The 255,000-nt window shown below is 37.7% G+C and overlaps 11 protein-coding genes and 2 long non-coding RNA genes across 33 annotated transcripts in view; 6 read left to right on the top strand and 7 right to left on the bottom strand.

The window, feature by feature from the left end:
- The window catches only part of atp11a (ATPase phospholipid transporting 11A), a 94,760-nt gene extending 66,398 nt beyond the window's left edge, over positions 1-28,362 (bottom strand). For 4 of the 7 annotated variants that reach the window (XM_046837050.1, XM_046837047.1, XM_046837048.1 and 1 more), the window contains exon 1: positions 15,857-15,997. In XM_046837050.1, coding sequence (XP_046693006.1) covers positions 15,857-15,940 — 84 coding nt within the window. In that variant the 5' untranslated portion in view covers positions 15,941-15,997. Of the gene's footprint in view, positions 1-15,856; positions 15,998-27,809 lie in introns of those variants that run through there. The other 3 variants (XM_046837045.1, XM_046837044.1, XM_046837046.1) reach the window with 2 other exon arrangements.
- A 3,398-nt stretch (positions 28,363-31,760) lies between these two features.
- Positions 31,761-63,610, top strand: tubgcp3 (tubulin, gamma complex associated protein 3). Its single transcript, XM_046837693.1, has 22 exons — positions 31,761-31,966; positions 35,511-35,618; positions 35,838-35,905; positions 36,002-36,079; positions 38,442-38,659; positions 40,521-40,687; positions 42,899-43,011; positions 47,358-47,483; positions 49,134-49,202; positions 50,172-50,304; positions 50,441-50,607; positions 52,578-52,688; positions 54,738-54,846; positions 55,659-55,848; positions 55,969-56,104; positions 57,016-57,084; positions 57,319-57,454; positions 57,685-57,773; positions 58,227-58,358; positions 58,597-58,737; positions 62,386-62,502; positions 63,331-63,610. Exons 1-22 carry the CDS (start codon positions 31,891-31,893, stop codon positions 63,490-63,492), a joined length of 2,715 nt encoding a protein of 904 aa, XP_046693649.1. The 5' UTR covers positions 31,761-31,890; the 3' UTR covers positions 63,493-63,610.
- Positions 63,611-71,099: 7,489 nt separating this feature from the next.
- Positions 71,100-159,806, top strand: mcf2la (mcf.2 cell line derived transforming sequence-like a). Of its 8 annotated transcripts, none has more exons than XM_046837243.1 (32): positions 71,100-71,243; positions 113,275-113,358; positions 118,589-118,703; positions 122,772-122,862; positions 133,758-133,877; positions 134,692-134,808; positions 135,166-135,315; positions 136,179-136,303; positions 136,717-136,831; positions 136,947-137,066; positions 138,934-139,125; positions 140,190-140,381; positions 140,614-140,773; positions 141,648-141,694; positions 141,771-141,838; positions 143,685-143,751; positions 143,975-144,090; positions 144,183-144,252; positions 144,442-144,534; positions 145,424-145,516; positions 145,821-145,946; positions 147,377-147,598; positions 148,087-148,179; positions 148,266-148,344; positions 148,883-149,059; positions 149,391-149,483; positions 149,621-149,680; positions 150,820-150,894; positions 153,335-153,441; positions 154,319-154,428; positions 156,925-157,028; positions 158,652-159,806. In XM_046837243.1, exons 1-32 carry the CDS (start codon positions 71,165-71,167, stop codon positions 158,729-158,731), a joined length of 3,540 nt encoding a protein of 1,179 aa, XP_046693199.1. In that variant the 5' UTR covers positions 71,100-71,164; the 3' UTR covers positions 158,732-159,806. The 8 variants fall into 8 exon arrangements, with proteins under 8 accessions (XP_046693199.1, XP_046693197.1, XP_046693198.1 ...); XM_046837241.1 differs by lacking the exon at positions 71,100-71,243 and adding an exon at positions 82,117-82,600; XM_046837242.1 differs by lacking the exon at positions 71,100-71,243 and adding an exon at positions 87,707-87,907.
- A 2,322-nt stretch (positions 159,807-162,128) lies between these two features.
- Positions 162,129-172,592, top strand: cab39l (calcium binding protein 39-like). 2 transcript variants are annotated; one of them, XM_046837306.1, is made up of 9 exons: positions 162,129-162,408; positions 166,697-166,880; positions 168,164-168,328; positions 169,554-169,672; positions 169,847-170,015; positions 170,100-170,159; positions 170,572-170,637; positions 170,727-170,870; positions 172,328-172,592. In XM_046837306.1, the coding sequence occupies exons 2-9, from the start codon at positions 166,779-166,781 to the stop codon at positions 172,505-172,507; spliced, it is 1,005 nt and encodes a 334-aa protein (XP_046693262.1). In that variant the 5' UTR covers positions 162,129-162,408; positions 166,697-166,778; the 3' UTR covers positions 172,508-172,592. The 2 variants fall into 2 exon arrangements, with proteins under 2 accessions (XP_046693262.1, XP_046693263.1); XM_046837307.1 differs by lacking the exon at positions 162,129-162,408 and adding an exon at positions 162,980-163,307.
- Positions 172,593-174,452: 1,860 nt separating this feature from the next.
- cdadc1 (cytidine and dCMP deaminase domain containing 1) lies at positions 174,453-183,875 on the bottom strand. Its single transcript, XM_046837304.1, has 9 exons — positions 183,678-183,875; positions 182,720-182,820; positions 182,111-182,288; positions 181,056-181,637; positions 179,836-179,885; positions 179,320-179,489; positions 178,104-178,293; positions 176,137-176,194; positions 174,453-175,515 (listed from the first exon to the last, which is right to left on the bottom strand). The coding sequence occupies exons 1-9, from the start codon at positions 183,775-183,777 to the stop codon at positions 175,448-175,450; spliced, it is 1,497 nt and encodes a 498-aa protein (XP_046693260.1). The 5' UTR covers positions 183,778-183,875; the 3' UTR covers positions 174,453-175,447.
- Positions 183,876-185,891: 2,016 nt separating this feature from the next.
- On the bottom strand, positions 185,892-194,009 carry rcbtb1 (regulator of chromosome condensation (RCC1) and BTB (POZ) domain containing protein 1). 4 transcript variants are annotated; one of them, XM_046837862.1, is made up of 13 exons: positions 193,912-193,977; positions 193,754-193,789; positions 192,601-192,835; positions 192,096-192,246; positions 191,249-191,415; positions 190,396-190,554; positions 190,131-190,238; positions 189,813-189,955; positions 188,737-188,927; positions 187,957-188,083; positions 187,025-187,176; positions 186,682-186,812; positions 185,892-186,314 (listed from the first exon to the last, which is right to left on the bottom strand). In XM_046837862.1, the coding sequence occupies exons 2-13, from the start codon at positions 193,768-193,770 to the stop codon at positions 186,174-186,176; spliced, it is 1,722 nt and encodes a 573-aa protein (XP_046693818.1). In that variant the 5' UTR covers positions 193,771-193,789; positions 193,912-193,977; the 3' UTR covers positions 185,892-186,173. The 4 variants fall into 4 exon arrangements, with proteins under 4 accessions (XP_046693818.1, XP_046693817.1, XP_046693819.1 ...); XM_046837861.1 differs by having other exon boundaries at positions 193,877-193,975; XM_046837863.1 differs by lacking the exon at positions 193,754-193,789 and having other exon boundaries at positions 193,877-194,009.
- Positions 192,876-196,308, top strand: arl11 (ADP-ribosylation factor-like 11). Its single transcript, XM_046837870.1, has 2 exons — positions 192,876-193,255; positions 195,513-196,308. The coding sequence occupies exon 2, from the start codon at positions 195,629-195,631 to the stop codon at positions 196,160-196,162; it is 534 nt and encodes a 177-aa protein (XP_046693826.1). The 5' UTR covers positions 192,876-193,255; positions 195,513-195,628; the 3' UTR covers positions 196,163-196,308.
- Positions 196,309-196,446: 138 nt separating this feature from the next.
- Positions 196,447-200,893, bottom strand: ebpl (EBP like). The gene is made up of 4 exons (XM_046837867.1): positions 200,568-200,893; positions 200,401-200,470; positions 198,856-198,994; positions 196,447-197,152 (listed from the first exon to the last, which is right to left on the bottom strand). The coding sequence occupies exons 1-4, from the start codon at positions 200,739-200,741 to the stop codon at positions 196,921-196,923; spliced, it is 615 nt and encodes a 204-aa protein (XP_046693823.1). The 5' UTR covers positions 200,742-200,893; the 3' UTR covers positions 196,447-196,920.
- A 150-nt stretch (positions 200,894-201,043) lies between these two features.
- Positions 201,044-204,421, top strand: LOC124378288. The gene is made up of 2 exons (XR_006924194.1): positions 201,044-201,148; positions 201,225-204,421. It is a non-coding gene; the product is annotated as an uncharacterized LOC124378288 (long non-coding RNA).
- Positions 202,715-223,415, bottom strand: kpna3 (karyopherin alpha 3 (importin alpha 4)). The gene is made up of 17 exons (XM_046837866.1): positions 223,199-223,415; positions 217,222-217,266; positions 211,326-211,415; positions 211,024-211,053; positions 210,801-210,853; positions 210,609-210,704; positions 209,511-209,596; positions 209,318-209,404; positions 208,696-208,865; positions 208,313-208,357; positions 208,084-208,215; positions 207,408-207,536; positions 206,960-207,064; positions 206,728-206,799; positions 206,476-206,638; positions 205,067-205,161; positions 202,715-204,954 (listed from the first exon to the last, which is right to left on the bottom strand). The coding sequence occupies exons 1-17, from the start codon at positions 223,265-223,267 to the stop codon at positions 204,856-204,858; spliced, it is 1,566 nt and encodes a 521-aa protein (XP_046693822.1). The 5' UTR covers positions 223,268-223,415; the 3' UTR covers positions 202,715-204,855.
- A 584-nt stretch (positions 223,416-223,999) lies between these two features.
- spryd7a (SPRY domain containing 7a) lies at positions 224,000-229,014 on the bottom strand. The gene is made up of 5 exons (XM_046837868.1): positions 228,728-229,014; positions 228,367-228,483; positions 227,058-227,224; positions 226,415-226,517; positions 224,000-224,991 (listed from the first exon to the last, which is right to left on the bottom strand). Exons 1-5 carry the CDS (start codon positions 228,831-228,833, stop codon positions 224,894-224,896), a joined length of 591 nt encoding a protein of 196 aa, XP_046693824.1. The 5' UTR covers positions 228,834-229,014; the 3' UTR covers positions 224,000-224,893.
- Positions 229,015-229,731: 717 nt separating this feature from the next.
- On the top strand, positions 229,732-233,014 carry LOC124378165 (putative potassium channel regulatory protein). Of its 4 annotated transcripts, none has more exons than XM_046837701.1 (3): positions 229,732-229,977; positions 232,081-232,476; positions 232,710-233,014. In XM_046837701.1, the coding sequence occupies exons 1-3, from the start codon at positions 229,868-229,870 to the stop codon at positions 232,966-232,968; spliced, it is 765 nt and encodes a 254-aa protein (XP_046693657.1). In that variant the 5' UTR covers positions 229,732-229,867; the 3' UTR covers positions 232,969-233,014. The 4 variants fall into 4 exon arrangements, with proteins under 4 accessions (XP_046693657.1, XP_046693656.1, XP_046693658.1 ...); XM_046837700.1 differs by having other exon boundaries at positions 229,966-230,097; positions 231,228-232,476; XM_046837702.1 differs by having other exon boundaries at positions 229,966-230,097.
- Positions 232,774-249,397, bottom strand: LOC124378166. The gene is made up of 4 exons (XR_006924168.1): positions 249,113-249,397; positions 236,170-236,253; positions 233,014-234,190; positions 232,774-232,915 (listed from the first exon to the last, which is right to left on the bottom strand). It is a non-coding gene; the product is annotated as an uncharacterized LOC124378166 (long non-coding RNA).
- Between the last annotated feature and the right edge of the window lie 5,603 nt (positions 249,398-255,000).

The raw sequence follows: 255,000 nt of genomic DNA on the forward strand, positions 1-255,000 counted from the left end.
GTGAAAAAAACGTCTACTTCAGCAAAAATGTGTATTTTATCAAATGAATCACTAGTAACTAACTATTTCCGGTACGGATCGGGTCGTGTCAACCAGCACAGTATTATATATAAATGGAACTGCCGTAAATTGTTTAGACACACTACAGACACACATTTTCACACATGCACGGTACAAATAGTGCCTCCGGTACCGACTAAGTAGCCACAAGTGGTCCGCATCACAAGGCTTAATTTCAGTAAAGATGTGTTCATGTAAATGGAAAGACAATATTTGATAGTTTTCATCACATAAATCTGCTTTGAGACAATGTTCATTGTTAAAAGTGCAATACAAATAAAAATTAATCGTATCAAATCTTGTTAAATCTTGTTCTCTCTACTGCTTCTCTTTCTCTCCCTATCCCGAGGCATCCTGAGGTTTGGCCAGCTCCAGTCACGTCCCACCTCATGAAGATTATGGACCTTGGAAGAAGTAGATGCCGAACTCGCTCTAGAGACGTACAAGTGCCAATTGGATCCCACTACATGTGTGGAGTTTTGACATTGGACCTCCTGGAGTGTTTGAAGGCTCTGGCATGGGGAAGCTGGTGCTGGATCTGTGATGATCACAAATGTTGCTCAGTAGCTCCTAGTTTTATAACCATAAAGACTGTAGAAGACTGTTGAAAGAACATTACTTATAATCTTATACTCCAGTGCTCATGTTAGTTCTCACTCTCCGGTGTTCTGTATTTTTGAAAGATTTATGATCAAACTCTTGATGTCACCCAAATGAGGATGGGTTCCCTTTTGAGTCTGGTTCCTCTCAAGGTTTCTTCCTCATAGCATCTAAGGAAGATTTTCCTTGCCACAGTCATGGCCATGGCTTGCTCATCAGGGATAAATACACACCATTCACCTTCACTGTTGATTTCTGTAAAGCTGCTTTGAGTCTGTTGTCAAAAGCGCTATAGAAATAAACTTGACTTGACTTGTTCACACAATACAGACTGCAAGAGAATGTATTTTTTATAAGCATAACATCAGGTACTTTATATCTAGATGGCTGAAGAAATGCATTTGATTATTTTTGTTGAAACAGTAGAAATGCCTCTTCTGAAGCAGAAAACAGTTCCCAGGCAATCTGGCAAAATATTACAAGTGACTGCAAATCACAGTGAAAATCACTGACTGCACCTTTAATACATAAATCTGCAATTTCTAACATCTTTAACAGCAAAATATTTATGCTCAGAACTGTTATATTCATACATACAATCGTATTATAATCCTCCATCCACTATAAATAAATCTGAACCATTCCATCTGCAGTAAATAGGAAGTGTGCAGTAATATCTCTCAAACAAATCTTACAATTGATCACTTCCCGTTTCTGACTCAGCCTCCCTCTGCGCCTCTGCCCTCCTTCCACAGGTACTCATCATCCTCATCATTATCATGCTCAGATTGAGCAGCATCTCCCATGCTTTTGTGAACAACCCTAATTAGCCTAGTTCGGTAATAAATGAGGTCTAAAGCTGCTCATCTCCGGCCCACTCTACATAGATACGAAGAACAGAACACACTTTACGTACAACCCCAAACCCGATCACAGAACCTTTGCTGACTGAGCAAATAATATCTAGAAAAATTGTGTGTATGACTCAGCAAACACCAACATCTGGCTCTAACAGCTGGCTGCACTCACATACACCCTCTGGCCAGTTCCACAGATATAGCTGAGTTGGAATTTTCCAGACATGCACCATCACATAGAGGTGATAGAATCCAAGCCATGAGATTTTTTAATAAATGATTAGAACAATTTATCAAAATTGTATAAATCCACATCTGGAATAAACAGCCAGTTGGTTCTTAGCTCTAGTTTGCATTAAATATTAAAAATTCTAAAATATTTTTAGTTTGTCATATTTTCTATCATTATTTCATTTTAAACTCAATCATAAATAAATAAATTAAAAAATTATATATATAATTATATATATATATATATATATATATATATATATATATATATATATATATATTTTTTTTTTTTTTTTTATTATTATTATTATTATTCCAGAGAATTAAGGTCCCCTGGTGGTCTAGTGGTTAAGATGCAGCGCTCTCACCGCTGCGACCCGGGTTCGATTCCCGGTCAGAGAACCATCCCCAGCCACTCTCAGTGCCGGTCCCAAGCCCGGATAAATTGGGGAGGGTTGCATTAGGAAGGGCATCCAGCGTAAAAACATGTGCCAAATCAAAACATGCGGAGGATCCGCTGTGGCGACCCCTAAAGGGAGAAGCTGAAAGAAAGTTTTATTATTATTCCAGAGAATTCTATAAAGAGCCACATAATCTTAAAACACTGGTTCATACAATTTAAAGCTTCTCGATTTTTATTTAGGTTCTTAGAGTTTCGAAATATCCCACACCAACAACGCTTCGAAAAGAAACATGCAGTGCATGTAGTTTCAGTTCTCTATACAGAAAGAGCACACACGTCTCCAAGGCCAGTAATAATGTTTATGAGCAGAAGGCCACAAAGCTGGCTAAGATTAATGACCCTCTTGTCGCTGCAAGTTCTTCCCTGTGTTGGTGTTAATTAAAACATGGAGGCGGGGGTTCAGTAATCAAATCCCCCCCAGGTGCCTTTTGTTCATAATCAGAAGAAGTGGAGATGCACTGACGCTCTAACAGACAAGCGAGTGGGATTGTGATCACAAACTAGCTTAGGGACACTGCTTTGGTTGTTAGCCTTCGTCACTAGGTGGAATTGATCAGGCCTGGGTACAGAAACATTATTTTAAAGATTTGCTCTGTAGATATGGACCAGAATGTCCCAAATCCAATATTGTATATGGTATGATTAGCGATCATCAGAGTTACAAAATAGCTAGCAAACCCACACACATTACACAGCCTAGCTATATCGCCAAAAACTAGCACTTGGGTTCTTCTTCAATTTTATCTATTTGAGTTTAGTTTGCTACCAAACTAGTTAGTAGTTTAAAGATAAGGAAACTACCTGGAATTTGCCAAAATATTACATTGTGTAAACCAGAAGCATGGTCACTAGCCAACAGATGTTCCCTTAACGGACATGGCAATTTGTTTTTGTTTTTCCAGCACCCGTTTGCATTGCACTTTTTTTTCACTTTTAGATTATTATTACTTACAGTGTTTTTCATTCATTTTAATCAGCTTAGTCTTAGATTGTTATTAGTATCTAATGTCTAATGTATTGTAGTGTCTCGTATCTTATGCGTCATATCTCTCGCAAAACATTGCGTTTAACAAAACAGTGGATTGTGATGCCAATTCACATTACATTCACATGTAAAATAACTTGGATAACTATCACTGTAGACTTTTCTGTGTACATTCCATTGAATTTATTATATTTTATTTCCCTATGGGATCAATAAAGTATTCTGATGTCACCTACTTCTTCGGCCACAGTGGCGTTTCTAATTCTGAATAAAGTACTGAATTTACATTAAAAGAAGTGTCAATCTGAGTGACTTCATAGATTCTAAAGGAAATATTATCTGATACTGATCAAAAAAGACAAGTAATTAACCGAGGAAAGACAATTTGTGCTCATTATGAAAATATATTAGCCTTTGATGAAGCTCTGGTGTTTTCATTATTATGGGCACATCCTGTTATCACCTACTGTTGTGGCAAAAAAAAAAATCTGGTGTATTTAGTTCATTCAGACTGCTGCTGTTGCGTGTGGAAAAATCAAAAGCAGCTGACTAGAAGTGGGTTTTATATATAAAATTCTCGCAATGTCTGGATCACGCTTCGACTGCCATGTCGTCCATCCAGCATCTCAATACCGAAACGGGTGTGTGTTTGTACGATTCAATAAGCCGATATATCATCTGCCCAGCTCGCCGTATCAAGCTGCGAGTGTAGACAAGTGACTAAGGGCTGAGAGAACATAAGCAAATCGATTACTTTGTGTTTTTTTATTTATTTATTTATTTTTATTATATGGAATTGGGTCATTGCTAAAACCCTGTGCATACACAAAAACTGAACTGTTTCTTACACCTCCATTTTTCTTTATTAAAACAATCACTCAGCCAATCGCTCATATACTTATTTACAAACTTTTACCACCTTCCCCGAATGTATAAATAAAGACAAAATATGCTGAATAAGCGGCTTGCAGAGAGAGTTGTCGGATTTACGATCGTCACAGGAGGCGGTGTGAACTCTCGGCTCACAGGGATGCTCATCATACATTTTAATATCCATCTAATCAACACATGCCGCGTGTAAATCCTTCCTGTTTATTTAATCTGCATTTTAAAAAGCCTCCATAACAAACATCTACAGGAGGAAGAATAATATCAGGTTAAGAGACGAAGCAGGACAAAGCAGGTTAACATGAGCAGGGAAGTTTTACTGCAGCTGGAGTCATGCTTGGATTTGCTGAAACCTTGCAAACCTAAAACAGGTGCTTTTCTGGGGTTTCGTCAAAACATTTCAGTTAATGTAGCATCCTGCATTCCTGTATATACTGTACATATTATATGACCTACCATGACCTGTTTTGTACACTATAAATCTTCTCCAACCCCAATAAATGAAATATAGCTCTAATTGTATGTGCTCACTGTAAAGTAAGCGAACATTATATGTCATCATTGTCGTTATTTTTTTTCATATTGATAATATAGTCAAGTGTCAGAGCTTCTATAATCTTGCAATTTAGATTTCTAGCATTCACTAGACTGTAGGACATTTTTATAAACTGCATCTTTGAAACATTGAACACAAAAATAAATCAAGAAAGTTATGAATTAAGTTAAAAATGCATCTTGGTGTTCAAAGGCTAGTTTTCTAGATGTGTAATGTTGCACTCTGGCTACGATTCGATTTGATTCACAATGATGACTTATGAGTCAATTCTCTGAATATTTATTTAAAAAAAAAAAAAAAAAAAAAAACTTTAATAAACAATGTAATAAAATAAAGTGTACTATGTACCAGGTGTAGTAAAATATACTACAGTTTCACCATATTTTAAAAATAAATAAACTGATAATTTTCTTTCAAAACTTTCCTTTTATAAACATCTCTGACCTGGCAAAAGTGATACCTATAATAAGGGCCATAAACCTCATTGTAGCAGGAATTAGAGCTCCAAAGTCGACTAAAATGGCCAACTTCCACAGTCCCTTCCTCAGGCATGGTAAACTGCAGCTGCACATGGTTAGGGTCATTTAAAGGGTCAACAAGTGCTCTTTTTTTTTAGCATTTATAACTTGGTTGTGTGACTTTATAAACTTTTTTTTTTTTTTATCTGAGTTGGAGACTAAAACTTGTTTAGGTCTACTGCTAATCACTGTAAATAACTGGTTATATCTGTTCCAATGTTTTCTCTTTTTTTGCCCTTTTCCTCTCTTTTGTAACTTGTTGGATAATAAATTGGAAATCATGATACATATCGTAAATCATGATTTGTGTGTCATAATATGATATTTTTACTGTATATCTGACAGCCATAAATCCCAATTAAGATTTTTATTCAAGATCAACTATATTTCCTTTGCCCTTTAAATTATATAGAAATGTGACAAAAGTATATACAGTGTAGTTATTTGTTTTAACCATTAAGAGATATACTATAATATATAAATATAATTCATTTATTAAATAAATAGCTATTTGGAGACAAATTCAAGCCTTCAGCAACAGATCTAAATAATAAAACAGTTAACCAATAATGCAACTCAGCTAAACAAAAATCTTTTTTGTTGTATTTGTGGGGATGGTAAAAGGCATACATTTTTATTTTATGTGACAACCAGACAAAACAGAAAATAAAAAAACTTAATTCACCCACAGTCCATAATATTATCTGCTGAGTGCACTGGAAATTTTGCACACATACTTTCCAAAATATTTAAAACCCATCAACAGCATCATAATCTCCCTTCTGTAAAGATGCTTTTACTGGTCTTTATAGATAGAGTCCTTCAGTGTTCTCTCCAGCCGGCCCAGTCAGGCTTTATACTAAAGTGATCTGAATGTTACACAACAGTTAAACCACAAATTCCACTTTTCCCAGCTTCTCCTCACAGCCGCCAGGTTACAGAGGATCCAATTATCCAATCCAACAGTCATTTAAAAAGCCTAGTGTCAGAGACGGTAATGTGGTGTAATTGTCAATTTATTTCATCTTTGCTACATAAAGGACGTTTTCCCCAAAGGACAACATGGAAGTTGAATGTCAGTGTCCATCGAACGATGTAAATTCAGTGTGTGATTTAGTCAGGCTGCCCACGATGCCCTGAATAACACAAATTTCAATAGATTTTTCGCTTTAGACACCATGTCAATCACTACATACTCTAGACCAGTGTTACCCAAACCCCCGGGTCGTGGACCGGCACCGGTCCGTGGGTCAATTGGTACCGGGCTGCACAGAAAGAATACATAACTTACATTGTTTCCGTTTTATTCATTATCTAATTCTGAACGATGTTTAATTTTGGAAAATGACCGGATTCTCTCCGCCACATCTGTCTTTGACTCACTCTTGATGCATGTCATGATGTCTCGGTCACATGTTTTACCAACATCCGCTACCTTCTTAAAGGGGCTCCGGCCGCTAACACATAATATATTACTGCTAAATTCAAACCCCCAAGATAGCAAAATGAACAAACAAACGTTTTTGGAAAGTTTCTTTGCGCAGGATAAAAGAGCCAGTGAGGAGACAGAGGATCAACAGCCTACGAATTCAAAGAAAAAGAAAGCTGCATTTAACAGACAATACCAGGAGTCCTATTTGAAATATGGATTTATTGCGACAGGTTGTTCCCACGCACCAAGCCCGCTCTGCATAATATGCGGCGACCGGCTCTCTAATGAGGCAATGAAGCCTTCAAAACTGCTTCGCCACTTGGAGACCAAGCATTCTGCATTAAAGGACAAGCCTTTGGAGTATTTTCATATTTATATTTTGTTGTATTTATCCGCCACATCTTGAAGGCCGGTCCATAAAAACATTGTCCGACATTAAACCGGTCCGTGGCGCAAAAAAGGTTTGGGACCACTGCTCTAGACCTCATGGAGAATCTGTTTCTAAAGCCAGCACCTAACGTACCGTTTACTACGGTAAAAAAGGAAACATTTTATTGGGCACGCTCAAAAAGTACCTAAAACATTCTTGAACAAAGTAAAAGTCGTTATTCAACTTTAACGGATGGGAATCCCCATGTAATCGGATACACTGACTGTAAGTAAAAGTGATAAGTACATGATCAGGATTCCTGTGCAACATTCTTCCCTCATCAGTCATTTTAGCCTTTAATCTTTCACCTGTATTTATATTGGTGTTGCACCACAACAGGAGAACTTCTTGAAACATCACTGCTCAAATTTTCAATGTATTCATGACGGTAAAAAGAATTCCACCATGCAAAACTTGAACCTCATCTGCAACACCAGTACAAGCAATACCGGTGTCCTAAAATCGCGAAATGTTGACTAGTTTAGCAATTGGAAAATGATGACACAAAGACAAAATCCTAAAGTGGGACCGGGACAGATACTGTTCGTATCTAGCCTTAGATAATCGGGTGCTCGTGATGGAAGGATGAGCTGATGCCTGAGAACAAAGTTCTATAAATATCCCTATAAATATTAATGTCCTCTAGAGGCGCTTTCTCCAGAATTCTACAGTTTCAATAAATCAAAAAGGTCTTCCTTGTCTCGTGGACAGGAGACAATTTTGAGAAAAAAGAAAAGCTCTAGAAGATTCTTGCTGCTAGCTCTTTCTTCTAGTCTTTCTTCTCATTCTCAGAGAAACAACAGAACATAAATCCACAAAGCACACTGAGAAATAGGAAAAAGAGCCCACTATTCATCAGAGATGTAGTTTTGGAAATGTAGAAAGTGTCCCGAGATAGAGATTTAAAGCAGAACCAGAGCCAACCGCATTTGTGCCATTTCAAATGACTTCCTACATCCGCACCCTGAAGACCTGTAGTCGTTTATTTTCGGTTCAAGCACTGAAAAGATCTCGTCCTACCTCTTACTGCTCAGCAAGACAGATGAACATCTGGATCAGACGACCTGTGGGTTATATTTATATGAGCTGCTTTTGCACAAACCCCGGCTTATTAACCCGCACTCATTAGTCGGGCGCCTGGATGGCGCTTGCTAATCTTTTTGCCGGTTGATGTCCATGTAAATGATATGCTTGCATTCGCGGCCTTGATCTCACAGGTGATTAATTTATTTAGCGTGGCAGAGCGACAGAGCGTTTTACTCTTCATTTGAGGCCTGTCGGATCTGGTAGATGCCACCATTAAGTAGCCAGCGGCGTGAGACGAGACCGATCTGGTGTATTCACGCTTCTCAGATGTAGCGCTGCACAACCTGCAAATGTTGTGAATAATGAACCAGCATTTTGCACGTCTTTTTCGGGCATATTCATGCCTATTAAAGCAGACGACGTCGGTAAGTGGGAAAAGAGTTCCATTGAATATGGTGTGACCTAAATGAAAAGGAGCATTTGAGAATACTTTATTATTAGAGCATAAAGAAATGCAGTGCTGTAACGGGTCAAAGCTTTTAAGGTAAATTCGTGGTCACCTTGGAAGTATTGTTCTTATTTTCTTTTTTTTCCCCCTGTAGACGTGAAACAGGAAATGGAGAGAGCAACGGTTGTTAAGTGGTGGAAGGAAATCTGGATGGGAACCCAGTGAAGGATTTCAACAGACCGTATATACTGTAGTAGCTGAGTATAGTTTTAAAACTAAGTGGCATTTACACAAAGTAACTGATCAGATCAGATATTAGCTATAGAGATAGATATATATTGGCTTATACATATATATTAGCCATATATATTCCTCTTCTAAAATGCAACACATGCATGCTATCTGGTGTGCATCAGGCAATGGTGGCTAAAGTACAAAAAACATGTAGTTGAGTAAAAGTAGGTACAGCAGGTAAAATATGACTCCAGTAAAAGTAAAAGTGTCCCTTTAAACTTTCACTTGAGTAAAAGTACAAAAGTATTTGCCTTCAAATGTACTCAAGTATCCAAAGTACTATGATTTATTACGGCTATAATGTTCCTATTATCATGTTTGTCACAAGTCTCTTTGCTTAATCAACTCGGTTTCTGTGAAAAGACTCTAATGTTCCTTTCAGCACACCGATCTATTAATAGAATAATATTAATGAGTCAAACACTGATTGATATTAAATTATCATTAAACCAAAACCTTTTCGACTACAAATAAGGCCACGGGTGTTGTAGTGAGTTAAAGTCAGCAGTTTCTTCCATTATTTATTCCTCTCTAAATGTCCTGCTTGCTGATGAACTGAGGCTGAACTGTATGCTTGTGAGAAGTAGATACCACCAAGTGGCAATCCATACAAGTTTAAAACAGAGCATGCGCTCGACCCTGATTGGTGGATCGCTGTGTGACTGAGCACTTGAGATTTTTTCGAGAGTGATTTCACTAAATGTAGTTTAGTGAAAATTTAGATATTTGACTTTGAAATGTAGTGAAGTTAAAGTTTCCCCAAATAGAAATATTTTAGTAAAGTACAGATACGTGAAAATTCTACTTCAACAAATTTTAATTCTACTTCAACAATTTAATTTACTTTGTTACTGTCCACCAGTGACATTGGGATATATAGTTAGTTAGTACAGTGTAGTTTTAATTCAGTAGATGATAAAAATACCATGTTTATAGTAGGATATAGTAAAATATATATAAATTTTTTCTTGTATCTCACTGATAATGGTTATAGTAAAACTAATATTTTGCTGAGTACATCATTGTGCTGGTACCTTAAAGATCTGACTCCTAAAATTCTTTGATATTTTTCATATTCTATGTGGTGGTCAGTTCACAGCAGTGCCCGAAATTAATCTTTTCCAATAAGCTTAAATAGATTCTTACCTTTTATAGGCATTTTTCAACTTTATAAAGCCATTTTTAAAGCCATATAAAAAATTATCTTTTGAGTACAATTCTTAAATGTAATCAGTCAATTAGAATAATAATAATACATTTTGGCTGTTAACAAGCAAATCAGAATTTTATATTATAATAAAATATAATATCATATAAATTGTATAATATATTTTTAGATTAGATTTTTAGATTTCGTATTATATTGATTAATATGAAATAAGTAAACGAATGTATGAATTTTCTGCACCATATTTTGAATTTTTTTATCATTCTAAATGAATTTTTTAGACTGAATCATGCAGTAAAAGACCGGACTGTAAATGCGCATAAACACAAGTCTAATCTACTAGACTTACTAGTCTCGTAACGTATGCGTGCACTCTGCAGGTAAGTTTGGTTTGGGTTTTCGTGATAGCGTCGAATCACACAACAAATAAAACAACAATTACGATATTATTGTATATGATATATACTGTATCGCTCACCCCTACTTTATAGAACAAGAGTGGTTGTATTTTTTCATCTGCCACATCCTGATAGGAGTCACAGATTTTACTTAAATTTTACAGTTTTAAAAAACAGAAGTTTCCTCCAGACATTGTGCTTCCAATCTCGAAAGTTTAAAATCTGAGTATCACCAGTTCAGTCTATTTATTGTCTATTTTTTGTCCTTTGAGTAAAGACAGGATGTGTTTATTTATGCCTGCAGGTCACATGCTAGCTTCGTGACTTCCGCAGAAAGGCACTGGTTGTTTCTCTCTCTCTCTCTCTCTCTCTTTCTCTTATACACATCTGAATCCACAGCCAGGGGAACAATCAGACTGATGACTGCATTCTCTGATCAGCAGTCTTATCACTGTGCTGCCCATTTCCTTTTCCTCTGTTCTCCAATGCTGCATTAGAGAGACAGAAATTTTCTCGGGTGAACTCTACGCGAACACGTGTGATAAACAGCGACTACGCTTTTGGGTTTAAAAGTCACCTTGTTGCCTTAATTTATACACAAACATTATATTAATATGTTTCCAAACAAAACAAAGAAATAAATATATGCTGTTTCTCATTTGAGTTTGTTTAGCTTTGGCTGTGGTCTGGTCACTGGCTGATGCACGCATGTGACCGCAATGAGATTAGGTAGACGTGGGTGGTCAAATGACCCGAGCACTTCCCCCGAACAGCCACAGGATCAACTGACCTCTCCACTCGGGGTAATCGCCTTTAACGTTCCAGACCAGCTAATTACTGCAGCGGAAAGAGGGGGAAAAAACCCAGAGAATAAACAACAAACAAAAATACCTAGAACTCAACACAAATCCTGCATTATATTTCATTATACACATATAGCACATAAAATATAAACATAAATCTAAAATATACCTTTAGAATACTAGCATACATAATGCAGTCGTCTGCACATTATCTGTGTAAAGCTGCTTTGAGACAATGTTCATTGTTAAAAGCGCTATACAAATAAAAATGAATTTAATTGAGTCTTCTTCCTTCGGCTGCTCCCATTAGGGGTCGTCGCCACCGCGGATCATCTGTCTCCATACCCCCCCCGTCATCTACATCTGCCTTTTTTCAAACCGACTACCTGCATGTCCTCCCTCACCACATCCATAAACCTCCTCCTTGGTTTACCTCTTTTTCTCCTTCCTGGCACACATCCAAACCATCTCAATCTCACCTCCCTCACCTCGTCTCCAAAACGTCCTACATGCTCTGTCTATCTATTAAAATCATTTCTAATCCTGTCCATCCTCGTCACTCCCAATGAAAACCTCAACATCCTCAGCTCTGCTTCCTGTCCTTTACTCAATGCCACTGTCTCTAACCCATACAACATCGCAGGTCTCACCACAGTCCTATAAACTTTCCCTTTTACTCTCACAGATACTCTTCTATCACAAATCACTCCTGCTATCACTCTTCTCCACCCACTCCACCCTGTCTGCACTCTTTTCTTCACTTCTCTAACACACTCTCCATTACTTTGCACTGTTGACCCTAGGTACCTGAACTCCTCCACCTTCTCCACCTCTTCTCCCTGCAACTGCACCCCTCCACTGCTCTCCCTCTCATTCACACACATGTACTCTGTCTTACTCCTACTGACTTTCATTCCCCTTTTCTCCAGCACATACCTCCACCTCTCCAGGCTCTTCTCAACCTGCTCCCTACTCTCACCACAAATAACAATATCATCCGCAAACATCATAGTTCATGGAGACTCCTGTCTGACCTCATCTGTCAACCTGTCCTTCACCACTGCAAACAGGAAAGGGCTCAGAGCTGATCCTTGATGCAGTCCCACCTCCACTTTGAACCAGTCTGTTGTTTCTAGTGCACACTTCACTGCTGTCACACTGACCTCTTACATGTCCTGCACCACCCTCACATACTTCCCTGACTCCTCACTCGGCACCCTGTCACACGCTTTCTCTAAATCCACAAACACAATGCAACTCCTTCTGACCTTCTCTATACTTCTCTATCAACATTCTTAAAGCAAATAATGAGTCTGTGGTGTTCTTCCTCGGCATAAAACCACACTGTTGCTCACAGATGGTCACCTCTTCCCTCAGCCTGGCTTCCACTACTTTTTCCCATAACTTTATGGTGTGACTGATCAACTTAATTCCCCTGTAGTTACTGCAGGTCTGCACATCTCCCTTATGCTTAAAGATCATTAATAATGCATTATTATGTATTAATGCACTACCATGCACTCACACTTTATGTGCATTACTGATCTGCCATATACTCTGTATAATGTATTTATTTAATCTGTATTGTCTTGTATAGTTTGTCTATAAGTTTAATGTAGCGTACTTTATGTCTGTACTTTTGAGTCACCAACAGCTGGAACCAAATTCCTTGCCTGTGTCAACACACTTGGACAATAAACCTGATTCTGATAACGTGTCTGTGAGTGCACTGTAGACACAAAGCTTATAAGGCTCTATTATAATGCATTATAATGTAATTCCAGTTATGACACTTAGCTTTTCTTTATAAACCATATAATGTAGTCATATGAGGATACGAATTGCCAAACAATAGAGACAAAAGTTTGAGACACCTGACCATAAGATTAATATGCGTTTATGTCCTTTTCCAAATTTTGTCCCGATTTGCTGTTAGAATAATCTCCACTCTTCTGGGAAGACGTCCCACTAGATTTTGGTGTGTGCTCATGAAAAGTTCTCATTTAGCCAAAAGGGTGTTAGTAAAGTCCGGTACTGATGTAGGGTGAGGAGGACTGAGGTGCAGTCAGCTTTTCAATGCATCCCAAAGGTGTTTAGAAGAGTTCTATTGCAGGCCACTCAAAACAATGCCCTGTGCACAAAGTGAGCTCCATGATTAAATTTCGAGGTGGAAGATTTCGAGTGGCCTGCTTTAGAGCTCGGAATTCAACCCTTTTAAACACCTTTGGGATAAACTGGAATGCTGACTGCACCCCAGTCCTCCACCACACTCCGAAATCTAGTGGAACATCTTTCCAGATGAATGGAGGTCTTATGGTCTGGTATCTCCAAACTTGTCCATGTTGTGCACATAAAGCATTCTAATTTTGTTCGTACGAACATTATAACTGCAAACATTTATGGTGTTATCATGCATTTAAAAAATCCAGTATCTGGCATATACATATAAACACATTCATTTAGCTAAAAGACAATTATACTACTTATAAGTGTTGCTTATGCTGGGTACAATAAAGGCTCATGAATGCTTTATAACAGGTTATACATGCATTTATAATGTATTTCGAAGGTAATATGACAGGTGTTACAGATGATATAGAGTGTTATAAATGTTGTAAGCATGTTCACAATGAATTCAGGAGTTAGATCCTTAAATAAACCCAAATCTGATTATTAAATAGTGCATTTTCATAAGGTACATGATGACACACACACAAAAAAAAAAACAACACAACCATAGTAGCTCCAGCATTAAACTGGAACTACAAGAGCATTTGTTAGGAAAATCCAGAAAAACCAGCTTCATAGCTTCATGTAGAGTCGTGCCCTACCATCGCTCATCCAAACACTTTCTAAATATAGCTTTGCTATAGCAACCACGTTTAAGATAAAGACTCATAGTTTGTCGTGCTTGCGCTCCAAATAGAGCCATCAAGATGAGCCTCCTGAGCAAACGCAGCAGGGACAAATACAGATCTTACTCTATTCTAAAAATAAAACTAATAATTAGGACAGTGTCAAGGTTGCATCAGGAGAAAAAAAAAAACAGCTTAGTCAGGGAAAGGCTGTGCATGAGAAAGGAGAAAAATCTTTCACTGCTCTAAATTTAAACAATTAGGCCTTTTTTCCCACGGCCATCAAAACGGGGAAACAGGAAGAAGTCTAATAAACAGCGTGCGCTATGAATCGGTCCCTTCCTCTCAAAAAAACTAAAAACACACTGCCTTGGGATGGACCACCCCCGAATCACCTCAGATTTACTTAAAATGAATAATAAAAAAGGGCCGTTTTTTGGGGTGAATTGACTGAAAAGTGGCTCATCATCATCCTTTCATTAGATTTACGGTCAAACATAAAAAGTTAGGTAAGGAAATAGAGCTAACATGCTGTCGAGTCCTCGCATTAATAAAGTCTCTACTCAAGGGAGCAATTCTAGTTTCTGGGGCATCCTAGCTTCTGTAAATGCCAGAAAAAAAACACTGATGTGGACCAGCATACAATCAATAATGAAAAGCAGGCATTGCTAAACATTTCTCCTAATCGCATGTATGTGTGTGCATGTGTGTGTGTGTTAAACACTCTATAATTTGAACGATTATGAGCTTTAGGATTAGGGGTCTCCACAGTGGATCATCCATCTCCATACCCCCTGTCCTCTACATCTGCCTCTTTCAAACCAACCATGTCTTCCCTCACCACATCCATAAACCTCCTACTTGGCAGCTCCATCCTCAGCATTTATACTGATATACCCCATGTCCCTCCTCTGCACATGTCCAAACCATCTCAATCTCGCCTCCCTCACCTTGTCTCCAAAACGTCCTACATGTGCTGTCCCTCTAATAAACTCATTTCTAATCCTGTCCATCGTCGTCACTCCCAACGAAAACCTCAACACCTTCAGCTCTGCTACCTCCAGCTCCACCTCCTGTCTTTTACTCAATGTTACACAACATCGCAGGTCTCACCACAGTCCTATAAACTTTCCCTTTCACTCTTGCAGATTCTCTTCTATCACAAATCACTCCTGTTACTCTTCTCCACCCACTCCACCCTGCCTGCACTCTTTTCTTCACTTCTCTAACACACTGCCTGAATCAATAGTACTCTTGTATGACCTGATGTACCAACCGGAATGCGAATAATGAGTGGTCCTGTAGAGGAGGCGTGGCAATAACAAAACTGCATTTTCATAAGAGAGATACGCTATTAGGTATTAGGTAAGCGAGGGGGTGGGCGGGGGGCGGGGGGTGTTTGTTTTAGATAAATCTACAGACATATGCGTGTTTTTATTCTTCCAATTCCAGAAAATGTCTCCTTTCTTTCTAGGCATTACACAGTCGAATTTCCAGTGAAGGCTTTTACACCATGCCCCACAGTGCAGTGCCCCAAGACTACATTCCCATTCAAAACCACATTCCTATAATACCTCAGAAATAATTAATGAAACACTCCCATCAGCTGAAAAGCAACACTCAACGCTCTCTGCATGTACAAGTTGCTGCAGCTTGCGATGACAAACCCTGACACAACAAAGTGATCAAAATATAAAACGTGGATTTCATCTGGAAAAGAAATCTCATGAAGCGATTTACGGTTTTACAGAGGACCGTAATTGTACAAATATTTTTTTTAGGAAGCTAAAAATACATAGAGACAGAGTACAAACCCTCCCCCCAAAAAAAGAAAGTGAATCGACCTGTTGCAGCTTGCTGTCTTCATTAAGTCCTGCTTCATATCTGTAGCTCTTCTCTCTTTTCTCTTTCTTCTCTCTTACACCCATAAACTCCAAGCTGTGGTCTGATGCTGCTTTAAATAAGGTCCTCCTCTCTGGAGTTCTGAAGCTCGTATGGAGTCAGTGGAGCTGGTGTGGTGAGACTTGGGTGATGTCTGGTCGAGCCGGCTTAAATTCCCACGCTTTAAAAGTATGCTTCTGTGTGAAGAAGCATGACCAGCCTCAAATTCCATCTACCTTCTGGCTGTTTACGGTCACATGACGCTCAAATGATCTGTTGGGGGATTTCCTCCCCAAAGCAACAATCCTTTTTAAATGCAGTTTTGAGAAAGAAATGGATTGAAAATGGATGATGTAAAATCAAGCAGTTCGGAGCTGACTCTCAACTGCTGTCAGTTTTCCTCTGCTTCGATTGAATGTAATTGTACTGGGTTGTAGTTGAAGGACAATTCAGCTAATGAACAGCTCTAGAGCGTCTGAAGCAGATATCTAGAAACTGTCACGCTCAAGACGTTCATCAGTAAACTCGTCCGGTTTATAAATTCACTGCAATTCTTATGTGAGATTTTACAGCTATTCTTAGCAGGTCGAGAGAGAAAACGCTAAATTACCGAGCAGATATCAGTGAACAATACAGTGAGTCTTTTTTTTTCAGAAAACACTAAAAACCGTGTGGTAGTGTGAGCACTGCTTAATTATTAGTGGCAAGTAGTAGTTTACTGACTAAAAATAGAGCGAATGTCCATTTAATTACATTTGAAAGCATTTGGTAGATGCATTTATTCGGAGCGACTTACATATATCTAATTCATAATCTCATTCAACTGAGCAGCTATGGGATTAAGGGCCTTGATCAGAGGCCCAGGAATGGCATCTTAATATGGCTGGGATTTGAACTCATGACCTTAATAGCCAAAGTCCAATGCTGTGTTTACACTTGGCATTAACACGCGACCGGATGTTGTCCAGATTCCCACTGAAGTGTAAACTCAATTCTAAATGGTTTGTTTTCCGATCAGCGTGTTCTGGTCTAGAGGTAGTGGAGGGCGGATTGTGATCGGATCTCAGTGTAATGGAAACGCAATCCAGCCAAAATGTCTGCAGTTCAACGTCGCGCAAAACCCCGCCCATCTCTACCGAACTGTCTGAAAATCTGTCAGGAAAATGCAACCTCCTCATCCTCCTCATTTTGTGGGATTTGCAAAATGTCCCACAACTGAAAAGGTTTTTAGAAGGTTTTTGCACTGGGGGGACCTTCTACAGACTTAGTTAAATATTGTGCTGGAAAAACAGATTTGATTGTTTATCCAGATAAAGAAATCAGTTGATGTTGGCAAGTGTAAATGCGCCGTTTCCTAATTGACTGATGATCCGATCTGCTTGATCGCGTGTTAATGCCAAGTGTAAACGCAGCCTTTCAGGTCCTGTATACTTTCTCCATCTGTGAATTTCACCCATTTTCCACCAGGCAAATTTACTCCCTTTCATTTTGCCTTCAGATAAAAATAATAAATAAATAAATAAAATAAAATAAAGTACAAATCCTTAAGCTTGAATTGTACATTTTCTCCTTTATGACAGTAGGAAGGGGGACTGTTCAACACTCATATACCGCATGCTACGGCTAAACTGTAGATGGCAGCACTTCAGATTCTGCGCCAAGCCTCCAGTTTTATTAGAAATAAATCTGGCATCTCTTTTCCGTACTCAAAGAGAAACCAAATGCACGTCTCCAATGCTTTTCATTGTAAAGTTTTCCTTTGTTTTCATGAAGTAGGATACAGTGTTGGTGTACATCAAAATACTTATAAGATACAGACACAATCTGCTTTTAATACACGCTAGTTTCAAGTATGTATATTTAATTGACATATTCTTAAATTTAGGAGTATGCATACATGCTTAGTTTAAACCTTGGAGCTTAAAATGCTGACACAGCGTTTTATACTATATAGTACATTGATCTATCACAAGCTCCAGAATCTTGCAGGTAGTAATCTGATTGGTTAATCACACTCAGTGTATGTACACCTGACCCTGACTTTTCATACATGCTTAATCAAATCATGCTAACACATCACAATTAATTCTTACGTTATCGTGAGATTTGTTGTTTTATTGTAGTGCTGACATTTTGCTTGCGCTCTGAGAGCAAATCAAAATATCCCAGTACACAGTGTGCGTGAAAACGTCATGATTTATGTCTAACACCTGCTGTTTCACCCTGTAGTTTAGAAACACTGCATATCGGTAATGTAGCAAATAAATTATAAGTTATTTATAGATAGTGTAGAGATAGGAAGAGACAGGGTGCTGAAAAAAAAGAGAACAATTTTGAAAAGAGGAGAGGTCGAAATATTCAAGAAAAGAAGAGTACAGAAAAAGACGAGAGGAAAGAAAAGATTAAAACATTAAGAAAAAAGAGCAGAGCAGATTTGAATCTCCCCTCTTTTCTCCTTTCCTCTTCTCTTCTCCCTTCGTCTTTTTTCTTGATAATATTTGAATTTCAATATTATCAAGAAAAAAAGTCAAGGGGAAAGAGTAGAAAAATTGACTGAGGACAGAAAAAGAAATAGATAGAAGAGAGTGAATTCTAATGTCCTAACAGAGTATTAAATAGAATGAGGAAGAGGATGGAGTGTTCATTCTCTCTCTCTCTCTCTCTCTCTTTCCACTTGAGTGTGTAAGAACACTACTTTTCCACTCATCCTTCATTAAGCCTATTTTTAGGCAGGAAGTAAGGCACAGAACCTGAACAGCCCTCGGATTATGCACTCCAACGTTCTCTCTCACTATGTCCTCTGCACAGAAGGCGAACGTTTTCACTTTTCATTTTAACAGCAAACGTCTAATAGTTTCATCTGCATCCTCCTGAATAATTCACAATGGATTCTGATTATTTGGTCACATGACCTACGTGGAGTCTTTAAAAAAGAATTTCCATTAAACTGAAATCGTGCTTTCTGCTGAAGCCACTAAAACATGGAACCACAGCCTGAGCAACAGAACATCATTTACTGAAAAGCTGTAATTTCTCCTGTGATCCTGATATACCGGGGGGGGGAGGGTAGAAACAGGGAGGGGATGCAGGGGTGACGATCAATTTAGCCAATCCCCAAAGGCGAGAGATTTGATTGACAGCTTGTTGTGACATCAGTGGTGATGAGACTGAAGCAGGAGGAGAGAAGCATGCAGTCATCCAGCTGTGTGTTCTGAATGAATGCACACCATAAAACACAGTGCACAGTTCATGAGCAACACACTAACACACACAACATACTATGGTTATACAATGCATTGCTGTTCAACAGTGTGTCCTAAATGCGTCTTCAAGAATAATAGACAACAGGGTGTGACCTACAGGTACTGAATCAACGTTCAGGTGATGTAATGCAACATTTCGTATAAAAAAAAAACCATATTGCCACAAATCTTGTAAGAGATGCTGCCAATCGAATAAAGAATCCCACAGCATTGTTTTCTAAATGTATGATATGACCAGCATTATAGTGTAGCACATGATACCAACGCTACACATACAACCTGACCCACGGTTATAAAGCGACCGTTTTATCCTCTGCCCTTTTCTCCGTCTCTATTTATAGTGGAGTTACGTCTGATCTCAGGGGGAGGATTGAAACTGTAAGGGCTTATAAACAGGGGTGGATGAAGGGTTGAATTGTTGAACTGCAGCATAAATACTTTAATAATTGAAATCAGTCAATACAATGCAAATGTATGTTTATTATTAGTGAGAACAAACTCAACATAGAGCATGAAGACAAAATACTCTTGTAAATGTTTTAAAGTAATTATGGTGTTTTAAATTGTGTAAATAATCAAGACACAAATCTATGTTTCCACACTGTTACTCTTCTATCTTTTATACGGATTACATAATCAGAGAATATGTTTGCGATGTGAATTGGTTTATTTAGGAGTAGGCATTTCAAGCCTACATTATTTTGTCTGTGAGGCGAGTATTCACTGAGATTCAGGTTGTTTTTATTTATGTCTGTGAGGAGAGATGACAGAGAGCGCAAAGAGCGCCCCCTGTCTGTTTTTGTTTATTTTACAAAAGTTTGTTGTTATAATGAGTGTGTACAAATAAAATTAGACAATTAACAGATCGGATCGGAATGTATTGTTCTTATCTGTATGATCAAAAATACAGTTTGTTATGAGGAAAAAAGAAATGCCAGATAGTTCAGTGTGCATCATGGGGGATTTTGGTGCTGATTTAAGACTTCAGTAACAAAGCACATCAGTAAAACAAATGTTAACTAATTTATATACATACCACAGATTCTACAAAGTGCTGACAAAAAATTTTCAATATTCTGGCTCATGTTGATAAAACTGCATGGCTTGATAGCGGTTTTAGGCTGTACATTCCCTAAACACAAAGCAGGACAGGTTCAACCGTTCATGCTGTTCACTTATACCATCTGCATCTCTCACCCTAAATCGAGATCCATCAGACCAGACAGTTGTCACTGCCCCCTGCCCCCACTGTATCCACAGTTTCCACTTCTTGGCTGACAGAAGTGGGAAAAATGTGACCTTTTTTTATTTGCAGGGAATAAAGCACGAAACACAGAGCTGAGCTGCCCTCAAAGTTCATACTCCGTTGTTCACATTCTCCTTCACAACATCTCAAAACGAGTCCCAAATCCCGTTCAGGAAAGTCGAATAACTGCATCATGCTGAATAATTCAACATGGATTCTGATTATTTGACCACAAGGCCTACATGGGGATTTGAGAGCTATTAAATTAATGAAACACAGCCTGAGCCATAAAATATCAAAAGGTCCAAGAATTAATGTCCACTCATTCTTGTAGCACAAGATTGTGCATTCTGACATGCTTTTCTGTCCATCACAGCTGTACAGGGTGGTCTTTTCAAACAAGTCCAACAACTAATAATGAGCAGGGTCTTTCCATTTACTGAATGTTTTTACACATTTTGGCAGCTGATTTGAACCTTAATAAAAGTTCTTGGTCTGCATGATTTTATCGAGGACTGACTGACAGGGAATCATTCTGCTGATCGGTATGTGTGCAGGTGGTTCCTAATTTAGTGGAAAGCTTTGTGACTGTAGATCTCTGACAAATGTTTGTGTCATTATGGGATTAGTGTGTTTGTGTGTGGGTGTGGGTCATGGATATGGTTGCAGAAGTGTGGAATATTTCGAGTAAATTTCTGAAAACTATCCATGGGAACTTTCCAGGTTGGAATCTTTGCAGGAATGTATGGGAATTTATATACATTTGGGGGAAATGTATATAAACTGTATCATATACAAACATAAACAAACATTTTGTCATGCATGCAAACAATACAGATTTAAAGAATGACATTTCTGACTTTGATTTAATTGTTAGTTTATTTTTGTTGCACAATAGCTTACACACAACACAACGTTTGTGCGTTATGTTATAGAGGAATGCACAGTGCATGTAGGGGGTGTGGCCTCAGTAACCCTGCAGTGTGCAAGTGTGCTGTGTACATGTAATTGATGAATGTGCAGGGTAGAAATTTTACTGAAATGTAAATAAATCCAGATGTTTTAACTAAGATCATTCTGCAAGATTTTTTTGTACCTACATTTAAGTTTCCTGTTATATGCTGACCTGCAATTTTTTTAATTCCTAGTTCATTCTTATTAATTCCCAAATATATTTCCAAGTCTTGAAGATTCCTAGAATTTTGCAACCCTCATCTCTGACAGCCTTTCAAGGCATGTACCCACTTCAGCACAAGATTAAAACCGTATGAGTGAGGTGCTGTATATCCAGAGCATATTCCAGAGTATCAGTGCTGATGTCTTACCTTCTGCCTCATTAATTCAGCATGATCCTTCTTACTCAGTCTCACTCACACACACACACACACACTCCATCACAAACACACACACACACACACTCACTCCCGCACTTACTCACTCCCTCACACAATTACACACTTACTCCCTCACACACACACTCCCTCCCTCACACACTCACACAACCTGCTGCTTACATCACAGCACACCAGGATTAGAAGAAAAGTTCTTATGCATTAATTATACTGCATTTGTTATACGCAAAAGTATATGAATAAGATGAGAGCGTACTGATATTACATTCGGTCTATTATGAACCCGAACCAACAAACATTATACATACAAAATTATTAAGACTCTTGACTTTTTCTGTAATTATGTGGTTCTTTCCCAAACTTTTACCACAACGTTTAATAATATAAAAGTAGGGCGCTCTGGATAAGGGTTTCTACCAAATGCTATAAATGTAAATATATATATTACGAAAATAATAAGTACTTAAAAACCTACTAACTGCCCAGGCTTTAACCACTTTCAGTGTCCGGCAAGAGGAAGACGCGGATGTCAGGTACGGAGAGTAGAAAAGCTTGACGGCTTTTCTGAACGATTTGTTTCTGCTCTTTCGGTTCAGGCCGATTTGAAATTTTAGGCCGTTCACATCAAAAAGTTAGCACAGTTATGTAAGAGGTAACTAATCCACAATGTTATCACAATGTTCTCACAGAGACCGACAGATACAGAGATATTTCAGGGAGAATGCGAGATCCGGGACACGAACGCTTCGACGTGCACACACGATAATGGAATAATAATATGATAAAAAAAAAAAAAAAGAAAAACTACATAGACATTAAAATAAGTGTAATAAAAATGTTAAAACGTCAACAAAGAACTGAATTACATCTTTAAATACAAACAGCCAGAATACACATACATGTGTGAATGCAAACCCAAGACATAATTTCTGATTAAAAAAAAAAAAAAGACCTTCATTTAAAAAAGTATAAAAAAAAAAAGTATAAAAAAAAAATAATTATTATGTATTAAGTGTATCTGTGAAGAATACTATGATTCATAAAACCCATAAAAAAAATTGGCACATCTTGTCCAATCCACTGTGTCTATTCACTATAAAGGCCATTGTTTGGTCAGCGAAAATGATCTCGCTGACCTATGAGAGGACGTGATGTCCACACTTCCAAGACGAAGGACTGCACTGCGACTCTGCAGAAATCTGAAGTTCGTGTTTGCACTTTTGCACTCATACAAGCACCACAGTGAGTGTCTCGAAAATTACATGTGGGAAAAAAACCATGACGAAAAGGTCGCACTCATACCTGCCACGCTCATTTCTGTTGTCTGGACATTTTAGTGTAGATGGGTAAGCTTTTTTTTGTCAATGAGGGGGACTGCTGGGGGGGGGGTGAGGAAAAACCTAAAAACATCGTCTTCACACTGTGTTGAATAATTCCGGGCCTCAAAATGACATAAGTTCACACAGATAAAAAAAAAACCAGAAGGTATTTGGAAATAGGACTGGATTTTTAAGACTGGGTTTTCATGTCTCTTTATGTCCTCTCTTATCTTCCACTCCTGTCTCACTCGCCGTCATCCTCTCGCTAGATCAGTCTCCATTTACACACTTGAGATGAAAGAGCAGCAGGGTGGAGAGAGGCTTTTCCATACACACGTCTCTCCTCGAGCCCACAGTGAAGCGCTCGTCTGATACGACCCGAGAAACACACCTGAACTCTGGAACACAATTTCCGATCAATTACTCAGTTAACCGAAACGTCATTCGTCGACCAATGACTCTCCTCAATGAAGAGAATTTGCTCATCAGTTAGTAGTGATAGTGTTTGAGAAAATGACCCTGAACCACATGTTCTTCTCCAAATTGCTACCACAAAGCTGGAGACCCACAATTGTATAGTAGGTATTTGCGAACGTTAAATATTCCTTTATTTGAACTAGAAGACACAAACCTGCTCCAGCATAATGATGCCCCTGTGCACAAAGCCAGCTCCATAAAGATATGCTGTACATGCGTTGGAGTGGAATCTCTGGAGTGACCTGCTATAGAGATCTAACTTCAAATCCATTAAACACCTTAGAAAAGAAATTGAAACACTGACTGCACCTCAGACCCTCTTCACCTCACCTGCATCAGGACTTACCTTTACTAACACACTTGTGTCTGAATGAGCACAAATCTCCACAAGCACACTACACTATCTAGTGAAACATCTTCCCAGAAAAGTGGAGGTGATTCTAACAGCAAATGAGGACTAAATGTGGAATCGGAGGTTCACAGACTTTTGCCCAAGTAGTGGAAGTTGGTAGCTCAGTGGTAACGACTCTGGGCTACTGAACGGAAGGTTGGGGGTTCAAGCACCTGTATTGTCAAGCAGCCACTCTTTGGGCCCCTGAGCAAGGCCCTCAAATCTCAGTGCTCAAGGGGTGCTGTATCATGTCTGACCCTGCAGTCTGACCCCAGATCCTAACCTGACTGGATATGCGAAGAATGAATTTCACTCTGCTGTAAAAAAAAAAAAAAAAAAAAAAGGATGTGACGTATAAACAACCTTTATTTCTCTAATGTTTAGAACAACATATACAAAACATTTTTCCAGATAAATCTGTCCAGCAGACTTTTCATATTATTTTGTGAATGTGACTAAATGCTTTATTTTCTATAACGGCAGCTCTGACAGTAAAATGTGCTAAAAATGCACTTATAATACGTTTTCCTTTCTGTAGCAGCGACCACAACACACGGCTCCAGTGTCAGTGCTCTGTAGCCGTCGGAGGCAAACATGTCACTTCTTTTTGCCATTGTCTTCAAGATAAACAACTTTTCAAGTTTCGAAAAACACGACAAGCTTGGTATTTTTTTTTGTAATTTATCAACTTCCAGAAAGTGAAAGGAAAAGGAGGATAGTGAGGGAACAAAGGAGAGTATGCCGCTGTTTAAACAGAAATAACAGCATTCATGAGACTAAATTTAGAACCTTTAAACCTCTCATTTTTATTGTGTAAAATTTATGTATAAAAACAAAAAAATCATTCATGATTCTGTGGCTTTTGGTGCAAAATGAATGGGGGGTTGCAGAACATTTAATAGCATATTAAAAAAGTATATTGACAATTTTATGTAATTGTATAATTCTGTAATTTTACATAACGTGTTTTTATAAAAGATTTGAAATTGCAGTATGTTGAAGTGTCACATTTTTGTGAAAGTTTCTGAACTCATCGAAAAAAAAAAATGTATATATGTATATTTATTTCAGTAAATGTTTCAACCACAATTTCTCTCTTTCAGTACAGTTTTGTCTCCATGACAATTCTTTCTGAAAGGTTTTATAAAAAGTTCCTTTCTAAAACATTCAACCCCCAAAAAGTCTCAGTTTAAATCTGTTTCATTGATCTCGAACAATACATATGAAACCAGCCTTAAGACGTACCACACAGGAACCCAGCATTACACAACTTCACACGACATTTCACTGCACGTCCGGTCTGCGGAAATGACCCACATGTTTGGTGTGAGTCTGTGTCGAACCCGCCGGTCCTCTTGACACGTCTCTCTGGATCATCAGTGGCCTGTCAGCAGTCATTATGCCCAGCAGCAAAATTTACAGCATCTGTTAGCGTGTCTGTTTGATCACAAAGACACCCGTCAACAAAGCGTAAATGTTGGCCTTCAGGGGTGTCAGAGATGAATAAGCATGCTCTGTCACTTTTTTTAATTATACCTCCACCACCACCACCATCAAAACCAGTACTACAAAATAACCAGCATCACAACCAGCACCACTAAAACCAGTACTATCAAAACCAGCACCATCAAAAATACAAAAAAATAAATAAATAAACAAATCACATTACTAAAGACACACAGTTTCTTCAAAAAGTAAAAAAAAAAATCAAAGCTGCAAAAGTTAAATGACTGCAATTATACAATTATTGGTTTGTATTTGTAATTTTGTAAAATGTTAGGAAGATTTTGATTGAAAAAACGCACACTTTCTTTCTCTCTCTCTCTCTCTCTCTCTCTCTCTCTCTCTCTCTAATAACACTAATGTTGAGAACAAAAGCAACTCAACACATCAAAGTTTTCAAATAATTCACAACACATCAAAGTTAAAGCACCAGCCGACCGTATCAGGTTCTAACAGGAATTGGAAGCTCGAGAACAGAGCACAGGACCACCGAAAATGAACAGTGGAACGTTGGAAAAAGGACCAGGCGATATTTTGACTGTCTCATTGGAGAAATGAAAAAGAGCAGTTGTGTGGGTGTTACTAATAAAAAAGTAATACAAAAATAAACATCTGGATCAAATCTACACTTCCGGTAATATTTTAACAAATACGTTTTTTAAAAAAATGAAGAAATGTCTGAAGAGTTTCAGAGAAGTCGAGCCAAAAGGACCGAGTGTGATAAAAACGTCATTTAGAATTTCAGTCTTTCAAGATCATATTGATCAGATTAGATTTTGATCACAATTTATAGATGCATTTTATTAAAATAACTTCGATTCTATATAATAAACATGTTCCATATAAATCGGGGGAAAAAAACCTTCATTTCGTATAAAAAAAAAAGATAAATAACTCATATATTCTACCTGATTATCGCACCTACAGTATACAGAGCCGCATCTGATGTCTGAATAGGAACGTTCTCTTTTTCTTTCATTTCTTTCCAACCCCTCAATCTCATACACTACAGGATTCGATCGAATCCGTCCACACTGCACCAACATAAATTGTGGAATAAAACTGGAGATACACTTTCCATAGCACGCTGATGTTGTCTGCTTTAAACAAAGCGCACGTCTGCAACGGGAGTTTCAACGTTCCCACTGAAATTAGGGCTGAAATAAAATCCTGCGGTACTACAATGGGTTAATATGAAAAGAATCCAAACAATGAACCTTTTGAAGGAGAGGAACGTCCTGAATACACTTTGCTGGGCAGAGGGAAAAAGTGGAATACAGGTGCAGACTGGATGAGGACTAAACTCTTAGATTGTTAATTGGATTACACACATGGCCTAATTCGTGTAATACTGTGTAACACCGGCTCAGGGCCAGACGCCAATGACTCTCTTCTGTAACAACACAATCAATTATTGGAGTCACAATACAGAGGAGGAACATACAGGGCTGTAAATATATTAATGATATTGATCTATAGCTATATAAATATTGAGATTGATTCGTTTTAATGTGGTGGTACTTCATTAATTAAGCACATATTTGATTGAAAAACATTTTTGATCTTGTTCTGTGCTCCCATGTTTTCATGTGAAGGTCTAAATGAGCTGCTCGAATCTCTGGATTTCTTTATTTTAGCTCTGATTCGGTCTCCTGAAGAGAACAGAGACACACCTCGCAAATGATATGAAAGCACTTCCTTCCTCGCCCTCGTTCTGTTACTCATAACTTGGCAGCAGCTACTGAAAGAATTCTGGTATCAGGTGTCGGGTATCAGCTGATAAACAGAGCTCTCGTCTAAACATCAACAACAACATCAACAATGAAAAATGGACAGAATGTCAGGAGGAACCAGACGAGTGTGAACTTCATTTTTCACTTCCCTATCTAACAGGAAGCAGTCGTTGTGTCAGCTTTCGGCATGCCCACCTGCAGCGTTTCTTGTGAAACAGGTGTGTTTTCGTGATCTTGTTAGAACTTGCATGTGAGGAGGTGAGGAACTGAGGGAGAGGTTCCAGCTCCTGATATTCATCATATCAAATACAATTACCATCAATATTTCCTCTGATTTGAATACACTCTCTGGAGTGAGTAAAGATCATCATCATCATCATCATCTCCATCATCCTCATGATGTTGGTCAATATTGTTTACTCAGATGTTCCATTTTCTGTTCCTGAGGAGCATGTAGTGAACACAATGTGTGATGGTTGCACACCACATCATTGATGAAAGGCAACATATCTCACACATGCTGCAGCTTTTTCTACAATACAGTCATCAGAACCAACAAGTTGATGGATCAACTCATGCACCATAATCGCCGCGCGTGCGCGTGTGTGTGTGCATGTGTGTGTGGTACTCACCCATCGGGTGATAAGGTTCCGTATCGTACTGAAATCCATGATCTATTCTCAGGTGCGCTGTATCTTCTCTTCTTTTCTCGAGGATCTGAAAAGCGCTAGCTGATTTTTCTCCCCACTATCTGATCCATGACTGTCCTGCTGCTCTTCCTTTTTTCCTTCCTCGAGGAAATTAAAAAGAAAATGCAATAATATAAAAAAAGAAAAAAAAAAAGGAAACGGGCGCCGGTATTGGAGGATTTCCGGATTTTATTTCTGCCCAGGTGCCGCTACGCGCTCGCGCTCCTTCGCGTGACTTTTCAGCTGTTTCTATTTTATTTCTAATTAAAAATTCCTGCTCTTCTCTTCTCTTTACTGTCGCTTCTCCTCCACCAAACTGTTGCCCCGGACCTGTGTGTATTATATAGTATTCTTGCCCTGTCTTGTCCTATCCTGCCCGGTCTGTCTCTCTGTCCTCTGTATGCTGTGTGCATTATATATATCTCTCCTAGCTCTCTCTCTGCGTGTGCGCGCGCGCGCTGCCGCTCCTGCTTCTCTTCTCTCCTCTCTCCTTTCGCGAATACGTCACGAGCCCATGTCGCGCATGCGCACTTCCTGGCACACCCACCCGCCCACATTAATTTTAAACACCACTCAGCCTGATCAGTCGCCTCTCTTGGGTTGCCATGTTCGCGAAAAGTCACCTACATACCTGGTTTATTTATTTTTTATTTTTTTCTATCATTGTTCTAAATTAGGACAATACTGTGTTTGTGATAATGTGATAATAAATGCCAATTCCATGTTTATCCCACATATACGTGTTACATTTGGAGCAAATTGCTTTTTTTGAGATGCTTTTCTGCTCACCGTGTTTGCAGAGTTGTTATACAAGGTGGTAACAAAAGGTTTCGAGACTAGACAATTTATCAACTTTGACACAATATCTCCTTTAAAATAGTCTCTTTGTGATACAGCACTCCAAGCGTACCTGCCACTTTAGGAATGCGTCCTGGAAGTTCTTGTCGAAGCCTGTCAAGCTCCTACTAAGATTTGCGCTGGATCTCCACATTGGTGTCAAAACTGCGAGCTTTGTGCTGGATCTTCATCCTCGGGTAGAGAAAGAAGTCTGCAGAAGCCTATTCTAGCGTGTAGGGTGGATGCAGATGTGAGATCATGCCAGGGCTGGACTGGCACAAAATTTTGGCCCTGGCATTTTGGCCCAGACCGGCTCATTTCATACAGCACATTTACAAATACCATATATCTTTGCACACCTTTGAATATGTATACCAACTCCTATTCCATAAAAGCACTAAAGCCATATAATAATTGTTAGGAAAGAGTAAGAGTTGACACAATAAAAACTTCTATAAAGTGTAATTTATTAATACAATGAAACTATAATTACCACTGATGAATCCCAAAATTAATTATGACATCCATCTTTTGTGTGTGTATGTGTTTGAGCAAGAAAAGAAGATGCATGATGAGTTGTTGACCATAAATCATGTTAAATAATAAAGAAATGTATCAGGCACACTTAAAAAAACTTGTGAAAATTTTAGCTCAACAAGGAAACATCAAAAATTTGCTTAAAGATTTGCTATTTGTCATAGCCAGCGTGGACAATGTTTATACAAGCTATTCTAACCATCTTATGGTAACACAGACGTTATAGTGTGGCTGCTACTCCTGTGGACATAAATGTAACAAGGCCAACTCTCGTAGTCGCAAAGCAAAGCGGATACTATTACGCATGTATGCATGCTATTACTATTATTTTGTGTTTTTGTCTCAGTTTTATCAAGAGGTATCTACACTTCCTCATTTATTATTTTCTTTTTTCGTGCAATTTCTCTGCGCCTAGCTTGCGTTTCTTCTCCATCTCACTCTGACTCTTTTGACAGATACATACTGACTTTGCATGCTCACACAGACCCCAAAGATGTGATTGGATCAGCCCAATGTCAATTAAGAAAAGAACCAATAGGCTGCTGATTAAGTGTCTCATGGCCGGTCTGTCTGGAAACAACCCTCTATGCTGACTTTTATGACAAATACATTACAACACCGCAAAGACCCAAGTGCCAGCAGCTAATTAGGCAAAAAAAATTAATAGGCTGATAAGAGTTTTTAAAGTACATCGGCCCAGCGGGACAATGCTCTATCTGCAAGATGGTCAGTCCACCCCTGTTTCTCGGTGATGGAGTGTGTACATGGTCAGAATAGAACCAGTTACAAAGCTTCAAATCTACACAGGACAATGTCTTTTGTCACACTGGCTTATAAATGTCGGTGCTCCCTGTGACTGTGTGTGAGCAGCCTTGTGCTGCCATCTGTTGGCGTGTTACAAAACTAGTCACAAAACTTTTTGATACCAGTTCATAGGACCAGTCCAGCCAACTGATCTGGCAGTAAGAGACATATTGAGTGATCTGCACACAAGTAGACAGCATTGACTTTTACAAAACGTTCCTTGAATCATCACTTGTGATTGAATTCCTCACATCAGGTTTGCTGGAGAATGGCTGTCAGGGTTATTTATAAGGTAAGGCTTGTGGTGCATTTGTTTTCAGACAGAAATGTCTCATGAAATTTTATCACATGTATCTGTACTGTACTGGGCGTTTTTGTCAACCAATTTAATGCTTACTTACAAATATTCCCTGGATTACATCACCTAGGACACGTTAATATCATAGTACCATTTCCTACTATAAAAATAGCTATGCTTTTCATAGAACAACTATTTATTAACATATGCCTTTTTAAATTGATCTTACATGATACAAGGATAACAAAAGTGCCATTTGTTAATTTTTAGATTGAGATCCGGGCATGATTTGTTCTATAAGACCTGGCAACCTGGATTCAACCTGATAAGGTGACTGTCATTAGAGTAGCACATTAATAGGGCCCTACAGCTCATTTGACCATGACAAATCTTTTGTGGGTGCAGACTGGAGGTATTAAGTATAAATGTCCTTGGAAAGGCTGATGTTTAAACCAGAATGTGACTGGAAATGATCATGTTAGACAAAATGCTAATTTTAAATAAAGCTTTGGGTCTGAAATCCTTATGAAATGGTTCACTTTATATCATTGTATTGATAGGTCGTTCGTATTTCTTTCATATGGACGTGGCCAAATTGTCCATCAACACATCAAGTCTGGCATCAAAATTGTAAGGAACAGCTCTCCATCTCACACTGCCACTGCTTTTTCTTCATGCACGTTTCTGTTTTTTTAACTGGCTAACATTACAAGTAATAAAACTACAGTCATGTCTGTTTCCCAACTATTTAATATGATTTCTTGGATTTGGCTGTGTTTTTCATAGAAAGTTGTAACTTGAGGCCTATTATCAGTATTATTATCTATTTTGAAAATCATTATTATTCGTTACATCATTAATGATATCATTATTATTTTCTATCCTAATAAATCAGCGTTATATTTTATTTTATTCTTGAGGAAAAAAACATTTTCGATTATCATTTAACGCGTTTTCATATACAATTAATACCACTAATATGCATGAGGACCGTGACGTCATCTGGTGCCTTTTTTTAGCAACGTTTTGAGCCACATTAAACATTTTCCCCTGAAAAAAGTCTTTTTATATATATATATATATATATATATATATATATATATATATATATATATATATATATATAATATTTTTTTTTTTTTTTGCACTACTACAATTATAACAAAATTCTCTAAAATATAAGGCAATGAACCAAAGCCAAGACAACGTTGACATATTATGATTTGTTTTGGAAAATGTAATTTTTAATGATAGAGTCAATTTAATGATGCTTTCTTTAGTTTATTCGAACGACCTCATAAATGACTTTATTGTATTTTCTGTGAAAATCGTGTGGCACATTTGGTTAACAGGTCGGGAACGATAGAATAGGAACTCTTTATGCGGGGGCTTGTTTTCCAGACGGACATATTTTCATCCGTGTTTTTCCGCTAGTGTGCGCGCGTTCGGCGGGTTCCGTTAAAATGGCGAGCCGATGGAGGAGTGCAGAGTAATAGAGACGAGAGTGCTTTATTTCTTTAACACGAACAAAAGGGGAATATCTGCACAATGGCGGCGTTGGATCAGAAATCACCCAACGTGCTTTTGCAGAGCCTGTGCTGCAGGATCACGGGAAAGAGTGAAGGTAACACCGCGAAACCTGCAAGTGGCTGAAACGTCAGCTGGGCTAAAGCTAACCAGCCTCAGCGCTTTATTCAGTGCTCAGGAGCAGATATAAACACGAACTGCTTATGTTTTATCTACAGCCACACATTATTATATCATTATATAATATAATTTTAATCATGTTGTAGAGTCCTGTTTTTTTGAAGACCTGCCTAGTTGATGCTTTATATGCTGTCAAAGCTTCTAATATGTTCTTTATAAAATAAAAACACATTTAAATTATTGAATTACTGCTTACTACTACTATCTCATTTGAAATCAGAGAGTATTTATTGGATAAATAAATAACCAAATTAATAAATATTATCCATTTGCAGAAATACATTGGTGAAATATGGTCCAAACATTAAAACTAAAGAGAAAAACAAACAAACAAAACTTTTGATAGCTTTAATATTAATTAATATACAATTAATTATCTTAAAACTGGATTAAAATAAAAAGCATAATTAAAAAAATTTAAATATAGATATATGTATGGGCTGTCATCTGGGTCATATATGGGTTGGACTGCATCAAGGATCAGCTCTGAGCCCTTTCCTGTTTGCAGTGGTGATGGACAAGGTTAGACAGGTGTTTCCATGGACTATGATGTTTGCAGATGATATTGTTATTTGTGGTGAGAGTAGGGAGCAGGTTGAGAAGAGCCTGGAGAGGTGGAGGTATGTTTTGGAGAGAAGGGGAATGAAAGTCAGTAGGAGTAAGACAGAGTACATGTGTGTGAATGAGAGGGAGGGCAGTGGGGTGGTGCGGTTGCAGCAAGGTGGAGAAGGTGTTCAGGTACCTGGGGTCAACAGTGCAAAGTAATGGAGAGTGTGTTAGAGAAGTGAAGAAAAGAGTGCAGGCAGGGTGGAGTGGGTGGAGAAGAGTGACAGCAGGAGTGATTTGTGATAGAAGGGTATCTGCAAGAGTGAAAGGGAAAGTTTATAGGACTGTGGTGAGACCTGCGATGTTGTATGGGTTAGAGACAGTGGCATTGAGTAAAAGGCAGGAGGCGGAGCTGGAGGTAGCAGAGCTGAAGATGTTAAGGTTTTTGTTGGGAGTGACGACAATGGACAGGATTAGAAATGAGTTTATTAGAGGGACAGCGCATGTAGGATGTTTTGGAGACAAGGTGAGGGAGGCGAGATTGAGATGGTTTTGGACATGTGCAGGGACATGGGGTATATCAGTAGGAGAATGCTGAGGATGGAGTCACCAGGAAGGAGGAAAAGAGGAAGACCAAGGAGGAGGTTCATGGATGTGGTGAGGGAAGACATGCAGGTAGTTGGAGTGAAAGAGGCAGATGTAGAGGACAGAGGGGTATGGAGACGGATGATCCGCTGTGGCGACCCCTAATGGGAGAAGCTGAAAGAAGAAGAAGAAATAGGCTGTCAAAATTAACGTGCAAATTAATTTTAATGGCACTAATTTTAACGCACGATTAATGCAGCCTGCAATTCTGTTTTAATTTCTATTAAATAAATAAATAGAAGCCAAATTGAAACCTGGTGTCGATTTATGCTATTTAAAAAACCATAATTACCTTAAAGCATTTACAAGAATATTTTTACGAGCTCCCTGTCATCTGAAAAATGTACACAGGCTTGTCTGTTTGAGCAACAGGCTTAGAGCAAAGAAAAAGAAATAATGTGAATCTGGTATTTCCATTTTCTTTTTTTTCATGTGGTTAATGGACATTAACAAGATCTTTAAAAAAAACCTATAAGACCTTTGAAACATGCCTGGTTTTAATGCTCTATATTGAGTTTGGTTTCACTAATAATATACATACATTTGCATAAAGCATCCATATTTGTCCATGCCCATGTTGATTAGAACATTTAAAACTTGAAAAGTATTCAATTAAGGTACATTTTAGAACAGGAAAAAATGTATGATATAGTTGTGATAAATCACAAGTTAACTCATAATAATAAGTTCTACTTCTTCTCTTTACATATATATATATATATATAAAATCAGTATATTTAATAGTGCTGTAGAGTTCTGTTAAATGAAGACTCGGCTTTATGAAGACTTTGGCTGTTTAATTACCTGCTTCCAACGTAAAACTGCATCTCATGAGTAGATTAATGGATGGATGTTTGTTGTCTTTGGGCAGGAAAAAGTGAGGAAATATGGTCCAAACACTAAACCTATAAACTAAAATAAACAAATAAAAACAACTTTTTTCCCCCCTTCAAAAAACATAAGCTAATTTATTATCTTTTAAATGTGGAAAAAAAAGCACTTTTTTGGATATGTTGTCAAGGCAATCTTTTATTGATTGCATTTTTAGTAAAGTAAATACATATCCAAATTATTTGATTACCTGCTTCCAACTTAAATGTTGGATTTATCTGTTGGATGGATAAATAAATGAACATTTGTTGTCCATGGGAGGGAACACAGTGAGGAAATATGTGTAAAACATTGACCCTAAAAAAAGAATAATAAAAATAAAGTTTTTCTCTGTAAAAAAAAAAAAAAAAAAAAAAGGTACACTAAGATTGTTGTAAGATTATGCAAATTATTCCCTTAAATAAATGTTTTAAAAGTAAAAAAAAAAAAAAAACATTTATAAAATGATTTCAACATGTTTGGAGGTGAATTTATATTTTACTGAACATGGCCTTACATTATTATTGGTCCCCTGGGAAGTCTGCTCTGTTACTGTCCAAGCTGTTCAGGCTTTTCATTTGTTATGCATCAATTCTGTAATTCATGACTTTGAACTTCTGATCAAAAGCTCATAAGATCAAATCCCAACACCATCAAGATGCCACTGCTGGGCCCCTGAGTAAGGCCCTAAACCCTCAGTTGTATAAATAAGATTATTGTAAGCCACTCTGGATGAGGATGTCTGCCAAATGACTTTAGTGATATTTTCCTTTTTATGAATTTCTATTGAAATACCACATAACAGCTTGATACAGTTCTGCTATTCATCCTCAGGTAAAAGGTTTCAGTTTGTGCAGTTTTAATTAAATCAGTTCTTTTTTTGTCTGATTGACACTTTCTCTCTGAAAGCTTTTCTAGCTTGTAATAGACAAATGACCAAGAAATGCCATTGAACCCTTTAGTGCACACATGGACGAAACTTATCCAGATTATTACTCATCCGGAATTAAAGGAGATCAGGGAAGTAAAACGGGATGAAACATTTCAGCAATTTTACATCTAACGTGAAAAACGCTTTTAAATACATTTTTAATTCTAAAGATAGTCCACTAACAAAGTGCAATTACTGAAGGATTTTGAAGGCTCTGACCCTCCTGCTCTGCCACTGGGGTCAAGCCAACTTCATCAAGATAAATATAGTCTCTGTATTAGGCTTTAATGCAGCATCATGTCCATGAGATGTAATATCGAGTACATTACCTACGTCTAGGTCTCATAATACACAGCATCATCTTTCTACCTGCCCTGCCTTTTACTGATGTCTTTTTTTGAGTGTGTGTGTGAGCAAACGCATTTATCCCGCTTTATTAAGCCATGAATTTACTTGTCGTTTCCCGCAGCTGATGTCGCGCACCAGTTTCAGTACGCTGTTCGGGTCATCGGGAGTAATTACGCCCCCACCATCGAGCGTGACGAGTTCCTGGTGTCCGAAAAGATAAAAAAAGAATGTGAGTGTGTGCAGATTTTATAAAAAAAAAAAAATAACTTTTTGAGCTGTGTGTGTGTGTGTGTGTGTGTGTGTGTGTGTTTAAAACCACATCCTATAATATTTAAGTGTATTCATATAAATAGCTGATTTAGTGTAGTGGTATGCGGTTTCTTCTTTAATATCCGCAGCCTGTTAGGAGGTTTTTGATTTGTGTGTATGTGTGTGTTTGTGTTTGAAGTGTTAAAGCAGAGACGAGAAGCAGACGCTGCTTTTTTTTCAGAGCTCCACAGAAAACTCCAAACTCAGGTCAGTGTTTCCTTCTCACCCTGGTGCTAAAGACTGTATGCACTTTGTCTTTTCAGGGCATCATGTATATGTGTCTGTTTTGTTTGTTGTACTCAGGGGGTGCTGAAGCACAGGTGGTCCATCTTGTATCTCCTTCTCAGCCTTTGTGAGGATCCCAGGAAACCATCCACACGGGTACAAATGCAATATTCATAACTCGCATGCAATGACTGCACAAGAGAAAGTCATCTGAATAACGGTTGCATCAAAATAGTGATATAGCTGCAAGCCTGGAGCAGCTAATTTTTTAGGATTTTGGGTCTTCTGGTGTGTGATCTCATGTTAACGGTTTTGAAAACGTTTTGTGCTTCACTGCAGTGCTTGGTAAACAAATAATTGTTAGCGAAATAAACCTTCATTATGGTCATGAGCCTCACCTGTAAAGTATGAGGTGAGAGAGTTAATCAAAAAAGTTACATACTGCTGTTTTAATAAGTGGTTTCTTGGATTATGTCAGATTTTTAATGACATTACATACTACAGCTTTAAAAGGTAGCAATAAAAATGTTTCTATATTTTACAAAATCAAAATTAAAGAACTAGTCAGATGGATAATTTTTTTTTTTTTGGTTTTTGTTTTTTATAAATGTTACATACTGCAGCTTTAATAAAACCAGTCAGTTAGTTGAAATAATAAATGTGTGTTATTTGTAATGAAAGATTACATACTGCAGCTTTAATTGCTGTATCTTACTTTGTAAGTCATTGGTCAGTTAGATAATGTATAGGGATGCACCGAAATTAAAATTCTTGGCCGAAAACCGAAACACCGAAAGAAATTATGCCAATTATTATTAACATTGCATTTATGGCTATGACTGTGTACTAAACTTACAATTTTAATTGCATGAATTAATATTAAAGTTTCAAAGAATAAATCAATTACAAATTATGAAAATATTTATTTATAGCACATTGCAACAATGCACAGGATCAAATAAATTAAAATTCTAACTTAAATGTTTAACTTAAATGCACTCATGTGTACATTAAATAATAATGTACAGGCCCTCTGGCCTGCTGAAAGGTTGTAAAATTAAATATGTTCTTTCATAAAAACAAAGTGCATTCAGAACAAGTGCAACTGCTTAAAGATACAACAATACAACACTATCACTGGGAAACTTCCTGCCTTTTTAAAAACGTCCACCACAGACGGAGTGCGCATGCTCGGAGGGGTTTTGCTTTTCTGTGCCGTGTTCCTCTCATATTCAGCATAGTGATCGGGACGTTTGGATTTCAGGTGATAAATTAAACCCGACGTGGAGAAAGTTTTTGCAGACGCACCCTATCTTGAAATTTCGGCATTACATGTATTGCAAATCGCTATCCGTGGATCTTTCTCAGATATACTGAAACACGTCCACACCGCAGACATGTTGTTTTAGACATGTACGTGCAGGCCGCGGTTTCTGTTTGCATCATCACAACAAACTGTTTCGGCCGCGGTGTTTCGGTGATCAAAGTCTTTCGGCCGAAAACCGAAAATGCGCTTTTGGGCCATTTTCGGCCGAAAATTTTCGGTGGCCGAATATTCGGTGCATCCCTAATAATGTAGATATATATTTTTTTATTTGAACAAAAAGTTACATACTGCCACTTTAATAGCTGGTCAGTTAGAGGAATCAAGGTACCGTAATTTACCGACTATTAAGCGCACCCAAATAGAAGCCGCACCCACAATTTATTTTGAACATAAATAAGCTGCACCTGTCGATAAGCTGCTGTCTACACTGAAACTAATGAACTTTACAAGAAAGTCATTGTTCACTGTCTTCCTTCCTCCTTCCTTTCACAACAACAGCATCGTCATGCGTTTAAAAATCACCATCGGTGAATTTTTTTTTTTATCCCAATGCCGTGCAGCTCAGAACACAGGTGAAGTGCGTGTTTTCATGCCCGGTTGTTTTCAGCGTGACGAATGATTCACATTTCCTGTTGACAGTCCGAGTGAGCGGCAGGTCAAACGTCAGAGGAACATCATCCATATTTATGATGTGGTGCGGCCCGATTCAGTGGGAGCGCATCTGATTTAATATAAAGAGTTTCATTGGTTCACCTGAACCCGTTCCGCAATTTCATTGGTCTAATGTTATGGGGCTCAGATTTTTGGCTTGAAGTTTGTGAAACCGGTAAAAACCCAGGAAAAATTTATAAATTAGCTTTAATAACTCATTAGTGAGAGAAATGTTTCTAATTTACAAATAAAAAAAGACATACTACACAATGGAGCTTTAAAAAGAGTCAGCTAGAAAAAAAACACAACAAATGTTCAGTTTTCCGTCCGGTGACTGAATGTATAGTAAGCAGGGTTCCAAATATAGATCATTGCTAGTTCTGGAGATGCTTCTGCCCTATAAAGCTTTTTTTACCAACTGATACATTTCTAAGGAAACCATGTGACTTCTGTGCTTTTCATATGCATGCGTGAATGTACTGAGTCAGCACAATGTGTTAATGAGATGGTGATGTAACCTGCTCTCGCTCCGTCTGACAGGTGGGCAGTTATGGTTCAGTGTTTGCCCAGGCTTTGCCACGTGATGCCCACTCCACACCGTTCTACTACACTCGGCCACAGAGCCTATCTCTCAGCTACCCCGAGCGCTCTGCACTGGCTGCCCACAACGCCTCCAGCATGGGCACCAGTGGCATCAGTAGCCTGGGCATGTACCCTCTTAATGGCCCCGGCCCCAGCCCTCAATCCCTGCTTACTGGGTGAGTCGGAATTTTTGTTTTCCCACTTTTACTTCCCACTTCATTTCATAAATACAGGACAAAAGACGAGCTTGAAACAGGTCTCATATGGTATTCATGTTTGAAATATTACCGTTACTGTATTGTTATTAATTTATGTAAACTAAAATCGCTTCCCAAGTCCTTGCACACTTTCTAGGGTACAGCACAGAAAACGAAATATTCACTTTTGGAGTTTAGGATTATTTGGTTATTTATTTGATCCATTTTGGTCAAAGCTGTTAAACTTTGGGATTTTTTTTATCCCCTCTCCTACAGGGCCAATATCTCCTCCATCTACAAATGTGTGTCCGTTCTGCAGAGCTTTATTTGTGGCTCTGCTTGTAAATTGCGCCACGAGCCCTGAATTATTCACATCTCCGCCATCATCCGCGAGCACTTTAGATATTTAAAGCGCCGCCGCATTTGCTCAAGGCCCCGCGATCGAATCGATCGACGAATCCGTTGCATGAATCCTTAGGCTTTGCTGCGGTATTGCGATTTCACCCTCCACATTCATCGTCATTCTTTATAGTCGAAAATGAGCCATTAAAAGGTAATTAGCGCAGTCCCATAGGCTTCGCTAATGGAATCGTAATATTTTAGTAGACGGCCGAGGCGTGTGTTAATGTGCACCACTAATTTAAAAAAAACTTGCTTGAGTGTCTTTTATTTATTTATTTATTTTTTAGGAATCTTCCCTTAATTAAGATCTTCTTAAATTTGCAGTAATGGATGCAGTAACCAACAAACACTTGAATGCGGTCTTGTTTGCTCTTGAACTAAAAGCATAAAGATTTATTGCCTGGTGTTGAGAGTTTGGGGCAAAAGAACGGGTTGTGGGATTTTTCACAATAAGGCAACACTGTGGGAACTGTGGAAGGCAATTTTGCTCAACATTAAAACAGCATTTCAAAGAGATTTTTGGCTAAAAATTAAACGTTTTATTGAGTCAGGAGATTCAAAAAATGTTTATGTTCAGCTGTTCTTGTGGTCTTTCATCGTAGTAATAGCTTCAGGGAGTATTTATATTTCCTTGTTCCATGTTCATATAGTATTTTTTCTATATTATTTAGCCAACTTGATTGGCTTTCATGGTGCGAATCGGGACGTGGTTCTGAATTCTGGCGGAATGCGTATTGCCACACACAGCCTTCACATCAGGTCTACTGCTGAAAAATGACGTAGCAAATCTCATATTATAAAAGGTTATTTAGCAGGTGCTCACTATGGCATTTAACAAAACAAGACGTTATTTTCCCGTTCTGCATCCAGGAAGATGCAACTCTACCTCTGCCATGTTAATCTATATTCTGTGTGACTCTCAGGACACCCAGTCTTGTGATACATCATATTCATTTAGCAGCAGCGGTGCTGTGAGAACATATAAAATATCAGTCCCAAATTATTGGTCACTTTCTAAATAATGAAAGTATAGCGCATCTATTAATTATTACAAATAGCTAAATTGTTTTTTTTGTTTTTTTCATCAATGCAAAAATGTTTAAAAACTATATTAGGATACAAACGCCAAACTAGTATCCAATGCAGACTTTTTAAAATCGACGCATCACATTGCTAAATTTTATGTCAATGCACCAATGCCCATCGGTGCGTCTCACCACCCCCAGTGTGGCGGAGTCGAGGAATAATAAGGGGTGTTTACGCTTCTCTTTGTGCATTTTAACCACACAATCACTTTCTGGCTCTCTTGTACTTTTGCACAATCAGCACTTTGTAATTGTCAGTTTTTTTTAATCATCACTGAGATATGCTTTTAATTCGGATCGTAAATCATTATCATCTCCTGATGTGTTTGTGTGTGTGTGTGTCTGTGCTTTAGCACCCAAGTTGTAGCCGATCCAGCACGTGGCCCTCGACTTTGGACTCTCCCGATCACAGGGGCCGCTCCGCTGAACTCCCGACCCACAACAGGCTCCGTCCCTGGCCCCAGCTCTAGTCCTGCACCCAGGCCCCCTCACAGACAGAGACGGGACGGAGACACCGGTGGTGAGTCTGGTCACCATGGCAACTCGGAAACAATGTAGTATGGTCTTGGTGATGTAAATGGTATTCATGATTTTGGATGTGTTTTTATTCTTTTCAGTTCAATTTATTTTTATCTGAATTTGGATATTGGATCTGTAGTATTTGAATTTCAACAACAGTTGAAACTCTCTTTAGTCTAAGCCCCGCCCCCTACCTGGGTAACGCTCCACCCCACATACCTAGCAAAGTTCAAACCGAGTTAGCAATTTCAGGGCCTGACTGCAGCATGACATCATTTTCAAGCAGTGAGGTTGGTTATTTATTTATTAAGGGTGTTCACTTCAGGCCTTACTTCATTATTTAGATAAAAATGATAAACAGTTGTTGTACAGCATTAGGGAAGATCTCAGTCTCTGTGGCTACCATGTGCAGGCTTGCTGATAGGATTAGCATTGCAACTGGCCTTTTGCTCACTTGGTTATTCAACTGTCAATACTGTAAACACAGGGAATTGGGCTCATGCTGAGTTACTGCTGCAAAAATTCTCAAGCGTGGCATTCGCTCCCATGTTTTTCTTTATAATAACATTGGTTGCATGATTAGTTGTACTGGAGGTGGTATGTTTTTATCCGGCATTGCATGCTAAAGGTTTCTAAAGGTTGTTCATCAAAAGCTTTTGTTGTAAACTCAGCTTCATCACATTCACCACATCAATTACTTTGTCTTTTATAAAAGTTTTACAAGTGTTTTTTTTTCTGGTTTCAGTGCATGCATTATTATTATTATTATTATTATTATTATATATTAATATATTAGTAATATAATATAGAAACATATGAATACATTAATATAATTTTTTTTCTGATGGTGGTCATCCAAAGCTTGTGTTGCAAATTTAAAATCTTATTTACCACTCAATTTCTTCACCTTTTTGAAAAAAGATCTAACAGTGTTTTTTTTTTCTGGTATAAATTGCAAGTATTGTTAATAATTAGGGCTGTTAATCGATTGCAATATTTAATCGCGATAAATCGCATGATTGTCATGAGTTAACTCGTAATTAATTACAAATTAATCACACAATTGTATTTGTTCTAAATGTACCTTAGATTAATAGTTTTCAAGTTTTTAATACGCTCACATTTCCACGGACAAATATTGATGCTTTATGCCAATGTATGATTTACATTTTTGATAAACATACACAACATAGAGCATGAAGACAAAATATTATTGTAAATGTTTTATAGTAATTATGGTGTTTTAATTACATAAAAATCATCAACCGAACTTTTTCCTGTGTTTCCACACGGACCGTTTTAATTGCCGGATGTGTGTCTCATGGTGGATTGTGGTGCTTGATTTGAGACATGGCACAGAAGTAAAGAAAGGATGTCAGTGTTTATAAATGTTTTCATCTTTTGAAGAAAGCTCTACCAGTGTTTCTTTTGGTTTCATTGCATGCATTGTTATTTCAGAGCACAGCAAGTATCTGGCTGTGCCGGTTTAAGCCATGATTTGTGTTTATGAACAAATTATGTAGGGGTTGGTGTAAAGGTCATTTAAAATGCTTGACAGGAGTCCCACCCAGCCGCCATCAAGCACTGAAACACAATTTACCGAAAAGGTTTCTCAGCCGCATAATACACCTATGCTGAATCCCTTTTTTTAATTTTTGTTTTCCATATTTTTCTAGATTATTTGTACTACATAGAAAGTGATCCATATTACACCTTTTACATAAAGCAATATTATGATGCATTTTGAATAAATAGTGCATATGTGGTGATCATCATTCCGTATAGATCCATGAAACACAACCTCTACTATTCAATTAGAGGAGGACTGTAGAATGGTCTTGAATTGATTAGCCAAATACTTTGCACTAAACACTAATTAAAGGTCAAGTTGGTTTTTTTTTTGTGTGTGTTTTTTTGCAAGGTAAAATGCAACCGTTTTTCCACGAAGGTGAATATTAGGCTGGCATTCACATAGGCCATAGCAGCGTGCCATGTTTTGTTAAAGAAGGTGATGATTTTAATCCTGCCTTCTGTTCACTCAGCCCTGGGACACTGTCCCTCTCTAGTTTGGACAGATATACGAGTGTGACCTTTATAGCTTGATTGCGTCTCTCTTTTTCCTCTCTCTCTCTCTCTCTCTCTCTCTCTCTCTCTCTCTCTCTCTCTCTCTCTCTCGCTTTCTTACTCTCTCTCTTAAATCTTTTCCTCTCAGCTGAAATCGGCGAGGCCGCCCTGGTGCGAGACATCCTTTACGTCTTCCAGGGAATTGACGGCAAATTCATTAAGATGTGCACTCCAGAGAACTGCTACAAAATCGATTCAAAGGTAAATTCATTACGGCTTGTCCAGGAATCCTGTTGTGTTCGGGCGAGTTATTTTCCCTTGCCACTAGCTAAAGGCAAAAATACTATTTATAGCACTTTTTATTACCCTAATATAGTCGATTGACCTGGAAAATCTGCACAAATTACTTTAACTGGCTCTAATTTATTTATAAAATGCAGAGTAAATACACCGATCAGGCATAACATCATGACATTAAACATTATGAGCGGTGAAGTGAATAACACTGATTATCTCTTTATCATGGCAGCTGTTAGTGAGTGGGGTATATTAGGCAGCAAGTGAACATCTTTTCCTCAAAGTTGACGTGTTAAAAGCAGGAAGAATGCTCAAGCGTAAGGATTTAGGCGAGTTTGACAAGGGTTAAGGATCAAGACCACTGTGTCAGAGCATCTCCAAACCTGCAGCTCTTGTGGGATGCTCCTGGTCTGCAGTAGTCAGTATCTATCAAAAGTGCTCCATGGAGGGAACAGTGGTGAACCGGCGACAGGGTTATGGGCGGCCGAGGCTCATTGATGCAAGTGGGGAGCGAAGGCTGGTCCGTGTGGTCCGATCCAACAGACGAGCTCCTGTAGCTCAAACTGCTGAAGAAGTTCATGCTGTTAATGCTCGATAGGGCAGGACTGTTTTGGCAGCAAAAGTGGGACCAACACAATATTAGGCAGGTGGTCATAAAGTTATGCCTAAACGTTGATCCTAGATATATTTATATATGAGGTTATATGTTGCATATCATATATAAACTTCAAGGTAAAAATGTGCAAAGCCCCAAATATTCAGGCAAAATATTTAGTTTTTAATGGTTAACAAATTATTATTTTTATTATTACCAACAAATTATTATTCAGTAAAAATCAAGCATGAAATATATACTGTAAATCTCTCGATTTTATTAAAAAATATTTTTTTTTAGGTCAGTTTTATTAGAATAATAATGCGTACAAGATGATACATGAGTTAATTACTCTGTTACAAATATAGTAAATGAGGAAACTTGCTTCATTTAAATGCTTGGCCTTTTTTTTTTTTTTTATCGTGAGTTTAGATTTTCTTAGGTTTTTTTACTTTGAGATGTTTTGTTATTCAGGATGGAAAGAAATACAGTATGAGACAGATTTATGTAGGATATATTTAATCAATTAATTAATTATTAACGTTCATTTCTTTTGTGCACAAATAAGAAACATCCTAAAATCTCTTTGAGGTGTTTTGTCTGTTGATGATCTGTTTGTATATCTTGGTTAGACTGGTAGTACAGTAGCCAAGCTGTACTCTGATTGGTTAAGAAGATCTTGCCCTGTAGTAACCTCAGACAAAGCTTAAAAAATGGAAATATTGTTTTACCTGATCTCCCAGTCATCCCAGTGCAACAGAAACTCAATACCAGATCCTCGGTCAAGGTCAACCCAAGCTGGAGAGCCTTCATCTGCTCATAAGAAGGAATTAATTTTTTAAGGGGCTTTCACTGATGCCTTACATTTCGCCAATACTCCCAGATCCAGACACATGAGCCAGTAAACATCAGGTCTTCGAAAGCCGACAGCTTAGCCCTATAAAAATAAACTAAGTCACTGCAAAGATTTTATATGTTGTGTAAAAAGCATCTGATGCAGTAAAATTGCATTGAGAAAACATTGAGAAAAGTTGTATTGAGAAAAGTTGTTGAGAAAAGTTGTATTGAATCGTGTTTGTTTGCTGGTGTAAGTATTCAGTATTTGGTTCGACAGCATTTGATTTCACGAGTTTTTGTTAAGCAGCATTTGAGGGGGTGAGAATATGTTTAAACTATTTGGTAGCCCAAAGTTTCGATGAATGGGTTCTGATTAAGATCTGATTAAGATGTATAGCTTTGCAAAACATTGTTAGTGTTTCTATCACAGTGTTTTATTGAACAGTATTTGTGATTAGAAAAATGTTTGATATAATTAGAAATCAGAATACTTTACTGATCTCGCAGGGAACTGTGGATATGTTGGATTGCAGTCGCTTACAGTAAAATCAAATATTAAATAAAAATAAAATATAAGAAAGTTCAAATAAAATATACATATTAAGATCATTATTAAATATAGATGCTGTACTTATCAATAAACTTCCAATGTTATTGAAATATACTGTATAAAATGTGTAGCTGTTTTCGATTTTATATATACACAATATAAAAATTACAAATTTTATTTGCTGAAATTGAAGGCAAGAATATCAGTAAAAAATAAACCCATTTAGTGCATTCAATAGCCATATTATCTCAATATTTAAATAGAGTCACTCATGTATTTATTTATTAAATCTCACACAGTATCTTGATGCGGTTTTCTTTCTATCGTGATGTGGTCTCCAAAAAAGCTGTTTTGAATTTCCCAAGCACAAAATTTTTAATCTCCAAATATTTATCTTTGGACTTTTTAAAATGTGCTCCACTACCTGCTGTACACGGCCACGGCCCAGAGACTTTTATATAACGCACTGTATATAAATCAAAATATATAAATCTGTTTCAAATTACTTTAAACCACACTGTATGGTGTTTTCTTTATGTTTTGTGTGTGTGTGTGTGTGTGTGTGTGTGTGTGTGTGTGTGTTTTAAGGCTGTCAATCGATTAATATTTAATCAAGATTTATCGCATAATTGTCATGAGTTAACTTGTGTTAATCACAACTTAATCATACATTTTCATCTGTTTGAAATGTACCATAATCTTAAGTTTTTAATACTTTATGGACAAATATGGATGTTCTTTTTTTTTTATTATGTAAATCATCAGGACACCAAACAGAACTTTTGCCAGTGTTTCCACACAGACGGTTTTATTTGCCGGATGTGTGTATCACACACATTTTGTGTGTGATACACAAATGTGGATTTTGGTGCTTGATTTTGGTGCTTGATTTAAGACTTGGCACATCAGTAAATCAAATGTTTATAGATTACAAATAATTTTTCGTTAAGTTTTTTTTTTTTTTTTAGATCAGAGACGTCGTGAATTATTTATTTATTTATTTATTTTTTGTCGAAGGTTTCAATTTTGTCTCTTTTATATTTATTTATTTATTGTTGCTATATATTTTACTATTATAAAACATTTTATATAATAATATTTAAAATGTGGAAAAAGTGAAGCGCTGTGAATACTTTCCGGATGCACTGAATATGTATAAATATGAGAATATCACAAAACTAAAAGTAAGAGAAAATATATTATATAACAATAATGTGGTATTTTATTAATATCCCCAAAGGCTTCCAAGAACACAGTGTTAGTTTATGTCAGAGCTGTTGTTAGGCAAAAAGTTATTGCTTGTTCTCCAACAGTTTTGAAAATAAATACATTTAATCTGTTTTTTTTTGTGCTACTGTTAAAAAAAAAGAAATACAGGATTGTGTCCGGTACCTACAGTGACTTTCTGTTCCAATACCCTTATAATACTGTTAAGGTTAAAAGGTTTTAAAAAGGGTTTAAAATGTTTTTGAACCATTGACAGAAGATATTTTGATCAATATCTTTTTAAAGGGCAAAAGAAAATTGAGTCTCACACACTAAATGTGTAACAGTGTCTAGCCACAGGAAAAGGACAAAGTCGTGGTGGCAGTCATGCTACTGCACTTGCCTGCTTGGGTCAGGTAAAACCCATGTGACCTCCTGTTTGTAGTTTTGGAGCTGCATAATTAGATTTATGTGATTTTTATTTGTGGGGTTTTTTTTTTATTAGAAATTATATATGGGGGGGAAAATACAGTGAAAAGCATTGAACTGTCTCTCTATTGATCTTTCTGAAGAATAAATATTACAGCTCTTGTTCAGGAGTGTATACTTCTGTATGAGGAGAATTTTATTAATGTATAGCTGTGATTTATTTAAAAAAATCATCTTTTAAATGTTACTTTTTTGCAGTTACATAAGTAAACAATACCAGGTTAATAGAGTGATGGGATCAAATTGTAATTTCTTAACTTTTTATTTATTTATTTATTTTTTTACAGAAAGTAAATACAAAATTGCGCCTTATTAGAAATGCAGACATTTGTACAGGCTTAATGTAAATGTTAGGAACTTGAGTTTGCAACAATTTTTTTCAAGAAGTGTTTGATATTATTTATATTTGTTTTTTAAAAGTACTTTAGGACACTGTGTTATTCTGGCAGTCATTGACTAACAATCATGTCAATATGTTTTTTTTTTTTTTTTTTTTTTTTTTTGTATTTAAACTCAATGTGCCAGTGATCACTGCTTTACATTAATGAGATGTAGATGAGCTGAACAGTTCTAAAATACCAGAAGGTATGTTTAGTTTGTATAAAATAAAATAATACACTGTATTTCCTCCAGGTTCCACTGTGCAAGTCTTTGCGAGACACCAGTAGCCGGCTAGCGGAACTCGGCTGGCTTCATAACAAAGTCCGCAAGTACACCGACTCTCGAAGTTTGGACCGAGCCTTTGGTTTGGTCGGGCAGGTAAATTTTCAGATGATATCACAGCTCTGGAAAGACTGTATTTCTCACCACACCACATTTTCCATTCCTTTTCCTTTTTAAACACCTTTTCAATAAATCTCCATTAAGGCATGTCTAAAGTTACAGTTTTCTCAGGAAATTGTAATTGGAGCCTTTACGCATCTTATTAAAAAAAAAAAAAAAAAAACAGGATTTGAACAGATATGTTCCAGAAATGTTAGAATTTATCTTTTTTTTTTTTTTTTATTATTATAATAATTTGATAAAATCAGATGCCAGGTTTAGATCCAGAGTAACTTACAATGATCTAATGTCTACAACTGAGCAGTTAAAGGGGTGAAGGGCCTTGAACTGAGGCCCAAGCAGTGGCAGCATGTTGGTGCTGGGATTTAAACCCACAACCTTCTGTTTAGAAGGTTTAGTTTAGTGTTCTTCAATATTTTGATCTTGTATCATGAAAAATATTATGCTATGGTATTTGTGCATGATTCACTCTTTGTGTAAAAGTAGGAAATCAAATTTAGTTGAAAGTTTGGCATATGGATAAAGATTTTTTTTAATTTAGGGGTAAAAGTGTGTCTCTTTTCAGAAAACTTGTCACTATTAATCACTTGAAAAATTCACCATCATTTGGTACAAAGGCAATATTCATAAACCTGATCGCATTCACACACCATTGCTGACAGAATGATATAACAGAAATATTTGACAAATACATATTTAGTCCAGACAGACTTTAAAATGAGGTGTTGTGCTCTTGGGCAGGCCTTGAATATACTGCATTAGTGCCTTTTGTAGCCCTGGAGTTTCACCTCTGCAATCTCTTGAAGCAGGTTAAGTGCGTTTCTAAGAATATTCGTGTGTATAAAAACAGGACATCCTTAAAGATGTTGACAGGAACTGGGTTGAGAACATGCCACAGCTTGCTCATTCAGAATGAGAGAAACCTTTGTGACCCGGATTTGTTTCTTTGCCTTTAATGGGATTCTATAGAGTGATGGGAATCTAAAGAGTGTTCATGGCAGGGAGTGAGTTTCATTTGAAAAATCTTTTAAACATCTCATACCACATAATTTTTTGTTAGAACAACCTCCAGTCTTCTTAGAAGATGTCCCACTAGATGTTGTGGAGAGTTTGAGTTCATTCAAAGCAACAAGGGCTTTGGTAAAGTCAGGTACTGATGTAAGTGAAGTGAGGAGGTCTGGGGTGCAGTCAGCGTTCCAGTTCATCCAAAGGTGTTCAATAGGGTTGAGGTCGGATCTCTATAGCAGGCCACTCAAGATCTTCCACTAGAACCCATGTAAACCATATCTTCACGGAGCTGGCTTTGTGCACAGGGACATTGTCATGCTGGAACAGCTTTGGGTTTCTTGGGCTTTTTTTTTTTTTGGTGTTCTGTGTGCAATAGTGAATGAATTTGATGAATTTGCTTCTGCTTGCTTTCGCTTTCTTTTCTTCCTCGCTTTCTCTTTCCCATCACTGCAAAACCTGCCTCTATCAAATCCCATCACCCTCTCATCAGGAGATAAAATTGTATTGCTGCCTGTTTTCCTCATACCTGTCTTAGCCACTTTCTTTTATTATGTAGAGTTTGCAGGCTGAAATTGTACTCACTGATGAAAATAAAGCTCATTTATATTTCGGTTGCAGAGTTTTTGTGCATCACTGCACCAGGAGCTGAAGGAGTATTACAGGCTGCTATCAGTGCTGCATTCACAGGTAAAAACAAACCAGCAGGACCAAACACACTTCAACAAACTGACATACAACATTACAGTATATTCAGGGTTCCTGCGCATTTTGGAAAAAGTATGGAATTTGAGGGTGGTGTGTGTGTGTGTGTGTGTGTGTGTGTGTGTGTGTGTGTGTGTGTGTGTGTGTGTGTGTGTGTGTGTGTGTGTGTGTGTGTGTGTGTGTGTGTGTGTGTGTGTGTGTGTGTGTGTAGGGTATTAAAAAATATTATTTCCATACTATTGCACTATTCGGTTTTATTAAAATTAAGAATGTTACAAATATTTTTTATAAAACAAATCCTAATACATTGGAAAACTGAGAATTCATATAAAAACACTCCGCGTCCCTGCTTTCGTTTTCAGTCTTTTTCCAAATGTTGCTCGTCCGGATTAAAACCTTGTACTGTACAAAATGTAAGACAGTTCCATCCGCGTCATTTCCTCCTGGTGTTTATTTGCTTTCCGGCTCTACGAAATGACGAATTTTCGTTGACTGAAAACGCCGTCTCGGTATGAACAGAGGCCAAAACTTAGAGAAAAGTATGCGTTTTCAAACGGAAAAAAATTATTAGAGTGAACATGGCCAAAAGTTGGGGTTTTTTTTCATGGAATTATGAGCACATTTTCAACACTGCCAAAAGATCGGCGTTTCACAGGACCTGCACAGCTTTACATGATGGTTACGTTGTGAGGCAGCAGTTGCCATGACAGTGCCGTGCCCTGACCATGCGAATAAACAGGTGAAAAACATCAGAAATTCTGATTCTGACATATAACAGAGATAACATAACATGTAACAACACACGTTATAGTTGGAATTTGAAATCATTATTTCACATGTTAAATATCTTTAGAGGAGTCTGCATATTTAAGTCTGGGAAAAAAAATAAATAAATTTTGAAATGAAGGATTGTAAGAACACTGTAAATTGACACTTTGTGGTGTGTGTGTGTAGCTGCAGGTGGAGGATGACCAGGGAGTGAATGTTGGATTGGAGAGCACTCTCACTCTAAGGAGACTCCTCGTGTGGACGTACGATCCTAAAATTCGCCTGAAGACCCTCGCCGCACTTGTAGACTACTGCCAAGGTCAGCTCACGACAGTTCATGCTAACGTGTTCGAGAACCTTCATTCTAACTTCATCTTGTTTTAAGTGTAAGCATAATTAATCGTTCCACTGGCTCTGAAAAGGAATGTGTATTATTGTATGTACGTGTCTGTCAGGCCGTAAGGGAGGGGAGCTGGCCTCTGCAGTGCACGCGTACGGTAAGACCGGCGACCCTCATATGAGAGCGCTGGTCCAGCACATCCTTAGCCTGGTGTCACACCCAATTCTCAACTTCCTCTACCGCTGGATTTATGACGGTGAACTCGAGGACACGTACCATGAGGTCAGAATACACTTCCAGGTTCACACTTCCTATCCAACATTCCTCTTATGTACATATGCAGTGCAGTGCTTTTATTTTATTCACATCTATCTTTTTTTAATCCATCCATTATTTTGAAGGGCCGTTAACTCCACTAACATCAGAAAGATGCACACTGGAAGTGTGTACGAAGAAACACACAGGGAGGGAGGGAGGGAGGGAGGGAGAGAGAGAGAGAGAGAGAGAGAGAGAGAGAGAGACTGGCTCTAAGAGACTTGCTTTATTCTCTTTCTTTCTTTACCTCTGGATTAATTTCTTCCTTTGTTTACATTTTTTATACTTGTATTTGCCTGTTATTGATTTTTTTTTTTTTATATGTATCTATATTTTTTATTATATTTACACCCTTATTTTGTATATACTTTCCTTTTAACATTTTTAATATTGTGTATATATTTTTCTTTCCTTTGCTACTTTCTTTGGCATTTATTTTCTTTCTTTTTCTTTGGATTTTTATTAATTGTAGCCTCAGTTTGTTTTCTTTCTTTCTTTCTTTCTTTCTTTCTTTCTTTCTTTCTTTCTTTCTTTCTTATTTATATGCAATAGTCTTATGTATTTCTCATTTTCTTTCTGTCATTTGTCCTTTAGAGTGAGTGAGTGAGTGTGTGTGTGTGTGAACGAGTGTTTTTTTTTCTTACATTTTTCTTTCAATGTTTCCATTTACTTATTTTTGCTTTATTTTTTTCTTATGTTGTGCTTATTTATTTACCTTATTGCCTTATTACTTGCTTTTTAATTTTTTTACCTCTTTTAGGTTTCTTTTTCTTTTATAGACCTTCAATAAATTTTTCTAGTCTTCAGTTTTCTTCCCCCCCAACTCTCTCTCTCTCTCTCTCTCTCTCTCTCTCTCTCTCTCTCTCTCTCTCTCTCTCTCTCTCTCTTTCTCCATATCCAGACAATGTACTGTAAAAGACCCAATAACTCAATAAGTACAAGTATTTGTGCCCTCTGTATAGACACACACTCAGCTCCTTCATGTGCATCATTAATTGTCCATTATATCATGCGATTATCTCTCTCTCTTTTTCTCTCGCTCTTTTTTCCCTCTCTCTCTTTCTCTTTTTCTCGTTCATCACAGTGCTGACATAATTGGGTTTAGCAGGCAGGTGATTGGTCCGAGGGTGGAGAGATGGCGTGAGGCGAGCTGCTGATGGAGCACTCTGCCAGGGCACTTTACGAGCTCTTAGTTTAGCCCGTGATCATTATTCTTATAGCAGAGCATTTTAATGTCCAGTTATAATGAAGATAGCCTGATGTACCGCTCACAAACTCGCTGTCTCCTCCTTTCTCTCATTCTGTCATTGTAAGTGTGTTTGGAAAGTCACACAGTCCTTTCAGTAGCACTGACCTGTGCTGGGATGGGACACAGTGTTCCGATTTAGTTTTACTAAGTCGCAAGTACAGTCTATGGACAAGTTTGTGGACACCTGACCTTCAGATTCGTATTTGCTTTTTGCACATCCCATTCCACCTTTAGTCCTTATTTGCTGTTATAAAAAGTGCCACTCTTCTGGGAAAATCTTCCACTAGATTTAGATTTTGAACATTTCTGCTAGATTGGAGGTTGCCAAAAGCACAGTGGTCTAAATTTTAAATGGCGGAAGTTTGGAACTTGCAGAACAATCAATGTCTTGGTAAGAGAGGAGATCAAGAACTTGATGGTGACTGGTTGAGCTTCAGAGATTATGAGTAGCGAAACTTGCTGAAGGTCAGAAATCACTGCAGCATTCTGCTGATATGGGCCTCTGAGTTCCTCTAAGTTCTTTCCTCTTCCTATGAATGTAATTTGTGTAAAATTTCAGTCCCAAAATAGAAAAATAATATGGTGTGTGTGTGTGTGTGTGTGTGTGTGTGTGTGTGTGTGTGTGTGTGTGTGTGTGTGTGTGTGTGTGTGTGTGTGTGTGTGTGTGTGTGTGTGTGTGTGTGTGTAGTTCTTTGTCGCCTCTGATCCAACTGTAAAGACGGACAGATTGTGGCATGATAAATACTCTCTGAGGAAGTCAATGATTCCCTCCTTCATAACCATGGATCAGGCCAGGAAGGTAAAACCTTATTTACATTCTCTTGCTCTCTCTCTCTCTGTGTGTATGTGTATATAAGTGTGTGTGTGTGTATATTATATATATATATATATATATATATATATATATATATATATATATATATATATATATATTAGGATGCACCGAATATTCGCCCACCGGAAAAACACGGCCGAAACAGTTTGTTGTGATGACGCAAACAGAAACCGCGGCCTGCACGTGCATGTCTGAAGCAACATGTCTGCGGTGTGGATGTATTTCAGTATATCTGAGAAAGACCCACGGATAGCGATTTGCAATACATGTAATGCCGAAATTTCGTCTGCAAAGACTTTCTCCACATCGGGTTTAATTTATCACCTGAAATCCAAACGTCCCGATCGCTATGCTGAATATGAGAGGAACACGGCACAGAAAAGCAAAACCCCTCCGAGCATGCGCACTCCGTCTGTGGCGAACGTTTTTGAAAAGGCAGGAAGTTTCCCAGTGATAGTGTTGTATTGTTGTATCTTTAAACAGTTGCACTTGTTCTGAATGCACTTTGTTTTTATGAAAGAACATATTTAATTGTACAACCTTTCAGCAGGCCAGAGGGCCTGTACATTATTATTTAATGTACACATGAGTGCATTTAAGTTAAACATTTAAGTTTGAATTTTAATTTATTTGATCCTGTGCATTGTTGCAATGTGCTATAAATAAATATTTTCATAATTTGTAATTAATTCATTCTTTGAAACTTTAATATTAATTTATGCAATTGAAATGCCTTGATTTTAGTAAGGTTAATACACAGTCATATACATAAATGCAATGGTAATAATAATTGGCATAATTTCTTTCGGTGTTTCGGTTTTCGGCCTTGCTTTCCTTTTTTTCGGTTTCGGCCCAGAATTTTCATTTCGGTGCATCCCATATATATATATATATATATATATATATATATATATATATATATATATATATATATATATTTCTTTTTTATATATATTTTTTTTATATAAATCAAACAGAAATCACTCGTTAATGAAATTAGCTCTGTTAAAATGAATTTGCGTTAACGTGTTAACTTTGACATCCCTAAAATATATATATCTCAGTCTATCCCTCTCTCTTTCTAATATACTGTATGCAGGTATTTATCAGACATTTTTTCCACCCTCTGTTTGCCTGTATTTTTACATTACTCCATCATCTTTTAGTGACTGTAGTTTCGAGCTGCAGCATCTCAGCATTGTGGCCTAATAACCTTCCGTACTGTAAAGCTGCTCAGACCACTTTATACCATTCTAATAGCGTTCAGAAGGCGTTTATTAATTCTCTATTGCAGCACTTTTGACAGTAGTGCTGACTGCAAGGCGAATCACAGGCTTTATGTTAGTGCACACATTTTAATGCATCATCCATCATCTCTGTAGTAACAGATAATTCACAGGGATTTGTGTTTAAGAGAAAGGCTGCTTAATGGAGGTAATATTTGGGATCTCAAGAATGTGTTTCGTACCTATAAACACAGAAATGCTCAATATGTAGGTCTTTAATAAATAAATAAATGAGCAAAGAAATAATAATATGGTAGTAGGAAGTAGATCAATAAAGAAAGAGAAGACAAAGAAAATTGTTTGCGAAGGCAAGAAGACAGAAAAATAAGTATTGCAAAAGGAATAACTGATAGAGAATGAGATAAGAAAGAAAGAAAGAAAGAAAGAAAGAAAGAAAGGCAGACAGACGAGAAATCAAAGGAAGGTAAGAAAAAAAGACAGTAAGTAAAGTAAGTTGGAAAAAGGAAGAGAGAAAGACAGACAGGCAAGAAAAGAAAGAAAGACAGGTGTGTGTGTACAGTGCTATGAAATGTTTTCCTTCATGTGTCGTATTTGGGGTCAGGGTCAGCCATGACACCTCACCTCGAGAGTGAATGGCTAAGATGGCGTAGCTGAGAATCTCATGTCAGTCTCAGTGTTCTCTCAATGTCTCTCCACACACCGTTCCCTCGCCCTCCTACCTCTCACGCCATGTCATTCCCTACCTTCTCATCTAATCTCGCACCAGGTCCTGCTCATCGGCAAGTCCATCAACTTCCTGCATCAGGTGTGCCACGACAGGACGCCGCCCGGCAAAATCCTGCCTGCCTCCAAATCTGCCGACTCACCCAAAGACGGTAAAAGCGCACGCTAATGCCTCTGAGAATAGGAGCGAATGCACCGCTAATGAGATGAGAGAGGGGGAGATGGGGTAAGCGATGGATGGAAATGGGGAGAGAGGGATTGATCTGGAGGGGGAGTGGCGGTTGTGTTTAGCGTGTGTATCGACGTTATCCGAATTTAGCGCAGATGAGTTAATGCACCGCCTGTGACCTTGTGTAAGTTTCCAGAGGTTTCTTTCCATGCACTCACGACCTCTGTCTTTATTTATCCTCCTTTCTCTTTCCCTCCCTCCCTCTTTCGCTCTCTTTCCATCTTCATTCCCGTTGCTCTATAGTTTTATATATATATATATATATATATATATATATATATATATATATATATATATATATATATATATATATATATTATATTCAAATTATAAACATTGTGTATTCACACTGTGTAAAGGCTTTATTTTTGTTTTATGGATTTTTTTTTTTTTTTTTTTTTTTTTTTTTTTGCACCTTCTTACTTCTACTTTCCATTTGTTCCTGCATGTTGTGGCCCTTTTTTTTTTCCTTTTCTTTCTTGCTTTTTTTTTTTTACTCACGAGATTCTTAAAGCAGGCTGATATTTAGATTTTCTTCAATTCCATTTTATCAGTAATTTATTTGAACCCGTAGGGACAGTTGTCTGGGATACTGTAGCTATGGCGACTGAATTGGGGGTGTGATGTCATGCAGCAGTGTGAGAAAGGTGTTTGTATATGAACTGGGCTACATCTGACGGCTCGGTGAGTGACTGCTCTCTCTTTCTTATCATGTTTTTGTGGTGTTTCTTCCAGCGGCTGAGCTGTTCACCGATCTTGAGGGTGCGTTCCAGAGTAAGATTGACGCTGCGTACTTCGAGACCAGTAAATACCTGCTGGATGTGCTCAATAACAATTACCAACTGCTCGAGCACCTGCAGGCCATGAGGAGATACCTGCTGCTTGGACAAGGAGACTTCATCAGACATCTCATGGACTTGCTGAAGTTAGCACACACACACACACACACACACACACACACACACACACACGTATATAAACAGGTGAAAACTTAGCTTTCGAAAGATGAGCAGCTTATCTGTGATGTGGCTGTGTGTTGTCTCAGGCCGGAGCTGGTCCGCGCTGCCACCACGCTGTACCAACACAACCTGACTGGCATCCTGGAGACGGCCGTCCGAGCAACTAATGCTCAGTTCGACAGTCCTGACATCCTGAAGAGACTCGACGTCCGGCTGCTGGAGGTCTCACTCCTACACCCTGCTTCTCTTCACACTCTAATACGATTTATTTAATTCTTTATTTACATGTATATTATATCTTTTTGTCTTTTAAAATATTTGTTATTTTCTGTTTTTAATATTTTTTTTCAATTTATTTATAAATTGGCGTCACTGTTTCAGTCCCTCTGTTTTACTTCTGTCTTTCTCTTCTTTCTTTCATTCTTTTTTCCTCTCTACATTTATCCATTAGGTAAATCTTCTGTCTTTACCTTGAAATATTTTCTTTCTTTTCCTCCTTTCTTTCTTCATGGCACCCCGTTCCTTTCTTCCTTTTTCCTTTCTATTTTTTCTTCCTTCCAACCTTTCTTTCTTTTTTTGTTCTTTCTTTTGTTCTTTCGTTCTTTTTTCTCTACATTTATTCATTGGGTAATTTTCTGTCTTTACCTTGCATTTTTCTCTCCTTCCTTCCTTTTGCCTTTTCACCTTCTTTCTTTCTTTCTTTCTTTCTTTCTTTCTTTCTTTCTTTCTTTCTTTCTTTCTTTCTTTCTTTCTTTCTTTCTTTCTTTCTTTCTTTCTTTCTTTCTTTCTTTCTTTCTTTCTTTCTTTCTTTCTTTCTTTCTTTCTTTCTTTCTTTCTTTCTTTCTTTTTTCCTCTAATTCCTTTCCTTTCTTTCATTCCTTCTCCCCCTCTTTCTCTTTCTTGCTCTCCTTTCCTTCTTTTGGTTTCCTTCCTTCCTTCCCTGTTTGCCTTTTACCATCCTTCTATTTCCTCTTTCTCCTCTTTGTCTACATGCTCATTTCTTTACTTCTTTTCCTCCTTTTATTTTTCTTGCCTTTTCTTGAGCTTGTACACCTCTGGTGTATGGGAGGATGTGTATGTGTGTGTTCAGGATTACTGCATGTTCCTGTGTTCATCACACTTTCCTGTTCCAGGTGTCTCCAGGTGACACAGGTTGGGATGTTTTCAGCCTGGACTATCATGTTGATGGACCAATCGCCACGGTAACGAACTTCATTTCATATGACAGGCTTTTTTTCTGAAGCTTTACTCCAGGAATTTTCTTGTCGCTATAATTTGTCATCCTCCTCATCATCATCGCTTTGGTGGAGAATAAACAGTCTGCTCTTATAACAGTTTGTTAGTCACATGTTTGTTTTTCTGTTGCCGACGGAAACGAGCGGCTATATCGGGCTGTGTGCGTGCCGCCGTGTGTTTATGTGTTCTCCGTGCGACAGGTGTTCACTCGAGAGTGTATGAGCCACTACTTGCGAGTGTTTAACTTCCTGTGGAGAGCCAAGCGGATGGAGTATATCCTGACTGACATCTGGAAGAGCCAGATGTGCAACGCCAAGCTCCTCAAGAGCATGCCGGGTTAGCGCTGTAGTGCACTGATACACACATCACGCATACATCATACACACACGCATACATCATACACACATCACACACGCATACATCATACACACATCATACATCATGCACACGGCCAAATCCCCTCAGCAATACTGACAACTCGGACTTTCTTTCGTTTTTCTGTCTGTGTCTGCACTATAAACTCCTACTATAACCACATATGTGTGTGTCTGTGTGTGTGTTCACAGAGCTGTCTGGAGTGCTGCATCAGTGTCACATCTTGGCTTCAGAGATGGTCCATTTCATTCACCAGATGCAGTACTACATCACATTTGAGGCCAGTCTTACACTCTCTCTCTCCCTCTTTCTGTTTGTCCTTCTTTTGCTCTTTCTCGTTTTCTCATTACCCTTTCTATTTTTCTCTCTTTTTCATTCTTTCTCGTACTCTCACCTACCTCCTTCTGTCTCTCTCTCGCTCTCATTTGCTCTCGTTTACTTTCTCTATTTCTCTCTCATGCTTTCTCTTTTTCTCATTCTCTTATTGTCTCATTACCTGTCTCTCTCTCTCTCTCTTTCTCTCACGTTCACTCTTTCCTCACACTCTTTCTTTCTCTTATCTCTCAATGTCTTGTGGGATTTCTTTGTTCCTCTCTAGTTTGTTTGCATCTCTATCTGTCTCTCACTTTTTATGCCTCCGTCTGTGTGTCATCCCTTCTGTCTCTGTTTGTCTCGTCCTTGCTGTATGTCTGTGTGACTGTGTTGTGCTTATGTGACTGTGCCGTGTGTGCAGGTGTTGGAGTGTTCGTGGGATGAGCTGTGGAATAAAGTGCAGCAGGCTCAGGATCTGGATCACATTATAGCAGCCCATGAGGTTTTTCTCGACACAATCATCTCTCGCTGCCTCCTGGACTCCAACAGCAGGGTAAGAAACAAACACACACACACACACGCGCACACACACATACACACACATGCACACAAGGATGAAACACTTAATTTAAGGACATTAACTTGACAGTCTAGACATCAGCAGTGTGTGACTGACATCAATGGGGAGGAAAAAACGAATAGTGATCTTTTTTCCCTTTTTTTCTTTCTTTTTCTTTCTCTCTCTCTCTCTCTCTCTCTCTCTCCCTCTCTCCCTTCTTCTCTGAGCGCAGTCTCTGTTGAACCAGCTGCGGGCAGTGTTTGACCAGATCATCGAGTTCCAGAATGCTCAGAACACTCTGTACCGCTCAGCCCTGGAGGAACTGCAGCTCCGAGCGCAATACAAGGACAACAAGAAACGCCGAGAGGAAGAGGTACGGAGAGAACGAGAGTTTCATCATCAGTTACACAAAGACAAATCACTGTTCACTGACAAGTCCAACAATTAATCTCCCACGCGTATACAAATTACTTCATAAATACATCACTTTAGAAAACACTTTTCGTCAGGATTTAATTAAATTCATTTATATTTGTATAGCGTTTTTATCAATAAGCACTATCTCAAAGCAGCTTTACACATATAATGTGGTGATAAAGAATGAATAGGATGTTCTTTATAAGTGTAAGTTGGTCCCTGATGATGGTGGTGACCTGTTTCAAGGAAAAACTCCCCGAGATGGCATAAGGGAAGACACCTTGAGAGGAACCAGACTCAAGAGAAAATCAATCCTCATCTGGGTGGCACCGAATGTCCATTTATTACAGATTAACGATGTCGAGGTGTGCAGTGATGGTGATCAGATGCAAATTGTAGTCCTGACTGTTGACATTAACTACAATCCAAATCAGGCCACTCAAGATCTTCCACTCCAACCCTTACAAACCATATCTTCATCTAACTGATTTTGTGCACAGCTGCATTGTCATGCTGGAACAGGTTTGGGTCTCCTAGTTCAAGTGAAGGGAAAATGTAATGCTCCTGCATCCTATACATCTGTGTACCTCCAAATTTGTGGTTACGGTTTGGAGAGGAACCACATATGGCTGGAAAATCCAAGTGTCCCCTTACATCATATAGTGTATTTTATTAAAGATCATACAATGGATTTGGATTTCTAGACTCCTGAACTAAACATCTCTACAATTCAGAGACTAGTTACCTGGCAATAAGGCCACTATTAGTTTGAGAGCTTGAAATGAACAGCTGCAGTATGATGCGGTTTATCTTTAGGCACGTCACTTCCTGTTTAATTGTCTTGTGACAAGCGGCGAGACATCAACATGAAATATTGTTTGCTGCACCGTTAAACGTGCACATCTTAAGTGACCCTCACGCTTCAGAGATTAGGGTCAGGATGGGATTTCGAGTTGGCTTTACGGTGAATAAAGAATTGTCAATAGGAAATCAATGCGTATTTCTAAAACAGTGACCAGTTCTCACACACACCGAGGCCATTGCTCTGAGCTCTTTGTACCGCTCTCTCCCCTGAGAAGACAGAGTGCTCCACTTATATCGAAGGTCTCATTTAGTTTGTTTGGAAAGCCAGCGGTTTTTAAAAAACGCCCTTTTTACAAGCTCTGGTGTCAGTTTTCTGTAGCCATCGATTTCTGCGCCTCAGGAAAGAGAGCTATAAAAACAAACATGCGAAGAGTACTGTTTTTTATTTTATTTTTATTTTATTGGCAGCGTGTGTGTGATTGAGGAAGCGTAACTGTAAAAGGTTTTCAGGTAAGTGTGTTGGCGAGGTCGTACGGGTAATGAGTAGTTCTGAGCTGAAAGGCCAAAGTGAAGGCTAATTTATGATGCAGTCGATGGGGGAAGAAAAGCATGAAGTGGACGAGGGACATTGCAGACCCACTTGAAAGTGCTGTGTAAGGTTGTTTCCCTTTTCTTTTTTTATGCCAAGGTCGTTCTCGAGCCCTTTGAATCTCAGTACCAGAATCTAGTGTAATTTTCCTTGTTTATTTATTAATCTTTTCCTAATTTATTTAAAAAATGAAAGCTTGAGAGATGAGATGTTTCAGGACTATAATACATGTATTCAAGTAATTTCTTATTGTTGTCTGGAGCTTCTGTGGTGAATTTACTATTGATCTTCTGCAGAAGTTTCACTCTGGGTGTCAGATCTACTTATTTATTCATCCGAATTGAGCCGTCTGTTTACACCAGATTTAAGAGTGATATCTTGCTTAATCTACTTTGAATGAACTTATTATTACCTTACCTTACTTAAGTGCAGCAGTACCCATTTTTTAAGGATAAAAGGTTGGCATGGTGGCCCTAATTTAATATTCAGTATTTCCAAAAAGTAAATAAAAGGTAGCCAAGCTGTTTTTTTTAATGTAGTATCTAAAACAACATTAAAAACAGTTGTTGTGTGTTCGCCTAATAAAATAATAAAAGCAACGTAATTGATATTGTCGTATCTTAAATGGATAATTAGCAGTTAAATAAGAGGACAAGCATCTCATTTTAAACCTGATGTGATCTGCAGGCTGCTTCTGAGTAAACATTTCAGTTTTGCTTACACTCAGACAGAAAGAGGATGAAATAGCAGACGCAATAATTTTTTACTTACTTGGGATGGATAATATTGATCGGTATGTGTGGAAATATAATGTCACCTCTGGCAAATATAATCCAATTTAAAAAACGTTATCAACTCATGAATAACACAACATTGCCTTTGATGCTGTAGTTTGTTTAACACGTAGAGCTGTTTGTTAACTATTTTGACATAAATCACCTATTAATAGTTTTGTGGATCTGTTATTTACGTTTGTAATTCTAAATGATGTACCTCTATATTTTGTCTATATGTTTGTAGTAAAAACATGGCATATTTAATACCTTAATAAATATAGTTCAGAAAACAATCATATTTATTATATATCGAACATACAAAAAATATTTTTGGTTTGTTTGCTTAATTATTTATAATATTCAGCAAATCAAGTTTTTTTTTAACTGTGGATTTTTTGAACATCCTATACTATAGAACAATCTTCAAAAGTAGAATGCTGAAGCATAAATAGTTCGTAAGTAATAATTTATTAAATTGTTTAAGCCTCTACATAAGGGAGATTAAATTTTGCACACCAGTAAGTATAAAGCAAATCTGACATTGTCAGTCAGAAGGCCTCAGATGAGTTTAGATGGATTTTTTTTTTTTTTATCCCACAGTTGATTGTAATTTTAACACAGAAGTTACAGTTAAAAATAATAATTATAATAATGAGGATAATCAGGAAAATACTTTGATGTGGATTTAAGGAACAGAGGAAAATACAGTATAGAATTTTTAATGACTGTTTATGCAAAAGTATTCCTAACAGTATAAACAAGATACTAGTGAAAATATATATAATGTTTATACATGTATAATTACAGTCGGTTGTTTGTCATTATTGATAGTTTCACTAAACTGACATTTACTGCATTTGGCAACCCTTATCCAGAGTGACTTAAATTTATCTAATTTATGCAACTGAGCAAGGACTATATAGAGCTAAGCAGCGGCAGCTTGGTGGTGCTGGGATTTAAACTCCTGAGCTTCTGACCAGTAGTACTGGCTGACTGGTGTAGTACTGGCCGACTGGTGTAGTACTGGCTGACTGGTGTAGTACTGTCAGTGAAGTTATAGCATGTTGAATAGTTGTTACTACAGTACCATTAAGAGATGAGCTCAGGAATTCAGGAGACACTACTTTTTAAAAGCACTTGCATTTATGTATTTGTGTTGATTTATTTATGTTTACACTTATCCTGTTAGCCGTACACACAAAGCTGTCACATCATTGATTATGCGAACGTGACATACCAGAGATACGAGGGTGTCATGATTTTTCCACACAAGTCCACCTGGACTTCGAGTCAACTTACAGAAACGTTTGCTGTTAGTGTTCAGGTTCATCAGAAGTCTTTATTTCCATTTGAAGCATTTAAATGTTTCAAAATGTTTAAAATGTTTTTTTGGTGTGTTTTTAATCGACGTGAGGTGTGCGTGTGTTCTGTGTAGGGCGATTGGGGCGTGACTGCGGAACAGGAAGCAGCAGAGAACAGACGAGTGCAGGAGTTTAAGGACACCATACCAAAAATGTGTTCTCAGCTCAGACTACTCACACACTTCTACCAGGTAACACACACACACACTTATATGCACTACTTCCCACTACTAAACTCGCTGTGATATGTAGACACACATTTAGTGTAAGTTTATAGTGGATTTCTCTTGCACCTTAGGTTCAGAGATGTGGGTGGGTACATACCAAAAATGGATTTATCATTTATAAATGATGTTCTGTTAGCTGTATTTATTTATTCACAAAAGACATGCAAACCTGCAGGAAGTGTTTCACTGCTGTATATGCGGGACACAGTGTTGTGTGTGGCTTCATGATGAAAGCTCATGAGTAGATATCTTCAAACATTAAGTCAGGAGAAAAAAAAAAGATCAAATGAGAGATGACCGCATGAACGAGGGTTGTATTTGTATTCCTTTTTTCACAGTTTTCTTATGACATTTCTATTATCTTACTGTTGTCTCACTGACATTTATTTATATATTATATAATATATATAGTTTTATATATACATTATAATATAATAATCATTTACTGTTATGGTTAAAGTATAATTCATGTATCTAAGCCCCTCTACCTCCTAGTTACTTTATGTTCAAGTTTGCTACATTTAAATAAATAAAGGGTAAAATGTGCTATTAAAAATGACATGCATTAATTATACACTAACAATTGTGTAATAAATTATTTTCATTGTTTTTTGCATTACCTTTAATTATTATTGTTAATAAGTAGAATGTGTTAATTATGAAGGATGTTGAATTGTAGAGTATTTATTTCTAACTTCCACATTTGATACAGTAAAGAAATTGTATTATTTCTAGTTCATACTTCTTGAATCGATTTCTCTCCTCTGCTCATTCCTCTTCTTCCTCCCACAGGGCATCGTTCAGGAGTTCTTACGGCTGCTCATGACCAGCTCGGACGAGAGTCTGCAGTTCCTCAGCTTCCGGCTCGACTTCAACGAGCACTACAAAGCCCGGGACCCTCGCCTGCGTCCTTCGCTGGGGGCCACCAGGGGGCGCCGCAGCTCCAACATTTAACTCCGCTTCCTTCTACAATTAGGGTCGATGTTGTTTTTATATAAAAGGACGCTGACGTTGGGAGGGGAGCAGTGTATAGCGCTTACTTCATGTGAATAAAATACACAATAAAAAGAAATCATCGAATAACTTGTCATCACACGAACGTCCCGGGAATCCTAAAATGATTTTAGAAGAGTGGAGCTTTTTAGCACAGAGTCACAGGTCTTTTAATAAATCCAATAGTTTTCTGTATATCTGCATATTAAGGGCAGTTAAGATTTTCCGGGGGGAATAACAGCATTTAAACTTTATTTTAACTTCTCATGGTCAGAGTGGAGAAAAATTTCAACACGGTGCTACAGATACATCTAATGTTGTGCAAGCCTTTTCTTCAGATACAATCAGCTTTACACCAGTCTCAATGGAAATTATATGATCTAGGATCAGCTTGTGGTGAGATTTTATATCCCTATAAATCCTGCATCGGTTCATTTGTTGTTCATCATAATATGAATGACTGTAAATTATGTAAAAAAACAAAACAAGAAAAACCCTTCGAGTTCTAAGCCAAATCAAATTCGATACACACACACCTGTGATTGCATCATAAAAATTTAGTTATTTAGTAATTTAGGTTTTAAACCTGATAAAATGTATTTAATCTATCCAAGCAAATATAAATGATTGATTGAACACTCATTTGTATAAACATTTTATTTTCATTTAATTGTTATTTATTATTCTTAAAGCATCCTGCAACTCCAGAGTTTCTGTTAGGTTTTATATATATATATATATATATATATATATATATATATATATATATATATATAATATATATATATACACACACACACACACACACACACACCAAACTCTCAACTGTGACAAAATGACTCACACACACCTTCTCATGGCTCAGGGCTGTTCCACTTGTCATTGTCAGTGTTTCATAAAAACATATAAAAACCTGAATGAGCAGATTTTGAACAATGAAATCTTCTGCTGAACATTTCTTTCTCTCCTGTGAGCTTCACATCTAACACCACAGTCAAAAGTTTAAAACCAGGGTTCCAGGATTTTTATTATTATTATTATTATTATTATTATTATTATTATCTTATCCCTCTATCACAAGCTTTTCCTAGATCAGTCCAAAGCTGCTCAAGTAGTTTTCTTCAGTATTTGGTTTTGTTGTGATATTTTATTGTTTTTTTTTTTTAGCAGACTGTGACTTATGTTTTGGTCATGAAAATGAAAATGTCAATTTCAATCCTGATTCTTAATTTAGAAAAGCAGCGCTTTTGTTTTTTTGTTTTTCCTTCTTTCTAGAAATTTACCTTTTTTTTTTTTTTTTTTTTTTTAAACCTGACACTGAATGACACTGAGATCTGTGCTCTCTTCAATGCTTTGTGAACTGGTCAGCTTTGTAAAATGAATCTATGGAGAATGCCACCAGTGTGTAACACCATAGACACAAGAGGGAACTTCCTATTACAAAAGTGTTCTGATTTCATCCTCAAGTCTCAAGACGGGTTGACTGAAGATGATGGACTCATAATGTTGCACTCTTTTGCAGATTTCCTATAGATCACTATGGGCTATTTCAATCATCCAAGTAACAGTTATCACTGTTTTACTCTCGCTATTATTTTTAGGTTTGTATTTCCGACTTGAGGAAAGGAGGAAATGGTTTAGATTTTTTTGTCCCTTGAACCTTCTTTCTCCTCGTCAATGGAGTCTGTTATATACATATGTATAGATATATAATACAATGGAGGAAAACAGACATTGCCATTCTTTTCTTTAATAAATAACATTTCTATCTAAAGGTATCCTGTCTTATTGTCACATACTATACACACAGGCTGAAGTCGGTCTAAGTATAATGTGCTAATGTGGAATTATATTGTCTGAGTGATCTGGATTTTTATGAGCTTTGTGGAAGCCCTGAGTAAAAAGAACGCTAATCTCCTTGTACCCATGAAATTGTGTTCACATTCGTCCTTTGCTAGTAGAGATTTTATTTTTTCCAGATTGATTTTAATTCGTGCACTAACCCAGCCATTAGGGAGGCACAAGCCAGTGCATTCTTAGTGCCGGTCCCAAGCCCGGGTAAATGGGGAGGGTTGCGTTAGGAAGGGCATCCAGCGTAAAACACGTGCCAAATCAAATATGCGGATCACAAATGAGAATTTCATACCGGATCGGTCGAGGCCCGGGTTAACAACGACCGCCACAGGTATCGTTAGCCGACAGGGTACCGGTGGAAATTGGGCTACTGTTGGCCGAAGGAGGAGAAAGAGAGGAGGAAGACGTCTACAGAGACGGCAGGGAAAGGAGCAGTGTAGGAGAGTGGAGGTTCGGGTTGGTACTTTAAATGTTGGTACTATGACGGGTAAAGGGAGAGAGGTAGCTGATATGATGGAGAGGAGAAAGGTAGATATGTTGTGTGTTCAGGAGACCAAGTGGAAAGGGAGTAAGGCCAGGAACATTGGAGGTGGGTTTAAACTGTTTTATCATGGTGTGGATGGAAAGAGAAATGGTGTAGGGGTGATTCTGAAGGAAGAGTACAGTAAGAGTGTAGTGGAGGTGAAGAGAGTTTCTGATAGGGTGATGATCGTGAAGGTGGAAGTTGAAGGATGATGATAAATGTCATCAGTGCCTATGCTCCACAAGTTGGCTGTGAGATGGAGGAGAAGGAAAGATTCTGGAGTGAATTAGATGAAGTGGTAGATGGTGTACCTAGGAAAGAACGGTTAGTGATTGGGGCGGACTTTAATGGGCATGTGGGTGAAGGGAACAGAGGTGATGAGGAGGTGATGGGTAGGTATGGTTTTAAGGAGAGGAATGTGGAAGGGCAGATGGTGGTAGATTTTGCTAAAAGGATGGAAATGGCAGTGGTGAACACTTATTTTAAAAAGAAGGAGGATCATAGGGTGACGTATAAGAGTGGAGGAAGGTGCACACAGGTGGACTATGTGCTATGCAGGAGATGCAACCTGAAGGAGATTGGCGACTGTAAGGTGTTGGCAGGGGACAGTGTAGCTAGACAGCATAGGATGGTGGTCTGTAGGATGGTTTTGGAGGCGAGGATGAAGAGGAGGAGAGTGAGGACTGAAAGAAGAATAAGATGGTGGAAACTGAAGGAGGAAGAGTGTAGTGTGAGGTTCAGGGAAGAGGTCAGAGAGGCTCAGTGGTGTTAAGGAGGTGTTGGATGATTGGGCAACTACTGCAGGAGTGATGAGGGAGGCAGCTAGAAAAGTACTTGGTGTGACATCTGGAAATAGAAAGGAAGACAAGGAGACGTGGTGGTGGAATGAGGAAGTGCAGGAGAGCATAAGGAGAAAGAGGTTGGCAAAACAGAAGTGGGATAGACAGAGTGATGAGAAAAGTAGGCAGGAGTACAAGGAGATGCGGCAGCAGGTTAAGAGGATGTGGCGAAAGCCAAGGAAAAGGCATATGAGGAGCTGTATGAGAGGTTGGACACTAAGGAAGGAGAAAAGGATTTGTACCGATTGGCCAGGCAGAGGGACCGAGCTGGAAAGGATGTACTGCAAGTTAGAGCAGTAAAGGATGGAGAGGAAATGTGTTGACTAGTGAGGAGAGTGTGTTGAGAAGGTGGAGGGAGTATTTTGAGCAGCTGATGAATGAGGAAAATCAGAGAGAGAGAAGGTTGGATGATGTGGAGATGGTGAAGCAGGATGTAGATAAGATTAGTAAGGAGGAAGTGAGAGCAGCGATTAAGAGGATGAAGAGTGGAAAGTCGGTTGGACCAGATGACATACCGGTGGAAGCGTGGAGATGTTTAGGAGAGATGGCAGTGGGGTTTTGACCAGATTGTTTAACAGGATTTTGGAAGGTGAGAAGATGCCTGAGGAATGGAGAAAGAGTGTGCTGGTACCGATCTTTAAGCATAAAGGAGATGTGCAGACCTGCAGTAACTACAGGGGTATTAAGTTGATCAGTCACACCATGAAGTTATGGGAAAGAGTAGTGGAAGCCAGGCTGAGAGAAGAGGTGACCATCTGTGAGCAACAGTATGGTTTCATGCCGAGGAAGAGCACCACAGATGCCATATTTGCTTTGAGAATGTTGATGGAGAAGTATAGAGAAGGACAGAAGGAATTGCATTGTGTATTTGTGGATTTAGAGAAGGCGACGACAGGGTGCCAAGAGAGGAGTTGTGGTACTGTATGAGGAAGTCAGGTGTGTCGGAGAAGTATGTAAGGGTGGTGCAGGACATGTATGAGGACAGTGTGACGGCAGTGAAGTGTGCAGTAGGTACGACAGACTGGTTTAGAGTGAAGGTTGGACTGCATCAAGGATCGGCCCTGAGCCCTTTCCTGTTTGCAGTGGTGATGGACAGGTTGACGGACGAGGTCAGACAGGAGTCTCCTGGACTATGATGTTTATGGATGATATTGTGATTTGTTGTGAGAGTAGGGAGCAGGTTGAGAAGAGCCTGGAGAGGTGGAGATATGCACTGGAGAGAAGGGGAATGAAACTCAGTAGGAGTAAGACAGAGTACATGTGTGTGAATGAGAGGGAGGGCAGTGGAGTGGTGCGGTTGCAGGAGAAGAGCTTCAGAAGGTGGAGGAATTCAGGTACCTGGGTTCAACAGTGCAAAGTAATGGAGAGTGTGTTAGAGAAGTGAAGAAAAGAGTGCAGGCAGGGTGGAGTGGGTGGAGAAGAGTGACAGGAGTGATTTGTGATAGTAGGGTATCTGCAAAATTGAAAGGGAAAGTTTATAGGACTGTGGTGAGACCTGCGATGTTGTATGGTTTAGAGACAGTGGCATTGAGTAAAAGACAGGAGGTGGAGCTGGAGGTAGCAGAGCTAAAGATGTTGAGGTTTTCGTTGGGAGTGACGAGGATGGATAAGATTAGAAATGAGTTTATTAGAGGGACAGCGCATGTAGGATGTTTTGGTGACAAGGTGAGGGAGGCGAGATTGAGATGGTTTGGACATGTGCAGAGGAGGGACATAAATTATATTGGTAGAAGAATGCTGAGGATGGAGCCACCAGGTAGAAGGAAAAGAGGAAGGCCAAAAAGGAGGTTCATGGATGTGGTGAGGGAAGACATGCAGGTAGTTGGTGTAAAAGAGGCAGATGTAGAGGACAGGGTGGTGTGGAGACGGATGATCCGCTGTGGCGACCCCTAATGGGAGCAGCCGAAAGAAGAAGAAGAAGATTTTAATTCGTGCACTGTATTGACTCAAAGTGTATTGACACTAACTAGTACACTATATAGTTCTGAACACATTCTTTTTTTGGGGCATGATCATCTCTCTAGTGCATTATGTAGTTAGTCACAGAAAAAGACCCAGTCAAATCAAAGCACCTTGTTTGTTGTTTTTTGTTTGTTTGTTGTTTTTATTGTCTTGTCTATACCAAATAAGACAAGAGTGAGATGCTGTGAAAAGTTTAGGGCTATTTATTGTGTAAAAAAGTACTACAACTTAGAATTTAAATTAGACAAGACTTAGATTATAATTAGGAATTTAGATTATACATGTGCTGTTAGAATAACCGCCAGTCTTCAGAGCAGATGTTCTACTAGATTTTGTAGTGTTCTTGTGGAGACTTGTGTAAATTCAGCCACAAGGGTGTTAGTAAAGTCAGGCATGGATGTACAGTTGGTAAAGTCAGGAGTTCTGGGGTGTATTCAGTGTTCCAATTCAACCCAAAGGTGTTCAATAGGGTTGAGATCAGACCTCTATAGCAGGCCAATCAAGATCTTCCACACCAACCCATGTACACCTAATATACATAGAGCTGGCTTTGTTGTTCAATAATATAATGTTATGTAGCTACAGTAGTTGGAAGGTTGGCACAGTGTGTGTGTGTGTGTGTGTGTGTGTGTGTGTGTGTGTGTGTGTGTGGAATTGTCATTTCTACTGCATATTTCTGCATGAAACTTCTACTTCAGCAAGACTTCTATCATGGTCGAGTGGGTGGGGTAAAAAAAATTTGTTTGTTTACTGATTGGGTAATCCTTTCCAATCAAGATTTTTAAATGAGCAGAAAATCCTAGCACCAGCCAATAAAAAGCGTCCAATTAGTCGACCTCGTAGCCGCTTCATGACCATCATTACAGCGCAGGATTTACGCAAAACAATGTAATTAGAGCCATATATGATCACGTCCACTGTGTGTGCGTGCGTGCGTCATGTCAATTATTTCAAATAAACATTTTCTGTTTTAAACCCGAAATCTAAGGCCACCCACAGCTACACCTTTCGTACATATAAGGTCAGTATAACGCGTCTGCACTTATTTGTCTTGCTTTAATTTGACATCAGAGATTCGTTCCCAGCACTGAGAACAACCTAATGAGCTCATAAGTCACGTGACTCTGTCCATATTATAATGAATCGGTTTCGGTTCTCTTTCCACATGAAGCACGATCACTTCTCTAATATACGAAAAATGAGGGTAAAAATAAACATACACTAAATGTTAACCAGCTATTTCTCTATGTGCACAGTATTAATGGAGATTATTCAGAATGTCTTTGCTGTTACATGGTTTGACCGCATGGTGGAGCCCAATCCTAACAATTGAGTCAGCGTGCTGCGTTCACCTGCGTAAGTAATAATAAAGCTGATACTTTACTAAACATTTATGCTTTTTAATGCACTTATTTTCTATCATTATAAAAGCAATCACAGTTATTTTGACTTTGACTTTATAGTTACACCACTATAACTTTCCGTAAACTGGTACAGACTGAATACCAGTGTCACAGTTTGCTTCCTGTCTGGTTTTGTTCATCAACCTACAAGATCTTTAGGACAAATTTGTCATTTTTTGTTTTATATCTTTCTACCAACACAAGCACAAAACGTGACCTGATTCATATTTTATGATCATGTGTATTGGTTTAGTATATTAAACGATTTATTAAAAAAATATAAAATCATATAAAGGAAAATCTTCTTTTACTGTATTAAGAAATCTACTTTAATGGGTAAAAAGGATAAAAAAAATTATAGAGGAAAGAAAGAAACCTTGGCAGACACTATTTCTGTGCTTCCTGGAAGAAATGTCTTTTTAAAAAAATTTTATTTAACAAAGGTAACAAACTGAACATGTTTCTATACATTGTGGTGGTCTATAAGAAGTAACAAATCATGGTGTATATCTTGACATGCTATTAATAAACTAGCTCTGGTGTTCTGATTATCAGACAATTTAGTGCTGATACTTTTCATTCGACCAACGAAAGATGTGCGGTAGCCCATGTGCCCATTTTGTACTGTCCAGCTGGAGAACTATTATTAGCATGGGTTCTCCGCTTTGCTACGGGTCACCTGGAATAACAAAAAACAAAAACGATTTGTTAGTGTTCTGTCCTACAGAAAGAAATCCCTCATTAATATCTGAATATCTGCATTATGGCAAAGCAGTATAGGTGCAGTATAAGTCTAATCAGATTCATGGTGTGTGTGTTTTCACAGCCTGAACCAGTGTGTGCACAGTGTGACTTTGCAGAGGTGTGTGTTTCTGCCTCCTCATCCGAGCTCCCTTCTCTCTCTCTCGCTCGCTCGCTCGCTCTCTCTCTCCCTCCTTCCTGTGTGTCCTTCCCTCAGCTCTTTTCCTCTGCACATTCTCCATTAGCAGGACCAGCATCCTCTTTCACTGCTCTAACTCCCACTCTCTTTCTCTCTTCTCTTCCATCTCGCCATGATCCTGTGCGTGAAGATGAGTGAAATGGCTCTGCAGGAACTCTCAAGGAGGCTTGAGGCAATCACACACCGCATTGGTAGGAGGAGCTGCAAAGCGTGTGTGTGTGTATGTGTCTCTGAGTGAGTTAGTGAGTGTGTGTGTGTCTCTGAGTGACTGTGTGTGTCTTTTTGAGTGTGTCTCTCTCTGAGTGAGTGCTTGTGTGTGTCTTTGTGTCTCTGAGTGACTGTGTGTGTCTCTGAGTGACTGTGTGTCTCTCTCTGAGACTGTGTGTGTGTGTGTGTCTGAGTGACTGTGTCTGTGTGTCTCTCTGAGTGTGTGTCTCTCTCTCTCTCTTTCTCTCTCTCGTGCTCTCTTACTTAGTGTGTGTCTCTCTCTGAGTGACTGTGTGTCTCTCTCTGAGTGACTGTGTGTCTCTCTCTGAGTGACTGTGTGTCTCTCTCTGAGTGACTGTGTGTCTCTCTCTCTGAGTGACTGTGTGTCTCTCTCTGAGTGACTGTGTGTCTCTCCCTGAGTGACTGTGTGTGTCTCTGAGTAACTGTGTCTCTCTCTGAGACTGTGTGTGTGTCTGAGTGACTGTGTGTGTGTCTCTTTGAGTGTGTGTCTCTCTCTCTCTTCTCTCTCTCGTGCTCTCTTACTTAGTGTGTGTCTCTCTGTGTCTCTCTCTCTGAGTGACTGTGTGTGTGTCTCTCTGTGTCTCTCTCTCTCTCTCTCTCTCTCTCTCTCTCTCTTACTTAGTGTGTGTCTCTCTCTGAGGGACTGTGTGTGTGTGTGTGTGTGTGTGTGTGTGTGTCTCTCTCTCTCTCTCTCTGAGTGACTGTGTGTGTCTCTCTGAGTGACTGTGTGTGTCTCTCTCTCTCTGAGTGACTGTGTGTGTGTGTGTGTGTGTGTGTGTGTGTGTGTCTCTCTCTCTAAGTGAGCGAGTGTGTCTCTAAATAAGCACGCGTGTGTGTGTGTGTGTGTCTGAGTGAGTGTGTGTGTAGTCATGGATGCTGGATTACATTTAGGAAAGAAAAAAAGATTAGAAGGCAAATGGTTGTTCTGGGTTAGTGTCAGTATGCAATTACAAGTATTTGCATGCTATAGTATTGCATTCATGCTTAAAGTTGCTTACAGTTTCGTTACTTGTGCAGCTTCTCTATGCGAACATGTATCCATCCGGTGAACAAACATTAAGGCTTTCTGTAATTTAAATCCTGGTACCACCAAGCTGTCAATGATGCGCCCTTAAGACCCTTAACCCTCAAACTGAAAACTGTTCCAGCATGACAATGCCCCTGTGCACAAAGCCAGCTTCATGAAGATATGGTTTACATCAGGAGTCTTCAATGTTCCTCATGTCAAGGACCCCTTATGCAAAAGAGACATGAGGCAGAGACCCTCTGATTTAAAATATGTCAAACATAGCCACCATCATATATTACGCTGGTTCTATTATGTTAAGACAATTGGAAATATTATGTTGTACATGCATCATTGTCTGTATATTTTCATATATTTTCAAATCTTTCAAAAATATTTATGCATCATCATAAACATATATTTTGCAATAAGAATCACAATTTATTAAGTTGTTTACAGTTGTTATTTGAATAGATTTTCATTTAGCTCTCAGATGGACTATTATGTATTCACATGAACATCAGCTTTAAGTTTAATATAACTATAATATTTGTCGCAATAAATAATTTCTTTGACTTTTTTTTTTACAAAAATATTTATTTTTTTACAAAAATATTTATTTGATTTACATGGTTTGGAGGGAAAGATCTTGAGTTAACTAGCAGACCCCCTGCAGTACCGCCGAGGACCCCTAGGGGTCATAGACCCGCAGTTGAAGACCCATGATTTACATGGTTTGGAGGGAAAGATCTTGAGTGGCCTGGTATAGAGCTCTGACCTCAACCCTACTGAACACCTTTTTAATGAACTGGAACACTGACTGCACTCCAGGCCTCCACCCCTCACCTACATCAGTAGCAGCAATAGAATGTAAATGTGGGTAATGGGATGTTTATAAAAAAAAAAAAAAAAAAAAAGAAAGAAAGAAAAGCACATTTGAATCTTATGGGCTGGTGTCCACATACTTTTGACTCCAATTTATCATGTTATTTGCCACATCATATTTTAAAAACAAGTTCAAATGATTACATGTTGAAATTTTCTCCTGTGCGTTTAAGTGTTAAATGATTTCTTTCAGTTGTTTAGTTATGTATCACACTTTACATATTTCAACTCTACTTTTGAGGGGTCCTGGGGTGCAGTCAGTGTTCCAATCCATCCCAGAGGTGTTCAGTAGGGTTAAGGTCAGAGATCTATAGGATACCACTCGATCTTCAACTCCAACCCATGTAAAGCATATCTTCATAGAGCTGGCTTTGTGTACATGGGCATTGTCATGCTGGAACAGGTTTCACGTTGAAGCGAAGGGAAAATTTCATGCTACCGCATCCAAATATGTCCGAAAAAAAGTCTCTTCAAATTGGTGGTAACAGTTTGGGAAAGAACCACATATGGCCGGAAAAGTCAGGTGTCGCAATACTTTTACAATATACACTCGAAAATGAGTACAATAACTTTTATGGCATTTGGCAGACTCCCTTATCCAGAGAAACTTTCTCAGGGCCTCGCTCAAGTGCCCAGCAGTGGCAGCTTGCATTTGAATTCCCAAAGGTGTTCAGTAGGGTTGGGGTCAGAGCTCTATAGCATGCCCCTCAATCCTTAATCCTTCCTGTAAGACTTCAATTAAAAAAAAAAAAAACAGAACCAATAAAGTAATATCCAACACATCAAAGTGGCTGAACACTGCAACAGTCTGAGACACACACACACACACACACACACAAACACACACACACACACACAAACAACCTGCAGATTTAATCTATAGTCTTACATACACAAAAACCCATGGTGGTCTAATTTACTTGGCAGATCTTCATATCTTCTTATCCGAAGACTTTAAGGCTAAGGCTTTTTTTTTTTTTTTCTGGCATTAACATCCAACCTGCTGTATTTTGAAGCATGCTCACTTTCACTTAACAGTTTTCATCATTTACAGATTTTGTTCAATTGCATTTTACTGACAGTAATGATTTTTAACATGTTTTTGTTTTTTTTGATAAAAAAAAGCAAAACTAGTAATAATAATAATTCCAGATGGGTAGTTTGAATAGAATAGTATTTATTTGTCAAATACTGTATACATTACAGCACAGTGAAATTCTTTGTTTGCATATCCCAGCTTGCTCGGAAACTGTGCGCAGGGTCAGCCATGATACAGCATCACTGGAGCACAGACAAGATAAGGGCCTTGCTCAAGGGTCTAAAAGTGGACTTCGGTTGCCACTAAAGTCCTAGTGTACCGCTATTAATGCCATAATCTGCACCCCTTATAATGGAGCTCCTGGGACTTGTTCTCTTTTGCTCTGTTTGCTGCATCCTTCCTCACAAAGAGCTTTAAGGTGCAGGAAACCTGCCACAGGACAAACGCAGCCTGTCTAAGTGCTAAGTCACTGGAATATGTGGGTCATGATGTCAGTTACATTTAACACACGAGGCAGCTATTCCTTAAATCTGCTGCTCTTCCTGTTGGAAAGATCTTTTTGCTTGCACGAACTATGTTGTGCTACTGTTCTGTCTTTATTGCATCCTTTTATTTCTATTTGTACATTTGGTTGCTGCAAATGTCTCCAAGGACAGCGTGTAGTTACAAAACCATATTTCAAACACCTAATATGGATTGCCAGAAATCTGATTATACTTCTTTTCAAATGAAAGTCTGCTTGAAGTTTTTTTTTTTTTCTTCAGGCTGTAGAGACACACAAAGCTCCTCGCAATCGATCATCCCAGCCTACGCTGTTTCCACCTCCAATTACCCTGAAAAGTGAGGCGAGATCTGTTATTTTTTGCTCTGTATCTCTTGTCACTGTGACTGTCATATCTGAACATCTGACAGCTGACTGATTTTATTGTATGAAGTGATCTGGAATATTCTGGAGTTCTATTTAAAGTGTGTATTCGAAGGCTATACATACACTCTAAACAAAAGTTTGTAGACACCTGAACAAAGATGTGCCTCTATGCCGTTTGATCATCCCATTTCGCATTTAGTCCCTGTTTGCAGTTATAATAACTTCCACTCTACTGGGAAGATGTTCCACCAGATTTTGGAGTGTGTTTGTGGAGATTTGTTCCAGTTCATCCCACAGGTGTTCATGATCATTGAGGTCAGAGCTTTATAGTAGGCCAATCAGGATGTTCTACTGGCTGGCTTTATGCACAATGACATTGTCATGCTGGAACAGGTTTGGGTCTAATAGTTCAAGTAAAGGGAAATTGTATGCTACTGCATGCAAAGATTAGAACATGAGAAAGCATTAATGATTTTTCTCCACATGGAGACATGCTCACAGAGAGAAGCTGTACAAGTAACAAACTCTAAGCAGGTTTAAGTATAAATGTTATGCTGGCACTTGCAACTGCATACTAACACACACACACACGCACGCGCACACACATTTGCATATGTATGTATAAACACAAAAACAGCACATTTTAAATCCAAAACCAGCAAATGGTTGTTGCCTTATAATCTTTTATTTCTTTTATTACTTTTCCCCCAATGTAATCCAACACACCTCTGACTTCACTCACACTCACTCAGTCACACTGCATGGCATTTTATGAGACATTTTAAGATTTTATGACTCATACTGAATCACTAACCACATCCATAAGTATGCATCTGTTATGTTTTGTAACACTGCAAACGTTATATTGCATTTACTAATATCGCCAGCAAATACAAGGTTTGTCAGCATATGATGTCTGTAGATTGGAGTCTGTAATCATAAATGTCTGTAGTTTTATTTGAGCTTGCCCTCATTATCTCCTTCTGCAGCCTTTCAACCTACCACAGTAATTTCTAGTTCTAATACTAATGCAGCAATGTAATCTTTTTGTATCTGTATTTTATGACTCGGGGTCTTGGGTATCTAAGCTTTCAAAAATGTGACTACTGCATTACAGAACACACAGATTTACTTTTAAAACACCCCCAAACTACCATATATGACAAACATTGTTTACAAAGTTTGACTACGTTTGCCCAAGTTATATTTTGGAAATACCAGATTGTGTAAAAACTCCATGTTGTTGTCCTTTCTTGTGCCATATTTGTAAAACTGCGCATATATATGGTTAATAAGGCCGCAGATTTGTAATTCTGCTACTGCAAAGTGCTTAAAACAGGCCCAAGTGGTTACTGGTACTTTATAAATATAATGAATCGCAAATTATTTTGAGTAAATGTACTTTGTTACTGGCTACTTTCTAGTTTTACTGAGTATCAAAGATATAAGCAACTTTTTCTTTCTACTCAAATATTTCAACTACATTTATGATTAAATATTTGTACTTTTGACTTTAATGGACAATAATTGTTATCGATTACATTTTGCATTTAGTCAGATATCTTTGAATATTTGATTTAATGTTCTAACCCTAGAATTATTTACTCTCATTTTAATTGTCGATTAAATACTAATGGTTCAGGTACTTTATGAAATTATGCTGTACTTTTTATTTAAGCTGAAGATTCCTTTTTGAAGGATTGCTGTACTACTTGGTCTTTTTGTTGTTTGATCTTTTATTTAATTTTCATGTTGAAGAGGCTGTTGTGTTGATGGTTAATGAAGTGTTAAGGTGTACAATTTGGTTTGTGTTTTAGGAAATAAAACTTCAAATCAACAGTTTTTAGCTATTAAACTAATGTGTCTTGAGGTTGAGGACCAGTGCATCTTTGAGTCTACGTTCAATACGAGTCAAATACTCAAGTACTGTTCAAATCAAATACTCTAAGACTTACTCAAGTCATATTGGAATTGTTGACTATTAACTTGTAATGGAGTAGGTTTTGCAGTAAGGGATCTATACTTTTACTTAAGTACGATTTCAGGTTTTCTTTACACCTCTGTAAATGGCTGCATTTTGGACTAAAAATGTAATGCTGCTACAACAGTGGACAATAGCAAACAGTATTAGCAACAAGCTAGCCAGTTTAAGTTAGCGCTAACGCTAATGTCTATGATAACCTTCTTAACTCTATGATTAGTATCACCAAGTACCGTGTCTGTATAGTAATAGATCTAAACAATACTACTCTAAGCTAATTTGAAAGTAGAGAAAGAGCTCTTTACATTGTTCAAAATGTGGGCAGCCATTTTGATTTGAAGTCCATACACTGTAGGGAACTTGTAATTTAGATGTTAGCAAGTTGAAATCTCATGTTTTTGTGGCTTTTACCAGTTGTATGTAGGGAATTAATTTTAGTTTACAGCCTTATGAGTAAATTGAAATGTTCTGAGAATCTAATACAAGTGGAGGTTTTCTACAAAACAAGTATAAGCTCAGGGGTTAAGACACTGATCAGATGATAGTGAGTTCAAATCCTAGCACCACTACTGCTGGCCCACCACAGTGGCAACAATGTACCACAAAAACAGTTATGCTCTTAACACTCACAAGACAACACAATGTGGCACATATGGGAAAGTAGGACATGAGGAAATTATTTGCATGGCTACTCGTTACCCTGTAAAAAAAAAAAAAAAAAAAAAAAGGCTGTACACCTTTACACCTGCTATTATTCAATTCACCAATAATGTGCCAGCAGCTCAATGAATAAAAAGACGTCAAGATCTTTCACAAACACCGTAGTGAGAAAACTGTGATCTCAGTTATTTTTATTATGGCATCAATGTTGAGGCCAGCTGGGTTAGTTTAACTATTTCAGGAACTACTTATTACCTGGGTTTTCCATGTGTACATCTTTTCATTCTTTCACAATTAAAATGGCTGAATATATAGTGTGATAGTGAATGGCAGGACTGGTTTAAGCTGAAGGGTTAGGGTTAGGGTTACTATAGCACAAATAATCACTCTTTCCAAGTAGAAAAGCATCTCTGAATGCACAGTGGAAAAACTGGAAGCTAAAGACAAAGAAGGCAAAGGTACACACATACTTAAGCAGAAGTACAGATGTTTGTACAACTCATGTTTCAAAAGTCTCCGGTAAAATTTGAAGTTTTGACTGCACTTTTTCACTTTTCAGTAAAGAAGTTTGGGCTCTGACTTGTACTTAAGTAATAAGTAACCATTACTACTACCTGTTTTAGTGTCACACTGGTAACTGGACCTCGCATCATATTATTATATTAATACAAAAGAATGAATCATTTTGTTACCTAATGAATGTATCCAGGCTGAACATCCACCATAGAGCCAAGCAGAGGAAAAGATGATGATGATGATGATGATGGTGGTGGTCTGGAATGTCTCTGTTCTTAGTCATGTTTACATCGCTGACTCCCTCTGTCTCATCCACGTTAACCCCATACTTTTTATTGCCTCATGTCACCAAATAGATTAAAACTAAAGTAATGAGCCTCGTTTGAAAATGTAACAAGTAGAAAGTACAGATATTTGTGTAAAAAATGTAATTAGTAAAAGTAAAAAGTTGACAGAAAAATAAATACTGAAGGAAAGTACTGATACTAGAAAACTCTAATGAAATGAAGTATCTGTACTTCAGTACTTCCTATATCTGGCTAAAGGCAGTGGCGGTGGACAGTAACTATACTTAAGAAGCATTTTCGCATATAGAAATATTTCCTTTTGGGGAGACTCACTTTAACTTCACAATATTTCAAAGTCAAATATCTTACTTTTACCTCAACTACATTTTTTTTTTTTTTTTTTTTTTGCGAGTGGATAAAAACTTTAGCAGTTCAGCATATTTTAAGTGGGCTTGTACATACAATTTGAATACTATTTGTGTGGGAAAATGATTTTAAATGCAGAGATGTTGAGGATATCAGAATTCCACGGTGGTTTGTCACGTTATAAATAAACACCTACTGAAAAATTGGCAGTGGCTTTCTGAGTTCTAGGACATGGCAGCAGCTCATTTGTAGTGTACATGGATATGAAGATGAATGCAACATTATTAGGTTAGGATATTAACTCTAGTTGGACAGATACTGACACTGCAGTGATATTATTATTAGTAGTAGTAGTAATAGTAATGTTAATTTAGTAATACTACAATATTACAATAATGCATATTGTAATATCACCACACTGTACTGTGTACTTCATTATCCATCGTTGATTGGCTGCATGTTGCTGCGGTAACAGAGTTGCCAAGGCCCTGCAAAGAGGATGGTTCTTTTTTCTTGTTTGTATGGGACTGTGAGGAAAAAGGAGTGTGTGTGTGTGTGTGTGTGTGTGTGTGTGTGTGTGTGTGTGTGTAAGGAGGGTACGTGTTTTAGTTCTGCTGCCATAGAATGGTTTATAGGATTGGATAGGAAAAGAATGATGTGCTGGGGGGTATCCACATCCTGCCAAGATTCTCCATCCCAGTCTTTCTGTCTTCCAAGCTGTACTTTTCCCATTTTTTTTTTTGAACGAGGGATGAATGAATGATTTACGGTGATGTGTGTCACAGAATCCACAAATTATTAATGCAGAAACTATTTAATTTTTTTTTTTTTTTCTCTCTTTGTCTATTTCTTTCTAATTCTGTCTTTCTCCGAGTTCCTGGATGTGCTGATAAACAGATCATGACTGTGTAGTTGGTAGGAAAAGTTCACTATAAGGCAAGACATTTTAGACAAAATAAATAGAATTTAGTTTTTTGTAATTGACAAGAAGCATAAGTCTTTTACATAATAGTTTTTGAATGCAAATCTTAGATTATCTAAAGGAAAAGGAAATCCTTAAGGAAAAAATAAGAAGTCCAAGAATAACCATGCAGAACTACACCACCATAACCCAGCACAATTAGAAAACTGTCCATGATCTCAAATCCACTTTAGTGTCTACTCGGCTTCTGTGCTGGGTACGCTCACATGTCCCATTCATCCACAACCAACCTTCATGTTATTATATTGACTTTTACTGAAACCGGTAATAGCTGGAAAACGTTAACGTTTCCCGTTACTCATCAGCATCATTAGATACTGATGAGAGGAACAGTTAATGAAATCAGGTCAATTCCCATTAGGAAGTGTTGTTGTGGTGTTTATTTTTACTTAGTGGATATTGTTTTTTGCAGCAATTTTTGTGTACTTACAGCAGTAGTATTATAAAAAAAAATATTCTAGTGTAAAGGAACAAAAAATTACTATGTTTTATAGTAAAGGCCAAAATGAATTACATTCAATATTTTCCTCAAAATTCTACAAACAATACCCCAAAATGACAATGTAAAAGAAGTTTGTTTGAAATCTTGCAAATTTATTAGACATAAAAAAAATCACATGTACATACTGTAAGTCGTCACAGCCTTTGCCATGACACTCAAAATTGATCTCAGGTGCATCCTGTTTCAACTGATCACACTTGAGATGTTTCTACAACTTAATTGGAGTCCACCTGTGGTAAATTCAGTTGGACATGATTTGGAAAGGCACACACCTCTCTATATGAGGTCCCACAGTTAACAGTGCATGTCAAACTAAGCCATGAAGTCAAATGGAACTGTCTGTAGACCTCCAAGACGGGATTGTATCGAGGCACAGATCTGGGGAAGGGTACAGAAAAGTTTCTGCAGCATTGAATGTCCCAATGACCACAGTGGCCTCCATCATCCATAAATTGAAGATGTTTGGAACCACCAGGACTCTTTCTAGAGCGGAGCCACCCACCAAAATGAGCGATCGGGGAGAAGGACCTTAGTCAGAGAGGTGACCAAGAACCTGATGATCACTCTGATAGAGCGTCTGCGTTTCTCTGTGGCGAGAGAAGAACCTTTCAGGAAAAAACAACCATCTCTACAGCACCCCCACGCTGCCATACAGGCCTGATTGGTGAAGAACGGAAGTCACTCCTCAGTAAAAGGTACATGACGGCCTGCCTGGTGTTTGCCAAAAAGCACCTGAAGGACTCTCAGACTAGGAAAAACACAGATAGAACCAATACCATCCCTACAGTGAAGCATGGTGGTGGCAGCATCATGCTGTGGGGATAGTTTTCAGCAGCAGGAACCGGGAGATCAGTCAGGATCGAGGGACAACTCTGTGAATGTCTTTGAGTGGCCCAGCCAAAGTCCAGACTGGAACCTGTTTGAACATATCTGGAGAGATCTAAAAATGGCTGTGCACCAACGCTCCCCATCCAACCCGATGGAGCTTGAGCGGTTCTGCAAAGAAGAATGTGAGAAACTGTTTAAAAATAAGTGTGCTAAGCTTGTAGCATCATATTTAAAAAGACTTGAGGCTGTAAATGGTGCTAAAGGAGCTTCAACAAAGTATTGAGCAAAGGCTGTGAATAATTAACAAATATTTCAAACACACTTCTTTCACATTGTCATTATGTGGTATTGTTTGTAGAATTTTAGAAAATAATGAATTTAATCCATTTTGGAATACTGCTGTAACAACAAAATGTGGAAAAGGTGAAGCTCTGAGAAAACTTTCTGGATGCATTGTAGTGTATATTGTGTTCTTGATGTGTTCTGGTTGTCTGATTAACAGCATATGGAGTGAAGTGAAGTCAGTGTGACGTTAGCGTTGTGATGTTGGGAGTTGGTGGACTAAAGGGTTTACAGGTGCATTCTGCTTTTAAGCTGGCTAATCTCTCTTTCTTTGGCATAGCCATTGAGGTCACCTGCATGTGCTGATCTGACGTGTGCAGTCGTATTTGTCTTACATTTAATTATTTCCTGCTTTAAACATGGTTCAGGTTTTTTTTAATAAAAAAAAACAATAATTGTGTTTAGGAAAGCTCAGCAGTAGATCTAAAAGTGCCCAGAGATGGCAGAGTAATTTGCTTTACTCTTTCAGTAGTACAGTCTGGCATATTCATGCTGCCTTCTCTGGCCTCTTGTTTAGAAATTTTGCGTGTTTGTCCCCTAAGTGGCGTATGAGATACGCTTCAGATGAGCTACGTGCTCACGCATGTGTATGCTGCCTACGCTCCTGCTCCTGTCCGTGTAATTATCAGAGCAGATGGGGATTTGTGCTGAAACGTTCTGGCGAATCAGCTGTGCCTTTCTTCCTCTCCTTAGGTCCGCTCCTCCATGCAAGCACAGAGAGAGTGAGGGAGTGAGAGAGAAAGTGAGAACTGGGAGTATGTTTAAACACACCGGAGTGTGAAGATGTCTCATTCTCGTTTGTTTCTCAGTGAAGAAGTTGAGTGAGGTTTTGTTATTCTGGAAGTAGCTTGAGACGGATCAGAAGACTCTGTCGGCTCAAGTTTGGGCTCCTAATCGAGGTCGGATGTCTCTGCAGGAGCTGCTGCGCGAGAGTCAGGAGACTCCTCAGAGAATTGTGACGAGGCTCTCGCAGCTTCTGCATAGCCTCACACTCGCACTGGTGCAGGGGACCAGCAACAGCCCACACACACGCCGGAGCTCCTTGTTGGAGTGTAACGGTAAGAGTGTTTGAGTGTAAGGACAGACAATGGATTATAGATATGGAATATAAGCAGGTGATGCTGAAGCAAATATTTTTACATTGAATGATTCACAATACGTCTGATGTGGTTTCAGGGTTTTTTTTTTTTCTTTTTCTTTTCCAGCCACTTAGACTGACATTTATTTATTTATTCATATATTTATTTACAGTGCCACCTGATGATGTACCATCATTATTTATTCATCTACTGTTAAATAAAGCTCTTAGAATATAATATCTGCTTTCTGATGAATACCTGAATTGAGGCAGATCTGTTGCTTCCATTTTTCTAAGTTTTTAAGATGGATTCTTGTGCATCTCTTTGTGGGAACTTATGTTGATTCAGGTTGTTTAGCATATAGCTAACTAGTACTTAATTTGCTTCTTGTTGGTGCCCTACAAAAAGGATATGTTGACAAGCAAAGATATCTTTAATAAAGCAGGTTTGGGTCTCCTAGTTCAAGTGAAGGGAAAATTTGATGCTACAACCTCCAAAAAAATGCTGTACAATTGTGTGCCTCTACTTTTGTTGCTACAGTTTGGGAAGAAACATATATGGCTGGAAAAGTCAGGCGTCCCAATACTTTTATCCATACAGTGTATTTTTACATGGTAAGATCTCATTTATTTGCAGTATGATCAGACACCACACTTCATTTTGTTAGCAGTAAACTGCAAATCATAATTCAGTTGGACCATGCTGTAGATTATTTTTTAAGTCAAAAATGGGATAAACATCCTCAACCCATGGTGCAAACTTCTAAATCTAGAAAAAAGTGCATAAAAAGACCTTTAGGAAAAATTGTTTTTGTTTGTGCTTCTGTTTAAATTTTAGGTCAGACTGAATGATGTCTGTGCTGGAGCCATGATCGACATTTTTTTTGTTCTGCTGATTATTCGAGTAATCATTTAGTATGTTTTATTAATTTGGATAAACTGTTGTCACCACTTTTGTCGTTCAATCATGACATGGTCTGGAATTATAATATCACCAGACGTGTTTTGTTTTTTTTTTTTTTTCTTTTTTTTTTCCTTTTTCCAATTTCCAGTGAGATGGAAGTATTGAGACCCAAGTCATAATGTCTTTATCTGGGAAAAAAGCGTTGATTTATAATGATGCTGATCAGTGCAATTTGTTAAAGAAGGCATTATGAAGAAAAATGCGTGTATATCTGAGCATAAGGATATGCAGAGTGGGAGAAAGAGAAAATAAGTGTGTGAAAGTGTGTTCTGAGGAAGTGAGTTTGTCATTGAGGGAAGGAGATGGATATAGAGTAAAACTGCTGACCAAAAATTTGCTTGAGTAGTATCATGATCTATCTTGTTTTCTCTCTCTCTCTTTCTCTCTGTCTTTCTCTCTATCTCTCTCCTTGTGTGGGTGGGTGGGTGTTTGGGTGGGTGTCTGTGTTAAATGGTTTCCTGTTAGAATTATTTGCTTTTTGTTGGTCAAGCATGGCGTTGGGTTTGGTCACAGTCTGTGACACACCTTCCTGTGAGCTTACACACACACACACACACACACACACAGACATGTATATATAGAAAGCAAAAAGTGCTGCAGTCACCACAATGTGCATTTCTGGTCAAAAGTACAATAATTGGTTTCTGGTCTTATTTCCTAAGTGTATACACACACACACACACACACACACACACACACACACACAGTATTGAAGGGACATGTTTCAGCAACATAACAGGACTAACAGCAGTAGTGGGCAGATGTCCATTCTGTATCTGAGTGAGTTATATCTCTAAATCTGTGTGTGTGTGTGTGTGTGTGTAATATCTGATGCTAAAAAGATTGATGCTCTACATTAACAACTCGGTCATTTATATCCTTTTTTTTTTCTCCAGCTTGTAGTAAAACTTAATGGTTGCAGATTTCTCACTGTGTCTCACAGACGTCTTCCTGTTTCCCGATGTGTTTTCTCTTTTCTGCTTGTTCACTGAGTCACTGAATAAAATTCTTTTTTTTTTTTTTTTTTTTTATATATATAAAGTTATAAGTTTATTTCACTCTGTAGGATCTGTCACGCCATTGCAGATGATTTATGTTTTCTGGCTGCTGGGTATTTTCCTTTTGTGTACTTGTTTGTTTAAAAAAAAAAATTTATCTTTAGAAGATTAAAGTTTATGAACACATTTTCTTGGCTTGTCCAAGGTAGGATGTGGTTGCTCGGGTCCCGCTAGGTGCTCACTATGCTGTCCCAGATAGTTGCTAGTGTGTTGCTAGGTCCTTGCAGCTAGGATATGGTAGTTGAAGGTGGTATCTTTATGGAACTACCACACACAAAGACGTCCAATACAATTGTGTGTCGCCAAATCTTTGCCATCAGTTTGGTGTAGAAACTTGTATATAATAATTGAAAAGTCTGGTTTCATAGTAACTCTGTCCATATATTGGACACCATCTGCATGATGTGGAAAGTCAGACAGCTGTAGTTTATCATTAATGGAAATAAGCTTTTAATGAGCAACCATAGTATTTAAAAAAGGCAAGTGTGGAGCAAAGTGTGACCGGTGGACATGATGACATAACTTAAAGTTGATCTTTGTACTTGGTAGTTGAAGCTGTGTAGCCACACACACACACACACACACACACACACACACACACATTGGAGAACTGATCTGGCCCGAACATTTTAAGATATGGATTTTTGTTTCTTCGCCAAGCCTAGAAAACAGCAACCCACACACACCCAGGGCTCAGGTACAGGTACGTAAATCCAGTCTGATTAAATATGAATGGCCTGCTAGCACAAGAGGTGCGTTAACCTTATTTACCTATTATACCTCTGCACGCTTGAATTCTCAAACCTGATTGGTTGGAAGATGTGCATTATTTTTCAGCTTATTCACAGGGTCTTTTGTGATTTTCATGATTTCATAGTAAAAACCCTTCAGGAGATACTTTTGAAAGTATCTTAGAAAGTGACTCAATTTTATGAGAGTGAGAAAGGAGATGCTGGAGTGGGAATAGCTGTCATTATAATGTAAGCGATTAACCTTTTGACTGACTATTAACATGTGCTCTGTCTTGTTGATTAAGATATAAAAGTTGTGAATATGGGCTAGTTGCTGTGGTATAAACACAATAACAATAACAAACTCCCAGACTGCTATTATATGAAAAGAATCCATGTTGGGGCATCTTGCCATTTTCCTAGTGCGTGGATATTTTGGATATAACCAGCATGTAGTGTGAATTGAATTTTTACTTTTTTTTTTTTTTTTGCTTGAATCTGATTGGTCAAAAAGTAACTTGATAAATGATAGTAAAATTTTTACATGCTAGTCAAGTTATTTCGGTTATAGTCATACACTATATGGCCAAAAGTATTAGGACACCTTTCTAGCCATATGTGGTTCTTCCCCAAAATCTTACTACAACGTTAGTACACACAATTGTATGGGACGTCTTTGAATGTGTTTGCATGAAATTGTCCCTTCACTTGAGGAGACCCAAACCTGTTCCAGCATGACAATGCCCCTGTGCACAAAGCCAGCTCCATGAAAATATGGTTTAAGTGAGTTGGAGTGAAAGATCTTAAATGGCCTGCTATTAAGCTCTGACCTCAACTCTACTGAACACCATTGGGATGAATTGCAACGCTGACTGCACCTCAGACCACCTCACCTTCTATCTGACTTTACTAACACCCTTTTGACTTAATGATCACAAATCACACTCCAAAATCTAGTGTAACATCATCTCAGAAGAGTGGAGGTTATTTACACAGAAAATTGGGACCTTAACAGGATGTTCAAAAAGCAAATACAAATCTTAAGGTGAGGTGTCAACAAACCTTTATCTATAAAGTGTATCTCTTTATCTATATATAGTATCTATATATCTTTTAATAATGTACTGTATATTGCAAAAACTCAAGATAAACTAAGACTAATATATGAACATATATACATTTAGCAATGTATTAAGTTTTTAATAAAAATATATATTATCATTAACAGGGAAACGTCACTCCGCTTGTTTGTCTTACTGCATCACATCTTCCAGCATGCATCATTTTTAAATTTTAGCTTTGTAAAGCTTTTATTCTCTGACAGTTGTGTATTTTATAGCTTTATTTCTTGCAATGTGAATGTTCTTATAACAATTAATTATACTATTAATACACAAATACAGAGTCGTACATTAAATGCTTCAGTTCTTCTTGGCACGGGTTTCACAAGGCATTGGAAACAGTCCTTTGAGATTGTGGTCCATGTTGTCATGACTGCATCTCATAATTGGTGTTGATTTGCCAGCTGCACACTCATCTTGTGAATTTTAGACACAGTGACTGGGAGGTGACTGCGGTGAACCAAAAAACGTTCTTGGACAGCATCGAACAGATACAACAGCATACACCATATCACACACTCAGGGTCTGTTTGATGCTGTTTAAGAATGTTTTTCGGTTCACCACAGTCGTGAAAAGCGGAGTTACCATGGCATTCCTTTTGTGGAAAACGCAGAAATACTCAAACAGCCATTGTGCTAATGGTGCTAGCAATAATGCCACAGTCAGAAATCACATCACATTTTACTCCTATTAATTTAAGTACATGATTTTATTCACTATGCTGCTGTCACATGATCGGCGGATTGGATAATTGTGTGAATGTACAGTTGCATGGGTGTTTTTAATACAGTGGACAACGAATGTGTAGTTTCCAGTACACAGCAGAAGCAATCTTTGATTGATAATTTACAACAAATAAAATCTGAAGATAAAGTCAACTAATACATTTTTGGTCTGATTATCCAAAATCTAAGTATAGAATAAAATTGAAATTCATTGAGAATCCTTACTGAACTCTCTTCTACATGTTTGTTTTTCTCTGAAGCCATAAAAAATAGTGAAAATAGCGTATTGCTAGTGGCTTATGTGTGTATAAAAGGCAGCTCTTGTTTGGCCAAGTGTTGCACCTGTGCGCCAAATGGGCAAGGACAAGAGTTTCACTGCTCTCGTGTGGGTGTGTCCATGTGTGAAAGAGAGTGCGGAAGAGAACGAGAGAGAGAGAGAGAGAGAGAGAGAGAGAGAGAGAGAGAGATGGAGGTGAAAAGTGGAACATGAAATGAAAAGGCAGACAAAAGAGAAGGTAGTGGATGAGGCAGAGGTGAACAGGTGAAGGTGAGAGGGGGAAGAAATGGTGCTAGATGGGTGTGAAGTTTGCCTCCAGCCCATGGTGGAAGGAGGGGGATATGTGAAGATCTCTCTGGAGGAGGTGAAAAGATTCTACAGATTTACAGTTTCCTGTGACTGGCTGCTGTGTGAGTCTTCTGTCATAGTACATCATTTATTTTTTGTCTTTTTAAAACAATACTTATTTAAGAAATTCTTCCTGTGCTGATGGTTAGTTTTTCTATGGCTGAATGGAATCTAGAAGTCAGTCATATCGTCTTAGTTTTTGGGGATTTTTTTTATTTATTTTTTTATTTTTTCTCAGTGGGCATGTTGCAATGGTTGTTGTCATCCCCAATGGTGTTTCGATCATTATGTGTCTTCTAAAACACAAAACCACTACTATTACCTACTTGTTTCTTTTTTTGAAGCCATTTGTATGATTGGATGAATGCTTATTCGGTTGATTTAACATTATTCAGGAGGTCCTGTCATTTATTTATTTTTGGCTACAGAATTTAGCTTTTCCTGCTACTGAGGCTTCTGTGTGTAGAGGATTTGACTTGTTTAGCACAGTTCCCCAGCCAGAGGCTTTTTGCATAACCCCTCCCTGCACTACCCTAAAATACACAGACAGCAGGGAAAAAGCTTGACTATAAGCTGTCCATTATTATGGATAGGAGAAAGATACAGTAGGTCCTTATTTGCTTATGGTGCTGAGGCGTATCATTAATGACAGGATAAATATCACTGATCCTGTCCTGTAAAGAGATGAGTATTAGAGCCAGGGATACAATATGAGGTAATTTGACACCATGAAAATGAGAGATTTATAGTGAGGACATTTTAATCCTAAAAACAAATAAATGTCAGACTCTATAATATAAAAATGTATATTTAGATTTTCTCCTATTTCATGCATTAAAAAAGTTAAGCACACTAACTGTTGGTGAACTAGTCTTATATTTGTCTTTTATTATTATCTATTATGTATTTTTGTTTTATTTCTTGAATGCTTTTGTTTTGAAATAGACTTGCAACAGGAAATTCTAATTTATCAATAATCTCCTGCTAGGCTGCTAGATCTGGTCAAAGTTTGTGGTTACTGAACATTCCACATTTAGTCCCCATTTGCAGATATAATATCCTCCACCCTTCTGGGAAGATGTTTCACTAGATTTTGGAGTGGGCTTGTGGAGATTTCAGCCATATTTAGCAACAAAGGTGTTGGTAAAGTCAGGTATTAATGTAGAGTGAAGAGGCCTGGGGTTCAGTCAGCATTCCAATTCATCTCAAAGGTGTTCAATAGGGTTGAGATCGTACCACCATATCAGGCGATTCAGGATCTTGTACTTCACCCTTGTAAACCATATCTTCATGAAGCTGGCCTTGTGTACAGAGACATTGTCATGCTGGAACAGGTTTGGGTCTCCTAGTTCAAGTGAAGGGAACATTTAATGCTACTGCATCCAAAGTCATCTTATACCATTGTGTACCTCCCAATTTGTGGTAATAGTTTGGGGGGGGGGGATCAAATATGGCTGAAATGTTTATTCTAAATGAGACTGAGGTTACAGGGAAAGGTTAACGATTTGTATTAGTGTAGCTATTAAACATCTAGTCAGAGATACTGAGACAGCCTCTTTCAAATTTTAAACATTTAAAATTATACACATATATTAAATTGTACAATTAAAATCTGTGCTAAAATCGTTCTTTTTTTTACATTGTTTATTTATTGCAAATTTGTGCATTTATCTTTTCGACATTGGAACGTGAACACAGAATACACTTGGTTTTCAGGTGGTCAAAGACAACAAAGACCTACAGTAAGAATGCCTAAGGATAAACTAGCTAACAACTGAGGAAATGGTTTAGCTAGCTAGCACATAGCCAGGAGTCTTTTTTACAAATAATATGAAGAAAATGACTGTAGAGGCTACAGAAATATCAACATTTCTTTTAGATATACTAAGATATAGACTCATTACAACTTAAATTGCACTGCACACCATTAAGAACTTTAAATTAAAAAAAATACCCAAATAAGTTTACTGCAAACATTGTTTTGGCTCAGCTTATTGCCATTAGTGTTGTTTATCACATCTAAGCGAAACTGTGTTATTTCACAAGGGAGCAGGAAGCCTACACCAACATACTCTATGGAAAAAAAGCCTTGTTTATCAGGTAACCTACAGATTTTTGACAAATTTAAGGAAAACAATTGGCTGTGTATTGGTGTGCTTCAGCTTCAGGAAAGAGTTTAATATTATAAAATAAATTTGACCTACATTGTTTTTCTAAGATGGTAGACAAATAATGGTAAATTTTATCTTATCTTATCATGATGGGTGTGGTGTATTTCAGGATGATCCTGCCCCATTCTAAAATCAGAAGGAATAACTGAATGATTTAATGAGGTTAAAAGTGATGTAAGTAATATTCCATGGTATTCACAATCACCAGATTTCAACATTAGTGAACACTTTTAGTAGATTTTGGAGTGGGCTTGTGGAGATTTCAGCCATATTTAGCAACAAAGGTGTTGGTAAAGTCAGGTATTAATGTAGAGTGAAGAGGCCTGGGGTTCAGTCAGCATTCCAATTCATCTCAAAGGTGTTCAATAGGGTTGAGATCGTACCACCATATCAGGCGATTCAGGATCTTGTACTTCACCCTTGTAAACCATATCTTCATGAAGCTGGCCTTGTGTACAGAGACATTGTCATGCTGGAACAGGTTTGGGTCTCCTAGTTCAAGTGAAGGGAACATTTAATGCTACTGCATCCAAAGTCATCTTATACCATTGTGTACCTCCCAATTTGTGGTAATAGTTTGGGGGGGGGGGATCAAATATGGCTGAAATGTTTATTCTAAATGAGACTGAGGTTACAGGGAAAGGTTAACGATTTGTATTAGTGTAGCTATTAAACATCTAGTCAGAGATACTGAGACAGCCTCTTTCAAATTTTAAACATTTAAAATTATACACATATATTAAATTGTACAATTAAAATCTGTGCTAAAATCGTTCTTTTTTTTACATTGTTTATTTATTGCAAATTTGTGCATTTATCTTTTCGACATTGGAACGTGAACACAGAATACACTTGGTTTTCAGGTGGTCAAAGACAACAAAGACCTACAGTAAGAATGCCTAAGGATAAACTAGCTAACAACTGAGGAAATGGTTTAGCTAGCTAGCACATAGCCAGGAGTCTTTTTTACAAATAATATGAAGAAAATGACTGTAGAGGCTACAGAAATATCAACATTTCTTTTAGATATACTAAGATATAGACTCATTACAACTTAAATTGCACTGCACACCATTAAGAACTTTAAATTAAAAAAAATACCCAAATAAGTTTACTGCAAACATTGTTTTGGCTCAGCTTATTGCCATTAGTGTTGTTTATCACATCTAAGCGAAACTGTGTTATTTCACAAGGGAGCAGGAAGCCTACACCAACATACTCTATGGAAAAAAAGCCTTGTTTATCAGGTAACCTACAGATTTTTGACAAATTTAAGGAAAACAATTGGCTGTGTATTGGTGTGCTTCAGCTTCAGGAAAGAGTTTAATATTATAAAATAAATTTGACCTACATTGTTTTTCTAAGATGGTAGACAAATAATGGTAAATTTTATCTTATCTTATCATGATGGGTGTGGTGTATTTCAGGATGATCCTGCCCCATTCTAAAATCAGAAGGAATAACTGAATGATTTAATGAGGTTAAAAGTGATGTAAGTAATATTCCATGGTATTCACAATCACCAGATTTCAACATTAGTGAACACTTTTAGTAGATTTTGGAGCAATGTTTTTGGCAACCACCATCCAAACTTCAGTTTAGTGAATATAATTTAGAAAAATGGTGTTTATTCTACTAGTACAGTGCCAGTGATTGGTAGATTTAAGACTGTGGTGCATTTAAGTTGTTTTGGAAGATTGGTATGGTTGTATTAAGTTGCCTAGTCCATTCCTGTTTGTTCATGTACGTGTTATCTTGTCTTACATACAAACTAGTAAGCAATTTTCTTCAAATTCCTGTAACATTATTGGTTTGAGATTAGCAAAGCACTAATCCACCAGATATACTCTGCTACCTACTTCTAAGATTTATTTTTCTTCCAGAATGTAAATATTTACGAAGTTCTCGTAGAAGACCAGATAAAATAAAGCCACAGTTGTTAGTTTTTCTTTTATTTGTGTGACAAACAGTAACTAATTGCATATAGAAGCTAAAGTTGTAAGTTTGGAATTAAGGAAACAATAGACTAAATACCTTATAGTTTTATTCTGAGGTACCATTTTAACCTTTTGTTCATTTATTTCTTGCTTTATCATATACATAGAATAGAGAAATTGTTTTTCAGAAGTTGCCTCCTGTTATCCCTGAAATCATGGGTTGGTGTCTCAAACATGGAAAATGAATTGTCGTCTGTCAGTATGTGTAAACATATGGTTATTGACAGTGCTTTAGTTTTATTGATCCAACTAGCTCCAACATATACTCTCTTCTGTACAGATGAATAGCAAAAGACAAGGTGAATTTTCTTTTCCAATCGTTTGTCCAACATTCGAGAATTTGGTGCCAAATGTAGCTCTATACTTTTCTAGAAGTGGAAAGTGGCTTTCTGCCTCAATGTGCGATATGCCTTTCTGCTAACCACAAGAGTAAAGTGAGTTACCATAGTCTTCGCCAGCTCAAACTTCAGCAAGGTTTCTTGCTCTTTTTAAAATTCTTCTGCTCACTGAATGTTTTTTGCATCATTTGCTGGTTGTGTTATCGAGTGTACAGTATACCGGTTTTATAAAGTATAGGAATGTAGGAATTATTTTGAAGGTGTGAATATAAAGGTGCCCTTCAAACATGTAGCTTTGTGCAATCGCAGATTTAGGTGTTTATCATTAAATTCATTTGGATAAATAGTATCATCAGCATTATTTTTGTCTGTTGTAAGCAGTACTCGGGCAGCTGCTAAAATATTTCCCATCCTCTATTTTTGTCCGATGTTGCGTTACTCAAGTGTTGTGGTCAGATGTACTGGGTGGAGCTAGATGTCTGAGATCATGTTGTTTTATCCTGGCTTGGTTAGTCGTTTCCCTATTTTTTTTTTTTTTTTATATATCTGTTCAGTGTGTTTTCATTAAAGCAGAGGGGTCAGTTGACTATTTGGATCCCAAAGGATCTTGCAGATTCAGTTGCAATTTTGACAGATTTGTATTCGTGATTTCAGTTGGTGAATTTGGATCAAGATGGAGTCAGGAAAAGGTTTGATTTTTTTTTTTTATGGATTTTTAAAAAGACCAATGTTGTGTGACTAGGAAATGGTTTATAAGCATCTGTCTCGCTCTTTCTGTCTCTTATTGTTCGTCTCTCCCACCCTGCTCTGATAGCCCTCATCTGTCCATGCCAGCTTCTGTGAACCCACCGTTTGTATATTCAGTGGTGACAGCATTCATTTCTAGTTTACTCAGGTCTCTCATTCACTGCCACATGTTTGCTAGAGTTGTGTGCTCATGTTTTTTATTTTATTAACCAATAATCATATCCCTTATCTATGATTCATTGTTATGTTAGAAAGATATTGGAAACGGTTCTACAAACGATTCTCAAAGCATAGATGATTTATTACCATTTACAAGTGACCTGGAGAGAAGGTAATGTTTAAGTATTTGGTCAACAGTTTATTCGGATGCTTATCAAAAAGCTGCTGTTTGCTCTTGCCATGACTTTCCTGCCTCTGACACATTCTTATTTTACATCTGAAATAATACTCATAATAAAAATGTGTACAGTACAAAAGGGATTACATACTGAATATTGTAAATAAGCAAGTAAATTAATACATGTCGAATACAGTGCATGGCAAAAAGGGAAAACCTACTTTATTTGAGACACCTACATGTTCCTTTGGGTTTATATGCAACAAACTAGTTACTTTTCCATTGTAAGATTTTACTTTGACTAAACAAATATATAAATGTACAGATGTTAAACCTTTTTTATTAATTGAAAACCCTCACTTAGAAGCTCAACCCAATCAACAGCTCATCACAACTAGTGAGAGATTTAATTTCTGATCTTGCGATCCAGTTCATCCTTGAGCAGTTCAATACGATTTGGGTGAATTGACTGGGAAAATCATTTCCTGATAGATACTCCAGCCAACTGTTTGTCTTTAAATTACACTTTCAGAGCTTGGACTTATACTTTAAATCATTGTCTTGTTAAATGGTGAAATTGTTTTAATTAGATGGAATTGCATGGTGTTGAAGGATGGAATGGTTGCCATGTTGGTTCAGTCTCCAACCTTCCCTGCTCCAAAACAGCCCCAAACCTTTAAGCTTCCATTAATTATGTTTGACTGTAGATGTGAGGCAGTCTGCTATCTTCTGCTCTCCTGTTCTCTGTCCTTCATAAGTTCTTCTGTTAGAGCTGATACTGTCACATTTAAACTCATTAGAATCATCAAAATTTTTTTCTAGTCATTCACTGTCCAATTATTTTATGTTTTTGCATTTTGCATGTTGCTTATAAACAAAAAGTATATGCAGGTGTCTTAAAAACTATAAAAGTCTGGGTGTTTTTAACAGGCACTGTACATACTTTAAAATGCAATTGTATAGTCATAACACTCAAAGTTTCTTTTACAATTACATAGACAAATTTACAACCATGATTTGTTACTCACAGCGCTGTTGGAGCATGTTGCATAAGTGCAAATTATTTATTGTACATACATATGTTAGAACATTTCAGGACAATTCATATTGTTTATATTTATACTTGTCTACACGGTTGTATTGGTTATGTTTTATATAGAAAATGTATGTAAATATGCAGATTAATTTTCATTGTGTAACCAAATACATGTTTCAAATGCACGATCACATGAAGCAGAGGGTGTCTCAATCTGAGGTGGACTCCAAAGCTCTTACAGCTTTAAATGTGAAAAAAGAATGATCTTTAACTTTCAGGCTTTTAACAGATACGGTTTGAGGTGAAGAGAAGAAGCGGATGCTGATTTTAGAACAGGTGATATTCATCACTCCTAATCTCATCCAACATCCTGATCCTGTGCAAACAGCCACACTCTGTTTGCATTAGCAGTTTGTCTAGTTTGCTTGACTGTATTTCCTGTAGTCACTCACTCTGCAGTTCTTTGGAAAAGTAGTTTCACTTTATAAGGGGGAAAAAATCTTTATAAAGCACTTCACCGTATTCAGTATTTCAGATTCAGTGTACAGTTTTCTGGAATAAGACTTCAAACAAACCTAATCAAATGCACCATATTAGAACACAAAGATAACATTTTAAAATGTTGTGGAAATATAAGCACTGAGAAGATATATACTTATAGTATAAGTAAATAGGGTTAAATATTACTGATATTTATTAAATATGAGGGTGCAGTCAGCTTTCTAATTCATATTAGATCTTTATAGTAGGCCACTCAAAATCTTCTGCTCCAAACCATGTAAAGCATATCTTCATAGAGCTGGCTTTGAGCACAGGAGTATTGTCATGCTGCAACAGGTTAGGGTCTTCTAGTTAAGGTAAGGGGGACAATTTTATTTAACCACATGACGTTTTATACAATTGTGTGGTTCCAATGTTGTAACAGTTTGGGGAAGAACCACATATGACTGAAAAAGTCAGGTGTCACAATAGTTTTGGATAGACGGATGGATAGATGGTTAATGAAATAAAAAAAATAAACAGAATAAATATGGATGAAACTTATGCTTTAAATTGCTAGACAGAGATAAAATGCCAGACCAGTGTGATAAAGTGGGTGTGACTTTAAAAAAAGATATAATGTAATTACCTGATGATAATCACAGTGCAGTAGTTTGTGTCTGTGGTTAAAATGTTAATAGCTGGCTGGTATTTCCAATGTGTGTGTGTGTGTGTGTGTGTGTGTGTGTGTGTGGCAAGAGGAAGAGTTTAAATTTGATAGAGATAAACATGCATGGATGCATTTACAGAACAAGAGACTGAGACTGACTGCATCTGGACAATCCTTTATGTAAACAAATGAGAAGTCAAAGTTTTACAGCCTGTAGCTCTGTACTGTTTCTTCTCTTTGATGAACAAACTGTATTATACACATACTATATAAAACATTTGTCCTAACTATAAAAAAATTATCTTAATAACCAATTGTGTTTATTGTTACAGCATTTGTCTGGGCGATTCCGTGTCCTGTTGTGGTGTGTCTCGTGGTTTTCCCGAGGCTGCAGTAGGGGTTAAGACACAGGTGGCAAAGTATCCGTTTTTCCGAGTCCAGACTCAGTTGAAGTTCCTCTTCCTGTTTATTTGCCCTTTGTAGTTTGCTCGCTCGAGTGAAACGGTGTGTTCATTCTGAGGCTTATTTAACTGTTTATGTAAATCTGAATTCTGTGGGGTTTAGAGATTTATTAGTTTTGTTAGTAAGGTCTAGTATATTTTTTATGCAAATAGAAACTAAAACAAAATCTGTATAGCTTGGATGTATATGGTTTTTAAATCTGCTTTATTCTTCCCCTATTTTTTCCCCAAAATGGTTGCCAGCATAATATGACTGCTATCAGTTGAGTAGGTTTACAGGGAATAAGGCGTAAGAGACCCCTTCCAACCAGAGAATACGGTCAATTTTGCTCATTTTTGGCTAATGGATAACTGAATTAAGAGGAGCAATTCAACCTGATTCAAATGCCATCCAGCTGGTACAAGTTATAATAAAATATTAGCTAAGATCCATTAAATCGGGTTTCCTAATGTAAGAGGTTTACAAAAAGGCATGTCAGGGCTTAATATTTGGATGTTGCTTTTAATTCATGTATTCATAATGACCTATTACAGTACTTTTTTGTGTAGATTAAAATGTGTGTATTGGATATTTTAGTACAGTGAAAATGCCAAATGGAAACATCTCACCATGGTGAATGTTGAGAAATGTCTTATCCAGTGTTTTTTTTTTTAGTATTGCCCCATCAGCATTCAGATTCAGTCATATGCCTCCTGTTTGGGTTTTTAACGCTTTCGATTTTTCTTTTTGTGTTGTACAGGAATAGTCATTAACAGGCAGTTTACAGGAAAACGTCCCCAAAAAATTCTGTAAAAGGAGAACATCACTCAGTAATGATAATGACTTGCTTGGAAAAAGAAGCAGTTACAGTATGTCCACATTTCATTGAACACCAGGTCCTAATTAGTGCTGATTCATTGTTACAAATATTTTTATTCTTTTTAGCCTGTTTTTTAAACCCCACTCTGGTCATCCTTGTTGGCAGCTCTGTTCAAGTATCCCAGACTGCTTTTAAATAGTCAACCAGTCATATGTTTTTTATAGGCACAGAATCTTGCTAATATGTTTAACATTACATTGTAAAATTTCTACAAAATTCCGGTGTATCTTTTGTTAGCCATTGTGATTTACGTAATCTCGTGGTTCTGTACCACAGAAGCTTGTATGTGTTCGAGAACATTGCATGTTCTTATATTTTCCTGGCTTCTAGTGAATAGGTTATTTTAGGGGAGCTGAGATCAGAATTTAACAGCAGACCTTTAGGCACAGCAAGCCAAATCCTTATACAGGAAAAGGCTGATATTGGACGACCGTTTCCTCTTTTCGCACAGGAAAAAATAACACGAGTCTTCTACATGTGACTTGTTTGACGTCTTATGATGATCGGTAAGGAATAAATCTTGATCGGGGCTTAGAAAAGCAATTGAGTTGTGATTTATATTGTTTAATTTGACTGTGTGCTGTATCAGTTACGTATATATGGTTGAAATGACAGTAAAAACGTACTGACTTGATATAAAATTAGTTTACTAAGATTGTTACTGTAACAGCATGGAATAAACTGTTATTCATCTTATAGCACAACAAAGCTGACAATCGCTTGTTTATGCAAAAGCTTAATCCAGCGTGTGATGTCATGTGACGTGTCCTGTGGTTTTTTTTTTTTTTTTTGTCTGGGTTCATTTTTATTTGAATTGTTGGTTTGCTTACTCATGTCATCTTTTTTGTTACTACTAGTGTTATGTATAGAGCAGTGGCAGGCGGTCAGGGCCAGCAAAGCCTTCTCTGTTGGCCTAAACACGATTAGAAGCACTGACCTACATTTACAACATAAATTCTAATATTTGTTCCATGAAATTGTATTAATTTATTCACAACAGCTTATTCTTTTAATTTCATAGCGTTTCTCTTGGCTGCACTGCTTCCAGTACGTGTATGTTTGATTTTTTTTATTCAATCAGATTTCAGCCTCTGTGCTGCCATTTAAATCTAATCTGCCCAGGGCCTTCAAAGTCTCTTCTGCTGGCTCTTTGACCATAGTCTCCTTAATAAATATCTTTGTTTCTTTAACCAATCAGATTTTATATTCGTGTCACAGGGCAGCTAGCTGGCCCAGCGTAGCATCAGCATTTTTCCGTCCTCTGATTGGTTGGTCGGAGGGAAACTTCGACTGGCAATAAACATCTGTAGCGCTGCACTCATCAATACATCTCAATTAGACTTTTTTTTTTTTGCTTACTGAGGAAGAGAAATTGATCTGGTCTCAGACATACTTAAAAATACATTTTGAAGAAAAGCTAAACATCGTGAGGAGGTCAGCCAACCCTGAAGCTAGCTAGCTTGTCTCAGCCCGGAAAAGGGTTTGTTCTCCACTTCCAGACCTGTGAATTACCACTGACTTACAGCCTCTGAGGAGCGGTGCAAATTGAGTCTGCATCTCTGATGAGTAGGTTGTATTTTATTTACATTTGAATGTTTTTGTCATGTTATTAGATAAATATTGATTCTGAACTGCTCCAGATGATGTAGGTGCACAGTTGAGGTGGTACTGTAGAGGTTTGAAGTCTTAACTGGGTTTCTTGCTTTAGTAAAATGGTATTCACCCACCATATGCAAAATACCTTTCTATCTGTAATGCCACACATTGTTATATCTTATTTTTGTATATTATTGATGGTTTCTATAATCGTGCCGTGATAGTGGTGGTTTAAAGAGGTGGATTAAGTTGGGTAAGTCCCCACTGAAAGCCCAGGAACCAAATGCATGGCCCGACACTGGTATAGAGCTTTCATCAACCTAACATTTTAGAAGTTACAAAATTCTTCTTCTTGTTAAAGTTCTCTCTGTCTTGTTTGAGACTATATTAATGTCCAAAGTGTCAGAAGTTTGCATAATCAAATATATAAATATGACCTCAGGGGAAACATAGCGTTTAGTATTTCAAATAAAGAAACGCCTTTGTTTACAGTTTCCTTGACTTTGACTTCAGTGAGTTGAATTCGTCTTCACTGTCACTTTCTCTTCTTGTTGCTTATGACTATTCCTTTTTTTTTGTCTATTTTATGTCTGAGATTTCAGTCAGAATTGATTAATTTGATTTGAGGTAATGGTATAATTTTGGCTGGAGTAGGTAGTAACAGCGGGTAATCATCTAATCTTTGGCCTCAGTGTTTGAGTTATGAATGGTGAGTAGCAATGACAGCATCCTGTTTTACACCTATGACCTGTACTGCTTTAGTTTGCTTTTATAATGTTGTAATTTTTGTCGTTTTTTTATGTTGAAAATATATATTAGTAAAGACTTTTCTCCAAATCTCTATGTAAAAAAAATGCTTAAACAAAGCATCTTGGGAGCTATTTTGGTGCTGTTTAAAATTCAATCCTTGTGTAATATTTGTATTGAGACTTTTGGAAAAGTTTGTTTTGAGTGCTGGGGATTTAATGCGTTATAAGTTTTCAGTCTAGATCTGTTTTTTAATGCTTGCTGTCAAACTCGGAACTTGTTTAGACATACTGGCATAAAACAGTACTGCAGCATTTTGGTTCGTGTACATTGCGTTTGTTTATTTTTTTATTCAAAATTGAAAAATTAAATGTGTTAGTGTCTTCTTTCCTTTTTTTTTATTTATTACTGATAACAGGAAAGGGAATAGAATAGCCTTTTATGGTTTCTGAGCACAAACGGTATAAAACAGAGAACATGACATAATACAGTACATTTTCTGTGTGTAGTAAGTAAAATATCACAATATTTAAAAAGAACATGTCATGAAGTGTACAGTATTTCCAATAATTTTACAATAAGCATTTAATTTCACTCTTTTATAAGGAAGAAATGTCCACTCGAATCATGTGCACAAATGAAGTAAAGGGTATAAATGACACATTCAGAGATAATAGACGGTGTAGTAAAACATGGGGCCATGGCGGGGCAGGGCGGGATTGTTTGAGGTTGTTTTGCAATGAGTGTATGAAGATTTTTTTGCCCAACATAACATTGTAAGGAGAGAACGTGCGTCAGAATCGCATTTACCGTCACTGTCTAGTTGCCTTTGAAAAGCATGTAGTGACTATTTGTTTTTAGATATAAAAATTGGGCCTGTAGCAACATAAACAGCACTTGAATGACTCTTGATTGTCTTATCATTTTAAATGTGTAGTAATTTGGTGGCCAAAAGTAGGTGAAAACTTCTCTGACTCACGGTGCACTTTGTTGATTTGTTTATGCACTCAAAAATGTTTCATCATTTATTGCATGAAACTGACCCCATTTTCATTGCGCTCTCAACACTGGTGAACGTGATTTCTGGAATTTTTTTGGAGTATAAACCATGTATAAAATATAACATTTTTGTTCTAAACAGAAAGTTGATCCTTTTCCACATTTAGTCCCTATTTGCTTTTATAATAACCTCCACTTTTCTGGGAAGATGTTCCACTAGATTTTGAGGTGTGATTGTGGACATTTTTGCTCATTCAGCCACAAGGGTATTGCTAGAATCAGATACTGGTGTAGAATGAGGAGGCTTGGGGTGCAGTCAGCGTTCCCATTCCTAGCGAGAACCACATGTGGCTGGAAAGTCAGTTGTGCGAATACTTACGTCCAGTGTTGGGCAACCTTACTTTTAAAAGTAACGCATTACAATATTAAGGTTACGCCCTAAAAAAGTAACTAATTACGTTACTTAGTTACTTTTTATGGAAAGTAACGCATTATATTACTTTTGCGTTACTTGTATCTCTTTCACGCCTTACAGGTGTAACAGGTATAATATAGATAATTGCCATTAAGAAATAAATTATATTAGGGCAAAAGACATGTGTGGGCTGCACACCAGTGATGTGGAGGGAGAACATACCTTTCGCTGTCATCTCATAAAAGCTGTAAATTTGCTCTCTATCTCCACTGTGATGGCATCGTACATGTGTCTCCCACGGAAAACTTTTATTCTGAGCAGTCCATAGAGCTGCAGTGGTGGAAAGTCAGCAAAAGTGTTCTATATTTCTGTCTCCATTTCCATATATGCAACATTACACACACACACACACACACACCTGTAGTGCTGTGCTTTGCATGCAGATGTTTTTTTTTTTTTTTTTTTTTTTAAGTGGTATTTTTTGCAGTTAACAAGAGCTTTTCACCAACACATAATCTACACTTAACCATTATTCCTTTCTCCTTTTCCTCCACTATTTCAAAATAATACGAATACTTCCATCACAGTAATGTAATGCTCTGGTTTGCCAACTCCGCTTCTGACCAGCTTCTGTTCCTGCGGCTCGCACGTATGAGTGCGCGATTCTACGTGACTGCGTTCATTTTAATTAATTTATTTTTTTATGCAAAACAATTTAACTGAAAAGTAACTTGCATTCCTTTTTTTAAAAAGTAACTCAGATATTAATGTGTAAATTTATAAAGTAACGCGCTACTTTACTCGTTACTCCAGAAAAGTAATATTATGTAACGCACGTTATTTGTAACGCGTTACTCCCAACACTGCTTACGTCCGTATAGTGTATGTAGTTTTGTATTTGTGTGGGGTTTTTTTTGTTTTTCCAGTTTGGATCAATTTCTTTTATTTCATTTTCTTTCAGAACAAAGGACATGAACAAGCTGTTTTGCAGGTAGAAAAAAGCCGGTTTGTCTTTGAAGGAAATGCATATGCATGGTGATGCATATACATAAGCCATAACAAGAGCTCCTTTTGTTGAGCTCCTTTTTAAATTTAATTTTTTTTTTATGACTCAACATTGTAATTTGCTCAGCATGTTAGATATTTGAGTATTAATTTGTCACTGCAATGACAAAACATGCTTTCCAATCTAGTCAACTTTTTTTTTTCTTCAGCCACCAGTATACCACAACACCAGTATGATGGGTATGATTTTAATATACAATCAAATATTTACACCCCTTTAAATAATTAATGAACTGGTTTTAGATTTCAGTGCAGTCTGGGTTTGAATGAAAAAAAAAAAAAAACCCACACCTCAAATATATGAACTGGTGGACTTTCCCCTTAAATGCCTTCGTTTCCCACCGATAACACACAGCTCTGTGTAATCTATACACTGCCCTGGAGCTACTGTCACACACATGGATAACTTTATTGATGAAGGACCATTGTGTTGGACTTCTTTTAGCTTCTTTTATCTCATCCTTAGTGTCGTGGGTGTGGTGTAAGAGAGTATCTAAGTTTAAAGAAAGGTAGGGGACTTTTTTCTGGTTTTAATTATGACCAGTGGCTCATATTACTTGGATTACTGTTGTATGTGACCTTTCAACCTGCATTCAAGAATACTGATGTGGTAAAGGAGCTCACTTACAGAAGACAGCAACAGTCTAGCAGGTGCTTCACCTTCTCCAAGTTCCTTTAATACTTAGACTTTCATGTAACTACAGTTACATCTCCACCACATGAAATGTAAGTCACCTTATAAAAAAAATAAATTCACCTTTTTTTCTTTTCTTCAACTAATCAAAAAATGTAATTATTTCCAACTTTCTTTTTTTGCATTTCATGAATATACAGTAATTTGCAATGTCTAAGCCTTGCATACAAGCCAAAAAACAACAACAAATTGAATACAACATATAAAAAGCGTTATTTCGATGTGAAGAAATGGCTGTTACAATTTTTAACACATACAAGCATGTAGAATTTGGAGTCAATTCATTAAACCTGTGGTTTGGCTATTGCATTTACTCAAAATAAGAATTTTCAAACTAAGTTGCATTGTGTAAAAAATTTACACAATGCACAGGGCACATTAAACCTGGATATTCAGAGCCAGAAAGTTCATTTAGGTTTCTCTCTCTCTCTCTCTCTCTCTCTCTCTCTCTCTCTCTCTCTCTCTCTCTTTGTCTTAATGAGTATCAGAGGCTTTAAAGCATTTCAATTTGTTATAGCATAGTCGAACTAACCAACCTCCAGCCACAAATAAGTGATCGTGTGTGTGTGTGTGTGTGTGTGTGTGTGTGTGTGTGTGTGTGTGTGTGTGTGTGTGTGTGTCTTTCCCAGGCTTGATGAATACACTACTGCATGGGAATTCACAGTATTTGTGAGGAGCCCTGGGGATGCCTCTCTTTATAATTGTGTGTGTGTGTGAGAGTGTGAGTGAATATAAAGGGCACAAGGGTGTGTGTGTGTTGGGGGCAATTGAATGCCCCCATGCAGTTCTCTGTGTGCCCACTTTCCTTATCTGATCACGACCAATCTGTGCTTACTGGCTGCCAATATGCTGTAATGTTGTCATCGTTAGCGTACTGATGTGGTGTTATAAAAATATTGAAACGTATCCGGTTATTTCCAAAAAAATAAGCATGTTGTGTAATAAAAAACCCTGAGCTTTGCTTTTGCAATTTGAGACAATCAGTTAGATCATTCTTTCAGCTATACACTATCAATACACTAACCATCTACAGTATATGAACAAAAGTATTGGGACACTCGACTCTTCCAGCCATATCTGGTTCTTCCCCAAACTTGTAACACAAACTAGCAGGCACACAATTGTATAGGATGTAGCATGAAATTATAGCTTTATTTAAACTAGGAGAAGCAAACCTGTTCCAGTATGACAATACCCCCGTGTACAAAGCCACAGGTCTATAAAGATACAACTTACATGATTTGGAGTGAAAGATCCTGAATGACCCACTATAAAGAGTTGACTGAGTTTTATTAATGCGTTATTAACGCGCTCATTTTGACAATTTTAACGACAACGATTTTATTAAGGCACAATTAATGCAGTGTACATTTCTGTTTAATCATTTTTATTAAAACCTTCAACGCAACATGCATTTATTCATGACGTCCTTTTTTTTACTCAGAAAAAAATAACTCCACCGAAAGGTCATTTTTAATCACTTAACATTTGTTTTACTGATGCACCAAGTTTCAATTTTAGCACCATAGTGCACACATCCGGCAATTAAAACCATCCGTGTGGAAACATAGCAAAAGTTCCGTTTGGTGTCCTGATGATTTATGTCAATTAAAACACCATAATTACTTTAAAACATATACAAGAATATTTTGTCTTCATGCTCTAAGCCGAGTTTGGTTTCACTAACAATAAACATACATTTGCATAAAGGCCATGTTGATTAGAATATTTAAAACATATAAGGTACATTTAGAACTTAATTGCACATTTTTGTCATTTTTATCTGCTATATGATTTGATTGAAAGCCCTAATAGGTATTAATCAGGTGTGTGTGTGTGTGTGTATGTGTGTGTGTGTATGTATGTATGTATGTATGTATGTGTGTATGTATGTATGTATGTATGTATGTATATATATATATATATATATATATATATATATATATATATATATATATATATATATATATATAATATTAAATGGAATACTCAATTTAGTCAATGATAAAATGCTTATTGCATTAATTGAATTTATTCTAATTTTATAAAATATTATTTTATATATTATTTAACCAAGCAGGCATTTTATAAACAAAAATAATAAACTGTAAACTGTGCAAATGTTGATGATAAACTGCGTTTAAAAAAAATAAAATAAAAATTACAAGCAGTTTTGTTTTTGCATTTATTTTCCCCCTAACCGTACCTTGACTTAAAAGCTGAAGTACATACTCAATCGTAAACTTTATGTAACGTTACACCCCTAATGTGTATGTATACAAAGGGCACAAACTGTGTTTCCTAAATTCTTCCATTAAATTACCATGTCTTTGTTTCTTTATAAAATAACAAATAATAATAATAATAATAATAAATTCAAATATTTGGCAATGCAGCTCTGGACTATGGACAAAGTTTTTCTTGAAGACTTAGCTTTTCTATGGGAAGAAAACTTTCTATGAACTTTCTATGAATTTTACAAGACATTATGAAATTAATATCACTATTATTAAAGCTAATGTCATTTAAAAAGTATGTTTTTGTTTGAAACTATGTGGCAAAACATTTTAAAGAATTGAAATCAGTAATATAAATCATTGCTCGGTTTAATAGGTTTAATACTGTAACACTTTACCAAAGCGAGGAGCCGAGCGGGTGTCTCCCCCGCTGTGTAGTCCAATGTTAAGATCTCAATGCTGTAGAGGGCGTCTTTGTCCTGCCCCCCTATTTGATTATTGGCTGCTTATCATTAACCTGGCTGGAGAGTGGCGAGTGACATGGTGACATGCTGCAGGATTTGGCCCCTTGTCCCGCCTCTTCTGTTTTTCTCTGTCTCAGTGTCCCTCCTCCGTTTTTTTTAAAAAATCTATCAATGTAACAATTAGTGCATGTAACTGCTCTGCGTGTTTGTGTGTGTGTGAGAGAAAGAAGGTTATTGTTCTTGAAGAGCTTAGTATAGATACACTTTTAGGCGTTCTTCCCTCTACCTGAGTTTGTGTGTGTGTGTGTGTGTGTGTGTGTGTGTGTGTGTGTGTGTGTGTGTGTGTGTGTGTGTGTGTGTGTGTGGAGCAGGAGGTGTAACCTGAAGCCAGCAGAGTAGGTCCAGCCACATGTGGGTCTGTGTGTGAGTAGGAGAGAAAGAAAGAGAGAGAGAGAGGGGGAAAGTGTGTGTGAGAGAGAGTGAGTGAGACATGGGGTTGAGTGAAGCCCACAGACGGATCGTCTGTCTTCACCGGTGTGGTGTTGTGTATGCCGACCGACCAGAGTTCCACAGTGAAGGCCACCTGGGTAGGGAGTGAGCCACGGTGTGTGCACCGCAGGCAGGATGGCGCTTAACCGAGTGTCCCTGCTCTGCCAGGACATCACACGTCTGTGGCTTCAGCTCAAAGTGACCACAGGTAGGAGACGAGCTCTGCCACAGGGATCCTTTTTATTAAGTAAAGCCTAGTGCTTTAATGATACAAGTTTAAATCTAGCTGCATAACCTACAATACTATGTGCTCGTGTATTATTACAGTGAGTTAGTTAGGATTTTCCTTTAGGCTGGAATGTGTCAATCAGGATAATAGACAGAATGGAAATGTGCCAGGTCTCTTTAATGGTTAGTGGTACAGTAGATATGTGTGTGTGTATATGGAGACTTCATAACTTATTATTATGGTCTGGTCCTGCATCTTGTATGATGTAAATTGAGTCAGTCAGTACATGCACTCTTATGTAAGTGTTTCTTCCTATTATAAAGCAAAATTTCCCTAAGATTTAGGCATTAACTGTTTTTACCTAATGGTTAAATAGAAAAGTGTATATTTATTGTGAATTCAGGAATTTAGGAGTTCCTGGCATTCCAATTTTACTTGGTTAGTATTGTAACTTTTCATTGTTTGCTGTGCATGTGAAGCTTAAATGAGAGAAATAATATAATATGAGTTTAGTTCAGTTTCTTGATGTATGATGCTTTTGGGTTGTAGATTGTTATAGAAATAATTTTTTTTCTATTTATTAGATTTAAGTTGTATGTGTATGTGTGGAGTTCATAACCTGTTCATAGTATTTAGTATCTAGGATTTTGGAATTGGGCCATTAGTTGTGTTGGAATTTTTGTTGTAGTATAAATATAATATAATATTTTTGTGTTTCATAAATTCGAATTTGTTAATTGTGAATAAGCCCAATCAACTAATCTCTTTCAAGCTCAGAGTGGTAATAAAATTGACAACAATTGTCCTGCAAGCATATTTTTTGTATATCAGGACTTCTGTTTACTTTATCATTGTTTGGAGGTCACACCGGCCTTCACACCGTCCTCGCTTTTTATCACGCCTTATGGCTTTTCAGAGTTTTGTTTACACACTCAAGTTGTTTACTTTCAAATTTACTCTTTGCTCTAACGTCCACACTTTCTACGAGTGTGTGTCTCTCTCTCTCTCTTTAGCTCTCTCTCTGTTTAATACGTTATTAGCATGTGTTAGCTCCTGTTTCTCCTCTGACCGTGTGTCGAGTACAGCGTTGGCATCGGATTTGGGTTTAAATTCCTACAGCCACTTTGTGCTGGCATCATCGAGCCGACGATGCTTAGGCTTTAGAGCCAAGCTGTCATTCTTCTCGGACGTTGCCATGGCTACGGCCTTGGCTCTGCCCAAGCAACATGAGGTCACCACGATTGCAAAACATCCCAGTTCCGGCATACAGAGGCCCATCAGATGAGATTTGCATGAGTTAGCTTAGCAGTGGCTGTGAATAGTAGTGTGCAGGTCTTTTAGAATTTAATCATTACAGAGGATGGAGGTCACCCTGTAAATATGCAAAAATCCCATTCAAATTAGATAATTTTCATGCTTCGGTAAATATTCTGTGGTGCATTTTACAATACATTTTGGAAGCGCATTAAAAAAATTTCCTGTTACCTGGTAACATCGTGCTCCCAACTTTGATAAACAATGGTATAACGTAGGTCTCTCTGTTCAATATCCTTATCCTGACTTCAGATCAATCAGGTTTCATATGCTTGCTTATTTATCAGACTGTCTGTACCTTAATTACGCTGTTATAGGATGCGTGCGTCGTGTGAAAAGGAACAGCAGCACGCTGTCTTCACTTTATTGTGAAAGTCTAATTAGCATTTTGCTAGTGGCCGACATTGGGAGCCACTGCTGGAGCGTGGAGAAGTTGTTTCCTGTCACACACAGTCACATTCCTGCTTTCGAATGTATTCATATATTTATCATATAACATTTTGATGGGTAGTAATATACTGAGTATATATCCAGTATAGTAATGTATATCTTATACTTTTTTGGCATAAATAATATAATGATAGGATTTAAGATAAACCCACAGTGGGGAGATTTTTTGATGTTGCAGCAGCAAAAGAAAAAGTGCAAATACATAGGAAAAAAAAGTTCTGTTTGTTCATGGGTCTTTTAGAAATTAGTCAAATATTGTACATTAAGTGTGTCCTAATTATTTTATGGCTATTCATTAGAAACAATTTTTTTTTTTCCTTTAATTAATCTTTTAGAAACCATTTAAAAAAAAAATAAAATCCAGTAGTTAAATTCAAGATGCCACGATTTACACCCAGTTATTAAGATTTGGATTAAACTCATGGAGTTCAAGTGACCAGTCATATTTAATAAAAAATATAGGGAATGTTAATATGCTGTGATTTACATAGCATTTAGTTGCACAGTGTGAATACGGAAATCACATTGTCAGAGATTCTCATTGTAGGAACAAAACATAATTTTTCCAACAGATACCTTTTTTGTCAGATTTTCATCTGTGCGCTTTCACTGTACTCATGCAAATCACTTTAATTCACTTCACTTTGTCAACTTTTGACATAATTTTATCTCTATAATGCTGCATTTCATGTGTAGGTAGCCGAGGACACAAGTGGAGGCTGATCTTATTTTCATGCCACTCTGTGCTATGGTCCCAGTTTAGATGTTGAACTGTGGATGATATGAAATTGGAGACCACTTGCAAAAAACAGAACTTAAATCTTATTACACATAATTGTATGATTTATATTCTTAATTATATTATGCTCCGCATGAGGAATTTCAGGCATTCAGCTTAGCTGCTAATATCCCAACCAGTGTCTTTCTCATTTTGTGTTTGTATGTGCATGGTGCTTGCATTCAAGAGTTATTATTACATTGGTGTTGAATTCTTGTTTCTGATTGGTCAGAAGAAGCTGATTATTTTCCAGCTACAAGTTGTAAATGATTGGTTTGTATAGACAGACAGACAGAAAGATAACATGGAAAAAATAAACTAATATGGTCTGACTTCTATGTTTCACAACACACTAGCATGACTGCCATCATTTCCATTTTGCTAACAGTTGTTAAGGCTGATATTAGCTCTGCTCACATATGCAAGTGCCAGCTGTTACAGCACGTGTGTATGTACAGTCCAGATCTGCACATGCTTTAGCACACTGTCGCACCATATGCACTAATCTTAATTGTGCTATATGCTCTCTGCTTTTTTGAACATATTTCTGATAGATGACTTTCTGGGCGGAGGATGATAATCCTGTGTGTGCCTGTTAAAGGCCACAAATCTGTTTGTGTGCACGTGTGATTATTGTATACTATGTATTTTAAGCACACTCATGATCGCAGTGGCTTTATCGGTCTGTAAATAGCTCACCTGCCCATTCAGTCCAAACACACACCTATAATCATCCGCCTTTGTAGTACAGGCAAGCTGCGACACGACTGTCTGGAGAGCACTTAAACGACACGAGAATGTAATGTAAACCTGCACTGCTTGTAAGGACATGATCCAGAACAAGACCATCAGTAGTGTTTTCATACGGTGAACCTTTTGCATCCTGCAATTTCTTTTAGTCTTGGTGTGTAATTTGGTGTTTTTCATGTTTAGAACTGATTCAGTGCTGAGTAGTACATGTTCCTGTAGATGATACTGACTTGTAAATAATGCACACAGCGGACATGTTAGCAGGTTGAGCAGAAGGGTAAAAAGATGCTAGGGGTCTTCTCTTGTATCAGGAAGTACAAAAGAATTGAGAATATTTGTATTTATAAGTAATGCTTTTTCTTGGACCATAGAAAAAATATGGTAGCCAATGGATTGTGACTATAAAGGATTATTGTTTTTACATCCACCTGGAGTTTCTGTTAAAGATAAAAGGGATTAAAAAAAAAAATATATATATATATATGTGTGTGTGTATATATATATATATGTGTGTGTGTATATATATATGTGTGTGTGTGTGTGTGTATATATGTGTATATATATATACATGTGTATATGTGTGTGTATATATATATATATATATATATATATATATATATATATATATATATATATATATATATATATATATATATATATAGTGAGGGAAAAAGTATTTGAACACCCTGCTATTTTGCAAGTTCTCCCACTTAGAAATCATGGAGGGTCTGAAATTGTCATTGTAGGTGCATGTCCACTGTGAGAGACATAATCTAAAAAAATCCAGAAATCACAATGTATGATTTTTAACTATTTATTTGTATGATACAGCTGCAAATAAGTATTTGAACACCTGAGAAAGTCAATGTTAATATTTGGTACAGTAGCCTTTGTTTGCAATTACAGAGGTCAAACGTTTCCTGTAGATTTTCACCAGGTTTGCACACACTGCAGGAGGATTTTGGCCCACTCCTCCACACAGATCTTCTCTAGATCAGTCAGGTTTCTGGCCTGTCGCTGAGAAACACGGAGTTTGAGCTCCCTCCAAAGATTCTCTATTGGGTTTAGGTCCAAAGAGCATCTGATACAACTGAGTGCCTCCAGATTTGTGGTAACAGTTTGGAGAAGATTCACATATGACTCTGAATGTCAGGTGCCCAGATACTTTTGTCCATATAGTGTCCATTTCGTGTTAAATAATAAACGGACTGATCTGATTAACTGCTGGTTCAAAATCATTTCTCGAATGACATTAGCATCTAGAGTAAAAAAAAAAAAAAAAAAAAACATCCAATTGAAGGATGTCTGAGTGTGATGCAGAAGCTGAGCTACACAGACAAGAGGCTGCGGAAGTTACCTCAGTGATACCAAAAACATTATTTCTGAAGTATACTTTTGAGATTAGCAAAACAAACATTAGCGTTTTGTTCTGTAACCACACCTGTTAGACTAAGTGATTATTTTCGTGCTGTAATAGTTCCTGTTGAAACTTCTATGGCTGATGTCTGGCTTTGTTATCTCAAACAAATCATCTTTCTGAGGTGGAATAAAGACATTGAAACATGCTAATTTTCCTTTCTGCTACCTCACCTTTTTTGTTCTCTAGTACTTCCTTTAAGACTGAGGTGTGGTATTCAGCCATTGCATATTTACATTTTAATGGTTTGCTGTTTGTCTTTAGTCAGGACATTTAACGTTTCCGTAAGAGATTACTGAGCTGAATGTCACATTGTGGAGTGTCAGCTGGAGTTTGGTCACTCTGCACGTAAACATGGCTAATAGCAGGTTAACTAGCAACAGCTTTTTCGCTCAAGGGTTCTAAAGTCATCTGACTAAAGCAGGCCGATGTTCAACAGACAATTAGCAACTCAGTACTCTATATTAGCCTCAAAGCTAGTCTACAAACAAAGAAGCCCAAGTCTAAAGTTCAGATACAAAAAACAAGCATGTCCTCAGGGACGTTTTGTCCTGAGCTTTTTAATCACACGATGTTCAAAGATGATCTTCAAACCAAGCTCTTAGAAGGTTGTTTTCATTCCCCAGCATTTTTTTATTCTGTGGTGCTTCTATAATAAAACAAAACAAAAAAGAAAACATCTCTGGCAGCTTGTTCGTGTTCTCACAAACTTTCAGAATTCCAACACTGAACTGCTACTTTTCTTCATACTCTGCAAATAACATACTGCATATTGTTATTTGCAGAGTATGACGAAAAATAGCAGTTCAGTGTTGGACTTCTGAAAGTTTGAGTTAAACTCCAAGCACGAACAAGCTGCCTCTCTTCTGGGCCCATAACCCTCAACTCTGATATAAGTAGGATAATTGTGTGTGTAGTGTGTGTATGTATAATGCATTCGGAAAATTATTAAGAGCCTGATTGATTTCTTTATTTTTTCCTATTAACTGACACTCAGTACCCCATAGTGACAAAATTAAATATCACATGTACATAAGTATTCAGACCCTTAACTCAGTACTTAATTGAAGCATCTTTGACAGCAATAACAGCCTGAAGTCTTTTTGGGTATAATGCTACAAGCTTTGCACACCTAGATTGGGGGATTTATTTCCATTTTTCATGGCAAATCTTCTCAAACTGCATCAGGTTGGAAGGAATTGTTTTGATTGGAGAAAACAGGCTTTAATAAAGAAACACTGAGCAATGGGACAAGGCAGAAACACAGTCCAAGGTCTGAAACACAGGCCTGGGTGGTTGGAGGGAAATACTAGACAGACACTAAAATCCTGGTGCATGAGGAAAACCATGTGCCAGCGGCGGACACGGCAGGACCTGAGGCGAACTGCCACTGGATAGAACGCCTTGGAGGTCAGGAAAGGTCGGAAGAAGCGTGGAGCGGGCCTCCAGGTGGCTGCTCTAAGCACTTTCTGGCCGATGTGATGAGGCAGAGTGATGCCCTCTGCGGACACCCGCTCGTTAGCAAAACCCAGGGGCCAGGCGAACACCTTGGAGAAACCCGGGGGTGGAGCAACGTAGTCAGCAAGGCTAGCGAGCAGAGCGGTGCCTTTGGAGGGACCCTGGAGCGGAGCGGAGCGGCTCGGCAGGTCGGAAGATCTGGGCAACGTCCTAAGTCTGGCAGGAAGGCTGGGGTTGGGCAGCCCAGCAGAGCAAAGGGGCCAGAGCCGTTTTAGTCCCGAGCTAAAGTCTTGGGTGACCTTAAAAACCGGGTGGCGTGGGAAAAATGGCAAGATGGCCGCCGACGCAGAAGTGTGCGCCACAAACCCGGAAGTGCACACCATGTGCCCGGAAGGTCCTGACAATCACCACTTTGAAAGGAGTCTCCAGTGACAGTGCTTTTGTAACAGTGTTCACTACCGTAAGCTTTTAATGTGTGAGCTAAGAAAAACTTTTTTTTGTAATTTATACAGATCAATCTTTAATAGTGAGTTATTATGGTCAACCTTGTTTTTAAAGTCAAAAGTTTATTTGTTTTCGTTTCTTTTTTTTAATTCACAAAAAAGCAGTGCTTGAAATGGCCTTAAGCTCAAAAAGGGTCACTTTAAACATCCTCATTGAAAACTCCATAAGCATGTGTGTGAAAAGAAAAAAAAAACTATATATATAATATATATATATATATATAAAAACAATATTAATCTTGTAGTAATCTTGTCCTGCAGCTGCTCAGTGTTTGTGTGTGTGTACTGATTCGTTTACATTAAAGATGGCAAAACACACACACACACACACACACACACACAGCTATACTGCCTCACTGCAGTTTACTGCACCCTGTAAATCTGCTTACAGTAATCCAGTTCCCTTCCCATAAGGCTACACCTTACTGTTTACCTACGGTCTTCCTCAGTAGATTTTGCCTCCAGTATTAAGACATTTCTTAAGTCTCTTTACTTTTCCTGTATTTTCTCAGAATTTTACGCTTTCTTCAGCACTGCATTTCACCCCAGTGTTAATTCATTTCACACTTTCAAGGTTGAGTGACCTAAAATCGCAAGAAATAAATGGTTGAATTGTAAAGTTATTCTATTGAGTGTTTGTCACTTTTGGAGCCATGACATGACTTTTAGTAAAATCAAGGTGTCTCTTCTAATATTTTCTCTCTTTTTTCATATCTTTTTGCTCCAGATGAGATCATGCAGCAGGAGACGAGTCCGCTGTGCGCGGCAGACATCAGCCCTGACCTCCGGAAATGCTTCGCCTTCCTGTCAGGTGAGACGGATCTCACAGCTGCTCGTTATTACCCCACAGATGCTTTTATAACTGCTTCTCTCGTGAAGCTGAAGATCAGCCTTTGAATCAGAGGAAGTGATGCTGGATTAGTGGAATAATGAGGAAATGCAAAGCAAGCAAACAATGATCATCAAATACACTTCATCCATAATCAGTGTGTTTTATAGTTCACATTAGGCAGAAAACACTGAATACACAATTTAGTCCATAGAAAGGAAATCTGAGCCTTTACAGTTCTTACGCATGGATAAAACACCCCTACAGAAGGATATTTATAGAACTGGCTGCTATTGAGGAGTGCAAATTCAATTCGCTGTATGTCATGGGGTTTAGGAGTCCACAGTCAGCATTATTTATTTATAAAAGTACGCACTGTTCGTACCACACACACACACACACAGTCTTTCATGCAGGGTTTTAGTTAATGAGAATATTTCAGGAGACATTTTCATAACTGCCAGGATGTTTACAAATGTTTTCTTTCATTAAACCCAAAGATTTATTTTATACTGTAATACAACAAGCAACACCTAAATGAACAGTATGAATACTGAATACTGCTGTATAACATTATGACCGCCTGCCTAATATTGTGTTGGTCCCCCTTTTGCTGCCAAAACAGTTCAGACCTGTCGAGCATTTACAGCATGAACTTCTTCAGCAATTTGAGCTACAGGAGCTCGTCTGTTGGTTTGGACCACACGGACCAGCCTTCGCCCCCCACGTGCATTAGAGACCATGACCCTGTCACCGGTTCACCACTGTTTTTTTCGTTGGATCATTTTTCATAGATACTGACCACTGCATTCATATAAACATCACAATTTGGCCCTTGTCAAATTGGCCCAAATGCTTACGCTATTTTTCTTCCTTCTAACACATACATTTTTGAGGACGAAATGTTCACTTACTGCCTAATATATACCTCCCAATATAACTGGTGTTATGATGAAGCAATAATCATTGTTATTCACTTCACCTATAATGTTATCCATGATTGGTGTAATTGCCAGTGTCTCAGGAAGGAAATGGGGAAAAGCATGCTCTCTGCAAAAAATACAAAATAAAAATAAATAAATCTAAACCATTTTGTGGCAGATCAGGACATGCAAGATGGCTAAAACATTTTATTGGCAGAAACTTTGAACACGCATTCCTCCATATAAAGTCTTGAAATCATTGTTTTCTGCATTTTCTTTTGTTTTTAGGTGCATTACAATACTGACATCATTACAGCCAATAATATACCAATAAGATCCAGTTTCTATTAATGTTTAGTAAAAGGTGAAGTCTATAAAAATAAATTTTGTATAGTTTGCCTATAATTGCAAAAAACTTGTGAACCATTTTATAGGCAAAAATTAAACTATCAAATGAGAATCTATTAAGATGAGGTATTAGAAGTAATTATAGGTGGCACTTTCCGGGGTTCTTTGGATGTTCCCTCTACAACTGTAGCGTTAGATACATTTTGTGCACTTACCGTATTTTTCGGACTATAAGCTGCTACTTTTTTCCCACGTTTTGAACCCTGCGGCTTAAACAACGAAGCGGCTAATTTATGAATTTTTCCTGGGTTTTTTCCGGTTTCACAAACTTCAAGCCAAAAAACTGAACCCCATAACATTAGACCAATTAATTTTCCGAACGGAAACGGAAAATGCACCTCACCTGTGTTCTGAGCTGCACGGCATCGGGAGAAAAAACTTCCATCGGGTGATTTTTAAACGCACAACGATGCCAAAAGATAAACTCCCGAGAGAAATCCTTGTGAAAGGAAGGAGGAAGACAGAGAACAATGACTTACTTGGTAGGCTACTGTTTAGATACAAGCCATGTAACGCGTTGAGTCTGGGTCAATATAAGCACAGACAGGTTTCCAAAACTTCAAAAAGCTTTTTTATTTTTCTTGCCAACAGCGTTAAGGGTTAGTCAAAGGAACTTAGAAATGAGCATCAGAAAATAATAAGGATTTATTCCTCCGTCTTGAACACACGCAGTAATACCAGAAAAAATGCAGTGCCAGGCTATTCCCAAAATACCGCTATGCTCCTAAAGGAAGTGCAACATATTTCACCCGTTACACCGTGTGTAACGTGTCTTTCGTTAAAGCCTGTGTAAAGTACATTAGTGTAGATGGCCTATAGACAAGTGTGGCTTATTTATGTTAAAAATAAAAATATTTGTAAAATGTAGTGGGTGTGGCTTATATATAGGTGCGCTTTATAGTCCGTAAATTACGGTATCTGCAACGAGCTTCAGAATCGTGGTTGCAATCTTGTAGTCTAAGTATGTGCACCTCCATATACATGGATGCACAGTATAGCAACCAGATTGGAAAATGATTACAGCTCCTTGTCTTTTGTTTGAAACCAACAGTGAAGATTACATTTGCAAGGTTTGTGAAATAACTGGCCATGGCAGTGAAAAGGTTGAGAAGTGGTGGTTTACTGATAGATAAATTATACAGATAAAAGTTTGTGAACATCCCATTCCACATTCAGTAACCATTTGCTCTTATACTGTGATAACCGACACTTTTCTGGGAAGATGTTCTCTTGATTTCGGAGTGTGCTTGTGAGGATTTGTGCTAATTTAACCACAAGGGCGTTAGTAAAGTCAGGTACTTTTGTAGGTGAGGTGGTAGGTATTCTGAGGTGTTCAATATGGTTGAGGTCAAAGCTCCGTAGCAGGCAACACAAGATCCTCTACTCCAGCCCATGTAAAGCATATCTTCATGAAGCTGGTTTTGTGCACAGGGGCATTGTCATGCTGGAACATGGAAAATTGTATGTCATTACATCCTATACAATTGTGTTGTTTCACGTTTGTGGTAACAGATTGGAAAAGAATCACATTGGCCATACGGTATAGATAGCAAATCTGGCATGTGAGTATGTGTTTGATTAAAAACATAAGTGCATTTAAACAATAACATAAAGATTCATGACAATCACATCTTAAAGTCTTTATGACTTTCGCAGTGAAGTCACAGTTCACCACCACATACACAAAGCTAAAGAGTCCAAGTTTGATACTTACACGTGTCCCAGTTAGGACCTGGTTCAGGTTCAGTCATCCTGAATAATTCAGGGTTTCCATGACACTGTAAGCTGCAGCACTGCTGGGTATGAGATTCATAGAATGGTGTGTGTTTGGGTGTGTTGGCATATTGGAATTCAGGGTTTCTTTATTTTCCCATTCATTATTGCCTCAAGATGCATTGTTTAGGTTAATGATGTATCTCTATTTAGCTGCTACAGTATGATCTATGTTTAGAATTGTTTCTGTGGTGTGGTTTTTACTTCTTTTCATTTTTTTCCCTTCACTTTTAATCCTGCGTATATGTGAGAAAGAGCAAGAGACTGACCACTGATCTTGCCTTATTCCTCCACCCACAGTAAATGACAGACTTCCACTGCCAGTCTCACAGTATGTTTATATAACGCGCTTCTCTTTTAGCCGTTTCCCTCTCGCTCTTTTCACACACCACCTTTGATCTCATAACCGAAGTTTACTTCATCCTTGTTCTGATAACAGGAAGCAGTTTGTTTAGTGGTGAAATGTGTGTGTGCCAGTCCATCTGTGTGTATATATGTTTGGAGGCAGAACAGAGGGCTGAACTGACCTTGTGTTTGCCCCTTACACACACACACACGTACTGTGACACATTGACACACTTGTAGCAGATGGGCTTTGGGTCTCTGGGTTTGCACTGGTGATGATAAATAGGACAGCAGCACGATTTATACTAAGGACATTGTGAGTTTGGTGAAGATTTGTTATTTAATTAATTTTTTTATTTGTACAGAATTGATTAGATATACATTTTAGCATCATAAACTGTCTCTTAGTTAATCCCTAATGAGAAAGACAGTGAGTGGTGAAGGAGAAAAAGAAAAACAGAGATGGTATGAGGAAGAACCATTTAAGGGAGCCAGAGAGAACCCGTCCTCATCTGGGTGACATGGAATTTCCATTCATAATAGCTTATTAAGTGCTAACTCGTGTACACGAATGGTTTTAATTTCCAAGCTGTCAAGAAAAAGCTAAATGTAGCTTCTTTGGACAATTTCAAATGTAAAAACATATTCAGGGTTGTTCAACTCTTGTTTCACATGTTAGTTGTAGTTTCTTCATAGCTTGTCAATGATTTTTATGCATTTCTGTTTGTACAAATTTCACAAGACTGGTAGAACGAACAAACGCTTGTGATTTTGTGGCTTCTGTGAGGATTTAAAACATTCAAAAATAAAATAATTTCTGACCTTTTTATTAAAGTAGCTCTAGGGTGAAATTCTGAAACCTATGCAGAAAATCCTGCAACATATTTACTTTAATATATTGAGGTACGTGTGAAATACCAATGTGGTTAGCTTGCATAATAGTATTGCATATGCTCCATATAAATAGATATATAGCTAGTCTAGCTAGCAATTTCAACAAAGCTTGCATATGGTGTAAGAGATCTGAATGCTTTGTAATTACAATTGGTTAATTTATATGGTTAACACACAGGACAACTGGGGGAGAATCCTGTTCAAACCCCCTTTCTGGGACTTATTTAGTAGATTTAGTAGCTCCCCCCCAAACATCCTCAAATCGTTTTTTGTGCCACTCGACACCCATGTACATATGATTGATGATTGGGATAATACTAAGTGACTGCCTTTAGTGAGGCCTTAACACAATGATGAACACACAGCATGAGAGTACCCAGAATCATCACTCACTCACACGTTATGGTGTGTATGAGTGTTCTGCTCCACAACAATGGCTTTAAGTAATCAGGTTTTGTGCATATTGTGGCCTTGTTCTCTACATACCCTCCATATTAAATTTTTGTTCTGTTTTCCTTCACACAGCTGTATAGGGGATGAAAAGTGCCCCCTGGTGGCTGGTTTTGTGTAGGTTTGCTGCAGGATGCCATTTTACAGATTAACACTACAAAATAAATAAAAAATATCTTAGCAACATCTTAATTTATCTGCCATTAACATTGCAATTAGCAGTGCAAACTCACAGCAACCTCTTAAACTACTGGAACGGCAAAACCAATTCATTTGTTTTTGCTAAAGAGTGAAGACATTTGTGTTGCAAGGAGATTTTATATTTTTGGCAAAGGAAAGCAACAAAAGCGTATTACAAAAGCATGAAGGATCTTATTAAAACTCAACAGTGCTTCCTATTTTCCTGATGTTTTTCCCAGGTGGTCGAGGGAAAAACGACAGCCCCATCATCATCTTCCCAGAGTTCCCTGCATTTGCAGAGCTGCAGGAAGAAGAGTTTCACAACGTGCTGACGTACCTGACCAGCATTCCCAGGTGTGTATTCACTTCCTGATCGATTTCTATTTAACCCTGTGTCTGACTGTGATACCCCAAAATCATATCCATTTGCCAAGGTTTTCTTAGTGCTTCCTACAGACCAAAAGTGCTAATGCATAATTCAGAGAGTGGTAGGTGAGCAATGATCAATTTGGTACACAGTAGTCCAAGGCTAAGCCTACCATCTGAAGCTTGTGGGGTCAAAACCTGAAAAGGAACCCAAGAGACCTGTTTTTCAATTGGGAGGCGGGATCTTCTCCAGGCTAATTGATTGACAAGCCAATGATTGGCCAATTTGTCTGCCACAGAATTGAGCCATGTTCTTGTCCATGTGTAGTCAACACTTAGAAAGCATAGCATGTGAGTGTTTGTCATGAGACAGAGCTACAGTGGTGTGGAAAAGTGTTCAGATCATCAAACGTGTTTAAATATTAGTAAAAGATAACACAACTGAACACATGCAGTTTTTAAATGAAGGTTTTTATTATTGAGGGATAACAAATTGAAATGTTTTTCATGGTGATATGCTTTCCTGCTCACCACGGATGTAAAGAGTGATTCTTTGACGGTGGTGGAAAGTAATGAAGTAAAAGTGGTTTCTGTACTCAAGTAGCATTTTCGTGTATCTGTTCTTTACTGAAGTATTTCCATTTGAGGAGACTTACTTCACTACATTTCACTACAAAGTCAATCTCAATTTCATATCATTTTAATAGATATCAGTGTTTGACTCATTTATATCACACTATTAAAAGAGAATGAATTCTTTTCACATGAACTGTGTTGATTAAGCGAAGAAACTTGTGACATAAATGATAATTGGAACATTATAGACATAATAAATCATAGTACTTTGGATGCTTAAGTACATTTGAAGGAAAATACTTTTGTACTTTCACTCAAGTAAGATTTTAAAGGGAGAACTTTTACTGGAGTCATATTTTATCTACTGTGTCTCGACTTTTACTCAAGTACATGGTTTGTGTACTTTGCCCACCACTATTCTTTGGGTAATTGAATCCTTTGTCAAATTACTGCATAATCGCACCATTTTAGAATGTCAATCAGATTCATATTTAAATCATATTGTTTCCACATGCTCATGTCTGACATGGCCATTAACTGAAGCTCTTGAGATAATCTTATGCAATGCACATCTACTACCACATGATTGTATGATCAAATGAGTGCAACATGTGAGAGTAATTACAGTACCATTTAAAAGTCAAGTAGCTTCATACTTACATACAGTACATACATAATTTCCTATTTCTTCTTGTTTACCATTCAGCTAAATAAAGTGCTACCAGATATTTTTTTCCACACTCAATTGTTGTTTTTCCTTGTCTATATTTGTATGAAGTATATTGTCATCATAGTGTGCAGCGTTGTTAGAATATAGTACAAGTGACGCTTTTATGTTTGAAATTTTGCCAGCAGAGGTCGCTGTTCACATATTAGTATTGCATCGTTAATATGCATCTACATATTATTGATGATCATGAGATTTTTAGCACTTGGACAGTTAAAGAAAGATGTGTGTGTGTGTGTGTGTGTGTAGCATCCTTATTCATACTCTTATATTTCACATCGTCTTTAATGGTGTAATAACAGTGAAATGTCACGCACGGCGATTTTGCTATGCAGTCGCCTGCAGATTGAACATACTTAATATTCATTACAAAAATCTTTATTCATGTACAAGCTTGAAATTGTGCTTATGGAGTGCCTAACCTTCCCCTCTCTGTCTGGCTTGGTCTTACTGCTGTCTCATGGGAATAGCGACCAGCAAATGCAGGAAGGGAGGGGAGAAGGGGGTGTGAAGGTGAAACACATGGAAATGGATGGAGGGGACGCTCTAATTGCCTGAGGTTTTCTAGTGGAAAAGGAAGCTGATGTGAATTTAATTTGGTGGTGCTTTTGTAAATGAGTCCTCTAAATAAAAAGGAATAAAAAAAAAGAAAATAAAGAGCTTCCACTGCAGTTTACTGCAATACACTGGATTCATAGGAATGATTTATTTATTCTGAGGAACCTTTGTTTAATTTGCAGTGCTTCAGGATTCAACCCAATTTGTTCCTGATTCAGGTTAGGGAGTGCTTGATAATGATCTTATTAGCTAGGTGCAATCCAAGGTTGATTAATTTTTTTTTTTATACAATTTATTACAATATAAATTACTTGAATTGAGTTCAATAGAATTTTAATTGGTATTCACATGTACTCACACACTTATTAGTGTATTATTAATGTTTGGGTCGGTTATGTGTTTCACGTGTGGTGATTTCTTGTCATTCATATTTTAATCGATTTTTTTTTTTTATTACTTAGCTGCCCAGGATCTCCATTAAAAAAGACCCAAAAAATAATGACATGTTCACTTAATTTTTTTTACCTGAAATCATGAATCATTTAGCCATTTTTTCAGTCAAATTCAATTATTGTTCACATCAGAATGGGGAGGTGCGATTTGATTTGCTGATCTGCTGGCTATAGTTTAGCAACCTCAAAGTTTGTGCTTTGGGATGCTTTTCTGCTCACCGTGGTTAATCAAATTACTGCAATCATGTCTGTGCCATTGATGTGTCCCCCAACACTGGCACTAACTGGATGTTTTTTGTTTTTCGCACCACGTAAAGACTGATGTGTGTGAAAATCCCAGGAGATCAGAAGAGTCAGCTATTTGTAAGCCAACCCATCTGGCACCAACAACCATGCCATTGTGTTGGGTATTTAAAGAACAGTGGATAACCAAACACCGATTGGAAAAAGAGTATTGTTTGAACAGAATGGTGGAACAGAATGTTGTGCCATAAGGACTAAAGCTGGAGCCCTCTGTTCTTGTACATCCCTGTCAGCCTTTGATTAGAGGTTAATGGAGACTAATCAGTGAAATCTTGTTGCTCTGGAAGCACATCATCAGTCTTGATGGCTGTGCCACACTTGTGCCTTGAGAGAGCACGGCTACTCATTCTGATTAGAGAATGCGTTTCCCTCTTCCACTCCTCCTCCGTTTCGTTCTTTTCCCCCCTGTATTTTTCCCCTTAAGCAGGGCAGTGGAGTGTGAGGAACACTGGGGCACTGAGGCGAGGGGGTAGATGCAGAATGCATAGTCCCCGCCTCAGATGAAATGGCAGCTAGGGATGAAGGAAAGCTCAGCTTTTAGAAAAGTAAGAAAGGAGGCTATAGTGTGTGTGTGTGTGTGTGTGTGTGTGTGTGTGTGTTACTATCATGGCGGCACAAATATAAGGGCATCAGCAGTTCCTTTCTTGCCTGCCACCTTTTTATCATTGAGACAACTCCCTCCCTCTCTCCCTCCATCTATCCCTCCCTCCCTGCCTTTCTCATTAGCAATTCAGCCTTGTGAGCCTGCAGGCTATGCTGTCTGTCACGGCCATGCTGCACTCTGATTGGCTCTGAGGTAGCACCTGATCATTCAAGATTGGCTGGTGGATTGAGCGGGGAGCAGGCTGGACCACCTTAATCGTTGGTGCTTCAATACAGTGCTACTGCAGCCGTAAACACTGGGTTTGGAACGATACTGAGAAACACACACTTATACACAAACACACACACACACACACACACACACACACACACACACACACACACACACACACACACACTGAAGGAAAAAAACGCATGTGGATTTTACCATCAACTCTCTGGATAAGGACAGGAATACACAGCCCGACATTCATCAATTTGCTTTGAAAACCCACTGAGATATAAAAACCGGAGGATTTGGTAACCATGGTAAAGCTGCATGATGCTGGGAACGAAGTGAACATCCACTGTCAATGGTGATGGACATAGCAGGCAGCTAAGCATCTCTACACCGGATACTGTACGTTTAATTGAGGTTGGCGAACATGCGAAGCAGCTCATGGAAATTTTTTACAATCATTTTTAAAAAGAAAAATAGCTGATTTTATTATTGAAAGCTGGTGTACATTTAATAGTCTATTAGATACCTTTTGATATGTGTGTAAGTATGTGATTGTGTGTTGCGAGATGAGAGTGATGTACATGCTGCCATGGTGACCATGCCTGTCTGCTCCGTAGCCTCAGCTCGTCAGGAGTTGGCTTCATCCTGATCATCGACCGCAGGCAAGACAGATGGGCATCGGTAAAGGGAACACTACTGCGCATCGCGGTGAGTGTGTGTCATACGTATTATACGCATGTCCTTTATAGCTGTGTATCTGTGTCCATATTTGTACTGTGCGATAGTCCAGTCAAGTGTCCAGTGGACTGGAGAGTTGCAGCAAAAGACAAGAACAGCATTATGTCCAGCAGAAGTGAAGGACATACTAAAAAAATCTACAGTACCATTATCTACCATCAGTATTAAACATAACATCTAATGCTAAATAAAAATGAAACCAGATGCAACCAGCTGTGCTTTTGCAATTTTACAAAAGACCTGACCTTCAAATGCCTGACAAAGATTTTGCCCATTGTTTGTGATTATGGGCTCCTTTTCTACAAAGAGCCCTTTTACACAAAAAGTTTAACACAAATAAACTTCTATCTATCTATCTATCTATCTATCTATCTATCTATCTATCTATCTATCTATCTATCTATCTATCTATCTATTCTGTAGTGCATATGCTAATAATCAGTAGTGCATATGCTAGTATATATAGTACATATGCTAGTATGTATAGTACATATGCTAGGCTACCAGTGCAGTGAAAAATGTATTATGCCACTGTTGAAATCTGATTATTTATTTAGAAAGTGTTATTTTGCCAGCTCAGGTCGAGTTCTGACTGGAGTCTAAAGCTGAGGTTTATATTGATGTCACGTTCTAATGTTATTGTTTCTATACTAACCGCTAACTCACAGGGACTCATATGATGGAAGCGTAACATAACTAAAGGCTAGTAATAACCAGATTTTAAAAAATATATAATGGTTAAAGGTCTCCGGTGTCAGTGCTTTGTAACAGTCAGAACTACAGGACTTACTTGAATTTTTATTACCAACACAGGAATTCATCAGCAACCTGAGAAAGAGAAAGAAAAAATATATGTTGCTGCTATAACGCAAACGTGTGTAACTATAAGTGCGTAAAATCATTTGTGAATAAAGAAAATAATATTTATAAAAAATGTGGAATTTGAAATAAAATCATTGATGTTTATTGGAAAATATGCTTCAGGTGTTAATACAGTAAGAAGAAACAAGTCCTGAACCTTTGTTTTCTTGTTTAGATTTCTTTTGTGAGAAATATGGTTCACTTTTGTAATGTTTTGTTAACGATGTTGACATTTTATGGCATCAAATCCATGTCTATAAACATCCAGGTGGTTGCTTGAGGCAGTGTGTGTGTTCAGCACTCAGCATTTCTACATCGTTACTGCTCACCCGTACAACATATTATATTTAGTGCTCTGCAGGGGCCCATGCACTGACGGACAATATTCCAGTCATAGCTCAAGTCTAGCTCTGGATTACAGTAAAGAAAAGTGCTTAATACTTTCCAGCCAGACTGGACATCTATGATGAAAAAAAATACTGCAGTCGTTTTTTTTTGTGTCGTTTTGTTCGAAACTAAATCTTGACTTTATTAATAATAATATTTCTAACATTTGCTGTATGGTTAATGTGTGATGGATTTATTGAGTGGAACTCATATGTGTAATCAGAAATGTTATAATACTGTACAACAACAAGCAGTTTATCAATCAACCCTGGATGCAACATGGAAATACAAGAAATATTAGCTTGTTGCTGGCACTCGGGTCACTCATGATTTGTTTAGAAGATTTGATATGAATCAGTAGCATAACTCAAGCATTACACATGAAGATGATTTAAACCGAGAAGTCATCCACATAAATAGCTCTGCAGACTTGTAACTAGCACAACAGGAAAGCATTCAGCCAATCATCAGGAGGTCATGAGTTCATATCCCAGTGATGCCAAAGCCATCCATGTTGATCAATTTTGCTTCAGCATGAGCAGCCATTTGAACAAATGCAGTTGGATACACGCTTTCACGTGGCTTTGCATGTCTCAGAGGAAGCACGTGTTCGCTCTTTGTTTCCCTCCTGTCTGTAGTTGTTGTAATGACAGGGTGAGTGGGAACTGGCAGGCGCCCAAACTGGGGAGGAAAAGAAGTAAAAACACTGAACTGCTCATCAGCAGGTTGGGAAAAGGAATCCCCAGCACCATCTTGCCTTCATTTGATAATTTCTTCAATTCATTCATCTTTATCCTCTTTATCAGTCGGTTTGAAGGAAAGGATCTTCCAAATGAATAAATATAAATGCATTGTAAATTGCTAGTCCCAAGGATGGAGAAAAGGAACAGGCTTGACCAGAAACAATCATGAGAATGGCATGCGAGTGTTTGCTAAAGCGGTCAGTTAAGTGATGAGTGAGGATAATGTAGATGGCTCTCATTTTGGGTTTAGTGGGATTACTCTCAGTGGACCTGTTCAGCCGTCAACGAGATTAGAAACCACAGGGGGTGTAGCTGCATGGATGTCTGTGTGTATGTGTGTGGGGGAGAGAGAGACGGAGACAGAGTTCACTCAGTCAGTAGGGAAGAGGTTACTGGGCTAATCAGTTAAACAGATTATTGTACACAAACATTGCAACGTCTCACACAGGCATCTTTTAACATGCATCAAGGACGCCTCTGTTTTTTGTTTTCATTTTTATATACTTTTCAGTTGTTGCTGATGCTATTTGATGAGAACAGAAGTGACTCAGAACTTATACAATCAATTAAATTAGAGCAAATTCACCCAAAATGTTTGAGATACATTATATGGACAAATGTGTTTTGGACACCTGACTTTTCCAGCCATTTGTTGTTCTTCCCCCGAACTTTTAAAAGATGGAGGCGCACAATTGAATAGGACGTCTTTGGATGCTGTGACTTCATTTGAACTAGAAGACCCCTGTACACAAAGCCAGCTCCATGAAGATATGATTTTAATGGTTTGAAGTAGAAGATCTTGAGTGACCTGCTATAGACCTCTGACCTTAACTCTACTGAACACCTTTGGGATGAATTGGAATGCTGACTGCACCTCAGACCTCCTCACCTCACCTATAACAGTATCTGACTTGACTAACACCCTTGTGGTTGAATGAGCACAAATCCCCACAAGCACCCTGCAAAATCTAGTGGAACAACATCTCAGAAGAGTGGAGGTTATTATAACAGGAAATGGGGACTAAATGTGGAATGGCATGTACAAAAATATGCAAATACGAATCGAGTGTACACAAACCCTTTGTCCATATTGTGTACATTAGTGAGAGTTATGACAGTATAAGTGTGTGTGTGTGTGTGTGTGTGAGTGCATGCCCAGCAAATTGAAGCTGCAAAAACCCCTGATGCACTCTGAATAGTGGATATAAAAGACGACTAAATGCAATTATGCTTCGCTTTAAATGAATTATATAATTACCTCAAATTGAAAACAGAGTGTCTGTATTGAATCTGCATATTAAGCATTTATTTGGCTGAGTGTGGGATATATTGTGGCATGTGTAGAATTTTTTTTTTTTTTAAACATACATTTACATTTAATAATTTTATATTCTGGACATCCTGATTTCCGATTGACCAAATATGCATTGGGTGTTTTGTGAACGCTGCATCTACACTCAGGAAGAGGATCTATGACTGTTGAGTCAGGTGTGAGGCGTTTAGGTTGTACACTTCTAGCCTACTTCTACAGAAATGCAAACCTAAGAGAAGATTAATTGTTTTTAGTGTTGTTTTCTGAGCCTACAGCCATTCCTAGCTATTTCCAAGCTTGCGCTTTCTCACCTGTTTTAGATTAATTCCACTTTTGCATGGAAAAAACAACAGTATTTTTTGTTTTCTGTAACACCATTACATGATGATTTATACCAAACACTTATCTTTCTCTTTATCCCTTTGTCCGCTGTGGCTATTGGCAGCCGTGCAGCTGCCGCTGGTAAAATAAAAATAAACAAAAGCAAAACAAAAACAGGAAAGTTTTCCATAAAAGTGACGGGAAGTTTTATCTCCAGCAGCGTGCTCGGATTTTGTCTATATATTTTATATCACTTATATTCTAGATCTCTTTATATCAGGTGGTGGAATTTTTTTTATTTTTTATTTTTTTAATTTACAAGAAACTGCTCATTCAAGCATTTAGCTAATCAGCCAATCATGTGGCAGAGGTGCAATCCACAAAGCCGTGCAGATACTGGTGACTGAGGCTTTGGGTTATGTTCATATCAACGATCAGAATGGAGTTGAAATGTGATGGCGATGATGTTGGCTTGTGGTGGTTTGAGTGTTTCAGAAACTGCTGATTTTCAAAGACCTTCATATGTAACAAGTTTTATAAGTTTATGCAAAAAGATGCAAAAGTCTTCCAGTTTTGTGGGTCAAAAATGGACAGGAAGAATGGACAGGAAGGCGAATGTAACTCAAATAACTGCTCTCTTACGAGAACGGTGAGTTAAAAGGTATGTGAAACCTTGAGGCAAATCATCCACCTGTACATCAACAGAAGGTCACATCAGGTTCCATTACTCACAGCCAAGAACAGCAAGTTAAGGCTACAGTCTGGAAATAAACGCCCAAACTGCATTTGAAGATGTTTTATCAATGTTTAAGCATTTTAGATTGCTTTCACTAGCTCAGATCAACTATTATTTTTCCATTCTATAATTCATACTGCATATGCAAACAAGCCCATTTAGGCAATTTTAAGCCATGTAGATTTATGCTAATGCATGATAATTTGCTTCTGATCGCTTCCACATTTGTGTTGACACCTTTTTTTTTTTTTAATAATAAGTAGTAAAGGCTGTTTTCCCAATAGGACCTTTTAAGATTCAACAGCAAATGTGAGTTGGAAATGAGTTATTTGTATGTAATATGGTTAAAATGAAGGATTTTTTTCAAAATGTAAAAAAATGACATTTGAAATAGATTTTTTTTCTTGTAAATATTATGAAAATATTTAGTCGTTCTTAATTTAAAACTGATAAAAATATACGCTAACACGTAGAGGTAGATAAGCGGAAGAGGAGGGAAAACTTGTTTTTTACTATCACTACTGTACACTATGTATCCCTAAACTTTACATTTTTTACTTTTTATTCTTTGTTTATCTTAATTTTCGTCACAATCTTCACTGTCTAGCTTCGTTTCGGCATCTAGCAGCGGCGTTTTAAAGTTGTACCTCAATTTTTTGCTTGCGTAACAAAACAAAAAATCGACCGAGTGACCGCTCGTACCTCGGAAAACTCGTACATTAATTCATTCGTAGGTCAAGATACTCTGTGTGTGTGTGTGTGTGTGTGTGTGTGTGTGTGTGTGTGTGTGTGTGTGTGTGTGTGTATATATAATATAAAATAGTAGTGGTACTCAGGAGAATTTAATGCATAATACATAAGGTGCTAAAATATTAAAGCATCCTTTGAAGAATCTGAATGCAAATTTAAATGTTTTATTGATAGCACTTTATGGGTTAATGCAGGCCATTTTGCATTTTTCTTTCAAGATCTTGGTGTGTCTTTGTCTTTTTCAGCGTTCAATATTTGCACGTTTAGATTGTTTTGACATTGAGTACTTGTGATATATGAAATGTAAGTATCACTAAAGAAATCAACAGGCTGAAAGATTAAATCAGGGAAGCTTTGACTTTTATACTTGTTGATGCTTTACTTAACTCTTATGTTTAAAACTGGGTTTTATTCATGCATTATGACATGAGGAAGTGTGAGTGAAACATGTCTAGGAGAGGAAATGGTAGCTCAGTGGGTAAGACTTCTGATTGAAAGGTCATGTGATCATGAGTTTAAATCAAGGAGCACCAAATCTCAGCAACACCAGGCTCCTTTATCCCACATCTGCTCAGTTGTAGAAGTGAGATAATCTTAAACCACTCTGGAAAAAGGATGACTGCCAAATGTTGTAAATGTCAATATCCCATGACCAAGACGGGTAAATGTACACTAGATGTGATGGGTTTGCACTTAAAATAAATAGTCATTGATCCTCCTATTTTTAAAACATTCGACTTTGGTGCTTGGACTCCTAAATATATTAACCTACTATAATAATTTCCTGCACTGTATGAAAATCATGGACCTTCTGCATGTGTTACATAAAAATATTGCACTCCTTCCCGCCTCGATTTTTGTTAATAGTGACAAACTTGTGTAGTGTGACTATCGTAAGCCATCATTTTGGTGACAGTACCTTCAGCTTCATTTCTGGAGCCACATCACAGTCTGTTCTTCTTAGACCTGAAATTGCTTGTTAGCTATTGTTCCCTTTCATTCCATCCCACGGGAGATTATTAGTGTGGTGCAGCCTGCCTTTAAAGATCGGGAAGCTTGATGTGTCTTGTTGAAAATGTTCGAAGTGTCCTTGTAAAGAAGTGCACTAATGCTTAGAAGGCTGATTGAGATGCTGGACGAGTATTTTTTTTTAAGCAATGGGCTTGTTCCTAACTGAATCTTGTCTGTAGGAAACATTTGTACCTTATATTATTTATACCATGATGAGTACTGATGAGTTCTCCATTCTGATTAGGTGGAAGGGGTTGATTGATGTCAGAGCTTGATAGAAAATTTGTGTCACGGTAAACCATGGCTTTCCTTACAAAATACAGCTATAAAAAGGTTTATTATTTCAAATAATATATATTTTAAATGTTAAAAATTAATATCATTATAATTAAATAATTATATATACTACTATAGTATATAGTATGTCAGATTTTTGTGTTATAGGATGAATAAAAACACTGTTAATGGCTGGAAGAATGTAAAAAGGTAAAAAAGAAAAAAAGGAAAGAAAATAGATGGAAATGACCTAAAAATGGAGGGGAAAAGCAACATTTGATGACTGGGTGAAAAGTCTTCTGGGGTGGGTGAGGGAGGTGAAAAGAAAACTGGAAAAAATAATTAAATAAAAATGGGTGGGGTTGGGGAGGTTTGACGCAATTATATTGTTAATGGAAATGTGGGGAAAAATAATAATAAAAAATGAAAAGAAAAATGAAAGGGAAGTTAAAAAGATGCAATAATAGAAGAAAAAGATGGGAAATCGTAAAAAAAATATTTTGGATTAAAACAAAAAGGAAAGAGGACAAAGTAATCTAAATAATAATTAAATAAAAAAATTTTTTACAGGAAATGTGGCTATGCAGAACAGATATGTAAAAAAAAAAAAAAATCATTTATATATTATTGTGTGTATAGTGTGGTTTGGGGGGGTTATAGCAGTAAATTTGGGCCTTAAAATTTTAAATTATGAAAAGTTTCCATTAAATAAATTCATCATCCAGGCCAAAAAATAAATAAATTCAACAACATAATTTTAGCAGTTTCATTCTTCAGACTCACTCCATCACTGTCGCTTTTTTCCTGAATAGTAAGCGTGCTCATGATGACTGGCCTCAGGTCATTGTCTCCAGCAACACACTGCCACAAGAGTGGCGTGGAAACATTGATGGAGCAGAGTTGCTGCAAGCTGGGCCGTATTTAAGACTAGGGATTGGGTCAGGTCACATGATCCAGAGTGAAAGGTCAAAGAAATGAGCTCCAGGTCACAACATTTATTTACCATGACACGGTTTAGAGGAGTTTATACAGAGGAGACAATGTGGATGTGTGTAGTGGGTCTGTGTGTACAGCGACTGTATAATTTAGGCAAAGCAGCCTTATTTTGTGTGTGTGTGTGTGTGTGTGTGTGTGTGTGTGTGTATTTAAGGTGCTGGGTTAATTGAATTCTGCATTCTTGTGTGTCCGCGTCTTTGTGCTGATTAGAGTGCTGGTGTATCAGTGTGATGGCAGCTGCTCCCTGGAGACACTCACTCTCTCTCGCTTACACACACACACACACACACACACACACACACACACACACACACACACACACACCTCAGTGAATTTGCCTCTGACCATTTCCATCTTGCTTTCAGTCACTTTCATAGTCCCCATCCATCATCCATCTCACCCTTTCACCCATATCCCTCAGGTTTGTGTGTGTGTGTGTGTGTGTGTGTGTGTGTGTGTGTATGTGTGTTTGTATAAGAGAGAGAATAAGCAAAGACATTAGCTGTATAATTAAAATTGAGCCTCTCCATGACCAGACTTTCAATTTGCCATATCTGTAAATTTTGCTTGCTCAAGAAAGGGCCATGTGATGCATCCTCCTGTAAACACACACACACACACACCAGAGTCGTGTCAGCAGGACGCATTTCAATAACGGTTCACGTTACAAGCAATAATATATTCCGACTCGGTCTCCGACTCCCGTTGTGTACAGAAGCGACACGTGCCGCTCGGCTGTTACGGATGGCGTGTCGGGGCAAGCGTGGCCAATCGCTTCAAATGGAGCATGCCATTGTCATGGTAATCAGAGGTCAAGGGTCGGGACCCTGCCTCTTTTACAGAGCGTTGAATTATGTTTAGTGTGAAGAACAGAGGGCTTTTAATGCATGAGTAATGCAAGCAAGTGTACATTAATGAACAGCACAGGAGCTGTTGGTTCTGTTTGTTGGAAAGTGCACATGGGAAACGCTGCACTTAAATAGGATTGTCGAAACATATAAAGAGGAAAAAACAGCCAGATATAAAGATGTAAATATATAGAAAAGAGCTAGAAAAAGACAAACAGGAGAAAAAGGAATAATAAAAAAATGGAAGAAGGAAAGAGAAAGTATAAATGCAGATTGATGAATGATTGAATGATAAAATGGAGAAAGTTGGACAAAGTGGCAGAAGGAGAACAGGAAGTGAGGGAAAGAACAAAAGAAGTAAGAATGAACAAGACCAAATGATAAAAGAAAAGAATGGGCACTAAGTAGAAAAACAAATGAGGAAAAATAATTAAAAGGAAAAATGTGTAGAAACTAAAAATAACGAAAGTGATTAAGGCAAGGAAAAGGAGGAGGATGTGGGAAATGGAAGGTAATGGGGTGAAAAAAAGAACAGGAACATGATGAAAGGAAAAACCTTTATTATTAAAAATAATAAAAAGGAAATTAAAGAAAGAGAAGTGAAAAAGTTAACTATGAAAAAGGAAGAAAGTCCGAAAGAAGGTGAAGATCTACATAAAAGTGGAGAGATTGAGCAAGAAGGAAAAGAGTAAGAATGTAAAAATAGGGAAGTAATTAAGAAAGAATGAAAGAAAAAGAAACAAAGTGTGAGTACAGTAGTAAAGTGAGTGGAAAGAATAATGAGAAGGGGGAACAAAAGAGCAGGGGTATAAAACGGATGAAAGGAGGACAAACAAAGAGAGCAGCAGAAGAATCATGTGTAAAAATGAAGAGACAGCAAAAACAATAAAAAGAAGTGACTCTTGCCTGCACCAAAGCCACACACACACACACACACACACACACACACACACACACACACACACACACACACAAACAAAACAGGCCTAAGGTTCATATTTGGGGTTAATTACTTTTCTAATCTACACATTGCTTCTCTCTGTGTCTCCTGAGTCTGATGTCTGATGACGAGTGTTTAGACTTGTTACCAGCCTCACGCTAATGACTTGATGAGAATCACAACAAACATGAACACTGTCCAGAAACACACACACACACACACACACACAGGCTGCACATTTGCCTGAACACGGAGCTGGAGCCTTTTCAGCATGGCAGACTGCACTCTGTGTGTGTATTGTGTGTTTGTGTGTCTGTGTGCATGTGCATGCAGGGGGTTGTCTTTGGCCCAACTGTGTTCTTCAGCCCATTCCCCATCCTCCATACAAGCAGACAAGCTTTTTAACACTTGTCCCCAGTGTTTGCCATCAAATAACAGATGTAGTGTAGCTGGACGTCATTGATGCTGTTCTTGTTTAATGTAGTCATTAATAACAGCCACTTGAAGGCTCGAATTATATGTATGTATCATGTCAACATTGAGATCTGCAGACACCACGTCTGTCTCTCTCTCTCTCTCTCTCTCTCTCTCTCTCTCTCTCTGGTGACGGCTGCCTCTGCTGCGTATTGATTAGCTGATAAATATTTAAGGAGACATGCCGCCCCGTGAGAAGGGATTTAATGAACAGTCGGTGAGCACTGGGAGGCTTCTATAGGTGCCATGTGCTCACACATTCACGCAGACAGACTGAGGAGGAGGGAGCGGGCCAGCGAGACTATTGTTGCACAGGCTTACCAGTTCTGTTGTCATGGCAACTGAACATTTTTTTTTTTATGTGTTTAAGAAGGAGCGGGGATTACCAGACCACGAAGAAATGGCTAATGTAATAATAAAGCACCGCTCGGTTGTTGGGTTTCTTGGATGGTTGATGATGACATTTAGGAATAAAATAAATATCTAAAATGTGCATTTTTATCAGGTTGATCAGAAAAAATAAGCTCTACTATTGGTCAGAATGATTTCGGTTCTGCAGTTGTATTGCCTGAACCTTTTGTTTGAGCATATTGTTTTTATTTGCCATTGGCCATGAAGCTGTGATATCGTAAGGAGTTTTTACACCGATCAGACATAACATTATGACATGATTATAACCGGTGAAGTGAATAACACTGTTATCTCTTCATCATGGCACCTGTTAGTGGATATATTATGGGATATATTAGGCAGCAAGTGAAAGTTTTTTCCACAAAGTTTCCAAATTGTGATGGTTAGACGACTGTGTAAGAGCATCTCCAAAAGTGCAGCTCTTGTGGGATGTTCCTGGTCGGCAGTGCTCAGTATCTATCAAAAAGTGCTTCAAGAAAGGAAGAGTGGTGAACCGGCGACAGAGTCATGGGCGGCGGAGGCTCATTGATGCAGGTGCAGAGCGAAGGCTGGTCCGTGTGGTCCGTTCCAACAGACGAGCTCCTGTAGACCAAACTGCTGAAGAAGTTCATGCTGTTTATGCTTGACTGGTTCAGAACTGTTTTGGCAGCAAAAGGGGGACCAACACAATATTAGGCAGGTGGTCATAATGTTATGCCTGATAAGTGTAGGTCCTCTTAACTATAATTAGATATCATTGTCTTTGCTAAAACATAGTGTGTAGTGTAATAATGCAAGTGTGTGTGTTTTGTTTTTACAGGGCTCATTCCCAGGAAACCTGCAGCTGGTATTGGTGTTGCGGCCCACCGCCCTGTTCCAGCGTGCAATCTCAGACGTCCTCTTTAGACTCAACAAGGATGAGTTTAAAATGAAAGTGCCGGTGAGTGTTTACATTCTCTTGTGAGTGAAAAGGAAATGCAACCTGGTTTAAAAAGCAGTTTTCCAGTGACTATACTTGGGTTTCATTGTATAAATACTATTCCAATATTTAAAAAGAAAAAACATATTTTGACTAAATATAACTTGGTGCAGAAAAATGTGTGCGCGCATGTGTGTGTGGGTGTGTGTGTGTGTGTGTGTGTGTGTGTATATATGTATATATATATATATATATATGTATATATATATATATATATATATATATATATATATATATATATATAAAAATAAAATCTTCTCTGACTATACATTTAATCATTTTAAATTTTAACAATTTTAAGAATATACATTGTGAAATTGTGGTCTTTTGTGAAAATTGTATTACTATAACACACATTTACAGTACGAAGGTCTGATCTGTTGCCGTTTCCAATAAAATCTGTACAATAAAGGATAAAGGGCACAAACTAGATTCCGTTCATGCATAAGACATGTGATGACATAAATAAGATATTTTCCTTGCTTCTCTCAGTGTTAAATGGACTGAATTGTGTACAGCGTCACAGCAAAATGAAGTATGTCAATGGCTTTTGATTATAATTATTAATGCGGTTGTTGGAATTGGACTCGGCCTTACTAAGCTCGACTCTGTGTCAGCATTGACATAAGGTTTCGTATTAGCATTTCATTAATTGCATGAACACACATTATTTGCCGGTTCAATGTGCTTCATTATTACACTAATTACATCTGAATTGCTAACGTTTCCCCATGTTGTATGATAATACATGAAAATTCTCGTGTGTGTGTGGCAGGTGATCATGCTTAGTTCTGTGACTGAGCTGCACAGCTACATAGATCGCTCCCAGTTAACCCAGGAGTTGGGGGGTACTCAGGAGTATTGCCACGAGAAGTGGATCTCTCACCGCACTGTAAGTACTGACAGCGACATAACGGAGAGCTTTGTTTGCTTTATACATTTATAAGTACCTTTAAAGTTTAAAGTTACTGTAAAGGTGCTTTATACTTGTCACATGTACAGATATTTATTGATCATGTGGTCATGTTTAGTGTACACTGGGGGATGTTTAGTATGTGCTGATTTTATAAATTGAATATATTTGATAGGAATTGATCTTATAGACCGGTTTAACACTGGGCTTTGAGGAACGTGGTGTTAAATTGTAGTAGCCTATTTTCACACCATCAAGTTTTCATGAACTGTTATACACTCCATACTGTAACATGTGAGCACTCAGTGTAGTATGATTTGGGCCCTGCTCCTGTAGGCCATCGAGGGCTTTGCTCTGATGGTGAAGAAGACTGCTCAGACGCTGCAGGCGTTTGGGACGGAGCTGGCCGAGACAGAGTTGCCCAACGATGTCGAGGCCACGTCTACCCTGCTGAGCGCTCACACTGAAAAGAAGGAGAAGATGAAGGTGAGGAAGAAGAGGTTCAACTTCACATTTTAGTACATGTCTAAGCCAAACTACTGTCTTTGTCTCTGGTAATGCTGTAGTTAATCCAGTTCTTTTACAATAATCATCTTTCTGTCTTTTATTTTTTTTTCAAATAGTCAAAAATTAATGAATAGTACTATTATATTATTTTTATTATTATTTACATTACATTTACATTAATGGCATTTGGTAGACGCACTTATCATAAACATTTGAACTTATGACCTTCATTTCCAAAGTCCAATTTCAAAGCTACCACATTCCTATTATTATTATTATTATTATTATTATTATTATTATTATTATTATTATTCATAGTAGTAGTATTGTTGTTTAATAGTACTTTTTTATTAACAATTATTTGCATTGTCATATTGTTGCTGTTATCAATTATATATTTGACAATTGCTTCAGTCTTTTAAATGTATAAAAACTTAATTTTTTACCTGCATTAATATTTTGATGAAGGTGTGTTCTTAGAATACTGGGCATGATATTTGTATATTAGGCTGGTAACTGTGCTTTGTTGTCTATGATGTATGTGTTAAATGTATCATATTGTGCCTAAACACCAAATAAAGCTCCTAATACATGCAAAAGTGTATCTACATTCCGATTCAAATGCTGATTATTTCCTTTTCTTTCTTACCTGTCTGTCTTCCTTCCTTTTTTCATTCCTTGCATGATATCCTCCATTTCCTTCCCTGTCTGCTGTCCTTCTGTTCTCTGTTACTTCCATGTGTTTATTTCTACTTCCCCTCTTCTGCTGCATTTATTTGTTTGCTTTCTTTGTGTACTTCCCTTCTCGTTTTCCTTCTCTCTGTGTGTATTGATGTGTTCAGGAGGATCTAAAGATAGCGCTGGGTCAGGGTGGACGCTTGCTGGACAGCATCAATGAGCCCTTGGCGTCCGATCCAGACTACAACATGAACCATGATGAGTTGGAAAACCTGGCTACTGTGCAGAGGTGTGTGTGTGTCTATCAGTATTATTGAACTGTGTGTAATTCTGGGAAATTTCTGCAGTTTAACATTTGATTCTGTTGAGGAAATGCTCAGGGACAGGTCAGGAGTGTGTTTTATAACTCCAGCATGGCCAGTATTATATAATCTCACAGAGGAAGTGGAGGCTGAGGATGCTTTATTTTAGGACTCTCTAGTGGCAGCTTGTACTTGCGTTAGCTTGCCTCCCTCCGGGGGCGGGTTGTGAGCTTGTTTTGTGCATGCTTAATCTCTCAATGAAATCTGTGTGCTTGTGAGTGCAAGTTAAGACTATGCAAGAAGAAACACTGGGTATCCTTTTAGAAGATCATAAATATTTTTGCACCATGAAGTTTATCATATTTTCTTTCCCTCCCTCTCTCTCTCTCTGTCTCTGCAGGCTACTGGGTCAACTGGATGAGACCGAAACGGCGTTTGATGACTTTTGGGAAAGGCATCAGACCAAGCTGGAGCAGTGTCTTCAGCTGCGTTATTTTGAGCAGAACTTCAGGGAGGTACGGACTCTCGTGTTTGAGAGACGTGATATACAGTACACGCTCAGGAAGGTGATGTCATTGTACTGCATAGCAGATTTTCTGATCAGTTGTGTTTTCTGATCTGGGTTTTTAGGTCCGAGCTCATTTGGACCAGGTAGCTGATAAATTGTCCAGTTTCTCTGAGGTGGGCATAAGCCCCGCCCATGGCGAGCACATCCTGAAGGAGCTGACCAGTCACGAAGAGAGAACCTGTGTAAGTGATTTAGTTTTGCCGTAGTAAACACTGGCCTCACAGTAACAGAGCCATAAAATGGTGCAAAAAACTAAAAACATCCTTTGAGTGTCTTAAAGCTGATTAAAGTTTCAGATAAGCAGATAAAAGTATGATAACCTCTCTACCATAATGGTGAGCAGAAAAGCATCTCAGAAACAGAAAGAAAACATCACACAGACTCAGGAGTCGAATCTAACACTCAACAACAACATAGACTGAAAGCTGCATGATGATTGGATTATTAGATAATCGCATGAAGGAACAGTGTTTTAATATTAATATGTTTGGTAAGTGTATATCGTGTGCTTCTATAAAGTGGTACAGGAGTGCAATTCACCCAGAATATACACACATGATTATTACAGCAGTTCATGCTAATGCTTTACCCTTACTTTCCAAAGGAAACTTATGTATCTGCTTTAATGAAAGCTGCAGTTTTACACACACACACACACACGCACACACACACACACACACACCACCTTATAAAGCTCATTTATCATACTGACAGTACTGACTGTGTGCCATGTGTGTATGAGCAAGATACTCCTCCTTAGACCCTGGCTAGATCCAGATCCAGATCGTCATTATTAATCAGGCAGATGTTATTAATCAAAAAGACGGCATTCATTTGCTGATACAGCTTTCATCTACATGGCTGTGAGCGCTTCTTTTTATTTTGTCTATCAGCATTGTTTCAAGCAAAACCATGTCCTTTACCTAAACAAAGATAAAGGTTTCCTGTATGCAGTTTTATCTCGCAAATTGCTTCCTGCTGTAATAGAAATGCAAATATTGCTAAAAATAAATGAAATCATAGGAGTCCCAGTTGGCCAACAGTCGCATTGGCATGCCGCTTAACCGTAAAGCTGGTTTCACCTTCTTTTTTTTTTAAGCAGAGCTCCTCCTTGCTGAACTGCAGGGGTGCCATTAGATTTAAGTGCTAGCGTGAGGTTCTGCTGCTTTCGATGCTCCGAGCTGAAGAAGGGGGAGGAGAGAAATCTGTACAGTGCTACACTGCAGGTTCCTTTCCCCCCACAAACACACACACTTCATACACTGAACACACACACACACACACACACACACACACACACACACACACACACACACACACTGCAGCAAGGCTGTTAAAGACAGCCATATTGGCATTTGTTGCATTTATACAATATATCTAAATGAAGTGGATTATTGAGGGATGAAGGGCATTTCAAGTGAAAAAAAACATTTATTCTTATGTAGTTTAGCATTTATATAAAAATTATAATCATTATAAAAAAATACATATAGATTGCTAGAACTGTGTTGGAAGTGGTCTGAGCTATTTCTTTGAAAAACAATCAAACCTGTTCATGCTGCTTTATCTACAATTTTAAGACTATTCTGGTTTGGAGACATTTCATTAGTTTGAAGCTTTTGAGTAGAAAAATACATTTCAAATACAATGGTACAAGCAATTCAAACTCAAAGAAAGAACTAAAGGTAAATGTTTTTTGTTTAGTGTATATAGTATTCAGATTTTTCTGGAAGGAAATCAGTGTTCAGTCTGAAGATTAATCCTGATCAGCTCAGCTCATCCAGATTAAGAGGATTATATGTTATAATTGTGATGGGTCTAGTAGACACACTTACTGACTGAAACTAATTTAACCGGTGATGCATTTCAGGATTTGGTGTCGATATTTATATAAAGGTTAATGTGGCTCTATTGTGAAAAATCAGGGTGAATCAGAAAAATATTTAAAGGAAATGATGGGTCTTCAGTTTAACTAATTTGCCTCTCTGATTTGTCATCTCTTTCTTCGTCTCTCTCACTCACTCATTCACTCTTTTCCTGGATGTACAGGAGGTGCTGGACCGGGCTGTGGCTCTCGCCGCTGAAGGAGACACACTGATTGAGAACTCTCACTATGCCGTGGACTCCATCTTTCCCAAATGCTCGGAGCTCAGGGATGTGTGCGAGGAGGTCGGAGCTGTGCTGAAGGCCAAAAAGACTCACCTGCTCAAAGCCATGGAGCTCCACTCCTGCCTTGAAAAGGCAAGGCTCCATCTTATTAGAGAACTCTGGCATTATTTAACCTGAGCTCTATTAACTGCGTGGTTGTGTGTGTGTGTGTGTGTGTGTGTGTGTGTGTGTGTGTGTGTGTGTGTGTGTGTGTGTGATCACCCATCAGTAACAACCATTTTCAACACATTTCTCTGGACTCAGGGTAAAAAACTATTAATGAAAAACTTTAGCTGCAACTGTAGACTAATAAATTATTTAACAATGTGTAATAAATATTGATAACTCTATATACTGTAGCATAAATACGTACCTGAATAGAAATGCATTATTTGGAAAGAAGTGTATATATATAAAGTAACGCACTGCACAGTATTCGTTGTTTAATATCAAAGATGCAACAAATAATTGTCCAAATAGAAGGTTTTTACTGCATAATGGATGTGAGCGAGTGGTCAGATATGGAGCTGGTGGGACAAAGGAAAAGACCATGTACATTAACATGAACAGGCAGAACTGCATAATGCATTTACAGCGTTCCTAAGAACTGCGTGACCAGAGTTATGGTGTTTTAAATTAAAACCAGTTTATTGCTAGATTGAGAAGTATAACCATTTAACTGGGTTAGAAAATATTGCAGGCAAAAAAAAAAAGAGAAAAAAAAAAACACAAACATTTTTAGCTGGAATCGATTTTGAACCCGATTGATGTAGTTGAGGTTGAGTCGAAAGCAAATCAGCTGCTTTTCAGCGTTTCTTGGTTTCCAGGAAGAATCGTGTTGGAAATATTGTGAAACTTTGCAAAAACGTGGTCAATTTATCTTGAAAATGATTGTAATTGTTTGTTTTGTTCGTTTCGGTTTGTTTTCATTGTACAGGAAACATGTTGAAAATGTTGTTCGTGGTAATTGCACACATGCCACAGGTTCAGTAGATTTAGTTGAAAAAACACTGGAGTATTTCTTTGAACAGACTGTTGTCATGTTGTTTTCACGTGTCACTATGCATACTAATATCTCCTGTATGAAATTTTCCATAGCTAAGGTTTCCATCATTAGTTTTTAATACGTTTCTCTTTCTCACTCTTCACCCCATCAGGCTACCAGATGGTGCGATGATGGGATTTACCTTCTAGCGTCTCAGCCTGTTGACAAGTGTCAATCGCAGGATGGTGCAGAGGCAGCACTGCAGGAGATCGAGCGTTTCCTGGATACCGCCAATCAGCACAAGCTGACAGACTTACCTGGCATCTGGAGGGAGTACGAATCTGTGCTGACGGCAGATTTTCGAGTAAGCAGCTCAAACCAGCTGTTCCTTAACCGATGTTTATGACCTCAGAATCAGTTTATCGCCATGTTTCTATTCATCTATCCATGTATACTGATATCAGAAGATTTAAAAACCCTTGTGTATTTATTTTATTTATTCAAAAACATACATATATTGGATATAATATAATTATAACTGCAATATGCTGTTAAGTATAATGAAATACTGTTTGCCGTGATGGTTCATGTTACAGGATCAGGTGGAGCGAGCCTTCCAGAAGCAGCTGTCTATGGAGGACATGTTTGAGAAGAGAAGAGTTAGCCTGAAGAAGTTAGCCGCTAAGCAGACACGGCCTGTTCAACCGGTTGCCCCTCGGCCGGAAGCCATCATCATATCGCCCATGTCCTCTCCGGGTGCGTCACTATCATCATCATCTCCGGTTTACACAACCGTATTCTAATCTCGATACGATTTCATTTTTGTTTGGTTCAGTGCTTCTCCTGGAAATAATACCTGCTACGTTTTGGGAATGAATCAATGAATTTCTAATACTTACTACCTTTTTTGCTCAATACATTTCAAAACATTGTATTCATGATTATTTCTCATACATCAGTGCATTGCCAATCTAATCAGATTTATAAAGCATGAGGTGACATTTTTATCAGGCGGCACAGATCATTATTAGCGATTGACTACTTCATATTATTACAGTTCTCACACTAGCTAATCTTTGACTTTCCCAGATATTTGTTTGATGTAAGCAGCACTAATTTATCCTTAGTAACTACAGTGTATGATTTTTGGACATTTCTTGTACTTTAGTTTTTTAATTATAATTAGATTTTTTAGTGTATACATGTCATACATACATACATATACTATACATACAGACGGTATGTAATGAAGCGGGTAGTTTCTCTGCTGCCATCTAGTGCTGTGATGTGAAATTGCAAAGGGGATTGTTGACGTTCTAGTTAGGTTTATTGTGACGTCACATCTAAACTCAATGTAATAATTTAATAACATGTTTAAGGGTTTCAGGTATTACACACTAAGATATAAGTGATTTATAAATTATACACCAGAAAGCAATTTGAAGTATTGCATATTTTAGAATTTGTGGATGTTATTTGTATTTTAATCATATTTTCCGTGTAATCAACAGTGATTTTTGTTATTTCTGATGCTTTACTGATCGCAATAACATCATGATTTCATTCACATGAAGAGCATCTGAGAGACTGAATATTGAATTCTCTATTTCTTTGCTTTTCCCTTCTGCAGCACATAAAGAGAGGACTTTGTCTTCTGAAATTATCAACAACAAAAAAGTAAGAATATCACTTGTCATCGATAATTCAAATTTTTGATGTATTTATTTGACTAACTGTGTATGTGTGTTTCCAGGGTGATACACTCCTGCAGAATGGCAGATGTCTTTCAGAAGAGGAGGAGAACCTGGCTGTACTTAGGCGGTCAGTAAAGCACGGCAGTCCTCAAGTCAAAGTTTAAAACTAATTACCTCCTACTGAGCGGAAGTGTCATTAGTCCTATTAAAGTTATGAAATTTTAGCTGTGATTAACTACAGTTAGGGTCAGAATTATTGCCAATCTTTGGGAGGGGAAACAACAGTCAAAACACAATCACAGAGTAGTCCTGTAGCCACTCGTTTGTTATCTTGGCTGTGTTTAGGGTTGTTTTCCTGTTAGAAGATGAACCGTCACCCCAGTCTGAAATCCAGAGAGCAGGTTTTTCTCAAGAATTTCTCTGTACATTGCTGCATTCATCTTTCCCTCAATCCTGACTGGTCTCCCAGTTCCTGCTGCTGAAAACCATCCTCACAGCATGATTCTGCCACCACCATGCTTCACTGTAGGGATGGTATTGGCCAGGTGATAAGTAGTGCCTCGTTTCCTCCAGACATGATGCTTGACATTTAGGCCCAAAGGGGTTATTCTTTGTTTTTCATGGCCTGAGAGTCCTTCAGGTACCATTTGGCAAACTCCAGGCAGGCTGTCATGTACCTTTTACTGAGGAGTGGCATCCGTCCTTCCACTCTAACATACAGGCTTGATTAGTGTAGTGCTGCAGAGATGGTTGTTCTTCAGAAAGGTTCTCCTCTCTCCACAGAGAAACTTTGGAGCTCTTTCAGAGTGACCATCAGGTTCTTGGTCACCTGCCTGACTAAGGCCCTTCTCCCCAATCTAGGAAGAGTGCTTGTGGTTCCAAACTGCTTCCAATTATGGATGATGGAGGCTACTGTGCTCATTGGGACCTTCAATGCTGCAGAAATATTTCTGTACTCTTCCCCAGATCTGTGCCTTGATACAATTCTGACACGGAGGTCTACAGACGCGTCACGTCATGGCTTGGTTTGTGCTCTGACATGCACTGTTAACTGTGGGACCTCATATAGAGAGGTGTGTTCCTTTCCAAATCACGTCCAACTGAATTTACCATAGGTAATCAAGTTGTACAAACATCTCAAGAATGATCAATTGAAACAGGATACACCTGAGCTCAATTTTGAGTGTCATGGCAAAGGCTGTGAAGATTTACAGTATGTACATGTTTTTCACGTTGTCATTATGGGGTGGTGTTTGTATAATTTAAAGGAAAATAATGAATTTAATCCATTTTGGAACATAACAAAATGTAGAGAAAGTGAACAGCTGTAAAAACTGTTATTAGGCAGCAAGTGAACATTTTGTCCATAAAGGTGTTAGAAAAAAATGGGCAAGCGTAAGGATTTAAGTTTCACATGGGCCAAATTGTGATGGTTATACGACTGTGTCAGAGCATCTACAAAACTGCAGCTCTTGTTGGATGTTCCTGGTCTGCAGTGGTCAGTATCTATTAAAAGTGGTCCAAGGAAGGAACAGTGGTGAACCGGCGACAGGGTCGTGGGCGGCCGAGGCTCATTGATGCACGTGGGAAGCGAAGGCTGGTCCGATCCAACAGACAAGCTCCTGTAGCTCAAACTGCTAAAGAAGTTCATGCTGTTTATGATCTACAGGTCAGAACTGTTTTGGCAGCAAAAGGGGACCAACACAATATTAGGCAGGTGTTTATAATGTTATGCCTGATCAGTGCATTTACATGATTATATTGGTGCAAGTGAACCATATGTTCTGCATGGAGACTAAATAATTGTATGTTAATCTTCAATGCAGACCCAGATGATCAATCAGATGGTAATCATAATCGTCCTGAATAAATTTGATTCAATAAAGATGCATCAGATCTGACAAAAACCTAGTTGTAAACATATAACGAAAGCCTAACAGTTGTGATATTGTTTGTGTTGTGTGTCTCTATAGGCATGTAATGAATGAGTTGTTGGAGACAGAAAGGGCTTATGTAGAGGAGTTGCTGTGTGTCCTGCAGGTAAATGCAACTCTTATTGATTCATTTTGGATTCTGTAAATCATTCTATGAATTTATGTCATAATGATGTGACTCACATAATCTAAAAGCACAACTTATAAGCAATTCTTTTATGTTAACTCTAGAATTAAGCTTCATTAGTGGAACTTAGGAGAAAATAACAAAACCTTGTTGTAATCTTTGTATTTTTGACTTGCCGTGTGTGTGTGTGTGTGTGTTTCAGGGTTATGCTGATGAGATGGAAAGCCCCAGCATGGCACACCTCATCCCAGTCACCCTCCACAACAAGAAGGACATTCTGTTTGGCAACATGGCTGAGATCTACCACTTCCACAACAAGTGAGGGTTATGGCTGTTTGTTTTTCTTTTTATTAACATACAGCATTTGGTTTGATTCGTCCGTTCTTATTTGCATGGATTGTTTGTTCCAGAACTTTTCTCCGAGAGCTGGAGGCGTACACAGACTGCCCCGAGCTTGTGGGCCGGTGCTTTTTAGAAAGGGTAGGATTATTCCAGTAATGAATAACTATGGAGTGTATCAATCACAGTATACATACACGCTATGAATGAAACTATTTTAATAATTTAATAATTGAATGAAACAATAATGATTAAATGAAATTCTTATTTCCTAATTACTAAGATTAATTTCTGAAATGTTTTTTTTTATTTCCTCTATCTTTGTTTCAGATGACAGACCTACAGATTTATGAGAAGTACTGTCAAAATAAGCCACGCTCCGAGTCGCTATGGCGACAATGCTCAGACTGCGCTTTCTTCCAGGTAATCCTTATAATTTTATTGCCTGTCTGAGATTAAGCACATAAAAACATATGCTTGTTCATACCTGTGTGGCCAGTTGACAGAAGGAAATCCACAGATTTTTACATTTATCTGGAATTGATCACTAGACATACTAATATTACGTTACACCCCATCAATGTGTATGGACTGAAATGCCTGGAAGACTGTTTTATTAATGCTCTGTAATTTCTCATTGTTCAATAGATTTCGTATTTATTGATTTTTGATCCTGTGACAAAAATGTGTTTAAAAAGTTGTGTACGAGGCTAATAGTGAGGAATTTTGAACTGGTTTTATATTTGCTGGATCAATTTATAGTAGATGTTAAAGTTTGAAAATAAAATAAAATAAATAAATAAATAAATAAATATATATATATATATATATATATATATATATATATATATATATATATATATATATATATAATTAATAATTATAAATTAATAATTATAAATAGAAGTATAATGTTAATACAGTACTGTATTTTTCGTTTTTCGTTTATCGCGGGCGGTTTTAGAACGTAACCACCGTGATAAACGGGGGATTACTGTATATATCAATCAAAACTACATACACAAAGTTATAGGTATCATGTCATGTTAACTTGTAATTGACTCAGCTGATCAAGAATCATTAAACCTTTTTACGTTTAAATCGGGTGTGTTGGAGAAGAATATGTATAAGATAGTGTGCAGGGCTTTTACAGGAAAAATTGGGTGTGTCTCTGCAAGGAAATATGTGCAGAATTTATGATTGTATTACAGCAGTAGTTAAGAAAACTGTGTGGCAAGCAGGGGTGTGGGTTTTCTAGGTATATTGCAATTTCTAGGAATAGTGTAATAATCTGTGTCTGTGTGTGTGGTAGGAGTGCCAGAAGAAACTTGAGCACAAGCTGGGTTTGGACTCGTACCTGCTAAAACCTGTACAGCGCATAACCAAATACCAGCTCCTCCTCAAGGTACAATCCTACAGCAGATTCCTGACAGCGCACACACACATCACAGAGCAGATGTGTAAATATTTGCAGAATCGTCTTGGTGATGATGTTTGATGTTTGTTCAGTTCTTGTCATACATTTAGTGAACATCTGGATATGTCAATTGTTTAATGAACTGTTGTTTTAAAAAGATATATATAATATAGCAGCTTCAGGTCTGTAGTCTTTTAATTTCTATTATTCTAAAATGTATTAAATTGGTTGCAGTTTCAAGAAAGCAATGCCTACACTGTGTCTGCAAATTAGTCATTTGTCTTACCTGTAGGAGTTATTAAAGTATAGTAAAGGTTGCGATGGCTCAGAAGACCTGCAGGAGGCGCTCTCGTCTATCCTTGGCATCCTCAAAGCTGTCAACGACTCCATGCACCTCATCGCTATTACAGGATACGAGGTACAGGAAAGTGAATAATTTCCACTCATACAAATGAAGATCAGGTTTATCAGTGTTATATTTTGCACTGAAACGTATCTCTAGGTAAAGAGATCAATCAGGAATTCTGTCTAAATTCTATTCTAGCATGACTGTGTATAGGGTGGGCAAAGATACATCAAAATAAATGATAAAATACCAAATACCTTAACTTTAAGTGTATCAAAATAAACTACAAAATACAGCAGGCACACCATGTATCAAAATAAACTACTGTATTTTTGTATATATACTAAATGCTAAAAAAATACTTTTACAAGGGACAATTCAATTTATTCGCAAACCTTCTATCAATTGGCCTATTTTATCTGTTCCTTCACTATTACACTGACTCAGTTGATTAAGTAAACAATGTTTGATAGCAACAGCTTTTCTGTCACGCAATAAATCTGACATATGCAACCAGTTCACATACACAATCAATAATATGCAATCAACTATTCGCATAAATCTTCCTGTGATCTTCCAGATGAAGGTTAGTTTTAAAGTAACCAACAGTTTAATGTTGAACAGTTTGTGAATGACTCATAATTGTATTCTTATTAATTTACTTGGTGTTTGGTAATGAAGGGCAACTTTACATCAGGAACACTCACTCAATAACAAGTCATTCATAAGAAGACGACTGACGCACCTGTATTCATAGCAACTAGTTTCTAACTAATTAATCATTTGATTGTTAATCATAAATATAATTATTTTTGTCAGGCAGTCTTTTATACAATTGTTATGCAAAATCATGATCCTACTAAACAGCTACTTCGATTAGGGTACAAAATTCGGCAATCAAATATTTATTTATAAATCATTGGACACGTATTTGAAAGCTGGCATTCTGCACGTTTCTTACCTTCACCACCTTCTTCCATATGGATCAGTTTTCTCTTCGGATCTCAACAAGTCTGGGTAAACTGCTGAGTAGGCAACAATCAGAGGCCGTATTTTTATGACACCATGTCGACTTCTTGCAAAGTATTTTACAGTATTTAAAAACTACAACAGTACAAAACACTAAAGTATTTTGATACAAACTATAAAGCCTTTTTCATAAACTCTATCAAATACAAATGTCAAAATCCTATTTTTTATTTAAAGTACGTATTTGAAATACATTTATCATAAATACTGTCCATCCCAGACTGTGTAGAGTGATTCGGATTATGAGTATGATTATTGGTGCAAAAAAGGCTCAAATACTTTTCACCCCAATACATACATTATTAGACAGTGAGAACATCATCATAAACATTTTTTCTTTAACAAGTCCTATCCTGCTAGATAACCTGTAGCATCCAACATAATGTATTTGTTGTGCTATATCTAGAAAGACATGACTGCTGTTAAATAAATCGCTGTGAATATAAGAAATCTTGCTGACTCGTTGTTACCAGGGAAATTTGAATGAACTGGGCAGGCTGCTGATGCAGGGCTCCTTCAGCGTGTGGACCGAGCACAAGAAAGGTCACGCCAAGGTCAAGGACCTGGCACGGTTCAAGCCAATGCAGCGCCACTTGTTCCTGCACGAGAAAGCTGTTCTGTTCTGTAAGAGGCGCGAGGAGAACGGCGAGGGCTACGAGAAAGCGCCTTCTTACAGTTTCAAACACTACCTCAATGTAAGACTCCTTCTGGAGAACAAACACACTTCAAAATAAAATCAGCCTTCCACATTTTTTATATTACTTAAAAAAATATTCTGAGTAAAAACATTTTTTTATTTTATTATTAGCAAAAGTAGTGTGGATATTTTATTATTTATGAATAAGTCGATCAAGATGACATTTGATTATTACTCACTCTAAGAGGCCTCCAACCTTTTGTACACCTCAAACCAGTTTCAACAACATTCTCTTAATCGCATGTCATTAAATTACTTATTTTACATTCAATTTACATGAAAACGTCAAATGGTGTCTTCATGAAAATTAATTTGTTTCTAAATGTACTTTGACTCGTTACCAACCATTCTATGGCTCGGTACTGGTACTGGTGTTTGGGGACCTCTGCTCTTAAGTATATATGTCCACTCTTTCTTTCAGTATATGGTCCTGTGATTAGCTCATCACTGTCATTCTTTTTTAATTTCTGTTCCTCTGTTCACCAGATGAGTGTTGTGGGCATCACTGAGAATGTTAAAGGAGACAACAAGAAATTTGAGATCTGGTGCAACTCAAGAGAAGAGGTCTACATCGTCCAGGTCATAAAAACATTCATTTTATTAACATATTTTGGATTTTAATTCATGCTAAAATATAATGTTGCATTTGTTTTTGTTTTATACAGGCGCCAACGCCAGAGATTAAAATGGCATGGGTGAACGAGATCCGGAAAGTTCTGACCAGTCAACTGAAAGCCTGCAGGGGTGAGAGAGAGAAATTTCATGTCTGGTTTAAATATAGTGATTTAAAACTTATCCATAAGCTCATGCAGATGTGTACTGATGTCCTCACTTGCTGGTTAAATAATAATATAATAATAAATAGATAATAATATAGATAATAAAGTGTAAAATGTTAAAGGACTGACCTATGCAGAGGCCATGTGACATATTGGTTATGTTAATAAGAAATTAGGATGAAAACTGTTTATCAACAAGCGTTTTTAATTATGAAACTATACTATTACTATAAATTATTATATATTATAATTATCAATTATTACTATTATAAACCTCTTTTTCTGGTTCATGTGACATTTTCTTGAGTGTTGTTTTGCAAAGTGACAGTCTCACTGTGTCCATTAGAATTATGCTGATGTGAATTATTTTTGATTGTACATTCATGTTGTCATGCTCTTAACTTAGTTAATAACTGGAAGTGTTTATTTTCATATAATTTTTAATATAAATTGTCACAGTACGTGTATTAAAGAGCCATGTTTGTGTCTTTTACGACCTGCAGAGGCGATTCAGCAGAAGACGTCCGATCAGCTTTCTCCTCTTCCCACCTCCAACATCAGCCTGAGCCCATTTAAAACCAGTCAGAAGAGTCAGAAGAAAGGAGAGGAGAAGAGAACTGAGTCTGGGTTCCCTGAGCTCAGCTTAGTGCCTGCAATGAGAAACTCTGATAAGGTCAAAGGTGAGTCAGTCAAGACTTTTTCTTAAATCCAGGAGCAGCTTTAATGAGAAACGATCTTAATCCAGAAACGCTGATGTTATTGGTGTGAAAGGCGTTTACTTTTTAAACATTAACTTAACTAATTCTTGTCAATCATAAAATTATCGTATAAAAATTGAGACGTCCATACGTTGCAGGATGAGGGTGATCATCAATAATGCTTCTTTCCTGTTTTTCTGAATTTCCTTAATTTTGCTCTGGTCTTTTCTTTTCTCCATCCTTCCTATCTTTTATTGCATTTCCCTAACGTCTTTCTTTCTTCTTTGCTGCATCGTGTCTTCGTGCTCCGTAGATGAAACAGTAACCAGTCCCACCACTGACAGGGCCACGGTGGCCAAAAAGCGTTTTACACTGCAGGGCTTCAGCAACCTCAAGAGTCAGAAAGGTATAACAGGATTCCCAGTTCTTTCTGGTAATCAACAAGCAAATCTTAGCCAAGGATTTCCATCGACATTATGTACTAATAGAGTAATGCAGAGTTACTGATAGCTGTAATGAAATCTTTTTCGATTTTGGGTGCAGAGTTGCTAACAGCTGGTGCTAAAAGCCATACATTACCTATAGTTACACTCTGCCCACCAGGTACAATGCAGTTATCAACACTAGATGTTTGGATTAATTCATATACAGTGTAGGGAACTAAGTATTTTGTTTTGTTATTTGATATACATGATTTCCAGTGCAAATATCTTTTTGCCTGCATTTATAAACCAATAAGAATGCATTTATAAGCATGATATAATTAAAAAAATACATAATTTGGAAAGTGAAAGGGAAAAAATATTTAAATACTTATTCTCAAAAGCAATCATTGAACGACACTCGAATGAAAAAAGCTAGAACGGCATATAAAAATACATAGACCGTAACCACTCCTTTTCAGGACAGTTGGTTTGATAACATGCAGGTGAAAATTCAAGGAATAACTAAATTCTCAGACAACTGATAAGGAAGCTAAGACAGAAGAAAGCAAGCAGTAGAAAAGAGTTGCAGGACAACCTGAAAGCAGCAGGACAAAGAGGGTTACAAAGACCAATGAGCAGTGAGCTTTATTGCAATCACATCTAATTACACCTTACTCGAAAGCAATAACAGCTTTGCGATAAATGTATTTGTGTTTGTTTGTGGCGTCTGAATGCTTTTACCGTATTGATTACATTTTTAGGTAAATGTTCTTTGTGTCTAATCTTGTAAACAAATATTTATTAGTATACATTTATTATTATTCGTACAAAACAGTCCAAACGCATTGTGTGAATGTATGCTCTATGCACTAAGCACAATATGTCAAATAACAAAAACTTGAGAAAGAATACTTATTTTCCCTCATGGTAGATGTAGATTAGGGCTCTTGTTTATCCAACCTAGCATACTTTTTGAGCTCATGAATGTTTTGTGTAGTTTTGATCACTGTGATATTAGAAAGCCCGATCACATATGACCTGTAGCGCCATGTGTAAAAGTAGAATCAATCAATCTTAATGAATACAGGCCTAGAGCTAATGTTTGTTTTCCTCTACAATGTTATAGTCTCTCTGCTATCATACATAAGTAACAAGAAGCTTCCTGCTTACTAGTGCCAAGTTCTTAATAATTGAAAAAGTGGCCTGTATTGCTTAAGTTCTCATTTATGACTCTTTTCTGCTTTTTCCTGTCCTTCCTGGGCTGTTTTCTCTTTTCCTACTTTTTTCTGTTGCTCTCTTTTACTCTTTTGCTGCCAGGATATCCCCCTAGTCCTGACCACAAAACTAAGCGGCATGAGATTAAGAGTGATCCCACGCCATTTGGCTTCAAAGGTACACTGGTACTTTGCTAATCCATTACGTCCCTCAGAATCCAACGCCATGTTCAGAACCATCAGAAGGTTAATTTCCCCAAATGAAGTTCATGTACTTTATATTTTATCATGTTTAATTTTTTGGTCATTTTTATTTTTTTTTTTTCTTTAAAAAAAAGAGAAAAAAAAAGCATTTAATATTTTCTTATTGTCTTCTTCCATCATTCCAACATGGTCTGATTTTGGTGTGATGTTTTATTTTCTATTTGTTGATCTTTACGATATCATAATACATATCACTTTCAGGACTTTTAAGAAGAGTACTTGATCGGTACTCAATGTTGAAACTGCTCTACATTTTGCACATCTTTACTCTGTTCAGGGAACAAAGATCAAAATAAAATCATTTCATTATAAGTCAGTAATTTTACCAAAGACTTCGGTTTCTATCAGTCAGATGTGGCTTTAAACACAAAGGCTCTGATTGGTTGCCTCTCCCTCAGGCGCAGGTCCTCCCATCTCCCTCAGCCGGGCCAGATGGCTGAGCACTTCTAGCCTCGTACAGGCTAAGCGCAGAGGTAAAACCAGCTGCCTGGTGTGGGGTGAACTTTGGCCTTTCACTACTGCCTTACTTCCTCTAAACTTGACAATCATCGCAATCACACAAAAAGGCACAAAACTGTGGTTCACCAGGTTATTGGCATATTTCACCACTTTACACTTATCATGCTCATGAAGCATCAAATTATCCTTCAAATGATTAAATGCACTAAATTTTAATGCTTTAGGTTTAGAAAATCTTCCTAGTTGTGTTTTTACTGAATAATAAAGGAATGCCTGCCTGATTGTGGCTTGAGGAAAGCATTAGTGTATCTCACATTCTGGGGTATGAATCTATGACATTGTATGAGTAGCAAAACATTGTGTTTTACATGCACATTTCTATCTAAGAATGATCTCAGTCTTATTCAAATCCATACGTAAATCGAATTCAAAAACATTAACACGTGCACTATATGGACAACAGTTCATGTTCGAGTTTTTCTGTAGTGCTTTTCAAAGTGGACATTGTCTCAAAACAGCTTTACAGAGGTAAGAATTATAGAACCAAGTATTTGGACATCTGACTTTTCCAGCCGTATGTGGTTCTTCCCCAAACTGTTACCACAAAGTTGGAGGTAAACAATTGTCAAGAATGTCTCTGGATGCGGTAGCGTAATATTTTTCTTCACTTGAAGTAGGAGATCCAAAACTGTTCCAGCATGACAATGCTCCTCCATGAAGATATGTGCATAAAGCCTGCACCATGAAGATATGATTTACATGGGTTAGAGTGGAAGAGTGGCCTGCTATAGAGCTCTGACCTCACACTGACTGCACCCCAGGACTCTTTACCTCACCAACATCAGTACCCGACTTTACTAACACCCTTGTGGCTGAATGAGCACAAACCTCCACAAGCACACTGCAAACTCTTAATCTTCTCAGAAGAGTGAAGGTTATTATAACAGAGAATGGGGACTCAGTGTGAAAAGGGATGCTCAAAAGAACGTATTAATCTTTTGGTCTACAAACTTCTGTATTGTGTCCATATAGTGTAGCTTTCAACCTAATAATCAGACTTTTCAGGGCATGTGTTCTGTAAATCCGATCCCTAACAGGATAGAAATAACTAACTTATCTCTTGCTTTGGAGCATATATTAGTCTTTACTGTGCTTTACTCATGTTCTTGATCTTGAAATTACAACAGTTTATTTTGAGTGAAATCTGATCACTAACTTGTAAACTCTGAGTTTTCATCTAATTGGATTATTTAAGTGCATGTAAAAACATTAAACTGTTTTGTAAGTCTGTTTTTTTCTGGCAGACATCAGATTATTAGTACCTCTACTTATTTACCTTTATATATTTAAATTATCATACATATTTAAATGTTAATGAGAAAACGGTGGACTGTTGATTGGTCAAAATCTAGTTTTAAAGAGCAACTAATCATGCTAATTTAAGTAACACTGAATATACAGTCAGAAAATTATAAGGGAAGTGTATTATATATATGACATCTTGAGCTGTAGTGTATTTCAATAAAAGGAAGAATGTGGTTCTGTTTTGTGTGATCCAGATATCTTTTTTAGTGATCACCCAGTCTTTACAGAATGTATTTAAGGATTATGTGATATGTAGTTTTTATTCGACTGCTCATATTGTTAGCTTAATATTTTGCAGTTATACATACAGTATGAGGGCATAAAGTGTATCTGAGTGTGTTTCACTTGTTCCTCTGATCAGCTGAGTTCTAGTGATGGGAATTGAAAAACTGTTGATTTATTTATTTATTTTTTTCCCCTCTGGTTTCCTTCACCATTATCTTTCCATCTCATTGTGTAGTTAATTCAGAGTAAATAAATTGCCTGCTGACCTGATTTTCATTTATTGTACTTCACTCCACTTCTTAAAGGGTTCAGTAAAGCCTCTTTGTCTATGGACGCCTCAGAGGAGAATGACGGATACTCCAGTGCAGAGGACCCCTTAAACTCTGACCCTGAGGATGAGGGGAGGAAACTGGTAGGTCTCCCTGGCATGTTTGTTTTATTTTTAAATTATATCTTATCCGTGGGTGAAATAATATGGAGGAAGTGATGTATGTTTCAATGCAGCTCATCTGAAAATTGAGTTGAAATATAGCTCAAAAGTGAATCACCAATTTGAAATCATATCTCACATAAAGGTCTTAATTGACTTTAAAGGGATAGTTTGTCATTTTTCGTAGTGTTTCTAGACCTAAAAAATAAATGACAATTTGAAAGAAACCTTGCAAAAACTGAATATTCACAAGATTCAATATTGACATGCAGTAGATTTTCTTAGTTTTAGGCTTTTCTTTAAATATTTTTCTGGCCCACAAATGAACCAGAAGCTCTGAAACGTTGCCACTTTTCCTTAAAAATTAAACTTGCAAAGATTATGTAATGTAACTGCATTAAAGATTTACAAACTGCATTTTTAAAAAGACTTTCAATAAGATCTAAGAAAACTAGCTGTTGTGATGCCACTCTTATAATTAAAAATTATCTTTATAATCATGACTGTGTGCGATTTTAACAATATATTATTAATATTATGTAGTTAGGTCACAAAACACTGAATTATTGTTGGTTTCATTAAATCTTTTCATAGGTTTTTGTTTACAAATGAATGAAACTGAATAGAAGCTTGATCATTTTTTCTTTTTTCTACAAGAATTGTAGATTCTCCCTTTTCCTCCTTGTTGGTGTTCAAACGTGGAGTTTTTCTAAACTCCATCAGTTTATATTATACGCGTGTATCTTACATTTATCTTAGAGTATCGTGACTTAGAGTACTGCATATAAAACACATAAGTGTGTGTGTGTGTGTGTGTGTGTGTGTGTGTGTGTGTGTGTGTGTGTGTGTGTGTCTATAGTCTCCAGGCAAGTACATTGTTGTAGCTGACTATGATAAAGGAACTCAGGACCTCACAGTGAAGTGTGGAGACATGGTGCAGTTGGTCCGAGAGGGCAGTGACGGCCAATGGTAAGCCGCTTAACATCAAATTGACCAAATATGCAAATGTAGGTAAAAAGAAAAAAGCCAATACAATACTGATGAGGGCACACATTTTTTGCTAAATGTTAAATATATGAAATGTGAAATACTGTATGAAATAAACATGAATGTGATGCACAGTATCTCACAAAAGTGACTACACCCCTCGCATTTCAGGAACCCTTTTAGTATATCTTCTATAGGGACAATACTATAGAAATTTAACTTGGATATATTTTAGCAGTACATATTTACTGTCCTCTGAAAATAATTAACCATACAGCCATTATTGTCAAAATAGCTGGGGAAAAAAAGTTAGTACATCCTAAGTGATAACACGTGTAACCATGTGAAGCCACATGTCCTATTTATCATGTTAATGTTTTTGCTTGACAGGACAATACAGATTTGTGTATCTTGTATTAGAGCAGTTAAAATTTGCCACTTTGAGTACAATTCTATCATACTGATAACTGGATGTTCAACATGGCACCTCATGGCGAAGAACTCTGAGGATTTTAGAATAGTTGCTCGCCACAAAGATGGCCTTGGTTATAAGAAGATCGGTAACACCCTGAAACTGAGTTACAGTACAGTGGTCAGGGTCATACAGAGGTTTTCAGAGATGGGTTCCACTTGGAACTCACAAGGGTCCATCAAAGAAGTTGAGACCTTGTGCTGTGTGTGGTGCAGAAGCTGGATTTAAAAACAGACGCATGAGTGCTGCAGCATTGCTTTAAAGGTTGCAGAAGCAAAAGGTCTGCTTATAGGTGCTCAGACCATGCGCCACACACTGCAACAAATCGGTTTGCAGGCCTGCAAACAGTTTTCCGAAGACAACCTGTTCAACAGCATGAATTACTGGAACCATGTCCTGTGGTCTGATGAGACTAAGATAAACTTGTTTGACTCAGATGGTGTCCAGCATGTGTAATGCCCTGGTGAGGAGAACAAAGAAAATTGTCTTGCCTGCAGTCAAGCATGGTGGTGGTAGCATCATGGTTTGGGATTGCATGAGTGATGCTGGTACTGAGGAGCTGAGGTTCATTGAGGGAAACATGGATTCCAACATGTACTGTGACATTTTGAAGCAGAACATGATGTCCTCCCTTCAGAAACTGGGCCGAACAATCCAACATTTTCCAACATAATAACGACCCCAAACACACCACCAAGATGGCAATTGCCTTGCTGAGGAAGGTGAAGGTGATGGAGTGGTCAAATATGTCTCCAGACCTGAACCCTATTGAGCACCTATTTGGCATCCTCAAGCAGAAGGTGGAGGAGCGTCATGTGTCTAACATCCAGCAGCTCTGTGATGTCATTATGGAGGAGTGGAAGAGGATCACAGCAACATCCTGTGCAGCTCTGGTGAATTCCATGCCCAGGAGGATTAAGGCAGTGCTGGATAACAATAGTGCTCACACAGAATATTAACACTTTAGACACAGTTTTGACGTGTTCATTTAGGGTGAACTCACTTTTGTTGCTAGTTATTTAGACAATAATGGCTGTATGTTGAGTTATTTTTTAGAGGACAGTAAATCTGTACTGCTACACAAAGCTGCACATTGACTACTCTAAAATATATCTGTAACAAATCCCACTGGTGTAAGAAAGAGAGACATGCAAACATTCACCAGGCAAAGCTTTCTTTATTTACTTTCCTTCTCACCCCGGCTTTTTCCTTTCCGGTTTTAATGCCAGGGTTTACCCACACACTCGCCGATCGGCACACTTTCTCTCTTTAGCACCCGCCTGAGTTTCCTCGCAGACTGGCACGCCGTTCCCTGGCGTGCGTCCGAGTGCACTCTGCTTGGTGGCGCTCTCTCTCCGAGGCTGGTGTCTTTTATTCTCCACTTTAATTTCTATTGTATTATCGCTTGATAACATAATAAAATTGTTGCTGAGAATTGAGGGTGTACAGAGTTCAGTTTTGTGAGATACTATAGGTATATTCTTAAATAGGAAATGGCCAAAGAAAAACTTTGATGGTTTTAATAGCAGTAAAATGCAGTCCAATTGTCCAAATTCATTTTATAAATTAAAATGTTAGCACATACACTTTGCATTGAATGGAACTGAATTTAAAAAGGGAAATGATTTACAAAAGGAGTGAAGCTTTTTCAGAAATTGGTAATACACATGCTTCAATTCAAACATTATCAAATATTAAAAAATGTGAAATGTCAAACCTGCTGCATGACACCAATTTTTAATTAGCGTGATACAAAATACAAATTCATTGAATTCATTGAAACTAAAGAACTGGCCAAACTAAGATTTGATATTTGAAATATATTTGTCCTTTTTATTTTCTCCCATGGGTGTGCAAAATCTTTGCACTGAACTGATTCATCGCTGCTGGTCTTCAGTGTAGTGCTGAAAAGAATTACCATCTGTATCTCTTTACTATTAGAAGCTTAGAATTACATTGACTGGTAAAGGAGCTAATACTTCTGTGTGTGTTTGTGTGTTTTAAAGGTTTGTGCGTAACCTGAATAACAGTAAAGAGGGCTGGCTCGCTGCTGCTAACCTGCTCACTCTGATCGGGGAGTCAAAGTCCTCACAGTCTCTCACCAGCTCAGGTGAAAACACAGCATCTATATCAAATCCTAATTCTTATTTCGGATTTATGGATGGATGGATGGATGGATAGGTGGATGGCAGAAAAAATTGAATATATGTGGAATATCTGAAAGCTAACAGGATATAAGAAATATTTATACATAGAAATCAATTGCCTTGTTTATAAATGATAAAATAGAAATATCTAATATATATTTGATATGTGATAAAACTGTAACACTAACAAGGTGACTTTCATTGGATGTATTTTGTTTTAACAGCATAGTGTTTTTTTCTTTTTTTTCTTCCTTTTTTTCTTCCTTTTTTTCCTTTATGTAGACATACCTCTTTGTGCAATTTATTCTCCATTTACGCTGAACGTTCTCAAATGTATGCACAACAGGTTCCAAAAATTCAGCTTCTCACCAGACGCTCTTCCTGAATACAACAAGACAAAAATTTAGCTTTTCAGGTTACTGAGAAACCACAAAGCACAGTGTCGACAATTAAAAATGTTCTAACTTTTTTTTTTTTTTTTTTTTTTTTTTACACTGATGTTTTTAAAATGTTTAGTATGTAGTAGAGAATGAACATGGTGTCATCCAGATAATTCCTATATTTCTTGGAATGAGATTTCTTCCTCATACCATTTCAGGGTGATTTTTCTTGCCACTGTCACCACTGACTTACTCTTTGGGATAAACTATCAAACTGTATAAATGATCTCTGTAAAGCTGCCTTGGGACAATTTGTGCTATACAAATAAATTAAATTAAATGGAATAGAATTGAGAAACCATGGGTTTCTAAATGGATTTATGTCAATGAGCTGTAGAAAGATTGTGCATCAGAAAGCTCACTACTGAACAAAGCAAGATTCTCTTATTAATAATCAAAAGCTGTGATTCTTTATCAGGGCTTTTGTTATAGAAAGGTAATCCACATCTGATCACCTGGATTTAAGAATTTCACAGTTTACTGAGAAATCAGTCGTTCCTTTTTATTTAAGAGCGAATAGAAACTTAACCGGTCAAACACACAGGATGCCCCAATCAGGGCAGAGCGCGCTTTGTTATGAACTTGTTTCAATTGGCGCTTGGTGGTGTCTTTTTATCACCAACATGCAGTTCACTCGCCACAACACCGTGGCCTCATTTGTGCGATTTATTTATTTTTGTTGTGGAAAAGGCGTTTGAGCTCACGATCATTTTAATATCGATCAGTCTTTGACTCATTAATATCCTTTTATGAATAAATCGGTGTGCTGAGAGGAACATTAGAGTCTTTTGATATAAACTGCATTAATTAAGTAAAGATTCTTGTGACAAAAATGATAGGAACATTATAGCCGTAATAAATCGTAGTACTTCGGATACTAAAGTTCATTTGAAGGCAAAAACTTTTGTACTTTTACTCAAGTGAAAATATAAAGGAAGCACAAATACTGGAGTCATATTTTACCGAGTGCATCTCTACTTTTACTACATGGTTTGTGTGCTTCATCCAGCACTGATTCTAAACGCAGCCTGAAAGACCACTCAGGAATGAAGTGGGAGAAAAAACATTGAAGTATTGCTTTATCAAACAGTGATGTATTGGAAGTCAGTGTGACTGAGTGTTTTTGTTTGTGTTTTGTTTTTAAAGAAGGCAGCGGCTCGGGCAATCTGAGCACATCATCCAGCTGCAGCGAGACCTACACCAGCTTCTCTGACATCAAACCCTGAGGCCTGTGTCTCCATCCTGCCTCTATAGCACTGCCTAATGGCAACTTCTACACACTGCACTTTCTGCTGAGACACCTCCTAGACCTCCTTCTCCCTTTCCTTCTTTTCCTCCTTCTCCATGGACTGTATTTAACACCAGTCATAGCGATTTAACGTACAGCTTCACTCGCACCTGTTCCTTTCCTGAGTGTGTTACAAGGAGAGACAGAAGAAGCTGCACTCCTTCTGAAAAATAAGCTATTTATATATCTATTAGTGCAATAGTATTTCATTCAAAAAGCAGCACAGTTTCTCCACTAAGCTCAAAGCTGTGATCTTTAGTCTTGTACTGAGAGCATCAGAAACCGGGATATTTTCAGGAACAATATTTTGATTTCTACTTTGCCAACATTGCAGGACACGTGAACAGAGCGTTACGTGACTCGGATTCAGAATGTCGGAAGCGTGACCAGTTTCCTAACTGTGAAATTGTCCTGTTGAAATTTACTGTATGTATTAATCAGAAACAGCTGTATATTTTGAGATTATTTTCTGTATAATATTTGTAAATATTATCACGCATTATAACTTGAACTTTTCTTTTTTTTCATGAAATAGCAGTATGTATATTAAATGTTCATGTGTGGTCTCACCGTATCTGAAGCTTGTTGTCTGCACTATTTTACAATTTTACGGGCATTTTAATGAACTTTTTTTTTTTTTTTTCCCCCCCAAACAAAATTCATATTACGCAGGTTCTAAACAAAGCTTAAATAATAAACGAATTATTGTACCACAATTCATTTGAATATAAATCATGGTGCCCCAATTTTATTATAAATTTTTTTTTTTTAATCATACTCCTGTATGTCTGTATGTAAACACTGCACATGTTTTACACCTTAATTGAATGAAATGGCTGTATTTCAGCCTCATGTGGCACATTGCCCCTTGTATTTCTCTATTTTCATATTTGTAATAAAGATATGCGTCTGCTATGTATGTATACGTGTAAAGTGTAAATATGTATTTAAGAGTATGTATGAATTAAGAGAGATTATGCTTGAATAAAGTTTACTGATACGTTTCAACTCGAGTTCCAGTCTGTACAAGCAGTGTGACTATTTATTTATTTTATATATTAAAGAAAACTGATCTGTGTAGAGTTATTGTTCTTATGTTTATAGCTTAATTTCAAATAGATTAATTCATTATTTTCCTCAGAAATTTACAAACAATACCCAATAATGACAGTGAAGGAAAATTCTATGCAAATTTATTTAAAAAAAAAAAAATTATTAATTATATTTTTTTATTAAAATATAACTATTTACATCCTATGCCATGGCCTGGTTTATTCTCTGACATGCATTACGAGACCTCATATAAACAAACCTGTACCTTTCCAAATCACGTCCCATTGAATTTACCACAGGTGGACTCCAATTAGTTGTAGAAACTTCTCAAGGATGATCAGTGGAAACGATGCACCTGAGCTCAATTTTTAAGGGTGACATGGCAAAGGCTGTGAATATTTAAGTACATGTAAATTATTAATTTTTTTTCATATATTTTTAATTGTTGAGTATTTTCCTGTCTTGGTATCTTGAATTGTATCTTGAAATGTATTATTCCTTACTTATTTTGTTAGAATAATTATTTTTTTAAGTTGGTATATTTGCTTTTGTAAGTAAATGAGGGTTGGTTTTTTTTTTTTATTCCAGTATTACCAGTTAAATTCATGGGCCAGTCAATTATTAAATGAAGTCAGTTTATTCAATAAAGCACAATTAAAACAACAAACATTGACCTTGACATTGTGTACATAGAACAGGATTCAAAAAGACTATCAAATGCAACAGTATGTAATTAACAAGTACAAAAAATAATTATTATTACTATGGGCAAACATATGTACTTATTATAATGATAAAATATAACTAGAACAACTTTCATTATAGCTGATTATGTTCCCCTATGTAACATCATATACAACATATTGCAGATCCTTCTGCTTTTTTAAGAAAGACAAATAAAATACAATTGGGAAAAAAAAACAATAAGAGGGAGGAGACACCGTCCATGAAACCTCTTCATTAATGGGCTGAAAGCTCACAGGGTGAACTCCCTCTTCCTTTTGTCACTGCAGTATCTGGACAACAATAGACCTGCAGGCCTGTATATGATCAGGTGAGTCATCCAGCCTGAATACTTCATTCGTTCATTCATGCGCACAAACACTGGCTATGAATGTCACACTCAGATGTCCACCCTGATGAAGAACATCTGACTTGATATTTCGAGGCTCTTGAGTCACACGTATGACTCATTGGCGACGTCACAAAGTGCGTCCTGCTACTGCACTATAACACACTGTTAAAATACTGCGCCATCTACTGGCATCTTAGAGTTGTTATAATGCGTGTACTGCATGTTGCCAGATTGACGGTATACCCACAAAACTGGCTTACTTAGTTACTTAAATGTAACATTTTTCTTTATGAGTCCAGCGGCACCTCGTCTGTTAAAAAGCGCACGATTGTATTTGAGACAAAAATTATAATAAAACTAGGCGTCTGCGAAATGCCATAAACACACGTTTACACTTAGCTGGAAATTTACTTTTAATAAACAGTCAGACTCGAATTAGAGACTCTGGAGACTTTAGACAAGAAACTTTGTATAGTGTCATGATTCACACTATTTTATGCCTTAGTTAATTGTATATTGTTGCTTCAAAAATGACAATAGATGTTCGAAGTACTTATTATGCACTTAGAGGTATTTTAAACCAACATGGCAACTCCGAGCTGTGCCTTTTTACGCGACAGAAGTCTGTTACCGAGTCTGAACACATGAACATCCGGGTACTCTTCAGGCCACACCTATAGGAAGTGGTATCACCCTTCTCTGGAAATGGACGATACCTCCGATTAATTGAGTAGTGCCCCGATACTGATACTTTATTTTAAAAAATACTATTGTGTAATAGGAAATGGGGAGAATTTGCAAACAATTATATTTAATTTTATTTTTGTATATATATATATATATATATATATATATATATATATATATATATATATTTATATATAAATAATTATTATATTTAATTATTCAATTTAATTTATATTTAATTATATATATATATATATATATATATATATATATATATATATATATATATATATATATATATATATAATATAATTTTATAAATAAAAATTGATATGATATCGAAAGTATCGGTACTTCAGTATCGACCCGCCCAGCTCTCCTCATGACACGAGTCAGGGCTGATCTGAGGTCAGTGTTCCCGCGTTGCTTATCACGGCGTAATAGGTGCGAGAACCGACTCCAGAACGGAGTTTTGTGGCGGGAGTCGACTCATCCGGAGCTTGCGATGTTTAGACCGAGGTGAATGGCGCTGTAACTGAGTCGACTCGTTTCCGAGTGAAATCGCGAGCTGTCTTCTTAAAAACAAAGCAAAAAAAGATTCAGAACACTAAATTCCGCACGGCTTCAGATTCATTCGAATTCGAACGCACCTTCCGCTGACGTCGCCACAGCAACCACACAAATACACACTCACTCGCGCACACGCACTCAGTTGCGTGAAGACGGAAAGGCTTGTTCGCTAACAGCAGCGGGGAGACGAGAAAGCGACAGAACTACAGTGTGCAGAAGGCCGTGCCGCGGTAAGTGTCACTCCTGTATACGGCTCCTAGACGCCGAAATGCGTGAGAGGCGCTGCTTAGGGTCGCTGTCTGAACCGGACGTCGCCCTTGACATTGTTACAAACTTAATGCGAGTGAGTGCGTGTTTGAGAGAGAGAGTGTGTGTGAGAGAGAGAGAGAGAGAGAGTGTGTGTGTGTGTGTGTGTGTGTGTGTGTGTATGTATGCGCGCGCTAGCTGAAACGCCGTGTTTGTTTTGTACCTGCCATTTTAATATGCGGGTTCAGTGTCAAGGTTGTATTTATATTGTTTTGTGTATAGCTGCTTATCTGCTTATCTATTTCCAGGCTTTATTTAAGGCGGAGAGAGAGTGTGTGTGTGTGTGTGTGTGTGTGTGTGTGTGTGTGTGTGTGTGTATGTATGTATGTATGTATGTATGTATGTATATATATATATATATATATGTCTGTGCCTGTCCCGTCAATGGCTGCGTCCAAACCCGCATACTAGCGTACTCCATAGTGCGACAAAACTAGGACGCAGCCAGAGGTTGCGGTATACTACGTAGTGCGCAAGTGCGCGGGCCTGAACCCAGCCTGGATGTAGCTCCGTTTCACGTCTTGCTTTATTAACGCTCAGTTTATGATGCTAGCTAAACATCACGAGTAGCTATTTTATCGGTTTGATTCATATAAACAAGTTTGAGGAAACAAACGTGAATTTGTAGCTGGGGAAGAAAAAAAACAAAACAAAACAAAAAACCAGAACGTGAATGTTTATAAACACCCTCTGTTGTAAGCTAATGCTGGTATGCTAGCTAGCTACACGACTAGCTTCAGGATATCGTGATTTTTTTTTTTCTGGAGCAGGTTTTCTAGCACTTGGCTAGTTACCTGGAACTACAGCTAGTTAGCATCATAAGGTAAAGCACACTGAGGCCTTGTATACGCGGTTAGTCATTAAGGGAAACCAGGTTATCGGAAAAAGGTGGTTTGCTGAGTAATAGCTAAATTGCCTCTTTTCTTGAGTCACACACACACACACACACACACACACACACACACTGATCTCCTGTGATCAGGTTCAAGTACCTGCAGGTCTCCGTGTTGGTGAGGTGTGTGTTTGTGAGCATGTATTTGTACCTTTTACCTACATAGTTTCTTTGCATTTGGTTTGCTAGTGTTGTTTTCAAGGCTCTCGCAGCATTTGTTTGTCAAAGGTGAAACAGATGATCAGCTGGGGTGTGTGTGTGTGTGTGTGTGTGTGTGTGTGTGTGTGTGTGTGTGTGAAATGCATCCAGTGTTGACCTTAAAATCAGATTTTCTTTCTATAAGCCAGTACAGTGATAAGACCATCGCAGTTGTCTGACCCATGATCACATAGACCATGCTTATTGAGCACCGGAGAACCTTCTTTGGTTGTAGTGTGAAGGAATGACTGCTATAAATACTCCAAAATTTGATCAAAATTTGATCAAATTTGACCACTGGTTAAAATTTCATTGTGTAGAGGAAATGAACTGGAGAACTGTTTAGTTAAAACGTGGGTGTAATGAGGTCTTAGGGCAGCTGTTGGGCGGATGATAAATCATACAGCTGTACATCACGCATTCTGATTCACCATGACAATAAAAATGTAGAAATGAGGTGGAGATTTGGAAAAACAGGTGCTTGAAGTTGGGATTAGCTTGTAAATCCTGGTGCAATGCTGTGAGAAGTCGTTTTTGTAAATGTTGGATCTGTGCGTGATTTGGGGGGAAAATTTAGGCGCATCAAATTTTGGGTTCAACCTACAACTTGGTGACGACAATACGCATGACATTTCTAACAGCTGAGAGTTTTCAAATGAGCAGTTTCTGTTCATCACTCAGCACACAAATGCATGTCAAATTGTCTGACTCGGATTAAATACTATTGTTTTTTCTCCAGTCAGTGTACCTGAAGTAGAGCTTAGTAATGTTAGTGATGAAAATATTATGAATGGTTTCTTTAAAACCGATTGAATGCTGTCCTAGGAAATGTCAACACATCTATCATTATAACTCCTATGTAGGCATTTAGTTTGCTATGTAGGTTGCTATGCAGGTTAATTAACATTTTACATTTACGGCGTTTGGCAGAAACCCTTATTCAGCAAGGCTTACATTTGTCTCATTTATACACCTGAGAAGTTGATGGATAAAGGTCTTGCTCAAGGGATCAGTCGTAGCAGCTCGGTGGTGCTGGGATTGGAGCTCGCAGCCTGCCGATCAGAAGTCCAACACCCCTTAAACACTTGCACACGTGAGATGTATAAAACAACCACATATGAAGTTCAGATAGAGGAGGTGGATACGTGTGTGTGCACTGCATTACTGCAAAGAGCTAGAACACTTTACAGCGTGATTATTATTATCTGCTATTGATGTGTGACATTTGACACACATATTTGGAGTAATTATGTAGTTCTTGCTAAATGCATGCTAAGATCATGTATGTAGGAGATTCTCGTTTGTGACAAAATGTTGCTTTATGCATCTCATGTCAGAGATACAAACAAATTTAGTTTCAGACACTGAATGGTGGACTAACGTTCAGCTGTTGTGGTGGATAATGTTCTTTAATTTCATTAATGTCTATATAAAGTACTGTGCAAAAGTTTTAGGCAGTTGTGAAACATGCTGTAAAGTAAGAATGCTCTCAAATGTTAGTTTTACCAATTAACAAAATAGAAAGTAAAGTAAGAGAAGAAGAGAAATCCAGTTTCACGTCACAGGTTACACGCCATGGCAAGACCGAGCACAGCAACGCCACACAAGGATCAGGAAAGGTCTTTCCCTGTCAAAGATTTTAAAGCAGACTGAGTTTCAAGATGTGCTGTTCAAGCTATTTTGAAAAAGCACAAAGAAACGGGCAATGTTGAGGACCGTAGACGCGGTACGCCCTTTTGGACAGAAGTGGTCTTCATGGGAGAATTGCAGACAAAAAGCCGGGCTAAGAGACTAAACTATGCAGGAAGACATAAGGACTGGGGTGCAGAAGAAATGGCAGCAGGTTGCTCTGGATTGAGGAGTCAAAATCTGAAATATTTGGCTCGGTTGAGCTGGAGAGCTTTCCATTTTGTTAATTGATAAAATAAGCTATTAACACTTACTTTACAGCGTTTTTTTCCACACCGGCCGAAAACATTTACACGTTTTTAATAACATTACTGATGTATGCCATTGTCTTGATGATTCGATTCAATTATGTTTAATAAGCCTTTTGTGTAATGTGTGTAAACATTGGTTTTTATACCCAAAGCAAGGAAGTGAATGTCTTCTCCTCAAGAGGGTGTTAATTATTGTCTGCTTTGGCAGGGGGTCACATGATCAAAGTGACCAGCTCTTGGCAAGAACAGGATAATCTCAGAAAGGGGTATTTGAACAAGGCAGTGATCTCATGCACATTTATTCTCCTGGGGTTCTCACCTGACTAGATTACCACTCAGAAGCTAGATCTTGTCCGCTTTCAGGAACTGAGTTTTTTCCATTCAGACTATTCCATTTGGCCTTGCTGTTTTTAACCTGATGTCATATGACAAGATCATGCGCCACACCAGAATAATTTTGTACCCTTTGTTAAAATGTTCAGAAATGAACAACATGAGCAAGACAAACCAACACGTACACATTTTGGCCACCACAGCAGCTTCTATTCAGAGATGGTGAAGGCCAGCAGGTTTCCTTCAAGACATGTGAAGGACAGCTGCCGCTTTTTTTCAAACTGCTACTGCTAGCATAACTGTCCATCCTCTTCCACATCCATGAGCTCACCAATGCTGATGATTAGCTAGTGATTATTGGGAAGAGTGAGAGTATTCTCTTATTCCTATCCAGAGTAAGCAGGATCAATTAATATTTTCTTGGCTTATAGATTTCTGGGGCAATAGGATGAATGCTTTTCTTTTTTTTTGTACTTGTCTAAATCATTTTGGACATTTTCGATGCGATGGAAGTATAGACTGCAAGTTTCTGGACATTTGAAAATAGGACTTTAGACTTGGAGCTTTCAAGCTCCTTTATATTCTCAGGTTTGCACACACAGACTACACACTAGTAAGATTTTAATTTCTGTGTTCATTTGATACCATATTCTGTGAAAAGCTGTATATATGTTCAAGTATTAACGTTCTAGCAGAATGCAATCTGTTTGGGTTTTTTGTTTGTTTTGTTTTGTTCAGTTTTAAGGCTAAGCTTTCTCCTGGAGGCGCATGTCCTCAGGCTGTCGAACAAAATGTAAAGAAAGTACACGAGATTAGTGACAACTCATCCTTCTTCCTTCTCTTATTCAGGATTTAAAAAAGGAGAGAGACTGAGCAAGACAAAGCAAGAGATTCAGGAGAAGACGAACGAAGAAGACGTTGAGCTTCAACCATGCCACTGTTTGGTAAATCTCACAAGAGTCCCACAGACATTGTGAAGGCTCTAAAGGATAATCTGTCCATCCTGGTAAAACAGGACAAGAAGACTGAGAAGGTATTATCATACTTAAAAACAATAATCCCAAAGCGAAAGAATTTAACGTATCTATGTGGATGTTGTTACCGTGGTTGTTGTTGGTGAGAGCAGAAGTGAAGCCTCATTCCCGACTTCAGTGTTCTTTTCCATATGTCTTTTAATATCTGCATATCACTTTATTGAATCTTGAAACAGCATACCATCTTAGAGCGTAACTGTAACATTGTAAGGTCACGCTGCGGCATGCGCTCACCGCCAGGCTTTATTCCAACCTACTTTAGAACCTACGTCTGGTCTTGGCCCCTCGTACTTCTAACAGACTTGACACTGTCTAGACGGTCTACGTGAAGAAGCTGCCGTGTTGCTACGAAGCGCTTGATTCGGAAAGCAGCACTTCAGCGCCTACTCGCATATCCATCTGATAATGCTGTTCGAGTATGAGAAGCACGAAGTGTGACGTGTTATTGCTGTAGAAAAATGAAAACACTCCTTAGCCCTGGGATAAATAGTTCTGCTAAGGAATCCTTTTCGCTGAGGTTGAATGAGAAGGTGCTCAGCGACTTTCGACTAAACAGCGTGTGCATGTAGCACTTTGTTCTTTAAAGATATAATGGTTTAGCCGCCTCTAGAAAGGCTTGATTTATTTATCTCTTCATCTATTTATTTATTTAATTATTTATTTATTTTTACCTGATTTCTATAAATACACTTTTTTCCTACTATGTCATACAAAGAAAACTGGCATAAATTGAAAGAAGTGTTAATAAAATAAGAGACGATACAAGACTAGATAATACACTAAGCATCTCGGGTGGAAAGTTAAAGGAAATCAAGAACAGTTAAAGCACACAAATGCTAAGACTGTGCTGAAGACAGAAAGATTACAGTAAGGTGACGATGCCACTGCACTGCTTTATTTCATGTTCATTTGCAGCCGCTTGCTAAGCCAGGTTTTTTTTTTTTTCTTCCCTCCTACTTTCTAAAGTACAGGTCTGTGAAACTCTGTCTGATGTCATTGTAAACAAGTGTGACCTGTACTCTTGTCTCATCAAAGTTTGTGTTGACTGCAGCTGATTGATGAATGGATGACTACCTGGTCCTGTGTTCTTTCTATGACAGGAAAAGCAGTAATGCTGTTTTTCAGCATATATTTCATACATCTGTCATTCATACGTGTGTGTGTGTGTGTGTGTGTGTGTGTGTGTGTGTGTGTGTGTGTGTGTGTGTGTGTGTGTGTGTGTGTGTGTGTGTGTGTGTGTGTGTGTGTGTGTGTGTGTGTGTGTGTGTGTGTGTGTGTGTAGGCTTCAGATGAGGTGTCTAAATGTCTGGTGGCGATGAAGGAGATTCTATACGGCACCAATGACAAGGAGCCACACACGGAGACGGTGGCCCAGCTGGCCCAAGAGCTATACAACAGCGGCCTGCTCATCTCCCTGGTGGAGAACCTGCAGGTCATCGACTTTGAGGTAAATCAATGTACACCATTTTAACAGGTATAGATTAGTTGGTTGCTTGATTATAAATCTACGACTTTATTCATCTCAAATTCATGCTATGGCTTCTGTGATGAATTTAGGACCACTTAAAAAACGCCGTCTTTTCCTTCTGGTTAATTTGGGTTGGATGGGATTCAGTTTGGAAGAGCACGTGACAGGTTGACAGATCAGAATTACCCATCTGTTCAAATTTTACCCAAACACTGCACTGACTTCTTTCCTGCTCTCTCAGCCTCTTTGTTCATGAGTCTTTTATATAAGCTGCATCAGGTTAGAATGTTTACCATTTTATATGCACTTATTTAAAATACCACAGATCAGCTGAGTTCTCCAATCTGATTAGTCTGACGGATTAGTGCATTGTTTTTCTATAACAACACATTTTCATTGTAACTTATATAATTGGTTTATCTTAACACATGAATTCTAATGCCTTCTTGTTAATATAGAAAGTTAGTATAGACTTTTCTACAGATGACACTCTGGGTTATTTATTATTAAATTGGTAATAAATGGATTTAAGGAAAGGTGTTATTCAACAAGAAGGAATACGTTGTCAATAATGTGATTATTTTGTCAGGAGACATTTATTTATCACTTGTGGAAGTAGATTCAGGTTTTATTGCTTTGTATCAGTCTTGGCGCTTTGGTAATTTTTCCAGTGGCAGATAAATTTCTCAGGTGTTAAAAAGGTGCAGCATGTCGTTAAGAGTTGGAGAACTTTGTGCATTCCTACCTAGTAGTTCTACTTCCTTTGTCACTGACCAAAATACTCAAGACGTATTTAATCTAATTTCGGGTATCTTTACTGGCAAACTCTACAGGGTTATAAATAATCTGCTTATTGCAGTGTTGCATCCTGCTGACCATTCAGTCAATTATTGTTTTATATATTTTTCAGTCTTTAACAAGTGTTTATTAGAGAACCCAGTTTTTCATCATATTGTTTCAGTTAATGATGATCCTAAAATAAGGACAGTGACGTTTTTAAATAAAATGAGGAAAATCACCAGCTGAGATGTTCACATTAGTTCACTTGCAAATTGACTGAAGGAAAAAGGAACTGTTTCACATGCACCAGATCTGATGTGTGTTTTTTTCAGTTTTTTTTTTTGTTTTTTTGTTTATGTAGATGAGCAATTATCAGATTCTCATGGTGATAAATACAATCCTTTTTATAACAATGTGTGTGCAGGGAAAGAAGGATGTGTGTCAGATCTTCAACAACATTCTACGCAGGCAGATTGGCACCCGCAGTCCCACAGTGGAGTATTTCTGCTCCCATCAGGAAGTGCTCTTTATCTTGCTGAAAGGGTGAGCCGAGACACCTTTCGACTATCTTCTTTGACGCGCAAAAAAAAAACGGTCCAGCTTAATAACGTGTTGAAGATCTGTTTTATAAATTACTAATTAAACTCTCAGCACGTATAATGCTTTTCTCTTTGTTCTTAATTGCTATTTCATTGATTGTTGTGATTCCTCTGGCAGGTATGAGACTCCTCAGGTGGCGCTGAATTGCGGTATCATGCTGCGCGAGTGCATCCGGCACGAACCGCTCGCCAAAGTCATCCTTCACTCGGAGCATTTCAACGACTTTTTCGGCTATGTGGAAATGTCAACGTTCGACATTGCTTCTGATGCATTCGCCACCTTCAAGGCAATAACGCAGTTCTGCTACAACTGTTTGATCTTATCTGTGAATTTCTGAATTAATCAGATTTTCTTGCTTCTGTTTCTGCAGGACCTTCTTACAAGACACAAGGTTCTAGTGGCTGAATTTTTAGAACAGAACTACGATGCAGTAAGTGACATTGTGCTACAACCTTTAAGTTTTAAAGATGTTTATATACTTGTCAATTTCTCTCTCTCTCTCTCTCTCTCTCTCTCTCTCTCTCTCTCTCTCATTCATATATATATATATATATATATATATATATATATATATATATATATATATATATATACACACACATACAGTGTGTGTGTGTGTGTGTATAGTGTGTATGTGTGTGTATATATATAGATAGATAGAAAGATAGATAGATAGAAATAAACCAGAAAGACAATTAGATTTGATTAAAGTTTTATTTGAAGTGAATTTAATTAGAAAATTTTCAATGTTCATTTATTCTTCTTTTTCAGCATTTTTTTTTTTTTTTTTTTTTTTATATAAGTAATTTAAATCTTCTCTTCTTGACATGTTTATTTTGCAGGTGTTTGAGAACTATGAGAAGCTGCTGCACTCTGAAAACTATGTGACAAAGAGGCAGTCACTGAAGGTGTGTGTTGTTTAGTGCCTTATAAAACAAAAAAACCCTCCTGTTCTTTACTGCCCTTGTAATTAAAATTGCATGCGTTTGTGTGACAGTTATTGGGTGAGCTCCTGCTGGACAGGCACAATTTCACTGTGATGACGAGGTACATCAGCAAGCCGGAGAACCTCAAACTCATGATGAACCTGTTGAGAGACAAAAGCCCCAATATCCAGTTTGAGGCGTTCCATGTCTTCAAGGTAACAACAAGATTAGGTTAAAGGAGACAAAAAAACGCATTCAAGCATTTCTTTGTCCTTAAAGCATTGTGTTTTTATGGCAACGCATTTATTTGGTTAGAGAAGGTGACTATTAAGGCAACTTTTAAAAACATTTGAAATATGAAATTATATCAATTCAAACAATTGCAGGGTTCAGGAGAAAAAAGAGGATACGTAGACTGAAAAAGAGATTGAATAGGACTAGAACAAACTGTAACACTTTACTAATAATGTGATAATTAGACAGTGAATAAATGCACTGTTTGCTCTGCTGCACCAGTAAGCTTGTGCATGCTAAAAATCTGAGCAACGGATCTGTGCTGAAACACCTCACAGACTTCCACTGTAACTGAGTTTTCAGTAAACAGGTTTTCTGTTCTATTCACATTAAACTATTCACAAGGAAAGTGTAATCATTCTTGCCTCAGGTAATCACACACCTGGTGAATAAAGAGTTACTCAAACCTGGATTATTTAATGAGCAGATTTTTATGGGTATGGCCCACTGGAACAGCATATCGTAAGTAAAAAAAAAAAAGTGTGTGTGTATGTATGTATGTATATATGTATATATATATATATATATATATATATATATATATATATATATATATATATATATATATATATATTTATATTTTAAAACTCACGATATGCTGTTCTCTCTCTCAAGGTTTGACTGTGTATATCATAGAATTTTTCGCACACACGCACACTTATGTATTATATATAAAAAATATTATATTATATACACATTCAACCCCCGACCAACCCCAACCCGGCTCGGAAACACAGCGGGTTCTCATTTGGATCCTTACTAACAGCAAGTTGCAGATTATCTTAATATTCGGAAATCCGCAGCGGGACCAAATGTTTAGGAACGTTAGGAATAACATTTTTAAACTATGCTTTCACTAACAAATTTTATACAAATTCTTAAAACACATTATTGTGTTAAAGTGACAATTATGAATTCACTAAGGTACCATAGGGGCTGCAGGGGTGCATCCAAAATCCACAGATTTTCGGAAGTCTTAGAACATAACTGTGTGTGTGTGTGTGTGTGTGTGTGTGTGTGTGTGTTTGCAGCTGGAATAGGCGTAACTCTCGGCTAGTGGTTGATGGAGTAAAGTGGTCTCAGTGTGTGTTAGTAATAAAAGCCTGTCTTCCGCACACCCAAGTATGTCTCCTGCTGGTAGTGAAAAAAGAAAAGGAAAGCGATCAGTTTAGAGCAGAAAATTAAAATATCAGCATAAAGCAGGAAAGACTGTCTTTGACTTACGATATTTTTGACTTATGATGGGGTCGTCATAACGTATCTCCACCATAAGTAGAGGACTACCTGTAAAAAGTGTGTGTGTGTGTGTGTGTGTGTGTGTGTGTGTGTGTGTGTGTGTGTGTGTGTGTGTGTAATTTATTTATTTTTCTTTTCTCAGGTGTTCGTGGCTAACCCAAACAAAATGCAGCCCATCATAGATATCCTTCTGAAGAACCAGACAAAGCTCATTGACTTCCTCAACAACTTCCAGAAGGACCGCACGGACGATGAGCAGTTTAATGACGAAAAGACGTACCTCATCAAACAGATACGAGACTTAAAGAAACCCGCCTCCTAAACCTTCTAGCTAGAGATCGCGTTATTAAGCACCTCCGTCTTTTTACTGAGGAATAAAATAAACAGGAAAAAAAAAATCACAAAAATCTATTAACAATATTAATTCTATTTAAGATCTTAAACATTTGTCTTTTCTTAGTCATGAGGCTTGCAAGTGATAGGTTTCAATCACTGATCATTTTTTTTCTCTTTTTTTCCTTTCTCTTTTTTTTTTTTTTGGTTTACTTTCCTTCATAAGACATTTGTTAGTTTTATCATCGAGTTGTGTGCCACAATAGGATGTTTAAACAAAAAAGTTTAAAACTTAAAGGCAACCCATTTAGTTGCAGGAAGAACCAAAGCTGGTAGCAGCCTCAAGAGACTGGTGAGTCACGAGGACCTCAGAGAACCGACACGTTTGGCTTTTCCATTCTGCTGAGCTTGTATTTTCTCTCACACACACACTGACCGGAGTGCAGTTCACACAGCAGCAGTTTGACCTCGCTCTTGTACAGTTTGTAGCTGTATTGGTGGAGTTGTAGGAAGGGAGAATGCATTCCCCAGTTATTTATAAGACAATGATTTTTGCACATTAGTCTTGCATTCCTTTATATTCTCCCTCCCCCAGGCTCTAGCGCCCCCCCTCTGCCACTGAAGGCATACGCCGAAATTGCTTACGTTTCACGCACCTGTATGGCTCAATGCCGAGTTACCAAAACATGAAATTGAAATCGTTTAACCCTGTTTGCTTGGGCTTATTTCAGTATTCTACTTATTGGGTTTCAGTCGTGGATCAGGAGCACTGTGTATTTTCCTGTACACTTTAGAAACTTTGATCTTTGAGTTATGCTTTGGCAAAACAGAGCTGTGTAACTTTTCAGTTCCTACTTGACGTTTACCTGTCATGAGTTTAAAGCTGGTTTTAGTGTGAAAAGCGGGTTCCCTTTTTATAAACATTTGTAAACATCTACTGGCACTTTTGTGTCTGATGTTTTACAGTGAGGCTGGAGTTCAGAATAATGGTTCTTGATTTGTACTATAGCACTAAACCTAGAGAGTAATGTGCTCGTACTGTAGTGTATTCAGTGCTCGATTGTTCCTATAGGACTGACTATAGGAGTCATGTCGTTTAATCCCACTAAAATATATATATATATATATATATATATATATATATATATATATATATATATATATATATATATATATATATATATATATATAAATTATATATATAAAGTACTTCAGTGTATTTTTGTTTATTAGCTGGTATGCTAGTTGTTTCATAGTGATTACGACATTTTAGCTCGAACCTACAACAGAACAGTCGAGGACACGAACGTTCAAAACAGGTGCCTTTTGTTGTGTTTTAAATGTTTTTCTGTTATTTTTTTTTTTCCTCATGCTTAATTTTGTATTTTTTAAACACATCTTTCTAGGGGGAGCTTAATTTAATTTTGTTGTTAATTTTAAATATGTTCTAGTAGCATATTTTGAATCGATTAAGCAGTGAACCTCTCAACTCGCTATATTTGAGTTACGCCGTTTGAAAACTTTTTCTTTTCGTCCTTTTGCTTTTATTCGCTGCACCTTGGTTGATTTTGATTCACTTGTATGATTGTATCATTAGAATATTCGGATTACGTGGAAATTGTATGCTGAGGTGGTCTTGACCCGTGTTCTCACATTCGCCAATATGTGAAATGTTATATATTCATTCTACAGACTGATTTATTCATATTTTTCCCTGTACCGTTTCAGTTTTATTAAACCAAGGAAACAAAACTGATTTCTAAATTCAGTAAATATTTCAACGCCTGAACCGATGCATCACATGCTATTGGCATTCCTTCTGCTTCTCCCAGTTTGAATTAGCATTCAGAGCTCAGATGGGCTGCAGGCTGTTCAGTATTGTGTAATGTAAAATAAATCATGGAACAAACACTTCAACAGGGGAACCATTCAAATAGATTAGATACTGGAGTCAAATTTACTGAATATCCACACATCCGTGCATACACAGAAAGAAACATTCAGATTTGAAGTCTGAACCTGTTCCCCATGGAGACCCCGTGTCGCATCCTACCTTCTTCAGTGCTAATTGTACCATATCACCAAATAAAGCAAAATTCAAGCATTATCAGAAATCCTCTGGGAGTTTTTTTTTTTTTGTGGTTTTTGGGTACGACACAGAAGATGGATCAACTGTATATCTGAGTAAAATTGAGTTTACACACAAAAATATAGCAAGCGTGTATTGGGTTTCATGTTCTGCGCCACAGGTTTACTCTCATCGTCTGATCTCTTCAGTGGACAAACAATCAGCAGGATGTCCGAATTAAAACATTGTGACTCATAGAAGTTAAAAGCAATCTTCTTCTTCATTGTGTAACTGCGTTTATATGAAATACAGAAAATGTAGCACTGGAAAACAAAACCCATCACATAGAAATAAGGCTTTCTGGCATTGGTGCAGCCTTCAGAAATAAATAGTGTGAATTCCAAATGTCGTAGCTTTCACCAAATATAAACAATTGAACACAAACAAAATTATTATTAATTATAGAATAATCACTAAAAGGCAGTGTGTATATGAAATGTTTTACATGCAAGCGAATGCTCAGTGGACTTTATATAATGACTGTCCTCGGTGTAACGGTGGCAAAAAAAAATGTGTAAAAGGAAGTACTATTGGAAATGATCGGAAAACACGTTCGATATGATGTGCATGTTATACAATATACAAAAGTATTGGGACACCTTCTTTTTCCTGCCATATAACGGTTCTTCAAAAAGCGCACGAATATTATGGTCAGGTGTCCACAAACCCTTTCCCATAAAGTGTATGTAAACATAATTAGAAGATGTGGTGTAGTTTTTCACATCATTAACGTCTCTATATGTGCACGTAGCCTGGTATTTTTTTTTTCTGTAAACTCTTGCAAGTAAGAACGCCGGTACTTCAGTTTTTCAGTCTCTTATTGCACTGAGAATCCACATCACCTTGTCGTCTGCTCTTCAAATTGCCATCTGCAATGAACGGAGAGAAAAAGGTGCACACTTTATTTGACATTTTTTTTAATCTAAGAATGATGTGACGGTCAAATGTTGGCCTATTTTTATAATTTCATGAGAATGCAGTTTTGTACACGTCCTTACTGACAGATAAACAGTGTTATGTTGCAGAAAACCAATACTGTCTGGTAAAATGAATACCGTATTTTCCGGACTATAAGCTGCTACTTTTTTCCCCACGCTTTGAACCCTGCGGTTTAAACAACGAAGTGGCTAATTTATAGATTTTTTTCCTGGGTTTTTCCCTGTTTGACCTGCCGCTCACTCACGCTGTCTACAGGAAATGGCAAAAGAAAAACTCTCGAGAGAAATTGTTGTGAAAGGAAGGAGGAAGACAGTGAACAATGACTTTCTTGGTAGGCTACTGTTTAGATACAAGCCGTGTAACAGACACTGTCTTTCATTAAAGCCTGTGTAAAGTTCATTAGTTTCAGTGTAGACACCTGCGGCTTATAGACAGGTGCGGCGTATTTATGTTCACAATAAAAATCTTTGTCAAATTCAGTGTGTGTGGCTTATATATGGGTGTGTTTAATAGTCCGGAAATTACGGTAAATACAATCAGTGAACTCTTACTTGATAAATGTGTAGCAGTTTGTTCAGAAGCACTTCTGACCACAGATGACCTCTGCCACTTTAAATCAAAAATACACAAGAAATAAAGACATACTGTTATGCGAGTAGTATTACGGATGTGTATTATTTAAGGAATACTTCAAGCATACTCATATCTGTGTGTGACATCTGTAGTGGATGTGTAGTTTCCCCAAACAAGAAATTCAACCTCCCTGAAAGCTAAAATCTGTTTATTTTACGCTCGAGCTGTTCAGGCAGGCTATGCAAAATCTCTAATAAATCCTTCAAAGGGTTACGTGTATAATCTATCCAAATGCATCAGTGTTGAAATAACTTCACAAGAACAGTGTTCCTTTTATATGAACTGATCGTGTAAGTGAACGTGTGCTAAAAGTAAAGCTGAATCGATAAAAAATAAATTGCAGGATAGATTACTATTAAAAGGGTCCTTTAGCTTTAAAACATAAAAGCGCACACTATATGGATAAACATATTGGGACCCCCGACTTTTCCCAGACAGATGTGTTTTTCCTCAAACTGTCAACACAAACTTGGAGGCACGCAATTGTATAGGACGTCTTTGGATGCTGGGACATTGAATTTTCCCTTCACTTGAACTAGAAGATTCAAACCTTTTCCAGCATGACAATACGGCAGTACTGGTGCGGCAACAACTGATCGATTAAATCGATAATTAAATTAATGCCGTTATCGATTAGTTGGGATGCTCAAATAAGTGTTAGCGCGACGGCAAGATAACAGATCAACCAGTAGCAGGAAAAAGTGTGCGTCCCAAGTCAGCCAAGAAATAGGAGCATTTTATATTAAATGCTTGTGTGGCATGGAAATACCACAGTGACGCACGAGCACGTGAAAATAAACATACTAATGTCACGGATGAAGGTGAAACATCAGCACGGTAAGAAAGACTGTAAAATTCTCATCGTGTGCAAATAGTACAGTTTAGTGAATTTTTTATAATTAAGCCTGTTATCTTACTGCGATTCTCAGTTCAATTCTCTTTTTATAGCATTTGTCTACTACAACAGTTAAATTGATACGTTTTCAAACGGGTTTTACTGCGGCTTTACTACATGCAAATGCTTGTTTTCAATGTTTGTATATTGAATTTGTGCATATATCATTGTATTATTATATCTAATTAAATTCATTATATATTCCAGATGCATGTTTCTTCACAACTGAACGAAATGTTTTTTTGTTTTTTTACATAAATTGTCAAAGCAATGTTTGTATTATATTTTATATTGATTATTTGCAGAACGGTTGTCAACTTGCCATCTGCAATTATCATTAAAAACAATACAAATGTTCACCTTGCATACTCAAATGCTGTTTTTGTTTTGTTTTTTACAGAAAGAAAAAACCCGCATGAGTGAACATGCAGCTACTATAAGCTTCAAAATCTAAAAACGTAAGTTATTTAAACTCAATATGTGGCCTTTGCATTTTTAAAGTACTTTTATATGTAAATACCTTGAATTAGGCTTTTATATAGTTATAATTAACCAAAACATCGAATTGTATTTATAATCGCCCGATTCATCTATTATCAAAAGAATCATTAGTTGCAGCCCTACCCTGTGCACAAAGACAGCTCCATGAAGATATGCTTCACATGGATAGAAGGTCTTGTGACCTCAACCCTACTGAACACCTTTGGGATGATTTGTAACGCTGACTGCACCCCAGACCTCCTCATCCTACATCAGTACCTGACTTTATTAACACCTGTGTGGCTGAAGGAATCTCCACAAGCACACTCCAAAATCTAGTGAAACATCTTTCCAGGGAAGTGAAGGTTATTCTAACAGCAAATGGGGACTAAATGTAAAATAAGATGTTCTCACATATGAATCTTATGGCCAGGTATCTACAAACGTTTGTCCGTATATTGTATCTATAAAAACTGAACATTTTATTTTAGAAAATGGTTGCAGACGTACGATGAACTTGCGGATGTCACGAAGCCGGTTGAAACCTATGTAGGAAATGTCGTGTTTGACTTTCCCACTGTCCAGGTCTGTGGTGTAGATTTGTTTGATGCCGGTGCCGTGGATCAGAGGTACACATTCATCACATGGGCATTTAGTGACGAAGAGCATTGTGTTTTCTTCCTCCTTCACATCGGCACTCCTGAACATCCAACATAAATGGGGAAAAAAAGCAGCATGAAATATATGGAAATGTTTCTTCTCGAAGGTTCTCCTGCTAGAGAGCTACTTTCCTGCACAGATACGATGGGTTTAGGTTTTACTGTGAGCCTGCATTAAATCTACACTCTGCAAACTCTGGTTTAAAGATTGGTACTATATGTACATTTTTGTGGTGTAGCTATGAATAAGAGATTGAAGATGTTGAGGTTTTCGTTGGGAGTGACGAGGATGGACAAGATTAGAAATGAGTTTATTAGAGGGACGGCGCATGTAGGACGTTTTGGAGACAAGGTGAGGGAGGCGAGATTGAGATGGTTTGGACATGTGCAGAGGAGGGACATGAGTTATATTGGTAGGAGAATGCTGAGGATGGAGCCACCAGGAAGGAGGAAAAGAGGAAGGCCAAGGAGGAGGTTTATGGATGTGGTAAAGGGGAAGACATGCAGGTGGTTGTTGTGAAAGAGGCAGATGTAGAGGACAGGGTGGTATGGAGACGGATGATCCTCTGTGGCGACCCCTAATGGGAGCATCTGAAAGAAGAAGCTACGAATAAGATATAAAGAAAAGCATTGATTGATGTGATGTGCTCCATAACTATATGTTTTGAAGTGCTTTCTATTTTTTATTTAGGGAACATACTAATGAACATGACATTATTTTATTTATTTATTTATATTTACCCTTATGAACCATCAGTTAGTTCCTGTATCACTTGTTAGAGCAGCTATAAGCAGTAATTTCCTTTTTTAGATCTCAAGTTAAGACAAAAATACCCCACATTTTATTAAGAAACAAGAAAAGACAAAGTGCTCTGTCCTGCAGAAAATGTTTGACTCCTTCTAGAATGTGTGAATGTATGAATGTATTAAAATTTGAATAGATTATTCTCTGTTTAATCGTTTCTAAAGAAACAATAACATTAAAACAAGTGCATTAATGTAACCTGTTATAAGCTGTGATTTGCTTCACACATGATGAATTTATAAACGCTCTGGGATTTGCACACCTGAAAGTGAGTGCGTTCTGCTCAGCATGGATAATGTAGCGATATTTGCGTCGCTGCCTTTCTTCCTGCTTGTCGTCCATCTGAGGAAACTCGGCATACTCAGAGCCCACAGGATACGCGTTATAACCACATCCAACCAGGTACATGTTCCCTGTGCCATCACACTGAGGCTGAGCATGGACAAGGACAACAAATATTTACAATAAATCAGTGAAGGAACAGTAAAAAACAGCAAACAAGTACACTTAGGGATTTTTTTCCATTTGTCCTTTTAGGAAAGCCTTAAAATTTTAAAGGGGAGAAATTTTTCATCATAAAATGTTTTGAAGTTTGAACTATTAACCATCTAAAAAATGAAGTAAATGACAAAGAGAAATTAATGTAAAAGAGAATCAAAAAACTAGATAATAATAAGAATAAGAATAAGAATAATTGTTATTATTATTATTATAATCATTATTATTATCTGTGATTAAAAGCAGCATTTAAAAATAATCAAAAAAACTCTTTACTTACCAATTTGCCCTCAGCCCAAATCACTGTGCCTACTCCAACTTTTGGATCTTCTGAAATATCAAAAACACAACATTTTTCGGTACAATGCAGTCTTTTCAATAAGTTATTATCTGAGTTCCCTCAGGAACGTGTTAGGTGGTCCAGGACATGTATGAAAACAGTGTGACAGCAGTGAAGTGTGCAGTAGGAACGACAGACTGGTTCAAGGTGGAGGTTGGTCTGCATCAAGGATCGGCTCTGAGCCCTTTCCTGTTTGCAGTGGTGATGGACAGGTTGACGGACGAGGTCAGACAGGAGTCTCCGTGGACTATGATGTTTGCGGATGATATTGTGATTTGTGGTGAGAGTAGGGAGCAGGTTGAGAAAAGCCTGGAGAGGTGGAGATATGCGCTGGAGAGAAGGGTAATGATAGTCAGTAGGAGTAAGACAGAGTACATGTGTGTGAATGAGAGTGAGGGCAGTGGAGTGGTGCAGTTGCAGGAAGAAGAGGTGGAGAAGGTGGAGGAGTTCAGGTACCTAGGGTCAACAGTGCAAAGTAATAGAGAGTGTGTTAGAGAAGTAAAGAAAAGAGTGCAGGCAGGGTGGAGTGGGTGGAGAAGAGTGATAGCAGGAGTGATTTGTGATAGTAGGGTATCTGCAAGAATAAAAGGGAAAGTTTTTAGGACTGTGGTGAGACCTGTGAAGTTGTATGGTCTAGAGACAGTGGCATTGAGTAAAAGACAGTAGGTGGAGCTGGAGGTAGCAGAGCTGAAGATGTTAAGGTTTTTGTTGGGAGTGACAACAATGGACAGGATTGGGAGTGACCCTGCATTATTGTGTCAACAGTCCAGGCTGGTGGAGGTGCTGGAATGGCATGAGGAATGTTGTCTTCGCTCTACTAATAGTTACTTAGGAATTGCATTAATTACAAGTTATGCAACAGATCTTCTAGGCTTTCATTAGAATGAGAATTCATATTGAGGTTCTCTACTTAGCTGAAAATTTAATAGTTCTCCATGTCAAAAATATTTTTACAGGTTTCACACATTGATGGTCCGTATATTCGCCATATAAAGTTATTTCATTAGGAAATGTAAGTAGTCATCTATTTAATTTTATAATTAATTGAAAACCCTGCCCATGTCAAGCACCCACAAGCTCCTGAGACTGAGAAAATGCTGCATTATTATGTGTAAGAAGAACTTTAAGAGACAACCTCCCTGCATACTCCGACATCTCACCTGTTCTGTAAGACAGTATTGCTGCCTGGATGATGCAGTGTCTCACAACATCCTGAGATAATGTCCTATATCCACTAGTTGTAGGTTCTGTCTCGTAGAACCCATATTCGTGCTCGAGAACGGGAACACTTGCAGCCACAGATGCCAGAATCCTGATCAGATCCCTCATGTGCTGTCGCAGTTCACTGAAATATGGTTCTGTGCAAAAGTTCTCCAGGTTCATCTTACTGAGCAGCTCTTGGTGCACCTCCACATCATCAATCACAAATATTTTCGAAAACCTATTCCAGTTCCTCCAGCACTCTTTCCTGAAGAGTTCAGGGACATCTAGACTGGGATCATCTGCCGCCATTCGGCTCAGAAAGTCACTGTTGCGGGACGTCTCCTCTACAAACTGAAGCATGGAGTTGGCAAGAGGCTGGAGCAGCACACAGATGTGCAGCCTGCTGCAGGATTTGAGTCTCTCGGCAGCTGCTGCGTCCAGAGCGGCCTCCTGGAGATGAGAACCTGTAGCTTCGCTTTTGTCAGACAGCAGGCTCATTTCAGCATCAGCAGGCCAGTAGGAGATCCTGTTCACCCCGGCTGAGAGAATGAGAGGGATTATGATTATGGAGAAAAGGTTACAAATTACAGATTCGATACCACCAATTCCAAAATCTTTGGCATCATTCAAAATGCAGATACAAATTTACCCTCAATCATCTTACAGAAAAGAATAAGCACAAGGCATTTCCCCAATATGTACAGTTTCAGTGATTCTGTGTTGACTGTATCCTCAAATTGTTCTCGTCTCCCAGAAACCTAAAGCAGTCTGTTGAAGCCGATCCTGTTTGACATGTGAGATGTTTTTCTGCTCATCATGGTTGTAAAAAGTGGTTGCATGGTTGTAGCCTGGTCTGATAACAGATCTGGTCATTCACCTCTTTCCTCACTTATCATCAAAGCGTTGTTAGATTATGAGAAAATAATTAGTGCTAATATTTTGTTGAAACCAAACCAATTAAACTAATCTATACAGACAAGAAGTAGGAGTGGAGTAACCAGTGGTTACTTACCATTGATTATCATCTTAAGGCAGGTAGAACACGGCTTTCTGGAGAAATAAAGATCGCAACCCTTTAATCTGGACCCGTGTCTGATAACGGCCACCTGGCCGGCATGGAGCTCCGCTCCAGAACAATGAAGACCCAGAATTCTTTGCTCATGGACCACCACCAAACCAGTGACTTGCACCTGAAAAAGATGCATTACAATTTAATCTCAGGCACATGGTCAAAAACTCTATAAGTCTAAATGACTTAAAAGTCTAAAGGCTTTTTTTTACATAATTATGCAAATAAGGGTCATGTAACACCAGGAAGGAGAGGAGCATGTGCAAGGTTGAAGGTGTTTCTAATTTGCATATTCATACCTGGGTTTCTTGAAGGAAGAAAACATGGAGGAGTGACAACAATTCAAAAGACAACACCCTGTCCAGCAGTTTACTGATAAATGCTTCGAGCAAATAACAGACAAATCAGAAGACGTGTGATATAGAAATGATTGAATTCAGTTTAATTTCCAATTGAAGTCAGTGTTTAAATCAGTTTACGTAGGTGTGAGATAAAAGCTCCAGACAACCCAAGCATCATGTCCAAAGTCTGAGAGAATAAACATGTCCTTACTGATGCATTGTCTCGTCTCTGAGATTCTCTTCTGGGGAAAAGTTCCATCCAGAGACTCAGTAATGTGAAGAGGTTGACTTTGGACAGTCTTGGTCCATGACCTGAACAGAGAGAGAAATATTTTAAGACAAAAATAGAATATCTGTCTGACTGTCTGACTGTATGACTAACTTCAGCCAAGCCCAGTTCTAAGAAATAGAAACTGATGCTGATATTCAAAAACCATTTATCACTGCGTACTGAATCATTTAAAGGTATAGGATCTGTAGGTTAAGAGTGAGCAGGAGCAGTCTTTAGATGGAAAATACTGTATCAGAATACATTTTGAGATATATATATATATATATATATATATATATATATATATATATATATATATAAAATTTTATGTCATCTTAGTCTTTTCTCTGCTTGTATTCTATATGGTGGTTGTTCAGTCTGGATACATTCAGTTTGTGTGGTTCAGTTACCAGCGTGACACTAAAAGGTAGCAGTAATTGTTACTTTTTACTTAAATACATGTCAGAGCCCAAACTTCTTTACTTTAACTTGAGTAAAAAAGTGTAGTCAGTACTTCAACTTTTACTGAAGTCTTTAAAAACATGAGTATCTGTACTTCTACTTAAGTAAACAATGTGTATACTTTTGCCACCTCTGTTGATGATACACTTTTATTGGCGTTTACAGCATCCTCCAGTGCAACTCACAATTACTCCATTCATACATCTGAGAATTTCAGGATTAAGGGTCATAAATAAGGGCCCAGCACCAGATTATGGTGGTGTGGGGATTTGAACTCACAACCTTCTGAACAGAAATCGACCATCTTAACCACTGAACTTCCCCTTCGCCATTTATTGAACTACCACTATAATGTGTAATCAAACTATTCAGAGTTTTAATGAGCTGTTTGGGGGCACAGTCCCTGGTTTAGGGTAAAGACCTGGCTAGTCCTAACCTTGCACTTTGCCCTCCGTCTGCGTGCTGCTCTCCTTCACGTTACTGACGCCATCTTGACCAGTCGAGATGAACCGGTAGTCGCAATGTGTCGCTGCCATTCGGTTCTGATCATGAACAAGAGAGCTGTGTGACACAATACACACCGGTGTGTGAGATCAGTCCTCCTCCACAGCATTCTCTTCCTGTTTAGTTTGACGTCAAGCAGCAGGTGGAGCTACAGAAAGGCCGTTTAAATCCGGGTTGCCAGATATGACAAAAAACATCCCCAACTGCTGTACTGTTATTTTTCTATTTATCATTCATAAACGTTAGATCTCAAAAAGGGGTATAAAGCGTTCTCTCATTTATCCGTGTATCTTTATTTAATATGTACCTCTTACCTGGATATGTGGATATAGTGAGCAAGATTTAAAATACATTATTTAGAGAAATACAGAAATATGACAAAGAGCTTTCTAGGTAAAAAATAGTTCTACATATTAAAAAAAAATCCGTGTTAAATGAATCAGAAGAAATTGTGCATTTAGTACCAATACCATTCGCACTTATACGAACTGTATGTGTTTATTTAAATTCAGAACGTTCCAGAACATGGTTAAAATTTTTAACTTCTCTTTCTTTCTTTCGGCTTCTGCCATTAGGGGTCGCCAAAGCGGAACTTTTAATCCCACATATCTGATTCTGTTGTTTACAAACAAATATAAAGTTACACCTATTTAAAAGGTTTTACATAATGTTAATTTGTGTTGCTTTTCAACTCAATTTGAATAGTTTTTAAACATGGACAATCATCCCAATGAAATTTTCTATTTTAATGCTATTTGAAGAGTATCTACAGCTTTATAAATCTTGTACAATAAACAATTTTACCTTCCTATGAAACTTTTAAAATTATGACAAAGTTTTTTTTCGAATGTCCATATTTTTTCCTGTCACTTTAAAATGCTATAACGCTCCTGCACAAACATTTAACCCATGCCTTGATACCAGATTAAAATGTGCCTCCTACAATCATTTCATAGTCACATAATACATTGATTACTGAGGTGAATGAATGAAAAAGAAGCCTGCAAAAACACCAACCTTTCAGAAAACCCTTCCATAGCTTTATTTTGATAACAGTTAATATGTTGCAACACAGTCATAAATCATTACTTACTTAATTTTATATTTAGTGCAAAACCTATACAATATATACAGTTCAACAACTTTTCTGCAACTTTATATTCACAGGCGTTTTTGCATAAACCAACACAAAGCAAAACGTTATACAAAATATGAAAATGATACAAGAAAATTAGATATGCACCGATCCAGTACTGAGTATTATCATACTGAAATATGCCTGAAAATGCTTTTACTATATCAAAGCTAACTTGCTGCATTTTCTTTTTATGCAAAATCTGTTAGCTCAATTAAGAATAATAGCTCTTAAGCAAATTGTTAGCAAGGAGAAAATGACAGAAAAGGAGTAAAGGAAATATTAATGAGGAAATTGGTCAAGTCAGTTTTCAATCCCGCAGCTGGTATTTAGAGTTATATCTGTTTTGCAATAAATAAATAAAAAACAAGGAGCGGTGCATCTTTAAATGTGCATATTTGTGCCTAAGATTCCCTGTCAAAGGATATTCCTATGCACAAATAGTAACAAGTAAACAGATTTTCTGGAAGAAGAAAAAAAAAAAAAAAAAAGAATCTAAGTGGTCTTCCTCAAGCACACGTGAATAGTGCTGCACGTCTCTATTCTGATAGATGAACATGTCATGCTTAAGATGTGAGCAGCAAATATGAGAAGGTGCATGAATCAAGGTCATATCCATGATCACATCATTATTTTATAAGAAAATTATAACTGAGCTGCACCAAAACAAGAAAGAAAAACAACCAATTATCTCCAGTCACCTTAAACCTGGATCTGCCAATTGGAATGTGGTGTCGGGGGGGGGTTGCAAAACATTTGTGCAACAATGCATAGCAACATGATCCCCAAAAAATAAAAATAGTTATTCAGTTCCCACCACAATATAAAGCCTAATAAGGCCAGCAGGTGTGTTAGGACATTACATTGTCTCTACACTGTAAATTAAGGTTCCAGAGTGGATTATATAATTAATCAGCGTAACACTGACAGAGTACACTCAACTGTAACTGCATCAGATATGAAGATGGCCCAACTCTCAGACAAACCAAGTGCTGAAAAGTCTAGTGGAAATGCAATAGTTATTCATCTGTATTCATACAGTACCAACACTGAAGCATAAAAGACATAATGATGTCCATCAAGATAAGTTCAAAATCCTTTGTTAAAGATTTGTTCATGACAAAAAGCATCCATTCTCCAGCTGCTCTATAACAGTTATCAATATTCAAGCAAAACTAACCAAAAATAATAATAATAAATCCAATAAACACATAGTAACAGTGCCCTCTAGTGGTGTGGATGAGTTTGGAGTAACAGCTGCACTCATGATAAAAGTTAGCTCTGGTATGTGTATCAGTTTTTAAAAGCTCCACAGCGGCTGGCTCTACAGATAAACTCCTTCAGCATGTTCCCGTCGATCTGCCAGAACGCTGCTGTCTGAGTCACCTCGGTCAGGTGGTTCACACAGAACTTAAAGCAGAATTCCTCAAGATCCTAAATGAAAGAAATATAACTGTAAAATGAATAATGAAATTGCCGATACTCAAAGCAGTGGACAAGTACATCTATTTGCATTGTTTTTCTGGGAAACCTAGAATAAAATCAGTTTTTTCCCCAGACCCACTGACAAATATCTCAAATAACAGTACAAAACAATTCAGAGCAAAAGGAACAACAGCTGAATAAATTAAATATCTGCATTTTTTGTTATAAACAATCAATCACACAGATGACAGTTCAACCTGTGTATTTCATCTTTAAACAACTCCTTAGGCTTGTGGTCTTCCAGCTACTTTAGCCAGATGTTGCACATCGAAAGCTTGTGCATTTTGTGTGTCCTGTACGGGAGGGTTAATTGTACCTCAGCATCATATCTGACTGCAGCAGAAAGCAGAGAGAAAGCATTTTCCACAGTGATGCCCCGCTTTATGATGTGCTGACACAGTCGCTTCAGCCTGTTTTCACAGTACGAAGTTGCCAGATCCAGTAATCCTACACATTTTAATAAAACAAAAAGGGGGAAAAAAATAGTAGATGGCGTAATGTTAAATGTGTACTAAACGTTTTCACTCCAGTATTTTGAGAAAATATAAAAAAAAAAAATCCTATTAATTTTTACATTTAGATTGAACCGCATGCTAATTGTGTGTAGATTATGTGCTAGAACCTTCTCACAGAGCTACAACCTACTCGCCTGCACTTACCAATAGCATCCTCTGGAGGAAGATCTACAGTGTCCGTGTAGAGGAACTCGAGGAAGGACCTGTAGACGGGGTAGGAGAACTGATCGATCTCAATCACCTCTTTCATATCTTCATTCCAGTGGGACTGAAACATTGACCTGAAGTGTTCACATCTGTGGAAGAAATAACATATTTACATTAGAGGTAAGATATGGGTTTATCTCATGCCGATGCTGATATTTACAAATATGCCAATATATTGTGATTAAGTGTTAAGTGTTGTCATTCTTGCTCTTATCTTTGCAACTTAGCAGATATGATTAAAAAAGTAACAGCAGGTGGAAAAGCTCCTTCTCACATGCAAGCGCAGAACGCATGGTTTTGTGTGTCAGATGCACCTGCCTAATTATTGGGCTAATTTGCAGCACAATGGGTCCATGCCGATTAATTTAAAAATGGCAAAAAAACGGTCTCTAATTTACGTTTGAGTCTGATATCTGTTACTAATAGATTAGCACACCTACAATCATTTCAGCTGCATCATGGTGTGTTTGTCTCTCGGGTATGAAGGTGGAGAATATACAGTTATTCATACTTAAATGAAATCAAACGTGTGTTGTCGATATAGTGTGCTACCAAATCTGGATGTGTTTTAGATGTATCTTACTATCACCTAGTTGTGTATGACTCGCAGGATGACTTCAGACAGGCAATCAATTTTAAAAGAACCAGAGCAATGCCTTCTTTTGATCATTCAAGTAATGATATTAACATTTGCAAGTCTTGTTCAAAATGCTTTTGAGTACTTAAAAAAAAAAAAATAATAATAATTATAATATTAAGCTCTGCATTACCAAGCCAAAAAGTGTGCTCTCTTTCTTTTTCTTTTTTTTTTTAGAGCAAACAAACAAATCCCACCACATACACTGAATGAAATGGAGTGCAGCACACACCTGATTTTAAGCACTGCTTTGTGCACGTGAATGAATTTGCCATCTATGCTGAATTTGAGGTCTGAGGTCTCGGGACTGTCAAACTCTTTCTTCAAAGACTCAGCCACAGTCAGGAAATCATCGTGCTCTACAAGCATAGTTATTGTTGTGTTAATACACTTTAGTAAAATGTCATGTAGACACATTATTCAGCCGTGACCAAGAGGGAAGGCTGAACCTGGACTGAATCGAAGAGCTCTGGTGCAGCTCAACATGACCTAGGAATGAAAGGTATCCAAAGAACATAGTACAGATAATCCCAGAGTTACAATAGTTTTATTTATTTATTTATTTATTTATTTATTTATTTATTTATTTATTTATAAGTTTCGTGTGACAGGCAAAAGTAGCAGTGTATGCTCCAGCCTCCTATCGTGAACTGGTGCTCGTCAGTGTTCCTGCTGCTACATACATATATACTACATAGTTTGTACAGTACAGTACTGTAAATTGCTGTTTTGCTCAATTATGCACTGTAATTTAATTATTAAGAAATTACATTATATACACTACAGTGTATACTGCAGTACATACATTTCAGTGTATACTGCTAGAGTATACATATTGATCACCATTCTTTAAGACTCCTGTGTAGGCTAGGCAATGTCTCGAAGTTATCAGAACGCATCCTCATTGGTCTTCTCTCCTTATAAAAAAACTTGTGAGAAAATACTCAACAACAATCTCTGAGTAATATTAAGCTGAGGACAATAGTACATGTCCATAATGCTGGAAACTCACCCATGGACAGGAGTCTCCACATGACGGATGGTGTTGCGAAGCAGGCAAAGACGTCGTCGGTGCAGCTGAAGTGTGTGTGATGGGGTAATACGATGGACTGACCTCTGCACTGGCCCCACATGTACACCCGGCCACTCTGTGTCTTCGCTGCTGAGGTGTGTGTGGAGTGACATGCTGCTATCTCCACAATCCTGGAGGAATTTGGAAGTAATCAGAGTGAAGGAACACAATTCAGTTGACAAAGAAAAAAACAATATAAACTATTTTTATATATAATTTTTATTATATGTATACACACAGTGGTGTGAAAAAGTGTTCCCCCCCCCTTCCTGATTTTTATTTTTTTTTCTGCATGGTTGTCACACTTAAATTTTTCAGATCATCAAACTAATTTAAATATTAGTTAAAGATCACCAATTTGGATTTTGTTTTCCCTTAATAATAAAAACCTTCATTTAAAAACTGCATGTTGTGTTCACTTGTGTTCTCTTTTACTAATATTTAAATTAGTTTGATGATCTGAAACAGAGTTTGACAAACATACAAAAAAATAAAAAATAAAAATCCCTTTCACACCACTGTATAAAAAGAAAATAAATCAGGGGCTAAATAACAGCCGAAGAACACCAACAAATCCTTCACCGTGTTTCTTTACATACTTCTGGAACAAAATGTTTTTTTTTTTTGTTTTTTTTTTGGACAAACATTTTTCCTTTTTTTTTCAGGAAATGCCATCTCTCTGCAATTGCAAACTAAGAACATGGGGTAAATACACACTATATTCGCACATGCCCTTAAGAGTTGGGCCCAACACACAACAACCATACAGGAAACAGAGGAAACACCAGAGCAAGCTGACAGGAAAGGACTCTAAGACCCAACAATGTGGATAAGTGCTGGCATGCTGACTAGCCACAAACACAAACAAATACACAGTCAGTAATTTGATGTGACTGTATAGCAACACCTAACAGTCACACAGTCACAGAGTTCTCATGTAACCTGAGAAAAAAAGAAAACAGAAAAATGTCAAAGACCAAAACAACAAACTATAGAGAAAATCCACCCTCTCTCACCTCTCTTTCTCAGCCATGACTTGAACAGGACTGAGTTGATTGCTCTTGTTGCCGGTACCAAGCTGGCCATAAGTGTTGGCTCCCCACGCATACAACAGTCCCTCGTCTGTTAGTGCCAATGTGTGGGCATAACCACAGGCAATCTGAAACACATGGCATGAGCTTTAGCTCAATATAGTAAACGAACGAGGATTCAGCTGTGCAACAACATATGGCAATGTTTCATTGCAATAAATACAAAATGTCATTGTCTATAACTCAAATTTGCAATAATATTAATGAAATATTTCAATATATAATAAAACCTTTGAAAATTACCTGTAAGACACAAACACCCTGCAGCGCTGCTAGACGGCATGGTGTGAGCTGATTTCCATTGTTCCCCAACCCAAGCTGTCCATTACCATTATAACCCCAACCATACACCTGAAATACATAAGCACACAGTATATTATTACACAAATAAAAGCAGTTAAAGATATAAAATTGTGACAAAAGCATCTGTTTTGTTAAAAAATTATCCCAAAAAAAAATTTTATTGTCCTTTTTTGAGCTAAAATTAAAAGGACACATTCACTTTTACCTCTCCGTTGTCTGTTACCGCCATGGAGGAGGTCTGACCACACGCTATGCTGACAACTACTTTGTTAAGGAGGCAGCTGGAGACCCTGCGTGGTGAGGGCTGGTTGGCCGTGGATCCTGATCCCACTTGACCGCAGTTATTATAGCCCCAAGCAAACACCTGAGTGAACAAAAAAAAAAAAGACACAAGTAAATCATCTGAAATGATAAGTAATGTGCAAACCAATACAAAACCACCAAAGTTCATGTTTAATAAAATATTAGGCTAGTAAAAAAATTTGTCAAAAATGTTGCTGATATACTGTCCATCCATCCATTCATCTATCTACAGCGGAGTTAGTGAAGCGCAAACATTAAAATACACAATGTATGCAAATTTACCAACACCTAATAATTACACACAAATGCATACAGTAGAGCTATAAAGCATAAAGGAAAAAAAGCCTTCAGAGAGTAATGCATCACATGTTCCCTCCTAATGTTTGCAGAATGTCAGACACTAAAAACAGTCAAGAGCATCTATAAGTGACATGAGGTTGTTACATAATTCAGTTCTGTCTAATGTCTTTCAGAGTGGTAAAGATAGGTATTAGAATTAGTTTAAGTAAGTAAGGTGCTACAAATGTGAATCACAGAATAGAAATGTACTTCAGAGTAACCATGCTGCTTGAGAAATTTGTATTGCATGTTTCAAAGAAAAAGGAAAAAGAAGATCATGGATGCAATTTTCAATAGGCCATAAAATGTCTATTTGACTACCTGGACATTGCATGTCAAAAATTCAAATAAACACTATTAATAAAAAAAAAAAAATGCTGGGACTTATTTTCTGAACGGCCTCACTTTTCTCTCACCTCTCCATCATGGGTCAGGGCAACTGAATGATGAGATCCACAAGCCACCTCGATCACCCTCTTGTTCTGCAAGTTTGTGGTCACGAGCACAGGAGACACTCCCTGATTGGTAGTCCCATTTCCAAGCTGACTGTACCCATTGTGTCCCCACCCATACAGCTGGCCCTCTGCAAAGGCAAACGATGCACTGATCTGAGAAAAGACAATATATACTGGCACTAGAATAATTCACAATACTATATATCCTGATTTCACTTAGGTAATAGATTGTGAAATAATGATTTTTTATTATTTTATCCTCATATACACACTTTCAAGATCAGCAATGGCACATGTATTGTCCTGACCTGAATAGAAATGGACACACTCACAACACAAACCTTTAGCACATAAAAGTAGTTAAAAAAGGAACCAACAAAGATGCACTGTATCTATTCATGTATTGAGTATGTGTGTGATCTATAAACTGGACAGTTCCTTGGTTTTATTGGTTCAATTGGTTGGTCCATTATTGTGGTAAAACTTTTACTGAAACTAAGCCAAAATTATAAAACAGCTCTTAATTTTCAAAACATTCTGCTTTGAAGTTGACATTATGTATTGAAGCAAATACAAGGTATCCAAATAAATCCAATGGTAAGAGGTTCAGCAAATATATCAGTCCAAATGCTGACGTAAGTCTACATAAACAAGATGAGAAAATGCATAGAAGGTTAAGCATGTAGAAGTCACGGTTACTTAGCTCCTGTACGGCTTTGTACAGCTCCAGTCTTTCATTTTGTATTGATAATCAGACCGCATTTCCCAATCAAAAAAACGAGTACTCGACTCTAATGACACGTCTTACCCTCTGTAGCAAGAAGAACATGTGGCCCACTTCCATAGCTTAGACTGACCAACTTCTTTCCACTCAGGGAGTCTAACTTTTTAGGAACAATGGTGCTCGTGCTGTCCCCTGTTCCCAAACAGTTACTGCAGTTCAGCCCAAACACGTACACCTGACAAACAAAGCAAAGAAATAATCCCAAAGTGTCCTCCATACACTCAATAAAAATAAAAATAAACAGTATACAATATAGCTAACATCTGAGACCTCATATTACATTAAGCCCTAGAAAGAATTGGGTCAGTACAATGAAAGCCATATGCAGGCATGTGTGCCAGTACTAATTTGTTCCTATTTTTCAGTATAATCTGGCCTCACTTTGGTCCTATTATTGTAAAACCACATGCCACAAAAGACTCTTGTAAGACTCAAGACATTTCTTTCAAGTCAGAGTTGCAGACGGTACTAGTTAGCTATCTTGACTAACTGGGTTTCAAATCCTAACTCCACATCACATCACACTCACCTCGTTATCATGGGTGATGTAGATCGCCTCGTTGGCGGATGTTCCAAACACACATGCCTGACGTATTGAGGCGGCGTCCTGTGCACTCATAAGGCTGAATAGGGGCCATTTGCTTACATCCACCATGGCTATACTGTTGAAGCTCCAAGAGGAAGGGGAAACAGGCTTCGGTGGGGCTGGAGCAGATCCAATACAGCTACTGGAAGAGGCACTGTAGCTACCACCACTGCTAACACTAAAATGTGCACACACACACACACACACACACAAACAGTAAAACTGCAGTCATAAAGGGACATTTACAAAACAACAGATATTCCCCTGATGACACAGGCCACCATGGCTGGTAAACACTGATGCATTTGTTGAAAAGTCAACCACACAAAGATGCTTGTCAGATTTCATAAATGTAGAAATTGTCCTTATCGCTGGGAGATCACGTGTTAGAAAATTGACGTCAAAACAGACCGGGAATCCAAGAGAGCAACACTGCCCATGTGATTACTCATGTATAAGATGGTGTACAGCTCTTTTCTTCGAGTGTGCACGACTGCCCTGGCGTGAAGGCTCAGTGAATGGCTTGTTGACAAATTTCTTCTACGTTATTAACGCTAATGGAAATTTCCCAGCACTACTTAACCACCAAAACAACAAGGTATGATGGTCATTAACGCTGCATTGACACACTTATTTGTGACATAGGCTCATTACTGGAAGCTGATCTGAAGCTGCTAGAAAACTTCAAAAACCATTCCAATAATAAGCTTTCAAAGAGGGGGGGGGGTCCCAAATACTTCCCAAATACTTCCCAAATACTTCTCACCTGTCCACGGAGTCCACTAATATGATGCCACTGAGAAATGTTTAGGATTAACATCAAAACACATTATCACAATCTTCATAATAATAGGTTTACAACGTAATACTTAGTTTTGCTTCAGAACGACCAGGAATCTGTTGTCCAGAATGTTGCTAGCGTCAAAGAACCGCTAACCCAAGCTAATAGCTAACACACTATCAGAGTTAGCATGAGACATGCTGCAATATTTACACTCCGTGCCAGCTAGTAATATAGATATCTAGTTTGCTAACTAGGCGGTAATACAATTACTCTATTAGCAAATAGAGCTAGCTTAACTCTTAGGGTACTGACCTACTGCATCTCTCCATCAGCACACACCGGATAGAACTGAGAGACAGATGGATAGAGAGATGGGATGGAGAAAGATGAGAAAATGAAAAAACAAAAGCAGTTCACACAACGCAAATAACCTACCGAACAACGAAAGCGGGTAGTTTCAGGCAATTTACCGACTGCAGCTTCTACAGCTTTCACTGTTATGATGCGATCAGCTCGTGTGCGCATGCGCGTGTGCTTGAGCGCGTGCGTGCGTGCGTGCGTGAGCGCGCGACCGCTGGCGTCAGCGGTAGGTGAACCCACAACCTCTCACTGCACAGAGACGAAGAGCCAGAAAAATAAAGTATAATCCGATAAAATAAAAAAAAAACCCTACACTGATCAGGCATAACTTTATGACCACCTGCCTAATTCTGTGTTGGTCCCCATTTTGCTGCCAAAACACTTCTGAACCCGTGAACTTCTTCAGCAGTTTGAGCTACAGGAGCTCGTCTGTTGGATCGGACCACACGGACCAGCCTTCGCCCCCCACGTGCATCATTGTGCTTTGGCCGCCCATGACCCTGTCGCCGGTTCACCACTGTTCCTTCATTGGAGCACTTTTGATAGATACTGACCACTGCAGACCAGGAACATCCCACAAGAGCTGCAGTTTTGGAGATGCTCTGACCCAGTCGTCTAACCATCACAATTTGGCCCTTGACAAACTCGTCCAAATCCATACGCTCGCACATTTTTACTTCTAACACATCAACTTTGAGGACAAAATGTTCACTTGATGCCTAATATACCCCACTCACTAACAGGTGCCATGATGAAGAAATAATCAGTGTTATTCACTTCACTGGTCATATTATTACAATGTCATAATGTTATGCCTGATACTTTGCAGTTCTCAGACTGATTGGTATTTTAGTTTCAGTGGTGTAAATTACATCCCAAGATTATCAATTATTCCTGAATTGAGCATCATACCTCAAACACCTGCATAAATACACAGCATAAAAGTCTATAAATAAGGCTCACCTGTTTGACCTTTAGCTCATGTTACTTTCTAAGTTTCCTTATGGGTTTCCTTTGGGTTCTCTGATTTCCAATCACTTCCATAAATCACACCGGTACACTTTGTACAGTACAGATTTTCCTAGGCCTTTCTGTGTTTTTTACCAGATTGAAAATCAGGAATGGGTTCAAGTTCAACTGCTCTTTTAGGTTTGCTTTGTTTTCTGCCTTCTTATATTATTAAAACACAACAGCACATTTAATACTACTACTAATACTATTAAAGTGGACGGAGGAGGAACATTAATCTAAATATCACAAAATTATTAATAGTAGTAATAATAATAATAATAATAATTATCTTTAATAAAATGTAAAGTATACAATTCCAATAAAACTTAGTGTAAAATACATTAGTGCTTTATTATTATAGTTCATGGTGCAAAAAAACAAAAGCAATGGCATGTTAGTCTCAATTTTCCCAATCTTAGGTATCTGTTTGTTTCAGGCAAATAGTTAATAACCTTTAACACAAACTAAACTTCTGTACATTGTAAAAAAAGATCATGCACATTTCCTGTGCTCTTGAATGTGCAAGGAACAAAAGAAAGGGAAACACCCTCATCAAGAGGAATGCAGACTAACTTGTTTACACAGTCACCTAGTCACATAACAGAGGCGTTGAGCAAAATCTGCTATGCATAAGGCAATGTGCTGTGGATATTTACTGTAACTGCTTACTTTGCATTCTGTTTCTCTGAGCAACCAACAGGACCCACAATAAACCTCTCTGTTCTGAAGCCTCTTCCTGTTGACTGAAATTCCTCTTGTGGGCAGAACGGACGAGTTCAGTTCAGAGACGTCATATCCAGGGAGACAAATTGTGCGATGGGGCCCAATCTACAGAAGCAGGGCAAGAAGTTCAAAAAGGTGCCCCATGTAGCCTTAATGGGCCTGGACTCAGCTGGGAAATCCACTCTACTCTACAGGCTCCAACGAGGGGTTATCATGGACACTACACCTACTATAGGATTTAACGTGGTCACCCTGGAGTTGAACAAAAAGACAGTGCTTACTGTTTGGGACATAGGTGGCCAAGAGAGTCTGAGGCCCAACTGGAGGTACTATCTGGAGGGATGCAGTGCGCTGGTGTTCGTGGTGGATGCCAGTGACAGTACTCGCATGGAGGAAGCAAAGCTGGCACTGAAGAACGTTCTAAACGATTCCAACTTGGAAGACATTCCGCTGATGGTCTTGGCTAATAAAACTGACCTACCAAATTCGTTGACATTAGACGAGGTGTGTGAAAAGCTGGATTTAGCAAGCTGCACTAACAGGACTTGGGAGATCCAGGCATGCAGTGCTTTAAAAGGACTGGGACTGCAACAGGCTTTTCTGTCAGTGGCCAAACTGATTCAATAAAGGAACATGACATGGGCATGACCTCAAATATTCTGAAGATCAAACTAATGAGAAGGAAAAGAGAATGTGGAATGAACACTCAAAAGAAGATAGATGACTGAATGAGTGCAAATCACAAGCTTGTTCTTGAAGAGCTACATAAAAGGGAAGCTTAAACAACAAGAATGTTTCAAAGCTTTGACAAACGACACCAAGGACAGGTATTAGAAGTGTAAAATTGATTTCTATGATCAGCTTATGATGTATTGAAATGCAAAAATGAATGCACTACAATAAGAGTCGAGTAAAATTATATACACAATGTTTAATTGTAGAAATCAAAGATTGTATGTCGTAATATAACAAAATTATTAGCTACATTGCGTTGCCATGTTTCTGTGTTTCGTGCATTTCTGAGGTAGATCTTCTTGGGTGTGTTTTAGATAAACCCAATTATTCATTTAGTAATACTTTTTGTCATTTGTTTATCAAAAAAAGCACTACTATTTATTTTTTAAAATGCAATTTAATCCACAAATGTTCAATAACAAATAAAAAGTAATAAATCCGGGACTGTTAAGATTATTACCTGAACAATCAAATAATCCGTCATCTGGATTATGCAACTGGAGCAAATAATCACTATGAGGTCTACTTTATTAATTAATAAAGATCCTTCTAATGAACAAACAATATGAGGAATCATGTCTCAATCTGCTCAAGATCACAGTTCGGTTTCTCTCAGCTTATTAATAAACAAACACATCAAGCCGGCATATCTATCGCTTCTTCTTCTTCGTATGTTGATGCGATTTCTGAAGATCTTTCCATGATTGGCAGAGTAAGAGTGCAGGCACTACAACCCACACACCATTAAAGAAAACCAGGTAGACCCACAGGTAAAGCCAGTTCTTAGTATTCAGGTTGGGACTTCCAAGCAGCCAGTCTGGGAAGAAGGTCATCCAGCCTCCATACAGCTCACACACACACAGGCTGATTTGTACAAAGTGCCTAAGGGTAGAAAAAGCAGAGGGTGAGGATGTTTAATTTATTAAATGCAGTAATTTAATGAAATTAGTCGTTTAGGGCTGTCGATATATAATGAACAAGTCATTTGTTTTTATTTTGACAAAAATCTATTACTTTATTAAACTTGATTAACATTTTTATTGCTGAAATTTTTATTGCTGAAAAAACTAAACCATTTCGGTACATTTAATTGCCATACTACAACAAAATGCAAATACAAATATATAAATAAAAACCAAATTCAAATCAATTAAATTACTATAAAATAACAATCCAATTACTTTAAAAATAGTAAACACACAATGTTTTATTTATGTTTTAGTTCGAAATGATCGCAAACTTTGGAAACTTTCTGTCGTCTCCTTTGGCCTGAATCTCCTCCTCACCCTTTGCCGTTTTCTTCCCTGTCCTCTGTTTTTCAATCTGCAGCGTCTTCTACGTTACCGGTCCAGAGTGCTCCAGAGTTTAGCGGGTGGTGCATCAGTAATAATGGTCCGTGGGGAAACGCAATGCTCCGTGTGTAGTTAAATGGACTAAACAAATTTTTGCCTCGATTATTTTTGTATTTAAATTACTCAAGTTACTTGAGAAATCGTTTCAGCCCTACAGTCGATCAGTTTAATTAAAGACAAATTAATAAATAAAAGAATTTTAGAAAGAAAAATGGATATGGCGAAACAACTAATACAATGCAAGTAAGCAGCAGCAAATCCTAACACACTGAATGTTGATACACATTACATTTCTCCTACCATCAGGAAAACGGTTCCGAAGCATTCGGGCCGCCACAACAAGACTGTGTAACAGTTTTTTCCATAAGCCGTCAGGCTCCTGAACAAACATCTGGACTGAACTCTCTCTCTCACACACACACACACACACACACACACACACACACACACACACACACACACACACACACACACACACACACACAACTGAGTGACTGTGCACAACCGGACTCAACACACATACACTTCACACACCCAGGTCTCAGCACCATTCACACCTCTCATTATAGCATAATGTTTACATGCCGTTTGTTGCTGATCTCCGGACTTGCTCTATTTGCACATTATTCTGTGAATCCATTGGCCACTGTTCACTTTATCTTGATTGCTGCTACCATATTTTTTACACTATTATAGGATTGCAAAATTCTGTTTATATTTGTTTACATTTCTGCTACTGTGCACCTTATCCTGTCACGACAAGTTTTACTGGCGGAGCTACTGCTGCTTTTATTTTTATATTTTGTGTATTTTGTATTGTTCTGCACTGTCTTGTGTTGTCTTTTGCACTGTCTTGTGTTGTCTTTTGCACTGTTTGCACCAGTTGCACACATGCACTTTATGTGGCGAGGATCTTAGTTCCTGGCCCTGTGTTCTTCTGTACTGTGACTGTTGTTTTTATGTTGTTTTATGTAGCACCTGGGTTCAGGAGAAACGTTGTCTCATTTCACTGTATACTGCATCAGCTATATATGGTTGAAATGACAATAAAAGCTTCTTGACTTGACTTGACATTTGTCTTCTTCCTGAAAAGACAATAACTTTTGCACTCAACTGTACGTGAATACACTACCTCGAAACTGAGCACCAAATAATAATGATCTAAATCTCAGAAAATAAATTACTAGTATAGCCTTTGGCCTAATTCTGAGTTAGGCTTTTATTACAATGTACCTGTAATGCTTGTCTTTAATGATAGCATAAACCAAGAGCAACGCTAGAAATCCATCCAAGACCACAGTCAGCAGCTCCAAGGATACGATGGTTGGGTCTGAATGAAGCCATCGCTGATCTGCCTTGCCATATTCCTTCCCTATAAGACATTATGTACAGTAAACACTTTTATTCCAGCACCCAAAGAGTCCATGTTTTATACTGGATCAGTACTAAACCCTCTTTAACCTGGTAATCATGACTAAATAAAATGATTATCATTGATAGATCATCAGTAGTACAAATAAGGCTGTAGAGGAGTTCTTCTCTGTTAAAAGGTCTTTCAAGTTGAAAGCTAACATTACAGAGTAACACACAGGACTACAGTCAAGATTTACTTAGCACACAAAATCTCAGTTTCAGCTTTAAACCACCGTACAGGGAATATTCTGCAGAGAAATATCACATACTGAAATTGAAAAGTTTAACCTTGTTAATAACATATGCTGCAGTAGACTTAACCTAGTATGTTTGCTCAGTCACCTTTTTCTTTTTTTTTATTATACAAAGCATTTTCCTCTACATTAATGAAAGCAATGATATTGGCTGAGAAACATATTTCTGTCTGTATTTACAGTTCATTTTTAGATAAATATGTTAATGATTTTGGATCCTCATTTTTATGGTTGAGATTTAAATGCCCCCCTCAGTGGTTTATGCACATAGTGCTGAGGTCCAGACAGGAAAAATATGAAGGGCTTTTTTTTTTTTTTTTTTTTAATAAAGTAAAATTCTTCATACGCTCCGTCACACTTAATGAGTTATTTCAATAGTTACAATATTGAATTAATTTTTGTAAGTTTTCTAAGCATTAGGTTAGTGGCATTAGGTAAGTTTTGCCCCTTGTTTCTATTCTTAATTTTACACCCTCTATATTTGTTAAATGTTGTTTGCGTATATTTCCTAATATATAAATAAATACAACAGTTCATAAAAAAATAAACTTTTTCCCTTCTAGATTTTGAAATGACCTTTTCTACAAGGGCCAAAACTCATGGGCATCACAGGGAAGTAAATATTGAATAAAAGTAAATATTTTTTGCTGACATACTTTGAGGAGGCTTAAGAAGGTTATGTTATATAATAATGAAAAATATTGTATTCTTTCAATTCAGCACACAATTTCCTCTTGTCTGTGTGCCACTGCCTCAATCTCTCCTTAATTAGCTGTTTGTTGATTTTTACAAAGCATGCTGTACATGTAAATTAAATACAGAAATTAATTAAATTATTTATTCTTCATATCTAGTATAAAATATATGTTTCTGGAGTTTAATCTTATTATTTTAATTAAATTATAGATAATGGAACACACAAATAGACAAGAATAGACAAACTCGGTGTGAATACGTTAACTATCATTATTTACCGCTAGATGTCGCTCAAAACGCTTTCACGTTTTAACACGTGGTCTACACTACTAAAGTTAATCCACATAGGTTTAATCACAATATTATATTTATGTATTTTTTATTATTAAAATAAATCATGCAATATAATACTTACACAACTCAGCGAATATACCATCTGATGTTGCAACAGTTCCAACCAGTGACATGTAAACAAACGGTCCCTCCTGCAATACCAAAACCCAAAACAGCGCAAAGCTTAAAAACCGGGGAAGAGCTTCTCTCCTCTAATTCCTGTTCTACACACTACAGCCATCTACTCACCAGAGTAATGTGGACAATGGCATCGTAAAACAGCCAGACGAGGACCCACTTATCGGTGGCTGAACATTTTTTGCCCCAGATTTGCGCCAAAATAAAGCCGACGGCAAACTGTGCGGCGCAGGCGAGCAGAGAGATCACAGTCACCGGGGTAAAAAGTGCTGCATCCACCGCCATCGCGGCTCCGGGCGTTTTACAGAAGTTAATCAGAAGTTGCTGAACAGCGTTAGAACAAATCAAGCGAATGAACTTTCTTCTCTTTTCGTTATTGGGGCGACCATCTTGCGACTTTTTGGCTCCTCCCCCTTATATGACCCGAATCCAACATTTGTCGCAAAAAACTCTCCTTTGCTCTACATTGTGCACGCAGTTTGTCTCATTACAGGAAATACATTTGGGAGAAACCCAACCTAAAGAGGGTTAAAGTGAATCCCGACAAATGAGAGATATTTCCATCGGTTCTGTGTAAACAGTGTCAGGAAGACTTCTGCTCCTCCAATCACAGAAACAACTTAATTATTCTGGACTCTATTCCCTAGGACCGTTTTACATCACGTCTTCCGATGAGACTTCATCTCATGAAGGTATGTCCTGGCACGTCAGTTCACGAGAACTGAGTAATTCGGTGCTCTTTACATGTGTTTCCTGATCACCTCTTAGATCCACCACCTGTCTCTATGTGTGACTGATGGTATGAATATGCGTAACAGTGACAAGTGCTGGACTGGAATCATCCAACGTTGTATCTCACCGGGCACTCAATCCGATTTTACCTGAGAGGTTCTGAATGGATCCATGACCCTGAATAAAATAAAGCGCTTACATAAGATGACTGCATGAACAGTCTTGTGTAGCCAGGAGTCTAGGGGCCATTTCTACAAATTTCAGTCTTTCTACACTTGACATGGATCATTCACTTATATAAATCACTGAATAACTTTTCTTCAGCAAGTAAGAATCTTGCACAAAGCAATAAGCTTTTTTAGTTTTTAAATACAAGACAAAAACAATTACTTCTCGAAATAGTCTCTTTTTCTTAAACAATTAGTAAATGAATAGTAAAAAACAAACTAACATTTTTGTAATAAATATTTCACAGTCACTTTCAGTCTTCTAAGAAAGCTTAAGATCATCCACATCTTCCTGGCACCACTCAAGTATACAAAGGGAACTAAAAGTTAAAATCATCTTGGGCTCATAGCACAGTTATTGAGCCATCAAAGAGAAAGCACAAATTCTACAAGATCCACAAAACCAGTTTAACCATGAGATGGTTTTCTTGGTTACTCTATGGAAGCAAATCATTCTTAAGGAACAGTTATCGGCATTTGGTGTAATTTTCACCCGTTCTCAAACACTGTTTTTACAAACACTTTTCTGCACCACCTCCAATATTCCGGTGCTCCCAAGCCACTATTTTTAGGAAGCAAATATAAGCTCAGGACCTTGGACAGCAGCCAAGACACTCCATAACATAGCATCTTTACCTGTAACTAACAGTGAAGCACTGAAAAGACCAAACATGAAATAAAGCTGGTGTTCATATTAGTAACATAGTTTTGTTGAAGTTCCACATTGTGTATGGTTGTAACTGATGTTACATCATACATTTAAAAGCTGAACATGCACACACAGGATAGAGGAAAGAGAAGCAGAATGCAATGTACCTACTAAAGTATCAAACAGGAGCGAGCAATAAAGAACAGATGGCTAACAGCAAGTTTATTTTGGTTAGAATAATCGATACATAAAGCACGTCCTGAGGGAGTGAGGAGTGAAATATGTCGTTTTGCCATGGTGAGTTGTAAAAGTGGTGAAGTGATAGAAGTGGAATTGTGGGTAATGGAAGTGCATAGGGGGAAAAATGTGAATGAAGAAGAATAAAAGGGAACAATTACAAGTCAGCCATAAGAATCAGCATAGAATTGAAATAGAATTACTGTATAGTCCAGAGCACAGCAAAGAGCCTCAATGTAAAGTGGCTCAAAGAAAAGGGAGAGAGAGAAAGACAGAGAAACACTCCAGAGAAAAGGAGATGTGACACCTGGCAAACCCCATTTAAACACCTCCACTGCTTAGCACTATTAAGATTTGCTCTGCTTTTAGTTAATTTAGTCAAAAAGGAAAGAAAGAAAAAAAAAAAGGCACAATGAATTCCAACTCGTTCATCTTTAATATGCACAGGAGTTGAAAAAAATACAGATGAGCCACCTTAAAGAGTGTTTAAATGGTAAAATTTATAAAAAGATACAAACAATCGGAGGCCAAAATGCGATCTGTCGCAGTTTTTTTTTTTCCATTGATTTTTTTTCTCAATCTTTTCTTCAGCAAGTAAAAATCTTGCAACCAGCAATAAGCTTGTATCCATTTCTGATACAAGACAAAAAATTTTATTCTTTAAAGTGGCTCGTTTTTTCTTAAATAAGTGTCTACATAAGTTCATGATATTCACACCTATGCAGGCCTTTGTTCATCAATAATAAATGAATAATTAAAAAAACAAAAAACACCAGGGCTGCCATTTGCCAAATCCTCTTCATCAGTAGTCTGCAGCCAAACCACCACTACATTAGTCCAAATGTAAATGTTTTCAATACATCCCTTTACAGTTGTATTGTACTGTCTGTTCACAACAGTTAGAAAGCTCATTGCAACACAATTATTTGCCCTCACAAAAAAAAAAGTACATTTTAAAACAAAGACAAAAAAAAAAGGCCCCAATTAACTGTGAATCAGTAACACAATGTTGTTGTTATTGTTCAGAAGTGTCCTGTCAAACGTCTAACGTGTTGCAGCTTTTTCGGTTTCATACTTTACACAAGTTTTTTTTTTTTTTTTTTTTTTAAGTTTGAACATTTGTGTTTTGTAGCAAATAAATCTACCAAACAGAAACAGCCAGGAGCTCCATCTTCCATTGCTTATGAATACATTAAGCGAATGTCGCTTTCCAAAGATGCCAAAATAATAATATTTATATAGGGACGACAAAAGTGTGCATATAAGACTGAATCAAAGCTGCAAATCTGGAAGCTCCACCACAGAAAAGAAACAAAATATAAATCACAGTTCATAATAACTTCTGCAAAGTTCTCTTTGTTGATGAGTTAAGCCTACTTTTATTTTAAACTTAGAGAAAATATACTCTCTCCTTGTGTGTTAGTGGGAGAGACATGACAACTTTTTGATGTTTGTCCTGGGTTGACCTTATGTGGTTATGAAGATGTAAAAAAAAATTATTTTTACTGAAAGAATTACTTATCTTCAAGTGTGTGATACTGGAAAAGAAAAAACAAATCCAGAACCTCATTTGTCGTTCCACAAACACTTCGAAAAGGGACAGTGGCATCCCTCAAAATGTCTTGAATTTATGCCTTAAGTGTAATGAATCCACTCGTTCCTCTTTTCACATGGCACCGGTGACACGTGAAGATTATACTTTTTTTTTCTTTTGGGATGGCTGCAGGTTAAGTGGCGCCACTGTACATGTGTATTGTTTTGTGCATTTTTTTTTTTTGTATTTTGTGTTATTTTCCCACTTTTAATATACAGGTCACAGTTCCATGATCACGTCATAAAAACAGAAAGAGAAGAATCAGTGCTAGCGTACATGCTTTGCACACAATTAAAAAAAAAAAAAGAACCCCGCTTGCTGGATGAACTGCTCCACAGACTAGTCCATAGACACATCGGAGAAAGGGGAAGCATGTTCCACATGGCTTAGCAGAGCAGAGGCTGGATGTCAATGCAGGGTGCCTGTCCTAGCGCTCTAGAATCTACATTGACTTTGGGCTGTGATGTCCTGGTAAGAGAAATTTGCCAGAAGGAAAGAAATAATAAACAACCAAAAAAAAAAAAAAGGATAACAGGTACATCTTTTTTCACTCCTATCTTCAAAATTGTCTGATATGATGGCTGGTAAAAGAACGTTCAGAAGTTTCTAGAAATGTTGATGCACATATATGACTTAAGTCTGTGTGTTTGCATGTGCAGGTGAGGATAAACAGCAGAATTTTTTTTTTCTTTTGGCAATTGCAGTATGATTGAAGAGGTTGTCTTGGTCCTCTTCTTAAGAAATGTATAGACTTCACTTCGACTTCTGGTGACGTTCATGAGAGAGATATTCATATCCTTCAGTGCAAGTTACACCTGTAGTTTTTATGCATCTTGATTGGTTTTGTGGTCAGGTTAGTGAGTTGCAGGCTGATAGGTGATGGTTGGATCGTGGTGAGGGGCGGCAGGGAACAGAGAGCAGCAGGAGATCCCGCCCGATTCAAATTATAACTCGGCTCTGTTAGAACTTGAACTCCTTGGTTTGGAGGTTGGATGCTGGGTCGAAGTTGAACGTGCCTCCTTGTGTGGCTTCAGGGATCAGACTCGGGTCCTCGTCAATCTAAAAAGGAAATATTTCCGTGTTATGAGAATAGAATGGAAGGCTGGTCAAATATCTGACTCATATCAAATGAAAAATATTTTTTAAAGAAATGCTACAGCGAGATACTCACATCATCTCCTGAAAAGTACTGATCGATGATTTCAAACGCTAGTTTGTAAATGTCCTCGTTTTCATGCTGCTGCAGGTTTTCAATCTTTTCCAGTCCTGTTGTACAAACAATGTGTAAATTCAGTTGGACATGATTTGGAAAGGCACACACCTGTCTATATAAGGTCCCACAGTTACCAGTGCATGTCAGAGCACAAACCAAGCTATGATGTCCAAGGAACTGTCTGTAGACCTCCAAGTCAAGATTTATCGAGGCACAGATTTCGGGAAGCGTACAAACAAATTTCTGCAGCATTTGAAGGTCACAATGAGCACAGAAGCCTCCATCGTCCATAAATAGGAAAAGTTTGGAACCGCAAGGTCTCTCCCGAGAGCAGAGCCGCCTACCAAACTGAGCAATCAGGGAGTTGAAAAGTCAGGGAGGTGACAAAGAACCTGATGGTCACTCTAAAAGTGCTCCAGCGTTTCTCTGTGGAGAGAGGAGAACCTTCCAAAGGAACAACCATCTTGGCAGCACTCCACCAATCAGGCCTGTAGTGGAAGGACAGTCAGGAAGCACAGGATGGAAGCTACTCCTCAGTAAAAGGTACATGACAGCCTGCCTGGAGTTTGCCAAAAGGCACCTGAAGGACTCTCAGGACATGAAAAACAAAGATTAAACCCTTTGGCCTGAATGTCAAGCGTCATGTCTGGAGGAAACGAGGCACCGCTCATCACATAGCCAATACCATCTCTATAGTGAAGCATGGTGGTGGCAGCATCATGCTGTGAGGATGGTTTTCAGCAGCAGGTACTGGGAGACCAGTCAGGATCAAGGGAAAGATGAATGCAGCAATCTACAGAGAAATCCTTGATAAAAACCTGCTCCAGAGCGCTCTGGATCTCAGACTGGGGCGACAGTTCATCTTCTAACAGGACAACGACCCTAAGCACACAGCCAAGATAACAAAGGAGTGGCTACAGGACTACTCTGTGAATGGCTGAGTGGACCAGCCAGAGCCCAACTTGAACATCTCTGGAGAAATCTGAAAATGGCTGTGCTCCCCACCCAACCTGATGAAGCTTAAGAAGTTGGAAAGAAGAATGGTAGAAACTGCCCAAAAATAGGTGTTTCAAGCTTATAGCATCAAACTTAAAGACTTGAGGCTGTATTTGGTGGCAAAGGGGCTTCAACAAAGTATTGAGCAAAGGCTGTGAATACTTATGTACATGTGATTATTTTTTTTATATAAATTTGCAAACACTTCTTTCATGTCGTCATTATGGGGTGGTGTTTGTTTAGAGTAAAATTACATTTTTGGAATAAGGCTGTAACATAAAATGTGGAAAAAGTGAATCTCTGAGAACACTTTCCGGATGTACTGTACATAAGCACCACCTAGTCTTTCCTCTTTACTGTATCCTGTTTACCTCCGCACTCCTCGATAATCTCAGCGATGGTGCTCGCCTCCTCGCCAGCCATAATCAGGATGTTCTTTAGGCCATCTAGAACCACCTGTACCACCTGCGAGTCCTTCACCGAAAGCAGGTTACAGAAAGGCGGGATCACGTTCTGCTGCACCAAGTACTCCACCTGTTATTTGCGGCACACAGGTAAAGGAACTGATACAGAGTTTATTGTGCATGTGTGTGTGTGTGTGTGTATCAAGATAACACACAAACCTGTTCTTTCCTTCCACTTATTGTTAAGTTGCTGATGGCCCATGCAGCCTCTTTCTGCGTGCCAAAATCGCCCTGGAAATAAGGTACATAAGGAAGAACTGAAAGCCTGTTTTTTTAAATATTAAGTGGTATTTTTAATACAAACTGAACTCCATTTGCAGCATTGGACACTGGACCATTATAAAGGAGACATGGTTGCAGAATTAGTGAAAGATAATTATAAGTGTCTTACTTTGGCCAGCTGGTGTATGATCATAGGGAGAAGCCCTGCATCTATCACAGCCTGCACCTGCTGCTGGTTCCCTGCGGTGATGTTGGACAAAAACCACACGGCCTCCTGTAGGAAAACACAGCCACACAAAAACACACAGTCAGACATTTGCATCCTTAGAAGAACTCATTAAACCCCCGAGGCAAAAATGAAGACCCTGTATACATGCAGCATCTTAAGTACAAGCCATTTTCCTAATCATATTCCTTGTTTATTAAAGTATTTGAATAATCTTTAAAAAACATTGCAAGTACAGGTTAATTACTTAAGCTGTACAATTACACGTTAAAAAAAAAAAAGTCCCGTCTCCAATCATGACGATTTGTAGACTAGCTATCTTCCAGTGAATATTATTTTGCAGGTATACATGCACCATGTTTATACCTGTTTGTGCTGTATGTGTACACACCTTATTGATCTTTTCTTTTGGGTGTGTGAGCAGATTGGGGAAGTGGGAAAGCACATCACAGTTGAGTACCACCTGAGTCTGCTCATCAGTCCCCGTCACAATGTTACCCACTGCCCTCAGAGCAGCCGTCTGAGTAAGAGAAAGTTAATGACATCATTATTTGCATGAAGACCAGCATGACATGGTGCAATTTCTTTAAGCAAAACTACATTTAAACCATTTTAAAAAAGGGAGTTCATGACTTGTCTGGACTTCCACTACATGTTTTACTATAGAACTGTTTGGGCAAAATAAATATTATAACTATTCAAGTGTATACCGATACTTTTCTATGCTGTGAACCAGTCAGTATGGCTTAAAACTTTAAAAGATTGAGGGCCTATGCTTTAAGATTACAACTATCGATACTCATGCCTAAGCAAAGCCCAAACACAAACATGCACACAAACACAGCTCCAAAAAAAAATTATATTACAACATTTTATTAAACGCTTATGTAATGGTTTCAGTCACATATTTTCAACAATAACCCATGTGTACTAGCTTGATCTGTTTTTTTAACCCAGGCTTGTTGCTCTTGGATGAGATCATCTGTTAAATAATTGGAATCTGGATGCATCTAATTGTTCACATTGAAGCCTGGAAAACATGCTATAAAATTTTTTATTTTTTTTACCTGAACTTTGACTTCTTGGTGGCTGAGCAGGGGAACAAGGAAGGGTACGACACCAGAGTCTATGACCATTTGTATCTGCTCATTCCCTCCATCTGTTAGATACGATAAAGCCCACACTGTATCTACAAGAATCTAGAAAGCAAAAGAGAGAGCAAGAATTATAAGATTAACCCACTTAGCCCGATGCAAACGTGTTTCTGTAACAGAATGACGAGTCCAGTGTACTTACATTTATGTCTGTGTGGTATATGAGTACACATAGGGCGGGGAGAATCTGTTCGAGAGAAAGACAAAAACTGTAAGCAGTGTTACATATATACTAATCTTTAGAGTTTATGACTTATGATAACCATCCCATCTAGAAGACTAATAGGTTAATATATATATAATTATTATATAATATATTAATAAGGTTTTTATATATATTAACCACATATGAATTAGACATCAAAACAGTTGCCTTCACACTTTACTTGATTTTTATAGTTTAAATCTATATCTTAATCTTTCCAAGCTGCATGCAGAGATATAAAAGGATTTCATTGGTTGTAAACACACATGAATTTTAGGGACTTTTCTTTCTTACAGTAAAAAGAAACACACACAGCTCACCTCTTGTACGGTTTCCATGGGTGGGGGTGGATCTTTGTTTCGGCACAAGTTGACGATGACCCAGGTGACGTTCCTCAGGAAGGTAATGGGGATAGAGGGATTGATGAACGATAAGAGAGGTTTGACCACACCCAGTGAAATGACGTAGTCTCGACACTGTGGCCCATCACCTGCATGAATCGCACACAAAGCAGCTTTCATTTAGTTCATCTCTATAGAGTCTGGTTATATGTAAACTTGGTCAGTTTACCAAGATTTCAAAAGGCTGAAAAGATCGATTCAATTTGGACTTGATTAAAACCCTGCAGAGTAAAACACGTATCCTATTTTGTTCAAAAGAAACTTGTATACACCATATTTATGTAAATTACACATTTTAAAACCTTTACTATTCTATAAATGTTTTTTTTAATAAATAAAGCCTTCACACAGTGCTGATGTCTGTTGTGCTGCTCCCGTCTCTCTACATTGTTCAGATAAACAAATTAATATCTATATCCAGTCAGTAAGTAGTTTTATGGATCAGTGTTAGCATTTCCAATTCTCAAAGAAATGAAGAGCGATCTTCTGCCACATCTACTTTGTTTGCTGATTTTCCATAAAATACAAAATATTTCATTACCAATGATGTTGCCCAGAGCCCACACGGCCTGTTCACACACATTCTGATGAGGGGAATGGAGCAGTCTCAAAAACAAGGGAACAGCATCTAAACACACACAAAAAACATGAAAAAGACAGCATGAGAGGTCAGCTGAATCTCAAGTTCACATAGCAGAGAGAAATGCCCAGGGCCTGGAGGACAGCCATCTTACTAGATTTGACCACAGCCTGCGTCTGTGCAGAGGTCCCTGACGCGATGTTGGTCAGAGCCCAGGCAGCCTCGAACTGCAACGAGGGACTAGAGAGAGAGAGATGAAAAAAAGAGAAGGGTGGACAGTTTGAAAAATGATAATGAGAGAGATCAAAGGGTCACTAGTAGCTCCAGACATCCTACACACCCAGATACAATATGTAAATCTCCATGGGCCATGTGTGCTCCATAATGATGTAAAACTCACAGGAAACCTATTCTTCATCACACTTGGTATATGCATATTAACTTATGTCGAAGGGCATAATCAATCTTTATTAGGTACCAAATAATGCTTCATGTACACCTCATCCATTTGCATGTTGAACATCCTATTTTAGATACAGTGCCTGTTGCTTTAAGCACAAGATTTTGGAGTGTGGCTACAAGGACTTGTACCAATTCAGCCATGCCCTCAGGGAGTTCACTTAGTTCCAGTGAACGGAAATTGTAATGCTACAGCATAAAATATACATCCTATAAAATACATCCTACAAGAGCATGGACAGCTTCAAACTTTGTAGCATCAGTTTAAAGAAGATCCATAAATTGGTGTGATAGACTCATATGGTGTAATTGGTTCCTCCACTAAATGTTCTAAATGTTGATTAGACTAGGATTGATGTGATGCTCTGGTCATGAGGACATTTGGTTGTAATAACAAAATATTTAGCAATCTTGGATTATAGAAAAACCTAAATCTTTATTTGAAAAAAAAAAATAAAATGGCAACAGAATGAAAAAACAAAATCATGTCTGAACACAAGTCCTTCTCTGTGTGTATGATGCTGTAGGGCAGAAGAAGTAGGGCTACACTAATCACGTGAGAGAGAGAGAGAGAGAGAGAGAGAGAGAGAGAGAGAGAGAGAGTGTAAGTGATTGAGTGAAGTGGGAGGGGATTAAAAAAAACTAAAAAGCACATCAGAATGAAGAGCACACTAATCTCCTTCATGCTCCAAATGATCTTTCGGTTCACTCCCGCTATCCATCCATTCACTCATCTCTCCATCCATCCAACCATCTCTCCATCCATCCAACTTGTTCAATCATCTCAACTTACTTGTCGTCCCTCTCGAGGCATTTGACGAGGATGGGCAGGATCCCAGATTTTATCAAGTCATCGATCGGAGGGTTTCTGTCACTGGAGAGTAGTTTTCTGCTCACAAATACACCACATAATTAAGAACATGGAACAGATATTAATTGATTATCCAAATCAACATCATAACCTAAACAAGCCAGCGTTTCTAACCTGGCTGCTTGTACAGCACTGAGCTGTACTACTGCATTGTCACTCGTGGCATTCTGAAAGACAGAGAGAAACTGGGTGAGGCAGAAAGAAAGCGTACTATTGGCAAACAGGAGCAGAATGTATGGTCTGTGTGGCATTTATAAAGTTCCACCTCCACCAACTTTCTATAAAGTCAAATCTCTTGCCCACCACCATAATCCCATCATCACATTGAGGCACTTACCTGTAAGATGGCATCTAGCGTTACATTTTGCTAAAAGAAAGAAAACGAGAAAAACAGAAAAGCAAGAAATATGATGCTTGTGTATAGTGAATGCAGAAAAAAAACAAAAACATCAAGGACACTAAAAGATCAAGCGTATTGTACAATTCATAACATGACTATTCATAACCATTAATGCAGTGCCACAACAGACAGAAAGAACAATAGGATAAAAAAAAAAAAAAAAAAAAGAGCGAGAGAAAAAATAAAAAAAATAAAATGCAATGGCTGGATTGTGCAGAAAGTCACGAGGAGATCCTCACCCCCTTGAAGTCGGCGTCTAAGTCGGAGTCCTCGAGACTTTCATCCTGTGGAACGTTGCGCTTCTTCAGTAGGTGCTCATCCCTCTTGTTCTGTAGGAAAGTGATGATATTTACAATATTTTTACAAATATGTGCACTACTACATGTGCACTTGAGTGGTCAATTATACTGCACTAGCATACATTTTATACATTCTATTAAATCATGAATATCTCACTTCAGAATAAATAAAGGAAAACTTAGCACAATATTACCAAAAGATAACCATTTACACACACTCTTCTCAGACTGTGACAGCTTTAAAATGTAATCCATCATTTCAGATTGAATGAAAAGTTGTTAGATTTCCTTCTAAACCGAAAGTGAAAAAAAAAAAAAAAAAAAAAAAAAAAAGAAATTTTCACAAGAATACACATAATTCACAACAATCCAATACCTGTTATATTTGGCCTCTGAAATGATTCATCATCCTTCCAGAGTGCATCTACTGTGTGGTATATGATCTTACTGTTGTTGGGAATTTATGATTGGAGGAATGCACAAGTATCTCTCTGTACCATACACACAAAGCATCCACATTCCTATTTTTCCCCCCAAACTGCCTTTTATAGACAAAATCCACTGCTTCACAGATCTGCTGTTAGCCTCAATACTGGCTGCTGTGCAAAATCCTGCTTCCTGTCAAAACATGCTCCAGCAATGATTAGTCTAACATCTGAAACAGCTGCTAGATTGGAACAGTTCTGTGGGCCGAAGAGTCCTGCACACTGAAGCATTCACTGTGGGCGAGCTCAATGACGCGGACGTCATTTTTTCTTGTCAGTGACGGCATAGGCTTACAAAGAAATCCCCCACCCCCACTTTGGACAATCAGGCCACACCTCACATGCTTTTGCTGTCTGCATACATGCAGCTTTTCAAACAAGTGAATTCTACAGTCAAAAATGTGAAGCCTCGTTCAGAAGGAGCTAAATCAGTGCTGATACACAGGGGTTCTTACATTAAGTTTGTCGAGTATGCGTCACCGCTTACTGGCTTCGTTAGCAAACTGCCATTATTGAAAAAGGATAAGTCAAGACAAGTTTATTTCTACAGCGCTTTTCACAAGGTACATTTGCTTCAAAAAGGCTTTACAGAATTCAAGCGTTAAAGGTGAGCAATGTGTATTTATCCCTGATGAGCAAGCCATGGCGACTGTGGCAAGGAAAAACTCCCTTAGATATTATAAGGAAGAAACCTTGTGAGCAACCAAGAGTGTGATTATAGTCTTTAAACAATACAGAACACTGGAGAGTGACAACTAACTATAAGGAGCAGAATCACTGAAGGGAAACTCTGGATCCTAATTTGACATGAACTCAAAACCGTCAGTGAAAACGAGCTTGCAAGAGTAAAAAACAAACTCTAAAAAAGTCTGCAAAGAATGTATACTGACAACAGACCAGAGACTGGAGGTCGACTGATTTTTCTGATACTGATAGCTAGGTTGGATTTTACTCGCCGATTGTTGAATAATCAACTGTTAGATTTTAAAATGGTTACTGGATAAAAAAAAATAATAAAAAAAAAATTCTCTGTGCAGCGCGCAGTCTAGCGTGTAAAAACAAACAGCATGTGGCATCGGTGATTCTCCCCTGGATGCTGCTCTCGTAATGACAGTGGACCGGAATTTGTCGACTACTTCCAACAACTCCATGCCACATTGCCAACACTGAGAGCCCCTGATGATCAGGTGTTTCAGCTGTCCATATACAAGGTGAACAGATACTTGACAAACACATGGAAGGCTGCAACAGAACAGCTAGGGGAAGTCTGATGATGCTGCTGCTGGACAACCACCCAAATAATCCGAAGCAGAGAGATCATTTATGGCACCCATCAAAGCCAGCAAACCTGAGAATTATTGAGTCACTTCAGTTTACCTACCAGGGAACCCACTTTGCAAAAGATAACCCCAGACATGGCCAACTTGACAAGATTAAAGGTTATGATAGAATGTTTAATATCTTATGGAAGCTCACCACCAAACACAGGTCTTGGAGAAAGCTGGATCCTGGTCCCCCTCAGAGCTACAATCCAATAAATCTAATCAGGATGTATGATCACAACTGCACCACATTCACCCTGAACATTTGTACTCTAGATAGTGTTGTGATCAGCCTAGGACTGTACTGCTCACATACATAAGAAACTCTAATGTGGTAAGCCTGATCCACAAAGACAAAGATCACTTACACAAAGAGGAAATAAAACATCTACTGGACTGATACACTGAAAATAACCAACACCTCCAGCTCAGCAAGATTTAGAAGTTCATTGGTGACTTTATGAAGCTGAACATGAACCAAAGACTGCATATGAACAGGTTCTTGCTGTTTACATAAGTCGAGACTTTTCATGAACTCGCCTCACCTTCACCCTCATCAAGAAAGCTCTGGAGGACAAGGAAGATCAACAGACCACATCCTCACCAATGTAGAAAACAAACTGACCAACTGCAACACAGACTTGTACAGAAACACCACTGTGTTTCTAACCTTAAGCTTAACCATGGGTATCCATCAGGTTAACTCTTCCAGGCATAAAGAACATTTACACACACTGGTTTGTAAAATGTCAAGCTGCTAGTTTCCACTCTTCACACACATTTCCACCAGTACAGGATGTGTTGCAATACCATTATCCATAACAGCCAGGATTGTGCAATATGCTTGTTATTCATGCAATCGAGACTGTATGCATAATGATTATCCCTGACTAACCCAAACTGTTTTCATCATATGCTACAAAACAGCATTACCTTCACCACCTTTTGCACACTTATTGCAGCATGTATGATTGTGCACTGTTGTCCTTGCCTTGCATTACAGCTGTTACACTACAGCAGTGTATCTGCACTGTATTGTATACCGTTTGTGTTTATGATGCATGCTGCACAAGAGAGCAGTAAGTAAGATTCTTGTTATGCAGCACTGTATAATGACAAATAAATTGAAGTGAAGAGCAGAGAGGCCAATATAACCCCCAGGGGGCTGTGCAAGAGTCCTCTTTCTCAGCTTCGGCCAACAACAAGTGCCTAAGAAGTGGAATGAGGGAAGCCCTGACCCAAATACTGCCAGCCCAAGTGCACGCTCCATTAGCAACTGTGCTTAATATATAGAGAGGCCCAGGCTGGGAAGGGAATTAATCAGGTAGAAATAAACACCCACAGTGGTAGAACACACCAGTAGAATATCATAACTCCAGAAGGTCGCAGAAAAAAAAATAAAGCACCAAGTACGTTGGCAAATTAAGTAAATAGAAACACTATATATGAAACAAAAATTGGGTGATATCACCCAAATGAGGATGGGTTCCCCTTTTGAGTCTGGTACCTCTCAAGGTTTCTTCCTCGCCACAGTCACCCCAGGCTGCTCATCAGAGATAAACACATGCCATTCACTTTAATTCTTATATTCTGTGAAGCTGCTTTGAGACAATGTCCATTGTGAAAAGCGCAATAGAAATGAACTTGACTTGTATTCAAATAACAAAACAAAAAAAAGAGTTTTGAAATGAGTGCTGCTCAATACTGCTGTGGTCAAAATACAGTATAAAGATTTTGTCTTGAAAAAGAAAAAAAAAAGCCTTTTCATTTCACAAAAAAAAATATTTTAGTGGAGTCTGAGTAAAGGAGCCATTTGAGAGGTGAACTATAATTGCTGTTAAAGTGATTCACCGAAAAAGTCATGCTGCTTTTTGTGAAACTACAGATCCGGCGGCCGATCACAGCTAATTGGATGAAACTGAAATTGGGTTTTGAGGCCTTTCATGTGTCTTTGATATCTATATTATTTTGTGCTCCTTTCAACACTATGCATCTTAACGTTAAAACGGTAACGGAGCTCAGATGTGTGTACTTTGTGATATGATCTTCCATGTTAGTCATCTGAAATACAACATTAACCCAGCATTAATACAGCTAGTGGGGTAACTTATTTGCCAGTTGGAATAGTGTTACCATGTTAATACTGCAAAGTAAAACTTCAGGGACAGAAGAAATGTAAACAAAAAAAATCAAACAGGAAAAAAAAATAATAATAAATCTGCAAAATCGTATTCATTTTAATATTTATTAAGGTGTTTTGATAGCACCATGATAAATATCAGATTTAAATCATACAAATATATATTTAGATATAGATATTTTTTAAATCACCCGAGTTTGAGCTTGTCTGGGCCAAATAACATCTATACCAATTTGAATATTTCTCACAGTACAGTTGCTGACTCTAATCTTTTAAAGCTGCTGTATGAAACATTAGCAATTCTTGCTAAATTTTGACAGATGTCACCTGCTCCCCCATCCACCTCATCCTCACCATTTAAACCCGTCTCTACCTAAAGATAGAAAATTAACTGCTTATATGGAACGAAGATTCAGATTTCAGATTTACACGCCCCAGTGTAGATAATTTGCACTTATATCACAAAACGGTTTGTCTGGATTAAAGGTCTGCAACTAAGCATCACACTTTTATCAAGGAAATTCAAGCAAATTATACATGTACCTCAAGACCGGCAAAAGCTGTTGCATTCTGTCTAAAAAGTGAAGTAGTTGTACTATGCTAAGTGATCATTTTACAATTGACCAAACCTCAACCTACAAAACCCAAGTGAGGTTGACTTTTGCCTTCACATACCCTTCAAATCTCTCAATTTGTCTCAAGAGCTCACTTTGGTTTCACATTTTCCTGGACTGTTTTTTCACTACACACTCCGTTCTCCTCTGGTTTCACGGTAATTAATCAGGGTGGACTTCAAACTTGAACATTAGCCATATTTACTGTAGCCTCCATAAAACACATCAATGACTATTGAAATACTAAGCTAATCTCTTACTTATTAAAGCAAGCCTATACTTGTATTGGCTGCCCGTATGTGTATGTTAAAATAATTGGTTACTATGAAGCTTTCCCAAATTGTTCAGTCCAGGCAGTGATGAAGTAAATGTAATTCGTTACTGTACTTCAGTTGCTTTTTCGAGTATTGGGAAGGCTAATTTGGAAGACTTCAAGACTTTTCATATCATTTCATATTTTACCTACTGTACCTACTTTTACTCAACTACATTGTGTGTCTAATTTGTAGACCAGACAAAGCTGTATTACAGGAGCTCAAAACCGTCCTGTAATTGTGACCCTGACACAAAGCACACACTCCAGATGACTACACACGATCTACTGTCACAAACATAAGTGTAACAGATCATGAAGGTGAATCATGCTGAACTTAGATAAAAGGTTTCTATGTGGTCTCTCCTCTAGTCCACATACCCACCCACACCCACACCCACACCTCCACCCAACTGTAGCTGCATTGCATCACAAATTCTCTGATCATCCTCGACGTTTAATGACAAGAAGAGGAAAAAAAACGACCTTTAGTCGTGCGCCTCTTTAATTGATCTAAGCAGTTAAAGACACGCCGATGCGATCAGGCAAGATTATCGAGGGACGTGACAAAATGTGTATGCCTGTCATTGGTACACGTGTGTAAGCTGAGAAATGGCAAGAATTAATTAATAGAAAAAGGTTAAAGGTGAATTGGATTTGAACAGTGATGAGCATCGAGATTCACAACTCCAGTCACCGCAATAACATCCGAGGTCATTTTCATTCTCAGAACCAGTTACTGAGTCACTGCTATTACATCAACAGGGGGAGGCCACAACACGCTCTATTTTTATCCAGAGTCGTTGTCCAACAAGCATCAAGCAGACCTTAGCTGCACTCGGATTAGCTTGACATTTCACAGAAGAATAAATAATTATAGCTGGAGATTACGTGTCCTCCTGTCTCTAAAGAAACAATAATCGCTTCCAAGGCGTTTTGAGGAAGCTAAACTTCTTACTTACCTTTCTCAGTTCGACTGTTACTTCGTTACGATGTCTTCGCATAGTCTGAAAAAGAAGAAAGTGCAAAGGTCAATGTAACGCAAAGACACGAGACAAATACGTGAAACGTTTAAATCGGCTAATATTAGACGGGAGGGGGAGCGGGGGGGTAATTTATTTTTCAGGGTGATTCATGAAATAAAATTTCTTCAAAACTTCTATCATAAAAAACCTTTGTACAGTCTATGAATCAACTAGACATATTTCCAGCAGCTTTCCGTTCTTACAAAGCTGCAAGGAAAGATGGGAAAAGGCAAAATAAATGTCTAGCAGCTGCAGCTTTCAATATAAAAGCCAATTTATTCTGCTCAATTTATGATTTTACATATTTATGCATTTTTAAAATGAGAGTAGTGGTCAATAAACCAAGGTAAAACCAGGCAGCAAATTTTTTTTTATTCCATCCTGAATTCACAGGGGGGAAAAAGTCCGTATTAACCGTTTTTCAGAGTTGAAGGGGGGAAAAAACGTGTGCAATTATAGCGTAACGTAGCAGATTAAGAGCCCAGAAAAGGCTATTCCATTTAAGAAAAATTAGAGAGCGGCGATTTTATAATACGCCTGAATCATTAGTGCAGGTCCAGGCCAGGACGAGAGCTGCTTATAACAAATGAGGTGTAAAGCTGCATCTGCAATGAGATGAAAAACAAATCCCAGTCTGGCCACTCTGCAGAACAAAGCGGCATCCAGCCGCTGTAGTCATGACGACCAGAGAAGCCCCACAGCCGCTCAAGTCTGGGGAAGTGAAAGAGCTACTAATAAACCAATCACATGTTGCACAGATTCATTTAGAAACCTTTTCACACTTGGTTTACTCAGTATTTAGTAGCAAGACGACTTCACTACGGGTTCCTTTCTTGAGGCCGGGTAGCACACATTACTTCTGGCACTTGTTCATCTTTTAAATATTTCCCATAAGCACTGGCAGGCAGAATGTTGTTTTGTTTACTATTGTATGTTATATATTTACACCCAACTACACACAGACGCTGTGTTTCGGGGATGTTGGGCATCCTGTGCAACAGAAATACCGTAGACTCTCGACCCATCAGCACTGTCTGATCTTTTTGTACACTTTTCTGGCCTCAAGCTTCATTTTAATGATTGTGTTTCATTGTACTTCTGTGTGCTGGCTTTTGACAATGATTTATTAAAGCAGGACAAACTCAGAAAATTAAAAAGCTTTTTAAATGCCTTGATTTTTTTATGCAGTTTCCAAAATGACACGTTTTTTGTTTATTTGAATAAACTTCGGGAAAAAGAAAACATATTGCAACAAAAGTAACAGCACCATCCACAGCGCAAACAAGAGCTTATAACTATTTTCTATAGGTTGTTATGTAACTATTTTTGTCTCACATAGTGAATCTTCTTTCGCAACTTGTAAATCATCTTTGTGACATGAAATGCTACTGCAACTTCTCGAATCAGAGTTCCTTTCTTGTTAATGTCGCATTCGAAAATATACAAAGGATAACTTTGTATCTTTAAATGAATTATACAGGATATACACGTATCAGCTCAAATTTAAACATGCATTCACTTTTGAATTCGAAAATGTTGACTATACAGTTCGCTGTTCGAAAATTTACATTACTCATTCGAGTTAGCCGCCAAGCTGCCAAACACGCAGGGTCAATTTTGTTGATCTGAAACATGTTGATCTGGACTTTGTACAACCCTCCACCAATCAACATATTAAAGGGTGATGAGTTCAAATCCCAGAAGCACCAAGCTGCTACTGCTGGACCCTTGAGCAAGGCCCTTAACCCTCAAATGCAGTGTTGTATTTAGTAAAATAACTAAATTACTCAATAGGGCATCTGCCAAATGTAAATATCTCTGAAGTGACATACAAAGTATCAGTATTCAGTCCTTGGCAAAGTGGATTAAAATATAAAACAAGATACCTGTACATGTTTGCTGACACGGCTCTGGGGAGTCAGTTTTTGGTGTCAAGTCAAATGGTCTGTTTTTTGTGAATGCGTGTTTTGTTACTAAACTCTCTTGAAAAGGCTGTTTGCTGTCTGACTTACTAGACTAGTTTGCATATTAATTCAAATGTAGCCGGTTGCCGTGTGGCTGAAACGGCAGCTCTGTGCCACGGGAAATCAATAATCCCCAGTCACTTTTGTCGCTTGGTAGTGCAAATGGAAGCTGAGCACTTAATTTCATATAAAAAAACAAAAACAAAACAAACAAAAAAAACAGCTGGTTTATGACAACCTAGTTTACAGGCTTATTAACATTATAACGTTGTTCAGAATTATACTGGTGTGAGTAAGGACGGGTATGAAAGAGGGGGAGGCAGCTCTGGTATGAACATGTGGAGATTCCACGCATGGGGGACGAAGTGAGAGATCAGGTTTGGTCTTATGACTGGGCATCTTAGTTCATGTTACATTCCTGGGGCCCAAGCACCAACCTGAGCAAACTAAATGCCATGGACATGACTACCAGACAAATTTGACCTTATAAAAAACACTTCTAAGAGAATACTTTCAATACAGTGCTATAATGCAGTAGTGCAACTATAACCACAAAAATTAAAACAGACATGCTAATGGTTAAACACACAAAAAAAAAGCAGAGAGTTAGGAATCTCAGCGCTTTTATAAATAAATAAAAAGCTAAAGATGTTTGCTAAGAACGCCATACAATCTTCCTGATCATAACTAGCAAATATTTCATCTAAAACAATCCAAAACAAAAAATGTAATCCCAGGAGTAGCACCTGAAGCACCAAACCACTGACTTGCTCTTTTATGCAAATTAAGTAAATACTGACTATGTTTATAAACAACAAGACATAGGTTAACACATTTACGACATGAATGAAGCATTGCTGAGTCCCTACAGTCTATCATACTAATGTGCATATACTGTATACAGGCAACATTGTGTGTGTGTGTGTGTGTGTGAGAGATGGACGAGAGAGACGAGAGAGACGAGTCAGACTTAAAAGTGAGCTGAAAAGCAGAGCAAAGCAGTTGGGAAACACTACATAAACCAGAGGCCTGAAGCTTCCCCTAGTGACATGACAGCTTGGCACTGCTGAGCTGTACATAATGACACACAGTGTGTATCTGTGTAAGAATGAGAGAATGAACGTGAGTGTTTGAGATCGCTGATAGTTTGTGAACACATGCCGGATGCGGTAATAACGAGGAAAAAAATCCAATACAGCTTTTTCATAACAGCTTTTTCATCGCCCAAGATTCTTTAGCCCAAGAGGGTGAGTTGCGATAATTTCCATCTTTCTAGCAACTGTACAGCTATAAATATGGGGCAATCTTTGTGATAATGAAGTTAAGTAAATATTGGAGTGCTGGATTAATGAACAAATCAAAAACGTTTTTAGAACGAGTCAGGATGTGTGTAAATTAATCTAATTCATGAAATGGTGTCAATTTAGACCAGATTCTTCAGTCAACGAATCAGCATCAATGTGAAAAGTGTATCCGTAGACCTTAATCTACTTTGTCAGTGCTTGTGGAGTCCATGCTCACACCAGCCTAAAGACCTTGGAATTCCTAACTGGTAGAAAAGAAAATGGGAAAGACTTCTTTACATATAGATCAGATGACATCAGTATGTGCAGACACAGTAAATAGATCAAACTAACCAGAAAATAACAGCTTTCACAGAGATGCTTCATGGAGCGAACGTGACAGCATCATGAAGCGAATCTTGTGAAAACTATAGCCTGCCACTCTTAAAAAAATAAATAAATAAATAAATAAAAAATACTGGAACAGCTGAAACGAATAAGTGGTGGATTTTTCTTACTTTACCCATGCGCATACTAGCTTGTGCTCTTCAAAGTGACAAACCTCTCATGTCTTTTACAGCACCAGCTTGTGTTGCCTCACGTGTGTTTTACACAAGCATTAAAGGAAAACACTGCTGTTTTCACAAAACAATCTACTTATTGAAAGGGTAGTCCATGAGCGATTTCACACGTAAATTTGCTATAGGTTAAATATGAGATGCTTGTAAAGCCATGGACTACTGCAAGTACTGTGTGTTTAATATAAGACTGTCCATGCATGTGCTGCTGGAACCACATCTAATCTTTAGTCCCTTAAAGGCAAACTTCGACGAACTTGTACACATATAATATATATTCACTGTAGTAAGATTGCTTGTGAGATCTCTCTCTCTTTAAATAGCGTGTTGCGCATAAAACCACCATCATCATCTTTCTACCAATGACGGCGTGTCAAGCAGTAAATGGGAAGCAAATGCCTAAATGGGAAAGTGAAGAAACTTTGAACCCCCTGCGTCACGTGATTCATTCGAGTTGAACAATCGAACCACAATGCACATTTGTATAGAAAAATAAAGGTGATCTGAGAGCATTCGCTCCATCAAAAGGCATTGGACTTTGGATCGAAAGGTCACAAGTTCAAATCTAAGCTCCTCCAAACAGTCACTGGTGAATCCTTGAGCAAAGCCTTTAGCCCCCAGTTGTAAGTCGCTCTAGATAAAAGCGTCAGCCAAATGCCATAAACGTAAATGGTAGGTACATTTGTAACAAACAATTTCCCTATTGGAGCAATAAAAGTATTCTGAAGTGGGGAAATGAAGAAACGGCGAAACCCCCTGCATCACGCGATTCATTTAAGAGATCGTTCGGACCACCATTCACATTTACCCCAGTTCCGATATGCGAATCATAATTTCTCTCATCTTTCTAAATGGTGTGTTATGCATAAAACCACCATCATCTTTCTTCTATTTTTGCATGTTAAGCAGTACCAAATGCATAGGTAGGGATGTGAAGGAAACGTCGAACCCCCTGAGTCATGATTCATTCAAGCTGGACCACCATGTTCATGGTCTGAAAGAATAAAAATCATAAGAGCACGCAGTACATTCCTGCTCCGATATACAACTCTCTTTTTTTCTCTCTCTCATTTTTCTTCATGTCTACAAATGGTGCATGCACAACATGTCATGGATAAAACCACCACAACACCTTTCTTGCATGTCCAGCAGCAAATGGGAAACAAATGCCTAAGTGGGGAAGTGTAGAAACGTCAAACCCCCTGCGTCACGTGATACAATCGAGCCAATCGCATGGACCACCAAGCACACACATGGGCAGAGAGAATACAAGTGATCTGAAAGCACGCAGTTCTGATACACGCCTCATCAGTAACACGAATAATTATATATTTGTTTTCATTTGGCAGAGGGTTTCATCCGGAGTGACTTGGGGAAGAGAAGACAATCCGATCGCAGAGTAGATCTGACCCGGATTGGTGGTGGTGGGGGACGTGGGGCGACTCTCTGGCAGGGTCGAGACTCTCAACCTTCTCATGATTTTTATGGGGTATCATTACAGCTGACCTACTAAACTACCCCGAGCTGAGGTAGTTAGTACCTCAATACTGACTCACACTGCTGGTTATTATTTTATAACCGCCAATTAACACAATTAAGGTTCATATCGTGTTTCAGTGTTATGATACAAACCTCTACTATGCGATGTTGAGTCGGTATACCGATCTCTCTCTCACACAGCTAGCTCGCTAACCAGATAACCGGCTACACTAAAAGCGCGAGCTAGTTCGCGTTAGCCGCGTTGAGCTAAATAAACTCGAGCTCAACGGTCACTGCGAGATAAACACACACATTTAATTTGGTTTATAGGTAAATATGTATATAAAATATAACCCTAAATAAATCAAATATAAAATTAATAATGTTCAATGCACCGAGTGATGCGTGTGTGTGTGTGTGTGTGTGTGTGTGTGTGTGTGGGGACGCATCAGCTGTGGAAGTGAGGCCTTTGGCGGTAGGCCGCACCCGCCGCTCCGCACGCTGCACTGAGGCAGGTTCCGGATTCGCACCGCTGGAAAAAAAAAATAACCCTCCACCCCGAACTACTACTACAACAACCCACGGGATCAACAAGGCCCCTCTGTCTCACCTCGACATCCCGGCCCTTGTTTTTAAAGCTCTTAATGCGGTGGTTCTCCAAGCCGGCGTTTTCTGCCATGGCTGCGCGTGTGTCCTCTCCGTGTGCAAGTCCGACTCGCGGAGCTTCGCTCAGACACCCAACTCGAGAAGCGAACCGCGGACCAACAGACGTGACAGCATTCTGTTTTTTTCTCCCACCGCTATTCCGCCTACTCCCGCCTCCTCGGTGGTTGATTGGCTCGCTTGCAGGCAGCTGGAATTCGATTGGATCGCTTACGGTTGTCCGCTAGGACGTGAGGCAGTAGCCAATTACAGCGCTGGAAGTGGAATAATCCAACGAATCACGGCGCAGGAGGCGGGATTATACGGAATGTATTGGGAAACGAATGACGAATTCGACAGAACGGGCAGGAGAGCCGAGAAAGGGGAGGAGCAAAGTCACGCTGTGTGTGTGTCGGAATTATTAAACTTTTTTTTTAGACATATATAAATAACTTTTTTTTCTGTTAAAGTAATACACACCCGGCTATATTAAAATGCGTGGCTGGTATGCAGTTATTGCATGGCGGAAACTGTTTACGTCAGTCCTGCGTAGATGTTGCGCATGTTCCGCCAGATGACTCGCTTGTCCTGCGCCGAAATGTGTACGAGGATGCGTCAAAACGCAATTTAAACATTTGTATTTATTTATTTATTTATTTATTTTTGCAGTAGACTGGTTTGAAATAACAGGATTAGATTTTTTTTGTTTTGTTTACAATCTAAAAACAATTTACTACAGAATGTGGAAATAATAAAAAATTGCAGCAACTAGCAAATAATATTTTTATTACTGTCCTAACATTCATCACACACACACAACACCTGATATATCAGTGCACACAATACCTTTAAATGGGATCTTTATAATAACTTAAAACAAAAATAGAGCAAACCATATAATAGATAAGCACAGCTTTTTTCCTGCACCTTTTACAGTGTGAATTTGTTTATTACATGGTCATTTGCATTGAACAAGCACGTTTATGGAGACATAAAAAGTTACAAATGTTAGACAGCATGTAGTGAATTAACTGATTTACATATTTGGTGAAACCGTATGTTTTGCACATATGTACTGTTGGAGAAAAAAAAATCTTAAATTAAGACATGGCTTGTTTTGTACTAATGCAGTACATTGATTTTCAATAGTTTATAAATAGGCACGAAATACGATTCCAAATTTGGAAATTTTCCTCATATTGGGGGGAAAAAAAAAAAAAAAAAAAAAAAAAACCATTCACATTTTACTTCAGGTCAGTTGTAATGTGTCTTGTCAGTTGATTCTGATTCACAACCTTGTTTAATGGAATAATTTATATTAAGATCAGATTAGCACTGTTTAAATAATTTTTTTAAACAGCATTTACTTTATAATCCAAAACAAAGTGTGAAGAATTTGGAGGATTCTGTGCAGATACACTAATTAGAGACCTCCGAATGCAAAAATCTGGGCAAAGCTGAAGTGTTCTGACTGCCAATATGAAACAATTCTAAATCATCAAAGAAATTACTGAAGATATAACACTGGTCAGTTGCACTTTTGAACTGGCAAAGTAAAGTGCCAGCCACATAACCACGAGCATACTGTTCCTCCAGAGATGTAGTGGTGGGAAAAGACAACAAATTTTATCTGGAAAGCTTGCTGCTCAGAGTCGCCTGAGGATCAGAAGATCTGCTGCTCAAAGAGAATCTTTTGGTAGCCTTGAGGAGGGGAATGGTAGAAATCACTGAACTGGCAATCCAAAATTGCACTGTCATCCACTGCATGATGCGAAAAAACACAAAGAAATTATTTAGAACGTGTCATTCACAGTACTGAAATAACAATACAGTGCTTCTCATGCTGCCTGGTACCTCATCGTTGCTGAATTCTGATCATGCAAAATTATTTTCTGTAATAGCAGACAAATTATACTTCATGTGCTCGTTCTAATACGTTATTGTTTCTTTAGTAGGAGCTCAATCACAGGTTATTTTTTATGTCGGGTGCACATAACAGAAGTCTATTTATCTATAGGTTTTCTGTAGAAGAGTCTTCAGAACAGAGCGCCTCGCACTTCCTGGTATCACAATGATACAGCCGGCTATGCATTTCTGTCTAAATAATTTCAAGGAGATAAAAAATTATAGGCTGGCAAGTGAAAAAACTATTAAAATTGCTATAATGTACATAAAAATATGAACTAAACTTATTTGTATAAAATGCAACTAGAAATAAATTGAAAAAAGTTGTTTTGTTAAAAGCATTGAGAATTGCAATTGTTGGCAAACTGTTATGAAATTATTGTACATTATTTTTTATTGTAGTAATGTAACAGTAACTTCATTTGATGGACAGCATCCTGTCACAGTCCTGTCTAGTTACCTACAAACACCACAAGCCACTACTTTTTAAAATGGACAGACGGACGAATATCTAAAACAACCTCATGTCTTCCTTTACATTATTCATACAATGTAAATATTCCCAGATCAATAGTAATAATAATATAATAATAATAATAATAAACGTCATTATATTACATCTGTGTAACTTTCAAATCCAGATGCTCTACTACAAACAGGACAGTAAAGATTCATACAACAATGTAGCAAAATGCAGGAAATGCACACTGTTTTACTCAATTTTAATATATTGTTTTTTTTTTTACAAATAAACCCTTTATAGACACTATTCATGTTCCTGTTCTATAACTAGATTAGGCAGGTAATTGTTATATGCCTCTCATCAGTGTACTAAAAACTGCATTTCACTGAATAGTTCACTTTACAGGTTACAGTGATTAAAGTTCACTAATGCAATGGCTAGATATTATTTTTTAAACTCCTAGTACAATGCTATTCAGCTAGCTGGCACTATTTAGCTACCTATTTTGGTTAAGCCACAGTAGACCTTTGTGCAGCTACAAAGCAATTCCATGATAGCAGCACACTATTTGCCTATTTAAGTTAATCATTAATGTAAAGAATACGTGAGATGTAGAAAATCTTGTAAAATCTAAGACACTAGTGCGAGTCACAAAAGAGGTATTAATCTTATTTAACACCTAATATAATATAAAAAAAAATGCAATGAAATCACTCGTTTTAGCTCTTTATATACGTGTGAACTGAGATTCATAACATGATTTTTTGCAGAAGAAATGTATGTCACTGAAAAAGCTTCAACAACATGCCGCCTCACCATATACTACTGGGAACACTGTTCCTCGAATGCCTGATGCTGGACAGTTCATGTTCTTCCCGTTCAGGTATAAATTCATCTCTACGTGGTCGTACGAAACGCCCTGCACATGAACAGAGATAAAAGATAAAATAAAAGGGTAAAAAAAAAAAAGTGCTTGAACAAATATATAATCATTCTGAATTGTTGGCAAATAGCTGAGGTATAATAGAAATAACTGTTAGTGGAATACAATTAATAATAATACAATTTATTTATAGGCGCCTTACATCACACTCAAGGACACCTTTCATACAATAAAACAAACAATTAAAAATAACAGTTTAAAATAATGAAACACATACAACCAAAAACACGTCCAAATGCAATGTCAATAATGCGCCTGCCTGAAAAGATGTTATTTTCCAAGCAAGATTAACTCCAGAGTGTTAAGAGACCACATACTGGATTTTATTACACTAAACAGATACTGATTATTCCCCCATACCCACACTCCCTGTGGTGTTTTATTCCTTACTAAGACATAAGCTCTTTAATCAATTAGGTGTTGTCTATGGAATGTAATAAAATAATGTAAAAAAAAAAAGGAAATGTATATTACTCATTAGGAATATCATCTTTGCTTGTTGCTTCAGAAACTCACCACTACATCTCCTTCCTGTGGCAGGCTGTTAGCCGGCAAACGGTTCTTCTCCTCATTATTATGGTACACAGTACCATCTTGTCGAAGCACCAGGCTATGTGCGTCTCTGCCCATTGGGACCTGGTTAAGATTAGCTTTCTTTGTAGCCACGCCTACACCCCAAACACCTAAAACAACCATAAGTGAAGTAGTTACCACACAACTTGAAGATGTGTCAATTAGATTAATAATTGTTGCTACTGAATTTTCTTTATTTGTGGTTGTGTCATGATATTTAATGGCTAATGTCATACATCTATTATTTTTAAAAGTATAAAAATTATATTATTTTTAACAATTATAAAAGGGATCACAAGTCTGGTTAAAAATCTATATGAAAAGTTTAAATAATAATAAAAAATGCAGCTAGATATATATTTTTATATATTTTCTTAAATATATAAAACTAGTATTAAAATTATTGGTTAATGTAAATTAACCCCATAATTACTGGTACCCTTGAAAAGGTACCCAAAAAGACAATTAAATTCTCTGAATACAAAATAAATAAATAGACACAACTACTAAACAACTCAGTCTTTAAAAATGGCAACATATCTGTAATCTATAATTTAAGAAAAATAAGATAAATATGAACAAAACAACACTACAAAGAGACAGATAGTGAACACTGATCTAATTTTAGCTTTCATTTGTGTGTCAGTGCACAGCGATGTGTGTAAATTTGATTCAGACTGAAAACTTGTTGGAATGGTGTTTGGAAACACTGACTGAAGCTGATCCTCTCAGTTGACTTAGAAACCATTTAATACTTTGACAGATGATCAAATGACAGCTGTCTTTGTTATTTAGTCTTCTGTCAGTTAAGTTTAGGTCTGACTCAAATCTCTGCAGGTTCGGCTATGACTAAAGCACGAATCATAAAATTTTTAATCACAAAATCTTCTGGGAAATTATGAAACATGCACCAGAAATCTGCAGCATCTGCAATTATTTATTTATTATAAAAATGTAGCTGCCATTCAGTCATACAAGTTACTTCACAGTTTTAATTCCAACCGCATGGCACCAGTGACGCTTTTCATGATGTGCCCTTGTATTTCTGACACAACAGTAGACAAGACAAGAAGAATAAAGTCAGACAAAGTCCATTAGATATCTGATTAATATTCAAAATGTCCTGGCTGTTAGTCAGACCTCTTCTTGACTTGCTTTTAGTGCATACTATCAGTAAGCTCATTGGGAGGTACCATACCCATCCATTACAGTGCATGCTAGATTAGTGAAACACGTGTGCACCTAAACTCACCTGTAGACTGAATCTTGAACTCAAAGTAGCTCTTGTTTTGATGAAGAGGAGCGGTGGCAAGGCAGGCCCCTGTGCCACATATTCTTCTTCCACTTTTTACTATAACGACATCAGTACCTGAAATACATATAAATATATGTCAGACATATTCACTGAAGCTTGGAAGTCAATAAGCACCACAATACACGGCCAGTAACCTGAGAGTAACTCTTCATAAATACAGATCAGTTTACAGAGTGCACTTACAAGCCACACACCAACTCAGCAAAAACAATTAATGCCTCTATTTTCTTTATTACTCCTCTATAATGTAATCTGGGCGTAAAAGCTTTCATCAAGGTCAACTCATCCCATTTCGTACCCATGTGATTAGTGTCCAGCTGCACCGTGGGCATCTCTTTCAGCGCGACGTGGCCGGAGCTTCCACGCTCGCAGCAGTCGAAACAGCACGAAAACAAACCCGCCATGATTATTATTCCAAATAAAACAAAACTACCTCTCACGAATAAACGTCTTAAAGGTCGTACTAAAAGTATTTCGTACTAAACTGTCCGTAATCTATATACATAAAAAAGAATGCAATTTGTTTACTGTTCAGACTGAGGTCATGTTGCACCCGGATTCACATCCGTACTTATAAATACCCGGAAATGACGTCACACGGAATGCAACATGGACAGAAGCTAAACAGCGACCTCTAGTATCCAAAGTTAGTTATTGAGATAATAATAATAATAATAAAAGTAATAATAATAATGTTGTCTTATTATATTTTATTCTTATGCAGATTTTCTTTTACTCATTCTCCTTACTGTGTGAATGAAATTATTATAATTATAAATACTTTAGTTGTGTAAAAACAAAATAACCACAACAACAATAATAATAGTTATAATAATAATAACAATAAATACAAGCACTGACCAGGTTGTAACCAATACTCCACAAATTGATGTGCAAAAAATAATCAAACCTTTACTCAATGTAGAAATGTGAGTTATGTCTAAATGCAAAGCTTTTTACACACAACCCAAAGTAATTATAAGTATTAATTATTATTTTATTCACACAATAAGGTGAATGATTAAGAATGACATCTGCATTACTGCAAAGGACTGGATTATTCATCCGCTTTTATATGATTTGTGTATGCTTGAGAGATGGTGACAAAACCGAGGAAAGATTTTAAAGAGTCAGTCACATGGAAGAGTGTGTGTGTGTGTGTGTGTGTGTGTGTGTATGCGTGCGTGATGCTTCACTTGATAAGTTTTGCATGGCAACAACACCTCTTGGAGAACTACTAAGGGGAAAAAAAAGTCCAACAACTCACCTTTAGATGGCTGTGTCTCTATTAAATCAAACTATGTAAAGACCAGTCACTGCACTGTGGCGTGTTTTGCGCGCATGCGGTATTAAAAAGCGACATTTGAAACAGTATTTCTGCACAACTTTCACTCCAGAAATAATATTTTTGGGTGAAATCTGCACGGCAACAGTCGCCATGATGACGCTCGAGAAGCGCCCTAGTAACTGGCGCGCGCCGTTTCTGTCCAATAGAAGCGCGCTGCGCTTCACCCCGCGCGGACACCGAGCCTCAAACTGCGACCAGAGGTGTGTGTGTGCGTGTGTGTGCGTTTACGTATGTTTTTATCCCTTTTCTTTCGGGATTTCCAGTTTCAGCTACGGTTACATACAAATAGCCTTTCGGGCTACCAGTAAGCAGATGGCAAGGTAAATGGACCAGGACAAGGTACAGTAGGTTGGTGCTGTGTGATGATGTGTTTGATGTGAACGTATTATCTTTTCCAGGTTGCATGCATGCATCTATCTATCTATCTATCTATCTATCTATCTATCTATCTATCTATCTATCTATCTATCTATCTATCTATCTATCTATCTATCTATCTATCTAGCTGTACCTCTTGTTAGATGATGATGATGATGATGATGTGGCAGCTGAAAGATGTTGTCAAGTTACGTTGATGTCAGAGTTATTTCGAGAAAGTCGAGAAACACGAGGTTTTCTAAGAACCTTTGTCTTTTGAGTTGCACTGGACCTGACGTCATCTAAAGATTATGAGCCACATCTCTCATCAGCCTCCTTTAGGGCTCTTGGTGCCATGTCAGCGTAAAAAAACAACAACACCAAGGTTATACCAAAGTCTGAAGCTCTATCTCTTGCTCTTCTTCTAAGACATCTGTGTAAAATATATGCACTTTCTTTAAAATCAGCTTTACTTCCTGAATTTTGTAAAGACTTGACTAAGAAAACAGGATGGTTTTTTTGACGTATGGAGTCTTTTACATTAACTATTCAGTATATTTTCGTATTCTCGTAGTTTTAAAAAATGCGATCCTAGACCTTTTCAGTGAAGCTCCTTAAACGTGCACACTGCTCACAAATATCTAAAAAGGCACAGGCTGAAAAGTTGCAGGTGTGGACATGACACAGTCTTATTTTCATTTGAATTCTGCATGTAGAATATGTAGATTTGATAAACTCCGGGTAGCATCACATCTGCGTGTAAACGCGGTGTAAAGCATGCACATGAGTTGCATTAAAAAAAAGAGAGAGAACGAACCGAATCGAAAAGGCGCGCGCAAAAAGAAACGGAGTTAACCCTTGCGCGCGCGCGCTTCTCTCTCTCTCTCTCTCTCTCTCTCTCTCAGTGAGAGCTGAGTCATCATCTCTGAAAAGAGGACATCTCGTTTTCCTCACTGCAACCATTATTCATATGTATTTAAACAGACATTAGGGCACATTCAATTGCACAAGGAATTTAGACCATACCATAATCTAAGAGTGACTTTCTCAGGAAACAGTATATAGCGGCTCCCCTTCTGTTTTATGCTTCCAGATGAAGGGTATCTCCCATACCTTTTGCCTGGACGATAGTTGTCCCTTGCAGAATAAAGCTGAAGTTTGCATCTGGATGGTACCAAATCAGAAACAAGAAAAAGTACAAGCTGATTCCCAGAGTGTCTTGGACACGAGCATGATATAAGTTGTGTGAAGAACTGTGAAATACATAATGAATACTTGGACTTAGTGTTTGAATTTGCTGTTTACTCAAACCTTATGAGTATTATCTTCTCTCTTAAACAGACCTGAATCCAATCTGACAGTTTTACAGTGACTACCTTATTCTATTTCCTGATCCAGTAGTTTTATTTGTAGAGTTTCACAGAATACTGAATACACAGAATACTGGACTGCACCTCTGCACCAGTTCATGTATTTGGGATTTAATTAGTGTTGATCAGCACCCTATAGGTAAAAGTACCGCACTAAAGCACTAAAACTACCAAAGATAAAAAAAAAAATAGCAACAAGAAACACTAAAACTTAAAAGCTTTTTTTTTGACAGTGTATTAAGGATCAGTACAATTAATGATCTCAGTAATTTGATCCTTCATCTGTTCCTTGCATGTCACTGCTGGTGATTTGGTTTTGTTTAGCATGTCTGTAGTGTTGCTTGGTAATTGTTAAACACCTTTCGAGTGCGTCAGCTGATAACAGGTCCGTGATACTCGACAAATAGTGCATACAAAAATGAAAGGCCAGGATTTGATCACTTTTAACGTTGGAGGACAAATTTTCACCACCAAGGTATCGACCATCAGAAGACACCCAAAGTCAAGATTTGCTCGTATGCTAGATGACGCCGATCCTGAGTTTAAAGTTGTAAACAGCCAAGTGTTTATTGACAGAGACTGGGGATTGTTTCGGCTCATACTGGAGTATGTGAGAACCGGACGAATCACTTTATCAGGTGAATTTGAGACCGAGGAACTGCTGCGTGAGGCTGAATTCTACAACATCAGCGCTCTGGCCGATTTTCTGCGCAGCAACAACTGCCATGCGAAGAACGAAATCCTTGAGCTTCGCTTTGTCATTCAAGAACCTCAAAGTTTCTTTAAGGTGTTTAGTTCCAAGAGCACAACACTTGATGTGCTAGCCTCAAGAATATCAGTGTTCATCGAGCAACCCACAGATCTCACTAAGAATGTGATGGAGTGTCTTCCAGTGGATCGACCATCCCACCATGACCTGGTTTTTCAGTGTGGTGCTGCTGACTGCTCAGATGGAAAACAGTTGTCTGCAAGGTGAGGTGAGAAAATGTAAACTTGCATTGCGGACCATATTGTATAATGTTGCATTACATGATTTCATATTATATCTAAATTAATATATGTAAGAATTGGTACTTAACCTATTATATATATATATATATATATATATATATATATATATATATATATATATATATATATATATATAAAAGCTGGTTACAGGTAACTTGTGCAAGCACATCTGTTTTCCCATCTTTCTTTTACAGATATGTCACCATTAAACCAGACGAACGAAAACTCCTCAATGCCGCAAACGTTCTTGGGCTGATGGTGGACACGATTGTAAGCGAGGGCTTTCGCCTAATCAGCACCCGCACAGTTTCTCCAGAGGAGAAAATTGAGTGTTACACATTTGAGAGAAGGGGGACTCGAAATATTTTTATCACCGACCCCTATAAAGTGGATGAAGCACCTGTATCAAAACAAACAGAGAAAAGTACAAAAAAGGTCAAATCTCAAAAATGATTAAATCATAAAAACATCAAAAATCCCAAATAGAAAAAAAATCACCAGCCAACGTGAGAACCGGAGGTAATTTGAGGTTTCCCAGAAGATGGCGATGCTGTGTTATTTAGGGCATGATGCATTTGCTAAAAAATAACAAATATTAAATATAATTTTATTAATTGGGACAATAATAATGTAATGTTTTGAAAAACCACCAGTAATTTATGATTTTTTTTTAATGCTAATTCCTTAGACTGTCTAATAATGTTTCAGTTTTTCTATTACATGTTGTTTGCATGACAAGAAGTTAGTCATGATGTATTCTTTGTTAAAATAAATTACAGCATATTCATGTAACATCATCGCTTTCTATACTATAGTGATCATATTTGATGTGCAGAGCAAGACAATCAATTATAAACAAGTTCATCTTTATTTGGATGTGACTTTATTTTTCTTTCACAATAAATCATCTGTACAACAATTACATAGCAATCTGTCATTGAATTATGAATGCAGAGTAATCATTTTTTGCATGAAAGGTTATGGCCTTTATACGTGTATTTATACATATGCAATATACTTCTAATTAATTCAGGCTACTTGTGCAAACAAAATCTCACGTTAACTGCTACATTCTTTAAAAACACTGGCAGTGATCAGGGTGCTGAAAGAGGCCTGCTCAGACTTTATATTTCACGGTTGTTGGCATGATAAAGTCAAGAGATGTGACCTACCTCCTCTTTCCCCTCTCCGTGGATGAGACCTGTGCGGCGCGAGTGGACGCAGAGAGGAGTGGACGGTAAACGGCCCGCCTAACTTCAGCAGCACGGTCAATACTGGAGGATTCACTATTGGTTTAACTCCAATATTTACGTGCTGCTACAGCCAGGCAGCCAGTCGCGGCGATGGTCAGGAGCCACGCACGCACGCGCGCGCGCGCGCTCGCGCACATGCACACACACAGAGACGTTCACCAGGCTACCGTTTTGCATACTTTCCTTTTTCATTCCCCCGGTGAAACGCGCTCGTCCCGGCGTTGCTGCCGCAGCACAGCACGGCCTGCACCCTCTTTAATAAAAAACTCACAAACCATTCTGTGCTGCTATGGCACCGCCAGGGCCCCCCCCGCGCGCCACGCGCACGCGCACTCGCGCGCGACCGAAAACAGACGCGCTCTCTCTCGCTCTCCCCCGCTGGTCCCCGCGCGCGCAACCGGATAGACCGAAGCTTCCAAACCCTGCAAACACAAAAACCAGAATTATTAGACAAAAAAAAAGAGGGTAAAAAGTACCGGTGTCGCGTTGATTTATTTTAAGACGCGGTAAAAGAAAACGGAGAGTAAATGCACAGGAGGACTGGTGCACGGCGCGCGCGCCAACATCGCCAAAAGCCCGAGATGCGACCTCTGTATACAACGAATGAGTGAATTGTCACGGTGGTGATTCGGTTAGGTATTAAAACGCGTCCTGACGTTAAACACGACGTGCACAATTATATATGAAAGTGGGCTTTCACGTCCAATTAAGGAATAAATTCGATTCAATCAAGTAACCTGAGAAATAATGCGTTACATTTTGTGTTGTAATACACTTTTTGTAACAATGCATTGCACTATGAGTGAGAGAGAGAGAGAGAGAGAGAGAGAGAGAGAGAGAGAGAGAGAAGAAGAAATAGTCAGAACATCATTTTGCAAAATAAACTTCAGCTGTGAACATACTTTAATTTTTTTCTCACATTTACTGCTGCTTGATTTTTTTGTGTATGACTCAGAAATAAATCAGGCTTGTGTAATATAAAATAGCCTTTGCCACTAGACTTGATCTTAATCCATTAAAACACACACACACACACACACACACACACACACACACACACACACACACACACACACAGGCTGTATGGAAAGTAAAATGAACTGGACATGCAAGTGTGTTAATAAACTCTAGTACAGGTTTGACAGCAGGATTTAAAAAGATCAGATCGTTCTCTAGAGTTCATGAACATCCAAACATAGTGACATGTCCTGTATCTGTAAAGAGTTATAACCTTTATTTAAAGCCCTGCTGCACCAACACAGTCTGTCCCAAAAACAAACAAAAAAAAAATATAATAATTAAAAATATTATTTGTATTAATTAATAAGTATTTAAAACAAGTAAAGGACACTAAAAGCATTTTACAATTGGACTCATGTAAAATTATAATAAAAATAATAATAATAATAACACAAAATAAGTTATTGCATTATATCTGGTAGTTTTAAAATGGTGTCTATTTATCAGTACTGCTTTTACATGTCATGTAAATAACTGATAACACCACACACACACACACACACACGCACACACACACACACACACACACACACACACACACACACACACACACACACTTTTTGCCTAAAGGCATTCCCTGCCTTTGCCTACCAACTGTTCACTACCACAGAAATAACAAAAGCAAGCTTAACACACAAGAGCACACCTGTATTTAAAATAATTACGAATAAAAAAAAAGCCTTACTAAACAAGCAGACTAACTAAACAAGCCTGGCAGGTTTTACAAATTGTGGTGTCATGGTGTAAAAAAAGTTTCTAATTAATTACCTTGTAAATGTCAAAATAATTTCAATATGTCTTGTAGAATCGTAATATCATACCGAACCAATATTCTTTTCATTACTGTTCATACTCCACATTGTCTGAACGATACACTACATCTGTTTCGGTGTCGTGAGTGACAATTGTGTAAACCGGTGTGTGTTTTGTGTAGTTAAATCTGACAGGGGAAAACACTGTAAAATTATGTAGAACAACAAAAAAAATTAAATAAAAAGAAGGCTAATGTGGTCGGTTTCCTTGGTACTATTCCATGATACAGATAAATTACAGCATTTACATGGACTTCACATACCCCAAGCCCCCCACCCCCCTGCCTCTTTGAGAAAGCAGCAATTACAATTACATAATCTACTCAGGGAAATGTCTTGATGTTCCAACATGCATCAGACATCCAATCTCACTCACTGTTCACCAATAGCTGATAGTTATGTTGTTTTTTGGTATATTTTTGGATGCTCTATTTTCGTACATGTGGCAATAGACAAAAACCATTGAATATTTTGTGGCTGCTCAGGAATCTTGAACACACACATATATAAACACACACATCTACATATGTTTTAGAGAAATTAGCTACTTATCTAAATTATCTACTTACCATGGCAAGATTTGGAGATGCCAATGTCTTGAATTGTGGATTGTCGATGGCTAGAATTGTGTGTAACCGCTCACTTTAATTGTTCTGTGGAAAAGACAAAATAAAACACATTACTGAAATGCATGTACTGGCATCACTGGCGTGTCGGACTGCTACTGTTCAGTGACTGGCTAATTTCTGTTTTCACTACTTTTACAGCTACATGTGGCGTTAACACATGAAGTAAATTGTTTTCAACAATTGTGGTATGCACGATTACAATTAATCAAGGTTTTATAGTTTCTATGCGCCTGAATGTGTTTGGTGGTGTGTCTGGTGAAAACATTTTTACTGTTCTTTAATCATTTTCTTTGTTTATCTTTAAGGTCTCAAGTTTTATGACTGTAGAAATGAAGTATCTCATAATGTAGATTTTTTTTAAACTAATCAACACCTTTCTGCTTTGTGCTTGGTGACACAGTAATATAGCTCTTTAGAGAAACTTTAAACAGACTAACTTCGAAATTAAATTTTTTTTTTGACTCAATAAGCCAAAGAGTTTACAAATCTGGTACAAACTGATGAACCGAAGCAAACTTTAAAAAAATCTCTTTTAATAGATTTCAAATCTCCAACCTCAAAATCACCTTTAATACAATCCTGCATTCAAAAAATGTTTTAAAACAAGTTATTAAGATATAGTCACATGGATTATATCCTGTGTTTATGCATTTATTAACCAGCAGCTGTGAAACCCAACCATTAAGACAAACATCAGGGTGCGAAAATGTGTTGCCAAATATTTTACCACTATATTAACGTAATCCACACCCATGCAAAATAATAATAATAAAAATAATAATAATAATATCAACATTTTAATAAATAATAACAATAAATATAAAATAATAAAATCAGATCGGACGGTTTGTAAAAATTCATGCTGCATTTAAACCCAGGTACTGAGAGCCGAGTGTCTTTAGGTTTGTAACTCTGTATGTCAAAGCTTACAAAAAAAAAAAAAAAAAAAAAAATACTTCCTACCACAAAAAGGGAAGTTGCTACAGTAAAGTCATAAGCAAAGTCATAAGCAAAGAGGACAACATGTTACAATGCACCGAGTGTCTCAGAGTGTGACTTGTGCATGCACATGCAGGTGTGTGTGTGTGTGTGTGTGTGTGTGTGTGACATCAGTTTTTTATGTAGTATTAACAAGTAAACAAATGCTATTAAAGAACAACAATGTCCAAATCATCATTAAAAAAAGTATCAAACTTTCTATTTATTCTGAACTTTTCCCAAACTGTACCACTTTCCCTTTTTTCAAACAATACAAAAAAAAAAAAAGAAAAAAAAAAAAGAAAACAGAGAGGGCAAAATAAAGCTAACTTTTTTTTTTTAATCAACAAATTAATTTTTATTTGCATTATAATCTGTAAACACAGGGCCCTTAGGTGCTTTCAGTCCCAGCAGTCATCACATAGACACACACACACACACACACACACACACACACACACACACACACACACACACTCCACAAAGGCAAAGTCAAAGCCAGGCCAAGTCCAAGTATCAAGCACCGTTTACCTTAGTAACATCTAAGAAAGGGGGTCCTGACAGACAGCACGTGCTGTACTGAGGACAGCACTAACGCAGCATGCTTACATCAGAGCCACATGTTCCTCAGAGCACACACAGCTCTGTAATTGGCAATCACGTCGAGACTTTCACTGCTGCACTTCACTCACCGAAAAACACACTTGAAGGGCCAAAACCTCCAAAGCAAATGATGAGTTCACAGACAACCAACTTGTGCAACCGAGCCTCACCCCCACCCTGCTGACCTTCAAAGGCTTCCCACTCTCGATACTTTATGGCCTTAAAAATAACATGCAAATCTTTTTAATGTTCAAGCTACTTTAACCAACTTCCTCGGATTCTACACACATTCCTACTTAAAATATATTTTAAAACAAAAGGAGGAAAAAAAAGATCTCAGACTAGTGACAAATTGCACTGGAGCATTTGACTTAAAAAAAAGAAAAAGGGGTTTAAATATAAAATGTTTATGGGCACATAAAAAAAAAAAACAAGACAATAATACAACTCAAGACAAAAAACTTTGCTTCAACAGTCTATATTATTTACAAGAGAGGCTTCCTCTCAAAGGGAGATTATAATGTGATCCCTTTGATGTGAACACAGCCTTTAGAGCTTAAACCTAATGTCACAAACCAGAGAGCCATATACATGTAGACAGTGGTGCTTTATTACCAGCAATGAGACAAATCTTTATTAATAAAATTATTAACTTTTTAAAATAAAAATTAAATCTAACTTTACATACATAGACCCTAGTCAATATATGGATCACTATATATATATATATATATATATATATATATATATATATATATATATATATATATATATATATATAAAATAATAATAATTTTTTTGTTGCTGCTTTGTTTGTTGCAATTTGTGTGGCAAAGGTGTGTCATTTTTTTTTTACACCATCTCCATTTCATCCAATACGACTGTTTCATCACTTTGCACAATATACAAATTATTTTAAGTCCTCGTCTAGAAAACAATCTGAGTCAATCCTATTTTATGTCACACGTATATGGTTTTTGTTTTACTCACTCTCATATACAAAAAGGAAAATACCTAAGAATATAGCTACGATGCCAAAATTTGAGGTCACCGAACATTTTTTTTTTTTTTTTGTGCAGGTAGGCGGTGAATGATATTTCGGCTACTAGCAATACAGAAATGACTATGAACAGCAGCGGGAAAGCGACACTGTCACAGTGTGTGACCAAAACAACACATTTGTCCAACATTATTGGGCCCTCTGTAATTGTGAGAAGAATTGAGTCAAAGCCAATAGCATGCAATCATTTATTTTATACATAAATGAGTGGTGAAAACTGAGTGGTCATATTTTCCTCGCTAATATGAACTGCTGCTTCAGCTTTATGAAGCAGGTCGGGCCTGTATGACGCACTTTAAAGGGTATCCATTTGGATATTTGCCAGGAGGTTATGAGTCTATTTGAAGCCTGACTAATTTGAGAGGAACGGATTTGTGCGGTATTTCACTGCACCACTTGTCATTGTTGGTGATCATTATTTCAACTAATTGGTCAAAGTGGCTGTACTGAAACAAGGTTGCATGTGTGATGAATGTTCAAAAAGGAAACTTTTTACCATTAATTTTTTTTTTTTAAATATCAAGACAGACAAATATCCAGAACTGTTGTCAGCCTGATGAGTAAAATTATAGTTGAAACTGAATGTCAATTTTCCTAATAAACATAACCACCAGCTAAAAAAAAAAGTAAACACATAAAAAAAATTATGGACACATTTATACCAAAAAGCGATAGAAAACATTTTTAAATGTTTACTTCTAGGCTAATGGAATGCTTTTTTTTATTTTTTTTAAATAGCATACTGCCACTGAGGACTTTTCTTTTCCACAACCATCCTGATGTCGAGCAGCGCCAGGGACACCAACATGGACACCCAGGGGACACCTGGGTCTCAAATCAGCAACTCTCATTACATCACATATTGTGCAGTTGTATTTGATGCATCTGTGTTTATTACTGTTTATGAAAAATATGCTGCTTGTTGTTTTCCATAAGTGTGATTAACTACAATGTGGTACAATAGCTTACTTTCATATTATAAAAATTTAAGAAATATTATTTTTTTATATAACAAACTGTACTGAAATGCTTTTTTTTTAGTTTAGTTATTACAACTCATAAAGGTACTTTATGAGGCCTGTACAATAAGACACTACAACAAAAACTCTTTTGGCAACTACAAAAGAACTACAGTTAATTTATATATATATATATATATATATATATATATATATATATATATATATATATATATATATATATATATATATTTATTTGAAGAGCTAATACAACAAACTGCAAAAGTCACCCCTGAGCTTAAATACTGAAATACACTTGTGTGTATTTGGTCTGTACTAGTCAGTCTGAGAACATTTAGTGCCTAAAACCTTATAGCTTTAGGATAATGATGAATATTAAAATAATGTACATACAGCAAGACAAGAACAACAATTATGCAATGGTGTAAAATCTAAGCACAACATATTTAACTTACTTAAACACTTTATTGGGGTTGCACTTTTTGTTTCAGTCCATGATGAGGGCTACACTTTAGGAAGCACAGGAGGAGAGCTACATAAAACTTGTTTCAATTTTGGACAAGTCAGTACTAAGCCCTGAAAACTGCCATTGTCGAGCTGGACAAGTAACAGATAAACAAATGTCATTGTTACCATGACGATATCGGTTTAACTGCGTATCACATTCTTATGTAATAAGACCTTGAGGTGAGTGGATTCTTATTTTCAGCATTTTTTTCTCGTCTAATGGGTCCTGGTGGGTCAACAGACATGGACTTTTAGTCTAATAGGAATTAGGAATTTCATACACACATGTTAATGTGATCACTGTGAGTGTTGTGATGTGTGTGTGTGTGTGTGAGCACAAGTTTTAAAGGGTGTGTAACCCGTGTGAGTATATTTAGTTACACAGGACTTCCTCAAACAACTGACAGTAACAATAAGCTAAAAGTAAAACTCAGCCTATAGGGATGCTTAAAAAAATAAATAAAACGTGTTACAATTTATAATATAAAACGATGTGGGAAACTATTTGCCACTTTTTTTCCTAATCACTTCTTTTTTAATACCAAATTAAATAAACAGTTTTGTGACAACACCCACACACTCTGTAATATATATATAAATAAATAAATAAATAAATAAATAAATATATATATATATATATATATATATATATATATATATATATATATATATATATACATACACACACACACAACTTTTACTACACAAGTATTAGCGTGTAATATGCTCACCTAGTAATTATGTGTAGCAACATGCATTATTTATTATTTGTCACAAGGAAATAGGATCCTCACACTCATTTTTCATGCAATTTGAAAAGCAAATATTTTAAACACACTCCTGTCAATAACAACATATGGGCATGCAATGACTTGGCTCACATTCAGCTTGTAGTAAATTTTCACTTTAGCTTCTGAACATGGTGGTAATTATAATTTCCTACAAATGCCTTAAAATATATATATTTTTTTTAACATTTTGTTTCGAGCAATATTAGTATGGCCTATTGTTGAGTCACAAATTTTTAAAAGTTGCATGGACATCCAAGAAACACTGGTTATGGTGAAAAGTGTGAGAAGCGTCAGGCCTGACACGACACTCTGTGTGTGTGTGTGTGTGTGTGTGTGTGTTAAGTGTGTAGTCGAAAATGTATTCACAGTGTGAGACCACAGGCCAACAATAGAATAACAACTGGAAACTTGTCTTTTTCTGAAAGCTGGTAAACTATATTACAGCTGAAACAAACTGACCTGGCTCAGAAATGTACTTTCTCCAGAAATGTACAGTCTTGTTATGTATAAGAACCTGTCCAATGGTTAAATTTGAATTTTTTCTTTAAGTGCCTCCCTGCTGAGATCTTAATATGACCAGAGAATTGGGTCCTTCCTGAAAGTTATTATTAATAGTATATATATATATATATATATATATATATATATATATATATATATATATATATATATATATATTCAAATTCAAGTATAGTTAACCCTGTGTATACCTTAAATGAGGTGCATCCATATAGGAATAACACATAAGCAAGATAAGTGTAGGCATGTCAGGTCATAAATAAATGGGCGGGGAAAAAAACTTGAATTTAATATATTTGTGTGATATTTCTGTGCTCTTAAAGATGCATAGAATCTCCAGGTGCGCAACACACACCCGGGGCAAGTAGGGCTCGAGCTGAACGGTTAGTGGAACACACACACACACACACACACACACACACACACACACACACACACACACAACCTGAAACTTCAACTTTTTTCTAGCACGTTTTCAATTAACCACTCCCACACATCTTATCCTACACATATAGCACAAAAATCTGTCTCATTTGCCTGTAATGTGTTATAAAAACATATACACAACACAGGGGACCTTTTTTAATCACACATGTTAAACAATTAGTCAGGGGGAGCCTTGCTATAAAATATGTGTAGTTAAAAAAATAAAAAATAAATTAAAGTTTAAACATATTAGAGATAAATATATGCTATATGTACTATTTGATTGTGTTTTACTGACTGAGAACAAAACTGAGAAAGTGAGGGCTCAGGCCAAAACTGTCTTCCTAAAAGTATACTTAGCTGAGCTACACACACACACACACACACACACACACACACACACACACACACACAGTCTCAAGTATAACCAAAGCATCACAAATGTAACATTCTGACGGTAAAGCCTGGATACATTGTTTTATTTTGAGTGTGTCCTTGATGAAAACGTACACGTCATGCAGCATAATAAAGCAATCATCTCACATTGTTAGGGCTCTAATGAATGGACACGTGGAGTACACAAATAAAACCAATAATAAATAAATAAATAAACTAAGCTATGTCAAGCTATTTTTGTTTGTAAGTTTTCCCCAGACGCTGCGTGGCTGGACGTAAAATGGCGCAAAAAAAATAAAAAGCCTCAGTGAACTCCCCCTGAGCTGCTGAGCTGTAATTTATACCTCGACACGGCTTGTAGATCCACCTCGAACCTTCTGGCTTTCAACAACACACCAAACTACACACTAACAGGTAAATTAGTTAGTAAAGGAGAGTAGGAAAGTCTTACCAGCCTGCTTGGGTGAGTGTGGTGTAGGTTATGCTGCTCGGCTGTCAGTGGAGAGTGTGTGTGTGTGTGTGTGTGTGTGTGTGTGTGTGTTGAGTGCATCAGGGCGAGCGGACTGCACCAGTACATCCGTTGCTCCCGCTCAAAATCGAAGCTGAACAAAAAAAAAAAAAGAAAGAAGAAAAAAAAAAACCACCGCAAAAACGCATTTCTCCCGCAAACCGACGTCCAGACCCGAGTCTCGAGCCTTTGCAGAATTTTGGGGAATTTTTCCAGTTTTTTTTCCAAGCACTGTCTGGTCATTATTTTTGTGCCTTTTTCCGAAAAAAATATATATATACATATCAAATTTTCCATAACGCAGCTCAAAAAAAAAAATAAAAAATTCCTCCCACGGACTCGGTATCAGTGTCTTTTTGACTCACACCGTGAACGACTGTCTGTTAATAAGCGCGAGAAAAATACAAATAAAAAACAATGTCCTGTTGTTTTAAATATCTGTACATATTCTGTATCCCCCCTCTCTCTCCCTCTCTCTCTCTATCTCTCTCTCCCTCTCTCTGTATTATCCGCAGTGTCGGGCCGGAGCTGTGTCTGTGCACGCAGACGGTGTTGGTGTTATCGCGGCTCACTCGAAAATGGCGCCGAAAGTGATTCTGTTCATTCAAATCGTGAGGAGCCGCCCCCAGCATGGGCATGCCGGGAACATGGACTGACTTTAAGAGCTTTGAAGGTGGCAGAGAGAGAGAGAGAGAGAGAGAGAGAGAGAGAGAGAGAGAGAGAGAGAGAGAGAGAGTTCTTCTGAGACATGCTTTTACCGCGCATATCGTTTTTATAACATTAGAAAGAAAGAAAGAAAGAAAGAAAGAAAGAAAGAAAGAAAGAAAGAAAGAAAGAAAGAAAACCCTCCCTGTAAGATTTGAGTGAAGTAAAGTCTCCTCAGTTTGGTGACGTGAGAGATCATATCACCACTGATAAAAGCATAAAAGATCATGAAAAACAGAAAGAACCCTGTGGAGCACTAAGGTCAATTAGTCTGAACCCCCTCCTCATTCAACCCCCATCTTCATGGACTAATGACAATGCGTCTAAAATGGAGTAGAAGAAAAGTAGATAAACTGATCCTGATCTCTCTTCAACAACTTGAGCACAATACCTGCATGTTATATAGTTACTAATGATTATTACTGTTTAGCGACTTATTAATGAACCCACTTACTTTTGTTATAACTAATCAAGTCTCCAGACCTGCCCTTGTCTGATAATCCGATATGGAGACAGGTTAAACAATTGACACTTTTTTACATGAAAACCATGCACAAATACAATAATTACTACGAAGTCTAATATATGAAGGTACCATCTCAACAATATTGCGTTTTTATAAAATCTGCCAACATTTATTGATGCGAAAACATGCATGTGAAATTCAGAAATACACATAATTGCAAAAAATGACTACTTCATGCAACATTATTATCATATGGACTACATTTATTCATTACTTTTATATTTACTGTGTGTACAAGTATAATCTAAACCTTACATAACAAATTATGTGTATTTTATAGCAAAGAAATGCTACAATTTTTTTTTTTTATATAATTTCACCAAATTTTACCAGCAGCCAATAAAATAAATTCAAACTCTATTCAATTAAAAAAAAAATAAAGGGGTGACTTCTTACATACTTTTTCTGGTATAGTGTATCATTTTGCCCAGCACCTCCTGTCAGTAATATTTTTGTTTTATGAATAACTAGTATTGTATTTCTTCAAAATTATATGAAACTATGAATCACAATATATATTAAACGATTAGTCACAATATATTATCAACTACATTACAATATCAGCTACAGATTTTGGTGACCTTTAATTGTGAGCAGGCTGCTCGAGCATGACATAGCGACAGGGGAGAGACGTTTACGAGGGTTGCCGATTAAGAACACATACAGATTTTTCCTCTTGGTTATACTGCGGTATGACTGTTTGGCATAGCTGAGATCTGCACACGAGTGTGAATAGTACGATTTTCATGAGTAGGACTAAGTGGCGTGTGTTCAGGGGGGTTCCCAAAGTTGGTCACAATTTATTAGATGAAATCACGGTCAAAACATATAAAGCAGCGGGCTGAAGGTCCCATGAAGGTCTAACAGTCTACTACTATAACTGCATGATTGATGCTTTAAAAAAAATTATAAATAAATGAAAATAATAGTCACAACAAGTGACAACAGTGACAACAAAGCTTTATTCACATCTACCACTGCATATAGCTGACATTTACTATACACAACATGCAAATGTTTAAAGAGGCCTGTATTAAACTACATTGACCTTGGAGCTACAATATTATTGGTCCAAGGCTTGTATCTTTAAACGGTCAAAATAAATTGCTTTATAGCATAATCTATAATTCACACACTTGAGCAGTAAGTGAGATGCTGTCTACCTCAATCTAATTGGCCATTTTATACTCAAACAATGCTTACAATACAATAAAAATCATACAATGTATGATTGCACTGTTATTTACATGTCTCTAATACATTTACATAAAAAATCCAGGAGGTTATTTGAATGCCTCTTGTATGTGTTGGAAAGATGAGTGTAATGTACCTATAAATCATTTAAACAAGGTCACCATGGAAATGCCCTAAAATGGTTTGTCATATTTTGGTAGCATCAATTCCATGTCATCCAAAACAAAAAAAAACACACACAAAAAAAAACATAAATTCAGCCAATAATTTGTTGTGCAAATTCCACTATAGTAGTTCTGTGTAGCTGTCAATTCTGAAATGTCACTTTCATCATCGAGGCCCTTTGAAATGAGGTGTATCTAAACAATTGCTTTTTTATGTCGCTGCTAATAAAAATAAAAAAAACTACCTGTGAACGGAATGTTTAAACAGGGATTAAACATTCAAAGCACTTTTTGGAGATAATAATTAAGTTGGTAATGCTTCTGCAGCATTGTTCATAATACCTTTGCTCTTTCACCCCCAGAAACACAGCCAAGTCTGCTGCACGTCAAGTGAACTTTCGCGCACCCCGTTCCTTGTCAGACGCCGCTTTATTGTGTAAGAATAGGCGTAGTTGTAAGGGGCATGTGTGTGTGTGTGTGTGTGTGTGTGTGTGTGTGTGTGTGTGAGAGAGAGTGAGAGAGAGAGAGTAAGAGTGAGAGAAAAGGTTTTGTTCTCATTGAGGAGGCTCAGCAATCTCCCCTCCCCAGACTAAAGTTGTCTGTAGCAGCTGCACCCCTGTGATCTGTTCTAAACACTGTGGGAGGGGGCAAGTGTGGGTACACGTCACCCCCCCCCTCTACGCACACACACACACACACACACACACACACCCTCCCCTTTTATAGAGGCCAAAGCTGCACACTTAAGTGACAACATCCATCAAAAGGCAATAGACGCCTGCAGGTCAAGCCTGAGAACACAACAGTGACCTCTGACCCCTGTTAAGTGAGCTGGCCTAACAAGACATGACCGCTGACTCATGCTGGTTTATTTGGTTTATTTCACCAATTAGAGTCCTGCAGGGGGGGGAGAGATTACCAATGTGACAACCTTCTGATTAGAAGATGTGAACAATAAGCATTTAAAATATGTTCAAGCCTGAAGTCAGAGTCCTTGATTACATAGCCTCAAGCAGGAACTGCATCTTCAATAGTTGTGTTGACTGACATTCTTTTCTACCATATTTTTTAAATCTGACGCTCAACATTGTAACGTCATTATATAACGCTCCCTAAATACCCACATTTTCAAGCCACTTCAGCTTCATCTGTCTTGACACGGTTCCCAAAAATAGTGTAATAATAATGTAACTATATGGATTACACGATATTTATTTATTCAAAACAATTTCATCACCAGGTCTTGTCAGGAAAATACAACCGCAAACATACAAGCAGTCGAGTTATCTAAACCATTCTTTAAAAAAGTTATCGACCATTCATAATAGAACACTTACCTTAAGAGTACACTGTTAATGCTCTGATGATTTAACTGATACGCAGCTATTTACTGGTGGCCTGTCAATAAAAAGGTGTTGTAGAGATATAATTTCTTGCCCAAACTTCTACCACAACTGCTTACGATCTAATTAGACGTCTCTACAATTATATTTCACAACAAGTGCAAGAGATGTAGGGTAGCCTGTGCACGGTCACAACATATATGTTCTTTGCACATGCATGATCTTATCCTTTTTTTAAGTGTGGTCAATTTCATCGACATGCATCTAACCTCTATCTAATTTTGGATAGCTCTTGGTGTCTACTTGACCTTGAAAATTAAACGTTATTGTGATCGTCGGCCTGCCTACTGAAAATATTTGTGTCGCTGCTGTTTTTAACATTATTACTCTGTTGCCTACAAAACAAACACGTTTGCATTTTGTATTGCTTCGAAAGATTCAGTCTTCACTCTTACACTTGGTGGTCAATTTTTTAAAAAAGGATGTACGACCTCTGACAGATGGATATGAAAAGAATGCCACAATGAGATTTCTATTTATAATTTCAGTTCTTATATCATAGGTTTGGTTGCAGGATAGGAAAAATATTTCCTGACCTGAAGAACATTGCAACCATTGAACACTTTGTGTATACGTATAGCTGCTGGAAATGATAAAGGATGTCCATATGACGATATTCTGGTAAAACCATAAACAAAACATTGAGTCGTTTTTATTATAAAGGAGTGTTATGGTTATTTATAACATGTTTTTTTCCCCATGGTTCATACCTTATATTTTGGAGGGTGCACACACTCACATTCACTCATACACACATACACATGCAGCTCAAAGCAAAATCTGTGTGTTTTGTTTAAAAAAATATATATACTGGTTATACTGGTATATTCATGTAAAAAAAATTTCAGGTTGCATGAACATTAGTCAAGTCCAGATTGAACTCTTGAAGCATTTGGATGCAACACTAAACAGCATGCATGCTTTTTTTCTCCATAAAGTAAAGATCTTGTTGAAATCTTTCATCAGATCATTCATGTTAGGATACAGTGGAGAGTCTGAGATGCTGAGGACCGATCTCTCTCTCTCTCTCTCTCTCCAGCAGTACGAACTGAAAGAAGACCGGAAGTCCCGCCCACTCCCCGAGCTCTACCTCGATGATGTAACCCCCCCTGTCCAAATTTAGCACGTTGTTGATGCCTCAGAAGTTTTTCCTCTGGCTGAGAGCGCTGTCTGTTACCCGACGTCACCACTATCCTGTTATTATTGTAAACAGTCTCGCCGTTTCTTTACCGAAGCCCCTCCACTGAGCGAAAAAATCACCCCGCTTTCTTTGTTCGCAAAGTCAGCCGAGGAAAAGGATTTACATTTTTTCTAAAGAGCATGGACTATTTGTTAATAAACCGGTATGCAGAGCTCAGGAAACGTGCAACATGTGTGAAAAATGTGTATTCGAGACCGAAATTGTCGCCAGGGTCTACCGTAGCGCCGTTGTCCTCCTCACTTTGAATGTGGAGCTCCTATAATAAAAACAAGGGAAGACGCCGGTACTTCGGTTTGCTCATTAGGAAAAAAAAAACCTCCGCCGGGGACTGGATTGAAAAAAAAATCAAACCAACAATAAAAAATCAGACGATTTAGACTTACAGCACTAACACCGAGCAATCCTTTTGTGTGTCAGATCGTAGTCTAATCCTTCCACCAAACCCGAATAAAACAATATTATAGGGGTGAGTGGGGGAGTGAGCGCCATTCTTCTTTTTTTTTTTTTTCTTCTCTCCCTCTATCCTTCTGTCTCTTTTTTTTTACACCCAACAACTGTAATGCGCTCTGCTTGTTTACCTCCCCCGCTCCTGGAGGAATTTCTGATAAGCTACATGATGAGGTTTGCAAACAACGCTGCAACTTTCATCCGCAAATATACTACCAGTTCATGAAAACACACCTTCACGGACACTACATGGTGTGTGTGTGTGTGCGTGCGTGCGTGTGTGAGAGAGAGGCAACCCAACAACAAAGCGCGTTCGCTCGCGTTTCTCTAATTCGAGACAAACGCGCAGCTACACTGAAACACACACACGCACGCACGCGCGCGCGCGCACGCACAGGGTACGGATAGAGAGAGAGAGAGAGAGAGAGAGAGAGAGAGGAGAAAAAAGGTTGGCGATGGGAATAAGGATACTTACTTCAGCGGTGGAAACCTGAAAAGCAGCGCGATACGATTCCCATCTCATCGAGCCGAAAATCAGAAATAATATTCCAGCAAACTGGCACACCGGGCTCCGTTTAGCGCGCGCCAGTCGAGGCGGCTCTCTCTCTCTCTCTCTCTCTCTCTCTCTCTCTCTCTCTCTCTCTCTCTCTCTCTCTCTCTCTCCTTCTCTCTTTTTTTGTAATTATACGCCAAGCTTCAAGGAAGTTGTCCTTTTGTTCCAGCATTTATACATTGCGTCAATGTTGCGAAAAGAGGAGGCGGAGCGGTGGCACTTGGAGTAACGAGAGAGAGAGAGAGAGAGAGAGAGAGAGAGAGAATGAGAGAGAGAAAGCGTATGTGAGCGTGTGTGTGTGTGTGTGTGTGTGAGAGAGAGAGAGAGAGAGAGAGAGAGAGAGAGAGAGAAACGCAAGCACACACGACCTTATGTACACAAACCCAGAAATCCTCCACCCTAACAAAAAACCGGCGGATCAGCTCGGGTCACGTGCACGAGCGCTCGCACCCTCGCTCGTCCACGGCAAAGTTGTATCGCGGAGCAGCAATACAGGACGCTGTTTTTTTTTTTTTTTCCTTCCTTTCTAACACCCCCCCACCCCCTCCCCACGCGCGTTCTCGGTCTCGTGCACACGGCTCATGGGAAGTGGGTATAGACCGAGTGGCCCCGGTATTTTCTTCAGCAGTTCTCTCCGTGATGGAAAAAACTGAACGTGGTGAAAGCGAGTGCATGCGCGCGCGCGCGAGAGAGAGAGAGACAGAGCGAGAGCGCGCGTGCATACGTGAATATTTATGTGTGTATGACAGATAGATAGTGAGAGAGAGAGAGAGAGAGAGAGAGAGATACAGAGATGGAGATAGGGAGGGAGAAAGAGAGAGAGAGAGAGAGAGAGAGAGAGAGAGAGAGAGATCGCCGGTGTGTGTTGGCTGTCAGCACTGCCGAAGGCTCAGCGCGCGAAGAGGAAAACGCTTCCTCCCTTTTCCATGATGTCTGTATTTGCTATTTTGAAGTAGTAGAGAATGCATTCAAAACGTGCTCTCATTGGTTTGCACTATAGCTCGCTGTTTCAACCGAGTTGCATCACGAACTTTGCTTACTGCTCTGCTGTCAATCATTTTTTTATATATATTTTCTGGCTTCGCGCGACGAGATAATAAACGATCCCGCTCGTCCATCAGGACGTGTTAAACGTATCTTTTTTTAATATTGGGAAATGAAATTTAATTTAATTTAATAATATTTTTTTTTTGTATTCAAGCTTATATTCACTGTTTCTATATTCGTGCACAAAGCTATACACGTGTTAAAACGTTTTCTCAGGAAAGAAATTATACAATCTCATTACCATAAAGGGGTTTAGCAATGTCTACTAATCTAGGGAAGTTCTCTGTCGATTCTGAGAACAAAGGGTTGCCCTTACAGAAGAGTTTCTAAGAAGCAGCCCCCACACACACACACACCACCACCACCAAAAAAAACCCCTTTCCTTTAAAGAGTGCAGCTATTTAGTCTTATATCAAGTGTGTGAGCAATAACAGGTGGTTGTCTGAGGCTACAAGACAAACTGGAGAACAGGCAAAGTGGTTGAGGTTTTCCACTTGACTAGGCATTATTTTTCATGTGGGATCTGATGGTTGTTTCACCACCCTCCAAACCTAATTAAAGTAAAGGCTCAAGCTGAATTTGAGACTAAATGCTCAGTTCACGACATAAAATACACACAGCGATGAGATGAGGGAACGTTCACATCTCAATTTATCGCTTGAAAGTTATAGTTTCTGGACGTCAGAGGTCACATTTTATAAGACATTTCGAATGTGCGAAAGGTAAAACTTTAATACTCTCATAGATCACACAGACCACAGAGGTTTTTATTTTTTTGAACTTGCTTAGACTTAGATAGAAATGAGCAGCACTGTGGCATGTTTCTATTCAAAATGTGAAAAAAGCTTTGGTCCCTAGTGGTGCAGGCCTATATACAGCCCACACAGCCCATCTATGTAGAGGTCATCTGAGCTTTGGTGTCACCTGTCAGTCGATATAGGTGTATCTGTTCTCTAACACCCAGGGGATGACAAGTCCATTAATGCCTTCTTCTGTGGATGTATAAGGTAAACAAAACCCCTGCACCAGAGTATAAACTTCTAAAGTAGTGTCACAATCTATACTTTTATATCAAGCAGGTGTTTAATGCTGTTGGAGGGACCTGGATTTTAAGAATGAATCGGATATACCTTTAATGCACAAGTTGTTAAATAGATTTCAATCTCAGAAATAAAGATATGCAACCAAACTGTACTTTCCCTTGTGGATACCGTCAATGGTACATGTTTATTATGTATCTTTGCGCTTAGAAGGTGTATGTCACATTATTGGAAAATTTTAATATCCGTGGACATGAAAGTCCAAATAGTTACCTTAAATTATTTTCTTAAGGATGTGAAAGTTTCTGAATAAACTTAAACCGAACCAAAAAATATATATATAACTAACAACAAGTAAAATAAATACCTACATTTGATTTCTGAGAGTTTGCCGAATGAGTCTCGCGATAATATGCGTTTTACAGTGTTGTCAATCATATCAACAATTTACTACATGCTACAAGAAGATCCGTCCGATTTGTCCGATTCGAGTTACATAAACGTGTCACCGTTTTGCGTTTCCATTTTAGGATACCTTTAAATGGATGATGTAATTGAAGCAAAAATTACTACTAAATCATGTGACTATTTTAATCTCTTATAATCACATTTTCATGAGAGCAATAAACAAAGTAAAGAAGACTGATGTTTATTAATGCAATACCTGGCGTTCTTTTTTTTTAGCTTAAAGAAACAGCAAACTATATACCGAAATCGTGTACTCTGTAATGCTGTGTGGGGTTGAAAAACAAACGCTGGAAAGGGTCTGGGTGGGTTTATTTCTGAGCTCGATATAAAGCGACTTCTTAGAAAATTCGTTGCAAGTCTAATCTAAAGTCTAATTGATTTCAGACTTGATTGATGAAGACGCAGGAATTACGATTGTTTTAGATAGTTATTTTTTTAAAAAGCCAGCATGTCTGGTAGTGCGTTTAAACAAAAACAATAATCAGGGCATACATCTTAAAAACAGTGACATTATTGATAAACGCAAATGGAATAAATGTAGGAAAAGAATCAAACACGGGGCATTTTAGAAGAAGAAAAAAATTAAAAACATTAAAATATATTCACCAAATGCAAAATGCGATTAGTATAGGGCATTAATAATTAAAATTAAGTGCCTTATTAGAAAGAGAAAAAAACTTGCAAAGACAAATCATTTCTACTTCACCCAAATAAAGGTTCGACTTCACAAAATTACTAATTTCACCAAAATATTTGTATTATTATTATTATTTCATGCATTCCATTTCAGCACAACATCTGGAGTGCACATCCAGCACGCGCTACATCCTGATGCATCTTAGCTTTTCTGCACCACCTTTTCTATTTTTTTTTCAAGCCATTTTTTTTGTCAATTTTGTCGATTCAAATCGCACAGGCAGGAAATAGACGTAAATGCACGAGTTGTATATGAGTTGAAATTAAATAGCGTATCGCAGATTGCACTATAAAACTTTGCGCGTGGGTCTTAAAGAAACATTGTAAACATTGTAAATATTTTAAAGATTTGGAAAAATACGACGCATTGTTTCTTTTATGCTACATCTTTTTTTTTTTTTGCTTTAGTTGCAGTTTTTTGTTTATTTTGTAACTGTAACAGGTTGTATAGTCTGACCTCATAATATTTTATTGTGAATGATCTAGTTTTGACTCACTGATTGCACGGATCACTTGCTGGTCTCTTTTTATGCCGGTGGTAAAACTGTATGCCCAGCTAACACATGCCCCCCCCCAAACAAAAAAAACATTATCGGAGTAATTGAAGTAATGAGTCATTACAATTACTGCACTAAAGCTGATAAAAAACTTGATCTTTCGCGACTTGTTATTTTGCATAATATTCTGTCCAAATCCTTTGGTCACTGTTCAGTTTATTTTGATGGCTGCTATTGTTGAATTGCACAATTCTGTTTACATTTTTCTGCTACTGTGCACCTTATTCTGTCACGACAAGTTTTACTGGCGGCGCTATTGCTATTTTCATTTTTATATTTTGTGTATTGTGTATTGTCCTGCACTGTCCTGTGTTGTCTTGCACTGTCTTGTGTTGTCTTTTGCACTGTTTGCACCAGTTGCACACATGCACTTTATGCGGCGAGGATCTTAGTTCTTGGCCCTGTGTTTTTCTGTTCTGTGACTGTTGTTTTATGTTGTTATATGTAGCACCTGGGTTCAGGAGGAACGTTGTTTCATTTCACTATGTACTGCATCAGCTATATATGGTTGAAATGACAATAAAAGCTTCTTGACTCTTAACTTGATTTGACTAAATATTGTCTTTCGCAGTTTTTCCCCTTGATGAGTCACGAGCGCTTGTATTCTTGAAATGACTGACGTGGTAATGTAGGCCATAACAGATGAGTATGCAAAAGGTCACCTTGTGTCGGTTAAACACTGAGAGTTACTCATCCCCAATTTAACTCCTAATTATTAACACTATTCAGTGTCTTAATATAGACCAATACACAATGGTTTTCCATTATCCCAATTACCCATTACGACGAAGGTTTACTCGTATGAAGGTTTACGACAAGGTTTCCTTGAGTCATGTTTGACAGCAAAAAAATCTGAACCTCTAATTCTATAATTTGGACGCCCTGAAAAGAATAATAACGCACTAATTTAATATTTATACAAAATATTTTTTTCAATCCTACAAAGTTTCTCAAAAAAACAAACAAAAAAAAATCTCAAAAAAAGTTTTTATACTCCAACAAACCATTAGCAGAACCTCGTGTGTTGAATTAACACCTATGATCTGCACACACTTCACAAATTAACACTGTTAAACTTTATTCAGCAGCAAGAGTTAATTCAGATTGTTAAAATCTAACACTCATATGGACTCACATTTGACTTGTTTAGATGTAATTCTAGTGACGTTCGAATATATTTCTTGCTTCCACTCGTATGTCGTTTCAGCTCTGTGTTGCCAGATTGGTTAGTTTACCTCCAAACCCATTTTACATTATTTATAACCTGAAAAAACCTGTAGGATTTCATGCACTGGTAGCGGAACTATTATCTGAAATGGTGCAGTGAGGAAACCTGTAAATATTATTTGTTCTAGTTAATAACACCCATATACTAATTTCTTTGATTTATTTGGGTTGTCCCTATGGGTGGATTCTTAAAGTTTCCATGTTTTCGATATCAGAAAAAAAGATACAAAAAATATATCCAACTAAAATTATTTTAGAAAGCTTGAATAGTTACTATTAAAATATCTCTCTTTTTTTGCTTCAGTTTTACACAGCAAAGACAGAAGAGTCCATGTGGATAACAGGACATCCAGATAGGTGTCTTGTGGCCTTCTGTCTTGCAACTCGTTCATGTCTGATCATGTATTGCCTTCTCTGATATCACAACCGTTCCAAGCTTGCCCAGTTCCAGTATCAGATTTAACTCCTTTTTGGATCCCATTATAAGCATCAGTGTTATTTCCTATTTACATTTATTGCATTTGGAACACTAAAACACATGGCTCTACAGCGTACTGATTTTCAGTCACACAGGAATTCCTGAGATCTGTATTGGTTTTTGAAGAATCCCAGACCTGGGGCCAAGTTGCACCATAACAACTCTAATCTCAGTTACAGCAACATGGCAGTCAAAACTGATCCAGAAGCAGCGCTTCCACTCTGTGAAGCATCATAACGGGCGAGAACTATTTATAAAGAGTTGCTAGCCTCTTCAGTTTCACTGTCTGCTCTCCAT

This window comes from Silurus meridionalis, chromosome 24 (assembly GCF_014805685.1).
Source record: "Silurus meridionalis isolate SWU-2019-XX chromosome 24, ASM1480568v1, whole genome shotgun sequence".
Classification (NCBI taxonomy): Eukaryota; Metazoa; Chordata; class Actinopteri; order Siluriformes; family Siluridae; genus Silurus; species Silurus meridionalis.

What these genes read in the sequence shown, in the direction of transcription:
- tubgcp3 (XM_046837693.1), top strand. Translation starts at nt 31,891, where the DNA reads ATGGCGGCGTTGGATCAGAAATCACCCAACGTGCTTTTGCAGAGCCTG. An exon ending in TTGATGGACCAATCGCCACG is followed by an intron (nt 57,085 to 57,318) that starts GTAACGAACTTC and finishes TCCGTGCGACAG; the next exon opens with GTGTTCACTCGAGAGTGTAT. An exon ending in AGTACTACATCACATTTGAG is followed by an intron (nt 57,774 to 58,226) that starts GCCAGTCTTACA and finishes CCGTGTGTGCAG; the next exon opens with GTGTTGGAGTGTTCGTGGGA.
- mcf2la (XM_046837241.1), top strand. Translation starts at nt 82,447, where the DNA reads ATGTCTCTGCAGGAGCTGCTGCGCGAGAGTCAGGAGACTCCTCAGAGA. An exon ending in GCCGGTGCTTTTTAGAAAGG is followed by an intron (nt 144,253 to 144,441) that starts GTAGGATTATTC and finishes TCTTTGTTTCAG; the next exon opens with ATGACAGACCTACAGATTTA. An exon ending in GTTTCAAACACTACCTCAAT is followed by an intron (nt 147,599 to 148,086) that starts GTAAGACTCCTT and finishes TCTGTTCACCAG; the next exon opens with ATGAGTGTTGTGGGCATCAC.
- cab39l (XM_046837306.1), top strand. Translation starts at nt 166,779, where the DNA reads ATGCCACTGTTTGGTAAATCTCACAAGAGTCCCACAGACATTGTGAAG. An exon ending in ATGCATTCGCCACCTTCAAG is followed by an intron (nt 170,016 to 170,099) that starts GCAATAACGCAG and finishes CTGTTTCTGCAG; the next exon opens with GACCTTCTTACAAGACACAA. An exon ending in TAGAACAGAACTACGATGCA is followed by an intron (nt 170,160 to 170,571) that starts GTAAGTGACATT and finishes TTTATTTTGCAG; the next exon opens with GTGTTTGAGAACTATGAGAA.
- cdadc1 (XM_046837304.1), bottom strand. Translation starts at nt 183,777, where the DNA reads ATGGCAGCGACACATTGCGACTACCGGTTCATCTCGACTGGTCAAGAT. An exon ending in AGAGACGAGACAATGCATCA is followed by an intron (nt 182,289 to 182,719) that starts GTAAGGACATGT and finishes CATCTTTTTCAG; the next exon opens with GTGCAAGTCACTGGTTTGGT. An exon ending in GTGACATCCGCAAGTTCATC is followed by an intron (nt 176,195 to 178,103) that starts GTACGTCTGCAA and finishes TTTGATTTAAAG; the next exon opens with TGGCAGAGGTCATCTGTGGT.
- rcbtb1 (XM_046837862.1), bottom strand. An exon ending in GTGGAGACTCCTGTCCATGG is followed by an intron (nt 188,084 to 188,736) that starts GTGAGTTTCCAG and finishes CTATGCTTGTAG; the next exon opens with AGCACGATGATTTCCTGACT. An exon ending in TCCTCCAGAGGATGCTATTG is followed by an intron (nt 186,813 to 187,024) that starts GTAAGTGCAGGC and finishes TAAAATGTGTAG; the next exon opens with GATTACTGGATCTGGCAACT.
- arl11 (XM_046837870.1), top strand. Translation starts at nt 195,629, where the DNA reads ATGGGGCCCAATCTACAGAAGCAGGGCAAGAAGTTCAAAAAGGTGCCC.
- ebpl (XM_046837867.1), bottom strand. Translation starts at nt 200,741, where the DNA reads ATGGCGGTGGATGCAGCACTTTTTACCCCGGTGACTGTGATCTCTCTG. An exon ending in CCATTGTCCACATTACTCTG is followed by an intron (nt 200,471 to 200,567) that starts GTGAGTAGATGG and finishes TTGGTATTGCAG; the next exon opens with GAGGGACCGTTTGTTTACAT. An exon ending in ATTAAAGACAAGCATTACAG is followed by an intron (nt 197,153 to 198,855) that starts GTACATTGTAAT and finishes TTCTACCCTTAG; the next exon opens with GCACTTTGTACAAATCAGCC.
- kpna3 (XM_046837866.1), bottom strand. Translation starts at nt 223,267, where the DNA reads ATGGCAGAAAACGCCGGCTTGGAGAACCACCGCATTAAGAGCTTTAAA. An exon ending in ACAAGGGCCGGGATGTCGAG is followed by an intron (nt 217,267 to 223,198) that starts GTGAGACAGAGG and finishes CTTCTTTTTCAG; the next exon opens with ACTATGCGAAGACATCGTAA. An exon ending in GCAGGCTGTGGTCAAATCTA is followed by an intron (nt 209,405 to 209,510) that starts GTAAGATGGCTG and finishes GTGTGTGTTTAG; the next exon opens with ATGCTGTTCCCTTGTTTTTG.
- spryd7a (XM_046837868.1), bottom strand. Translation starts at nt 228,833, where the DNA reads ATGGCGGGTTTGTTTTCGTGCTGTTTCGACTGCTGCGAGCGTGGAAGC. An exon ending in GCTGGACACTAATCACATGG is followed by an intron (nt 228,484 to 228,727) that starts GTACGAAATGGG and finishes TATGTATTTCAG; the next exon opens with GTACTGATGTCGTTATAGTA. An exon ending in AGTGTTCCCAGTAGTATATG is followed by an intron (nt 224,992 to 226,414) that starts GTGAGGCGGCAT and finishes CGCATCATGCAG; the next exon opens with TGGATGACAGTGCAATTTTG.
- LOC124378165 (XM_046837700.1), top strand. Translation starts at nt 231,923, where the DNA reads ATGAAAGGCCAGGATTTGATCACTTTTAACGTTGGAGGACAAATTTTC. An exon ending in GGAAAACAGTTGTCTGCAAG is followed by an intron (nt 232,477 to 232,709) that starts GTGAGGTGAGAA and finishes TTTCTTTTACAG; the next exon opens with ATATGTCACCATTAAACCAG.